Here is a 288358-nt window from a genome sequence, read left to right on the forward strand (position 1 = left end):
TAAATATTGACCCCATACTCAGCCTGTATGTAGAAGGATGTAATTTTTTCCAGTATGCACCTGACAGTGTACAATCGCAATAGCCTCTTTCTACGCCAGAATTTGGTGGTTCTCATGCTGCTGGAACTACGTAAGATTCCAACGATAGTTGTTAAGTTCCCTGTGGACAAAGCTCTGGCTCTACTAGAGGGGGCCCATTAGGCTGGAGGATCAGAGCTAGACTTGTTTTGATGTTATTGCTACAGTAGTCACTGACTTGGCAGCTCAGGGAGTAACCTTTTCAGTGGTAATCTGTAATGTCAATCCCATATCAAAGCAAAATCCTCACTTTGTTGTGTACTGATCTCCAGGATACTCTCACCTGGCTCAAATGCCTTCATCAGGTGGCTTGGTTTTTCCCTCTGCAAACCCTCATCCCTTTCATCTCCATAATAACTTTTGATAACTCTTCCAGCTCTCCAGTCTGATTTATATAAATTATAACCTCCAATTTAGAGATCAAAAACACTCAAAACTGCTTATTTCCTGACCTCAAAACTCTAGTATGTGAGGAACTGATGTTCCTGTTGAGATGGAAAGAATGAGTAAAATTAGAAAGGTAAAAAAAATGGGGAAAATGATCCTTTTGATCACTGAGACGAATAGCATTTCTGAAGGACTGGGAGTGAGTGAAAGAACTGGAGACATTCAGAATGGCAGGGTAAAAGGTGAAAAAGTAGGGGCAAGGTAAGAAGAATAGAGATAGGCAGTTTGAGGCTTTAGGAGCCTTGGCAGCCATATTGAGGAGTTTGGACTTTATCTCAAAGCTATCAAAGGGTTTCTCAGGAGGACTGTACCAACCTGAAACTATCTTACTCTATGGGAATTAGTGTGACAGCATTTTGCCTGAGTGTGAATGGGTAAGAGACACTGTCACCTCTTTCATCTCCCAATCTCCCACCCTTTCCTTTCAATGACTAAAGAATGCCTTCTCAAACAAAAAGGGAGAGACAGTATTTTCTTTATGTTTAAATTTAGTTCCATGCTATAAATTTCTACCGATATCCAGGGACATGAACTGCTTTCTTTTAAGAAGATCCTACAAAAGGGCAAGCTAATGTTTTCTCCAGACTTGTGTTTTTGGTATGCTGTTAGTACCAACAGTCCCTATGGTTACACACTGTGTTCCCCAGAGCACTTCCTTCTAGCTAGCAGAAGTAGAAGGAAAAGAATGGAGGAGATGGCAGGGAAAGGCCCAGGAAGCAGTCTTGTTGGGAAAAATAATGGGGTCAAGAATAATGGATGAAAGAATGGCGTGTGAGACAGACAGGCAAAGCCAGGAGGAATAAAAATGTGCTAAAAAGGACTCAAAAGGTTGGGGGAAGAATCTATCAAAGAACATGGAAGACAAAAAGTAATATGAAGATAGTCAATTTTCTTTCCTGAAGTGCTCTGCAGAGCAGAAAGAAAATTTAGCTGTGAACTTAAGGCATTTAGAGTTATTTTAATGCTCCAGTTTTTGGCACCAAGATTTGGCTGTCAAATCTATATGATGACATGGATTTCCCCACATCCCAACCCTCAGAAAGATGGTTCTTCAGCTTTTTGGAACATGAGATTTTTTTTTTTTAAGAATCTGTTAAGAGCTGAGGGTCCTTATTGCTAGGGGAAAATGTGCTTTTATACAAGATGGTGCACGTATAATTTTAATGGTTTATGGATATAGACACACGAAAGCCTATTTGTAGACTCGAGTATTCTCTGATGAAGACTGGAATAAAATATTTTACCCTCAGTTGACTGAAGGGCTCGCTGACAAGAAATCATTCTTTGTAGAAAAGAGTCATGACATACTGAAATGGTGAGCATTGGGAAGGATAGAGTTTGGACTTCATTCTATACTCAAAGAAAATATTAAAGCCTTCACTCTGTTTATGTTATAATACAAATTAGATAGAACAGGGCTGTCAGATCGACTTGACAACCCCTGCTTACGCATTTTCTCCAAGGGCCCAAGTGATGTAAGGGAAAGTGAAAATTGTAGCTGTCAGCTGATTTACTTTATGTAAGTTACTTGCCTGGTCAGAAGCAAGGTGTCTTAGAGACCACAGGGCACAGAGGGTGGAGGCAGCGGGAGGCAGGGCAGAGAGAGCACAAGTGAAGGACTGGGAATTGGGGAGAGATTCAGACATCTGCATGTGATGAATAAGTGATGAACACGGGACATATAGACAGAATCATGAAAGAGCACAAACACATACTTGACTTGGTATAAGGGTTCTGTATGGCATAAATCTTGAAGCTCAAAAGCAAAATTAAAAAAAAAACAGATTGCTAAACACAGTGTGGACTCCAAGTAGATTCTACAATAAAGTTCACTCATGAAAAATCTGAGGAAATCTGAATAAAGTTTATGGGTTAGTGTATCATATAAACTCAGTATTCACTTCTTTACCTTCATAAATGTTGCGTGGCTGACTGGGGGAAACTGGGTAAAGAATATATTGGAAATCTCTGTTCTATCTTTGAAATTCTTCTGTAAATCTAAAATTATTTCAAAATAAAAAGATAATTAAAAAACAATCCTGAACAGAAAAAAATAAAACAAATCTTAAAGATCAAATATGATTTTATAAAAATAAGTGCTGATCCATCCTACTTTGAGAGAAAGATTCTGATTCCTGATTCCTTAGTAGCTTACCTTGGCATTTCATCCCTGTTGTCCTAGTCCTACTTTGGTCCCTTTAATAAGGTCTAATTTTACTCCTGAGGACAGGAGAAGGCCTTATTGATCTTGTTTTTGTCTTTCATAGTCTTGATTTTAGCACTTCTATTTCCTGAAGCAAATAGTCCTCTTTAATCTTTCTCATCAATGAAATTAATCCAGCAATTAATAATTTCTTTTCAAACTTGCTTCAAAATTTCAGTCCCCTCTAAGATCCTGTCTATGTACACTCAATTTAATGGGCTAGAAACACATTTGTGTTTACTATTAAATATATGCCTTAGTGTGTGAACAGTAAGTAGACAAAGGAAATACTGCTTTTCCAATGTTTAAGGAATTACATTGGCTGGCCTAATAAAAACAGATTCATTGAACATTTTAATGCAATCAAATACAACAAATGTGTGTTGAAAGCCTTTTATGGATCACATCATTGGGACACAAAGCTAAATTAACTCCATGACTTTAAGGAGATTCTATTCTAGAGAAGACATAAGCAGGTAAAGAGGTAATTTCAGTGTGGAGGTGCTATTAGAAAAGTATATAGGGAGTCTTAAGGATTGTACCAGAACAGCACTGGGACTATGGCCAAGTACACATTTAATCATTCTTTTGTCCAGTGTGAAACACGTATAAAACAGGCTGAAATGGTGCTTTCTCGTGGCTTTTCTTTTTAACAGATGCTTTCTCCCTACAGACAAAGGACCTTTAAATTGTTCTACTCTAGACACAGTGCATCTCTGCCATGACATTTTCTGTGAAACATTGTTGCATTTTTGTCTAACGTGTTATTTTCCCAATGACTATTTATCATCTTCTCTATGTTTGTCTAATGAACAAAAAGTGTGAGACAACGAAATAAACCTCAGCAAAACAATGAAAAGCCAACCATGCACCATCGATTTAGCAGGGGAGAAAAGAAATAAATAAAAAGAGCATAGAGACTCAGTTGCTTTTGAATACCAGGAAACAGCATCTGTGTTTCTCAACAAGTTAATAGCACCAACTGTGTCAGCTAGTTGGAACCACTTCAGGGGGAAAAAAAAAAGCCAGCCAGGTTTTTAATACAAGAAAAAAAAAAAAAAGCTCTTCAGCTATGTTGTGGTGATCCAATATGACAGTCAATCAAGAAGCTAACAAAGCAGCTGTAATGAGATTCTGCATGTACTACACACAATAATTTTTCTTAACACTACCACTAATTCAACCAAAGGAAATATTTTAATATCTAGAACTACTCATGTCTTAGCCTGGGCTGCCCTCACCAAATGCCATAGATGTGTGTGTGTGTGTGTGTGTTTGTATGTGAGAGAGAGAGAGAAAGTGAAAAACTACAAAGATTTATTTCTCACAGTTCTGATAATTTGCACATAAAAACAATGTAAAAAACAAAAACAATATAAAACCCTGGGTTAACAAGTTAGTTCCTCGATACACATCTTCTAGTAGCAGTGTCAACTACAGCATTTCTAGAGATGTATATGCCTTAGGCATACCTTCCTGATTGTCAAAATGAATCGAGTATCTCAGGAAACCAGCGACTCACACATGATAGGAAATAATGTAGCAATTGGATTAGGGCTGGAAAAAAGGTAGCGAATGCAAAGAAGCTGCTAGTAAATGAATAACCTTCAGGAGAAAGTATTTTAAAATCTCAGAAATAGCAGCTTACTAAACTTATATTTGAATTAAAAAAGTAAGAATAGGTTGATGACTGTCTGAAGGTAAATTTGGAAGCACATTTAAAGGTTTATTAAGAGCAGATACAAGACTGTGGAGCATGTTTCCCCAATTCTGTCCACAATGTGTAGAGTTGCTGAAGATAGAACATTTTAACCTCTCAGGCATAAGCCTCAACATTCATTCTGTGAAATGGTACTGAGAACTATTTTTCCATAGCTTATCAAATGAAGATTTGATAATATGATACATTGATAAAGAATTATTTTTATTGGGGAAAGGAAATTAGCACAAACACAAATTCAGTTCATACATTTGGACAATACACATAGCATCATTGGTCAATATATTCCTTGGTTGTAAAACAAGAATGCTAAACTAAAATGTTTTTGCAATAAATGGATGCAACTGGAGAACATTATCTGTAGTGAAATACGCCAGACCCAAAAAGACAAATGGTTTCTCTGGTTTGTGGAAGATAATATATAGAATAAAAGTTTAATGTATATGAGTGGAATTGATGTCTTGGGATATGATTAATGTTTATAGTCCTTGTCTGTATTTCTGCTGAACAGTGGTTGGTCTACATTTTACTGGTTGAACTCTTTATTTAGTGAAACATTAAGCCTGTGACTATAAAGTGAATTAGAAATATGTTATCACAAAAATTAAAATAGGAAGGGAAGGAAGGTGACAGGAGAGATGTATCATTATATCCTTGGAATTGTATCTGTTAACTGCATCAAATCTGTTCTCTTTATATTAATAGAAATTTTAAAAATGACCTCTGAGACCCTTATGAATTTTGAGATTCCATTTTTTATGTAATCAAACTTATAGGTTTAAAGACTTGAGAGAATCTTTCTCTTAGCAAATACCTACAAGTTTAGAGTGTTTTCTATCATTCTAACTTGGACACATCTTATTTTGCATATTTTTTATTTTTTATAAGGTAATTTCTTCCATTGGAGACATTTTATTCTCTCACTGTACCCTGTGAAGATTTTAGTGTGTATTTTTCTTTTTTTTTTCTTTGACAGGTAGAGATATGAACAGTGAGAGAGAGAGACAGAAAAGTCTTCCTTCCGTTGGTTCACTCCCCAAATGGCCACTACGGCCAGCGCTGCACCAATCCAAAGCCAGGAGCCGGGTGTTTCCTCCTGGTCTGCCGTGCGGGTGCAGGGCCCAAGGACTTGGGTCATCCTCCACTGCCTTCCCTGGAAGAGGAGCAATCGGAACCAGAACCTGGTGCCCATATGGGATGCTGGCACCACAGGCGGAGGATTAACCAAGTGAGCCATGGCACCGGCCCACAGTCTGTATTTTTCAAATGAGGAAACTGAAAGGAAAAAAGACTTGTTTATGGTTACACCACTAATAAATGACAGAGCCTCAGAGCCACCCTTATGAGTAATCCAGTATCATTTCTGCTCTGCTAGTCTGATAGGTCTTTCTACCCTTCAGTCCACATGGATATCATTTTTGAATAGAAAATGAAAAACTACTCTTCAACCAGTTACATTATTCCACACGTATTTATTGAATACTTCTCACACACATGTGCTGATCTTTGGTGTTGTATTAAGTTAATCAGAGTTCCTACAAAATTCCTCTGTTATAAAGCAAGCATGAATCTATACATGGGCATGTAAAAATGAAATTTCTACTATTTCTTCTACTAAAGTTTATAATAGCTTTCACTCACTCGTGTCGTTCATTTCTATTCTTCCTAATTTCTACTCCTTCCGTATGCCACGAGACAGAAGATGCCTTCTTTGACTTTACTTAGCTTACCTACATGGTAAGAGATAAATATAAAAATGGAAGTTGAAGTATTATTCTTGTACATTTATTTTCTGTATGTGGCTTCTCGGTCCTGATAAATGGAACCTAAGCTACTTGGCGCTGTTAGGCTAATTATGGAATTATAATGATCGAAGTCAGGCAAAACAATGAAGCATGAAGTCTTGCTTGCATTATCAGTTACCCAATAAGGAGTTATACTAACGGTAGATAAGATACAAGTCAGGATGAATAGATCTATTTTACAAATACAAATATTTCACTAGAGATTCCATAATACAGCACTGTCTTACTGTGAGAGAAAGATCACCTAAGTTTTGCACGTGAAACCAATGGGAGCAGAACACGCAGTGTTTCAGTGTAATTACTGCACCATATTTCTGTTCTTTGAACCAACAGGATCTGGAAATTGTTTAGAAAAAGAGGTCCTGGCCGGTGCCGCAGCTCACTGGCTAATCCTCTGCCTTGCGGCGCCGGCACACCGGGTTCTAGTCCCAGTCAGGGCGCCGGATTCTGTCCCAGTTGCCCCTCTTCCAGGCCAGCTCTCTGCTGTGGCCAGAGAGTGCAGTGGAGGATGGCCCAAGTGCTTGGGCCCTGCACCCCATGGGAGACCAGGATAAATACCTGGCTCCTGCCATCAGATCAGCGCCGTGCGCCAGCTGCAGCACGCCGGCCGCGGCGGCCATTGGAGGGTGAACCACCGGCAAAGGAAGACCTTTCTCTCTGTCTCTCTCTCTCTCTCACTGTCCACTCTGCCTGTCAAAAAAAAAAAAAAAAAAAAAAAAAAAGTCCTAAGTGATATTTCTTGTTGGTAATAGATAATTGAAAATACAAAGAATTTGAGTGAAGTGTATAGCTTGGTGGTTAAGGGTGCTTTCTGGGGAGATACATGACATTCAAAGCAATGGGCTCGGGAGACAGTTGGATTTGAAAGTGAAAGACTGAAATCCAGACTTAAAATTAGCCACCTGGAGAGACTACTATCTAGAGCAAGACTAGACTGTGGCTGAAGGGCTGGAAGGAAGGGAGAGCCTGCACTTGAGATAGGGCTCCTCAATGAGGCTACATAGTTAAGAACTCTAATACCTCCCTCAATGAATCACTTACTGAAATTGATTAATGAGAGCCACATTCTGTTCAAGTATCTCCACAAATATAAGCCAAGCTTCCTGGCAGATTTACTTCCAAATCATTCAGGGAAGACGATTATATTCCTAGTTACATTAACCTGGAAACTCAAGTTGGAGGAGTAGGCCAAAGGGAGACTGTGGTCAGAAAATATATATATATATATATTTTTTTTTTTTTTTTTGACAGGCAGAGTGGACAGTGAGAGAGAGAGACAGAGAGAAAGGTCTTCCTTTGCCGTTGGTTCACCCTCCAATGGCCGCCGCGGCCAGTACGCTGCAGCCGGCGCACCGCGCTGATCCGAAGCCAGGAGCCAGGTGCTTCTCCTGGTCTCCCATGGGGTGCAGGGCCCAAGCACTTGAGCCGTCCTCCACTGCACTCCCTGGCCACAGCAGAGAGCTGGCCTGGAAGAGGGGCAACTGGGACAGGATCCGGTGCCCCGACCGGGACTAGAACCGGGTGTGCCGGCGCCGCAAGGCGGAGTATTAGCCTAGTGAGCCAGGGTGCTGGCCAGAAAATATTTTTTAAAATATACTTTATTTGTATATATTCCCTTTGTATTAAAATGAGCATTTAATTTCATTTGTTGGAAACAATTTACATTGCTTAAAGATAGCTGAGAGACATTAGTGTAAAATAATTTCTAGCCATGGGAAATAATGTATAAAAGAGTTTGATTAGAAGGTAAGGTTTGCTTTGTTGCTACTCACCCTTTGTGATCATTGATTGATGGAAAAAGCGTGACAAGGTAAAAGAAAATCCTAATGTTTGTCATACTGGTTTTTCACATTTTGTTTTTACAGCACTATACACATGTTACGCATCCCTAGTTGTTCTTACATAATATCAGGTTATATAAGAAAGAGCTTACATAATTATTAGTTTTTGTCTTATGTTTACCATGGAAAGATCTATATTCTCCTAAGGCTACTAAATGTTATTTTATGCCTTTAAGGAAGAAATTAGAAAGGAATTTGTAACTAATATTGATGATTTTTTGTATGTCCTCAAATTCCTGTGGCAACATAAGCAGTCTGATTATGGCAGCTCCATCCACATAAAAACATTTCTCCTGTAACCAACATTTAAATTTTATTCTAGTGGGTTTAACATAGATATAAATTATTCTGTTTAACTTCAGTATATTTATTTTAATTAACTGCCTTATTAATTGGTCCTATCAGATCAATGGGATTATATATAGAATTGAAAAAATGAAAACAATATATTTTCATTTTGCTTTTTATTATATGTACTTTGTTTTGCAATATAAATATTGAACTATTTTTTCCAAAGAAAACTTGGATTTAATGAGTACAAATTTCATAAGTACAACTTTAGGAATACAATGATTCCTCCCACCCCAACCCCAGTTCCTCCTCCCTCTCCCATTCCCAGTCCCATTCTCCATTAAGATTTGTTTTCAGTTAACTTTGTAAACAGAAGACCCACTCTATACTAAGTAAAGATTTCAATATTTAAACATACACAGAGAATATTAAAAAAAAAACTGGTTGAGAACAAGTTTTTTAAAGAAGCTTTTATTTAATAAATATAAATTTTATAAGTACAATTTTTGGATTATAGCAGTTCTTCCCACAATACCTGCTCTCCCACCCCCAGCCCATCCCACCTCCAACCTTCTCCTATCCCATTCTTCATTAAGATTCATTTTTAATTATCTTTATATACAGAAGATCAACTCTGTACTAAGTAAAGGTTTCAACAGTTTGCACCCATACAGACACAAAAGGAATAAAGTATTGTTTGAAGGCTAGTTTTACCATTAATTCTCAAGGTACAACACATTAAGGACAGAGGTCCTACATGGGAACAAGTGCACAGTGACTCCTGTTGTTGATTTAATAATTGACACTCTTATTTGTGATGTCCGTGATCATCTGAGGCTCTTGTCATGAGCTGCCAAGGCTATGGAAGCCTCTTGAGTTCACAAACTGATCTTATTTAGACAAGGACCTAGTTGAAGTGGAAGTTCTCTCCTCCCTTCAGAGAAAGGCACCTCCTTCTTTGATGGCTCCTTCTTTCTACCAGGATCTCACTCACAGAGATCTTTCATTTACGTCATTTTTTTCCACAAAAAATGTCTTGGCTTTCCATGCCTGAAATGCTCTCATGGGCTTTTTAGCCAAATCCGAATACCTCAGGAGATGATTCTGAAGCCAGAGTGCTGCTTAGGGCATTTGTCATTCTATAAATCTGCTGTGTAGGCTGCTTCCTGTGTTGGAGCATTCTCTCCTTTTTAATTCTATCAATTATTATTAGCAGATACTTGGTCCTATTTATGTTATCCCTTTGACACTTAATCCTATCTTTATGATCAATTATGAACTTAAACTGCTCTCTTTAACTAGTAAGATAGCATCAGTACCTGCCAACTTAATGAGATTTAGAGTCCCGTGGCAAGTTTTTAGTTTTACCCTTAGTGGTAAGTCTGAGGGAACATGTGCTGAACTGTACATCTCCTCCATCTCTTATTCCCACTCTTATTTTTAATAGGGATTAATTTTCAATTGTATTTAAACACCTAAGTATAATTCTGCATTAAGTAAAGAGTTCAACCAATGGTATTAAGTAGAAAAAGAAAATACTAAAAAGAATAAAATAGTAAGCTGTTGCTCGACAGTCAGGACAAGGGCTCATCAAGTCATTGCTTCTCATAGTGTCCGTTTCACTTCTAAAGGTTTCCTTTTTGGTGCTCAGTTGTCACAGATCAGGGAGAACATATGATATTTGTCCCTTTGGGACTGGCTTATTTCACTCAGCATGATGTTTTCCAGATTCCTCCATTTTGTTGCAAATGACTGGATTTCATTTTTTTTACAGCTGTGTAGTATTCCTTAGAGTGCATATTCCATAATGTCTTTTTTTTTATGACAGGCAGAGTGGACAGTGAGAGAGACAGAGAGAAATGTCTTCCTTTGCCATTGGTTCACCCTCCAATGGCCACTGCTGCCTGCGCACTGTGCTGATCTGATGGCAGGAGACAGGTGCTTCTCCTGGTCTCCCATGGGGTGCAGGGCCCAAGCACTTGGGTCATCTCCACTGCCCTCCCAGGCCACAGCAGAGAGCTGGCCTGGAAGAGGGGCAACCGGGACAGAATCCGGCGCCCCGACTGGGACTAGAACCCGGTGTGCCGGCGCCACAAAGCAGAGGATTAGCCTAGTGACCCGCGGCGTTGGCTTCCCATAATGTCTTTATCCAGTCTTCCGTTGCTAGGCACTTAGGTTGATTCCATTTCTTAGTTATTGTGAATTGAGCTGAAATAAACATTGAGGAGCAGATTTTTTTTTTTTTTTGCCAATTTAATTTTCTTTGGGTAAATTCTGAGGAGTGGGATGGCTGGGTCATATGGTAGGGCTATATTCAGATTTTTGAGATATCTACAAACTGTCTTCCATAGTAGCTTTACCAGTTTACATTCCCACCAACAGTGGATTAGTGTGCCTTTTTCCTTACATCCTCACCAGCATCTGTTTTTTTTTTCATTTCTGTATGAAAGCTATTCTAACCAGGGTGAGGTGAAACCTCATGGTGGTTTTGATTTGCATTTCCCTGATGGCTAGTGATCCTGAACATTTTTTCATGTGTCTATTGGCCATTTGGATTTCCTCTTTTGAAAAATGTCTGTTTAGGTCCTTGGCCCATCTCTTAAGAGGGTTGGTTGGTTGTTGTGGTAGAGTTTCTTGATCTCTTTGTAGATTCTAGTTATTAATCCTTTATCAGTTGCATAATTTACAAATATTTTTTTCCCATTCTGTGGGTTGCCTCTTCACTTTCCTGAGTGTTTCTTTTGCAGTACAGAAACTTCTCAATTTGATGTAATCCTAGTTGTTAATTTTGGCATTGTCTGCCTGTGCCTCTGGGGTCTTTTCCAGGAAGTCTTTACCTGTGCCAATATATTGCAGGGTTTCTCCAATGTTCTCTAATAATTTGATGGTGTCAGGTTGTAGCTTTTGATCTTTAATCCATGTTGAGTGGATTTTTGTGTAAGGTGTAAGGTAGGGGTCTGTCTTCATACTTCTGCATGCGGAAATCCAGTTTTCCAAACACCATGTGTTGAATAGACTGTCCTTGCTCCAAGAATTGGTTTTAGCTTCTTGATCAAATATAAGTTGGTTGTAGATATTTGGATTGATTTCTGGTGTTTCAATTCTGTTCCACTGGTCTATCCATCTGTTTTTGTACCACTACCACGCTTTCTTGATTATAACTGCCCTGTAGTATGTCTTGAAATCTAGTATTGTGATACCTCCAGCTCTGCTGTATATGATGGCTTTAGCTATTTGAGGTCTCCTGTGCCTCTATGAATTTCAGCATCATTTCAGCATCATTTTTTCCAGATCTGAGAAGAATGTCTTTGGTATTTTGATTGGTATCGCTTTGAATCTATAAATTGCTTTTGGGAGAATGGACATTTTGATGATGTTGATTCTTCCAATCCATGAACATAGAAGATTTTTCCATTTTTTTGTATCTTCTATTTCTTTAATGTTCTGTAATCCTCATCATAGAGATCTTTGACATCCTTGGTTGATTTTATTCCAAGGTATTTGTTTTTGTAGCTGTTGTGAATGGGATTGATCTTAGAAGTTCTTTCTCAGTCACAGTATTGTTTGTGTATACAAAGGCTGTTGATTTTTGTGTATTGATTTTATATCCTGCCACTTTACCAAACTGTTCTGTGAGTTCCAATAGTCTTTTCATGGAGTTCTTTGGATTCCTTAAATAAAGAATCCTGTCATCTGCAACGAGGGATAGTTTGACTTCTTCCTTCCCAATTTGTATCCCTTTGATTCCTTTTTCTTACCTAATGGCTCTAGCTAACACTTCCAGTACTATATTGAACAGCAATGGTGAGAGTGGGCATCCCTGTCTGGTACTGGATTTCACTGGGAATGCTTGCAACTTTTCCTTATTCAGTATGATGCTGGCAATGAGTTTGTTATAAATTGCCTTGATTGTGTTGAGGAATGTTCCTTCTATACCCAGTTTGCCTAGAGTTTTCATCATGAAAGGGGGTCGTATTTTATCAGATGTTTTCTCTGCATCTATGGAAATAATTGTATGGCTTTTCTTCTGCTGTTTGTTAATGTGGTGTAACACATTGATTGATTTTTGATGTTGAACCATCCCTGCATGCCAGAGATAAATCCCACTTGGTCTGGGTGAACAATCTTTCTGATATGTTGTTTTATTCTATTGGCCAGAATTTTATTGAGGATCTTTGTGTCTATGTTCATCAAGGAAGCTGGTCTATAATTCCTTTTCTCTGTTGCATCTTTTCAGGTTTAGGAATTAAGGTGATGCTGGCTTCATAGAAAGAGTTTGGGAGGATTCTGTCTCTTTCAATTGATTTGAATAGCTTAAGAAAAAATTGCCATTAGTTCTTCTTTAAATGTCTGGTAGAATTCAGCAAGGAATCCATCCGGTCATGGGCTTTTCTTTGTTGGGAGGGCATTTATTACTGATTCAATTTCTATCTCTGTTATGAGTCTGTTTAGGTTATCTATATCTTCATCGTTCAATTTAGGTAGGTTGTGTGTGAGAAGGAATCTATCCATTTCTGCTAAATTTCCATTTGTTGGCATCCAACTCTTTGTAGTAATTTCTGATGACTCTTTTTTATTTCTGTGGTTTCTGTTGTTACATTCTCTTTTTCATCTCTGTTGATGTTGGTCTTCTCTCCTTTTTTTGGTTTGTTGGGCGAATGGTGTGTCAATTTTGTTTATTTTTTCAAGAAACCAGCTCTTTGTTTTGCTGATCTTTTGTAATATTTTTTGGATTCATTTATGTTGATTCTTTCTCTAATTTTAATCATTTATTTTCTCCTACTAGTTTTGGATTTGGTTTGCTGTAGTTTTTCTATAACCTTGAGATGCATTGGTAGCTCATTTATTTGATGCCTTTCCAATTTCTTGATGTAGGCACCTATTGCTATAATGTTTGCTGAGAACAAGTGTTAAAGTTAATTCTCATAGTACAACTCATTGACGACAGAGATCCTACATGGGGAGTATGTGTACAGTGACTCCTGTTGTTAATTTAACAATTATCACTTTTACATATGATGTTGCTAATCACCCAAGGCTCTTGACATGAGCTGCCTAGGCTATACAAGACTTTTGAGTCCACAGTCTCTGTCAGTATTTAGACAAGGCTGTTAGCAAAATGGAAGTTGTCTCCTCCCTGCAGAAAAAATGCATCCTTTTTTGATAGCCCCTTTTTTCCAACGGGGTCTCACTCACAGAGATCCTTCATGTATTTTTTTTTTGCCACGGTGACTTGGCTTTCCATGCCTGAAATGCTTTTGTGGGATTTTTAGCTAGACCAAGATGCCTTAAGGGCTGATCTGAGGTCAGAGGGCTACTTAGAGTGATCGTCATTCTATGAGTCTTCCCATGTTGGAACATTCTCTCCTTTTTAATTTTACCTACTGTTATTACCAGACATTTAATCCTTTTTATATGATCCCCTTAACATTTAATTCTGTCTATATGATCAATTTAACACTTAATATTATTACTTTAACACTTAGGATGCATTATTACTACCCTGCTCAATGGGATTTGGAATCCAATGGTGAGTTTTTAGCTGTACCCTTAGAAATAGGTCCATAGGCATCTACACAGAACTATACAGTTACACACTTTCTCCTCCCTCTCTTATTCCCACTCTTATTTTTTACTGGGATCTATTTTCAGTTGGCTTTATATACATATGATTAATTCTATGTTAAGTAAAGAGTTCAACCAATAGTATTAAGAAGAAGAAACCTATTTCTCAACAGTCAAGACAAGGACTGTTCAAGTTATTGCTTCTCAAAGTATCCATTTCACTTTTACAGGTTTCCTTTTAAGTGCTCTATTAGTTATCACAGATCAAGGAGAACTTACGGTATTAGTCCCTTTTGCACTGGCTTATTTCACTAAGTATAATGTTCTCCAGATTCATCTATTTTGTTGCAAATGACTGGATTTAATTTTTTTTATCATTGTCTAGTATTCCTTAGAGTACATATCCCATAATTTCTTTAGCTAGTCTTCAGTTGACAGCATTTAGGTTGATTGCATGTCTTAGCTATTGTGGAGCAAGTTGCAATAAACATGGTGGTGCAGATAACTCCTAGAAGTGGGATGGCTGGGTCATATAGTAGGACTATATTCAGATTTCTGAGGTATCTCCAAACTGTCTTCCATAGTGGTTTTACCAGTTTACATTCACACAAATAGTGGATTAAGGTACCTTTTTCCCCATATCCTCACCAGCATTTGTTGTTTGCTGATTTCTGTATGAAAGCCATTCTAACTGGGGTGAGGTGAAGCCTCATTGTGGTTTTGATTTGCATTTCTCTGATGCCTAGTAAATCTGAGGATATTTTCATATGTCTTTTGGTCATTTGGATTTCCTCTATTGAAAAATGTCTGTTTAAGCCCCTTTCCCATTTCTTAACTGGGTTGTTCTGTTGTTGTGGAGTTTCTTGATCTCTTTAAATATTTTGATTATTAGTTCTTTATTAGTTGCTTTATTTGCAAAAAAATTCTCCCATTCTGTCGGTTCCCTCTTCATTTTCTTGTTTCTTTTGAGTACAGAAGCTTTTTAATTTGATTTAATCCCCTTTATTAATTTGACTTGATTGCCTGTGCCTCTGGGGCCTTTTCTAGGAACTCTTTGCCTGTGCCAATATCTTATAGGGTTTCCCCCAATGTTCCCTAATAATTTGATGGTATCGGTTCATAGATTTAGGTCTCTAATCCACTTTGAATGGATTTTTGAATAAGGTGTAAGGTAGGTGTCCTGCTTCATACTTGTGCATGTTGACATCCAGTTTTCCCTGCATCATTTGTTGAAGACTATCCTTGCTCCAGGGATTGGTTTTAGCTCCCTGGTTGAGTATAAGTTGGTTGTAGATGCTTGGATTGATTCCAGCACTTCTATTCTGTTCCATTGTTCTGTGCATCTATTTTTGTACCAGTACCAGGCTGTTTTGATTATAAATGCCTTGAAGTATGTCTTGAAATCTGGTATTGTGATGCCTCCAGCTCTGTTTTTGTTGTATAAGTTTGCTTTAGCTATTTGAGGTCTCCTGTATTTTCCTATGAATTATAGCATCATTTTTTTCTAGATCTGAGAAGAATGTCTTTGGTATTTTGATTGATATTGCATTGTATCTGTAAATTGCTTCTGAAAGAATGGACATTTTGATGATATTCTTCCAGTCCATGAACAAGGACGATTTTTCCATTTTTTGTATCTTCTTCTATTTCTTTATTTAATGTTTTGTAATTCTCATCATAGAGATCTTTGGCATCCAAGGTATTTGATTTTTTTTTGGTAGTAATTGTGAATGGGATTGATCTTAGAAGTTCTTTCTCAGCCATGGCATTGTCTTATGTATACAAAGGCTGTCGATTTTTGGTGTATTGATTTTTGTATTCTGCTACTTTACCAAACTCTTCTATAAGTTCTTATAGTCTCTTGCTGGATTTTTTTGGATCCCCTATATATAGAATAATTTCTTTTGCAAATAGGGATAGTTTGACTTCTATTTCCCAATTTGTATCTCTTTGATTTCTTTTTCTTGCCTAATGGCTCTGGCTAAAACTTCCATGACTATATTGAATAGCAGTGGTGAGAGTGGACATCCTTGTCTGGTTCTAGATCTCAGTGAGAATGCTTCCAACTTTTTCCCATTCAGTAGAATGCTGGCTGTGGGTTTGTCATAAATTGCATTGATTGTTTTGAGGAATTTTTCTTCTGAACACAATTTGCTTCGAGTTTTCATCATGAAAGGTCATTGTATTTTTTTAAATACTTATTTATTCATTTGAAAAAGTTACACAGAAGAGGCAGAGAGAGAGGTTTCATCCACTGGTTCACTTCCCAATTGGCCTCAATGGCTGGAGCTGAGAGGATCCAAAGCAAGGAGCTAGGAGCTTCTTCCAGGGCTCCCATATGGGTCAGGGACCCAAGGACTTGGGCCATCTTCTACTGCTTTCCCAGGCCATAGCAGAGACTGTATCAGAAGAGGAGCACTCAAACCAGTGCCCATGGGATGCCGGCACTGCAAGCGGCTGCTTTACCCACTGCATTACAGTGCCGGCTCCAGGGTATTGTATTTTATCGAACACTGCTTCCCTTTCTTACTTGCTCTTTCAGCGAGGATCTGCCCAGTCTCTGTTAGCCTACTGGGCTTCCTGACATGAATGTCCCACAGCTTTGTCGCCAGCGTGTATCTTCTCTCCTTTTTAACCACCTGTTTTGCCCCACGTGACTCGGATCATCGTCCTCTTGCTATACCACCATCTTGTGAACCCTGTGTTATTGAATTATTACTTTAAATCTTGATAAAATAACCAAGATTGATATCAGTATATAATTACACTAGTCTTAGGATATGATCCTAAGAACATGTTAACTAAATAAATTTCAGAACAACTATTCCTAGAGATAATCAATACATTGTTAATATTATGATTTAAGGAATCACGGCATTTCTAATAATAATTTCAAATTATAAATGGGAGATGTGATCACTGCTTGGTTAACCTGTCTCATTTTTGCAGGAAGATGAGTAGGCTCAGATTTTTTTTTTTTTTTACATTCTTTCCGGATTTTTTTTTTTCAGGAAAACAAAAACCACGGGTAACACACGTTTTGTTGTTGTTGTTGATGTTGTTGTTGTTCAACTAATGCATCTTGGGACTTTCAAAGTGAAAAATTAGTAATTCCTATGAAAAGTAAGGATAATTAGTTATCCTACCCATTGTCCTGGTCTCTTCTGCCTACCTGGAGAGTGAATGCAATGCACAGGGACTAAGTTTTTTCTTGAGACTGTTAAGACAAGTGTTTTATTTGGATATCATAACAGTTAGAGTAAAAAAAAACCCGGTTCTCTAGTAACCTCTCTTACTAGCTGTATCAGTGTTGAATTGCCTACCTGCAAATATCATATTAGGTAAAAAAATGCAATCACTTTTTCTCAAAATGCTCTTGCAGTCTTTTCTGTCAAATGCAGCCAAATGCAATCCTAAAACCTGGACACATCCAGTTGAATCTAGAGATTAAGAGCAGATTTTGGAAGGATGAGGATTAGGCTAGGTCTTGATCAGTGATTAAGGATTGACAAGGTGAAGAAAGTCTTTTAGCCTGAAGTTGAGTAGACACCTCATGGAGTTAAAAAAAAAAAAAAAAAAAAAAAAAAAAAAAAAAACCTTTGTTAGAAAACCCACAGTGTCTTTAGTGTTGAAGAACCAGAGGCCAAGGTGCAGGACAAGCACAGACACTGGAATGTTCATGTGTGAGGGGAAGGGGATGGAGAATTATTTCATAAAGAAGAGATCCAAAAAATATTGAAAGTACAAGAGGAAAATTACCTATAAATACAAGAAAACAATAATTGAAATTACTACTTAACTTCGCTTCAGAAACAAAGGCCAGAAGACAGGAACAAAATTGCTAAGGTCTGAAGGGCAAAATCTATCAACCCAAAATTCTGCAGCAAATGGAAATACCTTTGAAAGATAAAAGTAGAATAAAGATATTTTTAGACAAAGAGAATTTCTTTTTAACAGATCTACACTACAAGAAATGCTCAAGGAAATTATAAAGATGATAAGAAGTATTATCAGTTAGAAGCTTAAAACTTCAAGAAATAAAGATAATTTGAAATGGTAAATATAAAAGACAATATATCCTCTTATTAATTAAAATACATATACCTGTTTTAAGAAATTATACCAGGGCTAGCATTGCAACATAGTGGGTAAAGCTATCACCTACATTGCTGGCATTCCATATGGGTGCTGGTTCATATCACTACTTCTCCACTTCCAATCCAGCTCCCTGCTAATGGCCTGAGAAAAGCATCAGAAGATGGCCCAAGTGTTTGGGCCACTCAACTCTATGGGAGGCCTGGACAAAGCTCCTGGCTTTGGCCAGGCCCAATCCTTTCCACAGAGGCCATCTGGAGAGTGAACTAGCATTTGTAAATGTGTTTTTTCTCTCTCTCTCTATCTCTCTCTCTCTGTGCCTCTCTCTCTCTCTCTCTGTTTCTCTCTCTCTCTCTCCTTTTTCAGTATAACTCTGCCTTTCAAAATAAATACATCTCTTATTTTAAGTTTATTTTTATTTATTTGAAAGGCAAAGTTACAGAGAAAGCTAGTGACAGAGAGAGAGAGAGAGAGAGGTCTTTGTCAGCTGGTTTACTCCCCAGATGGACTGGGCTGGCCCAGGCCAAAGCCAGGAGTTTGTTCTGGGTCTATCTACATGGTTGCATGGGCCCTAGCATCTGGGTCATCCTCTGCTGCTTTCCCAAGCGCATGAGCATGGAGCTGGGTTGGAAGTGGAACAGCAGGGACACAAACCAGGACCCATATAGAATGCCAGTGCTGCAGGTTGGGACTTTAACCCACTGTGCCACAGAGCTGGCCCCAAATACATCATTATTTAGAAGAGAAATTAGAGCATTGTGCTGTGGGGGTTTTTATATGTGGATGTAATTTGTATGCCAACAGTGGTAGTGTAAAGGATGGAGGATTATAATGAGTGGGCATATATAGGTAATAGGTTTCTACATTTTATATCAAGTAATATTAACCAAAGTGTAGGAATTGTATTATGTGTATTTAAAGGTACAGCTAAGATGGAGGAGTAACTTGATCTGCAGTACAGTGAGGTCACTGATTGAAAACAGTTCATTGTATGTCTCTGAATGTTCCCAGCACAAATGGTCAATGTGTGAGGTGATGGATATGTTAATTAATGTGATCATTACATGTTGTATACATGCACTGTACCTTATAAGTATGTACAATGGTGTCAATGACGAACAAACATGCATATATTAAATGAATAATGGTAATAAAATGTCAACATATATATTGAAGTGGAATTCCAAAAAACTTCAGGTAACTCAGAAGTTAGTAAAGGAGGATCAAAGGGAAACAGAGTAGGGAAGACAAAGAAAAATCAGGTAATAAAATATGAGATATAAATCTAAGCACTCCAACAGTTATATGTTAGTGAGCTATATAACTCAATTAAAATCTGAGATTATCATAAAGGATTAACAAAAAATATTCAAAAAATATCTCCTTTAGAATGCACTTTAATATACTGACACAGAATGTAAATGAATGAGAAATAGAAATGACACTGTCTGTAAGTATAAGCAAGTGAGAGCAGGGTACTCAATATAAACATCAGATAAAGGGCCAGTGCCGTGGCACAGTAGGTTAATCCTCCGCCTGCAGTGCTAGCATCTTATGTGGGCGCTAGTTCTAGTCCCAGCTGCACCTCTTCCAAGCCAGCTCTCTGCTGTGGCCTGGAAAAGCCTTAGAAGATGGCCCAAGTGCTTGGGCCCCTCCATGTGGGAGACCCAGAAGAAGCTCCTGACTTTTGGCTTCGGATTGGTGCAGCTCTGGCCATTGTGGCCATTTGGGTAGTGAGCCAATGGAAGGAAGACCTTTCTCTCTGTCTCTCCCTCTCACTGTCTGTAACTCTAACCCTTAAATGAATAAACAAATAAATCTTTCAAAAAGTTAGATAAAATAGAACTTTCAGACAGAACAAAACCAGATATAAAATGAATATTTCATAATGATAAAAGTTTCACTGAAAGTAAACAACAACCAAAAATATGTCTACACCTAAGATAGATATTCAAAATATATGAAGCAAAAATTGAATTAAAAGGGGAATATAATTATTTCATTGTCATGGAGATATCAACATAATTCCCTCAGCATTTGATTGACGAGTATGCAAAATTTAGTAAAGAAATAAATGATGTGAACAATAGTATGTATCATTTGGATCAAAATGGTACTATGAATAACTACAGAATATGCATTTTTCCCAAGTGTAATAGTATGTTCAACACAAAAGGAAATAAATCATACAAAACATGTTTTCTGACCACAGTGGAATAGAATAAAAAATAAGTGTAAGGTATCTAAGAATTTATTATAGGCAGATCAAAAGGATATGAAGACAAACTTACAAAGAGTAGGCTGAAAAGACCGTATTGACACTTATGTCTAAATACTGTTATATGAAAAATACTTAGCAAAACAATATAAAAGGGACTTACTATATAACGTGCAAACTTCAAGTTCCAGGTAATAATCAAAGTTTGTGAAGCATAACTCTGTGTGCAGATTCTCCAATAAAACATGAAAGATGGAGAAACAACCTATTAAAGAGATTAATTAGCACTGAGGTTAAAGGAATCTGCATTTCCAGTAAAGATAAACACTGATCTTTTCATTCAGAAGCCCTTGTTTTAAGAAAAAGGAGCTTCACAATTCTAGCTCCTGTTCAGTTTGGGGAATCCAGAATACATCCATTGAATGCTTTTGTATTTGAGCTTCCTGTTCTTATCAATCTTGGTCATAGGCTTTTTACAGGATTCATGAATTAACAATCTGAAGCCCTTTGGGGTTACTTGAGAAGACAGTGTTTATGTCTTTTGTCCTTAGAGTAGAAGTACTACTGGGTGTTCAGTGGTTGTATTGTATGCTTTTCTTCTAGGACAGAAGTTTGTGAGCATAAATGTTGTCTAATCACAGTCTCTTCTACCTGGTGGTACATAAAGCTAATAATTACTCTGAGAAGTCTCAGAAAAGGGAAACCCTAGGTACTGGAGGCACAGACTTTCATCATTTCCTGCTGACTGTGCATGATACTTTCAAAATTGAACAAGAGGTGGGTAAATTCTCATGACTAGAATCAACTTCCCCCCCAAATCCCTAAGAGACCTCATTAGCCAGTTCTTGACTAAAAGCTATAGTATTTAAAATCTTGATCCAATACACTGTGGCAACCTAGAGGTAGGAAGTTCTGTGCATAGACATAAGGAAGGTTTATATTACTACCTTGGGAAACTTAGTTAATTGTTTAAAAGGTAAAAGAGACTTGAAAAATGCATGTGATTCTTTAAATGTATAATTATAAATGGGTGAAATGTATTCATAGCCTAGATTCAGGTGAGGCAACTTTGCAAGGTGTTTGTCAAAAACTAGTCAGAATAATCTGCCTCGATCAAATCCTTTTATTCTGTTTTCATAGCACCGTGTTCAGTGAATTATTGCAACTTTAGTTTCAGTGATTTTAAGTAATTTCTGTTAAGTTACAAAGACAGGTATGATGTTTTTGTTTGTTTTGTTTTTGCTAAGAATTGGATTCCTAGCACTTAGCATAGTGACTGATAAAAAGTGGGCATTTAGAAAATATTATAATAGAAAAAATTAATTATCGAGTAGTAATCTTTCAGCCCCACTCATATTTCCTCACCCATATGATGTGGATAATAAAATACCATTAGCAAATGTTACAAAGATTAAGTTAGATAAATCTCATTAAAGTTCTTTCTAAACAATAAATTGCCTCAAATCCTTAATACCCTTAGCCTCTCTCAATCTTTGCCAAGAGTTCTTTTTATTCTCATACTTTCTCCACTTCTTCTCTTCTTCCTTGGCTGTGTTCCCTTTTCCGTATCCGTATTATCTCCCTATAGATTAGATTCATTATCTTCCATTCATTTCTCTTTCCTGAAGTGGAGACACAACAGGGATGATGATCATGCAGACACTGGAGCTGAAGATATGGGATTGTGTGAAGTTTCATTAGGATGATAGGGTCAAGAGTATGAGAAATGCAAATACATATGGGCATGATTCCCTATATCTGTGGAACTCTTATCTTCTTGTCATTGGCAGTTTCCCTATATATCTCTCCTCTTTTTTAATATCACATGTCTCTTATGTTGAAAAGAATGAAAGAAAGAAAATGCTTTCAACACATCAGAGAGAGAAGACTAGTTTCTAGCTATGTCTCCTTCCTCTTTAGCTATATGCTTTTACTTAAGACTTGAGTTTAACTCAGGTTACATCTGACCCACTTATTCCCAAACCTTAAATCCTTGTAGAGAGAATCTTTGAGCTCAGATTTCTGATTCTCTTCAATTTTATATATTTGCAGTTAGTTGGATTGTGAAGCAAACCATTATTGGTTCAAATATGAGCTTAAGTATCAACAATTGTAGAGTCCAAGACTACATCAGTTTTTGTTTTTTAATCCTGTGTATATCAGGTAATCCATAGCTGCATGGGAAACTAGTCCCAAATAATGGATTCAAAACAACAACCATCATATTTGCTCAGGAATTGGTATAGGATTCAGTGGAGTAGCTCTTCTCCATGTGGGATCTGCAGTGGTCATTCCCATGGTTGGTAGCAGCTGATGGGTCAGTTGGGTCCTATGCTCAAGCATAGTACCGGTGCAGCTGAGGCTTGAACGTCTGTGTCTTCATGCGCATATCTGGCAGCTTAGCTGAGAAAACTGGAACTGTTAGTGTGGGGTGGACATCTTTCTCTGTTTATTTTTCCCTCTCTAGTAAGGTAGCTGGCTCATTTTATGTAATGGTTCCAGGATCTAAGAGAGAGGAAGTAGTGGCTTTCTTAAGGGCTAGAATCAGAAGTCATACTGTACCATTTTCACCAACTTAACATTTGTCAAAGCCAGTTATAGGGACAGCCATATTCAAATAGCAGAGACAGTCTTCACTTCTTTTTTTCCCCAACATTCATTTATGTATTTGAAAAGCAGATTGAGAGTCAGAGTGAGAGAGTGAGAGAGAAAAGAAGAGATACATAAAGATCTTTTGCCCCCTTGTTCACTTCTCAAATGGCTGCAACAGCCAGGTCTGGGCCAGGATGAAGCCAGTAGTAAGAGACTCCATCCAGTTCTCTCAGATGGGCCATCTTCCACTGCCTTCCCAGGCACATTAGCAGGGAGCTGGATCAGGGACAGCTGGGACTCAAATTGGCACTATGAAATGGATGCTGGCATTGTAAGTGGTACCTTGACACACTGCACCACAACACTGGGCCCAAGTCTTCATTTCTTGTTGAGTAGATGTCTTTGGGCCCAAGTCTTCATTTCTTGTTGAGTAGATAAAGATACAGATATCTTTATATACAGAATTTGTCATACTTGGATATATTTCCTATTTGGGTGGTTTTTTGAGTACGTTTGGATTTGGCATCTTCAAGAAGGAGTCTTAGAAGTTTTCTAGACTAACAGCTCAACCTATCAATAATCCTATACAAGTACATAACATTTCTATCAAGTTGATAACTCTCTATACCCAAACACTTTTTTTCATTATAAAAATGGTGGGTGCCAGTGCTGTGGCACAGTGTGTAAAGCCTGTGGTAGTAGCATCCCATATGGGCGCTGGTTCGAGTCCTGACTGCTCCTCTTACGATCCAGCCCTCTGCTATAGCCTGGGAAAGCAGTGGAAGATGGCCCAAGTCCTTGGACCCCTGCACCCATATGGGAGACCTGGAAGAAGCTCCTGGCTCCTGGCTTTGGATTGGCACAGCTCCGGCTGTTGCAGCCAAAAGAGGAGTGAACCAGCAGATGGAAGAGTCACTCTCTCTCTCTCTCTCTCTCTCTCTCTCTCTCTCTCTTTCTGTCTCTCCTCTCTCTGTGTAACTCTTTCAGATAAATAAATAAATCTTTAAAAAATGGTTTTAATTTGCACATGGTAATTGTACATTTGTGTGGGATACACTGTGATACTTCTGTAATGTGTATAATGTGTAATGGTCAGGTCAGGGTAATTGCTATATACATCATCACAAATATTTTTAACTTCTTTGTGTTGTAGAAATTCAAAATCTTAGGTAATAGCTATTTTAAAATATGAGCATTAGGGTACTTAAAAAAGCTTTTGGTTGTTCTGAATAGTTTGAGAAGAATTGGAGTTAGTTCTCCTTTAAATGTCTGGTAGAATTCAGCAGTGAATCCATCTGGTCCTCGGCTTTTCATTGTTGGGAGGGCCTTTATTACTGATGTAATTTCTGTCTCAGTTATGGGTCTGTTTAGATTTTCTATGTCTTCCTGGTTCAATTTAGGTAGGTTGCATGTGTCCAGGAATCTATCCATTTCTGATAGATTTCCCTGTTTGCTGGCATACAAGTCCTTGTAGTAATTTCTGATGATTCTTTTTACTTCTGTGGTGTCTGTTGTTACGTTTCCTTTTTCATCTCTGATTTTATTGATTTGGGTCTTTTCTTTTTTTAGTTAGTTGGGCCAATAGGGTGTCAATTTTGCTTATTTTTTCAAAAAACCAGCTCCTTGTTTGGCTGATTTTTTATAATTTTTTTTTGATTCAATCCTGTTGATTTCTTCTCTGATTTTAAATATTTCTCTTCTCCTGCTAGATTTGGGTCTGATTTGCTGCAGTTTTTCTAGATCCTTGAGATGCATTGAAAGCTCATCTATTTGGTGCCTTTCTAATTTCTTGATGTAGGCACCTATTGATATAAACTTTCCTCTCAACACTGCTTTTGCTGCGTCCCATAAGTTTTGGTATGTTGTGCTGTTATCCTCATTTACTTCCAGAAAGTTTTTGCTTTCTCTTTGGATTTCTTCTATGACCCATTGTTCATTCAGGAGCATGTTGTTCAATCTCCATGTGTTTGCATATGCTCTAGGGATTCCTGAGTTGCTAATTTCCACCTTCATTCCATGGTGGTCTGAGAAGCAAAAATCCTCAATAAAATTCTGGCCAATAGATGGCAACAACACATCAGAAAGATCATCCACCCAGACCAAGTGGGATTTATCCCTGGCATGCAGGGATGCCAATGTTCGCAAAACAATCAATGTGATATACCACATTAACAGACTGCAGAAGAAAAACCATATGATTATCTCAATAGACACAGAGAAAGCATTTGATAAAATACAACACCCTTTCATGATGAAAACTCTAAGCAAACTGGGTATGGAAGGAACATATCTCAATACAATCAAAGCAACAAGATGGAGGAATCTGGAAAACATTATGCTGAGTGAATTAAGCCAGTCCCAAAGGGACAAATATCGTATGTTCTCCCTGATTGATGACAACTAACTGAGCACCAAAGGGGAAACCTGCTGAAGTGAAATGGACACTATGAGAAACAGTGACTTGATCAGCTCTTGTCCTGTTGATGTACAATGTAATACTTTATCCATTTTAGTATTTTTTTTTTGTTCTAGTACTATTGGTTGAACTCTATAATTAATACACAATTATTCCTAGGTGTTTAAATTTTAACTGAAAAGTGATCCCTGTTAAATATAAGAGTGGGAATAAGAGAGGGAGGAGATGTGCAATTTGGGACATGCTCAATCGGACTTGCCCCAAATGGTGGAGTTAGAATCGTGCCAGGGGATTCCAATACAATCCCATCAAGGTGGCATGTACCAATGCCATCTCACAAGTCCAAGTGATCAACTTCAGTTCACAATTGATCACACTAATAGGTCTAAGAGTCAAAGGGATCACACAAACATGACTAGTGTCTGCTAATACTAACTGATAGAATAAAAAAGGGAGAGAACAATCCAACATGGGAAGTGAGATACACAGCAGACCCATAGAATGGCAGATGTCCTAAACAGCACTCTGGCCTCAGAATCAGCCCTTAAGGCATTTGGATCTGGCTGAAGAGCCCATGAGAGTACTTTAGGCATGGAAAGCCAAGACACTCTGGGAAAAAAAAAGAAAACCTAAATGCAAGATCTCTGCAACTGAGATCCTTTGGAAAGAACGGGCCATCAAAGAAGGAGGTACCTTTCTCTGAAGGGAGGAGAGAACTTCCACTTTGACTATGACCCTGGCGGAATAAGATCGAAGTCAGCGAACCCAAAAGGCTTCCATAGCCTTGGCAACTCATGACTAGAGCCTAGGGAGATTACTGACGCCATAAACAAGAGTGCCAAATTGTTAAGTCAACAACAGGAGTCACTGTGTGCTTACTTCTCATGTGGGATCTGTCCTTAGTGTGTTGTCCAATGCGAAGTAATGCTATAACTAGTACTGAAACAGTATTTTTACACTTTGTGTTTCTGTGTGGGTGCAAACTGATGAAATCTTTATATACTGAATTGATCTTCCGTATATAAAGAGAATTGAAAATGAATCTTGATATGAATGGAATGGGAGAGGGAGTGGGAGATGGGAGGGGTGCAAGTGGGAGGGATATTATGGGGGGGGAGCCAATGTAATCCATAAACTGTACTTTGGAAATTTATATTTACTAAATAAAAAAAAGCTTTTGGGAAATGTAATTAAAAGATAAATTTACTTTGATGCAAAAAACGTTTGAAATCCCCATCTGTGCCCCTAACACTTCAAGAAGCAGTTCATTTTTACACCAATCAAATTTCTTACAATTTTCTTAGTCAAGATTCAGACAAAATCTACAAATTGCATTTTGTTGAAAAATGTCTCACATGTGTTTTAATCACCAACAGAAACCCATTTTATCCTTGTTAGTACATGCCATTTATTTGCTAAAAACTGGCTCATTTGTCTTATAGAATTTTCCTCATTTTGAGTGTGGCTTATTGCATCCCTGGGATGTTTTTTAGCAAACATGCTCTATCTTCTGTAATTCCTATAAAATAACTTATGACTAACTGAACTCAAATTCAGTATTCCAGGAACAAATACATTAGAGTTGGTACTATCTACTTTTGGTCATGTCACATCAGGAAGCACTATATGCCTTGTTGTCTCTCTTTTTACAATTTAAATTTTATCCGTGGATTCAGATGTTGTCGACCTACCATTCCCATTATGAAGTTCCCCAAGAATCTTTCTCCTAATTGATTTGGCAGTCAAAAGGCATTGCTTCATTAGGTGTTACAACCTGAGCATTTCTGAAGTCTGTGCTTTGGCATTTATTAGCTGAACTTCTATTAAGAACTTTGGCTTGACTTTTTGATTTCACAGTTTGTTTAGCAAGGGGGAGAAATACATACGTGACTTTTTCCCTTTTATTTTCCAGTTTTCAGGAGAATGATTTGGTGCTCTAACAATCTTTAAAGGTGACCACTGAGTTGTGTTTTGTTTGGTTTTGAACTCATGCATCTTAATGAACTTGTTTCAATACACTGGTGTCAATATTCTTTTGATGCACAAATGCCCATCTTTGGCCTGTAACAGTCTTTCAGAATTGTCTCCTGAGTCCTCTTGAAACCACCACAGTGGACTCTGATCTTCTTTGCTTTCTAGCATAATGAGATATTCTGGTCTAATCTGGCATATTTCTTGCCAGGATGTGGCATCAGTGATTTCTCCAAAGAGACTTGATTCCTTGTAATACGGAACAGTAATAGGGAGAGCTTGGTCTGGACTCAGGGATAATTGCTACTTTGTTGACATTGCTTCCAGGAATTTTTCAGGGGATAGAGCCAGGACCTAATTATTTATATTTGAAAATACATCATGAATTTATATTGAGACAAACAATTCAAACCTAAGATTAAGGATTTTTCCATAACTCATTTCACTTAGATATAAGAATACCTGAAGATATTAACATAATTATTTAGGTATGAAGTAAATAAGAAATGAATCATGATAATTTAACACATAAATGTATGTATTATAAAATAACTACCAAGTTATTACTAAGTATTTTGTACATTTTCTTTTCTGTTTATATTAAAGATATATCAGCCACTATTACACTATTATATACTGAGATTATTAAGGTTTTTTTTTTTTTTTTTGACAGAGTTAGAGACAGAGAGAAAGGTCTTCCTTTCTGCTGGTTCAAATGGCTGCTACGGCTGGTGCGTTGCACCGACCCAAAGCCAGAAGCCAGGTGCTTCCTCCTGGTCTCCCATGCGGGTGCAGGGCCCAAGCACTTGGGCCATCCTCCACTGCCCTCCCGGGCCACAGCAGAGAGCTGGACTGAAAGAGGAGCAATTGGGACAGAATCCGGCGCCCCAACCGGGACTAGAACCTGGGTGCTGGCGCCACAGGCGGAGGATTAGCTAAGTGAGATTATTAAGTTTTTAAGTTTCTTGAAAGATTTCTTTTCTGTGCAACCAAGTTACCAACTTGATATACAGTTAGTCACCCGCATGGGAGACCAGGAGGAAGCACCTGGCTTCTGGCTTAATTAATTTTTTTTTTTTGTTACTTTTGTTTTTAATTTTGTAAGGAAATTTCCTTATCAGATTATTTTGACCAGGTTGACTATATGTTCCTTCTTTATATGATTATCTTATTAAAAACAGATTTATTAAGATATTTAACATATAACATGCTATTCACTCATTTAAAGCACACAATAAAATGCTTTTTAGTATAGTCACATAACTGTGATTCATCACCATAATTTAAGTTTAAATGATCTTTGTTCTACTAAAATGGAACTCCATCCTTATTCGTAGTTCCTTTCCCTTTCCCACCAACTCCAGGCCCTATGCAGTCATTAATCTCCTTTCCATCTCTATATATTTGCCATTCTGGACATTTCCTGGAAGTACAGATCAGACAATATGTGGATCTGGCCTTGTGTGGGTGGCCTTTTCACTTAGCATAATGTATTCAAGTTTCATCCATGCTGTGTTTATCCGTGCATTATTTTTTATTGATGGGTTATATTCCATTGTGTGAATATAGGTTTCATTTATCCATTTAAAAGTCTGTGGACATTTTGGTTGTTTCTACTTTCTGGTACAAAAGTGCTTTTTTGTGTGAATATATGCTTTGATTTCTCTTGGGTGTATGCCTGTGAGTTCAGTGTGTGTGTATATATATATATATACACATATATATATATATATCTTTTTAAAGTATACTTCTTTCTTATTAATAAAAATGGTAGTGATGCTATTTTTCCTGTGTTTCAGTAGATCTTGTACTAACAAATATGTATCATCTTATATAATAATTCAGAAAAAAATCTTAGGAGAATTTTCCCATCTTTCTCTTATTTAGTCAAGTTATAAAGGAAATATGTTGTCAACTGAAAAAAGAACCAAGAAAGGAAAATCTAAAATTCAGTCACATTATCCATGCCTCCTTGTGTTTTCCTGACAGTACTTCACACCTACCTCAACTCTGGCTGATGGTATGAGTTTATCTTCTACCCACAGCTCAGAAATACCTTTGACTGATACTCTTTTGTGTATATTTCTTACTGATTAACCAAACTATCATAGGGTAGTAACTAAAATAGAGGATATGGAGAATCATATACAAGAAAATTCATGTGATAGAAAGTCAGAAATAAGGGTTCATATCATGACTCTGTGACTCAGTAGCAGTGTGACCCACAGCAAATCACTTAAGTTCTCTGCTCCCATGTTCCTTCTCTGTAAAATGACGATAAGTGGACAGAACAGATTTTGCTGACCTGTGAACATTAAAATTACATAACATAAAGTGTATATCAGGATGGCTGACATGTTCTACATATGTTCCTGACAAGCAGTGGGCATAATTATTTTTATTGCATAATTTCAGTTTGAGAGTGATATTAAGATTCAGTGAAAGGAGTTTAGTAACTTCATTGAATTCACATTCTCCAAGCTATATATAGATTTGGAACTGGTATTAGCAGGCAATGCACAGTTTCCTTGACAAATCATTTTGGCAAATTGGAGTGCTCAGCTTTCAACAATTCATTTTCTGCCTTTGTTTTACATACCACAATAAAGAACTTGGAGTGTTCAAGGGGACAGATAGGAAAGTGTCCTTAAAATTGACTACAGGAAAAATGAGGCTGGCTTGGCCACTGCCCAGAGTTTCTTAATTAGTTAAATGTAAATATGCAGAGTATTCAGCATTCTCTGTGGACGCTTAGACCTCTTCTTGTAATAAAATTAATTTCTCTAGGTGGAGTTCCTAGTAATAGCGTCCTAATAGGTCCCTGTGTTCAATCATTGAATCTAAGTCAGTTGTCATGACCCAGCTTCATTTGTTTCAAATTCTAATTATGTTTTCCAAGTTAAGTTTATTCATAAATCTTCCCAAATGTGCAAAGGTCCACATTATGCTCATAAACTTGTTTTAAGCTTAGCATAATTTTAGATATTTTCATGTATTCCATTTAATACTGCATACTACAGAGCTGGCAACAAACCAAAGCATCTTTGATAACTCTGACAACAATTTTTGTGTTTTACCAAATTGCTCTCTAGTTGTTGCTTCTTTTTTAGATATCTAGCATGTGAACAAACCTGGAATGTCCTATAACTATTTTCTATTAAACTAGTTAATCAATGTGTATCTCCTACAAATAAAATTTTTAGTATAAAATAATATTTGACAAGATAAAAACTTTATAATTTTATCTTTGGAAGTAAATATATGTACAATAAATGCATGTATTTGAAGCATGTAATCCTATTCATTTTGATTTATGTATACATACCCCACTAAACACCTCAACCAAAATAATAAATATAACATCACGCATAGTACGTACCTCCTACTCCACTGTTCACCTTCTTTCCTACACTTCTTTTTACCCTCCCAGTGCTACTCTATCCTTAGACAATCATTTGTCTTTTTCCACTATGAATTCATTTGTAATATAAACTTTTTATTTAAATGAGATCAGTACATACTCTTGCTTTTCTTTAATTCAGTGAACTTATGTTGAGATTAATTGATGTTGCCATGTATATCAATATTCTTTGTAATGCTGAGGCCATTGCACAGATATTTCATAGAATATTTAAATTGGTTTGAGTTTTGATTATTCCAAGCAATGCATCTGTGAATATTTTTTAAATGTGTTTATTTGGTCATAACTTTGTTATCCTCTTGCATAAAAGAGTAGAGTAGCTGGATCATGTGTTTCATGAAGGGTGAGCTTTTGGGATCCTTGCATCCCATGTTGGAGTGCCTTCTTCCAGTCCTGCTTCTTTCATTTCTGATTCAGCTTCCTGCTAATGTGCATTCTGGAAGACAGTAGTGATGGATCAGATACTTGTCCCCTGTTTACTATGTGAGAGATGCAGGTTGCGTTCCTGATTTCTGGTTTTGACCTGGCCCATCCCTGGCTGTTTGGGGCATATGGGAAGTGAATCAGTAATTAGTTTGTCTTCTCCTTCCCTCCCTCCATCCCTCTCCCCTTCTTTTCTTCTCTCTCTTCCTCTCTCCTTCTATCTATTCTTCCCTACCTTGCTCCCTCTCTTTCAAATAAATAAATAATTTTTTAAAAGAATAAACAGAAACTGCTCAAGTATTTTTCATAATAGTTGTAGCATTTTATAATTCCACCATTGTGTATCAGAATTCCAGTACACCCACTTTGTACAATCAGTCTTTTAGTTTTTGCCCTTCTAATAGATGTGCTGAGATAATACTATTGTGCTTCTGTTGTATTTTCCTAACTGATAATGATATTGAGTATCTTTTAAGTGCTTACTTATCACCAGTATATCTTCAGTGGGTTGTTTGCTTCGTAACTATTCATCTTTAGAGTTACTTAGATATTCTGGGTACAAGTCATTCATCAGATATATGCATTTTAAATGTTTCATCCCAGTTTGTGACCTTGCCTTTCCTTTTTCTTTAATGGTGACTTTTTAAGTGCAGAAGTATTTAATTTGAAAAAGTTAAGTTTTTATGGATTGTGCCTTTAGTGTCACACTGAAGAAATCCTTCAGTAACATGGAATCACAAAAATTTTCTCCTATGTTCTCTCTAGAAGATTCATACTTCTAGATTTTATACTTAAGTTTATCGATCCTTTTTTTATATATAGTGTGAGATATGGAATGAAGTTATCTTCCCCAAAAATATAAATTTCAAATTATTTCAACTTTGTTGAAAGGACTAACCTTCTCCACTAATCATTTTTGAACTATTATTTAAATCAAATCCACAAATATGTGACTCAAGTTTGAGCTCATAAATTTTATTATTTCCCACTCACTTCCCTATGTGAACACACCAGTTATTTCAGGTACTATTCCTGGACATAACACATAGATGGATATTTCTCTTGGTTCGGAGTATGGGAATGAGATGTAGCAATTAATTCACTGTGCACTTTATTTCTGTTTTCTACTAGTGTTTTTATCTTTATAAATACAACAGTTTGGTAGTTATTGCCTCGATGTTTATGATGATAACTAGAACACCAGGCTGATCATTCAGTATCAATGAGTCACAGACTGAGGCATCAAAAACCCTATGTGCGCAAGAGGCACTCCTTCAGAAAAATCCAGGCTGATACGGGAAGAGGGCAGACATTTCAAAAACTGCCTTACATATGTCTGCTCTAACTGAATCATCCAGGTAGTTCAGTCCTCTCTTGTGAGAGTAGGGCATGCATATATAGGATTGAAAGTCTGTATACAGAAGAGGAAGGAAGGTGGAAGATAAAGATAAAAAGAGGGGTAAGCATACTTTTGTGCCTATTTGTAGATTATGTGGTCCTATAGTGTCTATTCCTAGATAACTATTGCTCTCTGATATCATATGCATTTACTCAGCCTTTTACAGAATGGTGATACTGTAAGACACATAACAGACCACTTAGGAAGCATGTTTGCTCATCCCCATTGGATTGAGATTTACAAATGAACATTTGGCTTTGAATCACAAGAAAGCTATCTGATAACATTGAACTGGTAGATAACTTTGAGTATGATTTTTCAGGAACTTTTACCATACTATTATACTTTATTTTTCATGTGTGCATATACACACATACACATTTACACAAATTTTATATATATATATATATATATATATATAATTTTTTCTCCCTATACTCAAATGACTACTTGAGGGGAGATAAAGAATAAGAAAATCCAACATGTGAAACCAATTAAATAACTTAATTATGTCTGCCAAATTACTGGCATAAGAGAAGATATTTCATATAAAAGTTGTAACTAATCCTTCCTAAGTCATCTACATATGTCATACTATCTGCACTTATAGATTCAGCCTTAAGTATGATTTTCCTTATGTACAGCTGTCATTATTCAAGGCATTTTTTCTCCTTCACACAATAAGTTGGGAATTTAATATTAGAATTTAGAAGTTCACATTATACAATAATAAATTGGCCTAGTTTTTACATCCAAACTTGATTATGTGATGGTAATGTGATTATAGTAACAATGTATGAAATTCATAAAGAGCACAACTTAGTGAAAGCCCATAATTTGATGCCACTAGAAACATACTAGCTAGCAAGGAAGATATTTACACTTAATATATATTAATAGTCACAATATCTGAAAAATAAGAGAATACAAGCAGATTATAGTTGCAGCCAATGGATTTCTTAACTACAACATTGCATTATCGTAAGTATTCCATTAAACACCAATCATTTGTCCTTGACTTTATACATTTTTTTCATGTTTTTAAACTTTGGTTACATCTAAAAACCTCATATCAAATTATTCTCACACATAATTACTTCTAAGTCACCAGATAATAGAAAACTTGAAAAATAGGGCCATCTCCATTGGGATCATATATATTTAATTCTACAATAATGATTGAATAAAGGTTTACAGATTTAATTATATTTTAAAATATAAATCACTTACCACCTTGGGATAAGTCAACTGTGCCTTTTTAGGTTCTTGATCCCAAATAGTTCATCCCATGGACTTTGTCTCCAGATGGCCAAATAGCCACCTGCTCCCACATAGGGTCATTTAGCTAACTCTCTTATGACTCAAGTCCCACACAATTGATTTATATGTGGTGCTTTCAGAAGGATTGAATAAGTTTGTCTGTCTATTGTATTTATCTGTATTGTAACTGCAGCTCCCGATGAAACTTGCAGAAAATTAGAAATTGAGAAACAGTAGTTTTGACTATTGTTGCCCCAAAGTTTAAAATTCTTTCAATAGATTAAGTAAATGAGCTACTTTAGATATTAACATAAAGTCTTGACTTAAAGTGTGTAACTAATGGTGATCCACCAAGTTGTTTGCAGGGAGAAAATCCCTATCTTTTGGTATACAGAAGAAGTAACTATAAATACTTAAAAAATACTGACAATGTACCAGGTAATTTTCTGCATGTTTTATTATATATATATAATATACATATATACATATATTATTATATTATATATATCCATTAATTCATTTATTGGACAACTCTATGAAATGGATCCAGTTATTATCTTCATGCTATCAAAGTAGGAACCACGTTACAGAGGGTTTAAGTAACTTGTTCACAGTAGTTTTTAGCAGAACTGGAGTTTGGATCCTGACAGTTGGACTTCAGTGCCTGTGCCCTCACTCAGTAGACTGTTTGCCTCTCCTTGCTTTTTTCTCTGCCTTTTATTCTCTCTCTCTTTAACTTACGTCTTACTCTGGTTTTGGAAAGACATTTCATCACTTCTGTCCCTTTCTCAAAGTGACCTCTTCCACATAGGGTGATGGGAATAAGACCAGAAAATAGTTGCATTGAGAAGTAATGAGCTCAATGATCAAAAATGGTTTTTATAAATTGAAGAACTAAGAAAAAGTGGTATTTCTGAGTAGGAATGGGAAAAGTTAAAGGAAGGAAAAAAGTTTGATTAGTTTCTCGATGGATTTGATAGGAAGTAAAATGAGAAATTTAAAGATCTAAATTCCCTGAGATAGCTCAGTAAGCATTGTGAATCTTTAATAATACCAACTATCATGTCTTAGATATATCTCCAAAGTTGTACAAATTGCAGTTCAAGTACTGGGACACAGTATTCACTGTAGGGCAGAGCTAAAGTCTGTGAGCTTTGCAGAGGTATGCTAATAAAGGTTTAAAAACCGGGTGGAGGGAGGGGTTAGCATTAGCTAAGTGGTTTGTGAAATAAATATCTTGACTATGGCCAATTTTAAGCTTCCAACTTTATGTCACTGAAGAGTTTGGAGAAAAGAAATATAGTACACTATTATATAGTCTTTTTGAAATACTGATAAATATTTATAAACTCAAGAATGTATATAGTAGTAAAATATTTAGAAAATGATATATTTTGAGTACTTAAACTTTTGTCTATGAATATTTTATGTTATACAATCTAATTTTTAACAACAGCCATGTTAAGCAACCAGATTGCAAGATTCCTGATAATTTTTTTTTTTTTTGGACAGGCAGAGTGGACAGTGAGAGAGAGAGACAGGGAGAAAGGTCTTCCTTTCCCTTTCGTTCACCCTCCAGTGGCCACTGTGGCCGGTGCGCTGCAGCTGGCGCACTTCGCTGATCCGAAACCAGGAGCCAGGTGCTTCTCCTGGTCTCCCATGTGGGTGCAGGGCCCAAGTACTTGGGCCATCCTCCACTGCGCTCCCGGGCCACAGCAGAGAGCTGACCTGGAAGAGGGGCAACCGGGACAGAATCCGGTGCCCCAACCGGGACTAGAACCCAGGGTGCTGGCGCCGCAGGCGGAGGATTAGCCTACTGAGCGGTGGTGCTGGCTAGATTCCTGATAATTTAACATTTCGCTCTTACAAGCTAAAATTAACTGACTAGGGCACTCTACTGCCACCAAAAGTGTCTAGATGACTTTGAAGACCCTAATGGCAGAAAATAAGAGTTCCATAAATTTCTCAGTTCCTCTATTAAGTAATTAATTATACATAGGACACATCTTTCTCCATCCTAATTCAATGTGGTAAATAATACCATTGTATCAGTTATCAGTAACAAAATAATCTTATTTCACATTTGTTGTGGTTATTTGCTGTATATAATTTAAGAATGCGTTTGCCTCACATATATGTGTGGCTTACCCTCTCTGGGCCAGACTGGGCTGATTTTAGCTGGGATTGCTTTGCTCACGCATCTGTGCTCAGCAGTAGGACAGGTAGACAGATTTACTGGTCCTGGCTGCACTCACTCACATGTCTTGGGATTGGCTGGCTGTCAACTGATTTAGGATGGTATTAATTGTAATGACAGAAACAATTTGGCTCTGTCTGTTCAGGTATGTGTTCACAGGTTCAAGAAGAACAGTAAAAATGAGGAGGAACATTTTAAGCCTTCCATTTGTATCATGTCTGCTAACCTCTCATTGGCCAGAGCAAGTCACTTAGCAGTGTCCAGAAAATCAATGAAGGACACTACAAGGTCACATGGCCCAGGATGTGTATGTACAAGGTGAGAAGGTACCGTTAATGCAGTTCACTGCATTCATCATCACTGGGACAAACCAAGTCACGAAATTATGCATTCCCTGGGTACATGTGAGAATTGATTCCTAAAATTTCAAGAATTTTTGGAAATGGTTGTTAAACCATTAGTATCCTGAGATAAGCCATGGTGGAAGTATTTGTACCACAAAAACTAGCAAACATTATAGATCAGGGCTTTGTAAAGTCAGTTTATCAGCTCACCACTATATACATTTCAGTCTAATGCTTCTATGTATAGAAATTCCAAGTGATTATGTAATCAAGTTACATTTCTATTTTCATCAAAGAAACTAATATAAGCATAATGATCAGGTTGCTGTTTTGTTTTATTTTCCTTAGTTACCTAAAGGAACTAATTTTCTAAAGCTCTAAGCTCATTTTTCTAAAGATAGATGGTTCATCATTTCTTGAACAGGTACAGTCAGAACAGTAATTATGTAAACATCATCAAAGAAATTACTTATGAATGTAAAGATTCCAATTTGCTATTTTAAGGGCATTTTAATTTTCACTCACTTTGTGTTTTTGGTAAATGTACTATAGATAATCCAAGGGGCAAAATCAGGTTATGGCAGCTATGAATTTTGTCTGCGGACAGTTGAAGTTATAAGTTAAGTTGACCTGGAATCATAGCACAAAGAGCCAGTTTCTTTTACCACTCACAGTATTTGGGCAGAGATGAGTTTTTGCTTCATAGAAATAACATATAAATTTCTTCCATTTCAAATAGAATACTGCTTATGAATTACAATAAAGATTTTAGAGTTTTATAATGAACTAAGTGGAGACACAAGGACTTTGTTATATTTGCAAGCATGGAGTTTAAATACAGAGAATAGACAATTGGAAATCTCATACATACAAATACGTGAATATTGGCTATGAAAAACACACTAAGTTAAAAATTGACAATTGTGAATCTATATTATGTAAACTGGATTTCATATACCATACTTATATGATAGAACAAAACAGATAAAGACTAACGAGATTACTTGCAGATCTGTTTGGGAAAGCATGTGCTGTGGTGTTAAGTAGCATCTATAAAACAGGTCCAGTTTGCTTTTTCAGGCTTTATTTGAAGGTATGGCCAAAGAAAAGAATTATTGAAGCTTTAAAAATGGAATTTGCTATAGTTTTAATGAATAGAAATATAATTATTTTTAAAAAAATTTATTTATTTTTATTTGAAAGAGTTACAAGAGAAGGAGAGACACAGAGAGATCTTTGTGCACTGGTTCACTCCCCAAATGGCTGCAACAGTTGGGGCCAGGCTAGGCCAAAACCAAGAACCAGGAGCTTCATCTAGGTCTCCTACATGAATGGCAGGGGCCCAAAAACTTGGGCTATTTTCTGCTGCTTTTCTCAGGTCATTAGCAGGGCGCTGGATTGGAAGTGGAGCAGCAGGGATATGAATAGGTGTCTATATGGGATGCTGGTGTTGCAGGCAATGCCTTTACCTCTGATACTACAACGCCAGCACCCAAAAATATAATTCTTGGTTATGAGAGACTAAGCCTCATATACTTTCGATATAATAGTCACAGAATATGTTATAAAGAAACTATGTTAGATAATTTTTATTTTAATCATTGAAAAGAATTTATAGTATGACATATAATCTTTAAAAAATCAACAAGAATCCATATTCAGAACCCCAGGTTTTCAAACAATAGTATTGACAGATCAACCTGCTTTATTTAAGACAAAATAAGAAAATAAAGTGCTTATCAGCAGTTTTAAAAATAATATGAAAGTAATTTATGATATACATAAATGCTTTCATTGTAATAAATTAAAATTTTATTACCTGGTCTCATATTAATTACTGTTAAATGCTCATTGTATACAGAGCATTCATCCCTAAACCCTGTAAAAGAGTGCAGTTTTTTCTTATATATCTACAGAGAACAGGGGGAAAAAAAGTGTTTATAGAGGTAGGATGAACGCTTTTTTGGATCCCTGTACAGGTCAAAATGATTGACTAAGCAGTACTTAGAGTACAATGTAGAGCCTGGAGAACCAACCTGATGGCACTGTAGTTGACTGTTCACACAACACTCACAACAAGTGCTTTACTCACATAGATTTCCCCTAGCTGAAAGAAATTTCTCACTTATTTGTGCTTGTACAGCACATGAATTCTTTCACTCTAACAGCATCTGCCATATTTCACCTTAATCTAAGCTCTATTTTTCATGTAAAAATGTGAAACATCAATATTTACAAATATCTTGAGGAAAATTTTGTTTTCCTGTTATTTCTTCCCTCTTTTTTTATCTCTCTTCTCTAAATGAATGGTCTGAAGTACATGGTTGCTACACTGAAGGCCAAGTCTAGGTCAACTGGTACATTTTAAAACAACATGGAAAATGAAAAGGAATGAATTAGTATACAGGTACAATGTCACAGTTTACCTATTTTTGGTCTATATATTGGTATGGCAGAAAATTGTTAATTTCATTCTTTCTTAACAAAAAATATTTGTAATACAGTATCATGAAAAACAGATTACTTGTGAGAGATTGATGTCCCTTCAATGGGAGTAGATTGTTAATCTTCTTAAGGGTAAATTCAAATGCAGAATAAAATCTTACATTTCTCTGTATCCTAGCACTTAATACCTTACACATTGGAAGCATTAAAATCTTTGTAAAATTGCAGTAAGAAAATCAATGGACTTTGTTAATCTAATCCTTGTTAAGCCAATGATGTGGCATACCTCCCACTACTACCTGCTCTCCATGAGCCACTACCATCCAGGAAAAAAAAAAAAAAAGCCAGAAAGCAAGAAAAGAAAAAAGATTAAAAAGTTTCTAAGAGGGGTCGGGCATCGTGCATAGTGTGTAAAGCCGACACCTGCAATGCCGGCCATCCCATATGGGTGCCAATTCATATCCCAGCTCCCTGCTGGGAAAGCAGTGGAAGATGACTTAAGTGTTTGGGTCCCCGTACACACATGGGAGATCTGGATGAAGCTCCTGGCTCCTGGCCTCGGCTTGACTCATCCCTGGCCATTGCAGCACTTGGGGAGTGAACCAGCAGGTGCAAGCTCTGTTTCTCCCTCTCTTTCTGTAACTTTGACTTTCAAATAAATAAATAAATCCTTAAGAAAATGGTTCTAAGTGATTTAGTTTTAGCTGTTTGGGGATAAATCTGAGCAGATAGATCTGGTCGAGGAGTCTAGGATGAAAGAAGTTTTGAATTATAACTCAGTTGTATAAGGAACTTCACAAGTTTACCCTTTGAAATTTTAGGGAAGCCATTACTGTAACAAAGATACCGAGGCCTTAGGAGTCAGCAAATACAAACAAGAGCCTTGAAACAAACTTACGTGTAGTTGTAGGGGGAAAGATCTGTCATAGTTTTTGGTCCATAATGATTTTCCTTCTCTTCCATAAAGAGGTGAGACCAGTAAGCACCATTTGTATCATCTGCTGCAGTAGGGACACAGGAAGAAGCTATGATGAGCTGTTGTGTTCACTTTCCATTATTATATTTTTTTATTATATTATTTCCATTATTATAAATACCTAGGGCAAGTTAACTTTCTAAATAAGCTATTTCAGCTCAGGATTCCAGATGTATAAGGGGTAGGGGCTTCCTCTAGTGATGGCCTTCTTGCTGGCAGAATTCTGAGGCAGTGCATAGCATCAATGGCAAGAGAAAGGGAGCACATGTGTCTGTCTAAATCTGTCTAGTCTCTCTTCCCCTCTTGATAACATCACTAGATCTATTCATGAGGATGCCACCCTGTTGACTTGACCTAATCACTTCACAAAGGCCCCATCTCCAAATACCATAGTTAGATTATGTTTCTACCCTCTACATACCATTAACATAAGACTTTGGGGATTCAACTCCTGCAAGAGTTCAGGGGACAAATATGCAAAATCATAGCAGTTGTGTATTAAGCTTTAGTGTGGTTTCAGCTAAACACTCAATAGATGCCTGACTTATTTATGTGACACCAGACAAATGGATTGGACTGAATATACACTAATATATTTACTGAAGGAACACTTGCCTGAGAGCTCACGTATATTAAAAAAGAGAGAAATAGACAAGCTGACTGAGGGCCTATTATGTTCCAAAATGAGGATCCTCTCTTTGTGATTTTGTTCTCTTTTCCTCCCCACCCATCACAGAGCATTTGGCTATTGTGAGGTGGGAAAAAAGACAAAAATCTAGAAAGAAAGATTGATCCATGAATATAAGACAGTGAAGTAATATGGAGCAGAAACCAGGACAACAGAATATAGTATGTGGTAAGAATGAACCAAATGTACTTGGTCTGTCTTCAAAGCTCAATTCTGCCAGTTGATAAATTAGAATTTAACTTTGTATTTGTATCACTGTGGTTACTGGTGTATCAGAACTTTTTCTGTAGAGTTAGTACCCATGGAGTGTCTCTGTAGATTTGTTCTTTGGCTATGTTGAATTAAGGGTTCTTTACCATCAATTTTGTGATATTATAAATAGATCATTATTTTAGATGTTCATTTTTTTTTGTGTGTGTGTGTGTGTATGTGTAGGAAAAATTAAATGCTCTGGAGAACTGTGCTGTAATAAGAGAATTATCACATTAAAGCCCAAAGAAACACTCTTATCACTACTGCAGCATCAACTAAATCCATACAAGACTATGAGATTTGCTCTATAAATACCTGAAATAAGGCTTCCTTGTTGCATTTCATGGACTGTCAACATCTTCCACACCATGGAAGAGTAGCCCATGATCTGTCCCACAAAATGCGTGAATCCACAGATACTTTGATTATATGACACATATCATAAATAGAAAATCTTATTATCAAGCTGCATGCCACATCCTGATTTGAAAGTCTTCAAGATCATACAGTAACCAAGAGACTACATAAAATGTAACTAGAGTGCAGCAGTTATTTCATTTTTGATATGTTAATCATAATTAGCTTTAATATCAGCTGTGATTTGTAAAAATAAGAGGTGTAGACATTCTTTTCAGCTTACAAAAGCAAAACTTCAAGAAAACTGTTGTGAGGAATAATAAATGAGTTATTGTGAAGGACTTTATGAATACAAATAGCCATACATTGTCAAACAGTCAAAGAATATTTCTGAATGTGAATAAACATGTAATTTATTTAAAAGTGCTTATTTGTAATCAAACAGTTCAGATGGCTATAGAATTGCTCTATTCTGGTAAGACCACCCTCATTATACTGTGTTTAGTTCTGGACATTATGTTTTAAGAAGAAAATGTATAATTTCTGAACACATTTGGAGAATAACAAGGACATAATACCCTTGAAACAGGGCTGAAGTATTTGGAGAGATCTAGAGAAAAGAAGAATGGGGGCAATACTATGTTTTGATTTCTCTCTCTCTTTACCTGTTTTCTGTGTCCCCAAGACAGTAAGGAAACAGTGACAATGAGAAGACATGTTTGATTCCTTATAATGAGATGCCTCTCTCTTTAAATTAAAAAAGACTATCTTAAAAGGAAATAGTTTTCTAGTTGCTAGACAGTACTTACATACAACTTGGTTTAGTTAATGTGGACAAGTTTCATACACAGAAAAGTCAGTGGTAAAATAAATTGCCCAATCTTGAGCATTTGACACCTTTGTGACTATTATACAATGAACAGCCTTGTAAAATAAATGGCTTCATTTATGTCTCCTAATAATGGAGCCCTGATTTGAGACTTATTTAAGATTATCAGCAAGAGATAGTCATCTGTCTCCATGGCCCTCGTGGCCTTTCTAGCTGAAGTCCCTCCTATGAATAGCTACTGAGGTTATGTTTGTGATGATATTTTCCTCGTGAACAACAATTAACCAGAAGCAACTCCATTTATTTACCTTCTAAGATAACAGTGATAACTTGGGAGTAGTTGGCAATGATGGTAAGGGCAGTGTCTCTATTTGTATCATCATAAGAAATTCAATGTTCACTGAGTAATATGTATTTAGTTCATATATACTGACACACATGCATACATATGGATATACATAGTATTAAATTATCCTTTGGTGGGTCTTAGTGGCAGACTAATCTCTGTAATAAACTTCTACCCACCCAAATATTTTTCTTATAATGGATCTTGGAGAAGACCTAGTTTGGATGGAGCCTGTAACATCAATACCAATTGAAGGCAGTGTGGTAGTTTTGTTTACCTAAATATTACACAGAAAATCTCAAGGCAAGATGTGATTGTTAAATCAACCTTTCTCATACTTATGCGTATATGGCAGATGTGAACTATATAACATCTCTGATGTTACAATACAATATGAGAGGTGGTTAGGGAATGTTCAGGAAAAATGAGAGTGCTTTTAGAGATCCTGCAGGCATTAATTTTAGCTCAGAAAGAACATTGGGGAACTAAAACGTGTTCATTATAAAAATCACAGTTCTAATTCAGCTGAGATAAAAATTCTTGAGAAAGACTCATCAGAAAACTTCTGTGGTTATATTTAAGGGGACACTAAAAAAATAAGGGTGTAAAGGGAGCAGGTTTGAGCTCTGTTAAAGGAATGGACTATAGATCCTCTTTGTCAGTAATGTAAAGAATTATTTTTGAGCCTGATGAAAAACTAAAAACTAGAAAGATAAATCTGTGCAGGCAAGAACAAACCGGCACTTGTGACAAAGTAGTTGTGACATTAGATACTTGTAACTCTTCTCGCCACATATATTTTATTTCCTAGATTCCCTCACAAGATACTTAGGGAAGGCTGTGCACTTGAACACTATCTTAGAATACTCTAGATATGGAATAGAAGGGAGATGAAGAGAAAGGGAGAAAGGAGATGAAGAGAAAAACTCCCAGAATAGTTCTGTCTGAAGAGAAGTTCTTTATTCTCCATTCTTCTAAATATTTCTTCCCCCCACTCCCCAACACCAGTACCTTCTAAATTTTAACTAGTTGCAGCAGAGGATATTCCAAGATAGGCTATTCTGAGAGCCACTTTCCATTTTGTTTTTTGTTTTTTTTTTCATAGTATTTGTTGAACTCTTTACTTAACATAGAGTTAATCACATGTGTATAAAAGTAAGTGAAAATAGATGTTAGTAAAGAAAAAATAAGAATGGGAATAGGAAAGGGAGGAGGAAGAGAGCTGGAAGAGTGGGTGGGAGGTCAGGTATGGTGGAAGAATCATCCTGTTCCTAAAATAGTAATTATGAAAAGTATGAAGTTTGTATTCCTTATGTAAAAGAACGGTTTCTGGGGGAATAAAAGGGAAAAAATATTTAAAAAGAAACGAAAAAAGAAAAAATTATGGAATAGCAACAACCAAAGAAGTTGCTTTAGTTCTTAAGGATAATCTATTCATACAGAAAATAACTGTTGAGCTCTAAACATTGGGGAACTATCTAAAATATATTTTTCTTTGTATGTTTTACTATATTATAGCATACTAAATACTATATGTATAGTATATAAACATCAGTATTATGAAAATGAATAGCTTAATCTTTTATAATATTGATGGACCGCTCAATTTCATGACTTTTTTTATGGTCTTAGAAACAAGATTATAACATCACTCTCTCAAATCCATTGCTTTCTTTTCATCCCTAATTTCATTGTCATAGCCCATAAGAGTTGATCATTTCTTGCCTTGATTATAGTAACTTCTTAAACTCTAGCCTTCCTAAATTCCATTCATCCTAGGAGTCACATGGACAGATTATTCTTTTTAAAATTCTACTTTGCAACTTCTTAAAACACTGACTAAAAAGTTGCAGTAGCTTGACTTTTGCTATTGAACAAAAATAGGTAGCCATTTAGTTTGTTGGGCAAATCTGATTAACAAAATGTTTTACTGTGTTAATCTTGGTATCAATAAAGACTAAAGAATGGGGGTAGCGAGAATATATACATAATGATTTCAATAATCCAGTCAAAATGATTAGAACTCAGTATAGTGGAAGTAGTAAACAGAAACATCCAAGGAGTACTGAAAAAGTCTGATTTTATAGTTTGATTTAAAGAGTAAAAAGAAAATGAGAAAGTTGGGTAACTACTGCTGCTAGCACCTACAATGGGAAAAATTAGAAAAGTGAAACAGTGTTAGAGAGGAATTGATTAATTATAAATGATTTTGGGAATGCAGATAAAATGTTCATCAGATAGCCCGAAATGTGGCAATGGCTTTTGTTTACAATTCAGGACTTGAGAGAAGAATTTCATGATAAAGTTGAGAATTTAAACATTGAGATTAAAATTCATGATAATGTGTGAATTCTCAAAGGAAATGGCCTTAAATAGAAAAGAACATAGTGGCAAAGGATGAACTTTAAAGAACATCTATACTCAAGAGGGTAGCATGGTAGCTAGAATTGATAAACATTAAGTATACATGTAGGAAGAGATTGGTAGGCTTCACCAGCACAGAAATTCAGCAGAAATAAACTGCTGCAATACAAAGAAGATGCAGATGATAAAAGGCATCTATATTTGGCAAAATGAAAATTGTACCAAATCCAAGTGACATTTGAATAGTAAGAATTACAGTGCTGAAAATAGGTGATAAGTTGTATGAACATTAAAAGTAATGGAGGCAATAATAAAACTTTTATAGCATTTCACAATTTGTAAAAAAAAAAAAAAACCTCAGACATAAAGAGATTTTAAAAGTTCATGCAAAATGGAATTAAAAGGTAAGTTTTATTTTGGTGAAAACCATGGAAATCCATGTGTTTTTTTTTTCAAAATACATATTTTCCATAAACTTTTTGAAGCACTCCCATAGATTAGAATATTAAGAAATAGACTAGTACCTGTTTGCTTAAGCAGATTAATTGTTAAATTCAGGGATATTGGGTGATATGTGAGGAGAGGAAGAGAAGCTGGAGCAGGGAAAGAGGATGATAACTCTTACTTTGCAGTAGCAAACAAGCACTGACCCAGGAGCAAGGATGAGGGAAAGGAAGTACTCATAGTGTTAGCTCAACCTACTGAACTAAGAAGAACGAAGGCAGAGAGACAGGTGTTGGACTTCATGGTTAAGATACACACATCCCATATCAGAGTGCCTGGGTTCAATACCCAGCTCTAGCTCCAAACTCCAGCTTCCTGGCAGTGCTGATGGCTCAAGTCACTGGGTTCCTTGCATTCATAGGCTGATCAGGATTGAGTTCATAGCTGCCAGGCCCCCAAAACTACTGTTACTATTGTGGGGAGCAACCCGGACTAGACTAAGTTACTGGAATTAAGACTTATTCTATGCATCTGCTCTCCCACAATATGGCGCTGAGAAGGGAGAAACAGCTTCTACACAGCTGCCTCCAGTTCAACCAATAAACTGTAGGACCTGCTCCTGATTGGAGGAGAGCAGCGTACTCAGCGTGTGGGTAGCAGAGTTGGGATTGGTGGAAGAGGACTATAAAGGAGGAGAGAGACAACATGCACCAGGAACATCTAAGAGGAACACCTGTGCAGCCCCCAAGAGAGCCGGCCGGCGGTGTGCCACTCCCCCGCGGAAGTGGGGAAAGTGGCTAGGGGGAACCGCCTTTCCACGGAGGTGGAAGGGTCGGTAGCCAACCCGGGAAGAACCAGCAGCAAACCCGGGGAGGGCCGAGCAGACAAAAGAACAACACAGGGTCCTGTGTTGTTCCTCCACGAAGACGGGGAGCGACAACTATTAATTTGATTTCTTTGGGCTTCTATATATAAGTAAGGTCACATGGTATTTATTTTTCTGTTTGGATTATTTCATTTAGCCTGTCCTCTGAATTCATCCAGTTGATGCAATTCAAGTGTCACCTTTTTAAAGGCTGAATAACATTCATACATATATATGTACAGAAATCACATTTTCCTTATCCATCCATCCATCCATCCATCAAAGGACACTTAGGTTGTTTCCACACCTTGGTTATTGTGAAAACGGCTGCAAAGTACATTGGACTGTAAACATCTCTATGAAATATTTATTTCAATTACTTTGGGTATATACCTGAAAGGGATTACTGGATTACATAATAGTTCCATTTTTAGTGTTTTGAGGAAGCTCCATAGTTTTTTCCATAATGGCTATACCAATTTGCATCTCCACCAACAACGTACAAGTTTCCTTTTGTCTACATTCTGGATAACACTTGTCATTCGTTGTTTTTATAACAACCAGTCTAACATGAATGAGGTGACATCTCAATGCGGTTTTGATTTGTATTTTCTTGATGATTGGGTGGTGCTGAACATTTTTACTTATACCTGTAGTCCATTTGCATGTCTTTGGAAAAATGTCTATTCAGGTCCTCTGCTTAGTTATTAACTGAGGAGAGAGTGACTCATTCCGATCTGCTAGTTCACTCTCCAAATGCCAGAAGTCAGGCCAAACCAAGGAGCCAGGAACTCAATCTGTGCCTCCCATGGGGGTGGCAGAGACTCAAGTACTTGAGCCATCACCTACCACCTCTCATCAGGAGCTAGCTGAAACCCAGGCATTCCAATATGGGATGCAGGTGTCCCACATGGTATCTTAATCAAAATCTAACCACTCCATCCTTTTTTTATTTTTGGATAGCAACCTCTTTGAGGATATGTGATTAACAAATATTTTCTCCCATTTCATAGGATACCTTATTTTTTTGTTTATTTCCTTGGCTATGCAAAATATTTCAGTTTGATATAGTCCCATTTAGCTATTTGGCTTTTCTTGACTGCTTTTGGTGACAAAAAAAAAAAAATCATTGCTGAAATCAATTTCAAAAAGCTTTTTCTGTTTTCTCCTAGGAGTTCTATGGTTTCAGGCCTTACATCTAAGTCCTTAGTCCATTTTGGGTGATGTTTGTATATGGAATGAGAGAAAGTCTAATTTTTTTTGGTAAGGGTGGGGCATGTGGTATGGGCATCCAGTTTTCCTAATACCATTTATTGAAGTGCTTATCCTTTTTCCATTGTGTATTCTTATTATTTTAATAAAAATTAATGACTGTATATATGTGACTGCTTCTCTGCTCTGTTCCGTTTCATAGACCCATGTGACTGTTCTTATGATTACTATAGCTCTGAATTACAGTTGGAAATTAAGTGTGGTATCTCAAGTTCTGTTTTTCTTGCTTGGATTGTTTTAGCTCTTTGGGGTACCTTTGTGACTTCATATGAATTTTGGAATTGGTTCTATTTCTGTGGAAAATGCCATGAAATTTTGATAAGGTTTGCATTGAATCTGTAGATCACTTTAGGTAATGTGGACCTCTAAACAATATTGATTTTTCTAGTCTGCGAACATGGGTTATCTTTCCACTTATTTGTTCTCAATTTCTTATATTATTGTTTTATAGTACAGATCTCTAACCTTACTGGTTAAATTTATTTAATATTCTTTTTAATGCTGTTTTTGAATAGTTTATTGTTAGTGTTTAGAAATGCTGCCAATTTTTATATGTTCTGTGAACCTTGCAATTTTATAGAAAGTGTTTATTATGATGGAGACATTAGGGTTTTCTATGTACCAGTATAAGATATCATCTACAAAAAAAGACAATTTAACTTCTTCCTGTCTGATGTTGAATGGCGTTTCTTTTTTCTTAACTGTTCTTATTAGGATTTATAGTACTGTGCTGAACAGAAGTTATGAGAGTTGGCATTCTTACCTACTTTCTTTTTTTTTAACTTTTATTTAATGAATATAAATTTCCAAAGTACAGCTTATGGATTACAATGGTCCTCCTACCCGCAACCCTCCCTTTTCCCTCTCCCTCCCCCCTTCCATTCACATCAAGATTCATTTTCAATTCTCTTTATATACAGAAGATCAGTTTAGCATATATTAAGTAAAGATTTCAACAGTTTGCACCCACATAGAAACACAAAGTGAAAAATACTGTTTGAGTACTAGTTATAGCATTAAATCACAATGTCCAGCACATTAAGAACAGAGATCCTACAAAGTGCACAGTGACTCCTGTTGATGACTTAGCAAATTGACACTCTTGTTTATGGCATCAGTAATCACCCTAGGCTCTTGTCATGAGTCGCCAAGGCTATGGAAGCCTTTTGAGTTCACCAACTCTGATCATATGTAGACAAGGTCGTAGTCAAAGTGGAAGTTTTCTCCTCCCTTCGGAGAAAGGTACCTCCTTGTTTGATGACCTGTTCTTTTCATGTAGGTTTTTTTTTTTTTCGCCAGAGTGTTTTGGCTTTCCATGCCTGTAATACTCTCACAGGCTTTTCAGCCAGATCCGTATGCCTTAAGGGCTGATTCTGAGGCCAGAGTGCTGTTTAGGACATCTGCCATTCTATGGGTCTGCTGTGTATCTCGCTTCCCATGTTGGATTGTTCTCTCCTTTTTTTATAATATCAGCTAGTATTTGCAGACACTAGTCTTGTTTATGTGCTCCCTTTTGTCACTCCCCCTCTTCGTGGAGGAACGACACAGGACCCTGCGCTGTTCTTTCATCTGCTCGGCCCTCCCCGGGTTTGCTGCTGGTTCTTCCCGGGTTGGCTACTATCCCTTCCACCTCCGTGGAAGGGCAGTTCCCCCTGGCCACATTCCCCACTTCCGCAGGGGAGCGGCACACCGCCGGCCGGCTCTTCTCGGGGGCTGCACAGGTGTTCCTTCAGCTAGATGTTCCCCTTAGATGTTCCTGGTGCATGCCGTCTCTCTCCTCCTTTATAGTCCTCCTCCGCCAATCCTAACTCGGCTGCCCACACGCCGAGTACGCTGCTCTCCTCCAATCAGGAGTAGGTCCTACAGTTTATTGGTTGAACTGGAGGCAGCTGCGTAGAAGCTGTTTTCTCCTCTCCCAGCGCCATATTGTGGGAGAGCAGATGCACAGAATAAGTCTTAATTCCAGTAACTCAGTCTAGTCCGGATTGCTCCCCACACCTTTGACTCTTAGTCCTATCATTATGATCAATTGTGAACAGAAATTGATCACTGGGACTAGTGAGATGGCATTGGTACATGCCACCTTGATGGGATTGAATTGGAATCCCCTGGTATGTTTCTAACTCTACCGTTTGAGGTAAGTCAGCTTGAGCATGTACCGAATTGCACATCTCTTCCCTCTCTTACTCCCACTCTTATATTTAACAGCAATCACTTTTCAGTTAAGTTTCAACACTTGAGAATAACTGTGTATTGATTACAGTATTCAACCAAAAGTATTAAGTAGAACAAATAAACAAAGAAAATACTAAGAGGGATAACGTATTAAGTTGTTCACCAACAGTCAGGGCAAGAGCTGATCAAGTCACCGTTTCTCATAGTGTTCATTTCACTTTAACAGGTTTCTTTTGGTGCTCAGTTAGTTGTCACCGATCAGGGAGAACATATGGTATTTGTCCCTTTGGGACTTTCTGATCTTAGAGAAGTTTTCAATTTTGCACTTTGAGTATGATCTGAGTTGTAGATGTAGATTTGCTATAGTTGTATATAGCCTTCATTGTGGTAAGATACATTTTTTTTTGACAGGCAGAGTGGACAGTGAGAGAGAGAGACAGAGAGAAAGGTCTTCCTTTTTGCCGTTGGTTCACCCTCCAATGGCCGCCGCAGCCACGGCGCTGCGGCTGGCGCACCGCACTGATCCGATGGCAGGAGCCAGGTACTTATCCTGGTCTCCCATGGGGTGCAGGGCCCAAGCACTTGGGCCATCCTCCACTGCACTCCCTGGCCACAGCAGAGAGCTGGCCTGGAAGAGGGGCAACCGGGACAGAATCCGGCGCCCTGACCGGGACTAGAACCCAGTGTGCTGGCGCCGCAAGGCAGAGGATTAGCCTAGTGAGCCGCGGCGCCGGCAGATGCATTGTTTTTATACCCAGTTTGTTGAGGTTACTTTTTTTAATCTTGAAAGGATATTAAATATTGTTGAATCATTTTTCTACATCTGAAATAGTATGTTTTTTGTCCTTCATTCTTTAAATGTGGTGCCTCAAATGGATTGATTTGTATATGTTAAACTGTCTTTGTGTTTTAAAAGCTCCCACTCACTAAATCCTAAAGACATTTTAAATATATAATTTCTCAATATTTTTAAAGTTAATATTTCCAGAAATTATTACTGTAAAATTGACCAGATATACTTCCCTAATAGGGTTCTTAGTGTTCTATAATAATATGCTAGCTTTGAGTAGTGTCTAATAGTTCATATATTTTCAATCCATTATCTCACTGGATCTTCATAAGTCCAGAAATTACTCAACTTTAATCAGGACAAATAATTTAGAATATTTGAGTTGCTTTCAGCTTTGTCAATCATGTGTCTTTTGCCTTAGGAAAGGTTACAGTATGTTATTAGGGGAAATAAAAAAGCACTCCTTCATTTATTAAGCATTTTGTGGAGTTTGTTTCTACCTGTAATTCTGGTCCTCTTTAGTCTCTGCCTAGATAAAAAAAACATGGGTTATACCTGAGGCTATGGATCATATAAGATAGACCTTTACACAAGCCGAGTAAAAGGACTTTGTTGAGCTTTCCTTTGGCTTTGATGAAACCCTAGGCTTCTTGCAGCGGTATCACTGAGTGCACATTCAAAGTACAGAAGTTCAAATAATTCAGTAAATTGTACCAAGTACCTTCTCTATGCAGATACTCAAATATGTGCTCAAAATTTACAATATTATAAGAAAAATAAGAAATGTTCAGGAAAGAGGTGTAGTTTTTTATGTGTTTACAACCTCTGGATGTGTGAGCAGGCTGTGATCTCTCAGAAAAGCTAATGTGCTCCTGAGTTGCTTTACAAAATGTCTAGCATATAGAACAAAGATGGTGATGGCAAACTATGTTTTCTTTTATATTGTTGTTACATTTTCACACCTGGCATATTTACTTACGGAATCTTAAAAAAAATGGAAATATCTAGAAGTGGGTGTCAAGATTGATAGACTCAAAACAAGTTGACATCAGAAACATTTCAAAAGAATTACAATTATTTAGCCAGAGATTTGAATATATATAGGCAAAAGGATTATTGTGTACAACTAACAGAGGGGAAAATTGAAGTCTTTGTAATGAGCTTATACGATGCGTGTATAGGCTTGGAATGAGGAAGACTTTAGAGTATTTCATGAAGATTTTAATTTACTATTTATTAGAAGAGAATTTCTCTTCAAGGGCTTCAATTTCAGATAGGTATTAAGATCCTTCTCAAATTTAAACTTGATTTTTCTGTATACTAATTTCTAAATCATAATGTAATTATCTATAGGAGTAAAGTCCCATGGAAATGCAATGGTTTTTGGAAAAACCATTATATTATATTATATTATATTATATTATATTATATTATATTATATTATGATTCCTTAATCATTTATAATATACCATTCGGTAGGGGCTTGAATAATTGACAGGATTTTGACTCTAATAGTGGGCAACTCAGCTAACAACTAGGTGAGTCAAGTATTTGTAGCTTCTAATTATTCACATTATAACTTCTGTATGAAAAGGTAGAATTTTCATTTTATCAAAAACTGTTTTGATCTTTATGAAGTCTCATTCACAGAGGCACAGGAATACTTTTAGTATGTTTTTGGTTTAATCCAGGAACCTGTGTTCAATCAGAACTTTAATCATTCCATTAGGTAAAGTTCAGCTTTGTTAGGTTAAAAGTCTTTGGTCTCTAAGATGTCCAGCTTTCTCCTACATCTCATTTCACATGGTATCTGAGAATATCAGGGGAGAGGGACTTGCATTCCCCTGAGGCATTGGGGAAAAGGATCATTGGATTTAAGTGGTGCCTTCTGCTTCCTTTTGCCTCTGTGGTGACATCCTTGCACACCCGGTTGCTCCTGAGCTTTCATTTGAAGTTGATGGATAGAGAAACTCATACTCTGCACTCTCAGTCTGGTTAGGGACCTGACTGATGAATCTCATCTCTTTGTTACTTTAGACATCTCTGATCTAGAAGGCCAAATCCCAAAGTCTTGCTAAAGGATCATCTTGCTCTTTTAAATTGGGATTCATGGAAAACCCCCTACCTCTTAACTCAGCTACCTTCTGAGTACAAAGTGCTTCAAAGTAAACTCCTACTCCCCCTGTGCAGAATATGATGCCCTGATCCAAGGTTCCTTGAATGTGGTTCCTGCTGAGCCTGACCATGATGTAGCCTCCCAGATTCCAGTATCTGAGCACAAACTTTACTTTCCATGAATTTTCCCACAACCCCTCATCCTACATCCTTATGGTAACAGTGAGTAAAATGTTTTTGGTATCCTTCCTCTAGCTCTTCTACCTTTTTAAAAAATTTTGTTTAAGGTATACAAATTTCATTTATTTCCTACATAGAGATTCAGGAACATAGTGATACTTCCCACCCTACCTTGCTTCCCACCCACATCCCTACCCTTCCTCCTCCTCCCTTTCCATTCCCATTCTTAATTTTTTTTTTTACCATTCTTAATTTTTACAAAGACCTGTTTTCAGTTTACTTAATACTCATAAGATTAACCTTGCACTACGTAAAGAATTCAACAAATAGTATGAAGAAAAAAAAAACTGTTTCTCAATAGTTTAGACAAGAGCAATCCAGTACTAAAAGGACAAATACCATGTTTTCCCTGATCTGTAGCTCTTCTACTTTTTCAAACTATCATGAGGTCTATTGGGCAAAGATATATTAAACAAATTTAGATTTTATCTTTTGACAATGCCTTGAATTGAAACCAAGAAACTTACTTTAAAAATGTTGTATCAAGGGTGGATGTTTGGCCTAGCCCTTAAGACAACCATGTCCCATAATGGAATACTGTGTTTTATATCTTTCTCTGGTTCCTCAACCCAGTTTCCTGCTAATGCAGACCCTGGGAGGCAGTGGTGATAGCTCAAGTCACTGGGCTCCTGCTACACACACAGGAGACCTGGACTGAGTTCTCCGTCTGTCCTCCAGCCTCTTTCCAAACCTGGATGTTGTGGGCATTGGAGAGAACCAGTGGATTGGAGCTTTCTCTATCTGCTCCTCAAATAAGTAGTTTTAAAAATTAATCCGAGGCCGGCACCGCGGCTCACTAGGCTAATCCTCTGCCTGTGGCGCCGGCACCCTGAGTTCTAGTCCCGGTTGGGGCACCGGGTACTAGTCCCGGTTGCTCCTCTTCCAGTCTAGCTCTCTGCTGTGGCCCGGTAGTGCAGTGGAGGATGGCCCAAGTGCTTGGGCCCTGCACCCGCATGGGATATCAGGAGGAAGCACCTGGCTCCTGGCTTTGGATCGGTGCGGTGCGCTGGCCGCAATGCAACGGCCGTAGCGGCCACTTCGGGGGTGAGCCAACAGAAGGAAGATCTTTCTCTCTGTCTCTCTCTCTCACTGTCTAACTCTGCCTGTAAAAAAAAAAAAAAAAAATTAATCCTATATTGGATATCAAAAACAAAATATTCCATCTTTCTTTTGTATTTCTTATATAATAATCCAAATTCCTAGCAGAAAGGTCCCTTGGATCAAATAGATCTTATACCCAGAAAACCACGTTAATATTTCTCAAAATAATACCTTTTCCAATTACACAAGTATCCTTGCCTATAAATCTGGTTATGCTAATTCTTCATTTAAAGCTTATTAATAATTTTTTATTCCATTAAGATAAAATCATTTTAGAGGTTTCCTAACAATCCAATGACTCTGTGTATGCTTCTACACTCTCCCATAATTCCTCTTTCTTAACATTCATCATTTTAAGTGTTTGATTGTTGTTCATTTCAAAGGCAGAACAAGGAGGGAAAGAGAGAGAGAGAGAGAGAGACAGAGACAGAGAGAGATCCACCATCTACTGGTTCATTCTACAAATCCTTCCAACAGTCGGGGCTGCAATAGGCCAAAGTCAGGAGTCTGAAATTCCCCATCCAAGTCTCCTTCATGGGTGGCAGGAACCCAACTACTTGAGCCATCATCTGCTGCCTCCCAGGGTACACAGCAGCAGGAAGCTGGATTAGAAGCAGAGCAGAGACTCAAACCCAGGCACTCAAACACAGGATATGAGAAAATCAAGAGATGAACCGTTCATACTGTTAATTTTCTTTTTCTTAATGGATTTGAGCTCCAAATTTCCAACATCTAGCAAACGTATCGTCTTGGACATAGTAAGTGCTTAATAAATATTTGTATCAGTTATAATTTTAATTTTATGCATATTATGCTTCTCATTTGTCAACCAATAAACTGCTATTCTAACTTACACAGTTCTATTTGAGCTTTGTAAATCTGAGACTACTCTGAAAGTGAACGCACTGAAGTTGACAATATCAATTTCCAGTTACACAGAGCTAGGCATTCAACACAAGAAATTCACCAGTAAGTACTATCTTTTCCCATCTCTTGACAGGTAATAATTTGCCTTCTCTTTGGGGACACCTCTACCTTAACACAAGAGTTCTTTCAAACTTCATAAAAAGGAAATCCATCTTCATTAACATCTAAGTTCATAATGAGGATGTTTCACTTTAAGATACTCAATTATCTTTCACAGATTTTTTTTAATCAACCTGCAGTTGTGCTATGTTTTTTTCTCCAGGTTTTTTCCCCTGTTAAGCTGACTCCTCCATTTTATGAGCTTTCAATGAGTTAATATTTAGTCATGTTACAACTAAATGGATGTGACTAGAAAGGGTAGCATATAGCAATCTATATGGAAATTGTTACTTTATTGGTTAACATTCATTTATGAAATTACAAAATCAATAAAAGGAACAAATTAATTGCTAACAAGCACACACTATAAAAAGGGGCATTGTTTTTGATCCTGACATAGCAACAAAACTAAAAACTATTTCAAAATGAATGGGATCAGCGGTCAGTAGGCTGTGACCTATACTCATCTCATTTTAACAGCATCTGCACATGTGCTAGGTGCCCTGCAGAATCTTCAGTGCATTAAAAGCAATGGGCCTGTGAGTTTACGGTAACTTGAGGAGGGCACAAGTCAGTCTTCATCCTCCCAGCATAGCAAAGGTCCCTTCCACAGCCAGACAGATGCTGCCTTTCCCCTCCTCCTTGAGGTCAGGAGCAACGGCTGGCAGAGTATTTACTACTCAGTTGCTGAATGAACGAACGCAGGAAGCTAGGCTGCGAAGGCAGGCCGACAGGTGGTGTGGGCCCACGCAGGTTAGCTGGCATCTTCCACTCCTCTCGCTTTCGCGGCAGTCGGGAGTGCCCAGGTTTGACCCTGTTTTGGGGTGGCCGAACCCCAGTGCTCCTCCTTCACCCCCAAGGCAGATCGTGCGTGGACTGGGTCTGAGCCAGCACGGTGCCGGCAGCGAGGAGCTCAGGATCGCGAGTGGGGAAGGCGGCCTGCAGGACCCAAACCCCGATACAAAGGGGCTGGGCCCTTATTTTCCCCATGCTTCATCAACAACCAACCTGCTCGCCCTCGCCTCCCTGTGCAGAAGCCTCAGTGACAACTCGGGCTCCGCCTGACCCCATGAGGAGAGGGGAACGCCAAACCGCCCCGGACAGCAGACAGCGCGGCGGCGCGTGGCGCGGCGCGCAGGTTCCCTCGCGCCGTCTCGTCCGACGCCTCACGCGCCAGGCGGTGGGGACCGCGGCGCAAGGGCAGCCGGGGGCGCGTGCGCTCCAGAGGGTGGGGGCGGGGCGCCGCGCTCCGGCAGGGGGCGCGTCCTGGCACACACACACACACACACACACACGGGCGCGTGCGCGTGTCGCGCTGTCTCCCTCACGTTCCTCGCGCGCCGCCGGGAGCGCGCACCTCCCGCCCTCGCGCCGGGTCCCGCTCGGTCTCGGAGAGCCAGCCGCACACTCCCCGGAGCTCCCGCCACGGCTGTCGCCTGGGCCGTGGCTCTCCAGCCGGGCTGCTCGGACTCGGCGCCTCAGTGCCGCGTCCCAGGCCTTCGCTCGTCCCTCCGCCACTCCCCCCTCCTTTCCCGCCCTTCCTGCTCACCCGGCCCGGCGAGAGAGCCTGGATACGAAGCAGGCGGGCTTGAGAAGGGGGTTGGAAAAATGGAGGTGCCGCGCCTGGAACATGCCCTCAACAGCCCCACCAGCCCCTGTGAGGAGGTGATCAAAAACCTCAGCCTGGAGGCCATTCAGCTGTGCGACCGGGACGGTAAGAGCGGTCGGGACCTTGAGGAGAGGGTCCGAGCCCGCCCGGGCTGGGGCATCGCGGCCGCTCCGACCCCGCTGCCCGGCCTGGCCCCGGCCCCTGCCCCTGCCCGGCCCGCAGGGTCTTTTGTTGTCCCCCCGCTGAGCGAATAAATGCAGGTGCGGGCTCCCCACCGGCCCCCACCCCCATCACCCCAGAAACAAAAGGACCCCGGGGCTTGCGCTGCGGTGCGGGAAGTGGCCGCGGTCCACGGCCCGGCGCCCTGGCCGCCCTCGCCCGTGCGGCCCCGGCGAGCGCGGGTTCCTGGCCGCCGCGCCTGCCCGGACCCGGCGCTTCCCGGCTTTGCCGCAGTCTGGATTTCCTGGGTCCCCTGGCGCCGACCGGGACATGCCCTCTGGATGCTTCCAGCACCCACCGCCGCCGCACGCGTTCGCTAGTTAGCGTTCTCCGCCTAGAAACTTAGCCCTCGCTTCCCTTCTTTAAACCGCCCATCCTTAGACGGCTCGCGTTTGAAGTCCTTTGAATCCTCTCAAACTGGGACCAGAATGACAGTTTTTTTCAGCCAGGGGCCAGAAACACTGCGTTTCAGCACCAAGGACAGACACAGGCTTTGTGGTTCTGGGCTGCGAGTCAGGGACTGTCCAAAATCTGTGAAGGAATCGGCCCGCTAGAGGGGCTGTGGTTCAGAATACGTGGCGAGTCCGCACCATTGTGTGTTGACATTCCATCTTTTATTCCATTAAGTTGGCAGTTTCTGACGGAGGGGATGGATCGAGCCCAGCTCGGAGCGCTACAGGCAGAGCTGGTGCTCTGTGCACCGAGGTAGTTACAGCGCTTCTGTGGTAGTTGGGCTAGTTGGAGACTCAAAGGTGTTTCGTTAATGTGGACCAAGTCAGCCGATTATTAATTGATTAGCCAAACAATTGGAAAATTCTGCCGCTGACAAAGGAAAAACAAGTTGTATGTTCTGGAGAGGACGTTGGGCACATTTGATTGTCAGTTAAATTAATGTTTAACTGTACATTGTGGTAATGATTGCCAAGTATTTTTCAACCAGAGGTGTGTGGAGAGATTGAATGCTCACAGAAAGGTTGTAAAATTTATCAAATTATCAGTGTGATCCAAATAGGGAGCAGAGGTCTTGCTTCCAAAGTCACTGAAATGGTAGTTAGTAACTTGGTTAGGCTTTGCGGTAGGTACATTTAGCTCAAAGGAACAAAATTTGAGATTATTGATAATATACTTTTTATTACAGTTTTAATTTACTGTTAATAATTTGCTATTAATAAATTTACATGTAATAATTTTTAAACAAAAATTCAAGCTTTCTGAAATCAAAGCCACTTTAAATAATTTCTTGAAAAGGCTCTTTATATTTTCTTTATTCTTAGACCATTTTGATCACCATAGTAGTAAGTGCACAAATTTATGTCATCTAAAACAATTTTTCATTCTGTTACAAAGCTTGACTGATTAGACTATAAAGATTATTTGTAATATACCACATAAGAGGACATTTTGATTTTAGTTTATTCTTTCACGAAATAGCTTTTTGTGATGTTACCATTGTAAAATACCTATGTTTTTATTTTGTTAGATGGGTTCAAGAGAAAACTTAAGAATCTAATAAAAGTAGATTTTATTTTTACTTCAGTGATTTATCAGATGCTCCTCTTACACTAATTAGAAATAGGCAGTTCATTGTTGTTCCTTGTTTCAAAAATACTAGCAGAAATAAAGGTTTGTTTTTAAGTTTACAGAATTAATAATATGAGTACAAAAATTAATGCTACATTTATTGTGTTCTCCTAGAGTAGGAGCTATCCTGGCAATTTTTGTAGTTGTTTATTTTATAAATCTTGCAAAATAAGCAAATTATGTGACATTTAATTTGAGGGGTACTGGCACTAAATAGTATATGAAAATTACTATTTTCAGACTTCTAATTGATTTAATATAGACTAATTGAATAGAACTCTAACTTGTAAAATAGCTTTTACCAGTGCATACAAAGAGCAAAGTCTTCCTTTAACAACTTCACTACATGGGGGGTATATCTTTTAAACACTTAACATTTTTGTGTGTGATCTTAGCTTGTGTGTCAATTACATAAATATTAAGTTGGCATCACAGGAATACATTAGGTAGGGATAGTACAGTTGTTTTTATATCACAGTTTACCCAGTGTTACATTAAGTTTGTAGACCAGAGTTTATTTGGCATCATTTTATACTGAGAAATTTTCAGTTAGATATTGTTTTCTCCTTCAGTTTCTGTTACTTTTTCCCCCTCTCAGGTCTCATTATTTTACTTGTATAAATATATAGTATAGAAAGGCAAGTATGTGGCAGAAGATCTGTCTTATATGTAAGCACATAATAAGAACTATATTTTCATAATTTTCTTATCCTAGGAATGCATTTGTTTTGCTTGCTGTTTACTTTTCATACTTTATTTCACCCTATTAACTTAGTAATGAAAACAGTAATTCCTTGATGGTGGAGTAAATTAGCATAAATATAATTACCAATATATATTTCCTTTACCTGTCCACTCACAAATGTTTTTAATTTTATGACGTTCCGCATATTGTATCAACTAAGATCCATAGCTGCTGGCGATCATAAATGTCTGTTTTCTTCTCTCTTATTTATAATTTTCTCTATTGATTGCTTGCTTTCATTTAAATTGATGTTTACTACATTATTAGCATCCATTCACAATGTTTCTCTTTTAATAGTTTCTCAAAATATTTAGTAGTCTCAGAAGAATATGAGATAGAGTTCAAGTGGTCATATAATTGGATTTTTAATTAAGCAAGAGGGCTCTTAGACACACATACACATTACCTAATGAATAGCATGTGCACTTTAGTTGTTTGTACATGGTCCCTGTTCAGATGTTAATTGCTGTAGCACAAAATGAGGATTCTGGGTGGACTTCTATCAGGAAACCTTCTGGAGTTGTATGGTAGTTCCAATGCTTTCTGCTAGTTATGATAGCAAACAGAAGAGTGTTTCTGTTAATCTCTGCTCAAGTTGAAAACATGATTTACTTGCATTTTGACTTTAAAAAAAAAACTGAAGATGGAAAACAATTTTTCACCTGGAAGCCTTAATATGTGAGAACCTACTTCCAGTTTATTTCTCCAAGTAGTTATTTTAGACCCTCATTGACCTGTGACAACAAAATAGCTGCGCAGCCTACCCACAGAAGCCTGTATTACTTCTGCTTTTCTTTGTGTTTTTATTATGCAAATATGAGCACACACACATATATGTATATGTATTATACATGTACATATATATATACAGGGTCATAAAGTTCACAGAAAATATGTTTTATGGAAAAACTGCATGAATTACAATAATGTTTAAACCAGGATAATATTTTAATTTCATTTTCTATGAACTTTTTGAAGTATGCTTGTATACACAAATATAGATACAGATGTATTTAAGTTTTACGTCCTGAATACGGTTAATGGAGTTTATAATGCTAGTCAACAAAGGAACGCTTTTTAATGAAAACTACACACACAAAAGCTGATAGATTTTCTTGTCTATGTACATATTTTAAAAGATTGTTTGTGTTTGGACTTTGGTATATTTAAATTATGAATCAGTTGAGACCTGATTATGCTCATTTACGTGTTAATAAGACAGTTTTGAACTTTGGAAAGTATAAAGTACTGCCATAATGTTTGGTAATATAACACAGTAATAAAATAATCCTTAATAACATTTTCTGAAGTGAGCAAGCATCTAGAAAGAATACTCACAACTGTTACCTTTAATGTTTTTATTATAAGAATGTCAGGTAGTCTTTCCTCAGTCTTACTGACATATGGTATAACATAGTATTAACACCATTTTAGATCTTGAGTTAAAGTAGTTTTTAATTTTCTTTTTTGTGAATATGTAGATCTTCGTTTTTTTTAAATAATTCCAGTTGTATTTTCAATTAGGAAATGATTTCTTAATGAGTGATTAATGGAAACTGTAAATTTTGAATTTTAAATGAGCACGAAACTTAAAAATCACAGTTACAGTACAGTTATCCCTTCTATTTTACCATCCCTTTCATGCTAGCCTTATCCTAAAAGCTGTTTTCAGCTTGCAGTTCAGATCTGCTGTTTGCTGTTCTTCATGTGAATTGTGACCTTGATACCTACTTCACATAGCTATTTGTATGAGAGCCCTGTTCTGTTCTTGTCTTACAATATCTTTATGACATTTTTCCCTTAGGCTAGATCTGTGCAATGACATGTGACCTCTGGATTCATTTCTTTGACCCAGATGTGACTGTAGAGATGCTGTAAATTCTTATTAGTGAGTATCAAACAAAAGAAAAACTAAAAGAAATAAGAACCTTGAAAACCATAAGATTTTGTTGAACCAATTCATATTCTTGGTAGGGGTTCTAATTCATTTCCAGGGAAGACCAGGAAGTTATGAGTAAAAGTCACCTCAAAGGATATGTGATCAGACTCCCTCCAGTGGTCGAGTTACTGATGTGTCAGAAGTAGTGACACTGGCAACTTGCGTTGTTGCCTCTGTAGGCCACTTAGAAATTCTTTCTCAATAGAACACTTTTAGACAGCTTACAATTCACTTGGCTGCCTTTTCTTAGAATTCTTTCTCATTTAGTCTCAGACTTGGTTTTTCTACTACTTTATATTTTCCTGATGACTTTTATGTTTTGTACTGGGCTTTAGTACAGATAACAGGAACTGCATCATTCTTGCAGAAAGCATAAGCCACCTTGTTTCTGGGTTTCCTCTCTGCCCTTAGTTGATGCATAATTTAAGTTTTCCCCTGCAAAATGTTCCTCTTTCTTGGGCTTAGTTTTCTTTTCTACTTTCTTCTTTATTATTAAATAATTCTATTTTTATTACTCTAAAACATATATTTTATTCTTTAACTGTTTGAAATACTGTTACTATTAGCTATTAGACTATTATTGAAGCAGGCTATATTTTATTTACATAACATTTGAAAAGTACAATCAAATGTTTGAAGAAGATTTTTGGCTGAAATATGTAGAATGGGAAAACCTAGGCAGGAAGAATAGGAAATTTCAGCATATTATCTACATGTAGGATAGTAGTAATTATATAAACTAAATGAAGAAATAATTAGTAAGAATTCATGATTGAATTTTTAGACAAAATGGGATATGAGCATGAATAACTTTAAGATTTTGCCTGGAAAACATGATGAATCATTGGCAGGAAAGGAAAATAAGAGAAAGGAAAAAATATTTAGAGATCATGATGACATCAATTTTTAATACATAAAATTTTAAGTTTCAGTGGATACCTAAGTATGTCCTAATCCCCTTTTCAGGAACACTTCTATCTCTCATAGATACTGTATCACTGGAAAAATATTATATATTACTTTATCATTATTTCTGTGTGACTACTCACAAGAGAAGACTCTTAAATTCCTTTTAGACTCTATTCCCACTTCTCAAAAGCTACTTATAATCTAATGATAATACTTGGAGAATTATTACACTTAAAACTGACCATTTGGTACTTTAGAGAATATTATGAAAAAGAGATCTTTCAATAATCTATAATAGTGTTGGAATCTTAGGGGACATTTTAAGGAGATTAGTATAATGTGAAAACATGCAAGACTTTTGGAATCTAATGAGGGATGCATTGGAAACTTAGAATCATTGAGCGTTTTTTCTTATGCTCTGGGGAAAAGAGTTCTAGAATGGGGAGAAGAGTTCCTTATGGCTACATATAGATACGTATATTTCAAAAGAGAGACTAGAACTGAAGTGAACACAAGAAGGTCAGAATTTGGCTCCAATTTTAGAGTGAACTCTAGTGAGCTGTGTATCTCACCCCTTGAAACAAAGTAGTGTTTTGGAGAAGGCCAACTTTAAACCCAAAGATCTACAATCCAGGTTTGTTAAAAATGTAAACAAAAGTGCTATATTTTTAAGTTGTTTAAATAATGTGATTTGAATAAAGAGCTTTGTACTTGGAATTTCAGTCAGTTTTGTTATGACTTTAGCCAGGTTGTGATTTATTTAAAAGGGGATGCTCTGTGGGAATATTGAGTGTATACTATTTGTTATAATGATTGTGGCAAATAGTGTAAATAAATTTATCTATTTTTTGTTTCTATAACCTGTGGGGATATTACTATCTACTGATATTATGAAACCTTAAAGCTTTCTTAGACATATATTGGAAAGATACAAAAGATTTTTCAGTAAAGTTTGATTTTCTTAAAAATGGGGTCACATCTTCCATGAGCCTGAATGTTGGTAAATTTTTCAGTCTTTAAAATATAAAAAATTGGTGAATAATGCCAACAGCAATCATAGTTTTGGCTCATGTACTATGTGATAGATGGGTTCTTAGTGACTGCTTTTTGGGTTTTGTCTATAATTTAGAACAGGGATCAGCAAATTATGGTAGTTGGGCCAAATCTGCAAACACGCTGCCTACTTTTTTGTAAGTAAAATTTTATTGGAACACAGCCATGCCCATTTGTTTATTTATTGTCTATGGTTCTCTTGCTATGGCAACAGAATTGAGTTGCTGTGACGGAGTGCATAGCTCACAAACTGTACAATACTTACCATCTGGCCCTTTCATTAGATATTAAAAGTTTGCCAAATCGGGAGTTGGGAACTCAATTCAGATCTCCCATGTGGGTGACAGCAACCCAATTGCTTGAGCCATCACTGCTGCCACCCTGGGTCTGAGTTATCAGGAAACTGTAATCAGGTCCTAGTACTGGGTATTTAAACCAGGTACTCTGATAGGTGATGTAGGCAGCCTAACCAATGGCTTAACCACTAGCTGAACAAATGTCCATGGACCACACTTTTTTTAAAAAAATTTTTTAATTATTTATTTTTTTGACAGGTAGAGTTATAGACAGAGAGAGAGAAAAAGGTCTTTCTTCCGTTGGGTCACCCCCCAAATGGCTGCTACGGCCGATCCGAAGCCAGGAGCCAGGTGCCTCCTCCTGGTCTCCCACTTGGGTGCAGGAGCCCAAGCACCTGGGCCATCCTCCACTGCCCTCCTGGGCCACAGCAGAGAGCTGGACTGGAAGAGGGGCAACTGGGACTAGAACCCAGTGCCCATATCAGGTGCCAGTGCCGCAGGTGGAGGATTAACCAAGTGAGCCGTGGCGCAGGCCCCCCATGGGCCACACTTTTAAGTAGTGCTTGAGTACATTACAAATTTATTCTTGTTCAATGATTACTTTATAGGTACTAACCTTATTAACCAGTTAAGAGTCTCACCATTTCCTTTTGTTCTTTTTACAGTTTTTTAAAATTTGTATTTATTTTTGTTTGTTTGAAATGCAGTGAGGGAGAGGGAGGGTGAGAGGGCGGCGGGAGGGAGAGAGAGGAGGAGAGAGGGGGAGGGGGAGGGGGAGGGAAGGCAGGAGAAAGGGAGAGAGAATCTTCCATTCCCTGGTTCACTTCCCAAGGTTCTGCAGTAACTGAGGCTGGGCCAAGTCAAAGCCGGGCTCCTGAAACTGATTTCAGATCTCTTAAGTGAGTGGCAGGGACCCAACTACTTGAGTTGTCATCGCTTCCTCCCATGGTGAGCATTAGTAGGAAGCTGGAATTGGAAATGGATGTGTGACTTCAACCCAAGCAATCCAATATGGTGAATGGGTGTCCCAAGCTGTTTTTAATTGCTGTGCCAAATGCCTGTCCCTGTATTTACTATTTACTTGTACATTGATTCTAACTTTAGGATCTGTATTAAGAATAGGGGGCAGAAAGGATCCAAGAATGAATGTATCTTGGATCCTACATTCAAGGGATTTAGGGAGATAGTTTATCTAATTGATAAATGTGTGATAAGTACAATATGGAATATAGAAGAGAAAGTGATTAATTCTGTTTTGAATCTGAGAAGCAATATTCTGGATGTTGAAAGTAAAATAATTTTTGAAAAGTGAGAGAAGAGCATTTCTGGCAGAGAAAGGAGTATATCTAAAGGCATCAAATTGTGTATAACCCAGGAATGCATAGCTTTTGCTATTAGTGAAGGAAAGAAGTCTGCCTGGTGGGAAATTAAACTGCAAGAGCTAACTAAGCTATGTCATAAATAGGAACAAAAGTAACATTATATTAGTGCACTTTTATCTGTAATTTCAAACATGCCACATTTTTCAAATTAAGTCATTCGTGGTGTTCTAGTGTATAGTGGAAAATTTAAATGAGCAGTTATGTTTAAAAATTGCTGTTTTATATCAGCCTCAACATCTACTTTATTTTTATTGCATTGTGGATAGAAAGTTCTGGTTCATACAGATAAGTGGTGGCAAACTAATGTTTTTAATCATTTTGCCTTCTCAAGATACTCTTCAAGCAAATCGATCTAGATTTAACAAATTAGTAAAGTTCCTCCCCCCGCCCCACAGAGTTGAGTCATAAAGGAGCCAGTATTCCCTTTGAGGGAAGTGATTGAATCAGTTAATGTTTTTTCATAGTTTAATGATAAAATCGGGTATGTGCTTTATTCCAGTTATGTTATTTTTTATTAATAGGTGATGTGACAACATTTTTCTAAGTACATTGTAACTGTCAGATTTATAATAACTTCAGCCACCCTTGAGTTAGGGAACTTGTCAAAACTGTCTCACTATTTTTGCAAAATCTTTTCTTATTAAACCCAATCACTACAACGTAAATCCTAATGATAGAAGAATGTGATGCATTTTAGCTTTGCATGACTGTGTCTGAGTGTTTCCAGCCTATTTCATTTTGAATATTGTTGCCACTGTGGTACATATTAGCTGAAAAACCAGCTGATATAATTAATCGTAAGACTTAAGACATCATGAGCCAAATCAGTCTCAATATATCTTTGGGAAATTTGTCTAATATTTAGTTTTTAAACTAAGGATTCATTTCTAGTTTTATAGGTAATTATTTATTACCTACATTTAAAAATGTAGAACTCTTAAACTAAGAATAACTTCATCATTAATACAGTTATGGAAGAAGGCCTTAATCTGTTTAATTTGTTCTTATGAGAGGAAGGGCTAAACAGATACACATGAACCTTATCCGCAACTAATTAAGTGCTTCATGCAAGCCCATAATGTGTTTGTAAAATTTTATTTGAGTATATACTTGCTGGCCTGAATTTAAACAAAGAAACATGAAATAAAACTCCACCTTTTATACATTGCTATTTTTATACATGGCACTATCAGTTTTATTTTGATGTGTACCCCAAAATACATAATACAGCACAAAATGATGTATGCTATTTGTATTACAGTTTTGAACAGTTTAAAGATAATTAAAAAGCAATAAAACAATGAAAAGAGAAATAATAATGTTTTCTATACCTCAAATCTCTGTATTAAAAATTAAATCATTGTTCAGTAGTTCTTAAAATGTATCACTTAGGGAATTTGTTAAAAAAGGTTGCTCGGCACCATCCCCTGAGTTTCTGAATCAGATATGCCTTAGAGCACAACAGTTTGCTTTTCTAATTTCTTTCCACTTGATATTGGTAATCCAGAATCAACATTTAGGAAGCAATGCTATAGGTAATGTAACCAAAGACATTCTAAGGTAGCTAAGAAATAATAATAGGTGGTTTTAAGAAATAGCATTCTTGTATCAGTTGGATAAATTAACTGAGATATTGAGCTCAGGGATTTTAGCCCCTTTTTGGCAATTACAGATAATAAGGATTGTTCAAACAAGCTACACAAAAAGGAATTAATTGAGCTATATTTCTGAGGCAAAAATCTGTTGATTTTGTGATTAATATAGACATGTGAGATACGAAAAAGTTGTGAGGATGGCTAAATTTGCTAGTTGGGGAGATTGGGGACAAATAAAATAGGGGTTGTTGGTTGGCATTAATATGGAGTAATCTTGATAACAAACTATTAAGGTTGTTTCTTGACAAATTAGATCTAAAATACTTGTGGAATATATAGATGGAAATGTCCAGAAGGCTGTCAGAAATATTCATCTATCTCATAGGGAGAGGTTGAAGATCAAGATGAGAATATGGTAGTGATTTCCAAGCTGTTTTTTAGTCTCCCTTATTTTACCTACATCAAGTGTTCTTTTATCTTCTAGTCCTTCTTTGAGACCCGTGACAGGTTGTTGAACTGCTCATTAAAGTGAATAAATTAGAATGCTGATGGATTTTTTGTTTGTTTGTGTAGTATCTTTTTTGTTGTCTCTGAAAGGATCATTTGAAACTACTTTTGATATGATTGTATTTGGTGGAATATGGTTATCATGTGCAGATAATATGGAAGAAATACAGTTGACCTAAGCTACATACTATATAGATTTCTACTTATTTTGAATTGCAAGAGAATTGAATGTATGATTTCCTGTGTTTACTGTATAAATGCACTGGATTAATTTTTCCCACTCTAGCAATATAACCTGCAGTACATAAAATGAATAAACTGTTAGAACTCAAATTAGAAAAATAATGACACTGGAGCCTAAAGAAAAACTAAAATCTTTACTGAGTCTCTTTCTAAAGTTTTCATGCTGAACACGTTTCCCAGATTTTCTCTTGACCATGAACTCGCTAATTTTAATGTTTATCAGGGTATTTCTTGAGTGCCAGCTTAATAATAGTCTTTTTTAAGCTTGTGCTTTGGTTTTTTTCAGATTCTTTGTGTACAAGATTAGATACACCTTCCATTTTAATAAGTCTTTGTATGACGTTTTCCAGCTGTGCTAGAGTTGGTTGTTTGAACATATATATTTGTTTTACTTCTGGTGCAATTCGGTATATATGGTACTAATTCCTCTGGTGCTTAATACCTGGACATAGTTTTTTTGGTTGTTATTTTTAGTGATACAAAAAATGAAGGCCTATTGACTAAAACAGTGGTTCTGAAATTTATTGTTGATACTGATTTATACTAGCTAAAATCTTTACTCACTTAAATTCTAAAATAAAATTTATAATAATTTGAACTTGAAATAATGATAAATGTTTCAAGTAAAATCTAGCCAGTTCTGCTAGAACTTTTATTTTTTTCCATGTATTGTAGAATTCTATTTTCACCTCTTATGCAAATATGACCAACTTTGTAGAAGAAGGAGGTACCTTTCTCTGAAGGGAGGAAAGAACTTCCACTTCGATTATGGCCTTGTCTAAATAAGGTTGGAGTTTGTGAACTCAAGAGGCTTCCATAGCCTTGGCAGCTCATGACAAGAGCCTAGGGTGATTACTGATGTCATAAATAAGAGTGTCAATTGTTAAATCAACAACAGGAGTCACTGCACACTTATTCCACATGTAGGATCTCTGTCCTCAATGTGTTGTACTATGCGAATTAACAGTAAAACTAATATTCAAACAGTAAGAGTACTTCAAACAGTACAGATACTTTGTGTGTCTGTGCGAGTGCAATCTGTTGAAATCTTTGCTTAGTATATACTAAGTTGATCTTCTGTATATAAAGATAATTGAAAATGAATCTAGAAGAAGAATGGGATGTGAGAGGGAGTAGGAGATGGGGTGGTTTGTGGGTGGGAGGGTGGTTATGGGGGGGAAAACTGCTATAATCCAAAAGTTGTACTTTTGAAATTTATATTTATTAAATAAAAGTCTTCTTAAAAATAACTTTGTAGATATTTCTAAGGATTTTAAATGAATCAACCATTTTCTTTGCTGTCCTCAAAATAGTTTAAAGAATTTTTTCCAATTTCTTATCTTCAGTGATATTTTTAAAATAAAATCTAATGATGAAATCCATGAATTCCTTCTCTTCAATTGGTCTAATTAGGATTTTATGTCATAACTCTGTAACTGAGTATCTCCTTTATCTGCATGTTCTCTTTCTTCCAAATCACATATTATTTGAGCTTTAAAAATAATCTGTTGTGCTGCAGTAGGTTAAGCTGCCACTTGGGATGCCTACATCCCATATGGAAGTACCTGGTTTGAGTCCCAGCTACCCTGCACTTAGAATCCAACTTCCTGCTAATGTGGCTGGGAGGCAGTCGATGATGGACCAAGTGCTTGAGTTCCTGCCACTCTGATGGGTGATCCAGATGGATTTTTCTGGCTCCTGATTTTGGCCTGACCCAACCTTGGCTTCTGTAGGCATTTGGGGAGTCAATTAGTAAATAGAAGATAGCTCTGTGTCTCTTCCTGTCCCTCTATCACTCTGCCATGCAAATAAATAAATACATTAAAAAAATCTTTTTGACCTTTTATTTTTCATTTCTATCCTCCCTGTTAAGAAACCTTAATTCAATTATAATACATTTGAGTACTTTCATAATTCTTATTGCAGCTTTCCATCTTTTAGGTTCATTTGTTCATTTGGGTATCTTTTACCGTATTGTTTCCAACCTCACTCTGATGACTATCAGCTGTACGTACTCTTTTTTTTTCCTCCTGTACTCAATATGTCTTTCTTCCAAAAATCCACCTAACTGATTTTCCATGTGCAAGTTGTACTGCTATCGAGGCCCGTATTCTCACTTTTGCTCTTCCTTGCAGTTTACAACTGTCTTATATTCTGGTTTGCTACCATATATATTGTCTTTGGCTTAATACTTTGACTTCTCTAGGTTTATACTTGTTGGTTCCTGTAACATTTGAGTGCCAACTTTTCCTTCAAGTCATTCTTTTTTTCTTTTAAGATTTTTTTTTTTATTTATTTGACAGGTAGAGTTATAGACAGTGAGAGAGAGAGAGAGAGAAAGGTCTTCCTTCCGTTGGTTCACTCCCCAAATGGCCACAACGGCCGGAGCTGCACCAATTTGAAGTCAGGAGCCAGGTGCTTCCTCCTGGTCTCCCATGCGGGTGCAGGGGCCCAAGCACTTGGGCCATCCTCCACTGCCCTCCCGGGCCACAGCAGAGAGCTGGACTGGAAGAGGAGCAACCGGGACTAGAACCAGCAACCATATGGGATGCCGGCATTACAAGCGGAGGATTAATCTAGTACACCACGGTGCTGGCCCCTCAATTCATTCTTAACATACAGTTACTTCCTCCTTTAACATTTACTCTGCTTATATTTTTTTGCGCTTCTCTTATACATTATTCATGTTCATTACTTTTTGTTTTATTCTAGGTCACATTGATTGAATTTGATTGAATTTGTTTCTTTTTGTTGCCAGCTACTCAGGGTTGTGCCTGGGGTTTGATTTGTTTTGTAAGGTAAAGTAGAGAGAAATAGTGGGCATAAGAATTTGGATTTATTGGAAATGTGAGTTCCCATTTTGGATGGGTATCAGCACTTCCTTGGACCAATCCTGCTATATAAGATGACTTTAAAGAGTTGGAGTCTCAAGAAGGCTTCTTTATTTCAGTTTTAACCACTGAATAATAAAATTTGACATGAAACTGGAAAACTTACTAGCTCTTTAACAAAATTATGAATTTAAGACGTTAAGAGAAAATCTGGGCCTTGATAATTTTTAATTTAGGCCGGCACTGCGACTCAATAGGCTAATCCTCCACCTGCGGCACCGGCACACCCGGTTCTAGTCCTGGTTGAGTCACAGGATTCTGTCCAAATTGCCCCTCTTCCAGGCCAGCTCTCTGCTGTGGCCCAGGAGTGCAGTGGAGGATGGCCCAAATGCTTGGGTTCCTGCACCCGCATGGGAGACCAGGAGAAGCACCTGGCTCCTGCCTTCGGATCAGCACGGTGCACCAGCCACAGCGGCCATCTCTCTCTCTCACTGTCCACTCTGTCAAAAAAAATTTTTTAAATTTATAAATATGTTTGAAATCTTATGAAGATTGAAGTTTTGTCATTCATTCCTTATTCATCTAACAGAAATATATAGGAAGATATGCTAACTGGCTTGTGATGAGGAACTCATGAGGGTAAAGTCAAAGAACTTGAAGAAGAATGAGTAGAAGTTGAAATGGAAAAATTGGGAGGATAGGTAAGCTCCCTGGAGATAGTGATACACAATGGGTAAAAGATGACATAGGCAGTAATAAGATATAAAAGAATCACTCCAGCAAAAGCTTAGTAGTGGGTGGTGAGAATCGAAGTCAAATAAGTTTGAGTTAGATAGGAAAATGTCAGATCTTAAAGTGTCAATTTAAAAAGTTACCCTTGTCAGCTTTATTACAAGGCTAGCCAAGGAACTGTTTAACACATGAGAGTAACATAATCTTCACATTAGCAGTCAGACAGATAATTTAATCAATTATAGGGACATTTAGCTTTTGGCAAATTACATAGGTAATTTAGATATATCTGTTTTTTCTTCTGAATGATACCACTTCTTTTATGCCATTTTGATTTGTTGATAAAGCTTTGAATGAAGTTAATAATATATTTTGTAAGCAGAGTTAAACAAACAATTTTAGGGCAAGAAAGTAGCTTAAAGTTTATCTAACTCAAATTTTCCATTTGTCAGATGTAAAAATAAAAAAAAATTACTGAGAATTAAGTAGCCATTAAGTAAATTTAAGTAGTCCTATAGCTGTTAAGAGCAGAGTCAGGATTTGAACCAATTTTGTCTATTTCTGAGGCTCATGCTCTTAACCAATATTATTCTATAAAATAAAATCAATAGTAAGTATATTCCAGACATGATTTTAAAGTGTTTTACTCTGTACTGTTACTTTGCAACTTAGACTATACATAATTTACACAGACACATTAAAGTATACATGTCTCAACTTCTGCAAAATGTAGTGTTTACCAAAAATGCTATAGATGATGATAAATAGCTCATTTTGATAATTAAGTATACTATTCCATTAAGTAGAAAGGGAGCAAGGGAGGACCCTTTGGTTACATGTTTCAGAAATCTTCACCAAAGTAAAATTCCATGGAAAATATTTATGTAATTATAGAATATATAGGGTTTGTAGAATATATTTAGGTTTATACCCATAAGCCAAGCTTCTAAAAGCTATAAAAAGAGCTACCATAATTTTAAAACCAAGTTATAAAATATGCTTTAGGATGTACAGATATTTAACTTAAAAATTCCATCTTGTTAGGAGTCTGGACCTTAAATTAACATGAAAATGACAATTGATGACTAACTGCTACTGCTGTTACTATTACTCTATTACTGTTAGGGTATATGGTCTAATTTGAGGAGATAGTTGTAACCATTTTAAATAGTTTAAGTGGGAACTGGTGCTGTGGTGTAGTGGATAAAGCCTCCGCCTGCTGTGCCAATATCCATTATGGACGCCAGTTCGAGTCCCAGCTGCTCCACTTCCTATCCAGCTCTCTGCTATGGCCTGGGAAAGCCATAGATGGCCCAAGTCCTTGGGCCTCTGCATCCACATGGAAGACGTGGAAGAAGCTCTTGTCCACATCCTTGGCAGCATTTGTTACTGTCTGTGTTTTGAATTTTAGCCGTTCTGGTGGAGTGAAATGATATCTCATTGTGGTTTTGATTTGCATTTCAATGATGACTAGTGATGTTGAGCACCTTTGCATATATTTGTTGCTTATTTGTATTTCTTCTTTTGAGAACTGGCTATTGAAGTCCTTTGCTCATTTCTCAACTGGATTGTTTTTTTTGTTGTTGTTGAGTTTTTTAAGTTGCTGATATATTCAGGATATAAATCCTTTGTCAGGTAGTTTGCAAATATTTTTCTCATTATGTTTGATGTCCTTTCATTTTGGACATTGAATATTGCCAACCTTGGCAGAGAGTGCCATCTCCAGTATGCTTTTAGCCATATTTATATTTTCATGAATTCATGTTCCCATCCAGTCATGCATTCATCATTCACTCTGTAAATAGGATTGACATTCGAACAATTCATACCAAATGTATTTTAAAAATGTATGCTTAGATTTCAGATTCTTTTTGCACCAAAATACACCTAATCTTTGAACTTCCTTTTCCCATGAACTTTCTGAAGTATCTTCACATGTATAAGGCCAGGTGCTCACCTAAAAGAACATAAAATTATGTATGTAAAGTTAGACAGGAATAAGATAAAATCATCACATTTCTCTGTGAACATTTTATTCAAATTGTCCTGCTGCAGCAGCTCTTTAGGCGTGTGACATTCTAGATAGGTATCATTAATAAATGTGAAATTATCTTGTCTAAACAAGATAAGAGTCGGAGAACTCAAGGGGCTTCCATAGACTTGGAAACTCATGACTGGAGCATAGGGAGATTACTGATGCCATAAACAGGAGTGTCAATTTGTAAAGTCAACAACAGGAGTCACTGTGCACTTACTCCTCATGTAGGATCTCTGTCCTTAATGTGCTGTACATTGAGGCTTAATGCTATAACGAGTACTCAAACAGTATATTTCACTTTGTGTTTCTATGGGGGTGCAAACTGTTGAAATCTTTACTTAATGTATACTAAACTGATCTTCTGTTAAAAAAAAAAAAGAAGAAATTATCAATTCCCAACTTGACTCTCACTGGGATTAAACATGACAATAGGTCTGATCTGATTTCATCATCATTTAAAAAATCATCTATTATTTTTCACTTTATGTTTCTGTGTGGGAGCAAACTGTTGAAATCTTTACTTAATGTATGCTAAACTGATCTTCTGTATATAAAGAGAATTGAAAATGAAAAAAAAGTGAAATTATGCTTATTTTGTCCATGGGACAAAAAGGGAAGTATTTGATCCTTTTATATACAAAATAATTTTCTCTGATTTTTTTTCTAATTAAAACATTGCTCTCCTGGCTCCTGGCTTTGGATCAGCGCGGTGCGCCAGCCACAGCACGCTGGCCACAGCAGCCATTGGAGGGTGAACCAACAGAAAAGGAAGACCTTTCTCTCTGTTTCTCTCTCTTTCTCACTGTCCACTCTGCCTGTCAAAAAATAAAAAAAATTGCTCTTTTCTCAGCAGCCATGCAATTTCTTGGTTGCACATTATTAGTACTGTTTTAATTTTATTCTTTAATGTCCTTAATGTGTTCACTTATTTCGTGAACTCATCCTGGAGGGCATATTATAATTATTCATGTGATGCATTTATCTTTATGCCCCTTGATAAAATGGTATGCCATTCTAGTTACCAATATGCTAGCAAATTGCTGAGTTTTATGGGTAACCTGTATCCATAATTCTACTTCAGCTAATATTTAGCAGAAGTATATTTTTCAGCAGAAGGAGAAATCACACCTAAGGCTTGAATTCTGGGGTGGCTGTTAAAACAGAAGCAGTTTAATTAGTATTAAGCCATAGGTCTGAACCTGATAATTGTTCTAAGAAACTTGAGTTTCTTAATGCCACATGGAATTTCAGCCCTTCTCTTGACTGTTGGAACAATTCTGGATCTGAGAACTGGTACTGGAAGAAACTCATGGTCAGGATTTCATGACTCTAGCATCAGCTAATTCTTGGCATTACTCTGTCCTGGTATGTTGGTTCTAGTAAATAAATTCTCATTTTGACTTACTTGATTAGGCCTCTTCTTATATCTGTCTGAAGCAACTAAATCTCTGTAGTTTCATCTAAAAAATGAGTCTGTGCATTATTTTCTTGCCCAGTATTCTAATTTTGTCTTTCATAGTTCTTCATGGGTAGAACTATTCAACTTGCTATTAAACTCCTTAATGCAGCAGGCTGATCACCTGAAGTCATTCCTTATTGGCTATTATAAGACTACTTCTCCTCATGTCATACTTTGCCCATCGAATGATAATTATGCCACTTGTAGACTGCCAGATTTCTGTGATAGTCTGTCTGAATTCTTTTCATATCTGTTACTTAGAATTTCCCAGTCTGGTATCACCACTTCAAAAGTCTAGTGTCGGTGCATGCATACTGACTTCAGCAGTGTAACCCATCCTTAGTTTTTAAAGACTTATTTATTTTATTTAAAAGGCAGAGTAACAGTGACAGACAAGGAGGGAGCAAGAGAAAGAACTTTTGTCTATTGGTTTACTCCACAGATAACTGCAACTGCTGGCTCTGGTCCAGGGCAAAGCCAGGAGACTGAACTCACATTCACATCTCCCACCTGGATAGCAAGGGCCCATGTACTTAGGCCACCTTCCACTGACTTCCCAAGCACATTAGTAGGAAGCTGGCTCAGAAGTGGAACAGCTGGGACTTGAACCAACACTGATACGGGATGCCAGCACCATAAGCAGTGGCTTAAGCTACTGCATCACAACCCGAGTCTCTTGTTTTATAGCAGCCACCTGAAAACTCCATGTAAAAATTTGCTAATTCTGGAAATCTAGTTGACATACCATGTTTAATGAATACAGCTGCATGTCGTATTTAGGTTTAGAAACATTCAGAACCACACTTACTTGATTTAAACCTAAAGCTTGTGATTAAGGGAGACAGAAGGTTGAGCAAGTGACTAAGTGAATAAAAGCTGTCCTGGGTCTGTTTTTGTTGTATTATTTCTTTGTAGTTTTCAGAAAATTGAAATCCAGAGACAAGGAATGGAAAAAAAGCACCTGGTAGTTCAGGGCAAGTTACTACATTTTAAGTGATCACTTGCAAGTTCAGTTTTTGTCCTGCACTAGTCATGTTTTATAATTTGTCCAAGTTATAGAAAGCATGGTGTGATTTATTAATATTTCATATAGGTAAAGATTTGATTCTTCAGAAAATAGTACAGCAATACTTATTTTGAATACAGAAAGGTAGTTCTTTTGAAAACAGCAAGAGTTCTTTTCTCAGCCTTTTACTTAAAGAATATGAAATAGCTAATTTACCTTAAGAATGTTACAAATAGATTGTTTAGTTCATGTGGTGTACATTTACTCACAGCACAGCATCTGAGTAAGCCAAATGTGAGGCCAAATGATTTTTATAATTTGTCTCCAGTAAATTTCAAAAGCCTAATTGATGTCTTTAGAACCAAGTTAAGATTTTCTCAGATAGAAAATTGGTTACCATTTTATATCTGATTGTCTGATGCAGCTACTCATGGCTGTCAAGAATTCCTAAACTGACCACTGGGGTCAAATTGTGAATGCCTTACTGTAAAATGACTTGAGTCCAGTGAAGTATCATTTGGGTTAAGAATATTTCAGAGATTCTTAATACTTTGATTTTTGTTTTCTGAAATTGGATTTTATTTCATCTTAATTTTAGTTCAACCAACTTTTGTGTTCTGTACATGTGATATTTGTACCATTAACTGTTATGGAAGTTCAGTATTATATATCCGTCTCTACACTGTAATGTACTTTTTCACAAATGAGCAAATAAGTAGTATCCTAATTTTTTCAGTTCTAGTCCAGTTGAGAACCAAACATGGTAGAAAGGAAATACACATATAAGATGAAACCATTCTGTTAAAACCCTATTATACTGAATTTGAATTAAAAGTGTGGTTGTTTGTGGAAAGGGGATTTAAGTGACGAGGTGACATGGTAGGTGGACTTTTTCATAGCATGTGCCTTGGAATTTTTGAATATTATACAATCTTTGCTTTTAGAGTGATGAAATCATTTAGAAGTATTTGGCAATGTGAATTCTGGCTTATTGTTTTTGTCTGTGCCTGAAAGAAAACATTACTTGGGGTGTGGTTTGCAGGATTTACCCATATAATGTGATACAGAATATTGTGGTATCATATCATATAGTGTTTTAATACAGTTATTAACTGCTTTATCGAATTACAGAGGTGGTTGTTGCATTCTAATAGGTCATCACCATATTATTACAAGAAAAATACTCAGTTTGGTAGCTGAGAGACAACTGAAACATTTGAGAATTTATTTAGAGGCTTTGAAAATCAAGTGATTAATAACTAAAATTTATTTTGCCAGTTCATCTGATGGTATTTTAGAAGTAATACACTATTTCCAAACTCAGGGTATAGATGTGTTCCTTTATATAATTATTCACTTATTCAGTACATATGTACTAATTTTGGATACTGTAGCAATATTGGTGACAAAGGGATCACAGCCCCTGTATTCATAAATCTTATGCACTAGTGGGAAAAACAAATTAAATACACAAATAAACAAATAGATGATAACATGTAGAAATTGTAGAAGTGCTGTAAATAAAAAAGAATTTCAGGAATCTGTCATTAGTTGTGGGATAGACTTAGATCAGATTGAATAGTCACAGAAGGCTTCTCTGAGAGATGATACTTAAGTTGAGACTTACAGATGAGAAGTAGTTTTAAAAAATGGAGGTAAAGCATTACAAGACAGGGCATGCAACCTTCAAGGAGCAAAGAACTTGAGTTTTTAAATTATTAAAAAGGTGAGTGCCAGCATTGTGACATAGCAGGTAAAGCCACCCCCTGCAATGTCGGCATCCTATGGGCATTGGTTCATGTCCCACCTGCTCCACTTCCAACCCAGCTCCCTGCTAATGTGCCTGGAAAAGCAGTGGAAGATGGCCCAAGTGCCTGGGCCCCTGCACCCACTTGGAAGACCTGGAGGAAGCTCCTGGCTCTTGGCTTCAGCCTGGCCAAGCCCTGGCTGTTGTAGCCATTTGGGGAATGAACTAGCAGTTGGAAACCTCTTTCTCTGTCTCTCCCTCTCCCTATCTGTAACTCTTTGAAAATAAATAAAATCTTAAAAGAAACTTGCTTATTAAAAAAAAGAATTAGAAGGTTAATTAGGGGTCGGCCTTGGCTTATGGTGCCACCCTCATATATTGAAGTGCCTTTCAGACTCCTGGATACTTTGTCTCAATCCAGCTCTCTGCTCATGCCCTTAAGAAGCAGCAGAAGATGGCCCAAATATTGGGCCTCTGTCACCCATGTGGAAGACTAAGATGGAGTTCCTGGTTCCTGATTTTGATGTGGTCCAGACCTTCTTGTTAGCAGCCATTTGGGCAGTGAACCAGCAGATGGAGTATCTCTCTGTGTCTCCCTCTCTCTCTCTGTCTCTATGTGTATCTCCATTATTCTCTATTGCTCTGCCTCTAAAATAATAAAATCTTTAAGATCAGTTAACCTGTATTAGTTATTGAAGTCTATAATTTATGAATGGAGCATCTAGTGCTCGGTAGCCACATTTCCCTGATGGCAATCATAATAAATAGCACAGGTAGAAAAAATTTCCTTTATTGCTGATATTTCAGCATTGTTTAGAAATTTGGTGCTGGTCAACAAAGAGAATGCTGGCCTCAACCCCAGAGAAACACTAACTTTTCATTAGACAAAGATCTGGAGAATATGAAGGAGTAGTTAGTGAGGTAGGAGAAAAACTAAGAACATTTTAATACTTAATATATTTATTTGAAAGACAAGTTAGAGGCACAGAGAGAGAGTTCTTCCATCCACTGGTTCAATTCTTCAGTGGCTGTAGGGGCCAGGTCTGATCCAGGCCAAAGCCGTGAGCCTGGAACTATATCCATTTCTCCCATATGGATATCAGGGGTCCAAGTAGTTGGGCCATGTTCTGCTGCTCCCCTGTAACATTAGCAAGTAGATAGCTCAGGGTCAAACAGCCAGGAGTAAAATCAATTTTCATATGGTGTGCCAGCATCTCAGGTGGCAGCTTAACCTGCTGTATCACAATTCTAGTTACTAAGAATATTTTAAGAAACAGCAAATGATCTTGAGACATGTATGGGAAAAAGATTTTTCTTCACTCAAAGCTAAGTTTGTGACTTGAGACCCACGTAACAACAACAAAAAGTACTAACTAGAAAAGCAAAGATTTTATTAATTTGTATTTCTTACATGACAGTCTTCAGAAATGAAAAATCAAAGAACAGGGAAAGCTATGTATATTTTATGCTAAGTCTGATGAAGTGGATAGCCAATGCAGAGATATAATTGAACTAAGAGGGATATGATTCAGTGGTAAGAAATTCTGGAGAATTTAGCAAGGCGCATTTGTTCTGATTCTTCTCTGTGACTTTGTGTCTTCAGAGAAAAAAATATATTCCTTTCTTCCAGGTATAGGGAAGACCCCTGTGGAATGAAAGTCTTATGAAAAGAAGTTCAGTTAATTTTTTTTTTTATTTGACAGGTAGAGTTACAGATGGTGAGAGAGAGAGACAGAGAGGAAGGTCTTCCTTCTGTTGGTTCACTCCCCAAATAGCTGCTATGGCCAGCGCTTCGCCAATCCAAAGCCAGGAGCCAGGAGTTTCTTCCTGGTTTCCCATGTGGATGCAGGGACCCAAGCACCTGAGCCATCCTCCACTGCCCTGCCAGGCCACAGCAGAGAGCTGGACTGGAAGAGGAGCAACCAGGACTAGAAACCAGCACCCATATGGGATGCCAGCGCTGCAGGCGGAGGATTAACCAAGTGAGCCACGGCGCCAGCCCCTCAGTTAATTTTTATGGCTTGCTCCAGGGGAGAAGGATGGGAGAAAGTCAGAGTGATCTTTTAGTTTCTGCTATGCCCTCCAATGGCAAGATACTATATTTGGGCATAAACTCTATGCCCTAAACTCTATGAGAGAAAAAATGAAAAGTATACATGGATTTACTTCCGTGCATTTTCTTGATGACCTGACAAGATATCTTTTGCTGCATCAGCATAGAAAGAAACTAGATTTGACTGAGTTTAAGAGTGAATAGGTGGTAAAGAAATGGCATGTATTTGGAGTTAAGAAGGGAGGTAAATAAGTGATCATCTGAAAGGTTATATAGCAGTAAGTGCTTTAAAAATTAACATGTTTGTGCATGTTACAGGTTGTAACATAAGCTCCTTGAAAATATAAACCCTAGGGGCTGGCACTGTGGGATAGCACGTTAAGCCTTCAAATGTAGTGCCTGTATCACATATGGGAGCTGTTTCGAGTCCTGGTTGCTCCACTTCTAATCCAGCTCCCTGCTAACGTGCCTGGGAAAGCAGTGTAAGATGGCCCAAGTGCTTGGGGACCCTGCACTCATGTGGGAGACCCAGAGGATGCTCCTGGCTTCAGCCTGGCCCAGCCCTGGCTGGTATGGCCATTTGGGGAGTGAACCAAAAGATGGAAGATCTCTCTCTCTCTCTCTCTCTCTCTCTCTCTGTGTAACTGCTTTCCAAATAAATCTATATTTTTATCTACATATATATATCCACTGTCTCATCAGTTCATCTTCGAATACTCTAACACTTAATGCCTTCAACCAATAATGCATGTCTGTTGAACCTGTAAGTCAGCCTTCTCCATGAGAAAAGTTTGTAATATTTTACTTTTCCTAATCATCAAAGTTTGTGTATTTACTTATGGAGAACTGCTTTTGCTTTTTCATAATGTTGAGGTGGCAATTGATAGTGTACTTGACTACATTTTGCAAAAACATGTTCTTGTCTATGTTTATTTTGCCACCAGGGCACTTTTTTGACTTCTAGTATAAAGAGAATTTGAAGGGATGGAGAGAAAAGATGTGCTTATTAATATTAATATTATTACTATTTAGAAAGATAGATTTCAGTATGCTGATGAATTTTGTAGTAGTACTTTCATTACAAATATAGCCTCAGTTTTAAAAGAAAAACACATTAAAATGTGATATTCTTCAGTCTTTACAGATATACTTGGTGAAAATTGGAATTAAATAAAATGACTAGTTTGTGAATAACAACTATTATATATATTAAGATAAAAAATTTTAAATTTTCAATGCAGAGGAAATGCATATCTTCATTTTCCTCTATGATATCATATTGTGGTATTTGTATTTCAAAGAAATATTTTCTCTTGAAATGCTTTAGCTGCTTTTGTACATTATGAAAACTGTTGTAAGTATTTGCTAATGTATATAGCATTTAAAATATTTTGGCATCAATTTATTGAACCTTACAATGAAAATGTATATGTTTAAAAATATTTATCTAGAAATATGCTATGCAGTTCTACCTTATTAATCATTATTTACAAATACAATTTGGAATACTGTAATATACTTATGATTCATAATGAAAATGTAAGGAAAATTGAATGTAAATCACTTCCTACTATATAGATGTAATAGGATTCCATCAGTCTTACCTTCATTGGAGAAAGTTTTTTGTTTTTTTTGTTTTGTTTTTTTTTGGTAAAGATTCTTACCATTACAAACACAATCTCTTTTATCCAGGGAATTTTGAGTACTTCTAGCATAAACCTTGGACTAACATCAGGCTTTTACACTCTTTGACTCATTGTTTCTTTCCAGCTGATCATTCAAAGAAAAATTTTTAATATATAACATAAATCTCATTGAAATCAGATAAAAAAGTGCTGGTCAGTGCCAATGCTCTGAGTCATCAGAGTCCCTGAGCTAAGGATTTTTGGTTAATAAGATGTTCCTGTTTATCTTTTTTTTTTAAACATTAGGCCTGCATATCTGTAGTTTTCATATTAGGTGGGATGGATCCATGTTTTTGTGGTGCCTGAAGTTTATGCAATTTTGGGTACCCTTTAGAGAAAAGCAATGTAAAATTATAGGTACAAAATCAAGTCAGATTTTAAAAATAAAAAATAATGTTAGCTACTAAATTTTCTTAAGAAATAATAATCTGTATTTATACTTAAAAAGAAATCAAACGCTGGCGCCGCGGCTCATTACGCTAATCCTCCGCCTTGCGGCGCCGGCACACCAGGTTCTAGTCCCGGTCAGGGCGCCGGATTCTGTCCCAGTTGCCCCTCTTCCAGGCCAGCCCTCTGCTGTGGCCAGGGAGTGCAGTGGAGGATGGCCCAAGTGCTTGGGCCCTGCACCCCATGGGAGACCAGGATAAGTACCTGGCTCCTGCCATCGGATCAGCGCGGTGCGCCGGCCGCAGCGTGCTGGCTGCGGCGGCCATTGGAGGGTGAACCAACGGCAAAGGAAGACCTTTCTCTCTGTCTCTCTCTCTCACTGTCCACTCTGCCTGTCAAAAAAAAAAAAAAAAAAAAAAAAAAGAAAGAAATCAAATACCCAGGTATGTGCACATAAAGATTCCTTAAAGCTTATGCTTCCTGAGTTTACTGAAAAATTCACCTCTGATGGTATTTTATGTATCATTCTCCTAAATTTTTTTAATATTAATTTATTTATTTGAAAGAGTTACACAGAGAGAGGAGAAGCAGAGAGGGAGGGGTGAGAGAGAGAGAGAGAGAGAGAGAGAGTGAGTGAGTTAGTTCTATCCACTGGTTCACTCCCCAATTGGCCGCAACGGCCGGAGCTGTGCCAATCCAAAGCCAGGAGCCAGGAGCTTCTTCCGGGTCTCCCATATGGGTGCAGGGGCCCAAGGGCTTGGCCTGCTTTCCCAGGCCACAGCAGAGAGCTGGATCCGAAGTGGAGCAGCCGGGTCTTGAAACGGCACCCATATGGGATGCCGGCGCTTCAGGCCAGGTGTTAACATGCTGCATCACAGCACCGGCCCCCATTCTCCTCAGTTTTAAAGTGAATCGCCTGAGTATAAATAATTTGAGTAATCTCTAGTTAGACCACAAAACTAAAAGTAGCGGATATGATTCCAAAGCCTTGTCTGATTCTAAAGCCAATAAGTATAGAATAACTAAGTAGAATAGAAGAAATATATGACCTATGTGGGTAGAGTACCATTAGAGTTCTCAGAGAGAAGCTATCAACGAACCCTATGGTGGTCAGGAAAGGCTTGCAGGAGGTGGGGCCTAACATCAACTTTGAAAACTAGAATGTAAAATATGGTTAGATTCATATATTCATAAAACATTTATTGTGTCATGTCAACCTTATATATTGTGGGGGACCTTCTATAGAAAAAAGAATGCATAATTATAAAAATATTATTTATTGCGCTAAGAAAGTAAACCTTGCAAATGAGGAACATTCAGAATGTCAAACTTCATTAATCTCATGGTTATTCAGCTTGTATTATAAAGTAGCAGTATGGATTTTACATGCAAAATTCATCCTTTTAGGAGGGGATGTGCAATCTATTCTCACCATATTATAGAAGTTGCTTTGAAATTAGCTGATGTTTTCCATGCTGAAAAATTAATTTTCTTTTCAAACCCTTTTTGATGCCCTTTTACTAGATTTGGACATGCATTTCTTATATGTATTCATTTTTAAAAAAGTGTTATTTAAAATAAGAAGTCAAATATGCAGAGTTGGGAATAAATTGTTGCAGTGTTAATAATTCAATGTCTTGCTCATGGAATAAATTCTATATATGGTTTGCTATTTCTAAATATACTGGATGAACAAAGATCATTATTAGAGAAAGTGAAAGTAGGAAGAATGTTGAGTTGACATCAGTAATGGGTAGATACTCTTTTCCTTAAAGTAGGTTTGGGCTCTTTCAGTAATTCCAATATATTAAATATATTAAACAATATATTAAATACAATATATTAAATACAAAATATATGACTTACTTAGGTCATTTAAAAATAACAATGGAAAAAGCAAACCAAAAAGCAAATAGGATTATTCTAAGAACTTGTATTTACTCTATCATAGTGGAGAAAAGGAACAACAGGAGTAGTTCAGACCCTAAGTTTAATGCAGGTTCTGCCTCCTTTCACACCAGTTTTGTGGTGAATTGCTAATAACTAAAAAATTGAATAGATATGTCTCTTGCCTACTCTGACTTTTATGTGCCTTTGGGTGTCCTTGTTGAGGACAGAATACTGTAAGGTGACAGAAAGTTAGGCATAGTCAGCTGCTAAGTAAATCAGAGTTGATCTGTTGTGCTTTTTATTTGTTTTCTCAAAGTGAGACAAAAATATCACCAAAAAGAATAGAAGGCATTGACATTATTCACCTAGTATATTTGTCAGTGTATAAGTTAAAGAGGAAGAATTTTAACTTCAAAAGAGGTTACCTAGGTAGGGCTGTAAAACATCTCAGTGTGAGAACTTGGACCATATACTATTCCCACTCAACTACACTATGGAATCTCAATTAATTGTTGTATTGCAAAGAAGTATTATCAGAAAAGAAATGAGTTCTTGAATTAATTTATTTTAATCATGAGGTGATGTAAATTAGTGTCAACTGATAAATGCCAGAAACTTAGAAGTTGTTCATTTGAGAAAATATGGTAACCTTAGGATTTCTTTTTAAGAAAAGATGTATGTTTTATTTGTTTGAAAGGCAGAGTAACAAAAAGAGAGGCAGAGACAGAGAGTTTACTCCCCAGATGGCTACAACAGTCAGCTCTGAGCCAGGCTGAAGCCAGGAGCCAATAACTCTTTCCTGGTCTACCACATGGGTGGCAGGGGTGCTAGCACTTGGGACATCTTCCACTGCCTTTCTAGGTACTTTATCAGGAAGCTGGATCAGAAGCAGAACAGCTGGGACTCTAACTGGTGCTCCAAAGTGGGATGCTGGCAGTGTAAGCAGAGGCTTAATCCACTGTGCCACAAGGCTAGATCCAACTGTAAGATTTTTTTTCTTTAATTATCACTGTAATTTACTTTTTACTTTATTTTTAAAGGAATTTATTTATACATTCGAGTCTCAGGCTCACAGCAAATGCACGATAGTTACTATAACGCAATCCTTATGACCATAATGTAAATTAAAAATGTTATCTAAAAAATTTAATAAGATTTCTTAATTTTAGAGTTGAGGGTGACTGTAGAGAATCTCATGCAAAGGAATTCTCTTCTTTTACAAATAAGGAGCAATGTAGATTGATTCACCTGAAACAATACAAGTAATTCTAGAACAACCATGGTAGGCAACTGTAGTATGGCAATTAGAAATCTGCACTTTTATGCCAAAGCTTTTGGCTTGTTTTTGCATTAGTTATTTGGCATTGAACAAGTTACATAACAACTTCTTCCCTCATTTCCACAGTCTGTTAAAATAATAATGGTGATAATAGTTAATTCATAAATTTTTATGAGAATAAAAATATATGTAAAAAATATCCTCAGAATACTGTCTGGCTGACAAAAGTGCTCAATAAATGTTTCTGGTACTAAAAGCTCTAATCAGTACTATGAGTATATTTCAATATTATCTGTTAGGGTTAACAGAAACTGCTTGTATGGTGGCCCAGTGGCTTAGATCTTATTGTCTAGAATTTCCATCTAATATTTTAATTATATAAAATCATTTTTCTTTGTTACAGATTTCTGTTTAACTTTAGAAAAACTTTCTACTTTATTAGTCACCATCTACCAAAGTCTTTTTCAACTTTTTTGTTGAATCATTTTAATATTCTTTGAAAAGTAAGGAGATAAATGAAAAACAAATTTAACTCATCTTTAAAATGAATTTAACAAAATACCCTCATTTTATCATTGCCATTTTGGCTTTCATAGGGAGAACTGACCAAAAATCAATTCATTTTATTCACTGTTGTTTAGCCCATGTACATATATTTTGAATAATTGGACAGCATGGTAGATACTGGATGAGTTTCAGTCTTTCATTTGCTGCTTGTTATTGGTACTGCAGTTCAACTACAGGGGCATTGATGACTTACTTTCTAAAAGTCTTTAGACGTTTTAACTTGGAATTAGCATTGGGTATGGCTAAGAGAGATAAGCCTATAAACGGGAGTATAAAGCATTTATTTTGTACTTTTTGTTTCACTGAAGCAAGAATTTTGTTGTTTCTTCTGTGTACTGGAGAATCCAAATGCTGTATGTTAAGGGTTAGCACCACAGGGATAAACTTGTCTTCTTGGTTTTTCATAAAAGCCAAAAAGTCTAAAATTCATAAGATTTGCAATTGAGATACCTTTGGATACTGACATTTTGGACTTTTGAATCTGAGGTTTCATACTGGTCTTACTCCTTTGCTTTTGTTCACCTAAGTTACCTTTATGGAATAAAACATTTTCATTAATAAATAAGTATACAGTTATTCCCTAATGGAACTGTTTTCCTAACTTTCTAACAGTTGAATTATCCATATCCTCCATTTGTAATTGATAACCCTTGTAGTAATGAGAAACTGTCAAAAGTGTGTTGATATCATATTTCATCAGCTCTGCAACTGGTTCAATATGTAGTTTCATCATTGATGAAGAATAAAATAGTACCTCATAAAACTTTCTTGGAAAATATATTGGAACTATGTTAATAAAGAAATGCTTTTACATGGATTTAAAACTATTCCAAGAGTGATAACTGCAGAATAATTAGACATTTTTAAGACCTCAAATTGGGGTGAAATGCCTTTCAGATACTGTGGTTATTGAAGAAATAACTCCTTCCTGGGTCAGCTCTGCAGCTCCTACATTTTAAAAATATTAACGATTTAGATGTGAAATTCCTATATATGCTGATTTTGTAAGCAAAAATGTAAGAAATGATTCAGAAAGAGTGACTTAAATATTTGGTGCACTGGAAAAAGGTAATAAAATTGTTATGTTGTATAAAAATAAAAAACGAGAAGCTGATGGAAAGAAAGTATGCACTAAGAAGGTGGCAAGTAACAAAGATGAAGACAGGAAATTAGATGTGACCTGATTTTTTAAAAAAGCATATTTGAGAAAAGCATGATGTAAATTAGAAATTGCTGAACTTAAATATCACATAAAAATTAGGAATTCGGGGCCGGTTCTGTGGCACAGTAGGTTAATCCTCTTCCTGCTGCGCCGGCATCCCATATGGGCGCCGGCTCTAGTCCCAGCTGCTCCCTTCCAATCCAGCTCTCTGCTGTGGCCTGGGAAAGCAGTAAAAGATGGCCCAAGTGCTTGGGCCCCTGCACCCACATGGGAGACCGGGAAGAAACACCTGGCTCCTGGTTTCGGATCGGCGCAGCTCTGGCTGTTGCGGCCATCTGGGGAATGAACCAATGAAAGGAAGACCTTTCTCTCTCTCTGTCCCTGCCTCTCACTGTCTGTAACTCTACCTGTCAAATAAATAAAATATTTAAAAAAAAATAGGAAATTATATCCTTTTTTAGCATGTGTAGATTTACTCAGAAATACTAGACTCTATCTGAACATCAATGAACATCAGCAGATTGGGATTTTAGAAGCAAAAAAAGTCTTTAAATATGACCAGAGGCCTGACATTCTGGAGTGAATTAGAACAGTTATGCATTAATTAGATGAAAAGATAGAGTGAACTAATAATTTCCTTTTATATCAATGTGATGTTAAATCAGCTGAAATTATCTGCTACATACCAGATACTGTATTAAATATTTTATATCTGCATTGCCTCATTTTATACTCACTGACCTTATGAGGAAACAGAGGCTGAGACGATTTTAAGATTTCCTCAGCATCAGACGTCTCTGTGTGGCATCATTAGAATTCAATTTTTATTTTTTATTTAGTAAATATAAATTTCCAAAGTACGGATTACAATGGCTCCCCCCACCCATACTTTCCCTCCCACTCGCACCCCTCCCATCTCCCGCTCCCTCTCCCATTCCATTCACATCAAGATTCATTTTCAATTATCTTTATATACAGAGAGAAAGGTCTTCCTTTTCCGTTGGTTCACCCCACAACTGGCCGCTGCGGCGGGCACACGGCGCTAATCCGACGAAGCCAGGAGCCAGGTGCTTCCTCCTGGTCTCCTATAGGGGTGCAGGGCCCAAGGACTTGGGCCATCCTCCACTGCACTCCTGGTCCACAGCAGAGAGCTGGCCTGGAAGAGGGGCAACCGGGACAGAATCCGACTCCCTGACCAGGACTAGAACCTGGTGTGCCGGCATCGCAGGCGGAGGATTAGCCTATTGAGCTAGGGCGCCGGCCTGGCATCATTAGAATTCAAATGTTTGTATGACTAGTAGGGACACTGTCAGCCATTCTGTAATTAATTGTGTTGTTAATTTAAATTATTTACTTTCTTTAACCAAGTAAGAAAGCTGTAAAGTTTAGTGGTTTTGTTAATAACTTGGACTTTAATGGGTAGTCTGAAAATGAAGAGTCTTAATATAATAAATCCTTTACAGGTTTGAGCTTTATAGTGTTCTTAATGGAAAAAAATATGATTTCAGCAAAGGTTCCCATATCACATTTTAATGTAAGGAACATTTTTCAGCAAATTTTAACAATTAGAAGAAAATTTATAAAATGTGCTGTACTGTATGAAGAAATCAGTTATCACTTTAAGTTTGAATAAAATAAGAGTAGTGGCAGTTTAAATGGTAAAATATGTTAGGTAATGTCAATATATTGAAATTGTATATGCAGTAAATTGGATCAAGTACAAAATAGTTTTATTTTTCTCTATGGATTGTAAAAAACAATTTTATTCTTAATGTGAAGTTGTATGGACAGAGTTATAGTATAGATGAATTACAGAATTTTCTATCATTAGTGTCTAGAGAGATTTTCATTAATACTACTACTGTTTTGAAGATAACTGCAATCCAAACAGTAGTTTGAAATGTGACCTTTTGAAAATAGGACAAAAATTACTGTTAGAATATTTATTTCCTTTCCTTTTCCCAAGGCTATTAAAGGGAGTCCACTTGGTTTTTTCCTTCTCTTGAATTCTGAAAAGTGTTAAGCCAAAAGCAATTTGGGGATTGTATGAAAACAGCTATGGAGTAAAGTAAAAAGTGGGAGAAATTTTTCTGGGAATTTCATGTATAAAGTATGTGGAGAAACTAGGATGTGATGGTGCTATAAAGAAGAATGAAAGGTTTTTTTTTTTTTTTTTTTTTTTAAAGATTTATTTGAGAGAGTTACAGAGAAGTAGAGACAGAGAGAGGTCTTCCATTTGCTGGTTGACTCCCCAGATAGCCGCAACGGCTGGAGCTGCGGAGATCCAAAGCCAGGAGCCAGGAGCTTCTTCCGGGTCTCTCCCATGGGTGCAGGGGCCCAAGGACTTGGGCCATCTGCTGCTGCTTTCCCAGGCCATCACAGAGAGCTAGATCAGAAGTGGAGTAGCCAGAACTTGAACCAGCGCCCATATGGGATGCCGGCACTTTAGGCCAGGGCGTTAACCAGCTGCACCACAGCACCGGCCCCAGGAGGAAAGTTTTAAAAAATATTGTTCAACAAATAAAAGTGAAGAACTTAAAGGTATTTTGAAGTCAATTGTTGATTGCCGTTGGGTTCCTCTGGCCACAATACAGTTTGAGATAACATCAAAGATTTAATAAAGTTGGGATTTGTCAAAAGTTTTATTTGAGTGATTGGTGCTGAGTATAGCAGAGGAGAGAACAATTAATCTACACATAGAAGGTATTATAACAGGCTGGCATTCAATGTTATTGCTTTTTAATTTTTGTTAACCAAAATTTATTGTTTTCTGGTAAGGATTAAGATACGTAACTGGTATATGACCTACCATTTTTTTGTCATGTGAATAATTATTTCACTTTTTTCTCTTTGTGGAATTGAACATTATGTTGGCATGGGGAAAGGGAAGGTAGAAAGAAGTAGAATAAAATTTGAATCCAGTATGTCTTTATTGTATATGGAACAAACCTGGCAAGTCTGGGTATATTTCCTTTCTTTGTACTGTCATTCCTCATGTCCTTATCACTTTAAGTGATAGCATTTTCTCTTAGTAGAAGTGTGGAGACAGTCTTCAGAGTAACCAGGTATGAGATCAGTTTTTCAGTATTTCAGTTATATCGATTAACATGGGAATCATATTTTCTTTTAGCCTTATCTATCATTTTGTTATTCAAAATTAAATTTATCAAGATATCATAGGTAAAAGATTCCTAAAGTAATCCTTGACATAATAACTTGTAATTGAATTATCTTCAATGTTATTTAGATGTGTAATGTAATCATTAGCTGCTATTTCCATATATTTCCAAAATAAAAGAGGAACAGCAATTTTTATAGGTTGTCATTGCTACCTTATACATTTTAAAGGATTTTTTTTTTCACTTGAGAGAAAAAGATGGAAGAAGGGAGAGTGGCAGAGGAAGAGTGAGATCTTCCATCTGCTGATTCACTCCTCAAATGCCTGTAAACCCCACCCACCACGCGCATACACACTGGGCTGGGCCAGGTCAAAGCCAGGAGCCAAGAACTCAATCCAGGTATCTCCTATAAGTGGCAGGGAACCAATTACTTGAGCTGTCACCTGATGCCTTCTAGGTGTGTGTTAGCAGAAAGCTGAAATCTGGAGCAAATCCCAGGACTTGAACTCAAGAACCATAATCTGGGTTCAGGTGTCTCAATAAATGCCTTAACTGTTAGGCCAAATGCCTGCTCCTACCTCATATACTTTTAAAGAAACATTACTTTTATTTGACTGGACTCTTTGATTGTCAGCATTTTTATGACATCATCTAGCTTAAAACACCTGATACTACTCTAGGGCAGAACTGATTGGTCATGTAGGAAAAACGGATTCTTGGGGGCTTTTAAGGGTAAGTGTAACCATCAGTGTTTCTGTTTCAACTCTATGAAAGCAGATATTAGTGAAAATGTAGATATGGGAAGGCTTAAGTCATCTCTTATTGTAAATAGGACCTTAGAAACATCCTTTATTATCATTAGCACTGACATTACTTCATGATCTAAATTAAATCCTAGATTTAGTAACTATATAGTTGAATTCAAAATAGGTACACCTTGAAAATTGGAAAACAACACATTAATTGGAAACTACCTTTATGTGTATTGTTTTCTTTCAGGGAACAAATCACAAGACAGTGGCATAGCAGAGATGGAAGAACTTCCTGTACCACATAACATCAAAATAAGCAATATTACATGTGATTCATTCAAGATTTCATGGGAAATGGATTCAAAATCAAAGGATCGTATTACACATTATTTCATAGACCTTAACAAGAAAGAGAACAAGAACTCTAATAAATTCAAGCACAAGGTAAATGCAACAAACACTTAAATTGACTTGCATCTTAAAAACATTTGTAGTAAGAACATCTTTTAAAAAATGGTTCATTAATAATATATTTTATATTGGCAAGAATAAAGATTATGTGATTTTAAAACCTAATCCTGTAATATATTTTATAAAAAATGCTATACTAATTGTTAAAAGATAATTTTCAAAAATGGTAAAATCATGGCTGTCATGAAGACATGAAATCAGTATATGCTGAAGATTTCAACTGATTAATAAGGAAACTGATAAGGTACTACATTGAATTCGTAGGATAATACAAAAAGATACTCATTTTTAGATCAGGTATATTGAAATTAATGTGGATGTAGACTCAAAAAAATGGGTGCAGTGTCCCTCCACTGGCAGAATTTATTTACAGGTATTTAGACAAGAATAACTGAATTGTTACTAATTCCTAGAGATTACAAAATTGTAGAATAGCTTCCATAGAATCAGAAGCAGATAGCCAGAAAGTTGTGCTACAGGCAGTGCATACGTCTTTATTGAGACACACATTTTTCCTCTGCTAACTGCCAAAAGAGGAATCTGATACAGCTTATAAGCATCATGTTATTTGTTAAAACACTTTAGGGCTGAAAATTGCTTTAGGCAGTTAATTTTCTGTTGTTTTGTTCATTTTGGGAGTGAAAATTTCTTGTATTGCCTTTTTGTTTTTAGAATGAAAATTACCAACTTTTAGATTTTTTTAGATATGTAATATTTCTAATGTTTATTTGCATACCTGTCTACATATCATACATCTTTTCTGATGTATATCTCTCTAAAAGTACCTGTAGAGAGGATAAGTTAACTGGTTTAAGTGTTCTTTCTTATGTTGTGTGAAAGAGAAAGCAAACTTAATCAGTCGTTATTGTTCCCAAGTTCTAATTTTGATTATGTTTCTTGGTGATACTCTGTTTACATTTGCCTTCTTGAAGCAACTTGGAAATATTTAATATTAAATGAGCTCAAGATTTAACCCCCTTTATTTACTCCATACTTAGGATACCATGTCATTGAAAATGTAGTGTCCACTCATCTGGCATATTAATGATTAGTCCTTATTTACAAATACTTAAACTATTCTGTGACTCAGACTCAGTACCTGAATAAAAGTAAAGCAGATGTTAGCCTCATTTGTATTAAAACAGATCCATTTAATTAAAGTAATTTTTAAAAAAATTCTATCCTTTCACATATAAATTGTTTAGTAGTGGGCTAGTCCTGAAAAAAAAATAAGGTAAATTAAGCAAATGTAGTACTTTTAATATCTAATATATTGTTTTGTTCTTAAAAAAACTTTGTCATTTAGTATTAATGTAGTACTTTTAATATCTAATATATTTTGTTCTTAAAAAAAACTTTGTTATTTAGTATTACAGGTTATAGCATTTTGAGGAACATATAGTTCAGAAAAGAACATACTGGAAATCAAATCCATGAACATTTATGCTATTGATTAGCTGTGTGGTCTTGAGCAGGCCTCTTGATCAAGTCGGGGCTTTAGTTTTTGGATATGAAGAATAAGAGATTTAAATCTAAGTATCTTTAAACAAGAAAATTCTGTTGTCAGCTAGGAATTTAATAAACTTCCTAATTGGTTACAACTCATTAAAGTTATATGCTGAATTAGTATCTGTTCTCCCTTTCCTTCCATCCTTCCCTTCCTTTTCTCCCTCTTAGGATGTTCCAACAAAGCTCGTGGCAAAAGCTGTTCCCTTGCCTATGACTGTACGTGGACACTGGTTTTTGAGTCCAAGAACTGAGTATACAGTAGCAGTGCAGACGGCCTCAAAGCAAGTTGATGGTGACTATGTTGTATCCGAATGGAGTGAAATTATAGAATTCTGCACAGCAGGTAAGAGAACGAGGTATAAATATAGGGAAAAAATAACCATTACTTAGTTGTTACTGGAAAGTAAATTACAGAAAATCTATTTTTGTAATTATAAAGGTGATATGTACTGAACTGGTCATTGTTGCATTGTCAATAGCACCGTGGAACAACAATATTAAATTGGTTTTGGTTGGACAGAGCTAAGGTTCTCAGTAGGAGCACCAAGGTGATTGCTTCAAATCATTTCTTTATGTTTTCCCCAAATGAAAGTTTTGCAAATAAAGACAGGTGAAGTTTGAAAACATACTCATCATACATTGGGTTTCATTTTCACAGAGATGTCTTTTTACTTTTTTTTCATTACTTTCATTTTCACATATATTAAAATAAAGTTCAAAAATACTCTTATCTAATTTAGGGGTATTATAGATTGAAGTGTCTGTCCATAGCAGAAATGTTACTAGATGTTTCATTTAAATGCTGTAAGAGTCCAAAAAACAACAACAACAAAAAAAACCCTGTCTAAACTAGTGTCCTATGTGTGTATATATGTCTTTGTTTCATTAAAATATACCTAATAGCCATTTGGCATTGGGAGATCTGATGTGGAGAGCTTGTGGCATTTGATGCTAAAGTGTACCCTAATATTCCATTAGATTATTCCAATGGAAATGTTATCATTCTTCTCATTCACCTATTGTTTACTCATTAACCAAGAAGTACTCAGGGACCAGCGTTGTGTTGCAGCACATTAAGCTGCTGCTTGTGGTGTTGGTGTCCAAAATCAGAATGCTATTGGAGTCTCAGCTGTTCTATTTCCTATCCCGCGTCCTGCTAATGCACCTGGAAAAGCAGATTACCCAAGTACTTGGGTCCCTACCACCCATGTGGGAGACAGAATGGAGTTCTTGGTTCTTGGCTTCAGTCTGGCTCAGACTTGCCCATTTGGGAAGTGAACCAGCAGATAGAAGATATCCACCCACCCCCTTTCTCTCTCTCTCTCTCTCTCTCTCTCTCTCTCTCTCTCTCTCTCCATTTTAAAAACAAATCTTCAAAAAGAAAAAACACAAAAACAAGCATTTATTGAACAGTGAGGTATTGAAAGGATGAAAAGCTCTCTCTCTACCTAAGCACTTCTGTCATTCTTTTGTTTTTCAGAATGGAATTTTGTTCTCCTCTTTGTCTAGATGACTATTTCCTATAAAAATGTTGTGGGGTAGAGGCTGCAACAGTAAAAAAAGATGCTTCTAGAAAAAGTCTTGTAAACAATTTGCCTCACCTATTGCAGGTTGCTTAGCAACTTTCCTCAGCTGAGACATCCTTCAGATCAATCAGCTTTCCCCACTCCCCTCCCCAACCCATGGCCTCAGAATTGTATTATTTTAGAATCATTGCATGCTTAGTTCTTTATTTCAATACCTTCTGTTGTTTCTCAGTCTGCACTAAATATGAAATTTGTATGAACATGTTAAATGGATGAAATTTTACTTCTGTGTGATTTTGATTTTATCTGCAACCTTTTGTTGTTGTTGTTGTTCATTGAGGAAGTTGTTAAGGATTGTAGCATCTTTGTTAAAGATTTCAGTGTTCAGTGTTCCAGATTTCAAGAAAATAGTATCTTTCCAGTACCATATTTGTTTATCTTATGCCATAAATTCTAAGATGCACCATTTTATGTATCACTTAGAAAAAAATTCCACCAACTAACTTACGACAGTGCTTTCTTTTACATTTATTGTTAGGCACATGTCAGAGATGTTTAAATGTGTAAAAATGCATTTTAGAATAGGTGAGAAATGGTAGTAATCATAGTTCACTAATCAGTAATGAAATAGCTAAAGATTCTCTATTAACAATAGATATAAAAATTCTTCATAATACAACTTTTAACTGTATTTCAAGTGTCATGTTGGAATTAGCATTCACCTGATTTTTTTTTTCCTGAATTAAAATTTCTCTTTGGAATCTCATATTCACTCTTTCCTGCTTCTCCATTTTCATTCTACCCTACCAGGGAGGCTTAATCTAAGTAAGCACATAGGCACAATCTCTTTGACATTTTTTACAGGTTAGGCATCCCTACTTTGAATGTCAAAAATCTGATATGCTCTAAAATCTGAAATTTTTTGAGCATTGACATATGTTTTGAAAGTTTAGGATTTTGAAGCTTTTCAGGGTAGGAATGCTCAGCTGGTAAAGCCTATACCGATTTTTCCAAAAACTAAAAAACTCTGAATACAATTCTGATCCAAAGCATTTCAGATAAGGGACATTCAATCTGTAATACATGCAGTTTTCTAAAGGATGATAGCAAACAGTAACATAGTATTTTACACTAAAAGGTGCTATAGTATACCCGCCAAAACCCCCATTTGATGTTAGGAAAAGGCATCAAATTTTTTCTGCAGCTTAAGGAAGACCTTTTAGGATTTTAGTTCAGAAATATTATAGATTCACACAGACTCTACACATGTATATATTCAGTCTATTCTGTGATCTAGTTAACGATGTGACGGCATGTTTACTATGTATATGAAGGTAAATCTTGTATCTTAATATGATTTAGTTCTTGTTAACTATAACAAAATCCCTGAGACATTTATGAAGAAAAGAGGATTATTTTGGCTCAGTTTTGGAGGTTGAATGTCTAAGACTGGGTGTCTCCATCAATTTAGCTTCGGAAGAGGGTGTAATGGTCGATGGTATCTTAGCAGGAGAATGTGTAGGAGCAGGAGGTCACATTATTAGACAGGAAGCCAAAGAGTGGGGTCGTACACTGCCTTCTCAGGGCATGTCTCCAATTGAACTAAGGACTCCCACTTGACCCCCCATCTTAAAAGAGGTCCCACACTACCTCTAAGTACCACATCCCTGGCAACAAAGCTTCTAACACATTAACTTTTAGAAGACAAACTCAAACCATATACAGACCATAGTACTCCTTTAATTATATACCATAATTTGCTTAAGGAAGTTATAGGATAAATAAGGAAAATGCCAGTTTGGAGATGTGTGACAATATTTTTCTATAAATCGTGCATTTTTATTTACATGATTAAAATCTAAGAGGAACTTAAAATGTCCAAAACTGTTGAGTTTATCATAATTAGAGATTATTTCACCCATGCTTTCTCAGTAACCTTGACTCTGTAAATTTTGAGACAGCTATTTTATATAAGTTGTCTTTTAAGCCAGACATCTAATTCAATATTTATTGAGCTTATACTATGTATGAGGCACTGTGCAAGGTATTGGAAATAAAATAGAATGCCACAGGCCAAACTCTTCATTCTGTGAAAAAGATGATACCACGTATTTATCCCAGACTTAAAAATGATGCCATAAGAAGTCATTTTTGTCTCTCTATATATTTATCTTTCCTTAGAATCCTCCCTTAGATTGCTAGTTCCTTGAAGCAATTTTTTATCTTGATTATCTGACTTTGTATTCTGACCTGTGCATTATATGATCTAATATAAATGTTTATTGACCCAGGGAAACAGTGGGTAAACCAAACAATGTTGCTGTGAGCAGTTTAACTAAGTTGGTCTGTTTGGAAAGTCTTAACTGTGATTAACCACGAAGTTAATTCTCGTGCAAGAGTTTGACAATGAAAAATTGGTAAAAAGTGTCATTACTTTCACAGTATCATTAGATTTCAAAGGGTGTTGGTACTCAGACAATCAACTGGGAGCTAGCAACCAAGTCTCGTAAGTTACTGGTTATATGAACATTGGGCAAAATCATTAAAAAGTTTGATAAGCTTCAATTTCTGCATCAATAAAATAGTCATTTAAAGGGAAAAGTTTTATTTATTTGAAAGACAGAGAAGACAGACCAAGAGATGAAGAAAGAGATCTTCTATCTGCTTATTCACTCCTCAAATAACCACAATGGCCAGGGTTAAGCCAGATCAAAGCCAGGCACCTGGAACTTCATCTGGGTCTCCATGTGGGTGGCAGGGCCCAAGTACTTGTGCCCTCTGGTGCTGCTTACCCAGCAATATTAGCAGAGAGCTGGATTGGAACCTGAGCAGCCAGGGGCTGAACTGGTGCTCCCAGTGGCTTACCTTGCTGCACCACAAACACTGGCACCTAAAATGCTAATATTTAATCTGTCTTATCAGCTTTACAAAATAAATGAGCATTATTATTTCTGCTTTCCAATTTTGTTATTGATTGCAGATTATAAACTATCAGCTTATTTTATTGACTTTATCACTTGCTCAAAGAAAAGCTAGTCAGGTGCTGATGGACATTACTTGAGTTATGAAAATTTATTTAGCTTATTTTTGTTTCAGTATCTTCCATTTTGTAGAGTGGAAAAAATATAAACATAATTCTAAGCAGCAATGATAACTTAAATACATTTATAAAATGAAAAATGTGCCATACAATGAATGATTTCTGTTTACAATTTTATTTCCTATTCACTAAATTGAATTCCCTAAAGGTTAATTTAAAAAATCTTCAATTTATTAAATATGTAATTTATTTTTTGGTGTTCTGTTTTTAATGGACTTTCTTGGTTATTTTCAGACTACTCAAAAGTTCATCTAACACAGCTGTTGGAGAAGGCTGAAGTGATTTCAGGACGTATGCTTAAATTTTCAGTTTTTTATCGTAACCAGCACAAAGAATATTTTGACTATATTCGGTAAGAGTAAAAATATATTGACTTGTTTTACTAAATACTCTAAATTCTAGGCTCAGATTTACTTTGACTCTGTTTCTGTCAATTAGCAATTATTTGCATTTAAAAGTACTTCATTATAGCTGGCTTTTATTTCCCACAGAAATTTAGAAAAAGATTATAGGATTTTTCTCACTTCACTTAAATTTCTTTCCATAATCATTTGTAATAGCAATTCTTGTCTGTTTGACCACATGATTTTTTAAAATATTTATTTGAAAGAGTTACAGAGAGAGAGAGAGAGAAAATCTTCCACTCCCCAGGTGGCTGCAATGGCCAGGGCTGACCCAGACTGAAGCAAGGAGCCAGTAGCTCCAACTGGGTCTCCCAAGTTGGTGGCAGGGGCACTTTGGCCATCTGCTACTGCTTCTCTCAAGCCATTAGCAGGAAGCTGGATTGGATGTGGAACGGCAGGGACTTGAACTGGCACCCATATGGGATCCTGGCATCCCAAAGGGTGGCTTTATCTCCCCCACTCTACCGCCTCCCCACCCCACCCTGCTAAGCCACGATGCTAGCTTCTGACTAGAAGATTTTAAACCTGTGCTGTTATTCAGATTGATAAGCATTTAATTCATACATTCCTCTAATTCCTAATCACAGAATGCCCACTTGCCTTATACTTTGAAATTTTCTCTTTGACAGTGAGAATTAGAGAATAAAAGGGCGTTCCTTTCATAATATATTGTAAATCAGATGGGATTTGCAAAGCTTCTGCCTAAGTACAAAGTGGAAATGGTTCCTGCGAAGTTGAAACAATTCTATCTTATCAGCAGTTTTAGTAGTTGTAGCAAATTTTCTTCTACAAATGAAAAAATGTTTAAGATGATAAATAGGTGCATGTTTCACAGTAAAACTAAGACTTATAAATGACAAATGCTAGTTTCTGTAACTTCTACACAGCAATACCTGTAGTGTGTCATTTTAAAAGCCTTGGTCTTACCTTAGACTCTTAAGGATTTGGAAGTTGACAGGACTGTGTGTGTGTGTGTGTATATATATATATATATTAAAAAACAGGAAATTTTTTTATTTTTATTTTTCACACTTTTCGTCTCTTAAATCAAGATCATGGTTCCAGATTTAAGTCAGTTGCAATATATGAAAAAATTTTTAAAAAGTGTAGTTAGGCATCAGTGTTCTTTAAATAAAGTATTTTACCATAGCATATTTTTAATACATTTTGGTGTGAAAAGCATTCCTGCCTTTTCTTTGATTATCTCATGTAAATACAGAATTTGGTCCATCATTCTCTAGACTGGTAAAGTATTCACTCTCGAGTTTATGTAATTCCTGGTGTATGTCATTAAGAGTATAATCTGATAATAAATTACTGTGCTTGTTAGTTGCCAATTGGAATGATTATATATACTCAGCAAGAAGGTGTTTCTTTATTAAGCATGAAATTTGAAAACAAAATTTTCCACTGTTGCTGTTGTCTTAAGAAATAGATGAAGCAGATAAATAATTTTATATTTGGTGCTAGGTTTAAATTTCTTGAGAATTACTAGTGTCTGTGTTTTGTGGCCACTGGAGGTCAGTATCACCCTAGCATTTTTTCACTGTCCTTCACGTGGGCCCTGGCCTGTTTTCAGTCCTTCCATACTTTAAAATTTCCTGCATCTGTTTCCAAAAATTCTTCCAAGAAGTAAATAAAAACATAAAGACAAAGCACCAGAAAATGGATAAAGTCATTAGAGATACTGTATGATTTATTAACGAATTTGCTTTTTTTGAATTTTCAATGATAATTATAAAACAGGTGAAATCCATTTAGATATTTGGCAAGGCATGAGTATAATTTCTTTTTTAGTTATTCTAAAAATTTTAATGACATTTAATATTGCTCCTTTATGGGATATAATGCAATGTTTCAACACATATACAGCATAAAGTGATCAAACCAGGCAACTAGCTTTTCCATTTTCTTATCTTTTGTGTTTAGAAACCACAAGCTCCTCTCTCCTATATGTTATATCACATGTTGGGTGGATTATAGTTCCTCATATAACTCATAATAGAAATTACGAATTCAATCTATGTTGATCCAGTCTTCCTTTATTTCCTCTACCCTCCAGTATCTCCAGTCTCTACTAATCAGTGCATTTTTTTAGCTTCCACATATAAGAGAAAACAAGTACATTTGAGCTTCTCTGTATCTTACTTCAACCTGCATGTAGTTCTAGCAATTTTTATGCAAATGTCAGGATTTTTTTTCTTGATGAATAATAATCCACTTTGTGTGCAGTTACCATATGTTCTTTATTCATTCATCCATTGATGGACATATCTTGGCTACTGTGAATGGTGTTTCAATGAACAATAATCTTGGGAGTGCAGATATCACCTTCATATTCTAGTTTCATTTCTTACATACCCAGAAGTGAGATAGCTGAGTCCTATGACAGATCTTAGTTTTTATGAAGACCCTCCATACTGCAGAATGGCTGCACAAATATGCATTCCCACTAGCAGTGCATGAGGTTCTCTTTTCTTCACCATTCTCACTAGTGTCTGTAAACTTATTTGTCCTTTTCATAATAGCCAATTTAACTAGAGTCAATACTTATCTCACTGTGGTTTTGATTTGCATTTCCCTGATGACTAGTGACGTTGAACTTTTTTTTAAGGTATTTGTTAGCTATTTGTATTTCTTCTTTTGAGAAGTTATTTGTTTAGATTCATGTCTATTTCCTGGATTTTTTGTTCCTTATATATTCTGGATATTAATCTTTTAATAGATGCATAACTTGCAGATATTTTCTTCCATTCTACTGGTTGTCTTTTTATTCAGTTGATTTATTGCTTTTGATGTACTGAACTTCTTAGCCTGAATTAATCCCATTTGCCTAAATTTTATATGTATTGTGAATGGGATTGCTTTTATAACTTTTCAGTTAGTTTATTACTGGTTTGTAACAATGATGATTTTGCAGTTTTTACTGAATTTTGCAGATTTTACTGAATTTGCCAATTTTAAGTCTCGTAGTAGATTGAGTTTATTGTGTGTTGAATCATTCCATTTACTATTAAGATTGTTCTTCAGAAATACCATCATGTGAATAGTCACGGCTGCAAAGTAAGGAAGGACCATCAAAGTAGGTGGTGGCTAGTGCTTCATCCATCCAGAGAGGTCCTAGTGGCTCTGGAAACTGGTGGTGATCACAGAGGTAGTTTTGGTGGCAATGACAGCTTTGGTTGTGGGGGAAATCTCAGTGGTCACGGTGGCTGTGGTAACAGTGGGGATGCTTACAATGGGTGGAATGTAATGAGGGAAGCAATTTCAGAGGTGGTGGAAGCTACGGTGATTTTGGCAATTACAACAATCAGTCTTCAAATTTTAGACTCCATGAATAGAGGAAACTTTGAAGGCAGAAGCTCTGATTCCTGTGGTGGTAGAAACCAATATTCTCCCAAACCATGAAATCAAGATGGCGTGGTCAGTTACAGCAGCAGCAGTTTCTATGGCAAGGGCAGGTTTTAATAATTTCCAGTCAACAAAGCATAGGAGGAGTGGCAAGCCAGAGAAGTGACAGGGAAGCTATAGGTTACAACAGATTTGTGACCTTACTAAAGCACAAGGCCTATCTGCTACAAAGAAGACATGTTTTAGACAATACTTATGTATATATATATAAAAAAAAAAACTTGACTCTACTGGAGACTAATTGTGTAAGAGGTTTAATAGTTTTTAGTTTCCATTCTGTGCAAAGTATAAAGCGTTCCAACCAAGTGTTTTAATGTTTGTTTTCACACTCACGCTGGTGATTGTTCAATGTAATAGTCTGGTCATGATGTAGATAAATGTCTAAGAACATTGTGGCAGGCGCCGCGGCTCAATAGGCTAATCTTCCGCCTGCGGCACCGGCACACCGGGTTCTAGTCCCAGTAGGGTCACCAGATTCTGTCCCGGTCACTCCTCTTCCTGTCCAGCTCTCTGCTGTGGCCCGGTAGTGCAGTGGAGGATGGCCCAAGTACTTGGGCCCTGCACCCACGTGGGAGACCAGGAGAAGCACCTGGCTCCTGCCTTCGGATCAGCGCGGTGTGCCGGCTGCAGCGGCCATTGGAGGGTGAACCAAAGGAAAAGGAAGACCTTTCTCTGTCTCACTGTCCACTCTGCCTGTAAGAAAAAAAAAAAAAAAATCTTGTCACTTTCACATAGGGAAATTTTTTCACCTTTTCCATTTGTGTGCATTTTATGTTTTCTTCTTTCCTAATTTCTTTGGTTGAATCTTTTACAACTACATTGAATCTAAGAGTGAGAATGAACATTCTTGTCTGATTCTAGATGTAAGAGGAAATAGTTTCAGTTATTCCTATTTAATACAATGTCGACCTGTGCTTATACTATATAGCCGTTATTATGTTAAGCTATGGTTTTTTGTTTTGTTTTGTTTTGTTTTGTTTGTTTGTTTGTTTTGACAGGCAGAGTGGACAGTGAGAGAGACAGAGAGAAAGGTCTTCCTTTGCCGTTGGTTCACCCTCCAATACCACCACGGCCGGCGTGCTGCGGCCGGCGCACCGTGCTGATCCGATGGCAGGAGCCGGGTGCTTCTCCTGGTCTCCCATGGTGTGCAGGGCCCAAGTACTTGGGCCATCCTCCACTGCACTCCCTGGCCACAGCAGAGAGCTGGCCTGGAAAAGGGGCAACCGGGACAGAATCTGGCACCCCGACCGGGACTAGAACACGGTGTGCCGGCGCCGCAAGACAGAGGATTAGCCTAGTGAGCCATGGCGCTGGCCAAGCTATGGTCTTTATATACCTAATTTGTTCAGGGTTTTTATCATAAATGGACATGGAATTTTATCAATTGCGTTTTTTTATGTTTTTTTTTAATTTTTTTTTTAATTTTTTTGACAGGCAGAGTGGACAGTGAGAGAGAGACACAGAAAGAAAGGTCTTCCTTTGCCGTTGGTTCACCCTCCAATGGCCGCGGGCAGCGCGCTGTGGCCGGCACCCCGCGCTGATCCGAAGGCATGAGCCAGGTGCTTCTCCTGGTCTCCCATGTGGGTGCAGGGCCCAAGTACTTGGGCCATCCTCCACTGCACTCCCAGGCCACAGCAGAGAGCTGGCCTGGAAGAGGGGCAACCGGGAAAGAATCTGGAGCCCTGACCAGGACTAGAACCTGGTGTGCCGGCGCCGCAAGGCGGAGGATTAGCCTATTGAGCCACGGCACTGGCCCTCAATTGCGTTTTCTGTACCTATTAAGGTTAGATGATTTTTATCCTTCATAATATTGACATTATAAATTACATTTATTGATTTGTATTAGGTTGAACCATCCCTGCATTCTTGGGATGAATGATCATTTTGATGTATTGTTGGATTCAATTTGCAAGTATTTGTTGATGTATATATAATATATATACATATATATATATATATATTCATCAGGGATATGGGACTATGGTTTATTGTTGTGGCATTGTTTGGTTTTGTAATCAAGGTAATGTTACCCTTGTGTATTAAGTTTGGAAAAGTTCTCTTAAAAGTTTGGTAGAACTCTAGGCAGTGATGCTATCTAGTCATGGAATTTTCTTTGTGTTAAAGACCCATAAAATCATTTGGTCTGGCCCTGCCAAGGCACCTGCAGGCAGGACTTGAAATTCAGCCAATCTGTAGCAGGCTAAGTTGATAATTTGGTATGCCCTTGGGCAGAAAAAAAAGCTACCCCTGGTAGCTAAAGGCTTATCAATTTTATCTTTTCAAAAATTAACTCATCATTATCCTTTTGTATTTCTTTTCTATGTCTTTATTTCTTTATCTGGTCTTTGGTATTTATTTCCTTCTCCTAATTTTGGGTTTATCCCTGTTTTCTAAAATCTTATATCAAGTTATTTGATACCTGTTTTTAATGTAGTTGCTTATTACTATGAGGATACAGCATAAGTTTCAATATGTTTTCACTTTGATTAGTTTCAAGGCATTTTAAAATTTTCCTTTTGAATTCTTCAATAGGATGTTGCTCAGTCATGTATTTTTTTAATTTCCTGAGTGCTTTGTTGAATTTTATTCCATTGTCATCAGAAAAGATATATATGATTTTTATTGTTAAAAATTGAGACTTATTTTGTGTCTTAATAGGCTATCCTAGGGAATGTTAGATGTGCTGGGGTGAAAAGAATGTGTATTCTATAGTTGTTGGGTGGAATGTTCTGTCAATATGTCAGGTCCATTTGATCAAAAATATATCTTAACTCAGATGTTTGTTGATTTTTTTTCTCAATGATCTTTCCATTGATGAAAGGAAGTGAAGTGCCCTACTAAAATTATATTGGAGGTTGTTCACCCTTTAGATCTAATGTTTGTTTTATAACATTGGGTGTTCCAGCATTTACAGTTACATTTCAATGTTCCATCATTTACATTACATTTACAGTTACCATATAATCTTTGCTAATTTATCTCTTAACTATTATATAACAGTCTTCTTTGTCTCCTTTTATGGTTTTGTCTTAAAGCCCATTTTGTCCAATATATGTACAACTTTTCCTGCCAGCTTTTAGCTTCCATTTTCAAAGGAGTCCTTGTTATCTATACTTTGACCTTCTGTCTGTCTGTCTGTACTGGTGAAATGAGTTTTTTGAAGGCAGCCTTCTGCTTGTGTTTTTTCAATTTATTTAGTCTATGCCTTTTATATTCAAAGTAATATTGATAAGTAATGACATAGTTCTATTTTTTAAAATTACTTCTTTTGATTTTAAATATCCCTTGTTCTTTTCCTACTGGGGTTTATCCTTTCAGGCGTTTGTGATGTTGGTTGTTTATTTATTTATTGGCTTCTGTATATAGGACTTATTTAGTATCTTTTGTAAAACCAATATGGGAGTGATAGAATTCAGCAATTTTTTCTTATTTTGGAAAGTCTGTTTTTCCTTCATTTATGAATGCTTGCTTTGTTGGGTATAGCATTATTCGTTGGCAGTTTGTTTTAGAACTAGAAATATATCTATACATTTGCTCCTGGTCTGTAACAAATCTACTGTTCACATAACAGGGACTTCCTTAAAGGTGACTTGGCGCTTTGCTCTTGTAGCTTTTAGAATTATCTTTGTCTTAAGCTTTTGACAGTTTGACTTTATATATATTGTGGTGAGGTTCTTTCCAGTTTGTATCTTTATGACATTCTATGGTACTCCTTACTTGGATGTCCATATCTTTGCCAAGACTGGAGAAGTTTTCAGGTACAGTTCGATTGAATAGATTGTATATGCCTTTTGTCAGCTCTTCAGTAATTCCACTGATTAGTCAACATTGTCTTTTAAAAAAGATTTATTTAAAAAAATACTAAATAACTTAAGTGGATCTTGATGTTCTTTTTATCTAATGAAATCTAGTCAGGACTCTCAATTAGAATCCATTTAAAATATCTTGTTACTCAGAATACTTGACTATACGAGGCAATTGGAATCTTCCTTTAAATTCTCAAAGTCCTAGACAAATCTACTCAATCTGTATGAACTCACTTTGATGTCTTCTAGAAAATAATGCCAAAATGAACATTCCTTTTCCTTACTTTGAATGAAAATACTACTTTTTTCTAGGTAGCTTAATTGTCCTTGAAACACCTTTGTGCACCTGTAAAGTTTCTAGTTAGGACTCTATTGAGATTTGTAGGCAGGTGGAAGAATGCCTTTACTTTTGGTACCAAATTATATACCCTCAAAGTGCACAGTCCTACCGATAGGACACATTTTCTAGTCTAAATTCCTGCTTTTGTATTTCTGCTGTTATTTCACATAATGGTATACATATAAATATGTGGGACACATACAGTTATTTGCATTTTATTAATGAGACTACGATAAGAAATATAATCAGAAAACATGGAATAGAAACATTTCTCCATATTCTTCCCAGTAAGTACAATGTAAAACCCTGGATATTACATATGAATATGTAGGATATAAGAGGACTTTGAAAAGTAAAAAGGACCTTGAAACTAAAGGAATGACATGATGAGTAGTCACCTGAATTTTCTTTGTTTTTATGTACTAGACTAGGTGCTGGAGAATCTGGAGTGTCAGTGGGCATTAATAAAAACAAATAGAACATCTTCCTATTAACGCAAAGAACCAGGAAAGGGACTGCTTTCAATGTCGAAACTTTTTACAGGGTAGCCACTCCCTTCCAGCCAAACACTGTTGCAAAAAAAGAACTGCAGTCCCATTGTGGGGAGCAACTCGGACTAGACTAAGTTACTGGAATTGAGACTTATTCTATGCATCTGCTCTCCCACAATATGGCACTGGGAGAGGAGGAAACAGCTTCTACGTAGCTGCCTCTTGCCAACTTGAGTGATGACCTCCAGGAGCTGATCCTGCTCCTGACTGGAGGAGAGCAGCGCACTCGGCGTGTGGGCAGCCGAGTTGGGATTGGCGGAGGAGGACTATAAAGGAGGAGAGAGACAACATGCACCGGGAACATCTATCTGAAGGAACACCTGTGCAGCCCCCGGGAGAGCCGGCCGGTGGTGTGCTGCTCCCCCGCGGAAGTGGGGAAAGTGGCTAGGGGGAACCGCCCTTCCACGGAGGTGGAAGGGTCGGTAGCCAACCCGGGAAGAACCAGCAGCAAACCCGGGAATGGCTGAGCAGACGAAAGAACAACGCAGGGTCCTGTGTCGTTCCTCCACGAAGACGGGGAGCGACATAATGGTGCCGTGACTCGGATATGAAGCATAGGCAGGGTTTAGTGTCGTTCCTCCATGAAGAGGGGGAGCGACACCCATGGTTACCAGCCAAGGTCAAGGGGACAACCTATGCCTCCACTCTCTTTCTTTCTTAAAGATTTTATTTGAGAGGCAGAGTTACAGAGAGAGGGAGAGGCAGAAAGAAAGCTCTTGCATCTGTAGATTTACTCCCCAAATGGCCACAATGGCTGGGCCAATCTGAAGCCCAGGAGCTTTTTTACGGGTTTCCCACACAGGTGCTGAGGCCCAAGTACTTGGGCCATTTTCTACTGTTCTCCTAGGCCATAACAGAGAGCTGGATTGGAAGAAGAGCAGCTGGGGACATGAACTGGCACCCATATGGGGTTCCCAGCTCCAAAGGCAGAGGCTTAGCCAACTATATACCATAGCACTGGACCCCTCCACCCTCTTGTAAACATACGGCAGCACTGCTTCTCCAATCCTTCACTCTCTGCTGGGGTGGTGCCAGGAAAGGCTGGCTAAGGAGTTTAGGGTTTCTACCACTTCTCAGAGGCAGTGAGTCTTGCCACCGGTGTCAGTGAAGGCCACATGGGGAACAGTAATAAGATATATCCACCCTGTCTCAGCTAGATTTTGTTAATGGAGATTTACTGGGAACTTAAACTCCCACCTCCTCCTGTAATAGCCTCTAATTGCATGAGGCTGGGAGGTGGTTAAGTGGGGACCTGTACCCTTATCCTCTTCTGACAGGAATGATATGACACACTGTACACTTCCCCTCCTTGTACATTTCAGGAAAAGCCTACTAAAATAAGATCAGATCTATAATCTTCCAACATAATACCCCAAATGTCCAAGATACAGCTGAAATTCACTGATCATACCAAGAAACAAGAAGATCGTAAGCTGAATGAGAAAAGATGACCAAAGACACCAACAATAAGATAACACAAATCTTGGAATTTGCTGCAAGGATGTTTAAGCAGCTACCATAAAAATGGTGCAAGGGGGGCCGGTGTTGTGGCCTAGCAGGTTAAGTTTCAGCCTGCAATGCCAGCATCCCATATCAGAACACGGATTTGAGTCCTGGCTGTTCCACTTCCTACCCAGCTCCTTGGTAATGGCCTGGGAAAAGCAGCAGGAGATGGCCCAAGTGTGAGCCCCTGCATCCTGGTTTTGGCCTGGCCCAGCCCTGACCATAGCAGCCATCAGTGTAGTGAACCAGCAGATGGAAAATCTGTCTGTAAATCTGCCTTTCAAATAAATAAGTCTTTAAGAAAACATGGAATTCATGTGCAGAGGTATGAAATTAGACTCCTACCTTACACGAAAATTCACTCAAAATGGATAAAATACCTAAATCTACAACCCCATGCCATCAAATCATTAGAGAACTTGGGGAAACTCCAAGACACTGGCATAGGCAAAGACTTCTAGGAAAAGACCCCAGAAGTACAGGTAATCAAAGCCACAATTGATAAATGGGATTATACCAAGGTGAGAATCTCTGAACTGCAAAAGAAACACTCAGCAAAATGAAGAGGCAACCAACAGAAGGGGAGAAAATATTTGTAAGCTATGCAGTTGATATAAAGAGCTCAAGAAATTCAACAACAGCAAAATAAACAATCCAGCTAAGAAATGGACAATGGACTTGAACAGAAACTTTTCAAGAGAGCAAACTCAAATGGCCAACAGACACTTGAAAAAATGCTAAGGATCACTAGCCGCCAGGGAAATGCAAATCAAAACCCCAATGAAGTTTCCCCTCACTCCAGTTAGAATGGCTCTCATACAGAAATCAACAAACAACAAATGCTGGCAAGGAAGTGGGGAAAGAGGTCCCCTAATTCACTGTTTGTGGGGAATGTAAACTGGTGCAGCCACTATGGAAGACAGTATGGAGAAACCTCAGAAATCTCAATATAGAGATCAATATATGATCCAGTCATCCTACTCCTGGGGATTTACCCAAACCAAAGGAAATCAGCATCTGAAAGAATTATCTGTATCCCCATATTCATTACAGCACAAATTCATAATAGCTGAGATATGGAATCAACCCAGATGTCCATCAACTGTTGACTGGATAAAGAAATTATGGAATAGTACTCAGCTGTAAAAAAAAAAAAAAAAAAAAAAAAGAAAAGAAATCCTATCTTTTCCACAAAATGGATACAAATGGAAACCATCATACTTAGTAAAATAAGCCATTCCCAAAAGACAGATCTCATGTTTTCTCTGATCCAAGGTAACTAATAGATTACCTAAAATGTAATGTATTAGAGTGAAGTGGACATTTTGAGATTTGATGATTGTTTACAGACCTCATGTCTTCCTCTAAGGAACAGTGTTTTTTTTTTTTCTTTATACTATTTGTTGAACTCTTTGACTTAGTGTAGCATTAACTTTATTATCAGTAAGTAAGTTGAAAATTTATCTTTGTAAAAATTAAGAGTAGGAATGGGAGAGGGATGAGGAAGAAGGGTTAGAGCATGGGCTGGAGGGAGGGTAGGGTAGGAAGTATCACTATGTTCCCAAACCTGTATATGTGAAATATATGAAACTTTTATAACTAAACAAAATTAAAAAAAAAGGAAGTGACAAAAAAAGATATAAAAATTAAATGCAAATTTTAAAACTGAAAAACTTAATAGGCAAAGAAATAACTTGGCGCCGCGGCTCACTTGGCTAATCCTCCACCTGCGGCACCGGCAACCCCGGTTCTAGTCTTGGTTGGGGCACTGGATTCTGTCCCGGTTGCCCCTCTTCCAGGCCAGCTCTCCGCTGTGGCCCCGGAGTGCAGTGGAGGATGGCCCAGGTCCCTGGGCCCTGGCCATAGCAGCCATTTGGAGGGTGATCCAATGGAAGGAAGACCCATATCTCTGTCTGTCTCTCTCTAACTCTGCCTGTCCAAAAAAAAAAAAACCTCTGTGGGTAGACTCAATAGTAGAATCAAGAGTACAAAAACAAAACAGAAAACTCTGTCAACTTGAAGATAGAATAAAAGTTACCTAAACTCAGAACAAAGATACAACTTATCAGAGAGGGGAAATAAAAGCAGTGTCATGGACATATGGTGCCAGAGCAGATCAATGAGGGGAAAAAAGAAAGCATTGTGGTGTAACAAGTTAAACTGATGCTCCTATATCAGAGTACAGGTTCCAGTTCTAAAGCTACTCTGCTTTATTAGAGCTTCTGGCTAATATACCTGGGACAGCTATAGAAAATAGCCCAAGTTCTTGGGCTCTGCCACCCAGGTGAGAGCTCAAGACAGAGTTTCTGGCTCCTGGCTTCAGTCTAGCCCAGCTGTGGAGAGTGAACCAGTAGATGGAAGATCTCTGTCTGTTTTTCCTTCTCTATTGCTCTGCCTTTCACATATGTATATAATTTTTCTAAGCTATCCATAAAAACCATAGCTTAAATGTTCCCAAATTTGGCAAACAATGTAACCTACACATTCAAGCTGAGAAAACGTCAAATGGGATAAACTCAGAGAAATCCAGGCCAAGATACATTATAAACTTCTGAAAACTGAAGACTAAGAAAATAATCTTGGGAGTGGTGAAAAAAAAGGGTATTTATGGGGAAAACTTTGAATAATGAAATATCAGAGGTCAGAAAAATGGCAAAATATTTTCAAGTTCTGATAGAATAATCCAGAATCCTGTATACAGTGAAACTATCCTTCAGGAAAACAAAAAAAAAAATTGGAGTTAAGATATGCTTAGGTAAAGGAAAACTTTGGGAATTTGTCACTAGCAAAACGACCCTAAAAGAAACCAGCTAAACAAAATTTCTGAAGCATGAAGAAAATAAAGAAATCTTGGAATATCAGTAGGAAGAAAAAACAACAGTAACAATGCAGAGTATGATCCAGGATATAACACTGCATTTATTTCTTGTCTCCTTACTCTATGTGTGGAATTTTTTGGTCTTTACTTGAACATGCATTTCAGCAAGCTCCCAGGTAGCTTTAGATGAAGGAATTTGAGATCCATTGCAGTTCTAAAGTCAGTAGCAGATACAGAGCATACCTCATTGACTCTTTAAGCAGCATGCCGACTCGGGGAATCTTTTCTTGGCTGGGGGATAGCTTGAAATTTTCATCCAAAGTCAGAAATCCTGCAAGGAAAAGAAGGCACACTCAGGGAATTCTGGAGAATTTGTAAAGGTGTATGCAGGATTAAGGAGATACTAAAACCACCAGGAACCACCAGGAGTCGAAAATTTTCATTATTCTTGGAAATGAATGTAGAGGATGTAGAGGCCATTCGGCTGGAACAGTGTGCTATAGACAATCATACAAACACCCAGTCCTGCTAGAACCACAAGGCTCAGATGCTTGGAGGCAGTGGAGGAAAATACACCAGGAGGTTTTCATCTCTTATCTCTGCTGGTCCTGCCACTGGTAGAAGTGAAATGGAAGGGAGTTAGAGGGCAAAGAAGAACTGGATAGAGTGCCGGACGGTGATGGAAGACAAGAAGGGTGGAGAGTGGATGTAGGGGTGAGCTTAAAGAGAGACTAACAAGCACAGTGAAGGAGAGAGAACTTGATCCAGCTGTGCCTGGGTAACAAAGCCAAAACAAAACATTTTTCTCTCAAATAGACTCCGTTCATTTTATGAAATTTCTACCATATTTTAAAGAAACATTCTAAATATTTAAGTAACCAGTGCTTGAGTTCAGTTTCCTCTTCACAAGGCCACTTTGGACCCGAGTAGGCACATATTAGTTGTGATTTCATGTGTAAGATTTCTAGTGTGATATTTCTGGTCAGGAAGTTTATGATGTTAAAGATTTTCAAGGTTTGCAGAAGGTCATTTTTAAAGACCCTAAGGATCAAGATTAGAATTCAGCCATCTGTAGAGAATGTCAAAAGATGCCTCCCCCTCGATCTGTTAGTAGGCTGGGCATTCAGGCCTTTAACACAAGATGGCTGACTCTTGGTCCATTCAAATGTATAAATCACTAAATAGTGACTGTTTATTTCCTGTTGCAGAGAACATCATGGGAGCGCCATGCAGCCCTCTGTCAAGGATAACAGTGGCAGCCATGGCTCTCCTATTAGTGGAAAACTAGAAGGCATCTTCTTCAGCTGCAGCACTGAATTCAATACTGGGAAGCCACCCCAGGATTCACCTTATGGAAGATACAGGTTTGAAATTGCAGCAGAAAAACTTTTTAACCCCAATACTAACTTATACTTTGGGGACTTCTACTGTATGTACACTGCTTATCATTATGTGATTCTTGTTATTGCCCCTGTGGGATCACCAGGAGATGAATTTTGTAAGCAGCGTCTTCCTCAGCTCAATTCCAAGGATAATAAATTTTTGACCTGTACAGAAGAAGATGGGATGCTGGTCTACCACCATGCCCAGGATGTCATTTTAGAAGTCATTTACACTGACCCTGTGGATCTTGCTCTGGGCACCGTAGCAGAAATCACTGGTCATCAGCTCATGAGTTTGTCTACTGCAAATGCAAAGAAAGATCCCAGCTGCAAAACCTGTAACATCAGTGTTGGACGTTAATGCCCACTTTTCTTATTCTTACTCAGCCCTTTTTCTTCCCTAAGGAGAGTCAATCTACTCTTGTCCATTTTCATTACCAGATGTTTCCACTGAAGCATGCACATGCCGCTATCACCAAATGCCAACTGTCACTTTTCAAATTTCATTCAGAACCATTTTAGTGTTTCCTATTTCCCACCACTTTCAATGATGAAGTAGCCTAAGTTCTCCTTCTGACACTTTATTTGCCTAGATGCTGCAATTTTTTGTTTATGCCAAACATAACAAAACAATTATATAGACTGCTTTAGCAAAATACAAATTAATGGCTTATAAATGGTGTTTAAATATGCATTCATTTTAATCTACTGAACAAATATTGGGATAAGTCCAAATCGCATGAAAGGGTGTAATTGCAGCATGAGTGAAACCTAGAATTGTCAGCACTTCCAACTTGTTGTTTGACAGTGTTATTTATGTTATTTATATTAGCTAACAGGAAACAACTACTGTATTTCAAACATAATAAATATAATAGAAAAATATTTTATTTGCATTGTTGTATAAAATATTTACAGTCATACAGAATATAGTTACATTTTAATAGCAATTGTATACTTGTCACAAAACCATTTCTCTTATCAAAGATGTAATTTGTAAACCTCAAATAGCTGTGTATCTGTCCTGTTACAAGTAGATGACTTCAATTAAACAAATTTATGGGCATTATTCCGATTCATAAAAGTTAAAAAAAATCAGGTGAATACAGAGAAAATAACAAGCCTCTGAATTAGTCTGCTTCTGAAACAATAATTTTCCTATCCAAATGATGTGAAAATGTGAGTTTCTTCATGCTTGAACACTACAGAAAACAGAAACTTAACGTGGTTGGTACATGAGAGAATGTCAACTTTACAAAAACAAAACATGCTTCAGTACAAAATAATAAAACAAGATACACTAAAGTTTATGAAACAAATAATATATTCTGCCTTCTTTTCTAAGGTGTCATGGCAAACAATTTCCAAACCTTTCATTTAGTACAGAATAAAGAATAACTATAAGTAATGAGAAAGTGTTCAACTTTTACAAAGTAGACCTTGGAACATTAAGAAAAATGCATCTTCCCAATGGAAAAATAGTTGTTTAATCTTAGTTATAGTAAAGAAAAACATCAGCAGTAATACTATGGTCACATTAGATTCTATACTGCAGATACATCTATCCAAAATACCAATTTTAAAATTTTAATACAGTATTTTAATATAAATAACAATTTTAGACAAAGATAATTCACAAAGTACATGCTATCAGAATGAACTTTGGTAACAAGAAATGTAAAATTTCAAATTACAGATAAAATAATTGCTATTTTTATATAGAAATAAAAAATTAGCATGACACATTCTAGTATATTTTAGGGTACTGAGAGCCTAGCAGACTTAAGGGACAAGGTAGTAGGTATTTTATCACTTAAAAATCTACTAAAGTTTTAAGTAAATTTCTTCCTTGCTAGCTGAATTCCTCTCTGCATGACAAGCAGAATTTCTTTTCCTCTTCTCCTTGGTTTTAAAAAATTATGTGCTCCACTTATCAACCTATATAATCTTTGGACAGTATATAAACTTTCTGTAACAGGTAGCTTGGCTATGTATTACACTGATTTTATTAGATTATTTTGCAATCATTATATTCACAATTCCCCCTTGGCATGGAGAAGACTGCATTTTTACCAATTAGAGTTACTTGTTCTATTTTCCCTCATCCAAATCCCTCCTCAAATATAATTTAATTGCATTTGTTATTCCTTCTTAAAAACAGTTAATACTATCACTAAAGTGCTTCCATTTTCAGTATGTCAAAGCTGCTTGCAACAATGGCAGAGGAAGATAAGCTTGACTTTATTGTAAGTGAAAAGATCATAAACATTTCCTGAACCTCAAATAGTTTTGGCTACATCTTGCTTGCTGATGAGGACCTCTAATAATCTCAGTTTGGCTTTTATGTGCTTGTATTCATAGTACTCATCTGCCATTGGAATCCTGTCTTCCTTTTGTGGACTTCTGTAAAACAGAAAATACAGTCTGTTAGTTCATAATGAATACATTGATTCAGTATTTTTTATAATTTGCAGTGAGGAAGTACAGAGTAATAGCTTGTACTTGGGTTTTACATCATACTGTCCTCCCCCTCCCTTTCACCTTCGTTCATTCCCTCTTCCAAATAACAGTATCCTTGGAGAACATGAATGTCATGCGTGTTTTTGCAAATACAGGGTCCTGTGCTTAGACATATAACAACGAGACACAGGGAAAAAAACCTAAAGAGGAAAAAAGACAAAGGCACTGAACTTTCAAGACATTGCTTGTCCAGTCATCATCATTACTGTACACAGTCCCATGCCTATGTAGAATATTCAGCCCTTAAAGTGAGAGCTGCTAAAAAGATCAACCTGAAAATGCTCAAAGAAAAAAAAAGTGATCATAGAAATAGTTTATGAATGTTTAGTGACAGAAAAACAATGGCTACCTTAGGAACTTGGAACATTTTCAAGTTTTCTTGTAATCAAGTCTGCCTCTATTAAATGTGATAGAATCATCTAAGCTATTCTTTTTGACTACTGTATTTTTAAGAGTCTAAATTCCAACAGTTTTCTTCACTAATTCTAAGACTAGACATAACAATGTAGATTTTTAGACATATGCAGTTAAACACTTGCTCTTGCTTTTCACTTTGAAGAATAATTGGGTGACATCTGGAGTTAAAGCCATTTGGCTTCCCACAATACGTTGTCAGGATGTTTTCTAAAAGAAAATAATTGCTCCAGGGTCTCAGAAGGCTCTAGTCTTCTTAATAATCTAGTCAGTTGTTTTAAAAACATTTTTACTCATGACCAGTACGAGGGGTGGGAAATACAGTTCCGTGACTACAATTACAACTGAATATAAACACATACTTTCCAATATTAATATAGCTGAAACTTGATGAAGAGTGAATATTTGATGTTTATATGTAGCCCCAATCTATTTTCCCAATGGAGAGATTTCTATTTTACAACTGTTTTTTAAAGCTGATGTATAGATACTCTAACAATGTCGTTATCTTCTTGTGTTGCACCACTATTTACTGCTCTATGATTTCTTGTATAAGTTATAGTAGTACACAATTGCATGGATCGACACGTGAGAGGAACCCTAAGTTATATAACAAATACTTTAGCTCATTCTGTGTTACCAGACAAACTTAATACAACTGATTATCTGAATACCATCTTAATTATTACAGGGAAACACTAACAGTCCCTCATTTAACGTTTTCCTAGTCCTACATACTCCATTTTGGTTAATAAACCAGAGTTTTGTGACCAGAGTGACAATTTTCGCTATGTTTTTCTTTAAGCAGTTTCCTCATATAAATTTCCTATCTCTATTATAAGTGATAATATTAAATTGGTAAATATTACAAAGAACCTTTACAGTGCCTCAAAACTTTAGGTAATGCATTGCATGGTTATATTACCATATGGATGTTTAGACTTTCTCTGAAGAAAACAAGATTTAGGTCCATAATTCCTAACCGTTCAATTATTTGATTTTAATTGTAATAAATCACCACTTTTGCATGCAGTTTAAGAATATAGCCACAAGAGGGCATACAACTTCATAGCCAATTATAGGCATATCTGAAGGAGATTTAGAACTCAAAGTGCAGAATGTGAATACAAAGAGTTTCTCACTGAATTGGTCCAGCTCCAAATCAAAGGTCTATGGAGTCAAACAGCAAAGTTGCCAAGTACTCAGACTAAGCCTGAACATTTCCAGATTCCTTTAGAAATTAGTTTGTTTTTATCAGGGCAACCCTGAGGTACTACTAAGCTGAAAGCAATTCAGCAAAGTCATATGTCTAGATGGAGAGGAATACCCAGGAGCCAGTGTACCACAGACTCCAGTGCTTATGCTGTAAAACCTGAAGGAAGATTTAATTCTGTCTCACACTTCATAAGTTTGTGACTTTGGGAAAGTTACATCCTTTATCTTTTTAAGACTGATGTCCAAATGATAGCTGTAGCTGTCTAATATCCCAGGAATCCTGTCATTTCATCCTTTAACAATGGAAACTAAGGCTGAGGGTAGCTAAGTGATTTGTCTCTGTCTTCCAGAAGTAGATCCACAGTCTTTATCTTCTGAGCATGTAATTTGATAGGTGATACACCAAAAGTTAGAGGAAACTAATAGAGTGTAAAATGAGACTTGAGTTAAGATAGAAAAACAAAGGACAAATAGAGAATTTAAAGTTTTTATGAGATAGTAAAAATGGCAATGAACCCTTGGCCAATCCTGAAATAAAATAATTACAGTTCCAAAGAATAAAGGAAATATTTAAAGCAAAGGAATAATTATTGTTTAAAAAGTAGGAAATAACTTTGGAACTAAGATACCAAAAACAAAGAAGTTACCTTGATTGAAAAAATGGTTTTCAAAACACTAAATTCAACAGTTACGAGATTTATTATGCAAAGTTCTAGAGTTTGTCCTTTATATTTTAAAAACTGATGTCATACCTGAAAGCTACAGCTTCCCATAATATCAGAATATTCCCTTGGTTAAAACCTGAGTGGAAGCCAGTGTGGAAGTTATTTACATCTTGTATAATGCAACTGTCCCTGCAAAAACATTCGAGCTCACTCTGAACAATAGTTCTGTAGGAAAATTGGCTTTAAAAAGTCTCTCAACCCACTTACCTTCCTGTTTGTTTAAAAAACTGCTCTTCAAATTCTCTTAAGGCTTTCCGGAGTCTCTTCTTGTCAGCTCTAGTTTCTCGAAGATGGTCAAGCAGCACAGGCCTGTATCAGGGAAAATATATATTTGCCATTTAAGCACTGGCAAAACAGATCATAACCAGTTTTGTTTGTTCAGAAAAAAATAAGCTGATTATGTTCAAAATGTGTTCTGATCATGTAAGTTTGGAGTAAGCATGGTACACATAAGGCTGAAACAGGAAAAGCACATAAATATGGGGAATAAACTGATAGAAACAGTGACACTTGGAAGAGAAAAGGATGGGACAGCGCTGCGGCTCACTAGGCTAATCCTCCGCCTGCGGCGTTGGCACCCTGGGTTCTAGTCCCGGTTGGGGCGCCAGATTCTGTCCCGGTTGCTCCTCTTCCAGTCCAGCTCCCTGCTGTGGAGGATGGCCCAGGAACTTGGGCCCTGCACCCGCATGGGAGACCAGGAGGAAGCACCTGGCTCCTGGCTTCGGATCAGCGCAGCGCGCCAGCCGGCTGTGTAGTGGCCACTTCGGGGGTGAACCAATGGAAAAAGGAAGACCTTTCTCTCTGTCTCTCTCTCTCTCTCTCACTGTCTAACTCTGCCTGTCAAAAAAAAAAAAAAAAAAAAAAGAGAGAGAGAGAGAGAAAGGACAAGAGGTAAGCAAACTAACGCATTTAGGGTAACCACATTTGGTGACGGATTAATAGACACAAGAAGAGAAGATGTTAAAGTTCTGTCCTTAATCTAGGCAAATTCATTCCAGGGAAATGATAAAAATTTGAGAATGAACTCAAACCCAGAAAAACAGCTATAGTTACATGACAAATTCTACTCACTTCATTCAAGAACTTGGATACAGTTTTAGAGACTTTGTTAACTCTCTGAAATTATATATGGACATTTTCTTAAAAACAGATACCATTGATTTGAAAAAAAATTCCATATCCTCCAGAAAGTTAGAGACAGTTATGTTAGAACAATCACACACTCAAAAATAATGCCTGCTTTCAAGCAGGTTACATTTCTATAAGCTGGAATTAAGGTAACAATAAATCCTACAGCACATTAAAAGCTCGATTTATAACCTAGTCTTTGGACTTAGCCCATCTCTGCTTTGGGATATAAACTCACCACACTATGTATGTTAAAGAAAATCTCATAAGCTGGGCCATAGTAGTCAGGAGTGACAGCTAATGAATGATGGTAATGATAACATTAATGAAAATCCAGACAGCTCCAGACTAGGGGGCTGTTGGAGACAAAAGAAAAGTTCATTTATTTAAGGCCAAGCAGACTCCAAATCTGGAGAAACTACATCACCTAAATAGACTAGGACAAAGTTTCTCACAACTGGTGACCCACAAAGGATCCTAACTCCTTTGGATCCAGTATTTTTAAATGTGGCTGTACTAATACACTCTTGAGAGTTGGACTGGTGCCAGCACCCTGATGAGAAGAAGCATGATTATAGCAAACTGAATATTAGTATTCATGTCACCTTGAGAATTTTATTGATACCTCTAGGTTCTCTCCAGTTAGAAGAAAACCAAATTATACTTTGGGGCTACTCTGATGGATAGCACTTTTTAGAAGATCTAATAGCTCTTCTGAACTTTGCATGTACATACAAGGTGTCTCAGACCAAAATAAATCTTCACATCTAAGATGCATACTCACATTGTAGCCTCATGTAGATTAGACATGGAGAGAGCTGGCTGTTTTACTTCTTTCTTTTCATCTGGAAGCAGGGTCCTAACAGGCTCAGCCTCATTTGAGTAGGTGACATGTTCACCAATAGGAAGGTGAGATGCTGGGTCTGGCAAAGACGGCTGCTGGCCTCCCTGTTGACAGTCTTCATCAGAGTCCTCTTCCTCCTGCTTATCACAGGGCAGTTACAGAAAGTGACAAAATGATGAGTACGTCTTGAAGATGCAGAAGTGGGAATGGAACCATTAACAGACATGAAAACCAATGAGTAGCCCATGTGCCTGCTGAGAAGCAGAACAGAAAAGCTGAGAGGAGTTCATTCTCAGTTGCAATAGAGATCCTGCAGAAGTCAGTGAGCAAAGATGTACTCATACTGGGCTAAGGTGCTCACCAAGTTCTCTTATGTTCACTGGCCAGAGAGCAGAGACATTTAGAATACATTGTAGTATGGACTACGCTGCCAGATAATTCCTCTCCTTCATCCAGGTCTGGGCCCCAGCTTCACATACTTCATGGTGATATGAGTTAGGATGAGAAGGACTAGAGATTCCTTTTGTCATCCAGAAATACCCCAAGTCAGGTCCATTTGTGGCTCACATTCAGATACAGGGGATACTTGGAAAATAAATTAATTCAAGAAAGGTCTCTGAAGACCAAATTAACATAAGGATACTTGTTAACCAGTTCTGATAATTCTTATCACAATAAAAAAATTTCTTGGCAAAGTTTGAAAATCATACTGCACTTTAAATTATACCTTAATGGGAAAATTTTAAAATTATGAACCATTATTCTCTTATTATATTTAAAAATAGAATTATAAATGTACTCAAGTGTACTAAAGTTTATATTTATTCCTTTTTATATTGGTATATTGAGCAAATGACCATTTTGATACTGACGGGGCAGGATTTGTGGTGGTTTTCTAGTTCTATCTAACCATAAATCATTTCTTATTAAAAGTAACGTAAACTCATTCCAGCACTATTTCATACTAAAGTAAATCTACTCATACTGTGCTTAAATGGTACCAAAAATAATTGTTCCATTTTATCAAAGAATATATTCTGAAATTTCTTATTAGGAAGAAAAATTATCCAGTATAAATACAGGAAGGCTGTTCTGTCTAGCTCTGTTATAAATTAAACATTGCCAGTTAAAATCCATTGTTTCTTCTCATTACCCAAGGTAATGCAAGCAAATGTTAAAACTGGCTTCAGTCACCGGCACCATGGCTCACTTGGTTAATCCTCCGCATGCAGTGCCGGCATCTCCTATGGGCACCAGGTTCTAGCCCCGGATGCTCCTCTTCCATTCTAGCTCTCTGCTGCAGCCCAGGAGGGCAGTGAAAGATGGCCCCACTGCTTGGGCCCCTGCACCCACATGGGAAACCGGGAGGAAGCACCTGGCTCCTGGCATCAGATCTGCATAGCTCCGGCCATGGCATCCATTTGGGGAGTGAACCAATGGAAGGAAGACCTTTCTGTCTGTCTCTCTCTCTCACTGTCTATAATTCTACCTGTCAAATTAAAAAAAAAAAAAACTAGCTTCAAACACACATGTGCTATCATGTATCCCTGTTTCAAAACTATTCCAATTATTAGCCACTGCTAAGTGTAGTGTTGAGGGTTAGGGAAGACCTTATTTCCACTTTCTGAAAATAAAAACTGGCCTTGCTAGCAGTATATATTGCCAAAAAGGACCGTTTAGAATTTTCATAGTACTAACTATGATAGAGTTGACTACACACCAATATAAAGCACCAGTAGAGGTTTCTAGTTAATGCAAGCTTCCTGACTTACAATTGTTGGAATAAGAGAAGGCGTTGACAAGATTTGCTTGATAATTCTGTACCGATCATAAAGAGGCTTTATGAGGTTCTTGTCTTGCTTGGTTACCTGAAAAACATGAAACTATTTTTTCTTAAGAATAAAAACATTTTTAGCAGGCAAAAAAAAAATCATGACACTTCAAAGGATTATAATGCCATATTAATAAGAAAAAAGGTGCCATTTATAAGATTTTATATGTAACATATGCCAGCATTTCCTAGGAAAACTTCCTAGCAGGGATGGGGAACATCTAGCCTGCAGGCCATAGAAGGCCCACCAAAGCATCTGGTCTGGCCCTACTAAGGACTTAAAATTCAATACATCTATAGCAGGCTAATTTTTAAGTTGATACTTTTATATGACCTGTGAATGATATTATAAGTATCTAAATGCCCTTGGCACAAAAAAAGGTTCCCTACTCCTACCTTAAAGGACAGGTTGAAGTTTTAGAAAGATGGTTTGTAGAGCTTTCTAGAGGAGCAGGCAATGTGTTAGCTGGATGAAGCTTTAATTACTACTTCATTCTTGATGGAAAAACACCAGACTTACTGATTTTTTCTTCTTAAACATTTATTTGATTTTTCTTCTTAAACATCTATTTTATCTATCTGGAGTTTAATGATTATATTGATAGACATCAACCTTGTGCAAAGTCTTCATTACATACTTGAGTTATATGGTAGCTTACTGGGTAGCTCTGATATGAACTAAGTTACTTGGACAAAACATGTAACTTATCTGAATGCTCAATTTCCTACCCATAAAACAAAGTTCGAGTTACAAAGTTCCTTTCAACTAAAGAATTTCATAAACTCTTGATGCAGTAATGCAGTATATATTCATTTGTTGCATGGTCTAGCCTCAAATTCTAATTTCAAGGATCACATTGTATGTCTATCTACTTACTTACCTACATCCAAAGTGACCCAACTCCTCTGCTTGTTTTTTCTCCCTGCTGTGTGTCCTACATTAATTTGCTGCATACTAGTATATACAGTTTCTCTCTCACTCTGGGCCTATGGTTTAATACTTAGCAAGTAGTGGGAGGGAAATGGCAGAAATAGCTCATAATATCATCACCCTGGTATCTTTTATCAAAGTACACAGGTTCAAGCATACCATATCCCTTTGCCTTCCAGATACCCCAGAGAGAACCTTGAAGGAAAAGATAATGACCTAAATGTGTGTTAAGCTTTCCATTTAATCCCATGCTACCTTACCCCCATCCCAGTAGCAAACCATCCTGGCCCGTACTGATTGATTGATCTTTTCTCTAAACTTTTTGTCTTACCGTCTGGGCCTTAACTGCTTTCTGTGTTTAAGTCCTATCTGCTCAAATACATTAGAAGTTTCGTGAGAACTGAGTTCAGATCTGGACTTCTTAAGTTTTCACACCCACATCCCCACTATCAGTCTATCAGCACAGGTTTATATGCAAAAATGACTAATTTTTAGCAATATTTATATAAATTCCACAAAATATAACCTAAGGCTTTTTCATCTTTATTTTCACTAGAAAAATAACTGATCTCTGCAGAGGCCTTTTAAGTGTTTGTTAACCCCAAGAGCCTTTAGGTTATTTACTTAGGTTATTCCTTAGACATTATCTTAGTCATGACACATCTTCCCCTAGAGGAGGGAGGAATCGGTCTCCTGATTCCATGATTCCATGATTTTACTGTTAGAATCATTACTACAACAATTCCTGGAGACACGAGGCTTCAATGGCTAGCCTAGTTGAGTTTCTTAGAAACAAGAAAACTGGGTAAAGAGTTGAGTCTCTACAAGCCCCAAGGCAGACGCCAGTGCTTGTCACTCTGCTGCCCTGGTGCCTCCAGCCGTGCTCCTGGCGCTCTGCGTTGATCCATTTTGGCTCTGAGATGTTGCCAGACACCTTTGCCTCTTTTCTTCCAGACAGTGCCGTCCTTGTTTGCAAACGCTGTCCACTCAGTCCATGGTGCAGGACGATTTTGTGATGACCAAGAGCTGCGAAGTCCCGGATTCTAGCAGCAGCTCTTCACCGAGAGCATCGGTCCGCCCCAGCATGGGATCTCCTTAGCTGGTCACTGAATGTGTTGCTGCACGGCTGCCAAGTCTCGTAAGATCTGGGGCTGCCGCTGGCGAAGCCGGCATCTCCCAGGAGTGCCCGTTTGAGTCCTGGATGCTCCGCTTCCTACCCGGCCTGGGAAAGCAGCGGAGGATGGCCCGGGTGCTTGGGCCCCTGCACCCATGTGGGAGAGGAGGGTGGAGTTCCTGGCTCCTGGTTTTGGCCTGACCTAGCCCTGGTTTTGAACCAGCGGATGGAAGCTGTGGCTCTCTCTGTGTGTGTGTGTGTGTGTGTGTGTGTCTTCCTCTCCCTTTGCCACTCTGCCTTACACACACACACACACACACACACACACACAAGATGTGCAAAGTGCTTTGAACTCGTTGGAGGAATGAAGACAGTCTCTCCGTCTCGAGTGAACCGAGTGGTGATGGGGTATCTGCAGCACAGTAGCAGGCAATGGTGAGCCCTTGGGGGCTAATCAGAGCTGATGGAAACCTTGACCTCAGGTCTACTGTCTCCCTGCTCACATTTATACCAACAGCACTGGCGTCTGTTCAGTTGGATGTTGTCGAGCCAACCTTTCCAATAATGCTCCCACTGGAAAGTAAACTGAGGACATAGAGAACAAATATTGCAAATATTCTAAAGCAAATGGCAGTGTTGATGGGATCTCTAAGAAAGTTTTTCCTGTCATCTTGGAAGAAGAAGAAGGAAGCAAGAAAGATGAAACAATTTAAGATTTACTTATTTGAAAAGTAAAGTTACAGAGTGGGAGAGAGAGAGGAAAAGACGGGGGCGGGGGGGAGAATCTTCCATCCACTGGTTCACTCCCCAAATGCCCACAATGGCCAGAGCTGGGTCGGGCTGAAGGCAGGAGCCTGGAACTCCATCCGGGTTTCCCAACTGGATGCAGGGACCCAGGCATTTGGGCCGTCTTCCACTGCTTTCCCAGCCACGTTAGCAGGGAGTTGGATGGGAAGTGGAGCGGCCAGGACTTGAACCAGTGCTTGTATAGGATGCCAGTGTTGCATCAGTGGCTTGACCTGCTGCACCACAAGGCCAGCCCCTGCACTTTTTTTAATGATGGAATTGCAATAACCTACAAAGTATGTTAAGAGAGGCAAACTTGGGGCTGCTCTTGTGGTATAATGGGTGGAGCTGCAGCCTGTAATGCTGGCATCCATAGGAGACCCAGTTCATGTCCCACCCGCTCTGCTTCTGATCCGGCTTTCTGCTGGTGTGCCTGAGAGGGCAATAGGTCATGGCTCAAGTGCCTGGGTTCTAGCCGTCCATGTGGAAGACCCGGATGGAGTTCCTGGCTCTTAGCTGAACCAGCGGATGGAAGATCTCTCTCCCCCACCCTTTCAAATAAATGACTAAAGTTTTTAAAAAGAGAGGCAGTTTGTGGGAAGTTAGTTCCTAATACTCTGTGTCCCCATCCTGCTTGTCTCTTTGTCCTTGCAGAATAAACTAAAGAATTGGCTGAAATCCAAAAAAAAAAAAAAAAAAAAAAGAGTTGAGTCTCTAAAGCTAAGAAGTCCAGAGAGAATTGCTCACTGTCCAGAGAAGAGAATGTCAATTTTACTTCTCTGCTTAAGAGAGAGCTTGTTTATGAGGATGATTAGAGAGAATGCTTTTATATATAAATGTCTGTGGTTTACTATGAGAGATTATATGGCACCAGGCCCATGTAGAGAAAGAAAAACAAACATGTTGGTAAACGTGCTAGAGCTATGGTAGTTTTTTCCCAAACAACTTTGCCATCAGGTCAACAAGAAAACACATCTGGGCTGGCCACTCAGTAGCAGTTCTGTGTCTTGCAAAAGCTGGCTTGTTTTTGGTCTGCTATTCCAGAACATAGTGATTGGGATCATCTACAGGGTTGGTTAGTTGTTTCTATATGGCAAAGCTATCAAGGTATCAGCAAATCATATATAACTGTATTCTAGGCATGGCCTTCTTTTTGCTCACTCTCTTGCTAATTTAATTCCTCTAGTGCTAAAAAGAAAAATTAAAAAAAAAAAGAGGAGCATGGGGTTGGCACTGTGGTATAGTGAGTTAAGCCACTGCCTGCATTGCCAGCACCCCATATGGGTGCCAGTTCGAATCCCAGCTGCTCTACTTCTGCTAATGTGCCTAGGGAAGCAGCCAAAGATGGCCCAAGTCCTTGTGCCCCTGCACCCACGTGGGAGACCTGGAAGAAGCTCCTGACTTCAGCTGTTATAGCCATTTGGGGAATGAGTCAGCAGATAGATCTCTCTGTCCTTGTCTCTCCCCTTCCCTCTTTGTAACTGTCTTTCAAATAAATATAACTCAGTCAAATAAATAATTAGAAAAAGAATTTAAAAAACAAAATAAATCTTTAAAAATAAAATGGAGGAGTAGGAAGGTAAGAATAATTATGTTTTGGGGTTTATCTCCTTATATCTCCTTAAAATTATTTTGAAAATTAAGTGTCATAAAAATATACCTAGACATCTGGAGAGCTCTCTCTGGATGTTTAAGCTACTCAACATGATCTTTGTTTCCACATTCACATAATAAAAATCAAGTTAGTTTATATCTTTTATGCTGTAGACAGGAAGGGTTGTGTAGAATGAGAGAAGAGAGAAAATTCACTCATTTCCAGGGCACAACAATGTCCTGTGACCCAAAGTTATTACCTCTAAAAATTATCCATAGATAAAAGAGAGAAACGTATTCATTAGCAGTATCTGCACCAGCAAGGCAGTGCTGTTGTGGGATTTATCAATGTCAGCACAAGCTCTGACTGAACACCAAACATTTCAGAAAGAGATGTAATAAAAGTCTCTTTAGGAAAGAAGTCATTCTTCATCTTCCAAGTTTTAATATTTAATGCAGTTGCAGTAAGAAGACTGGGACTGCAGATAAAAGTCATCTGTCAATTTAAGTTTAAAGAAACCAGACCTAATGAGATTACCTGAAATGTTAGTCAGCTCACTGAGGCAGGATTAATTCTAGCTGCTATGGAAATATTTAATCCTCACTGAGGTTGTGCTGCAGCTTGTCTCAGTAAGCCTCATGGTGGCTGGTCAGTGGTCGCCTATCTTACGCCCTCCCAGGCACAATACTGAAGCTATATATACTAAAGCATACATGTTCTACTTTAGATTTTTTTTATCTGAAAGACCTAATGTTAATTTACTGCAGAGCTGTTTGGCTTACTTAAAGGGGTTCTGATACTTATTAACAGATATTTCAATTGAAATAGGATAATTGACATTTACATAAGGATGACTTCCAAAGTACTCAGATTTTTCTCTGATCTGTAGGCTCTCATTTGCATGGGTCTATTTGACTTAGATGTTTTGGTGTGATGACCACCTATTCCAGTTGGCCCAGGACTGAGGTATTCCCCAAGACATAGAATTTTCAGTGCTAAAAGTAGGAAAGTCCTGGGCCAGCTGGGATGGCTGTCATTCTGTTCCTCAAAGATCTTAAATTTAGCATGTTCCAAGTAAGGCTCTAAAGTTTCCATTCCACTCCCAAATATGCTCCTCCTGAGGCTTCTCCATGTCAGTAAATGGACCTGTCATCCGGCTGGGTTCTTCCATTCCTTCTTTTCCGCCTATCACGTATTTCAGCATGCCTTTTTGATCCCAACCAAAGTAAACTTTGATGCATTTCTTTCTTTCCATCTCCAAGGCTATCATGCTAATCCAAGCCACCTATTTCATCTCCCATTTCCCCTTATGATTTATTTACACAATCAAATATATTTAAAATATTAATCATATTATGTCATTTTTCTACATATAACCATTCCAACAACTTGCCAGTACTCTCCATAGCCTAGAAGGTCCTGTGTGATGAGACCCAATCCATCTTTCTGACTTCATCTCATGCCATCCTGTGCTGCAGCCCTCAGATCTGAGAAGTCCAAGTACACAATAAGCTCTTAGTTCCTTCAAGGCCTTCACACCTGCCATTCCATCTGTTTAGAATGCTCTTTGCTTCTGCCTTAATCCAATTTTTTTTTCATTAAATGTCATCCCCTTGGTCTTCTTATCCTATCGAAGTAGAAACCATACCTGTACTTTTCTATCATTTGACCCTAGTTCTGCTCTAAGTCTTTATACCAATCCCAATTCTCCTCCCACTATCCTGTTTAATTGAGTAGAATGTAGAATTAGGACTTGGGTACTAACCAATTTGCTTTTATGGAAATGCTCAAGGCAACTCTAATGTACAGGAAAGATTCTCACAACTATTCAAAGATGGAAAACCATGGGTGAGCATACAGAAATTATTCCATCTCTATCACCAAAGTTTACAATCTTCAGTGGGGGGTGGACATGTTGGTCACGATGGAAACCTTCTATTAACTCTTTACAACATGTATTAGTTTTTCAAGTCTAAAAGTATCTCATAAAGACAGGGGTGGCAACATTTCTACTTTTAGATTACAAGTCTCAATGTAAAGGATTAATCTAGGGCCCCAGTGTAAGCTTTTGGGGGTTTGGCATATGTCACCACCTTATATTTAATGTCAGATAATGTATAAAGAACAAGTAAAGGTGAACTTCTCAAGACGTCATTTAAAGTTAAATGTTGTGGTTTGTTCATTTATCTGTCCAATTGTCCATTCACTCAGTGGACATTTATTCAACACTTACTGTGCACAGCAACAGTCCTTCTATACCAGGAATTTAAGTATAGTATGAGAAACAGAACATGACATACAGGATAGAGCTATGATAAGAACTGAAAGGCAGCCATACCAATGTAGCTGAGTCAGGAAGGATAAAAGGAAAGCTTCTCTGGTCTAAGCAAAATGGAAACTGAGGCATGCAGAATGAAGAGGGATTGACCAGATACATGCTAGCTGCTCTTTTGAGATCCAGGCTTCCATATCTGGTGCCTAATTGACAACTCTGTCCAGTTGTCATGGATATTTCAAAATAAGATTTCTGATGCTGCAAACTTGAGTTGCAATAACAGCCCAAGAAACCCTACTTCTCTATTCCTATTAGGCAGATTTCCTTACTATTTATGCCTCATCCTTGCTTCACTACTTTTTAGTAAACCATATGGGGTTCTCGTTTCTTTCAGACAATATGCTTACTCCCTAATCTTTGGTTCATTTGCTCATTTAAGAGGGGGAACGTAGGGGCTGAGAGCAGTATGACATACCCTAGTCTCTCTGCCATTTACTTTCTCTCAACACACAGGATTATAACCCCTACAACAGAGGCACATCCTGGAATCATATGGCAACACCCACAAGTCATGAAAAATACCCCACCAGGAGCACAACTGACTACAGTTTCAGAACCAGTCTCCTAAAGTTGTTTATGTGGTGACAGAATACTCAGCCGAGTGAGTCACAGGCATGATCTCACTGATACTATGCAGGATGTGGGGACCCTATAATGATATGGTAAGATACCTTGGAGTCCTCCTGTGGCGGAAGCTGCTGTCTCTTCTCCTTCAGACATGTCCACACAGCATCTGTAGTCTCCTCCCCAGAAAAGCTTGGCTCAGGGCCTGCAGCTTCTGGCTTCCCATGCTCTCTGGGGACTGTGGGTTGCTCACATGAGAGGTTTCCAGGTGGGCCTTTGGGAGCACTCCCTTGTTCTTCTGACAGCTTCAGCTTCAGTTCTAAGAGAAATGCTGCGAGTTACTAGGAGAGTAGGATTCATTGACCCTAATAATAACAATAAGCTTTTCAGGAATTTACCCACTGATGACCAGCTGTACAGATGACCAATGTTAATGGTTTTCCAAAGGGCAAGGGCAATGTTAATAACCAGGGCTAATAGCATGTAAAAATAGGCCTACAAGAGGCTTGGATATCATGGAAGTAGAAGGTGAGTGAAGATGACTCAGTGGTTTAGGTTTATGTGCAGAAGCATTCTGCAAGAAAATTGGTAGGAGCTACTTTCTAAGTTTCTACCTGTTGCCTACCATAGCACCTGAAGTATTATACTCAGAGATTCATTTGCCCAAGTTCTGAACCTTTTGTATTCATCAGGAGCCCCAAGGGAAGCGCAAGTACCTCTGGAAGGCCTTACACATGCAGACACCTAGGGAAATATAGGAGGGGTGGGAAAAAGGGGGATGGGAAGGCCAGTGCCAACCTAACAGAGGTCACCATTTTATCTAGAACCACCTTCTAAAACCCAGGAATCACCACTACTGCAGTATGGCTTTATAGAAACTTAGAAAATTAAAAATAGAAAAGCCCGGGGATTACATTACACAATATGTTAAGAGTAGTCATTTGAATGAAGCCATTTACATTGACTTTTTTCAGTTGCTGAGCTCATTGTCTTTGTTGCTTTCTGGTTAGATTCTGGCTTGGTGTTTAAACACTGCATATTTTATAAACCTGCTACATCTTTTTATTTATTTATTTATTTGAAAGACAGTGAGAGAGAGAGACAGAGAGAAAGGTTCCGTTGTTTCACTTCCCAAAAGGCCACTATGGCTGGCGCTATGCCGATCCGAAGCCAGAAGCCAGGTGCTTCCTCCTGGTCTCCCATGCGGGTGCAGGGGCCCAAGCACTTGGGCCATCCTCCACTGCACTCCTGGCCACAGCAGAGAGCTGGACTGGAAGAGGAGCAACTGGGACTAGAACCCGGTGCCCATATGGGATGTCGGTGCCACAGGCAGAGGATTAACCAAGTGAGCCATGGAACTGGCCCCAACCTGCTACATTATTACAGTTCCAATGAATTAATACTCCCTTCTAATTCTTTCTCATCTTCATCCTTCCAGAAATCTGAAAAAACTTCCATCTCTAAGGATTTATATTAGTGTGGAAAGAAGGAGAAAATCATTTTTATTGGTAAATAGTAGTCCTTTTTTTTTTTTTTAAATTTTTTGACAGGCAGAGTGGACAGTGAGAGAGAGAGACAGAGAGAAAGGTCTTCCTTTTGCCGTTGGTTCACCCTCCAATGGCCGCCGCGGCCGGCGCGCTGCGGCCGGCGCACCGCGCTGATCCGATGGCAGGAGCCAGGAGCCAGGTGCTTTTCCTGGTCTCCCATGGGGTGCAGGGCCCAAGCACCTGGGTCATCCTCCACTGCACTCCCTGGCCACAGCAGAGACCTGGCCTGGAAGAGGGGCAACCGGGACAGAATCCGGTGCCCCGACCGGGACTAGAACCCGGTGTGCCGGCGCCGCTAGGCGGAGGATTAGCCTAGTGAGCCGCGGCGCTGGCAATAGTAGTCCTTTTTAAATGGATTTTTAAAAGTCATACTCTACCATATCCACAGAAGGACAAAGAATAGCATTTGACTAGGAAGCAGGAGAACCCCAGTGTTACCCTGGCTTGCCATCTCCCAGCCACAGCTCCTTTTTAGGCACAAAGACCCTCATCTGTGCAGTGGTGCACGTGGCCAATTCTCAGTCTGCTGCTGTTTCCAACAGTCCTTTGTCCAGTAACCTAGGGAGACTGACGCTCTCCATGTTCAAATGTTCCTGGCACTGAAGTCAATCAGTCTACTTGGAATCTAGAGATCCACAGTCTCTTGGTAAAGGGTTTATTAAATGGGTCTAAACCATGAAGGAGATCCAGGACTCTTGATTTCAAATAGGGCTTCCAATCTAAGTGGGAAACAGGATTCAAGAGAACACAGGTGGAAATGATTCAGAGTCGCCCTGGAGCACATCCCCACTATTTTAACTGCTTCCTTCCCGAGGAGACAGACCTTTGGCTGGCATTACCTTTGAGCTGTTTGCGACCTTTAGCCAAATCATTCATCCATTTCAGGACTTCAGGATTAGAAGTCTTGTCACCGTGTGAAGGCTGCCGAAGGAGGGGAAGAAGAGGGAGGGAGAGAAGGAGGTAAGAAAGAAAAAACATGTTTTCAACCGCTGAGCCACACCAAGATTCTTTGGGGACATATAAAGCTGGTGAAGAAACTCAAGAGTGGAAACTCCAACGATGGAATTGGCTTCTAGAAAACAGCAACCATTCCTGACTTCCACTCTTCCATCCATGGCATGGACAAGCTTTCCTTTTCACATAGTGCCCCACACTGCCCCCAGCAGGCACTCGGACAAAGCAGTGCCTACTACCCAGCCAGTGGTTCACACACATGGCTTTATATGACTGTAACCTGTGACAAGATTTAGTGCCTGTCAGTCATATCCTCAAGCTGAAGAAAGGAGACCACAGGACCTCTACAACCTTAAAACAGGCCTGAGAGGGAGAGGGCAGTATGTCAGGGGGATACCCTGATTTCTAATCCTCTCACCACTTCTAGCACTCCATTTTTACCCCAGTTAGCAGTCAAGTGAACAAAATCACTAGTGTGCGACCTCAGGCAGGTACTTGGTCTCTCTGTGCCTCCGTCTTATCTATCAGAGATGAGGAGAGGAGAGGAGAGCAGACGAGAGGAGCCAAGAGAGCCACGTGTTCAGGAACAGGTCCTTTTAAAACTTTGCCAGAGGGCGGGCAGGGAAGTAGGAATAGTGAATTCCATTAGGATGGGGGGGGAGCTTGACACCGGTGGTTGGGCCATATGGCCACCTGGCTTTCAGCAATGGCAGCGGGGGGGGGGGGGTGGCTAGGGCCTAGGATGTAAATCACGCCATAGATAAAACGGTGCAAAAGATTTTTGAAGTCCATGAATACAAAGGGTCTTCAAAAAGTTTATGGGAAACGCATATTATGAAAAATTAAGTATGGATTTCAAATTTTGCACTAAAATAAGCCTGTTTCTTAATTCTATTTTCCCATAAGCTTTTTTCCTTTTTTATTTAAGTAAACAATTTCATGTATTTCATTTACACAGATTTAGAAACAGTGATACTTCCCACCCCATCTTCCCTCCCACCCATGCTCTCACCCTTCCTCCTTCTTCCTCTTATTCCTTCTGTTAATTTTTACAGTGATCTACTTTCAGCTTACTTTATAAGATTAACCCTACACTAAAAATTCACCGGCTTATTTCACTAAGTATAATGGTTTCCAGTTGCATCTATTTTGTTGCAAAAGACAGGATTTCATTCTTTTTTATGGCTGAGTAGCACTCCACTCTCTTTCTCTCTCTCTCTCTCTCTATATATATATATAACTTATATATACATTATATATAATGTATATATATTTAAGAAACTTTTCAAAGTAATGCATACATAAGGACACATATAATCTTAAGATGACATAATCATAAAAGTATGAAATATGTGCATTGTTAGTGACCACATCTAGAGGCTCTGTCATCTTTCTTTAAGGATTCACGGAATGCATGTGACATTGACAGGCCATTGCTGAAACAGAGGTACAGGAATAAGGAAAACATTCATTTCAGGTCACAGGAAAAAACTATACCTATGTGACAGAATCATAAATACACATAACATTAGGTAGGTTCATTATGAAACACAGCCATGCTTCTGCCATTCTAGAGTGGTAGAAAAACCACACGTGTTAAAATGGAAAAGCTGACTGAATGAAAAAGACAATGACAGGAGTGCTATGTTTTCCATGAGGGAGCCCTGATTTTTCAAGACCACAGAGAGTGACCTGTGGGCACCTCTTCCTCCCAAAATGTCTGAGCCTGATGCTATCTCTGGTTTGCTATAGTGATGCACTGTATTCCTCCCAGTCTAGGCCTTTGGCTTTGGTAGAAGTCTGGTTATATGGACAGTCAATGTTTTACATTTGGTTTCCCCAAACCATCTGAGAAGCCATCTAGTTTGACAGTCCTCACTGCATCTGCCCCACAGTTTACAGTTAATTCTCTTTCTCTCTCCCTCTCTCCTTCTCTTCCACATACACCCACACACACACCCCCTTAAGACCTTAAGTCAAAGACCATCAAACAAATAAATGAGCTTTCACTGCTGCACATAGGACTTAGAAGACATTTAAGACTGAATTTTCTGACAAAATAATTTGAAGGCTAAAATCATTTTCTTAAATGAATTTTTTATTCCCTTACCCTTAGGGTTACTTTTAAAAGAGGTTAAATCAAGCTGTCCTGGATGGTACCCTCCATCACATAAAAGTTTTCACACACAAGATATGGATCTTCAAGCCTTCTAACTTCTGAGCAAATATTCTGGCTGAACAGACTCCAGTGCTCATACCCACAGGTGCTAGAGTTGAAGTTTTGTTCAGTGCCATGAAAATGGAGCTCCCAAGCTCCATTTCACATAACAGAAGGTACCACTAGCCCAGTTCTGAGGTCTTCCACAGAAGATCCCTACCACATAGTAGGTCTCTGGACTGATACTGAGAAGACCCAAGTTGTTATCTTGGCTAGATCAGTTCTTTGTAGTGTGATCCCAGGGAATTCACTCAATATCTGTAATTGTCAGAAAAGAAAAAAAAAAAAAGACTAGCAGATCCTTACAATGCTAACATTCTGTTTCCACCAAGTAGACATGTGGCTACAGCAGCATTTTTCTAACCTCTAGAATCTAAAAGTCAGACAAAAAAATCAGTTGTAGCAAATAACCACAGTTTGGGACAGGAGAATAAAATGGTCAAATTCAACAGAGATGCAAAGATGTGTGATAAACACAGGCATCAGAACAGTGCAGAGGCTTGGCAGGAGCTTGGGTTCAAAAATGAGCAATGGGAACTATTAATTCCACATTCAGGCTGCCGGGAAGGGAAGTTTACACACAGCAACCAGTTAAAGCCCACTGATAGGTCAAACCTCTGACCAGAGCTTGGCACCTTGACAAGAAGGGCAAGGGGAAGCCCTGTTTCCTGAGACATATAAGGTTCTGATTATTTCACGGGCTTTTATGCCCACTAAAGCAATGCCAACCATGAAGTCCCCTGTCCCTGCTCCTCCTGATGCATCTGTCTGCAAGTGTGAGTATTTATATGTGTGTATCTGCTTTGGCTTTACAGCTTCTCTAAACAAAGGCAGGAGGTGCCAGGAAAATTCTCTTCCAAAGTAGGCAGCTGCTGGGTGGCTGCTATGGTTGAGAATAATCATCCACAGTCTCTGGCTACAGGTGGAAAAACCGACAGAGAATTACCACGTACAAATTTCCTTTGCTTTATGACAAGACAGAGATAGCCATTGGCTAGCCTGGTCAAATATATCTCACATAGATTAAAAAGCTACTTTAGAATCTAGTAGCCCAATTTGTGTCAAACACTGTAATAAGCATATATATCCCTTATTTACTACTCAGAGACTCAAGAAGTTACCACTAATATTAACTGCACTTAGCGGATAGACAAATGGAGACTCAGAGAGGTCAAGTTCAAAGTCACAAAGTTCTTAAGTTGCTCCACTGGATTTAAATCCAGGAGAGTCCGATTCTGAACTTCCTGGGCAAGAAGCCAGAGCTGGTAGTCCACAGTTCCCAGGGTGGGGACATCACAGGCCCAGGAAGTCTGCAGCAAGCAGCAGGTAACAATCAGCGCTTTCAGAGTATCTGTAGTTTTCAAACGTGGCACACGTAAGAGTTATCTGACTTCTCCACTGCAAAACCTATTCCCCTTCAACCCACTGATCCAAGCCCAAGCTGACAGACAGTCACGAGAGGCAAGCTCTAAGTCTCTGTCCGGCCTCTGTTTCCTTATTTGTAAAATAAAGGCCTGGACTAAGGCAGGGCTCCCAATAACCGCTGTGACAGTCTGACCCTAGGGAAGAGAAGAACCTTCAACATCCTGACTAAGGTTGCCTTAAAAGTCAACCTGGTTTTACCTCCCACTTTGGAAAGCTGAAAACCATTCCTTAAAATTCCCCCATTAGTGAACCTGAGCCCGCTATGGGAAACACAGGACAGGAAGACTGGAATACTACCCTCTTCCACTGCACTCCCCAGAACTTAACACCATGCTCACAGGAACCTCCCAACTGTTTTTGTCCCAAATGCTCAGGGAGCCTTTACGTATTCTAAGATGTATGACGGATTGTTTGTTTTCTTTTATTCTCATAGCAAGCTGTTCTGGGCCCTTTGCCAAAGACTCACTATCTTTGTGCAGTTCCGTGTGAATAGGACTTTTCCTTATGCAGTGGTCGCCATCCGAGAAAATAAAGAAAAGCAGCACTGATTATGTGAGAAGCAGCAAGGCTCATGTTTGTAGCACTGCGGCACTAGCACGAAGACTCCTGCCTCTCTGATGGCAAAGGAGGTGCAGACTTGTTCTTGTGGGTGGCCCTGAACTGATGTCACATGACAGGTCCCTTTTTCTCCCACCAGGACGTGCTTCAGTGTCACAGAAACCATCTTGCCCTGATGCTGCTCCACAATTGGACATTCTGCCCTTTAGGTCCTTAATAGTGCCCTATCAAAATGGGAAAAAAGTTAAAAAAAAAAAAAAGACAAAAATTCAAATGCTTTCCAAATTTTCATTCTGGAGTAACTAGTGATAATAGGGTCCTCCAGGAAAAAAGGGTGTGATCACAGTCCAGTTCAGAAGTGAGAGTCATAATCCATTACAAGAAGTATCACAGCAGAGACCCTCCCACCAACAGCAGGGGAGACTGCAACAGACACAAGATGCAGACTGAGTTTATCATGGGTGCTGGTTGGCCAGTGGGAATGGAGTCGATGCCTGCCGAGCAGGCAACCCAGAAAGAAGGAACGTGGCCCAGGAATATCCACACAGCTCTGACACAATCTGCTCTTACATCCAACCCCAGGTGCTTACCCGGTACTTCTTTTCCTGTTCAAATTTTTCTTCAAATTTCCGAATTTTCCGCTTGAGGCTCTGGATGTGCTTGGTGAGCTGGGTAATGGTCTGTGGCTCCTTGCCATCACCACAGCTGCCCCGGGAAGAACTTCGGGGCCTGCAGGAGGGAAGGGAAGAGCGTCAAAAACAGTGGGCATTGGGAACAGCAGTTAAGACATGGCTTGGGATGCCTGCATCCCATATCACAATACCTAGTTCAAGTGCCAGCTTCTGCACTTTCCATCCAGTTTCTTGCTAACAGGAACCCTGGGAAGGCAGCAGATAATGGCTCAAGTAGTTGGGTCCTTGCCACTGAGGCAGAAAATCTAGATGGAATTCTGGGCTCCTGGCTTTGGCTTTCTTGTAGGTATTTGGAGGGTGAACCAGCATATGCAAGATCTCTATCTCCTCTCTGTGACTTTCCCTTTCAAATACATAAATCTTTTTCAGAAGGCTTCTCTGTCTCTCTGCCTTCCAAATAAAATGAAAACAAACAAACAGTCTTTGAGGACACATGGCTGCTTGGTCTACAAACCAAAGATTATCACAAAGTGCAGAGATAACTTGTTCATCACGTGATGAGGTTATCATGGTTGCATCTGCTCAATAAAGGAGACCTCTGATCACAACGTGTTTGTGAGCAGATGTTGGCATAGACTCTAGTGCACAAATATATATATATATATATATATATACACATATATATATGTGTGTGTGTGTGAAATTTGAAGAGGGCTATTAAAGCTCTCACTTTTTCATAATCGTAAAACACACAGAGGTTAACAAGTATCTAGCGTTCCCACAACCCATGCTTGGCTGCTACCACTGGACATGGCGAGAGCCTGGGTTCATCAGGAATGACAGTCCTGCCATTTACATGTACCTACAAGGGTACTTTACCGAGTTTGTAGAAAATGCACATTGGTGCAAAAACAATTTTCAAATCTCTGCTTAGTTTTCCCCTAACTCTCATTCCCATGAATTTTTTGACAATCCCTAGCATACATGCTTATACACCAACTCAGGGTACTAGTCATTTCATCCCAAATATTCAAGCATGCGAGCCCCTGGGGGTAACCTGTTTCTCATGACCAACTCCTGATGAAATATTAAAGCCTGAAACAGAACTCTCAACTGGGAAGTACACCGATTTTCACCATTTATTTTCCACTTTTGCAGCTGCACTTGGCAGAGACATATTTGCACTACTGCAGAAGCACACTTCATTGTCAGTTGTCAATGTGGTATTTGAAAAACTGTATGAAATGGGGATAATGACAAAAAAATGTTCCCTTACATCATGAACTGCTGAGTGCTGGGTGGAGAGGGGGCTGATTCGGGGTCCAGGTTGAATCTCTGGCTTTGGCTGAAGATGGAGCAGCGAGGTGACAGCAGGGGGTTGTCGCCGTCAGTGATGTGATAGAGCAACCTGCTGGTCCCCAGAGCCTGCTGGTCCTCTGGGGCACTGTCTGCTCCATTCTGCTCATCTCTGTGGACTGGCACGGGGTCTGGGAAACAAGAAGCAGCCATCAAGACTCAGCAGTGACAGAGGGCTTGAGACTGTCATGTTCCTAAAGAAAGGTCATCAACATTCATTATAATGGCCTGCCTCTTTGTCATTTATTCCTTCTGGGGATATGAAAAGCTTTCAAAACACTGTCATGTTTATTCTCCCAGAACCAGCAGAGAAAATAAAAGCTGTCACCACCACCACCACCACCAATAAAAAAATGGAAACAAATTATTTTGGTTTGAGTTTCAGAGCCATCATAGCCCAAAACTACAAAAATTAAAAAAAAAAACACCTTGTTTTTATTTTCATATTATTGGCATAAGTAGGAAGATTATTGCAAAATGATAGAATGACTCAGAACAAGACAGTAAAATGGAGCTAGAGGAGATTATAGAGTATAAGGAAGAAAGCAGCAAATAGAATTGTCCAGAAAGGAAAGGAGAGAAGGAGGTGGAGAGGAAGAGAGAAAACAAGGGAGGAATAAAGGGAGAAAACTCCCTGACAGAAAATTACTCCGCAGACCTCAAAGAAATAATGGAGAACTCTGCTTATCAGCATGGAATGATGTTTAGAAGATGTAAAATGGAAACCATAAATTTTAAAAGCAAACAGTATTGATTCTTATATGAACAGCATTTATTTACAAGTATGTGTACAATTAAATGACTTAAAAGATCAAAGAAGTCAATGGCAATCACAAAGCATGGTAGAATTAGGCAAGATTCTCGTTTTTTTCCTCCAAAATTTTATGTAGCACTTAATTTCAACAAAACAGAATAAAACCTGCTCCAAATATTCTCCCCAGCTAGCCAACTGTGTCTCAATTCTCACTGTAACCACCACCCCTCACTTTAAAAATAGTTTTTATTTATTTGATGAGCAGAGAGAATCTTCCACCTGCCGGTTCACTCCCAAAATGCCTACAACAGCCCAGGGCTGGGGCAGGCCAAGCCAGGAACCAGGAACTCAACCTGAGCCGTTCACATTGGAGGCAGGCACCTGACTATTTGAGCCATCATCTGCTGCCCCCCAGAATATACATTAGCAGGAAACTGGAAATAGGAAAAGAGCCAGGAAGCGGAGCCAGGACTTCAATCCGAGCACTCTGATACAGGATGCAGGCATCACAAGCAGCATGCAGCTCAACCACTAAGCCAAATGTGCACTCTCGTTCCCCTTTTAAATGAGCACATTAGCACCCCATCCTGGAGTCAGCTAGAAGATCAGTGTGCTGGGGGGCCCACATGCGGCACAGCAGGTGACACCACTGCTTAGGAAACCAGCATCTTATCCTGGAGCACGTGTTCCATTCCAGCTGCTCAGCTTCAGAGCCAGCTCCCTGCTAATGTGCCCAAGAAAGCAGCAGAAGATGGCCCAGGTTCTTGAGTCCCTGCCACCCATGTAGGAGCCCAGGATGGAGTTTCTGGATCTTAGATTCAGCCTGGCCCAGACCTGGCTGTCATAGCCATTTGAGGAGTGAACCATGGATAGAAGATGTCTGTCTCTCTCATTCTGCCTTTCAAATCAATAAATCTTAAAAAATATTAGGTGGGCACCTCATTCTAGGGAGGTAAGGGCAAGGGAGTAGGGCATATCAGCAGAGGATCACTGAGTTAGGGTGGCCAGGATGAGGGGTGAATAACCAGAATCAAAACCTGGGACAACCCCCTTTTCCAAAATAAACATGTATCACAATTTGAGACCAGTCTCTGTGTTCTCTAGGGCTTGAAATGCCTTTGCTTTGTGTAGCATCAAAGGTCTGACTAGGTCTTTGTGTGCCATCCCCCATTGCTATTTTATATTGCCAAAATGGAAGTATTTGGCTTCAGAGTCACAGCACTGAAGCAGAGCTGGGCCAAGAACTTGGCTTCTCAAACCCTAGAGCCCTGAGATACAACTGCACAGGAACACCAGTTACTGTGCACGCACGGCTTTTTCTGAACTGCATTGCAATAGCAATTGTAAACCTCCATTGACATGGCATCTATTTTCCATGGGAACTTGCAGAAGTTGCCAGTGAGGCCTCATTAACATCTTAACCTGCTAACCTCCCATCCTCCGATTCAATCCTGAGGGAAACTGTGAGCCACAAAAGACCCCAAAGCAACTAACTGAAAAGGAATAGAATAAAAAACTGGTGATTTGGTAGAGCTTCAGTTCTTTGTACAAACTCTCCATTTGGGGTGGAGGGGGGGGGTGGCTTAATGAAATGAGCTGGTGTGTGTGTGTGTGTGTGTGTGTGTGTGTGTATGTACAGAATCACTGAGCTCTTTATACTCAGAAGAGGCCAGTTTACATTCAGACTCAGTGCCTTGCAATCCTCGGAACAGAGGCCAGCACACCACTTCCAGACCCTGCTCCCAAAGCAGCCTAGGGCAGTATTAAACTTGGGTGGCTTCTGCTGGTTCCCTGGGGACAGGTTAGTTCTCTTCCCCCAGGAAGGTGCAGCTTACCAGGGCCCATGGTGTGATGTGGTATGGTTTAGAAGGTGGCAGGCAGGAGTCTGTCACGGGGCTCCAGCCATTTTCCCCACCTCTCTTGGCTTCTTTCTTTGGCCCATCTCACAGCACTATGCCAAGAAAAATATACCTGTATCTGTTGTGCAATGTTGTGCCTACAGTTAGCAATACTGTATTGCACACTTAACAATGTGTTTAAGAAGGTAGAACTCGTCAAGTGTTACTAAAAAAATTCATTATTGCTTTTACTGTATTCTCTAAAATGGTTCTAACATATTTTAAATTTATACAAAAAGGGGGGAATAAAATTTTGAAAAAATAATTGTTCCTGGAAAAGTGAGAAAGCTGAAGCCTAGCGGGGAGCAATAATCAGTAGCATGAACCTCACGTTTACTGCTGGTTAACAGAGACTCTGACAATGGCAGACCACGTTAACAACAGCTGCCTCACCAGCTAAATGGGCAGAATCAGGTGAATCAAATATTTCTAACAAAATTTTTACCATATCCTTAAACTATTTTAAACAAACACACATTTTTAAAAATTTCAACCAATGGATTTTTAAATTTTTTAAATTTCATCCTAAGCAATGACAGTCAAGGGATTGTGGATTTGATGGGCTGGTTACATTTTTTAAACTCATACACATTAAAATAAATTCCTTTTAAAACTAACATTGGGGGCCAGCGCCTTGGCTCACTTGGGTGATCCTCTCCCGGCGGCACCAGTATCAAATGGGTGCCAGGTTCTAGTCCCAGTTGCTCCTCTTTCAGTCCAGCTCTCTACTGTGGCCCAGGAGTGCAGTGGAGGATGGCCTAGGTGCTTGGGTCCCTGCACCCGCATGGAAGACCAGGAAGAAGCACCTGGCTCCTGGCTTCAGATCGGCACAGCACTGGCTGTGGCGGCCATTTGGGGAGTGAACCAATGGAAGGAAGGCCTTACTCTCTGTCTCTCTCTCTAACTCTACCTGTCAAAAAAAAAAAAAAAAAAAATAACATGTTCCCCCATTCATCTTTGTATTTCATACTTTGTGAAACATGAAGGTAAGGCATAAAAACTGGTAAGCACAGTATCCATTCAAACTCCTCATTTTAACAATCCTTAGCAAAATAAGGGAGTCTCTTACTGATCACCTCATCAGGGCCCCCGTGGGGTTAATATGGAAATTGGAATCAATATGCCCCAACATCTTGTCTCTCCAACCAGTCTTTATTTGTCAACAGGAATAATAGTTACATCTGGCATTTATGGAGTGACTCATTTTGTCCTCAAACTTGTTCTGAGAGCTTTTGCTGTGTTCAATCTTCATAATCACATGAGGCCAATGGTCATTTATCTCTGCAGTAACTGCACTAGGGAAGGTTGTGCATGTGTGCTGCCTCCATTCAGGGAAGAAGGATTTGACCAGTGAGCGGCCCTATGGGAAGACTCCACATCTGGAGCTAGAAGCCAGGGTATTTCTAACAGCCACTCACTGAACAGTACCGGACACTGAGAACAGAAATAATTATCATCAGTGTGTAAAGGCCCACAGACCACTTTTGATTTGGCTCCAACTCTAGGCAGACACAGATGCTATATTACAGCTGTTAAATGAGTCAGATTTAAAAATATATCTTTCTTATGTGAATCCTCAAAGCAATTCAAATAAGTATCTACAAGAACGTGAGAGAAACTGCTGAGGCTTAGTTGAGAAATATTTTAGCTACGTCCTTGTGGATTTGTTCATTTGCATTCTTGAGTTTGCCCATCATAGTGGTCTCATAGTTAGCACTCAGATGTATTTCAAAATGCCAACTCATCAGCCATTTTTCAGCTTAAAAGACTGATGAATCAAAAGCATGTCCATGATTCTAATAAAGGTCAAGGACCAGAGGTCTTATCCCAGCCTCTCAGGACCAATTTAACAGGGTAAACAGTTAAACAAAGAGCGCCACAAAAACAAAACAAAACAAACAAAAAAATCAGGACCATCTGATGGATACATCCTGATTCAATCTTAGGTATGTTGAATTTCAGGGCCAGAAGGCACTTAAGGGTTTAGCTATGAGACTAGGAGAGACACACATGGGTAATCCTGAAGTCATCCCATAATTAAGGCTGAGGAAACAGATGTGTGTGCTTGGTTGGAGACCACTGAGCGAGATGTAGTATGGCCATGTTAGGGAAGCTGTGGGAATAAGGGCGGATGAAGAGATTCTGGGGCGGGGAGGTGGCCAAGTGGGGGCGGTCAGCAGTCCCAGCAGGCTTCTGTGCAGAGTGCTGGGGAGCTGAGAGTATGAGCAATCTGTCACCATGAAAGCAAGGCTGGGCTTCATGACAGGCCCCTGTTGGTGGTTTGCAATCATAGCTAAAGCATGAAGTACAGGCCCCGGAAGATCCAGATTCAAGTTCCAGTCTTTTCTCTCCAGTGTCATCCAAGATACGTTATGTAATTTCTTTCAAGCTCATTGAATCTGAGAAATAACCAGGGGAAATGACCTTTATGTTTCTCCCTCCTGTGTCACCAAAGTGAAGCCAACTGTTCAGATGACACTCAGGCTGAGCCATGCCCTGCCCCGGGCATCATCCCTGACAGCCGAGGATCCAGACGTGCCCACCCAGTTACACAGAGGGCTGGGTGCCGTGATGCTGCTCATGTTTCAACCTAATCGTCTCGCCAGGTCTTCTAGCTGATTCCTGCACAGCTGATCATCTCAATGGTGTGCCTCAATAGTTACCTCCTAGTAAGGTAACAGCAGTCTTTTTCAAAAGGAACTTCTCCTTTAAGAGAAGTACCTTGCAAAGGAGGAACATTGAATATACAAAGCAGTCATGAAGACTACTGAAGGAAATTCCAATCTTCAGTGCAGGCCGTGTCCTTAACTAAAGGCATATCCAAAGTTGCTTGGGAAACACAGTTAATATTAATTACTGATCGCAAGTATCCACTAGTTTGGCTGTATCAGCCAATAAGTCACCGAAGTTGGACCATATGGAGCTACAGAAACACGAGTCTCAGGGAACCAGAAGACATGGGAGAGCTGGGAGGTGTGCAGAGCAATGTCACACACCTAGCTTCCAGGCACACTGCTTGCCAACTTTCAGATGATAGTCTTTACAGGAAGAATGGTGTTGAAGTGACTCTGACATGGAAAACCCCTGGGCAGAGGCAAAATGACGAATGAGAACTCTGCAATCTGCTCAATTTGCTCTAAACCTAAAACATCTAAAAATACAGTCTATTAATTTTTTTTATAACTGTAAAGCTGCTGGTTAAAAGCCTGGGTTGTGGGGCACTAAACATTTGTCCTTGGCCAGGTAAGCCTCTTCAAATTCAGAATCCCCATTTTATAAAGGGTTGTAGTGAGGACAAATAGGATGAAGCACGTTACGGTAATACTTGGCCTGACTTTTCAAACTGAATTAAATACATTTAATGAACTGGAAGCTTTTGCTATAGGATTCACATTTTTCCTTTCTCAATAGGGCATTTGCAGAAACAGTCTCAGAAAATTGCATTGTCATAGGTAAGTTTTTCCTATCACCTTTACAATACCTTCTTTGGAAAACAAAGGATTCATGTGGTCTCCTTCAGAGACCATGAGCATGGAAAAAACAAAAACAAAACAAAAAAATCCCACACCTTTAAAGATGAATTAATTGAACTTTTTGCTATTCCAAGTTAAAGGTTTAAAGCAGGACAGATTTGATTGTAACAATGCAGTTTCACATTTAATAGGTTTAAATTAGTCAGCCATCAGCTCTATAGATAACTGCTGTTATAACAACCTTTTGCTTAAGGGAGCTAGCATAATGTCAATCATTTGCAGGATTCTAGAAAGGACACAGAATGAACGGTACAAAATATCACTTCTACACTCTGCAAGTAGTTGGAAATTACAATAGATATTTAAAGACAAATAAGCATTATCAAGGGTGAAAGGCAAACTAAGCTCTGAATAAGGTAAGAATGCCCAGCTTTTTACATAATGAAAGCCAACTTTTATTGAGCATTTCCCTCAAGTGACTGCTAACACCATCCATGTGTATTATGCCATGTCACTCTTGCCACAACTCTAATTAATACATAGCATGCTTTTTCCCATTTTAAAGTAAAGTAATATAAGGCATACAGGGATAAATAGCCTTTCTGAGATCACCCAGTTATCACATGAAATTCTGCAAGGAGCTACGTTTCTGAATAAGACACAGCCAAGACATACAACTGGGCTGTCAAGAAAACTGGCATGGTGTTCACAGTCAAGGTTATTTTAAAACAAAGCCGAATAATGACTAGGCCATGTCTTACAATGCATACAAAATTCACTTAACAACATGCAGCAAAAGCTAGACTTGAATATCTCTGTGATAGACATGCCAATACCAATCCTTGCAAATCACTCCTGGATTAATCTTATTTTACATTTCAGAAATGACACAGAAGAGGAAGTACAGAGCAGTAAGTCCGAGTTTGCAGATGTGGTGGATATTTTTCAGAGTAAAATGCTAAGCAACACAGAATAATCTCGCAGACCATGAGGAGGCCCAGCAGTGGCAGACAACTGGCACTGCAGGTCTGTAGGTAATGGAGTTAGAGAAGCCTAATCCAAATACTCTTATCAAATAATAAGCACTAGACTACTAGTTTGAAAGGAAATGGGATTATGGAACTCTTACAGAATATGCTGATGTGACAAAAAGAAGCCAAGAAAATAGTACGTAGTTAGCTCTGGGAAGGGTTTGGAAAACAATACTGGAGTCATAATTATTTTGTAATTACATACTCTATAAAACACCTGTGTAGCCTTATTGAGATTTTAGATTTACTGCTGTTTTAGGAAATAACAGACATTCCCATATACACTTTGTCCAGTTTCTCTCAATGGTAACATTTTGAAAAACTGTAGAACCTCCACCCATATTTACAAATAAAATTCTGCTATTTGCCTTCATCCAGAATACACTATGTAGATTGGGTTAATACACAGGAATAGAGATGGTTTAGACCAGAGGAACTGAAACCATCTTAAAGCCACAACAGGCTAACTGACTACAAATTGAGGTCCCTTCAATCTGACAAAGCAAAGTCAGGGATGGATCACAAAATGACTTTGCAAGCACTGAAATTATGTACAGTGCACTTCATGTCAAATCCTAGAACGTCACATGGAGACAACACTGAAGCTGGATAGCAAATAGAGTGACAAGGCTCCAGCCAACAGAGTTTAAGTTAGGAAGACCCCTCTCACAGTCCTCCTCTTGCCTACCACCACCACTTCCCACTGCACTCCATACCTATGGGGCCTTCAGCAATTTACATTCACTTTCCAAGTTGATTTCTTCATCCTTTATGTGGGGATAATAATGAAACCTACGCTATAAAAGGGAATCCATGCAATCATGTCTGGTGCAAATGAAGAGGTTGTGGTCAGGTAATGATGTTATTCATTTAAAAGCATCTGAAGCAGGGTTTCTGAGCCTCAGCACTATCCACATTTGGGACCGATTCTTTGTTGGAGGAGATTAATTCTTTGTTGGGTATCCTGCACATTGTAGGGTGTTTAGCAGAATCCCTGGCCAGTACTCATTCGATGCCAGTAACAGCTCAGGCTGCCCCTGTAGGATGAACAAATTATATGGATAATAGCCACCTAGTAAGATAGTGGAGATCCTTTACAGTTCTAGAAATCCAATGACAAGTTGCATTTGCAGCACAAACACGTCATTGCACCTCCGGAGTAGCACCATGTTCTAGCAACTGTTCCTGAGCCTCCCTAAATAGGAGAATCACCAGGGCAGCTTTTCCAACACAGAGATTCTCAGGACTCAGTTCTCCATGTTAATGTGGCATTTTAAGGTGGGCATCCCAGATCTGTAAGTTTAGTAAGTGCTCACAAATAATTGGAAATTTCTGGCCAAAGTAGGAGAGAAAGGGTCAGGTTCTCTTTGACTCTGCCTCACCTCCAATGCAACATTATGAAGAGGCACACAGATTACTTAGAATTCTTTAAGAATAATTGCAGTCTAGGGCCTGCATTGCGGCACAGCAGGTTAAGTTGCAGGCATCCTTTATGAGTGCTGGCTTGAATCCCTGCTGCTCCATTTCCAACCCAGCTCCTTGCTAATGTTCCTGGAAAAGCACCAGAAGATGGTCCCAGTACATGGGCTCCTGCCACCCACTTCGGAGCTTGGATGGAGTTCTAGGCTCCCGGCTTTGGCCTGGCACAGGCCCTGCCATTGTGGCCAGTTGGGGAGTGACTCGATGGGTAGGAGAACTTTCAATCTTGATCTCTCTTTCTGTAGCTCTCTGCCTTTCAAATAAATAAATCTGGTTTTTTTTTTTTAAAGAATAATTGCAGTCTGTCAATAGATACAGTATATTAGTGTCTTATCCAAATGGAAACTTCAATTTGAAAATGAAGATTTTAGAAAAAAAATTTCAGTAAGCACTCCTGAACTGTTATCTCTAGTGGTAGGTCTCCAGTTATCTCTGATGACAATTCTTGCTAAAGCCTCCATACCATCAATCATCCCCACTCAGATAGAACAAGGGTTATTCTGCTTAGTCATGGGGAATGTCTAACAGTCCTGCACACTTCAAAAATGACAGGCAGTTGAAAGTACACATTCCATTTTCCATCGACCAAACCAGAATACATGTTTACAATGCTATGGAGGAAACATGTGCTCCAGCCCTAAGAGGCTGTAATATAGTTAGAGGGATTTGGGCCGCCCTGTCATGTGCATTTAGTCAGTTTGGGCTGCTTTAACATAGTATCATACACTGGGGGACATAGAAACAACAGAAATTTATATCACGGTGTTGGAAAGTGGGAATCTGAGATCAGACTGCCAGCATGGTCAGGTTCAGGTGAGGGCTCTCTCCTGGTTGCAGACAACAGACTTCTTGCCATATCCTCACTAGTCGTTAAATGAGTGAGCGAGATCTCTCAACTCTTCTTACAAGGGCACCCTGCCATTCATGAGGACACTACCCTTGAGACCTAATGACCTCCCCAATGTCCCACCACCTCCAAATGTCATCACATTTGGGGTTAAATGTCAACATCATGATTTTGTGGAGTATACCAGGGTTCAACCGTGTAACAGCGTCCATCTCACATTATGTGGTTTGAAACCTACAGTGATCAGTTGTCTTAGTTCACCTGGGACCAAGGATTTCTCAGCACATGTGACTATTAGTACTAACAACAGGAAAGTGCTAGGCAAACCAGGACAGTTGGTTATCCTCTGTGTATCCCCAAATTGCTTTGTAGCTGGTTTAACTTTTCTCTAAAGCCTCCTACACATCCCTCAAATCTGTGTCCCTATCCCTTCTGCAAGTCCCCACGACTTGAGCACCTTTCCCTCCTGGAGTAAAGGAGTAGAGTCAGCTTGCCACAGACCCTGAGTTGTCAGTCCCATATGATCTGTGAGCATCTTCCTACTGAACACATTGAGATAGAACACAGTCAAAGACAACCTTATTTTCTCTCCTAATTCAAGACACTGTCCATTAGTCCACTTGTTCCCACAACTATGCAGACCATCTAGTCCACCCCAAGCTTTCTAGAGGTGGCCCAAAAATCAGAAAAGCTATCTGATAATTGTGATGTGTAAGAAGCTTCTGAAACGCTATCTATAACACAATATCCTACAGGAGTACCATGATTACAATTGCATTTCTAGCAGAGGGCAACATTTCAAGTATCTTACTAGATGGGACTGATCTTTGCAACCCACAAAGGCCAATATGCTTATCTCAAGATAGACTACTATATACCTTGCTTAGCCTATAATTTCACATAACCACTCCTACCAGTCACTGACATCAACAATCACTATTGGAATATGTCTATACATATGAAGCTCAGGGCTAAGGGGTAGGCTTTGAGAAACAGAAAATTATTTCCAAGCTACTCTAAACTTTTATGGACTTATTGTCATTGGTGCTAGTCCTATGTAATCACTCTCTCACCAGGGATTTATACATCAAAAAACTATACTATCAAAGTGTTCAAAGGTAATTCAGAAAATCCACTGAGGCCCTAAGTTAAGGACAGCAGCTCTGAACATAAATTTCTTTGACTTGGGTTAGAAAATGCATGGTTTTCCCCTAAGAGTGTTTTAGAAGTCAGTGAGACTGAACTATCTAGTAATTTAAATAATGAAAACATCTTATAAGCATCTGCCACTTTGTAGTATCTCTATGTAGATCCCTAGAGACTATTTAGATCCCTGCAAACATCTATGTTTCTAGATGTTTCTAGATTCTGTTGCCAAGGCTCTAGGATAGCTCAGATTTATCTACCTTTTCTAAAGTCCAGCATCTCACCCATGTGAAAGGAGCTTTTCTGTCCATGTTTACTATCTGACACAATATGGAGTGTGTTGCTATCTCCTTTGTGTTAGAAATCCCTGTACGTACCCAACATTCATTTCCATTTTACAAGGAGTGTTAATAAACTTGTTCAAAACCCTTCCATCCAGAGAGAGAAAATCTAAAAGCTATTCTTAATCTTTGAAGAAAACTGGAGGCATATAAATAAAAGTCATGGTACCAGAAGTAAATATTTTTCTATATACAACATGCAACAAATATTTTATTGAACACTGTTTTCTAGATACTTGTATAGCTCATTCTAAACATCAGATAACAGAAAAGTGAATTTGTATTTGGCTTGAGACTTATGTGCTGTGTATTCTGCTTGCAGGGGGTGGAATATGGAATTGGGGGAGGAAAAAGCAGTTTGTCTAATCATGTGACTTAAATCCCTATTTGGATGCACATTGGCTCCTGACTCATTTTCCTTGCATTTCTTCTAAACACAATGACCAACAGAGCAGGAACTCACACGAGGTGACAAGGACAGCCAACTGGTCAACTACATCCAAAAGGAACTGATTAACCCCGAACCAGCAAAGTTATACTAGGCCTCAGTGTCCTTACTACAAATACTATTCACAGCTAAGTTTAAAGAATGACTACAGTACATAAAATGCTCAACTGGATCATGAGAAGTTTTAAATAATTATAGGAGCCACTCTTAGTAGTTATTATTAACCACTATCATTTGTACATTCCAAGATAGGAGAGGACCATTTTGCCTACTTGGATCACAAGGGTCTGTTTGAAACAGCAGTGTCTTGAATGTACTATTGATCATGTGCTGACATAGACAGCCTTCGTAAATCTTTTCCTTTTCAATTCCTGGAGATTAGCAGCCTCTCGTGAGGCCAGCTAACCGCAGTCCATTTCTGCCATCCATCCAGAAACCAGACTGCAAACCTCTGACCCATTTGTGTTAGAAATCACAAGTAGCGCTTTCTTTGCTACTCACATAAAGTAGTGTTTCTTTCCTGTCTTCTTGGGAGCATTAATTTGCCCTGTCTTTGCTAGTCAATCTGTCATTCCCAGTATTAAGACCAGAAAAAATAACAGAAAAAAAAAAAAAAAACCCTGAGACCCAGGCTTTATGACATGGAAAGTAAGCGACAAAACCAAAATGAAAGAACAGGACAATGTAAGATCAAAATGAACTCTCGGTGGAGCATTCAGCTCCACGCTCCCTGTACTGATGGATCATTTTACAGACAGTAACTTAAGTAGCAGTGTCAAAACTCCTCCAATCCCTCAATACCCCAGAATGTTGCATCAAAGACAACACAGGTTATCTATGTCCAGTGATTAAAAAAAAAAAAAAAAAAAAAAAAAGAACAAAAACAAGCACAGGATTCAAATGTCCCAGCAGACCAAACAGGAAAACGAAGATTAGAAGTTGTGATGGGTGTTTTCACCTGACTCCCAATTAGAGAAGTCTGACTCTTGGCCCCAGCTGAAGAGCAAGTCTGTGCTACAGCAAGTCCCAATTTCTCCTGATCCCTCCCTCTCCACTGTCCCGTGGGAAACCCAGAAGCACCTCGGTGGCTTTCGTGTTACCCCAGACACCCTTTCCCTCAGTGGCCAAGCTGAGCGTGAAGCAGCAGGAAGCTGGTGCCTGGAGGGTACCATATGGGACATCCCCCCAGCCCTGCCTCTTACCTGCAGAATCCACCCCATCAGCAGGCACACTCTGGGTCGGTGCTGGGGCTGGGTCCTTGACTCCATGCACCTGGGCAGCTTCTTCCTGGTTTGCCAAAAATGCAGAGCACAGATCAGATTCGAGGGCTTGGAGCTTCAACAATGAATTCTGCCAGCAAATGCAGAACATCAGGCTGGCTAGGTAGACGCCTAACACACAGCCGTGGGTCTGCAGCCTCCCCCCAGGCGCCGTGCTCCAGCACCGGGCAGCAAGAGGGTCACAGCCACAGCTGCTTCGGGAAAAGAGCTGGCTGTGCCCGAATCACATTCGCATTATGCCACAGGCAGCCTTGGCTTCTGCCTCATTTAAATCCTAACATACACAGATTATCTATGACACATGGGGCTGGTGATTTCGTCAGCAAGAGACGCCGCATCTGGAGAACCAATCTGAGACGGTATCTGCTTCCTGAGCGTTGAGGCTTCGCACGCATTGCCAGTGTTTCATTCATTTTGCTAACATCAGGAGCAGATGACACTCTGTGCCTCCCAGCCTCCCATTCATAAAAACCATCGTCCCTCCAGTGCGAAGACTGCAGCAAACCGCAGTGCACAGAGTTGCTGCTGCAGAGTCTGGCTGGCATCACCTGGGAGGGGCTTCTGGCCTCCCCTGCCACGTGCGCTGCTGTGTGTGTATGCGTGCATGTGCGTGTGTTCCAAAGTTACTCCTCTCACAGGGGAAGGCTCAGGTCGCCTTCTATAAGGAACAGGGTCCCGGGAGACAACCTCGCTCACTCGGCATAACCCAGCCACTCAGAAGCCATTTCTCTTTCATAACGCCCAGCAGAACCCTCTGCCCACTCCACTTTTCACTTTAAATTTCTCCTGTGGTTCTTAATCAGAGCAAACTCATACAGTCTGACGCACATACCCTGCCATGATGCAGAGGCCCAGCAAATCAATTCCCACCACCAGATGAAAGTGAGTCACGCACCAGTCCCTGGCAGGGGGAGGACACGGCGGGATGGGGGGGGGAGGCTCTAAAGGTCTTAGCAGTTCTTCTGCCTGCCTGGTCCTGGCAAGAGCAGCCACTAGTCTTTTTTCTATTATAATCCTATGACAGCAACAACCACACACACATCACACACACACACACACACACACACCCCTCCACATATCCTATTCTTCACATACCCTCAATGCCCCCACTCCATCCTCCTTCCTCATAGCCACACTCACCTCCTACCCCTCACCCGGTACCCTGATGTACATGTACTGACATACACACACTACCATACCCAACCCCCCACACCCTTATCCTCTACTCCGCACACATACCCTGATCCCCAAAATGCCCCCGCCTCTACTCCATACACACCCATGTGCTCATATTTACCCTTCATTTCCTTTGTAAATAATATTCACTCAACCCCCCTCCCCTACATATTCCACAGATAAACACCCACCTCACACACAGCCCCACCCCCTGCCTGCTACTCTCTGCATATTTTACATATACGTCTCCATCCCTGACTGCCCCTACAATCACGCCACCTCCTCACTTCATACGCACTCTCCCAAACCTCACAGCCTACTCTATATACACAACCCTACCCACACACACCCCACCTCATCATGCACATACCCACGTATCAAGCCCCATACCTGTACACCCCGTTACACACACACAAACACACACCCCTCTACTGTATACTCTCACATCTTACATCACACACTTACCCCAGCATCTCACATCCCAGCCACACAATGTGAACTCCCACATACTCTTTTACACTCAACTGATGTTTGAACCCATGGCAGCATTTTAAAAGCTGCTCCCAGGGCGAAGCTTTACATGGGTTTTCTCTTAGTCATTCTCAGAGCAGCAGGCACCTGGGAAGGCTCAGGGTCCCTCCTCCACCATTCTCAGTGACAGGGCCAGATATGACACCAACTCAGTGCCCAGGAGCTGCTACCTGAGAGTTCACAGCTTACATTTAGCACCTGTCAGAACCCGGACCACTTTTCATGACTTCTTCCTCCTTCCTGAGATGTTTTCCCAACAGCTCAGTAAGATTCCCAAAGTTGTTGACAGGGGATACATCAGGAGCAAGTGCACCGATTTCTGGAGGGATTTAGTATTTAGTAACCAAGTAGCTGGCATGTAAAAACAACAACAAAAACAATTTCAGGCAAGCTTCCTACTGGAGGACCTTGGAAGTCACAGTGATCTCTCAAAAAAGAGGGATCTATTCTGACAATAAAGAAATAATGCTATGGCAATTTAAATGGTGCAGCCACTATGGAAAACAATATGGCAGATTCTCACAAAGTTCCAAGTAGAATCATATAATCCAAAAATCCTACTGTTTCACGTATACCCAAAATAGGTATTTGTATACTTGTGTGCAAAATATTACTCCAATAGCCAAGATATGTATTCTGGACTTAAGTCTCTCTGAGATTCATAGATGAAGGCCTCACCCTCAATGTGACTGTAGTTGAAGGCAAGGCCTTTAAATGAGCTATCAAAGAGGTCATGAAGGTGTGGCCCTAATCTGATAGGACTGGTGTCTTCTATAAGAAAAGGAAGAGACATCGGAAAGTGTGCACAGAGGTAAGGCCATGGGCAAACCCCGTAAGCCAAGGAGAGAGGCCTCAGGAGAAACCAATCCTGCTGAGACTTTGATCTTGGACTTCCAGGCTCCAGAACTGTGAAACAATACATTTCTGTTGTATAAGTCACCCAGTCTATGGTATTTGTTAGGACAGCCCTAGACATTAACATAAGATGGAAGCAACTCAAGCATCCATTGATAGGATGCATGAATAAAATGTAGTATATACATACACCAAAAACTCTACCACAGGAGATACTTTGGGGATATTACACCTCATTGAAATAAGCCTGCCACAAAAAAAGACAAACACCATGAAATTCCACTTACATAAGGTGTTTGGAGTGTAAAAAAATTCCTAAGAACACGAAGCAGACTTGCAGCTGCCAAGAACTGGCAGGGGAACAGAGTGAAGCTGGGAGTTACTGTTTAATGGGTACTATCAGTTTCAGGTTGGGGAGACGAAAATGTTCAGGAAATGGACAGTGGTGGTGTTTGCACAATGTGAGGAGGTACTTAGTGCCACTAAATGCACACTTAAAAATGGTCAAGAATGGCTCCGGCGCTGTAGCAAAACAGATAAAGCCACCGCCTGCAGCGCTGGCATCCCACATAGGCACCGGTTCTAGTCCCGGCTACTCCACTTCCAGTCCAGCTCTCTGCTATGGCCTGGGAAAGCAGTAGAAGATGGCTCAAGTCCTTGGACCCCTGTGCCCACGTGGAAGACCCAGAAGATGCTCCTGGCTTGTGGCTCCTATTCGGCGCAGCTCCGGCTGTTGTGGCCATCTGGGGAGTGAACCAGTGGATGGAAGACCTCTCTCTCTCTCTAACTCTGACTTTCAAATAAATAAAATCTTTTTAAAAAATGGTCAAAAGTATAACTTTAAAATATAATTTACTACAACTATTTCAAAAAGAATGAAAGCTAATTTTTTTTTAAAAAAAGGATGCTGTTCTTTTCTTAATTTTACCTTTCATCCTCTTTTTTAAAATTGTGAAACTAGCAGTGTCTCAAACTCATATGTGCTACACTCTCCGCAAAGTTCAAGGTGGCATGTAAGTTCCCACAGAACCAGTAGCATTAGCCCTTCAACACACTGTGTACGCAGCGCTATAAATGGAAAAGAAGGCTGAATGGAAGAAACTACTGTCTTCCACCAGATCCCTCTCCACCCACGTTCACCCACCACTTAACTACAACCTGGCATTCGGCAGCACAGAACGCTTCTAAATCCTCCTGAACAGGGGCTGGGGCCTTGGACACCCCATACAGGGACACATCTGATGCCCAAAGAAGCCAGGATCGGGTGGGGAACACTTAGCCATGAGCAATCCTCCCAGTGGATGGCAGGAGACGTGCAGCCACTGCCTTCAGGACCAAGTCCCACGGAGCCACGTCGAGAAGGCTATGAGTGGCTCCCACCACACACACAAGGTTCACGTTCCCCATGGGGATGTGATGCACCCACATCGCTCCCATGCACAGGTAGATTCCAGTGCACAAAGAGCTGTGCTAGACTCTGTGGTGCAAGATTGACATCAGTCTTACCCCTGTGTGGCTTCCAATCTAGAACCAGCAAATAAGCAAACACTAATGAAAGGCAATGTGGGAAATACATTGGAATCCTGGCAGAGGGACAAAGCCAACACTACACGACTAGATCATGCCTGACCTCTGACCTTTCAATGCAGGAGCATGCTTGTCCCTCCGCATGGAGGAGGATACTAAACCTTAGGGGTCCTAATTCCTACCTCAGCCTCGCCATTATTTCCCAGGACGCCCACTCCCTGTGAAGCTGCCAGTCAGTCACTCAGGTCTGGCTGCTGGCACTTCTCCACGTCTGCATCCAAAGCATCCAGTGATGGATGTCTAGAATCTTCCAGAAAGTCCACTGAGGGCTGGAGGATTCCCCACAGCACTATGACTACCTCTGCTGCTCCCACTCGCTTGACTGGCTCAGAACGAAGCCAGATCTATGACACACAGGTGTCATTTTCTTTATGGAAAACAATTTTGTCCCTTTCCATAATGGAGAATATTCGACTTGTTTTAGAAAATACTCATTTTCTCTCCTCTACAATTACCCAAGTCCCACTTTAGTTGGGTTGAAATAGAGAACACCCACACAGGCTGGAGAGCTAAGTACTATTTTAGGGTGCCTTTGTCTGCAATTCACCAGTTGCAGAGCAGGGACAGCTTACGTTTAATTTCCATGAAAGGGTTAAATGTCCCTTTCCCATCCCTTTATCTACCCAAGAATTGGCTAAAGATGCTCTATGGTGACATAAAGAAAATTAAATAAGAAACCTGCTCAGAACTGGAAAAAACAACAGGGCCAAACAACATTTCCATTTCTGCTCAGCACTCTTCTTCCTTGAATCTTCACTTTCCCTGAGCACACACACCCCACCCACACACACCACACCCATATTTTCTATCTGCTGATTCACCTGCTCCCTGTCACTACCTCCCCAGGCCCTAGTCAGCTGTGGCTGCTCCATGGTGAAACCTCCAAATTATTAAGCCAATTCTGATGAGTTTATCTAAACAGCACCCTCCTCCCACTTCATTTTTTTTTTTTAATTATTTATTTGAGAGGCAGAGTTACAGAGAGGATAGACAGAAAGTGAGGTCTTCCAACCTTTGGTTCACTGCCCAAATGGCTGCAACGGCCAGAGCTGGCCAGATCTGAAGCTAGGAGCCAGGAGCTTCTTCCAGGTGTTCTGCATGGGTGCAGGGGCCCAAGCACTTGGGCCAGCCTTAGCTGCTTTTCCAGACCATTAGCAGGGAGCTAGATCAGAAGTGGAGCAGCTGGGACTTGAACTGGCACCCACTCAGGATATCAGCGCTATAGGCAGAGGCTTAACCTACTATACCCCAGTGCCAGCTCCCCTACTTTTCCTAACGATCACAATATATATTTTATTGGCTCTTTGTAGCTCCTTTAGGGCTGGCCCAGGCCTGCATTGTTCACTGCCATATCCGAACACAATGTATGAAACGAGAGCCAAGCAATAAGAAAACTGCCATTGTAGATCGGTTTGATTTTCTTGCCTCTTCAAGCTAGTGCTTTAGGGATGGGGTGGAGGGTGGGACTAGGCCACTGAGAAACAATTTAAAGCCCCCCTGCTGCCATGGTTCAGCATTTTCATCAAGTGCTCCAAATTCCCTGGGGCGTTTATGAGTGTGCTGACTGGGAGAACCCCAGAAATGACTCCACTTGGTCTGTGGCAGGCTCATTTGAAATGCAGAGGCCCAAGGTCCCCACTTTGAGAAATAACTGCCCTAGTCTCTGGGACCTTGATCCACTGTAGATGTGGCTTTTGTTTCCTGCTTAGCTTCACTTGCCCCGGGGACCGTATTTTTCCCTGAGCGAGCTCCAGCTCTCTCCCCACTTCAGTGTCCTTGCACTCCAGCCTCACCTTGAGAGTGAGCTCCCCCACACTAGGAAGTACCAAGTACAAAATGCTCAGAGCCAAGACAGCCTCCCAAGCTGCTGCGGCTGCACTCGGGTGTTCTCGCCCAGAGACGTTGGGCTTCTTCCCATGTTGATGGCTCTAACAAAACACTACTGTCACCCTGTCCCCAGAGACACTGGGCTTTCGGCTCCTCTCTGGGGACTGTGCCACTCATGTCCCAACGTGTTCTGCAGCACGATGCACCTCAGCTCAGTACATAGCAGCTTCCTGTGTACAGGGTGCTCAGCCCTCACTTTCCTGCACTTAGCAACAGAGAAGTTCAATGTAAAGGGCAACCATTCACTTCAAGGAGCTCTCTGTTAACAAAAGGGCCCAGGTCCTACTGGAACCCACCAGCAGTTCTTTGTAAACAAGCACAGCCTGGCTATAACACAATAACACAGACCAGAACTCCTTTCAGCCAAATGGTTTCATCCTGGGGAGGAGAGTTCTATACTTAGTTCTACTTCATTGTGATATCCTCATTATGTTCACTTTATTCAATAAATAAAAACTAGATGCTTGCGAAAGAATAATACAGTTTTATATTCTCACATTTGCGATCAAGACTTGGAGATTTTCTAGATAATAAATCTTAAAAAAATTAATGTCTTAATTTCAAACACAGAGTTACAGAGGTGGGGGTGGGAGGAGACCAAGAGGCAGAGAGAAGGATCTATCTTTTTTTATTTTATTTTTATTTTATTTTTTATTTTTATTTTTTGACAGGCAGAGTGGACAGTGAGAGAGAGACAGGGAGAAAGGTCTTCCTTTGCCATTGGTTCACCCTCCAATGGCCGCTGCGGCCGGCGCACTGTGCTGATCCAAAGCCAGGAGCCAGGTGCTTCTCCTGGTCTTCCATGTGGGTGCAGGGGCCCAAGCACTTGAGCCATCTTCTGCTGCTTTTCCAGGTGTATTAGCAGAGGACTGGATTGGAAGTGAAGCAGCCAGGACTCAAACTGGCGCCCATCTGCTACCCGCTATGCTACAGTGCTGGCCTCCTGACACTGATTTTCTAAAAACAGAATGTGTCTGGGGCCAGTGTTGTAGCATAATGGGGGAAGCCGCAGCCTGTGCTGTCAGCATCCCATATGGGCGCTGGTTCTTGTCCTGGCTGTTCCTCTTCTGATCCAGTTCTGCTGCCAATGACCTGGGAAAAAAAACAATAGAAGATGGTCCAAGTGTTTGGGCCCCTGCATCCTTGTGGGAGATCCAGATGGGCTTCTGATCTGCCCAGTGCTGGCCACTGTGGCCATCTGGGGAGTGAACCAGCAAATGGAAGATTTCTCTTTTTCTCTGCCTGTCTCTAACTCTTTCAAATCAATAAATAAATCAACCTTAAAGTAAATAAAAATAGAATGTATCTCATCTATAGCTTATAAAACAAACTTCAATACTGTGTCATTAGAGTTTACTAATACTTAAACCACTCGAATGCACAGGCATTAAGATGGATAAACCTTTACAATAATGTTTCCCGGAACAAATTACATCCCAGGAGCTGAAGTCCACAGGGCTGTGTTGCATTGCTGTCCATATGGTTACTTATTTGTGGCATTTTTGTCCCATTTTCTTTTAGCCCTGAAAAAATGCTAAAATTAAACTCAGTAAGATGTGAGGGCTCAGTGAGCCCTTAACTCTGGCTCATTCTGTGTTACTGGGGAAACCATCCAATTGCTGGCCCATAGGTCTTTTCTTTGTTCTGATGACATTATCTTAATCCCCTCAATTTCCAAAACTCAGTGGATACTAGAAATCGCTAACAGTGCCCCTGAGAATCATAAAATCACATGCCATATGAAATACATAGCATGCTTACAGCTTTAAAGGCATCAAGTCACTTTGGAAAGCCTTAGCCATCTCTTCAAATATTAACCTTTTGTTAGGAATCAAGAAAATTCGGCTTTTGCCTGACTTAAAGCTTGTTTTGCAGCTCTAAGAAAGCCGACAATGTCCTCCAAAGGATAAAAGGTACCAACACTAGAAGGTCACACTGTGGGACAGTAAGTCCAGAGTCAGTGTGTGCCCCTATGTTCCAGAACTTTCTCTGGAAAATGGGGGTAAGAAAGTTCATTTCTTTCCTGAAGTTCCCACACTCCAGCCCTACAACAAACCCAGAACTAGGTACACATTTGCTTCTTAAGAAATATTACTGAAAGAATGAGTTGTTTCTTAGAAAAAAAAAATCATAATCCTAAAGGTCACAGCTCCAAGGCAAAATTGGTCATGGGACCAGCACTAATATCTTTTAAAAACTTACAGTGGTGGTGGGGAGGGGCGGGAGAGGAGGGGAGGTACAGTAACATCAACACTGTCAAGTTTATATTTTGCCAAATGAGAGCATGTGGGCAAGCAAACCAAATTTTTCCCCATCATTTCACCACAAAATGAAAATTTTAAGATCTGTAAATTAAGGAGCTGTTCATAGATGTTGGCTTTATGAACATGCATGGCGTTCACTGTTCTTCTGCTCATCCTTTAATGATAAAGTGTTTGTGAAAGCAACAGAACAGGCTCCCTCTGGGATCCACAGAGCTGGACACAGCACCTGAACGCTTTCCCGGAGAGAGCAGGCTGTTAGTGGCACGGCAGGGAACAAAGGAGTGAGCGAGCAGGAAGACAAAAGATCGGGACTTTGTGCCAGAGCAAAGAGCAGAGGCTGAGGACACGGAGGTCAGCGGAGGGAGGCAGGCAGGGGCAGGCGGACAGACAGGAGGCAAACACAAGTGGGTCAGTTGTGTCTTGCCACCGTGCCTCTGCTCAGCCCAACACTCCTGATGGTTCTCCACATGAATTTCTGGACAAAGAAGAACATGGGCACCTGCTGGCACAGCTGCCACTTTTTCTGTCAAAACCACTCTCAGGATTGCAGACCTGGTTTCCCTGGAAACAAGAAGCCAGGCTCAGTGGAAGCCTTTGTCAGACATGGCAGAAGAGACCAGGCCTGGAAGCATGCAGAGTTTCTTTGCTGTGTAAGTTCTTCCACTGGGAATGAGAACTAGGATTCTCACCATGATCAAGTTGGCTACAGGATGCTATTGACAACAAAATTTGGTTTAAATTAAATGATTCATAGTATACTATTCCACCTGAGAAAGAAACCTTGGGAGCAGACAAAGGCACATTATTTCAACTCAGAAAACTATGCCAGAAAAGTGCTACATGGTATCGTGCAGTGGTCCAGCATAGAGGAAAATTACCCTGGAGATCATGTTTCCAGAGACCAGAATTATGCAACTCTGGGCCCAGTGACCATCCTCTCCTCTAAGAAAAGAAGCTTCGGGTCAAAAGTGGGAAATACAGCTCATGTCTAGCCAAGTAGCTTATTGTGAATTCCAAGATCACATGATTGGTTAGGAATGGGCACGACCTGATGAGATGAGATAAATGTGGCACAATTATGGGGCTTTTCAGAGCTGGAAAGAAGTAGAGACAGACGCTTAATCCATTATGCAGGCAAAATCTTAATGACAACCCACAAGAATCCCATACCATGGTTATTACATCAAACAGCTACCTGTACAATGTTAATGAAGAGGTTTTACAGATGTAATTAAAGTGCTAAGTCAGCTGACCAAAGGTAAGCTATCTGAATGGGCCTGATCCAATCAGATGAGCCTTTTAAAGCAGAGAGTTTCTTCCAATGGGAAAGATAAGACAACACTGGAGAGATGTAAAGCACAAGGAGGAATCTGTGTGTGACAGCTGGCCCAGCTACAACAAGAAGGGGACCACATGAAGAGGACCACCGCAGTCTTTAGAAGCTGACAGTTAACCCTAGCTGACAACAGCAAGGCAGCAGGGACCACAATCCTACAACCACAAGGAGCCAACTTGAGACAACAATCTGAACTCAATGTGGAATCTTGCCCTGAACCTCCAAACACAGTGCATCCCATCCAATGCCTTGATTTCAGTTTTGTGAGACCCTGAGCACAGAACACAGTTCACAACACCTGAATTTCTGGCCTACATAACTAGCTAATAAGTAGTTGTTTGAAGCCAGCCTGTTTTTGATTATTTGTTATAGAAGTAATTGAAAACTCACAGATACTGTAATCCCTAGATGTAAAAATGGGTTTCTAGGGGCAGATCCATAGACAAAGCCAATATATGAAAACCAGATACAAAGGATGGAAAGAGATGGGTCACCACGATGAGTTTTTAATCCAGGTGTCTAGTCATGCATACAGTTTATCCTGATACTAAACCTTCAGGTGTATGTCAATAATATCCTGTTACTAAAGCCAAGTTGAATTGATTTTCAGTCACATGTTCAGAATTCCAGACACTTTATATAACAAAATCCCTCAATCAATCCCGACCCAGAGCCTAAACCTTAAGGATTGAGTTTTCATTGTAATAGAAAATTTCAGTTGCCCAATTTTTACAGAAATAATACCATTCAATCAACTTAGGAGTGCCAAAGACCTGAAAAAAAAAAGCTCTTAATATCACTTTTTCAAAATTAAATTAAATTAAATTAATTAAAAATTAATTGTATCTCAAACAAAAAAGTCTGTACCACCTGTGGCCTGATATAACTTGAGGTAAAAATACCTATATGATAAACTACAGATTGTGATAAAGAGACAATTGAGTTTTTCATATGAAGACACAGACATATACGTGTAGGTTCAAAAAGGACACTGCAAACTGTCTACTTTTATTAAAATTAAAATATTAAAGAATTATTTCTAGGCTTAAAGGCAAATGATATCTGTTATGTTGAGCAATTATGACTACCATAATACAAGAAATAAGGGTAACAGCATGTCAAGAAAATATTAACTTTTTATATTTATGTTAGGCAAATATATGAACTCCTTCACACTCCAATACAAACAGATTTTCCCTTTGTAGAGTAACAACTAAAATAACTTATCCATGGTTAAATTTCTTGATATTGTTAGGTCATCACTGAACATTTGTTGGAGTCTAATAATTTATTATGTTTGTTTCTTATGGCACAGATCCATTCTCGAAGTTTCAAACTCTATTTGTCCTGATTTCTACTCTCCTTCAATCAGAATATATAGTACAGCACAAGACTGAATTATATATTTAAAAAATTTTATTGGAGAGGCAGAGAGAGTGGGAGAGAGATTGCTCATCCATTCGTTCACTCCTCAAACACCCACAACAGCAGGGCCTGGGCTGGGCCAAGCCAGGAGCTAGGAATGTAACCCTAGGTCTCCAATGTGGGTGTTAAGAACCCAATTACTTGAGCAATCACCACCGCCTCCCAGAATCTGCACTGAGTATCAAGTCCAGGCACTCTGGCATGGCATACACTCATCTTTACTAGGCTAAATGCCTATCCTGCCAATATCATTCTGGACATCTTCTCTTACTCTGGCTCTTCATCAAACAATAAAACTAAAGATGCCACACACAAATCTGGAAATCTCCTAACTACTCTTTTTGATGAAGTCAAAACTATACTTCAAAGTAGCCATAAAAAGCTAACACATTTCTGGAATGTCTGACGAACCAACTAACACCTAAGTTGTTTAGGTGTTATTCCATAAACTCAACGACGACTCATACAGTCACGAGAATAGAGTTGCACTTGGGCAAGCATTGTGGTGCAGTGAGTTAAGCCACCACTTGTGATGCTCACATCCCACAGCAGAGTGCTGGTTGGAGTCTCAGCTGCTCCACTTCCAATCCAGCTCCCTGCTAACGTGCCTGGGAAGCAGCAGATGATGGCTCAAGTGCTTGAGTCCTTGCCACCAATGTGGGAGACTTAGATGGAGTTCTGGGCTCCCAGCTTTGACCAGGTCCTGCATTGGGTGTTCTGTCCAGCGGGGTAGTGAACCAACAGATGCAAGATCTCTGTTTCACTTTTTTTAAAGAATAAAGTTGCACTGATCATCTTCCCTTTAAAAAGACACTATCATCTTCTTTCTTGAAGCACTCAAAAAGAAAAACAGTAAGGTTTCAGGGAATTTGTACCCAAGTCTTTCAGATACATTGGATAGTACTGGCTACCAGGTAAAATTGTACAGCCATTATGACTACGTTAACTTTTCTTAGGAAGGACCCATAACATTAGAATTTTCTTCACCTCCAACAAACCATTATTTTTCCTACTCACACATAGAAAATGCAATCAAGGTGGGAGGGAAGCATTATTACCATGAACCTTTTGATCCTCGGTTGCGTCCATTACTGTCTTTCCCCCTATGAAAGATAACGCCATCCTTTCCCATTCCATGACCTGAATGTCTATAACTTAGTGACTTCCATATAGGTTGGCTTCTTCCGTTTCTTCAGTCTTTGCTTCCATATTCAGTTACCTTGTCCAGGCTGATGACCATGCTAGTATCTGGTCCCACAATTCCTTGACCTCTTCAGCTTCAATACCACTATGGTGGGTCATTTCTGTATTTTGCTATAAACTTCCAGGATCTCAACCTTGCTAAATATAAACCTCATCCCTTCCATCTTTTCCACTGTATCCTGAAAGTGAAATTACTCACTTAAGTGTATTAAAGTTTTCAATTCATATGTGTTCTTAAGAGCAATCAGATTCTTACTTAGGCTTCTTGAAGTAGTGGAAACCATAGACAGCAAGACAGACAACTGTCTCTACAGTTTGATTCTGGAAGACACAAAAGTCAGTATATATGCCTGGAAGTATTTCTGCCAGTGACCTCTTAAGTCACTGAAATCCTTGATAAACCAAAATAGTAGGGTGTATTACTTGGACAAAAGACTGATTCAAAGAAGTGTGTGCTTCCCTCTGCAGACATCTCTCTTGGGTAAACCTAATAAACGATGGCAAGCATTTTTCCCTTCATATTTTTAAACTGGTTTCAGTTCTAGTCTGTCTATGCCAGCAGTTTCATAGCCAGTAAGCTTCAAAGTGGAGGGAAATAAGGGCACCAAACACCAGTTTCTCTTTCAGGGCCATTTGGTCGAAGCCTGAACTCACTGTTAGGATCTTTATTTCAGAGGCAAATTCTACGTAAAAGGTGACATAGAAGCAATCTCTTATTCAGCTGATATTTGCTTTATCCAAAAGCTAAGCCAAAAATACCTTCATAGTATCTATCCCATAAGAAAATGTTAGTTTTTACTGAGCACAGGGCACAGAGGTTAGAAATTTTGGAAGAGACCATTTCCTTTTTTTTTTAAGATTTTATTTATTTATTTGAGAGAGGGAGAGAGAGAAAAGTCTTCCACCTGCTGGTTCACCCCCCAAATGTATGCAATGGCTGTATGTGAGCCATCTGAAGCCAGGGCAGCTGCCAGTGTTGCAGGTGGAGGCTTAGTTTGGGCAAGTAAAATGGCACAAAGGAATGCCCACATTGACCTAGAGCTCATTTCAGATCAACCACATCCAATCCTTTACTTATCATAGTTTAGCCTCCTCTCTCTTGTCATTCTTAAGTAAATACATAGTGCACACATCACTTTTATAGCACTATTTTCTATCCAAGCCAGGCTTTCAGACAGTTGACTGTGAGAAGCATTTACACCTGAAAACTCTAGGACTATTGCCTTCTCCTTTCCTGGATGGAGACATATCATTAAATCCTGCAACCACTAGGAAAAATGAGAAAGAGTATCAATGAGTACTAAAACTAAAATGACTCTAGAACTAACCCATATCAAAACTTCCTTCTCCAATCTTACAAAGATGTAAAAGAAGTTAGTGTCATCCATGTTACACATGGGAGTCCAAAAAAAAAAAAAGTGGTTTGAGGAGAAGGGCATTTGGCCTAGCAGGTAACATGCAGGTTGGGACATTCACTCCAGCTCGTCCAGACTCCAGCTGCTTGCTAATGTGGACTCTGGGAAGTAGTGGTGACGGCTCAAGTAACTGGGGTCCTGTAATCCAGGAGGGACACCGGACTGGATTACCAGCTTCTGGATACAGACTGCAAACTATCCTGGGCCACTGCAGGTATTTGACAGCTAGGACAGTAGAGAGGAGTGCTCTTTTCCTGTTTGTGTCACTCAAATAAATCATTTGAAAATAAAGTGGTTCAAGGGCCCAATATGGCATGCTTGATTAGAGAAGGGCAGAGCTACTGTCTATTTTTAAATATATACATCAATTATTAGCTTAATTTCCAGTTACAGGAAACAATGGGATCTACAAGGGTGCAGAGAGTGAAATAATAATTTTTCCTCATTTTATCTTTCAAAGACTTTTCTGCTCTGTTTAAGGCTTAACAATTATATGGAAATATGGGAGTAACTAAGATCACAGATTAAGATAGGTGAGACATTGATGAGATCTCAAGTATAGATTTACCACTCAGAATTCAGAGACACCCAACAAATAAAATCTAATCTCTTCAGAGCTGTCAGGTGAATAATAGAAGGGAGATATAATCAGTTTTTCAAAAACAAACTCCTACTTCTATAGCACAGTCCCAGAGACAACAGAAACTTATGGAATAGAGACCAAAGTCCTATCAAGAGACCCAAGTCCCGCTATGGTGCAGTGGGTTAATGCCTTGGCCTGAAGCGCTGGTATCTCATATGGGCACTGGTTTGAGACCCAGCTGCTCCACTTCCTATACAGCTCTCTGCTATGGCCTGGAAAGGCAGTGGAAGATGGCCCAAGTTCTTGGGCCTCTGCAGCCACATGGGAGACCCAGAAGTTGTTCCTGGCTCCTGGCTTCGGATTGGTGCAGCTCCAGCCACTGCGGCAAATTGGGGAGTGAACCATTGGATGGAAGATCTCTCTCTCTGTCTCTGTCTCTGCCTCTCCTCTCTCTGTGTAACTCTGACATTCAAATAAATAAATAAATCTTTGGGAAATAAAAAGAGAGAGACCCAAGCCCAAAAAACTAGAAGCTTAAGAATAGCAAAAGAAGATGACACTGGCAGGAAGCAAATCTATGTTCATGCGAAGTGGAAGCAAGAAGTCAGGGAGTTTTTCAGCTCACTGGGGATGTATGTGAAATAAACACAGATATGACATACACTGATGTGTTACACCATGGATCACCATGCTAGGTATGGGGGTGGGCACCAGGTGTGAGCTCTGGAACCAAAACTAGCGCTGAGCACCACACAGCTGTGACAGAACAAATGGAGTAAGATGTTGAAAAAAAACAAAGTAAAACGTAAAATGTTAAATATGTGCAAGTATAAGGCACATAGGCAACATCTCATAATTATTTACATATAAAATCAGGTTGGTGGAAGCATCTGGAAAATGATGGTCAAGGAAATTTTTTATATGGACTTTGAGTTGATGTAGAAGAAAAAGTACAGCTATAGAACTGATAGGTTCTTTTTAGGGAACTGTAAGTCTTTTTAAAGAACATAACTTCTAAAGATTTCTTTATTTTCTTGAAAAGCAGAGCTAAAGCAAGGGAGATACCATTCTCACATCCACTGGTTCTCTCCCCAGATGCCTACAACAGCCATGTCTGGGCCCAGCCAAAGCCAGAAGCAAAGAATTCCACCTGGGTCTCCCATGTGGTAGGGTGGGAGGGTATAAATAAATAAAGAAACAAAAAGCAACAAACAGAACTAACATAACAAAAAGTTCTACCTTAAATGTCCAGTTGGAAATGAATATTCTTTTAAAAATCGTACAAAGAAGCCAGAGAAGAGTTAATAATAAAAAGTATAAGCAGTAACAACTGATCATAGGACAAACAACCATACAGCAGCTCACTGAAAAGCAAATAAAAACTACAAATGCATGCCAAACACAGACAAATCTTATAAACATAATATTGAGCAAAGGAAACCAGCCACAGAAGAACACATATAAATGCTGGGCATGTAGCCTAGCATCCCACATTGGAGTACCTGGGTTCAATAGCTGCCTCTGGGTCCTGAGTACAGCTTCCTGCAAATTCAGAACCTGGTAGGCACTAGGAATGGCTCAAGTAATTGGGTTCCTACCACCTACATGGAAGAAGTGGATTGAGTTCCTGGCTCCTGCCCTCCGCCCGGCCCTGGCCATCAGAGATATCTGAGGAGTGAAGCAGCACATGGGAGTTCTCTCTGTCTCAAATTAACACTAACAACCTACTACATATTGTCTACGTATAGAAAGCTCCAAAAATGGGAGGGGGCAATTAGCACAGCAATTAAGCCCCTGCTTGGGATACCCACATCCCACACAGTTAAGTACCTGGCCCTGCATTTGAGTCCCAGCACCACCTGCCCCGCCCTCTATTCCAGCTTCCTACTAATGCACACCATGGGAGGCAGAAGGTGATGGTTTAAGTAGCTGGGTTCCTGCCATCCATGTGAAAGACCCAACAAATCTGTCTGAACAGTAGGAATCCTTATAAGGGCAATACTGATTCAATGAAGTGCAAAGAGGCATCTGGATGCTTTGTGTGTTTTTTTTCTTTTTCTAGATGTGTTTTCGTTACACACCCCGCGGCTCACAAGGTTAATCCTCCACCTGCAGCGCCAGTACTACGGATTCTAGTCCCGGTCGGGGCGCTGGATTCTGTCCTGGTTGCTCCTCTTCCAGTACAGCTCTCTGCTGTGGCCCGGGAGGGCAGTGGAGGATGGCCCAGGTGCTTGGGCCCTGCACCTGCATGGGAGACCGGGAGGAAGCACCTGGCTCCTGGCTTTTGGATCGGCAGCGCCGGCCATAGTGGCCGTTTAGGGGGTGAACCAACGGAAGGAAGACCTCTCTGTCTGTCTGTCTCTCTCTCACTGTCTAACTCTACCTGTTAAAAAAAAAAAAAGAAAATTTTTTTCCAGGGGCTGGCATTGTAGCATAGCGGGTAAAGCAGCCGTGTGCAATGCTAGCATCCCATATGGGTGCCAGTTCGTGTCCAGACTGCTTCCTATCTGATCCTGTTCCCTACTAATGGCCTTGGAAAAGCAGTGGCAGATGGCCTAAGTGTCTGAGCTCCTGCACCCATGTGGGAGGCCTTGCTGAAGTTCATGGCTTCGGCCTGGCCCAGCCCTGGCCACTGCAACCATCTGGGGAATGAACCAGCAAAAGGAAGATACCGCTCTGTGTCTGTCTACCTCTCTTTCTCCTTCTCCTTCTCCCTTTCTGTAACTCTTTCAAATAAATAAATCTTTAAATAGATCCCCACCCTACAGGACATCTTCCTCTAAGTGTGAACACATCAGCCCTCCCCTACATGGCCTCTGCCCCACTGATGTTACTCCCTTCAACTTTTTCTAAGGTCTTTTCTAGTCTCCCAAATTTGGGTCACAGAAGAAAAAATTTCAAAGAATTTGAGTCTGCATATACAGTTGATCCCGGTGACTAGAGCAAAACCACTGTATGCACAGTCACTCTGTTCAGCCAGCCCGGATCTCAGTGCCACCTATGCTGGGAGGCTCATTGAAAACATGGCGCTGCCTGCTCTTTTCCATGCATGTCTCCATTTAGCACTCTGTGCCCACGTAATCCCGGAGCACTGAGCTGGCACATTTCCTGCCGTTTGCAGATACAACATAGTACAGGAACACACAAAAGCAGATTTGCAAATAGAGCTCCTCACCACTGTGATTTGGAAATGCTCACGTGATCTAAGCATCCTCCTAGGCTCCCAGTTTGAAAATCACAATGTCTCCCAAATACTTGAAAGCTATCACGAGTTGACTCTTATAATCACTGCATTTTTCCAGTCACCCATGTCAAAACAAACCATTGCTTCTTTACAACTGGCGTTCTGCTTGTTCCTGTCGGGGTAGACAGCTGCATTCATTGATTCTGGCTCTTGCCTATTTTAATTTTTTTTTTTTCATTTAAAAAATTACCCAAGTGACGTAGAGAGGGAGGATGAGGTTGGGGGAAAGAGTGTTTTCCCATCTACTGATTCACTCCCCCAAAGCCCTCAGTGACCCCTGGCTAGGCCTCAAGCCAAGAGCCAAGAATCTCAAGTTTCCTACACAGGAGCAGGGACCTAGGCACTTGAAACATTACTACTACCTCCCAAGGTGTGCATAAGCAGGAAGCTGGAGTCAGGAGCAGAGCCAGGACTGATGCCCAGGCACTTTGACATAGGATGTGGGCCTCCCAAGAGGAGACATAGCTACTAGCCAGACCAGTGTTCACTCCTCTTTCTCCCTGGTTTGCAGAAACTGAAGGCTGCCTCTAGGCACATGCTCAAAAGTAACAGTGTCCTTTGCTCTTATTTTTAGGATCTTTTTCTCAACTTCAGCTATTTACTTTGGCTTAACTTTTGACTATTCATATCTGCCAACTTCAAGGAAGAGAGAGTGAGAAAGACACCTGAATTTCGTTAAGTATCTTTCAGGGTAGGGGAAGAAGCCACACCCATCCTCACAATGTCAGTAACACTTCAAAATAAACAGTTTGCCTGAAATCTATCACTGTCTCTTCCAGGCATCTGAGTATCAAATCTTTTCATTTTCTTTGCTATGATCCTAATCAGACATAGCACATACCACCCACTGCTCCTTAATTTAATAAAGACAAGACAAACCAGACAGTGCATTCCAAACCCATGTCTTGAGCCAAGGCATTCATAATAACAGGTACCCTAATTGTATTATATTGATTTCCAACAGCAAAATTAAATTACATATTTCAAAGAATATCTACAACAAGCTAACATGGTGATGTCTAGTTTAGTGGGAAATCATTTGGGTTGGAAAATATGGCTTCATGTCTCAAAGCATATCAAGAAGATCCCATTGCAAACATTAAACTGTATTACGCTCAGTGGATATACAGTAAGCAGGATTATGTATGAGACTGCAATAGCCATTAGGAACAATACATACAGAGAGACAGGCAAATGTTAACTGTCTGAGCCATGGTTATAAAATCGTAAACCAAAGTAAAAAAAAAAAAAGAGTATAATGAGATGACTCCTTGACTTGGGTTAGGTCCAAAACATTGTAAGTACTCTCAAAAATACTATTTTAAATGTGTTTACAACAGAATGAAGGAAAAATATTACCAAGCCCAAGAACCACATCTTCAACTCAAAAGAAATAATGATTGAAGTTTTAATTAAACACAACCCCTAGGAACAGAATAATACATTTCATGATTAGCTAATTCATGTTCATACAATCAGTAATGACTGCACCTACCTCATTTAAGTCCTGCTGAGTTTCAAAAGCATCCTTTGGCCAGACAGAAGTCCTCTGGTCTATTCTATAAAATACAAAGGAAAATGATTTCCATTTAAAAGAAACTTCTCAACACTGGACCTTTGAAGCTGGCAGCTCTAGATGCAGCCATACCTCTGTTAAAAACCCTTAGTAGTATTTCACTGCCCATGAAATCAAATCCAGGCTTCTGACAGTGGCTTGAGACAATGACAGTGTTTGGTGTGACAGTGACAGTGTCTGGTCTCACCCTCACCCTTGCCTATCACACGCCAGCCACCTTCCCTTCTGCTTCTTGAGCACACAGTGCTTGTTTCTGGTGCAAACACACTTGCTGTCCCCGGACCCAAGGGGACTATTCTCTCCCGGAAGATCTGCAAACCACCGTCTTGTCTCAGCACGGGTAGCATCAGCTCGGCTCACCCATCCCCTCCCCAAGCAGGACCTCCAGACCTCCCTACCAGAAGCAGCTTCCCTCAGTCACCAGCACACTGTCTTGCCTACTTCCTTCCTAATGCTTTTTACAATCTGAAATGATGCCTGCTCATTTGCATTTCCACACTATAATGTAAGCTCCAAAAAAGCACAGGTTATGCCCATTTTTTGCATTGCTCAATCCTCGGTACCTAGTAAAAATATATATATGTATATACATATATACACACCCTTTTTTAATACACAGGATCTAATATAGTAGTTATAGAAAGATACCATTTGTTTACAGAATTTGGCTGGTAGAAATTTCACCCTACTGCGGCCTACGCTGTGGTGCAGTGGGTTAACGCCCTGGCCTGAAGCACCAGCATCCCATATAGGCGCTGGTTCAAGACCCCACTTCTCACTTCTGATCCAGCTCTCTGGTAAGGCTTGGAAAAGCAGTAGAAGATGGCCCAAGTCCTTGGGCCTCTGCACCCACGTGGGAGACCCAGAAGAAGCTCCTGGCTCCTGGCTTCGGATGGGCGCAGCTCCAGCCATTGCGGCCAATTGGGGAGTGAACTCTTTGCTTCTCCTCTGTGTAACTCTGACTTTCAAATAAATAAATAAATCTTAAAAAAAAAACTAGATTTTTTCTATCTGCTAAAAAAAAAGAAAAGAAAAAGGAAATTTCACCCTGTCTCTTAAACAACAAATGTTATAATCATCGCTGGGCTATCTGTAAAGCTGGTGCTATGGTTTGAACAAGATTTGGCTCCCAAACTCAGACATTTAAACCCTATCACAGTTGAACCAAGACAATGTAACCAGAAAACTAACGCCTGGCAGCTCATATTGAAGCTGAAGTTAACCTTACATGGATGCATAGGTTAACGACAGGAAGAGGTTAGACACTTAATCCCTATGTGGTGTTGAGAGGGCAGGGCCTAGTGAGGACCCTTAGGGCACTGTGGATATGCCACTGGAAGGGAGTTCCTGAGAGCTTGTCATGAAGTCTGTGTGGGGCCCAGTACCTGTTTCTGCTTCCTGCTCACCACGGGATCCCTACTCTACTGAACTCCACTCTCCTTCAATCCCACCCAGAGTCCCTTGACTGTGGACTTCAATAAATCTTTCCCTTTATAAAATTAGCTTTCTCAGGTATTTTGCTGTATGGATGAAAAGCTAATAGATACAGCTGGGTTTTGTCATGACAAAGTTCCCAAGAAATATGGTTGTAAAACCAGGCGTATCTATTCTGAATCAATCTTCTTTAGTTTGAAACAACATACACACTCACACATCAGTGCTGGAAGATGATTAGGTCCAAATTATGATTTTTCAAATTCTGTACTCCAGTGGCATCTGTTACATAGCATTCAAGTTTTTTCTGCAGCAGTCATATGCTATTATATAACAAACATATTATAGTTATTATCCTTATGAAAATGAAAGCTATCTCAATGAATAAGAGATTTAGTGAGTGTTACGCCATTCGTAACAAAATTTATTTGGGGACATTGTTAATTATAGCTATTATTGTCTCAGTTGAAATGAAGAAAGTATATTCCTATGTCCTCTGAATGTTCAACAAGATTAATGATTTTAAACTGTCATAATGCATTAAGCAGTGTGAATTTAGAAATGCCACAAGCCTAACTTCTTCAAAACGCTCTTAAGAATGAAAAGTTCGGCTGGCGCCGCGGCTCACTTGGCTAATCCTCCGCCTACGGTGCCAGCACCCCAGGTTCTAGTCCCAGCTGGGGCACCGGATTCTGTCCCAGTTGCCCCTCTTCCAGGCCAGCTCTCTACTGTGGCCCGGGAAGGCAGTGGAGGATGGCCCAAGTGCTTGGGCCCTGTACCACATGGGAGACCAGGAGGAAGCACCTAGTTCCTTGCTTTGGATTGACGCAGCGCGCCAGCCGTAACGGCTATTTGGCGGGTGAACCAACAGAAGGAAGACCTTTCTCTCTCCAACTCTGCCTGTCAAAAAAGAAAAATGAAAAGTTCTTTTAGACCACAGGTGTTGCTACCTGTTCCAATAAATTACTTCAATGAGAAAAATTAGGAGATGGTAACACAAGAAAATTGTCAAGTTCAGACTGCCTTTTGTACCTGCACAAACCAGTTTTTCCCTCTTATGAGTAACAGACCAAGGCTCCCAACCATAAGCTCAGGCAAAGACAGCTCTAGTTTTGAGGAAACAGAGAGGAAGACAATTGCCAATACACCCATCCTGAGTTCATTAACCCCCTTAGCCCTCCACAGTGATTTCACGACTTCAGAAATGATGAAGCAGCTCTTTCCTATGTGGTGGGTTAGATAAAGATCCAGAAGAAACAAGACCCCAAATAACTTCATGATCTGTTCCTTACCAGATAAGTACTCTTAGTCAATACACTAACCCCACTTCTCGTCATTAGAGTGAAGATGGGGGTGGGTGTTTAGCATACCTATTAACTTGCCCCTCGGAGAGCCCCCATCCCGTATCAGGGTGACTAGGGTCGAGTCGTGACTCCAGTCCTAAATCCAAATTGTTGCTAATGTGCACCCTGGAAAGCAACAGGTGAGAAGTCAAGTACTTGAGTCCCTGCTCCCATGTGGGAGGCCTACTTTGAGATCTGGGCTCCCAGCTCTGGCATGGCTGAGTACTGGCTGTTGCAGGAATCTGGAGAGTAAACTAGTAGATGGGAGATTTCTCTTTCTGCCTCTCCAATAAATATTAAAAAATAATAAAGTAAAAATGATAATCACAGCTACCTCATAGACTAATATATAATGTGAAAGCCAACTAATGAATAATGCTTATCACTGCTGTTAGCTCTAACACATAAGTCCTATACTCATGTGCAGATGCTCCGTGATTTACCATAGGGTTACATCCCAATAGCCCATCCTAAGTTGGAAGTATCCTAAGCTGAACATGCATTTAATACACTTGACCTACTAAACAATTTAGCAACACAGTACACACTGCAGGGTATCTGGTGTTTATGCACGTGATCTCATGGCTGACTGGGTGCTGTAGCTCACTGCTGCTACACAGCATTGTAAGATAGCACCATACTGCATATCCCTAGTGCAGGAAGAGTTCAAAATTCAAAGTTTGATGTAGTGTCTCCTGAGTACGTATCACTTTAGTGCCATCCTATTATTGAAAAATTCTATGTGAAACCGTTATTAAGCTGGGGACTGCCTGTATGAAAATCCTATAGTAGAATTTTTATGTAATGGTGATAACTAGTGGAATATTTTTATTATTATTATTATTAATAATAAATTAGGCCTTTTAATAAATAAGCTGACATAATGAAGCAATGAGAATCACGAAGCATGTTTCTGGATATATGAGTCGTTAAGGAAATGTAGAAGTATCACTAAGGGGATAAGAGGCCAAATCAAATGAACACTTGAAATACCAAACAGGAAGAAGTTATTAGAATAGTGTAGAGAAGGCCGGCGCCGCGGCTCACTAGGCTAATCCTCCGCCTTGCGGCGCCAGCACACCGGGTTCTAGTCCCAGTTGGGGCGCCAGATTCTGTCCCGGTTGCTCCTCTTCCAGTCTGGCTCTCTGTTGTGGCCCGGGAGTGCAGTGGAGGATGGCCCAAGTCCCTGGGCCCCTGCACCTGCATGGGAGACCAGGAGAACCACCTGGTTCCTGGCTTCGGATCGGCGCAGTGCGCCAGCCACAGCAGCCATTGGGGGTGTGAACCAACGGAAGGAAGATCTTTCTCTCTCTCTCAGTGTCTATAACTCTCTCTTTCTCATTGTCTAACTCTGCCTGGCAAAAAATTTCAAAAAAAAAAAAAAATCAGAATAGTGTAGAGAAGATTCTACTCCTATCAGTTCACCAGCTCTTACTATGCCAGGCAGGATTACCAGGCAGTTTACTCACATTATTTCATTTAATTTTTAAGAAAAGCATGAGATTAGCATTATTACATCCAATAAGAAAACAAGTCAGTTAAGTAATTTAATCCAATCATTCAACAAATATGTTTTAAGAGTCAACTGTGCTCCAGGTATTAGTGCAGGCATTTGGAATAAAGCAGTAGATAAAACAAAGTCTACTCCTGCACACTTGAATTCTCCAGGAAGGGGAGAAAATATAAAGAAATGGACCAGTGATGAGCTATGGTGCATCAGGTGTTAAGTATTACAGATAAGAAGAAAGCAAGGGGAGCAGAATGGGCATGCAGGAGAACTGCTCAATCCCACACTGCTGGGAAGTACCAAAGTCACCCAGAAACAATGAGAATGAAAGTGGAGAAGGAAAAGGCCACCAGATTGAACAAGTTAAAGGTCATGGCCAAAGAGGAAGAGAAACGGAAGCTTCTCACTGGAGAAGTTCAGCAATGAAAAGAGAATTGGAACAGTAGCTAGCTGTCCCCAATTCCCTTTTTGAAAAGACCTTTAAAGGTAACTTCATGAAGTAGTTGCACAGAGAAACTGGGTCACGCCAGAACACTCCCTCCCACCTCCACCCTCCCAGCACCCAAGAACTGGACAGTGACCAGCACATCCTTATCAAATGCTTGCTTGGGGGAGGGGGGAGGGCAAAGATTGAAAAGCCAGAGACTAATCCTCCACCTGTGGCGCCGGCACACTGGGTTCTAGTCCCGGTCGGGGCGCCGGGTTCTGTCCCGGTTGCCCCTCTTCCAGGACAGCTCACTGCTGTGGCCCAGGAAGGCAGTGGAGGATGGCCCAAGTGCTTGGGCCCTGCACCCGCATGGGAGACCAGGAGAAGCACCTGGCTCCTGGCTTTGGATCAGCGCGGTGCACCGGCCGCAGTGCGCCAGCCACAGTGGCCATTGGAGGGTGAACCAACAATAAAGGAAGACCTTTCTCTGTCTCTCACTGTCCACTCTGCCTGTCCAAAAAAAAAAAAAAGCCAGAGTCCTCTGCCAAGTGAAATGGCAACTGGCAACTTGCCCTCTATTCTAGGCCAATGCCACCATCACAACCTATGCCTGTTGCTACCACTGCTATTATGACCAGCACACAGCTAGTATACAACCATTGCTCTTGCCACCACTTGCTGCCATTACCATCACCACCACTGTAATTAAAATAATAATAATAATAAAACAACTTCTCTATAGAGAAATGCAAAACTTATCAGTGTACTGATATTAAAAGTGCTTCCCCCTGGATCCTGTGACAGCAAAGCTTTCAATAGCCCACCACAGTGCAACTTGCCTAAAACTTGATGATGCCCCACTTTGATAGAACCTAAAAAGCATGTGCTGGGTCAGCCTTTACTGTCAACTTGCAATGGACTTCTCCCACAAATCTAGGGGAACTCAAAACAGCAAAGCCAAGTTAGCATGAAGATGCTTTTCTTGGCTCAAGTATCGAACCACAACAGGATGTGATAATTGGTGAAAAGCCCTATTATAGCTTAGCATTTTAGTTTACATCAACAATTACTCTCAATTAATTAATCTCAAATTAGCAGAGGAAAGTATTCTCTTTCTCAGTGAAAAGCGTCCCCATCTACCCAACAGCTCCAGCAAGATACCCAAGGGTTATCTGAGCGTGAGCTTACACTTTCCTCTCCCACAAGCCCAATAGCCAACTTATCACAAGTTCTTCAATTTCTCATGCCAAGTAACTTTTGTACCTCTGCCTTCCTGTTCATCTCCACCACTACCGTCTAAGGCCAAGCCACTGTCATCTCTCATCTGGACTGGCTAGATAAAAACAGCATGCCCCCGGTCTCCCTCTGCAACTTGCCCACACAAGGTCTTGTCACCATCTTCTGTACGCTGGATTTAAAGACCAACAGTCTGGAAGCCTCTCTGACATCCTGTAGGATTTAGCATGCATGCACCTTCCCTTGTGTCATTCTGAGTTCTGGCTGTGTCGGCATTTCTAGTTCTGTGGTGTCCTATGCTACTTTTCAGCATAGGCTTTGAAATAGGTGGTCCCATTTGCTCATAATGCTCTTCCCTCTCCACTGTCTCTCCTAATTAACTCACTCATCCTTTAGATACCGGTAGCCTCCAGTCATGTCTCCCTTCTATATGTTCTTGCTGTATCTTATCTTCACTTCTGCTATGTAGACTACTGTCATCTCTGCACTTGTACAATTGATCATCTCTTGTAATAGTAAGCTCTATGGGACACAGTCTGCCTGAGACTTGTTTAACATTTTATCTCTAGGGCCAATCCTGACATATGACACACACAGGTTTCTTAATTAATGTTCATGCCAGGGTTAAGGGCAGCTGCCAATCCACATATATATCCGAGTGTATACAAGGACTGCAATATCATTCATGCTTCCTCTTCATGCATCAAGATGAAATGATTCTCATTGCCATAAGGAAATATGCTTCTCCCCAGAGAGATCTACTGAAGTGATGAGCAAGTGCCCTTCTGATCCACCACTGAGAAAACACAGGCAGAAAGAGTAAAGGAGAGCATTGAACACATTCTTCTGAGTGCTTCACACAGAATCAGAGCCTCAGAGCCGAACAGTGCCTATCCCAGATAGGACAAGAAGAATTCGGGATATTTGCCTGCATTAAAGTGAGCCTCTGGATCAGAAAGAACCACTTGGGCTACAGCTAATGTATACCCGGATGGCTGCTGGCTGGCTGTATGACTGCTGTTTCCTGAAATTCATTTGAAAACAAAAGGTATATCCCAAGAGGACAAGTCTCTGAGCAAAACATTCTTTATATACAAACAATAGCTCTATATGCAGACACAGACAAGACTCAAATAAATTCCAGGAATATTATTAGCAACAATAACACTCCTCAATATCCATAAACATAAAATTCCTTGCACTAGGCAGCTGAAGTCTCATTGAACACATTCTCTAATTGGTTCTTATCAAAATTATGTGCTAAAGGACTGAAGTCCAATACTGGGCAGCTAAACTTCAAAGATAAAGAAACCAAGGCACGGAAAAGTGACCACAAACAAAATAACTAGAAGCCAACAGATGTTCCATGAACTGAGTTTTCAGTTCACACAGCCATTTGTCCAGGTCAATGAACTCCTACAGAGGGAACAAGGCCGTCATGGCTAAAAGCATAATGTGGATCTCCAATGGCCTACCCTTCAAGTAGCTGGGACCCATGCCCCACCTCACCCCCACCTCCCACTGCTTTCAAGATCAGAATCAACCAGTATTATGAAAACAGATTCCCAGGCCTCAGTCAAGACCTACAAATCAGAATGTCCAGAGGAATCAAATGGTGATGTGCGGTCCACAAGCACGCCGAGAGATTCCTAATTGGGAAACATCATCTTAAAGGTCCAGGTGAGGTAGCCTTAAGGAGACTGGTGATGAAAGGGCACAGGTTGGGGACTTCCTGAGTGGTGGCGTCACCCAGTGTTTCTGGTCTGGCCTCCTAGGGGACACATTCCCAGGAGAAAGACTACACCCGGGAGACACGATGAGAGAGTAACTAAGAGGCAGCCCAGCTGGCGTGAAGAGGCACTACTCCTCACTCTGCAGGAACAGATGCCAGAAGCAGCCAGGGCCACACAAGTGCCTGGACAATGGCTGAGCTGTGTGAGTCAGGCCCACAAGGCCAGCCTCAGGACTGGAGGAGGGATGAAGGCAGAGTCGTCATGGGTGTGGTTTAAAACACACAGTGGCCCAGTGAAGTTCAGGGTTAGGGATGGGATATTGAGGACATGGGATTCAACAGGTTTATTTGTAGGGGCTGAATGATATAGCACAGCCCCTAATAACAGGTTAGTGGCAGTGCTAATGAGAGCAACAACTGGCTTGCTGAGTAGGATACAAAACACTTTACCTGAAAAACCTCATCCATTGCATATGTTAGTAAGGAATCATCAGACACCTGCTCCTGGTGCCACCGGTCAGCCCAGGAGACCCAGCAGTTGGCACTGATGCTTCAGGTCTTTGTGCAGTTGTACCCACTTGCATTGTCTCACCTCAAGCACCTGTCACCTCTCTTTTCTTTATTTTTTTTTTTTTGACAGAATTAGAGAGAGAGAGAGAGAGAGAGAGAGAAAAGTCTTCCTTTTTCCGTTTGTTCATCCCCCAAGTGGCCACTACAGCCAGTGCATTGTGGCCGGCTCGCTGCGCCAATCCGAAGCCAGGAGCCAGGTGCTTCCTCCTGGTCTCCCATGTGGGTGCAGGGCCCAAGCACCTGGGCCATCCTCCACTGCCTTCCTGGGCCACAGCAGAGAGCTGGACTGGAAGAGGGGCAACTGGGACAGAATCTGGCACCCCAATTGGGACTAGAACCCAGGGTGCCGGCGCCATAGGTGGAGGATCAACCTAGTGAGCCATGGCGTCGGCCCTCTTTACTTTTCTGCCTCAATATTTTTGCCAAGCACAGCTCATTCTCTCAACCTGGAAGTGTGGCAGAATTAACTCCCCTGGGGTCGATCTGCAACCAACAGAGAGGAGAGTGTATGTAACATCACTGTTGCCCAACATTCAAAGGGAAGAGTGAGGTCCTTTCTAAAACAATTTCTCAGAAGATCAACCTTGTAAGACAGATATCTACTGTTGACTCTTCCTCCTTCCTTGTTTCCCGTGTCCTGGGACCAGCTCCTATACCCAAGTCCTTCCCTTAGGCTCTGCTTCTAGGAGGAAATCTATATTAAGACAGTGAACAATGGGGCAAAGCAGAAACAATTCCTGTGTTTCTGGAGCTTAAAGTCAAAGAAAATACCAATCACACAGGTGAAGACTTTTTTCAGGGCAGACAGGGTGAAGGGCCCAGGACATCACAAATGACTGGGCAGTGGGAGAGTACAATTTGAATGACGGTAAAAACCAGATGAATAGTTATGAATACACGCTGCACAGGGAACAGTGATATTGCAACTGATACTCAGGCTTCTGACTCTCTTTTCAAGTACGATTCAGGATAGTTCTAGGAACAAAAGAATTTTAAGAAAACACACAAATTTGAGCAGACATTAGTACACGTTAAACAAGCCTAAATGCTACCTGTCCTTCTTAATGGTTTTCTTTCTTGAAAGGAGAGAGTCCTGGGGCCAGCACCGTGGCTCACTTGGTTAATCCTCTTCCTGCAGCGCCGGCATCCCATATGGGTGCTGGTTCTAGTCCTGGTTGCTCCTCTTCCAGTCCAGCTCTCTGCTGTGGCCCGGGAAGGCAGTGGAGGATGGCCCAGGTGCTTGGGCCCTGCACCCACATGGGAGACCAGGAGAAGCACCTGGCTCCTGTCTTTGGCCGTAGCAGCCATTTGGGGAGTGAACCAAAGGAAGGAAGACCTTTCTCTCTCTCTGTCTCTTTCACTGTCTATAACTCTACCTGTTAGATAGATAGATAGATAGATAGGACTTTCTGTCTGTCTATCTGTCTGTCTAAGTCTCTGTCCTTCACATGCCCACTTCCTTCTACCCTGACCTCCAACCACCACCTCCCACATGGATGATTTATTAGTTTCCCAGAAGTCTTCCTGAGCGCAACACACAGTACCCAGAGTGGTCTTCGAAGACGTACTTCTGAGCATGTTATCCTCCTGTTTATAGGCTCCACTGGCTTCCCTCTGGACTTAGACAAAATCCAAAATCTACAACCTGGCACCCAGGCCCTAAGCAGTCTGGCTGTGAACAATTTTCTTGACTTTTTTTACCCATTCTCTTTGAAGTTCACCACACTCCAGCCCCTTCTTGTCCCTGATGATGCACCCTTGGCATGAGATGAAGGGTACCTAGGTTACTGCTGGCCTGAGGGGTGAGGGTGATATGGGATCGGCAGGCAGCTAGTTAGGGCTGAGGAGCCAGAAATCACAGGCCACAGCACCCCACCCCCCGGACACCTGATGTATCCTCAGACTTGTCAATCGAAACACCCACCTTCCCATCATGCATCTGTCACACTTGGGAGCAAGGCACATATGAGGTGGAAGGTAGGAGACCATTCTCTCCCCACCTTGGATCTGACTTAGGGGTACTACACCCATATTTTGGGTGCTTAGATGGAGCTTTTCCACTCTCCCATCCTCTTATTCTCAGACCTTCCTAATCCCAAGTACCATTTTCAGATTTTTTTTCCTCCCTAGTTTATGGGCAACTCCTTGGCAACTCATGTTGCATATCTTTCCCACACTCCAGCATGAATGTACGTTTATTCCCCCAATGCCCAATAAGCTTTGTTTCTATTTGCTGTCTTCACTTACTATTGCTATCTCTGTAAGAGACAAGAACATGGACTAAAAATTAATAAATTCATTTCCCATATTAAGGCTAAGTTAGTTTCAGAGACACAAGTGGTTAAGTCTGTGCCACCCACACTTGGATGGAGTTTCAGGCCCCCGACTGCAGCCTGGCCCAGCCCTGACTGTTGCAGATATTTGAGGGGTGAACTGTGAGACTGAAAATCTCTGGGCCCCTCTCCCTCTGTCAGCCATTGAAATAAGATTTTTAAAAAGTGTCAATAAAGGATCCAGCATTCTAGTGTAAGGGGTTAAACCACAGCATGCAATAGCAGCATCCCACATGAGTGCCGGTTCAAGTCCTGGCTGCACCACTTCCAATCTAGCTCCCTGCCAAAGTGTCTGGGAAAGCAGAAGATGGCCCAAGTCCTTGGGCCCCTGCCCCCTAGCTGGGAGACCCAGAAGAGGCTCCTGGCTCCCGACTTCAACCTTGCCCAGTCCTGGACATTACAGACATTTGGAGAATGAACCAGTGGATGGAAGAGCTCTTTCTGTCTCTCCCTCTAACTCTGCCTTTCAAATAAGTAAATCTTTAAAAAGGAATATTACTACACTACTAAACTAGTGAGTTCAGCATGGCACTAATTTCATACATTCAAAAGAACTGTAAGAAAAGTGGCATATTTCCTATTTGAAGATATAAATCAAGAACTTTGAGCTTAACAATGTGCCTAATCCAGTTGAACATATTCCAACTGCAGAAATCAAACTGGCTGTCAGAAAGAGAGCAAAGTGCAGGAGAATCTGGGAACGAGCTTGACTCATGGTTGGAACTTGATGAACGGAGGGGAGAAGAGAACGAGGGCTGTGTGGGCAGTGGCTCGTGTGCAGCTGGATGGAGACCTGCACTTAGTGAGACCTGCACTTAGTGAGCACCTGCAGTGGGACCTGCCCTGAAACAAAGCTGGACACGGGCTGTCTCGTGTAATCCTCATAACAGGAGCTCTGTAAAGTAGGCATTTTCATTTCCACTGCAATTCTGAACAAACTAAAGCCCAGAGAGGTTAGGGAATTTGTCCATGGAAGTAGCAAGGCTAGAATTAGCATTCAAGTCTGACTACCACCAAGGCCCTTCCTCTCTATGGGGCAGTATCTTGGATACATTTTCTAGGCCCTTCCCAGGGGCTCTATTATATGTGTTTGGATTTATTCAATAGGCTGGGTGTGGTCAAATTATTTTGTGTTGGTGCTACATTCAAGGCATTGTCCGGGAAGCCTCTAACATCTGGCTTACTTCTGCTTCCACTCCCTCTGAATCTTCCTCCTCTTGGACCCCACCTCATTTGAGTGAGCCTTGGTATTTCCTTTGTTTTTGGTATGTGCGAGGTCACAGGGTGCTCTAAGAATTCAGTGCTACTGCACGCCTGAGAAGCTTGGCACAACTCAACGGTCTAAGGAGAAACCGCTTCCATCCAGAGTCAATTACTCAAGGAAAGACACAGCTAGGACACAAATTCTGATTTTGATTATCATCATACCCTTTACAAAATGATCTTTAGTATTTCCTTTCTGATACCAACTAACCCAAAGCATAAAAGCCACAGGTATCATTGAAAATTACTTTTAGGCTTCTCTTAGTTAACAAGAACAAAATATAAATTCATTATCTCCTAATATTCCTATATGCTCCAAAGTAAGACAGTTAATAAGTAATGCCAGAGAAACCATAGGTACTATTATTTTCTTGTACTTATAAATTAATTCACTTCCCCCATTACAAATTTAATAGGGGTTCAATTTTGGAAAGCAAAAGCACACATATTTTTTATGTTGCCCACAATCATCTGTCCAAAAGTCGTCACCAATAAAATATTGATTTTTATCTTTTCAGTATGTTTCTGTACATAAATACATAGTAAGCAAAAATAGGATCATGATGCAATAGTTATATAGTCGTTAGTTTTCCCACATGTGAACACATCATGAATGTGTGCCCATGTTAATAAAATTTCACATAAAACATGGTTGATAATGATATACCAATCACACAGACTGGCATTTCTTACAAGGCCGTGATATACAAAAGATCAAAAATTTGGGGGTTCTTTGTGACTATCTCAGAAGCTGGGAATGTCTACTGGCATTCTGTGGGCTGGAGCCAGATGCCAGAGTCCCTGCTATGCGTGGGCCAATCCCACACAACAAAGAATTGTTCTATCATCAGCATGACTTAGCAATATTCTCTTGGAATGTTAGAGCCAGAAGCACTCTGCCCCTTAGCACAAACTGAATTAGAGATCCATAAGGACTAGTGGATGAAACAGAAACAACTAGTGCATAAACCAATGAAGAAGGAAGGGATTGATTAGACTGAGTTGCTCAAACGTTCCAGCCAAAGTCACAATGCTAATACTCCAACACTTAACAGAAATCCAGCTGCATGACTAATTCTCTCAAGACTCAATTCTTCATTACATTTCAATCTTCTTCCATGAAACAATGATATCATAAATCTCATTTAAGCTAATTATTTCAAATTGTGTGTCCAGACAGCTTTGACCCTTAAGAAAAACCAATGAAACTATGATAGATGTACAAAAATATTTATAAACGTTTGCCACGGAGCCGGCGCTGTGGCATAGTGGGTAAAGCCATTGCCTGCAGTGCTGGCATCCCATATGGGCACCGGTTTGAGTCTCGGTTGTTCCACTTCTGATCCAGCTCTCTGCTATGGCCTGGGAAAGTAGTAGAAGATGGCCCAAGTCCTTGGGCCCCTGCACCTGTGTGAGAGACTCAGAAGAGGCTCCTGGCTTCGGATTAGTGTGCAGCTCTGGCTGTTGCTGCAAATTGGGGAGTGAACCAGCAGATGAAAGACCTCTCTCTCTCTCTCTCTATCTCCTTCTCTCTGTGTAACTTTGACTTTCAAATAAATAAATAAACAAATAAATATTTTCCACTTAAAGCAATATCTACAAATATAAATTCTCAAAATAACAAAATACCAAATACTTTGCAATTAGTCAGATAAATGATGGTGTATCCACACAATGGAGCATATCCCAGCTATTAAGTGTGATACATAATATTTTCTATTATATGGAAAGGAATAAAACATTAATTGGGACAAAAATTTACAGAGATATTTAAATAAATGAGAGGAGGGGGTGGTGCATGTGGGGAGCAACTCGGACTAGACTAAGTTACTGGAATTAAGACTTATTCTATGCATCTGCTCTCCCACAATATGGCGCTGGGAGAGGAGTAAACAACTTCTACACAGCTGCCTCCAGTTCGACCAATAACCTGCAGGAGCTGATCCTGCTCCTGATTGGAGGAGAGCAGCGTACTCGGCATGTGGGTAGCAGAGTTGGGATTGGTGGAAGAGGACTATAAAGGAGGAGAGAGACAACATGCACCAGGAACATCTAAAGGGAACATCCGGATAACATCTGAGCAGCCCCCGAGAGAGCCGGCCGGCGGTGTGCCACTCCCCCGCGGAAGTGGGGAAAGTGGCAGGGGGAGCCACCCTTCCACGGAGGTGGAAGGGTCGGCAGCCAACCCGGGAAGGACCAGCAGCAAACCCGGGGAGGGCCGAGCAGACAAAAGAACAGCGCAGGGTCTAGTGTCGTTCTTCCGTGAAGAGGGGGAGCGACAGTGCAGGTTGTGTGTGTCACTATGTATAATCTGTGTATATATAGTATTTAATGTAAATCGTGAAGAGGAATAATCTTATTGACAAACACTGCAACAGAAGTATGGGAGTAGCCATTGCCTCTGTGAGAAGAAGAGTTAAGAAAGAAATAGCTTCATTCCATGAACCCTGGAAACATGAACACGTAATGAGCTGGTCAAAGTTCTAAATTAGATTTTCTCCTATAATCATTACTGAAATTCCTCTCAAATCTACTTGAAGTTAAGCTAGAAAATTTTCATAACATTCAGATGTTAAGGACAAACTTTTCTCTTTTCTCTCTTATGATTTTTTATTTATTTGAAAGGCAGAGTTACAGAAAGAAGAAGGGGGAGAGACAGACAAAGAAAGATCTTTCATCTGCTGGTTCACTCCCCAGATGGCCACACATGCTGGAGTTAGGGCAGTCCAAAGCCAGGAACTTCTTTTGGGTCTCTTACTTGGGTGCACGGATCCAAGTACTGGGGCCATAGGGCTATAATGACACCAAAGCTTGTAAAAACGTGTTCCTTTTAGAGATTATATATTAGAATGCTTGTTACAGAAAATTACTTTGGTTCATTTTAGTCGCCGATGAACTCACCAAAATTGTGATGATTCGTCTACTACTCTATTATTCAACTAACTGGTCCCATGTCTAAAAAGTATACTATTAAATATAAATATTGTGTAGTCAGAATGCATTCTTGTCTATTTTCCTTCTTTGGGGCCTACTTCAAATAATTAGTGCCTGAACTAAACTTGGAATCTTCTGTACAACAAAGAAATCAATATGGTGAAGAGGCATCTGACAGAACGGGAGAAAATATTTGCAAGCTGCTTGTGACAAAGAATTCAAGTCATGAATATTTCAGAAACTCAGAAACCTCAACAACCAAAAAACCACTAATCCAGTTAAGAAATGGGAAAAGGACATGAATAGACGATTCTCAGAAGAACAAATACAAATGGCCAACAGGCATATGAAGAAATGCTCAATGTCACTAACCAACAGGGACATACAAAGCAAAACCACAATAAGTTATCACCTCATCCCTGTTAGAATGCCTGTGATCAAAAAGACAGAAAGTAAATATACTGGTGACGCCAAACCCCTATGATGTAAATGTAAGATCCCAGCCTCTTGTCTGTCTCCATTAGACCAAGGTGTTCCTGCCTGTCCCATATCAAAAGGAATTCACTGAATTGCTAGAGTGATACAGCTGGCCCCACAAGGTTCTGATCAGTGTGCTCAGTCATCTGTGTACCCAACAGATAAAACCTTGTTGGCCAGCACTGTCCAGAGAGGTTTGTTAGGGGAAGTCCAGGTCTAGGGCAGAAGTTAACTACCAGTTACATGTAACTCCCCCAGACCAAGTGAAGCCCACCTGGTCATCATAAAGATTCCCTAAAGAACACGGCATCACAACCAACCAAAGGAAGGTCATGAACACTACTGATTAACCAGGAACTTGGACATGAACTTAATTTGCACCTCTCAGCCCCAATATCAATCTTTAAGAATCTGCACACGTAACTCAGAGGGAATTAACCAATAGCTGCCCAGCTCCTTGCTCAGTGTGTTACATATATATCTACTTTCTTCCACCATCCCAATGTAAGTGATTGGCTTTCTGAGCATTGGGTGAGCAATTCCAGATTTGGGGGTTCTATAGCAACACCTTCAACTAGGTTGGGGGGGTGTATTGCAATGCTGGTAAAGAGGTGGGTAAAGGAGAACTCTTATATACTGTTGATGGGAATGTAAATTAGACCACCATTATGGAAAATAGTATGAAGATTTCTTTCTAAACTAGGACTGCCATGTGACCCAGAAATTCTACTACTGAATATATATCAAACTGACATGTAATCAATGTATAAAGAAATGCCTGCTCCACCATGTTTCTTGCAGCACTGTTCATAGTAACAAAGATATAGAATCAATGTGTCCACCACCAAAAGAATGGATAAAGAAAATGTGGCCTATATACTCAATGAAATACTATTCAGCCATTACAATGAAATCATATCATTTGCAGCAAAATGGATAGAACTGCAGGACATGATGTTAAGTGAAATAAGCCAGACACAGAGAGACAAACACCATGTGTTCTCCCTCATCAATAGAAGCTGAGAAAAAAAGAGAAGGAAGGAAGATGGATGGATGGATGTAAGGAAGGAAGGAAGAATACGAACACAGAGTGTTCATTACCAGAGGCTGGGAGAAGTGGGAGGGATGGAGGGATGTTAGATTTTAAAAACCAGGGAAAGTTGGTTGTGATTTAAATAGTGACAAATATACTAACTGTGACAACTACACCAATATAAGACATGGGGCATATGGGAACTCTTAATACAACTCTACAACTTTAGTTTTGTAAACTTAAAAATACTTTGAAATAAAAAGTTAAAACTAGTGCTTATAGCAGATTTAAATCCTAATGCATTGAGAAGTCCCTTTCATACAAAATTCATTTTTATACCAACATTAACAGCAACATAAGAACATACACTGTAATCATAACAGTATATATTGGTGGTAAGAGTATAAGACATTTGGGTTCTCAGGATTTTCTGTATTTACCAGTATTTCACTTAATTTTTTTATTATTTTTAATGAGAACTCTGAAGTTTCCTTTTTATCCTTATGTCTGATTATTAACTGGTGAGAGCACTAGGAATTTATTAAATGATCAAGAGCAGACTCCTTAAAAAAAAAAAAAAAAAGATGATTTCATGCCCCAAATAATCAAATGTGGGCACTTTTTCAATCAGCAGTTTAAAGATCTGGTGTGGGGTTTTTGTGCTCTACAGCAGAGAAGGGGAATTATTTATCTGTGTCTGCAAGGCTTGTATTCTTAAGCTCAAGTCTTTCCGTGGATCAAAGCCTTTCAACCTCGAGTGCTCATCTTCCATGGGAAGAGCCAGGAGCCTCAGTCATCTTTGGACCTAAACTCCTTAGGTTAGAGGAGGGATTTGCCTGAAGCGACCAATGACCTGACAGACATGACGCAAGTCCCTGCACTTCTGAATTCAAATATTCCGTTCCTTCCATCAGACTGTTTCTGTGGCTGCAGGGCGAAGCAGAGCCCTAGCCTCATGGTTCCATCCCAGCACTGGATACCATGTCAGAACCCACTCATTACCCAGCTGTGCATCAGGGAACCCCAAAGCACTGTCAAGATAAACTTTGTTTTTAAAATTATCTCCATACTTTGTCCCTGCCTCCCTCCATTTAAGAAGCAAACCCGATCTAAGGAGGAAGGAGCACAAGCTGGAAACTGGCAGGAGTCCTGCTCTGCTGCAGTCCAAGGAGGGGAAGGGGTCTTTTGTTTGAGTAAAACCTCTGGGTCGGCATTGTCTTTACCGCTCTTCCCCCTTTCAGCAGAACTCAGACTCTCCTTACTCCTAGGAAAAGCACTGAAGTAAGAAACAATTAGCTATTAACACACACACACACACACACACAGAGAGAGAAACAAAAGATGAAAGGACTTTATCCCCTGTGGAAAAGTTGCTGCCAGTAACACTTCCTCTCTCCATAAAGCAACAAAGCCTCCAGCTTTTTGGGGTTTTGTTGTCTTTTTTTGTTGTTGTTAATCTGAAATGTCACAAAAACCCAAGTCATCCAAGGCCATTATCCCTGCTAAAGATCTTTAGGGCCCTCTCACAGGAGACTTCCAGATGAAGAAAGAGGTCCATGAACTCAAACTTGCAAATGTGGCCATCAAGCTCATTAGTAGTAAGATAATGCTACCAAATAGCTCCTGTTGATACAGACAAGGTCGTTAATGATGTTAAAACTTTAATGCTGTCATAAATTTTAAAACAATATTTTAAATGTAAGTGAGTTAATCACTCTCAAAAGTAAATTTACTTAGCTTGGTAAGAAACCCTGGACTGCATTAGTATTCTCTTACATTCACAAATTCCCCTTTGACATTTCTGAGGGTTTATAGGATTGGTGCTAGCTTGAGCTATAAAAATCAGTCAGACTGATGCATATTCATCAAGTGGCTGCTCTAAATGGATTGATGGTGCTCCTCTCGGTTCTATTACCAAGGGAAGTGAGAAGCTAAGCAAACCACAGCCTCATTGGGTGCCAAACTAGAAAATGGGAGTGTTGTACTCATATTCAAGGATACTACGACTTCTTCCAACTCTTACAAAGTATAGTTCTATAATTTTAAATGCTTTCCAAAACACCAGGTATTGAAGAGCATGCCCGAACATTGTAACACCCTCCACTGTATATGTGCTATCTGTTATCGTGTCCACAGGTCATCAGAGAAAGCAGTACATCAAGACCTATCAGCCACCACTATATTAGGACTCGGACTCCTGGCAGCCAGCGTTCCCAGAATGAGCAGCTGCCAGGAAGAAAGGGTTGGAGCCGGCACTGTAAGTCAAATGCCTGTGAGTGCCTGGCAATGAGCATAAATGAATAGACAGCAGCAAGCAGAAACTGTGGGGAAAAACAGCGAGAGCTACTCCTCAGCCCCAGTTCATCACTTCTCTATAAAAAGGGGGCTTTTTACCGAAGAAGGCAGAAATCAGTAAAAATTTTAAAATCTTGATTTTTAAAGACTGACTCAAAATATTTTAAAACACCAACTAAGCCAAATACGTCTCCTGGTGCGCTCCCTGTAGGACTCCTAGTCCGAAACCTCTGACGTGCAGCCCTGTGCTGCCAAGGTGGAGGCTGGGGGCAGCCAATGGCAGCGAGGCTGCAATGAATGGCTTGCCGGGGATGGAAATCCTACCTATGATGGACTCTGTTGAGGAAATTCAGAAGAGCAAGCAAACCCGGAGTTCGAAGAGGTTAGTGCAGGCGTTTGAAACGCTTTGGAGGGTGATGAGCACACAGGATAAATGCTTTACAGATGTTTCCCTGGAGAAAAATAAACAAGTACAAGCATTCTGCAAACTGAAGAGTAGGCATTTAGCCTAATGGTTAAGAAGCCCACATCACTTATCTGAGTAGCTTGGACCAAGTCTTGGCTCCAGCTAAGGACTCCTATTTCATGCAAATGGAGATCCTGGGAAGCAGGAAAGGAGGCTCAAGTAATAGGGCTCCTGGCACACGTGCGGGGGAGCCAGGTTGTATTCTAAGCTCCCAGCTTTGACCCACTCCAGCCCTGGCAGTCTAGGGCATGTCAGGAGCTCATCACTGAATCTCAGTGCTCTGGTGCTCACACCTGCTCTCCGGCTCTCAAAAAAGGTTAAAAACCTTTCCTAAAACTTGCATGTTATGAAGAAACTACCCATACATTTCAAATTTTTTGAACTCAAGTTTTTAATTTTGTTTTCCATGAATTATAAGAAAAGGATTTATTTGTTTATTTTTAAGGTAGACAAAGTGGGAGAGAGGGAGATTTTTCATCTGCTGGTTCACTCCCCAAAGGCCCACAACAGCCAGAGCTGGGTCAGGCCAAAGCCAGGAACCAGGTATTCCATCAGGGTCCTCCCACAGGAGTGGCAGGCCTACAAGCAGGAGGCTGGACTGGAAAGATAGTAGCCGGGACTAGAACCAGCTCTCCAACACAAATTGTAGCATAACAAGCACAGGCTTAACCCACTGTGTCACAATGCCTCCCCTTGATGAGTGTTCTGAAGTCTCCTCATGGAAAGTGGGCAGAAAGGTCCTCCTGCCCCCAAAATTGTCCACTTCCTCTTTCCTGGTCTGTACCCCCTCCATGTTACTTTACATTTTAAAAAATAGTTTACAGATGTGGTTAATGACCTTTCACAGGGAGATGAACCCAGATCATCCTGGGAGCCCAATCTAATCAAATGAATCCTCAAGACCAGGACATCTTTCCTTGCTGTGGGCAGAGGGGTATGTGACTATGGTCAGAGGAAGTGTTGTTGCCTTTAAAGATGGAAGAGGGAGCCATGAGTTATGGAATGTGGGCAGCCTCTGGAAACTGAAGAAAAAGCAAGGAATGGTCCGATTCTCCCCTAGAGCCTCTAAATCCAAACACGGTGCTGCCAGCACCTTTATTTTGGCCAACTGAGAATCATGTTGGACAGCTACAAAAGTATAGTACAATAAATTCAATTTGTTTTAAGCCACAGGCTTATAGTCACTTGAGAAAGTGCCATTAGAAAACCAGCATAATATTGATGCACTCAAACTTAAGCAAAACACACTCATATCCACAGAAACAAATAAAGCTCTTGTGCTAGAAAGAGCCCAAAGTACAGTACACTCTGAGAGCTGTAAGTATGAAACTTCTTGGTGTGCATGGAAACATAATATCCACCATGACTTCAACTGGCTCCAAAAATCCCACTTCTGCAAGGGATTTTCTTCGCTGAAGACTAACAACTCCTTCTAGTCGAACACAAGAGAACTATGACCCTCTGATGGTTCCTGGCTACAGGAAGATCTTTCCTCTATCACTTGTGTTATTCATCAAGTTAATAATTCTCCCCACCCCCAAGAAGGTGGCATTTCACACTTGCTGAGATTTAGCCTGGCTTCTTCCCTGTACTTGGAGCAAGACCTAGGAACGGCGTGTTCTATTACAGTATCATGTCTCTATCAAGATCTTATTGGGCATGATATGCCTGAACTTGGCCACTTGCTGGCTTAAAAGAGAAGAGGAAGGCTATCAGGAATGTGAACTACCTGACTCAAAGCTGTTTTTAGCCCCAGATCCTATTTCACCAGTTCATCCAATTTCACAATCCTTGTAACAGTTTGAGATAGTTTTGTGTTCCACTAGGATGTCCCTGGGTGGCGCCACCAAGGCTGTGATAAATAACAGTATATTTTAATGGTTCCCAGCCCAATCTGAATACTAAATTTAATATTACCAGAGATAGCTGGCCTAACAGTGCTCCTGATCTGTGACTTAGCACCAAATCCTGTGATTACTTATGCCGGTGCATGGAACCTTCTAGAATGCTGCTATCTTAGAAGGCTCAATGTTACCAAAGTAGGGTCTGGAGTTCTGCAGCAGGGAAGGATAAATATCTGGGGTCCTGTGGAGGCTTGCTAAGGGGGTAAAGAGAGACCAGATCTGCTTTTACCAGGAAAAGCTGTCCTACCACTGGAGGCTAGAACACAACTCTGACTTAAAGAGGCAGGCTGCTCACTCACTCTATCTGTTTTTTTTTTTTTCCGGGCATGCACGGAGGTCTAAGAGCTGCCTAAATTTTCACAAAAACAGCTCTCTCTCTCTCTCTGGTGTGAGTGTGCGTTCATCTTTTTTATTTCTGAAGCAAAGTACCATGGATCTCTGAGAATCTACACTAAGGGTAATTTCTCCCACCCCAACTCTAAGAACTGCTGCTCATACACCCAGAGAGCTATTTCATTCAATACTCTTCTCTCTTAACTAGTCATACATGAATGATTTCCACCACAGAGCCCTATTCAGTTTCTAACTTTCCTTCTGACAACAGTAAAATCACCAGTTAGCATCCTCACAATAGATGGAATATAAAATGGTTGCAAGTTTGCCAAACTTGAGAAGGTTAATTGCAAATACCATTTGTCCTTATTGGTCTCTGCTGAGTATCTACCCCTGAAAGACTGTCATAGATTCCACACACAAACACAAATGCTTTAACTTTGGTTTTTGTTTGTTTTGTTTTTATACTTTTTTAAAATGTGCATGGGAATTAGTTGACCTTAATCTTGCTGACGGAGGCAGTCATGAGGCTGATGGGGGAGGGGGAGAGGGAGACATGGTCACTGTATAAATCCATTCTAACCATTACAATCAGGCTTCAAATAGAAGGGACACTATCCCGATGACTGGAGAAATGACAAGGTTGAGTCCAACAGGTACTACACCTGAGGTCAGATTAAACAAAGATAAAAGGTAGTAACTTGTGAGAAGTGTTTTTTAAAAAGGTATCCATGAATCTTCTTGGCTAGGGGATCATCTGACCACTGGAGTCCTCTCTAATCCTTCGGGGTTCTACGATTTTAAGTTCAGTATGTTGGATATCTTAAAGCACAATCACACAGCACAGCCAATCTTCTCTGTACTTGATTCATTTGGACTCAGAAAAAAAGATCTAAAGGTCACGCCAGGAAGTGCAGCATACCCTTTCTGAGTAAGGGCTATGATTACACCACACACAGGATCCTACAAAGACAGCTGACACAACCTGACACAGCCAGCATTGGAATTCTTTCTTCGGTTTATTTCCGCAAGAGACTTTCCATAGACAGCTGCAATGGGAGGCTCCCGTCGGAACACCATGCCAGCTTTCTGCAGGCAGCTTTCCATACATATCCTTACCTTGGATCCACAACAGCCTCCACGTGGTGTAATCAGCTAGGAAGGCCAGTCCTCAGACGGCCTCAGAGCTAAGGTCACTGGGTGACACTTGAGTAAGGACACAAGATGCACTTGCCATGCCATATTCACACATTTGTAGGTTCAAATTCTGGCTAGTCTTTTTTATTTACCCATCATCAGGAAAGCACCTTAATGTCTCTGAGCCTCGGGCTCCTCTATACAATGGGGCTATGAGTACCTAGGCTTCTGAGCCAACTAGGAAAGGCTAAGTGAGATCATAGGTGAAGAACAATTGGCATGATGCCTACATGGTCATCATTGACTTATCATTACCACAGAGGAAAATCCTAATCCACTGTGGCATGGAATAAAGGAGGAATAAATGAAAATAGAATTTCTTTCCAAGGGCAGAATCTGTCCATATTCCTCCCTGAGTCTAAAGTATGATTATCTTCCTATAGAAAATAGGCAAAGTAGTTTGTTTGCATTTCTCTCTGACCCCACGACTGTCCTACTAAACCCTTTGATCACAGCTTCTCTGGCTCTAAGGACTAACAACAAAACCCAGGAGGCCTTGGCTTGTGTGGGGGTGGCAAGCACACAAGTTGGCATCCCTGGGAGAGGATGCTCAGGCAAGGCACAGTTTCTGACAGCGAAGGCCCACCTTGGCTGCGGTCGCACTGTTTCTTGGCACCTGAAGGCATTGTTTTGTGGACTCTCGTGAGCTGGCGTCCCGGCTCTGCCCTGACACTCTGACTGGCTGGGCACCACGTGCTCTGTCTCCTGCAAGAAGAAAACAGCAAATGAAGATGAGCCATCAGCAGTCACCCGTTTCACAGCACTCTTCAGCTAGGGAGTGGTCTCAGGGCAGGGGAGCAGCAACATGTAACCCGTCGACTGGCTGGACAGTGGGAAGGGGGCCGCCTCACTGGGCTAAAATTGAGAAAGCCTCTATCAGTCAGTGATTGCAAGATTAGAATATAAAAGAAAAAATAAAAGCAAAGGTCCAAAATATGTGATATAGCCATCAATGACAAGTTTACATACATTAGTGATAGTGTTCTAGCAAAATTGTGAACAAACAGATACAGCTAAAAATACAACTTACAGAACATTTATAGTATAGGTTCCCTTTTCCAAAAACAAACATGTATGAATGTTCGCACACATGCATGCACACATGGATCAGGATAATTTAAAGCAAAATCTTAACAGTGATTACTTCTGAAATGTCATTTCTTAGTCCTAAATTTTCTATGATAAATAGACAGTATTTCTATAATAACAATACATTTAAGTGGGGCCAGTGTTATGGCACATCAGGTTAAGCCACTGCCTGCTATGCCAGCATCCCATATGAGCACTGGTTTGAGTTCTGGCTACTCTACTTCCAATCCAATCTCCCTGCTAACGCACCTGAGAAAGATGGCCAAAGTGCTTGTGTCCCTGCATCCATGTGCCTGCATCCATGTGTGAGACCTGAAGAAGCCCCTGGCTCCTAGCTTCAGCCTGGCCCAGCCCTGCTGTTGCAGTCATCTGGGGAGTAAACCAGCAGGCAGAAAATCTCTCTCTCTCTCTCTCCCTCCCTCCCTTTCCCTCCCTCTCCCCACACCACCTGTCAAATAAATCTTTTTTAAAAAGAAATTTGTTTAAAATAAATAAGGCATATGTACAAATTCTACATTCCCAATATGCTTGTTACCTACCTCTGCCATACACACACACACATTATTGTCACTGGCTATGCTGCCTCCTAACAAACCACAACCCTGGTCATCCATGATGCAACCTCCTCATCAATTTAGAAAAACTCCAGAGTGCTCACTTCTCTAGGGAATATTATAAACACTCCCAAGCTAAAACTAACCTGGATTCAACACAAAGACATATATACACCAAAAATGAAAGATATTTTTGTCTAGCAGTTTAAGCTACAATCTTTGAGCCATGTCAAAATTCTGACAAATTCTCCTTAGAATAAAGTAGCCCCTTTTTACCTGATAAATGAAATACTGAAACAGAAATCCACAAGAAATTCAGCCAATCCAGCTGTCTACCATCAAACAAAGTATTCAAGGAGTACAATGATTTTGGGTCTGACTGTGCAGTATTAGCTGGAGGCAACAGACACCTTGCTCCTGTATTTGGGGTACAGGTTGACGTCAGTACAAGTCTTAACTAAAAAATCATTTTTCGAAAAATTCTTGAATAATCTTATGGAACTGTTTACTGAGTAGACATTACAAGTTTCTAAGACCAAAAAAAAAAAAAAAAGTCATATGAATGCCTTCCTAAGCTGGGTAAAATGAGAAGGGTTGCCGAGAAAAGGAAAATCAACGAGTTAGGCCTATCAAGAACCTTGCCTTAATTCTTCCAACCCTCCAGCTTCAGCCAAGATGCTCCACATGATAAGGGTCTATTGGTATGCACTAGGTCCTTGGATTTGGTAGTTGCCTGTGAAATCTATAGCTACCCCCATCCTGGACAAGTTCTGCTACACAAAGGTTTCCAAGTGAGACAGCTCTGCTTGCTACATGTTCTGTTTGTGACCTTGATAAAGTAACATAAGCAGTCTGGGTCTCAGTTTCCTTATCTGTAATACAGAGATAATAGCACCACCTTCAAAAGACTGTTAAGCATAAAGTCATTAGAACCTCTTGTAGTGCCTGCCAGTGAGAGGCAATGTCCAAGATGAGGGTAACATTCTTTGTATGAAAAGTCCCTTCAACTCAACGTTCTGAAACCAGTGCTAGGGCAATAGCTGGAGACTTAACCCAAAAGACTTTTAAACTTATTTCTGTGGCAGAATGCTTATTTGAAGTTTTTATAATAAAAGTTAACTAAAATTAAAATAAAAATGAAAATATTAACAGATTCAGTATAATTTGTAGATACAAGTCTAAGAACATGATATTCCCTTCTCCCTCCCTCCCTCTTTCCTTCTACCTATGCCTTCTATTTTCTTTTTTAGTTTTTGAGATAACATTATAAATTTACATTACAATAAGAAGGCGTAATACTTCACTGAATAAGAAGTTTAAGTAGGGCCTGATGCCTTTGCCTGTGGTGCTGGCATCCCATATAGGTCCCGGTTCAAGTACTGGCTGCTCCACTTCTAATCCAGCTCCCTGCCTGGGAAAGCAGCTAGGGATGGCCCAAGTGCTTGGGCCCCTGCACCCACAAGGGAGACATGGAAAAAGCTCCTGGCTCCTGTTCCATCCAGCTTCGCCCTTTGTAGCTATCTGGGGAGTGAGCTGGCAGATTGAGAACCTTTCTCTCTGTCTCTCCCTCTGTCTGTAACTCTGCCTCCCAAATAAACAAACAAATCCTTTTTTTAAAAAAATAAAAAAAGTTGAACAAGTAAAAAGCAAAAAGATCCTGGTTTAGTGGGAATATAGACAATTGCTATAAACAATAATTGAATGTGTAAATGACCATATACAGATAAATATTATTTTAAACATCCTATTTAGAAACCTCACCTGTAGATCTTATGATAGCCCTTTTTTATTGCTAAAAAATTTAAGTAAAATAGTTTTCTTAGAAAATTTACCATTCTACGAAAGAATTACGTTCTGCTTAATCACTAAGACAGTAGCTCATCTAATTTTTTGAATCCTCAAGGGGTTGAGAAAACCACATCAGGCTGGATTCCCTCAGATCTAATGATTTATCTTACCGATGAGGAAGAGGGACCTTCCTCCTTGGAGGAAGTGGTTTATGAGTCAGCCTGGGGAGCGATCTCACAGCATTGCAAAAGGAGAGCTTTTCTCTGGAATGGGTGGATAAGGAGTATTGGGAACAGCTGACACTGAAGTCCCGGATTCACATGGAGACAACAGCTACACTTTCAGCTGTGTTTCTTTTGTTTGCTAAGGACGCCAAACCTCAAGATGGCACGGAGAGTTAAGAATCAGTAAGGAGTCTGGAATGAATTCTGCACACTGACTAACAGAGCAGGCTGGGATGTGGACTACATGCCTAATTGTCATAACAGGCTGCTGCTTCCAATGCCCAATCAGATGAGCCTCCCAAGTTCTGGTCTCCAAAACTCCCTCAGATCAAAAACCTAAATGCAGCCTCTCTCAGAAAATGCTTAGTGTGTTCTCTCTTCCAAAATTCCTCATCAGCTTGCAAAGTATTTTGTTCATAAGAAAAATAATCAAGATTTTTCCCTACAGTGTCTTCCACTCCATTATCTCTTCATGGAATGACCCAGTAGGGACCAAAGACCCAGCAAACCCGACATGACAACCAATGAACTTTCATACAATTCTTTCTCTAAGGCTCAAAGTCTTATGGCTGAAGCCTCAGACATCAGAGAGCAGGGAGACCTCCCTGTTGTGCCCTCGGTGAATTCCTGACCCGCAGAAACTATCAGAGGGAATAATTAGTATTGTACATTTTGAGGTTGTTACACAGAAATAGATTAACTCAAGCACATTACCTTTCCTCTAAGATGTCATCAATTCTAAAAGCCACTACCAGTTTGATCAAACAGCTTTTTCAGAGAGAAAACAGTGCCAGATTGAATGCCCTCATCAATTTTAAGATGCATTCAGACATGAGAAAGGCGAAGTCGGATGTGTGTGTTGGTATCAAGAAACTACAGAGCATGCCCAGTACATTATGGTATGCATGTGAGAGATACAAGAACCATCATCAGGAGAACACATCCAGAAAAAGCGACGCTAGAAGTTACTCTGCAAGACTCAAGAGCTTCACATACAATAGGAGAGGAAAATTCACCCCTGAATTATGTCAGTTTAAACAATTAACTTTATGCTTTCCCTTAAGAGAGAAAGGCACAAGTGGATATCATTTTATTGAATTAACAGAACAATAGCTTTCAAAGGTACTGTATTTCTAGTTACCATTTATTCATAAAGATATGAAGGGGAAATACAAAATGATACCAACAGTATTCAATGATACTCATCTAGCCCCATGGCAAAGCATTAACCGGACACACAGGGGTCGAGGGTTCACCCCCTCAGTGAGCCCACATCTCCATTCTGACTGGACTCTACTGCTCAGCCAGTGCCAAGTTTAACCAAGGATGCTAGACAAAGTTCTTAGAGTAGAAAATGTACTGTGGACGACTCAGAATGAACATTTGCCCCCAAACACAGTAATATCTAGCCAAGAAATAACACAGTTGATTACCTTCACCCATTTAAGCCCATCATATATTTTGCAAGATTTGAGTTAGTTACACACACACACAGAGAGAGAGAGAGAGAATCAATGAATGAATGGATATCTCTATCTACTGGTTCACTTCCCAGAAATGGCCAGGGCTGGGCCAGGCTAAGCCAAGAGCTCCTACTGGGTCTCCCATGTGGGTGGCAGGTGTCCAACACTTGAGCCATCTTCTGCTGCTTTTCTCAGGCCATTAGCAGGGAGCTGGATTAGAAGTAGAGCAGCCAGGACTAGAACCAGCACCCAAACACCCATACAGGATGCCGATGTTACAGATGATAGCTTAACCTGCTACACCACAATGCCAGCTCCTTATTACATCTTTGTTCAGAATTGGCTAGAATATCCAAGCTCAAAAATTCTATAATAATAAATCAGGGTGTTTACCCTGAAATATAGTTTCATTTTAAAAATCAACATTACATACATGCATACATTCTGATGGTTGAAGTGGCTATATAAAGGTCAATAAGACAGCTCTACCCCCAACAAACTAAAATCTAAAGTGGAAGAGAAGAGAATAGGCTCTAACTTGCTTGCTTATGTGTATGGATGTGTCAATGGTTAGGTCCAAATGCCTCAAAGGGAAAGAAGTAAGGAGAAGACAAGACCCTCTCCTTCATGCTTATCTTCCTGACACATTGCCAGGCACAGCTTAGATGAGCATCTGGAAAAAAAAATCCTACGTCCTTTCCCACTCCCAGCCATCTGCCTCTACTTTCTATTCACCCTCAATATGTCCCAAGTCAGTCTAGTGGAGTGGTTTGTTGGTTCTTCACTAAATGCAGGAGTCAGCAGATTGAATAGTCCTAAATATTTTTTTTAAAACTTTTATTTAATGAATATAAATTTCCAAAGTACAGCTTATGGATTACAATGGCTCCCCCCCCCCATAACGTCCCTCCCACCCACAACCCTCCCCTTAATATTTTTAAGTTGTCCTTAAAACAAATATCATTTAGGTTATTTTCTCATTCATAGGCAGAGCTAGCAAAGTGTATGCAATAAAAACAATTATCTATAAACTTGAAGGACTCAAAACCCTGTCTTGTTGAGGTAAATCAGCTGATTTTAATGACAATGGTGAAATGTATTATTTTGTGCTTATGGGGATTTTATGGAGTTCAGTTGGCTCTTACAGAACTTGGGAGAACCTAGTTTTGCTCCAATGGTATGATCATAGCTTCCAGCCCTTCCAGCTTTCCTAGTTCTTACAAATCCACAACCCACAAGAAAGAAAACAGCTTTCCAACCTAATGCCAGGTCTTGCCCATTTGCTCTCACCTGACAAATGGTAACTTACAGCCTCAAAGATATATGCATCTTTTAAGTATTTCTCACAAGGTGCAAGCAGTCAAAGCATTACATCTTTTCATCTTATACTTGAGTTTTTCCTGTATCCATTTCACTCTAAAATTAATAAAATTCTTCAACTGCTAGCTTCAAGTTTAAAGTTTGATAACTAATCTACTAACAACAGTGACTTGCATTTATGATAACATATGCTTCCCAAGAGGTCTAATTACTACATGATTAACACATTTTTATCTCCATTCTTGGAGAAAGCATATAAATTCAACTTTTCAGATGAACAAGGTAAAGTGCTGAAAAAGTTACTCCATCCTGTGTCACTTTAGAGTTTTTACTTTAAACCTGTACACATGTATGAAGTGACTTAAAGTCATTTTGCATAACTGAGGAATTATGGGGGAGCAAACACTTGGTCTCGTGGTCAACGCACTGGTTAAGATAACTGCATCCCATGCTGGAGTATCTGGGTTCAACTTCCAACTCCTGATCCCAGCTCCCCATCAATATTGACACTGGGAGGCAGCAGGTGATGGCTTCAGTAATAAAGTCCCACATAGGCGGCCCAGAGTCCATTCCTAGCTCCTGACTCCCGCTGTTGTGGACTCTTGGGGACCAGACCAGCAGATGGGAGCTCTTTGTTCATCTGTCTCTCTAATAAGAATAAAAATAATAGAACTACTGTATGTCATAAGGATAAAGGAGGCACTGGAAGAACTAATGTAAATTCCTTTAAAAAAATGTATGTATATTATTTTAAATGTACTGGTCCTTGAAAAAATAGGTAATTTGGGGGCCAGTGTTTTGGTACAGTGGGTTGGGCCACTGGCTGCAATGCCAGCATCCCCCATGGGCACGTGTTCAAGTCTTCGCTGTTCCACTTCCAATCCAGCTTCCTGATAATTTATCTGGGAAAACAGAGGATGGTCCAAGTCGTTGGGCCCCTGTACTCATGTGGGAGATCTGGATAGAGTTTCAGGCTCCTAGCTTCAACCATTGTGGCCATGTGGAGAGTGAATTGGCCAGTGGAAGATCTGTCTAACCCTCTCTCTCTGTAATCCTTTCAAGTAAATAAAATGCTTTTAAGAAAAAGATTATCTGGCTATCTTTCTGATTATCTCAACAAAGGAAAAAATCAGGGCAAGAGAGATCTAAAATCTACACATGATCATGATACAGGGTCTCCTTTGGTCTGATTTTTTAAATCTTTAATATGGAATTTCCCAAAGTGCTGTAAGAATTTCTAGGCAAAGATTATGTTGATATTCTAATTATGCTGTTGATATCATCCACTTTTCTAATAACAGTTACCTAATCACTTTCCTAATAATTTGTACCAGGCACTACAGGAGGCACTATGTCCTTTGTGTCCTCATTTAAAACCAGAAGTGGGTTTTAGTCTCTCAGTTTTCTCCGGTAGAAAATGAAGGCAAGAAAGGATAGATGATGCATGTTGGTCAGATTTCATTTTGTGCAAGAAATACCTCTTGAAGACTTTGTAAAATCTGACACTGATTTTAAGGCTATTCCCAAGGCAGACAATATTGGGAATTTCTATTCACCAGCTGAAGTGGAAAGCTTTCAATAAAATAATCAGTTTATAATTAATTTTAATTCAATAAGTCAAATTAGTATTGAGATTACCCAATTCTTTTCATCAATTTGAAGACAAGGACTGTGTTACTTCAAGTTGTTTGCATTACATGAGATTTTATACTTTTTAATACTTGATTCAAAATCACATAAGACAGGACCACACTGTATCACATGCATGAGGCAGAGGACTCAGCAACCAGCCCTCATCTCCTGAGTTGAGTTTCTCACCCTCTACGCTTCAATAACCCAAAGTTTGCTCCAGAATGGAGATGTACTCCATGAAACCAGTGTGAGCACAGTCATGGTTAACAAAATGCAACAGCTGGGGTGGGTGGTATTCCAGTGTGAAATACAGCTGACAAGTACAATGAAGTAGAAAAGTCAGTCAGTTACAAGGCATTTGGGTTAAGAGTGTTATTTTTTTTTCCTCCTCTACAGTATATGAGTAAAAGACACTTGGACTCTGAATCAAGAGAGATCCATAAATCATTTCTCTAGTGAGCTTGCACAGATGGGAGGAAGCAGGCAGGAGGACCAGCTGGGTGAGAGGTGAAATCGGCCACCTTTGTGTTCTGACAATGGACTACCCTTAATCTAATGACCTCTCTCCAGGAATCCTACCATTTCTGCTTCTGCCCCATTGAGAAAGGAGGCCTTATACAAGCCTTCAAACCTCCAAACACAACATATCACCATGTCTACAGAAGACCCAAACAGGTTGAAGCACGAAAGAAGGCAAAAGGCAAACAGCTTCTGGTCATGATCACATTGCTTTCTTCTCTAGTAGTAGTGGTACCTCTCACTGCCAAGCCTGTGCCCCGAAATGTGCTTACACTGACCTTTGAACTGTCCTGAACCACCAAAGCAAATTAGGCTTCCTAAACGTGACCACTGTAACTCTTAAGATTCCAGAACTGGACATCCCCACAGCTTTATAGGCTGCCTGGGTTTCGCACTATGTTTACTCATCATTCTTTGTTGGCGTAAGACGTCATGTTCTCCCTAGTTCCTTCCCTCAGTCAGCTCACAGTTCAGTGGCCATTGTGCTGTTGGTTGGTGGGTGAATGGGGTGAGGGTATGACCCAAACTCTAAACAGGCAATCGCTGTACAGTATAATCAATACACAGTAACCAAGTGTGAGATGCTTTTAGAATACGTCAGAGTGACATATTTAGAATATGGCAAAGTGACATAAAGAATGAAGGACAGAGAGCCAGGGAAGACAGCATGCATGTGGAAACTAGTAGAGCAAACAGAGATGTGGGGAGGGAGAATGAACCCAGGCCTAAATGAGAGCATGGCATGTTCGGGAACTCGGAGTGGGCGACTGTTTAGGTGAGAGTCAAAGGAAGAATGGTGACCGATGCAAGTGAGGCTTGGGCACAGGACAGACTGTGCGAGTATAAAGACCCATAAGAAGAGCATGGCTTTCATCCTGAAGCCAAGAGAAAGCTACTGATTATTATATGGAAGGCATGTTTACACTTGCAATAGAAAAAACGTCACCTCGGGCTTCTGTGGCCAATAGATGTAAAGATGAAGGGAGGAGAAAGATGAGAGGAGTCAGACAATGAGAGTGTCCCAAGTGAGAGCTGACCACCTCTGCAATCCAGGTGACTGTTGTCAGTATGGATAAAAACTACCTGGGTTGCAAGATGTTAACAAGGTCGAAGCAGCAAGTCTGGTGATTGACAGGATAAAGGGTGAATGAAGAAGAGAAAGAACCGAATATGATGTCAAATCTCTGGCTGGAAAGATGGGATGGATGCTGTTGCTTCTCCCTGTGAGGGGCACAGGAAGAGCAACAGTGCCCATGGACAGTTGGTTATGAGGTACCCACGGGGCATCCAAAGTGGGAATGATGACTAGGTGGGCTGGAATCATAGTGACAGATCAGACATGGGAACGTGTACTTGGAGTGAGCATGAGCATGACTAAAATAACAAGCTGAGTAACACCACAGAGTGTGAGAGAGGGAAGAGAAAACCTGGGTGAGAACTCTGAGGTAGGGCCAGTGCTGCAGCGTAGTAGGATGAACCTTTGCCTGCAGTGCCCGCATCCCATATGGGTGCTGGTTCGTGTCCTGGCTGCTCCTCTTCCGATCCAGCTCTCTGCCTATGGCCTGGTAAGGCAGTAGAAGATGGCCCAAGTGCTTGGGCCCCTGCACCCATGTGGGAGACCCAGAAGAAGCTCCTGGATCCTGGCTTTTAATCAGCTCAGCTCCAGCTGTTGCAGCAATTTCGGGAGTGAACCAGCAGATGGAAGACCTCCTCTCTGTCTGAACTCTACCTCTTAAATAAATAAATAAATCTTTAAAGAAAAAGAACTCTGCAGAATGGAAGTATTTATGGAACTGATCATATATTGCTAAATTAAAAATCAAGCTACAAAACAATGTATATGATACCAAAAGAGATTAAAAAGCAGATCAAATGTGTATATATTACTTTGTGTAGATATGACTTAGAGATTTTGTTATTCTTTTTATTTGAAAGTCAGAGTGACAGAGAGAGGGAAAGATAAATAATAAATGATAGAGTTAGAGAGAGAGAGAGAGAGAGAGAGAGAAATCTTTCATCCATTGTTTCATGCCTCAAATTGCCACAATGGCTGGGGCTGGGCCTGGCTGAAGCCAAGAGCTTGAAACTCCACACAGGTCTCCCACGTGAGTGGCACAATCTCAACTACTTGGGCTATCACCCACTGCTTTCCCAGGCACACTGGGAGCTGGATCAGATCAGAGCAACCAGAACTCTAACTAGTGCTCCAATATGGGATGGCATCACAGATTGTGGCTTAACCAACTGAACCAAAATGCTCCCTTTGCCTCCTCTCCCAAAGCCTTGGAGGGGAGTGTCCCAGTCTCTGAGCTGTGTTGAATATTATGAGGGTTGTTTAATAAAAAGGAAGCTACATTCTAACAAAGGGGAGTAATATTCATGGTTTTTCTGGGAATAGGTAGAGATTTCTCAGAACCTAACTACAGCCCCCTTTCACTCCTTATATGGTCAATGTCTCCTGTCATGGCGACTGGCAGTTGTGTCATTTAGTAAACTATGGTATTGCAATGATCATACAGTGAGCTGGAGGTCAACCTAGTTTGGCTTTGATCCCCTAAACTGGCTAGGCAGGAAGTCTGTTTATTTTCAGAGCAATGGAAACCAAACCCTTACCCTATATTTCTTGAGATACAAGGAGGAACTACCCCCAGATGCTACCACTGCCTCCTCCACCTCTCTGTCTCCCTTTAGCAAGCCTATGGATAGAAAAGACACAGGTATTTCAGTCCTTCTGAATGGCTTCCTAGAAATCCTATATTTAGAATGTGCACAATTTAGGGGTTTGAATAAAGAATGTCTACAATCCCTAGTCTCTATTTCCAACTACTCAGAGAACTTTAAATCAATTTTCCAACAACATATGGTAAATCTCTGTCTCTCTTCCCTTCCTTACTTTTCCTTTCAAAAAGATACACGAGGTGGCTCATTTTCTTTTCCTCCCTCATTCCAGAAATATTATATAAATCTTACTATTGTGGTTGCTTAGGTTTTTCAGAAAGATCAAGGGCAGAGAAGCCTAAAAAATGAATTTAGTTTTCAGTGAATCTTTACAGTATTACATCTGTGACCCAGCACATTTGGGGTAAGCATGAGGAGGATAGGCCTCCTTTTTCCTTATTTTACAGCCCTACTTAATTTTTAAAGATTGGCTCACTTTAATGAATTGTTACTAAAATTTTAAGCAATAAATAAAAACTTAGCCTATGCAAAAAAAATTTCAAAAGAATAAAATGTTGGCCCCTTATGGTTTTTTTTTTTGCTTTTAATGTGAGACATGTTAATTTATAAATTACTTAATTTCTTGAATTGTTTAATGAGTATATTTTGCTTTAATATGTAAGAATACTTGTTTTAAAAGAATTTAAGATGCAACTAGAAAGAAGACTGCAAAGACCAAGCAAGACAGATGGAAAGAATGGGTTGTTGGAGGCTTCAAGTAGGAAGCTTTCTGCCTGATCTTACTTGTTTTCTGTTTCAACAGAAGGCTAAAGAATATGTAACTCCACAAGAGAAAGCAATCAAAGAAACATTAAGTGTTAGTAAAAGTGCATTCAACAGTAGGACTTCTGTCTTCACATGTGATAAATGTTGTTGTTTAAGATAGGTGCCACTGTTTCTCAGAGTCTATGTTAAATTTTAATAACATACATTTTTCAAAAGCGAGAATCAAAAGCCATGGCTAAATGAGACAACTGCAACAGTGAGTCAGCATCTACGAATATGGCAGCAGAAGCCTGAGCTTCCTACCGGAACCTGGTCAGCCCCACGGTGCACAGACCTCAGAGGACGGCACGCAGGCACCTCTGCCAAGCCTGCCTTCCCTTCTTAGGCACACAGATTCCCAGAAACTAGTCCATCACTTTTACTTTAGAAGATTACCGTACTTTAAAAAAAAAAAAAAAAAACAGAAAATGCTAACTTTGGTGTATTTACATATACTTAAAACATGTATATTTTGGATCATCTCCCTTTGAGCTGAACTTTAAGATCCCTCACTCTCTCTTCCTATATTCCCTTCCGAGGAAAAACCACCTGTTGTCCCCTTTTGGCTGAGGAGGCATTCAGCCTGTCGGTATGCAATCTGTACCATGTTATTTTCTGAAATTATTAAACTGTATCTGTTAATCTTTGCTTTCAAATATTTCTCAATGTTTCATTTCACAAGCTCCATTGTTTATTTTATATAGCTTAGCAAGAATCAAAATATTCTATTCCCAAAGCAGTTGTGAGAAAAATCCAAAATTACCATCACAAAAATTACCCCAGCAACTGTTTACACGAAGCAACAAGGACAATGAGAGCCCCTCCAACTCAGAGTGTGTGGCAATGAGGGGCTTCCAATTTTGAGGAATACCTATGGTTCTTTGGCAAATACTTATTCAAATATTTACTCAATACCCCCTACCCTGCAATACCACAGTACCAAGCACTCGCACAGGGGATCATCACTCGGGGAACAATCACTAAAAACAAGAAAAAGCTCTAAACCTTTGCCAAGTCACTGCAGGTTCATCCCCATTTCCTACCTTTGGTAACAATGGATGATCAAATCAAGAAAAGGCCAAGGAGCCGGCGCTGTGGTGTAGCGGGTTAAAGTCCCAGCCTGCAGTGCCAGCATCCCATAACGCGCTGGTTCAAGACCCGGCTTCTCCGCTTCCGATCCAGCTCTCTGCTATGGCCTGGGAAAGCAGTGGAAGATGGCCCAAGTCCTTGGGTCCCTGCACCCACATGGGAGACCTGGAAAAGGCTCGTGGCTCCATCTGTTGCAGCCATTTAGGGAGTGAACCAGCGGATGGAAGACCTCTCTGTCTCTACCTCTCTCTGAAACACTTTCAAATAAATAAAGATAAATCTTAAAAAAAAAAAAAAGAAAAAGAAAAGGCCAAGGCCAAGACTACCATAGGATGCAAAACATCTTCTAAGGAGATCCCTCTGTACTCTGGCCCCCACCCATCTACCCAGTCCACACTCTTTGCTCTCTCAGGGCAGTCTTCTCATTCCCAGAATGTCTCTACTCTCACCCTACCCACATCTCAAAGCTCCCGGATGGTCTGCCTCAAAGCCCATCTCCCCAGTTAAGCCGGGCCACTTCAGCATTCCTGTGCCTCTCCTCCTGGACTCTGTGGTCATTCTCTGTGTTCTGTGGCCCTATACAACCTTGTTTGAAGTATATGCAAAATTTCTGTGCTTGGTGCTTGTCCCCAAGTTAATGACTAAGCACAAGAGAAGGAGATCTGTCCCACATTTCTTTCCCTCTCTCCAAGTTCGCCCACACCTTACAAAGTACTTGTTAATTCAGTCAGGCAGTCATAGCGGGCCCACTGAGCACCAGTGCCCAGCACAGGACTTGTGCACTTGGAACAATAACACATTTCCATAGCATAAAAACTCCAGAAATTGGAACTTAACGGAAATGCCAGTTGAACTATTTCTGGAAAGTAGGAATGGCACAATATTGTTAGTGAACTGGCAATTTCTCATTGCTTGCTTGCTCATTTCTGTAACTGGAATGAAGCTAGCAAAGTTTGGCCTGAAGAAGGTTCTTGAACAGCTGTTTGAATAAATAAGAAACTGCCACACTCTAACAGCAGCTTGCATTGGCAGTATGTGAACTTTTCAAACTGACTTCCCATCCATTAGCATAAGTATCATGAATGTGTCTTAAATGAGGGCATTTAAATACTTAGTGTTAGATTTGCATTTCTGCTGTCCATGTTACTATGATACTTAACAATTTTTCATAACTTATGATCATGTTAAATTCAACCTGAACATTTTCTAAAAAATTCTGAGCATATTTAAGTCTAACAGCCTTAGATCTAACATATAACACTAATCTCCATTTAAGTGCTGAACCAAATGTGACATTAGACAAGGGCATTTTGCTGCTTTAAACACTGGGTTCTAACACATTCTTGTGTCAGTAAAGGCTGTGTGTGCTTTCCATTCCATTGAAGATTTAAGCCAGTCTCACCATTCTCACAAAATGTAGAGCAGCTAACAGCAAGGACAATCACCCCTCCCAACACGGCCCCTTTCAAAGCCCGTGTGGAGTCATCAAATCCATCCCACCTTCACAATATGTGGGTCTGGTTTTTTTTTTCTTTTAAAGGAGATTACAAAAGACAGAGGAAGGAAGAGGAGAAAATAGTGAATCAGAAACTCAAAAACTACCTAGATGGATTTCCATCCCACTTAAATTTATTTAAGAAACATTTTATAACTGAGATGAAAATAAACTAAGGTACAAATGGAATATGATGTACCGTACTATCTCAAGCTAAAAATAAACTAACAGCAGTAAGAAAAAGAATCCTGACAAGGAAATTATTCCAAGATATGTAAAGAGAATGGGCATTTTTAAAAATGGGTATCTGTGAATCTCTAACATTCCCTTGTATTAAGGTTTCACATCCATTTTAGCGGTATTCAAAGATGCTAAGTTTTTTTTTTAAACTTTTATTTAATGAATATAAATTTCCAAAGTACGATTTATGGATTACAATGGCTTCCCCCCCATACCATCCCTCCCACCCACAACCCTCCCCTTTCCCACTCCCTCTCCCCTTCCATTCACATCAAGATTCATTTTTGATTATCTTAATATACAGAAGATCAGCTTAGTATACATTAAGTAAGGATTTCAACAGTTTGCTCCCACACAGAAACATAAAGTGAAAAATAATAGATGATTTTTTTAAATGATGACGAAATCAGATCAGACCTATTGTCATGTTTAATCCCAGTGAGAGTCAAGTTGGGAGTTGATAATTTCTTTCTTTTTTTTTTTTTTTTTTTTTACAGAGGATCAGTTTAGTATGCATTAAGTAAAGATTTCAACAGTTTGCACCCCCATAGAAACACAAAGTGAAATATATTGTTTGAGTACTCGTTATAGCATTAAATCTCAATGCACAGCACATTAAGGACAGAGATCCTACATGAGGAGTAAGTGCACAGTGACTCCTGTTGTTGACTTTACCAATTGACACTCCTGTCTATGGCATCAGTAATCTCCCTATGCTCCAGTCATGAGTTTCCAAGGATATGGAAGCCCTCTGAGTTCTCCGATTCTTATCTTGTTTAGACAAGGTCATAGTCAAAGTGGAGGTTCTCTCCTCCCTTCAGAGAAAGGTACCTCCTTCTTTGAAGACCTGTTCTTTCCACTGGGATCTCACTCACAGAGATCTTTTGCCAGAGTGTCTTGGCTTTCCATGCCTGAAATACTCTCATGGGCTTTTCAGCCAGATCCGAATGCCTTTAGGGCTGATTCTGAGGCCAGAGTGCTATTTAGGACATCTGCCATTCTATGAGTCTGCTGAGTATCTCACTTCCCATGTTGGATCACTCTCCCTTTTATTTATTCTATCGGTTAGTGTTAGCAGGTACTAGACTTGTTTATGTGCTCCCTTTGACTCTTAGTCCTTTCATTATGATCAACTGTGAACTGAAATTGATCACTTGGAATAGTGAGATGGCTAAGTTTTTAATGTTAATAAACAGTAATGCCCCCACATTAATACCCATAGCAATATCCAACAAGGCAGACTTGCTTGGGGTGGGAAATGAAGAATCCATTCTAAAAAAAGCAAAATATTAGTTCACTTCAAAATACAGCTCACTTCTATCTACAATGTCAGCACAAAGCAGGACTAATTCTATAGAGGCCAACTCTTATCTTACCAAACACTGCACAAACACTTTCTAGGTCTAATTTCCCAATTCACAGTCATTAGCACTGTTCATCTCAAGTCTTTTACCAGACTCTTTAGCCATAGTTAGAATATGTAAAGTTTTTTGCGGTACAGGGAGTCTCCATAAAGAAAGCATGTTTCCCTGTACACAGTCACAGAACACAACGCATTTGGACTGAATTGAATATTGCAAGTCAAGGTATAACCCATCAAAAAGTTCTTGCCCTGCCTGAGAAAAACCTAAGAAGGATCTATTAGACCCAAACTCATTCTGAGGTTTTTAAATTTGAAAACCTAGTAATTATCTGGAATGAAAGGTAGAGGTCAACACTCAGAACATTTGAACTGAGCAATATCTGGAATTCAGCCGATAGCCCATGTTCCTAATGCAAAGGCCACACCCCTCTTCTTCAAGCTATTTCCAAAGAGCTTCAAGATAGAAGAAACCCTGATGGGAGACAGGAGTCTACGAAGTAAATGATGTTGAGAATAAATGAAGACTGTCCATAAGAAGAGATTCTCAAATCACATCACATGACTTCCCTAAATATTTACCAATTGTTCATTGCTTGTACTGTGCTTAATCTGGGGCCAAAGCCCCAGGGGTTAGAAATGGCAGGCATTAGGGTCATAAAATACACACTGCAACCAAAGCTCCATGAGAGCCACTCTGTCACAGGATTCATTCGCCATATTATCAAAGAGAGGTACTCAATAAATGTTTGCTCAATGATGAGTTACTAACATGGTCTAGCTTCCTAGGGCATCAAATTTAAGTGAAGATTTACAAACTTTTATTCTCATTGAAACTCAGTAATAAATGGTAACATCCTCAAAATATTTCAAGATGACATGCATAAACCAGTCAAGATGCATAGCTTCAAAAAACAGAAACAAAGTACATATTTTAATCAAAGAATCAGTTCATTGAAAACCTTACAGGATAACCCAAAGAACTGGGGAGCAAGACATAGGGCTACCGGGCCAGAAGCATATAAAAATTGTCCTCAGAATTAATATTTGGACGTTTCTATCAACCCTGAGCACTGCACCTCTGAAGTCACTGATCCCAAGATCATTTTGTATATATCTGGTTTTAGAACCAGAAAGGGAGAGAACTCCAATCTGCTGGTTGACTCTGCAAATACCCAAATATCCAGCTCAAAGCCAGGAACTCAACGCAAGTATCCCACATGAGTGGCAGGGACCCAGCTACTTCAGCTATTACTGTTACCTCCCAGGGTCAGCATCAGTAGGAAAATGGAGTCAGAAGCCACAACCAGGCATCGGACCCCAGCACCCTAGACAGGACACAGGAAGATTAACTGGCTTCTAAACTGCTAGATCAAATGCTTACTCTTTATTTTTTAAACTAAATACTGCTTATCAAAGTCCATCACAATATTCATTTTTAGGGGCATCCTGAGTCCAGCAGTTCCAGAAGGTTGAGCATATGTGAATTTTAGGGCAAAAAGCAGTGAATTCCACAGAGTGCAATGTTCATACCACAAACTGAACCCTTGGTACCACTTCTACAACTGGGCCTTGTCTCTTGCTGCCTGCTCTCCCACCCTCTGAACTCCCTTCTTTGGGCCATAAGCCCTCTAGCCAAAATGGCTGTGGGCACTTCTGACCAACAAAACTCAGGCTGGGCCCATGTCCTAGCTGAAAGGGAGGCTGGAAAAGTAAACACTGGTCTTTTTCTATAATGGGGAAAAAAAATGATTCTGCTTCTCTGCTTCCTGTGGAAAATTCTCCAAGTAGAAGTTCAGATGCTAGGCACCCAAAATAGACTGACAAATATCCCTATAGGGAGATCACAAAGAAACATCCCTCTTATGATAACAGTTTAGTCTCAAACACGAAAAGGCTTGAGAAGTACTAAAACAAGAAAAATCTTTAGGATGTAATCTAAGACCCTCAACATCCAGGCACTCCTAACTGTTCCCATCTAGCTTTCATCATCCCATACTTTCCACATCCTACAGTCCAAGGATGATCCATTAGACAGCAGCTCTTGAACTGATGTCTTCACTTAGGGTGTATTCCCTCAGCCAAGAAAATCCCCAGCTCCTGACATTTTCTCTACTTAAGTAACTCCCACTTTGCAACTGGAACCAAAAATTCCATACTGTCCCATCTTGGTGTCCCTTTAGAATATATATATATATATGTGTGTGTGTGTGTGTGTGTGTGTGTGTATAGAAGAGATGTTGCTCAATATTGAAAAATCTGAATTTACTGCTTGCTGAAAAAGCTCTCAAAGCAGGGAGAGGTGATCTAACTTAGGTGGGAGACCCTCGGAGCTCAGGGATAGACTGACTACCAGAGGCCGGGCTGTCTGCGCATCAGCGGACCTTCAGCAGCAGAAGCAAAGCTGCAGTGAGAATCTTGTTGACTCACTGTCTTGCAGAAGTGTGTGCACCAGAGTCAGACTGTAGCTGATTGTCGGGCGGTACCACTGCGTCTGCTGGCAGGTCCACTGACTGGCCAGTTACAGAGGGCACGAGTGACCACGGAAGCTGTTACTGATGAATTTAAACGGGTAAGAAACAGGTTCTGGCAGTTATTGGTGACGATGGCTGCAGAACAACCAGTCTTCTCCTAAGAGGAAAGGGACTTTGCACTTTTGGTCTCAGTATTGTGATATTAGGCTATAGTAACCACGCTAGTGGCTAATAGTCCAAGATTTTTTTGAGGTCTTACTATGTACCAGGCATTACAGTAAGTACTTTAGAAGCACTACCTGATTTAATCCTTCAAACAACCTCCTAGGAGGGACCCATCAGCCTTCCCTTCACAGATAGGTAGCCTTAGGTACCTCGTGGGGATTCAAGTATGAAGAACAGAGACGGTTTTTACCAGCACACAATAAAGGTACTGCTGGCGCTTAGTGCTGCCTTCCCCGTGACAGATAACGTGCTTATACCCCCGGTACAAGCACCAGATTTCATCTCTGTGCCCAGAACCACAGTGGCTCAGGGCCTCTCAGGCAGAGGCAACCTCAAAGGCCCACTCTTGCTTTCAGAGACAGGAAACTGAATCACCCTCTTGGTTCAAAGCCTGATCTGAAGGGCCACCAGCTCTGCATGGTTGTGCATGGTCAACCAAGGCACAAGTTGATAACAATACATTCTGCACCAATTGTCAAGTGCATCTGGGATTTTAAGAAAGCCAGGCCTTAAGATCTTATACTCCACCTGGTTGGCACCTACTTTGTAGCCAGTCTCCATCTTCCAAGCAACTGTAAGATCTAAATGTCTGGTTAGCAACGTCTCAGCTTCTGCTTCACCAAGACCGCAGGGCTCCAGCAGCCTAAATCCAGGCAGAGGCACTGGCTGCATAAAACCGGCAACAAATTGCTCTGCCACGTTCTTTTCATGTGCATATCCCCAGCAAAACTGCTCCATGCTCCACTTGGGAGGCAAACTCTCCCCTATTACCCTAAAAATTGTCTTATGAAACGTACCAGACCACAGCACTCACCCACACAGGCCCTTTGATGTCACTAAAATACCCACATTCTCTTTTCATCCTTCAGTAAGTACAACAAAATCCATCTGCAATGCAGTCCTCTGATACAAAGTATATATTCTGGGCTGGCACTGTGGCACCGTGGGTTGGGCTGCCAATTGTGACACCAGCATCTCAGAAGCTCTGGTTTGAGTTTCACCTGTTCCTCTTCAAATACAGCTCCCTGTTAAAGTGCACAGGGGATAGCAAGCAGCAGGTGATGGCCCAAGTGCTTGGGTCTCTGCCACCCACGTGGAAGACAGGGATAGAGCTCCTGCTTCCTGGCTCACCCTAGCCCTGCCCTGCTGCAGACATTTGGTGAGCTAACCAGCAGATGAAGATCCCTGTCTCTCTACCTTTCAAATAAATCTTTTTTAAAAAGTTATAAGGGCTGGGGCTGTGGTATTAGGCCCCCACCTGCAGTTCAGGCATCCCATATGGGCGCTCGTTCGTGTCCTGGCTGCTCTTCTAATTCAGCTCTCTGCTCAGGGCCTGGGAAGGCAGTGGAGGATGGCCTAGTGCTTGGACCTCTGCATCTACGTGGGAGACCTGGAGGAAGCTCCCTGGCTCCTAGTTTTGGATCAGCTCAGTTCTGGCCGCTGCAGCCATCTGGGGAGTGAACCAGCAGATAGAACACCATCTCCCCCGCCCCCCCACTCTGTCTGTAACTCTGCCTCTCAAACAAATAAAATCTTTAAAGTTACTCATTTGGGGCCAGAGCTGTGGCATAGTGGGTTAAGCTGCCACCTGCGGTACTGGCATCCCATATGGACACCGGTTCAAGTCCTAGTTGCTCCACTTCTTGATTCAGCTCTCTAATAATGGCCTGCAAAAACAGTGGAAAAGGGCTCAAATGCTTGGGCCACTGCAACCATGTGGGAGATCCACAAGAAGTTCTTGGCTTTGGCCTAAGCCAGCCCCAATCATTGCAGCCATTTTGGGAGTGAATCAGCAGATGGAAGACCTCTCTCTCTCTCTCTCTCTCCTTCTCTAACTCTGCCTTTCAAATAAATGTCTTTTAAAAAAGTTTATATTCTAATCCCCTACAAATCAGAGGGACTAGATAAACAGTTCAGTCTGCCCTTATCCCAAGCTATAGCAGGCCTCATGCTCTAAAGTGCCAGACACATTCAAAATCTATGATAAATTATTTGCTGTATATATTGAGGGCCCCCATACATTTAATTGACCCTCCAAGTCAGTAAGAAGCGTTTGTCAATTTTTGATACAATCATAAAATTAAGATAATACCTCATCATAATATAAGTGATTCAATCAATTTATGCCTTCTTCAGAAAATGACTTAACTCACTGTGACTCAATTTCTCCATCTGTAATAAAGGGATTATGAATCTTAGAACCTTATAACGTGGTTTGAAGAATTAAAAAGTGGAGTTTGGTGCTGTAGTGTAGCGGGTAAGGCCGTTACCTGCAGTACCGGCATCCTACATGCACTCTGGTTTGATTCTTGGCCACTGCACTTCAAATCCAGCTCTTTGCTATGGCCTGGGAAAGCAGTAGAGGGTGGCCCAAGTCCTTGGGCCCCTGCTCCCATGTGGGATACTTGGAGGAAGCTCCTGACTCCTGGCCTCAGATCAGCGCAGCTCTGGCCCTAGCAGCCATCTGGGGCGTCAACCAGCAGATGGAAGACCTCTCTCTTTCTCTGCCTCTGCCTCTCTGTAACTCTGCCTTTCAAATACATAAATAAACCTTTAAAAAAAAGAATTAAAAAGCATATTTAAAAATTGCAAATGAGGGGCTTGTGTTGTGGTACAGCCAGTTAAGCCACCGCCTGCAATGCCAGCATCCCCTGAGTACTGGTTCTAGTTCCAGCTCTACTTCCAATCCAGCTGCCTGGTAACATGCCTGGGAAAAGAGCAGAAGATGGCCAAGGGCTTGGGTCCCTGCCACCCACAAAGGAGACCTGGACAGAGTTCCAGGTTCCTGGCTTTGGCCTGGCCCAACCCTGGCTATAGCGACCATCCAAGAATGAATCAGCAGATGGAAGATCGATCTGCCTTTCAAATAAGTAAATAAATAAAACTTTTTAAAAATTTCACATGAGAAATCTCATCATTGACAATTACTTGCTATCGTAATATGACCAATCAACCATTAGTGGTAATGTTAGATTATATCAGCTTAGTTCTTTAAGGGTTGATGATTCAGATGTGCGTTTTTTTTTGTTTTTTTTTTTTTTTTAAAGAAATCATCATCCTTTTCTAAATTTCTGAAACTTTTTTGGGGGTCAAGTACTTCAATAGTTTGGTTCAAATACTTTGTTTATAATGAAAATGGTTAACACAGCATTCAATAAAAATATTTAAAGTTTATCTGAAAAAACATTTAAGGTTTATCAGCATGGTTTGGTACAAACTTAAAAGTAAAACCTGTTTTGAGTATTTTATAATGTGGCATGATCACTGGAATATCAAAGATTCTAGTAACTAAATCTCCTGAATAAATGCATGTTTATGAATTTTCTAACTTAAAAAATAATTAAATGCATTACATATAAAGTACACTGGACAAAGCTACTGAAGTATTATTTTTCTAATTATTAAAGTTACGGAGGTATGACCTAGAGATTTGGAAACAGTACTACAACAAAGAAAAAAAACACTACAGAGAGAGATTGAGGTTCAAGGATGAAAGCCTTCAACTCATCCACTGCGCCTACCAGCAAACACATGGACAGGATCTACTGATCTACCTGGTGCTAAGCAACTGCTGGAATACCGGATGCTTTTGTCTGTATCCATCAACGTCCAATTATCCAGAGGATTTTTGTAAAGAACTACCTGGGCTCCTGCCTTGCTCTGTCACCTTGGCCCAAGCCAAAGTTCTTCCAGTCTAGGACAGATTCTGTCCTCTCTCAAGGAAAGGACAGGATGACTTGGTAACAGACTGGTCTTGCTGCTGTTGCCACTCTGAAGCTTCACACTGTGTGTCTGTCTTGTTTCTACGCCCAGTTCCTGTTTCATACCACCTTGTGGTAACTGGATCTCGGCTGCAGCTCCGTACACCTGCCTGTTCCTTCTCCCCGTGCGTAGTTCTCACATCCTTCAGGATCAGAATCCCTCAGGCCTTATCCATTCCCCTGGAGCAGCACGGAGCCAGCCCATAGCTTCATAACTTCAGGAAGCACCTTGTGCTAGTTTTCTGAGGCTACTATACCAATGACCACAGCTTGTCAGCTTAAAAACAGAGATTTATTCTTTCACCATCATGGAGGCTGGCAATTCAAAATCAAGGTGCCAGCAGGCCTATGCTGCTTCCACAGACTCTAGGTCAGATTCGTATACTTCTATCCAGCTCCAGTTGACCTCCTGGCATCACTCCAACTTCTTCCTCCATCATCACATGGCTTTTTTCTCTTTTTATCTCTGTGTCTGCTGCTCTTCTTATTAAGGACACAAGTCATGAGCTTTAGGACCCACTCTCAATCTAGGAAGGTCTGAGCCGAATTCTTGCATTCATTGTGTCTGCAAAGACTCTTTCCAGATAATGTCATGTCCTCGGGTTCCAAGTGGATAGGAATGTTTAAGGGACACCATTCAAGCCACTACCCTCTCAGCTTAGAAGAGGGGGAACTGTGGCACAATCAGGCACACTCCATCCGGACACAATGATGAGCAGACATATTTGGAATTTGATCTGGCAAATTAAGCAAAACAGATGGTTTTGCTCAGGAAAGGATTATTAATGAAACTAACAGTTTGAAAAGGCAAAGAAAAAGCCAGGTCAGTGGGCCTGGGATGGATCATCTTCAGAACAGAACTCCCAATAGTGCTAAAACTAAAAAGAGATTTCCTATTAAAATTATCCAATTCAAAATAAGGCAACAGAGAACCATTTGTATGAGTGAAAGACATGCTATATTCTTCAGTCTTGTTTGCAATTGAAAAAGCTTCTAAATACCAAAACATAAAAATACTCTAGGACAAATCACAGCAATTTGCTCAAAAATAAGAGGAAGCCAAAATAAACCAACTTCAAATGTACCCTAAGTCAACAACAGAATGTATTCAGAGATACTGCACTGCAATAAATTCTAGGTGTGTCAAGTATGATTTTAACCAAAGAAAATTTCAATGACAGGAAAGTTAAATAATGCTTTAGACTGTGGGGAGCAACTCAGACTAGACTAAGTTACTGGAATTAAGACTTATTCTATGCATCTGCTCTCCCACAATATGGCGCTGAGAAGGGAGTAACAACTTCTATGCAGCTGCCTCTCGCCAATTTGATTGATTGAGCTGCAGGAGCTGATCTTGATTGGAGGAGAGCAGCGCGCTCAGCGTGTGGGTAGCAGAGTTGGGATTGGTGGAAGAGGACTATAAAGGAGGAGAGAGACAACATGCACCAGGAACATCTATCTGAAGGAACACCTGTGCAGCCCCCGAGAGAGCCGGCCGGCGGTGTGCCGCTCCCCCGCGGAAGTGGGGAAAGTGGCTAGGGGGAACCGCCCTTCCACGGAGGTGGAAGGGTCAGTAGCCAACCCGGGAAGAACCAGCAGCAAACCCGGGGAGGGCCGAGCAGACAAAAGAACAGCGCAGGGTCCTGTATCGCTCCTCCACGAAGATGGGGAGCGACATTAGACTTGTGGTATCTGCTGCGTTTTCTTCCTAAAAACATTTTTTAATAGTATCTGAAAAGCCTTTGAATTAGAATTTATCTCCACTGCCCAGAGATTAGAATCCTGTCGCCTCCATTGTGAGCTTCCTGCTGTCTACCTTGAGCCAACACCAGTCTCCACAGAGAGTGAGTCCCTCCTGGTAGACTGCGTGAGCCCCTCAAACACCATGGAACCCTGGAATCAGCAAGGCTCCAATGGTTAGAGAACACAGCGCTCAGCATGTGGCTCAGGGCTGTCTCTAAACTCAGACCTGTTCCTCCAGATACCTCATTTCACCAAGAACCAATTGCTGAGTTCCCAAGCAGCTCGTTTTAATGGGGGGCTTAGACCTTAATAGAGGGCCCCCTTCCCCATTCTCCTTCCATCTTGATGTTTCACATCAGGCCCAGGTCACAGCTACCCAAGGCTTCATAAGTAACCATTAAAGAAGAACACAAATTTAAAAGGAGCCTTATTTCATTACTATTTACCTGTCATGTTTTGATTTCAACTAATTCTGCCTTTTGTTCAATCCTCTTGCCTTTTAGAGGGAGCAACATCTGGGTCTTCTGAGTACAAGGCTCTGTGTTTCTAAATCAAGCATCAGTTGCAATCAGCTGAGGAAGGGAGAAGCTGACAGGAGGAAGGGGTAGGAGGAATTCATGCTCTCCTGTGGCTCCCCAAGCACGGCGCGGCATTCAGTGACTTTCCCCCTGATGATTTTTAAATTGGGTAGGTCATAGCTTTAGTATAGTCAGTGGTTTCTGAATTAAACACTCTAACAGCCAGCCATGACCCCTACTGTGCTGACAAATTGATTGAGCAACCTGAACAATCTCTTTTTGGTTATTTAATGTTAGCTATGGCTAAAAAGCCTGAAAATCCAACATGGGAATGACCTTTCCAATTGGAAATTGCCCTGGCCCACAGCAACATCACCAATGTAGGCAATCATAATACTGTAGCCCAGCACATTAAAGAATGAAAGACGCAGTGCTGAACATCTGTTTTGGCATAAAAATCCCTTAATTAAGGCTACAACTTAACTAAGCAGGCAAGTTGCAGAAGGATCAGCTAGGGGTAAAAAGTAAATAAATAAAAAAAATAAGGAAACCAAACCAGGCTCTGTTGCATGGAAAGCAAATTTGCATCATGAGTCAGAGGACATCAGTTACCTGTGCCTGGAGGCATCTACAGAATGAAATAATGCTTAAAATAGTTCATCCCTTCTCAATGTGCACGGAGGGGACATGGACCTCAGTCTAAACCAGCAGCTTTTAAAGCCACAATGCTCTAGCTGGCTGATTATCTCTAGCAAAATTACAGCTCAAAACGTGGCGCTATCGTGGGTAGCAGAAGCCATGTCACTTTTGATCATATTAACACAGGAGCTGGTTCAAAGTCAGCCTTCCTACTGATTTGACAGTGGCTGCTCAGAGCAAGCAGAATCCTATGGGAGAGATGGTCCACAGGCTTGGAGGGCAAATTTTTTAATTTTCTCAGTGCTTCTATCCAGTCTTCAAAGCTTTAGCATCCCAAGAGAGTGGGTAGCTTTTACCAAGAGTTTCATGCTGCTAGAACACTAAAGGTAAAATGAATACTGCAACATGCTTCCCAGACTGAGGCTGTGGACTTCCCTCCCTAAGCCATCTTTAACCAGCCTTGAAGGACTGACCTAAAAAAAAATAATCATGGCAGCTTTCAGGCTATGTGGTTGCAACTGGTTACTTCTACCTTGGGAACAGGTGCATCTGGTGACACATTTATGCCATTACTTCGATAGGGTTGTCAGAGTTAGCAAGCGCAAATAAAATATTGTAAATTTGAACTTCAGATCAATGCTGAATTTATGTTTAATAAGTAATTTATGTAAGTATATCCCCTGCAATGTTTGGGACATGCCCATTCTAAAAATGTTACTCATCATTGATTTGAAATTCAGATTTATCTGGGCATCGCATGTTTTATCTGGCAGCCACAAAGCTCACAAAACATGAAGCCCAAAACTGCAGGCTTCAGAGTTATGTGTTAGGTCTCAGTGCCAGGGTGAGATTTAACCATATTTGATCAAGTTTAGATTGGCGATTCCTAGTTATGCAAAATGTCAGCTCATTATGTTTGTGTTCTGCAGATTTCCCAAACAGCTTACATTCCAAGCTCCAAAACAGGCTGTGGAAGTCCTTGCGAAGCTGCTTTCTTTGCTGAAGAACACTCTGCTCTTGAATAAATATCACCAAGTACAGGAGGATGTGAATTTGCATTTGGATGTGTATGCAGGAAACCCGGCTCCCACATTTGACAATATACAAACTGTCATATCCACTTTCTATAGAAAGTATTTTGAATTAAAGTTTAAAATGCCTCCAAATCGTAGCACCACAGTCACTAGCATACCCCAAAGTCATTACAATCTTCTGACAAGAGTAAGATAATTATTGTGAAACTAATGAGCTCTGAAGTTTCATTTGGTAAAGGCTAAGGAATCAATTCTAGACCTACTTCTTTGTTCCCCATAGTAATGAAGCAGGTATTAACTGAAGGGATGCTTGTACCAAATTCCAGATCCTGTTCAAAACAGTAATATAACATATATATCCTTTGGCAATACCCAAATAACCAAACTACTGTTCTTTCTCTTCTTCTAGTCCTTGCCATCAATAACCTTTATACTTCGGTATTGTGAAGGACCAAATGAGAAAAAAAGACTGACTTCACCTTACTTTAGGTTACACACTATTTTGAGTAGGGGATATGGAAGTCATTAATATCACTGGCTAGCATTTCCTCTCCCCTTTGTGACACTGAAAAATTGTACTTCCTGGTCCCTTGTGTTACAAGGAGGTTGTGGTTATAGCAGGAGCCCATGACCAGCCCTGGCCAATCAGGTTCTATGAGCTGGTACAAAACCATCCAGATATCTTTTCTCCCAAAAACCAGCAGCATTCAAAGCTGAAAAGGCTCCACTAGTGGTCGTCCTTAATTGACTACTGTGAACAAACAACTTCTATTGACTAATGTTAGCAAACATGTGAGAAATACATTTGATGAGAGTTTTATTTGAATGGAAATGATAGACAGGCACAGGACTCCCATGCTTTGGTTTACTCCCCAAATGTCCTCAAAGCCAGGGTTGGACCAGGATGAAGCCCATGCTCAAGTCCAGAACTCAACCCAGATCTCCCACATGGAGAGCACCATCCACCACTTCCTGGGGTGTGCATTAGCAGGAAGCTGCAATGGAGCCAGGACCCAAATCCAGGCATTCTGACATGTGATGGGGGCACTCCAAGCAGCATCATAACAGCTGCAGCAAATGCTTGCCTGAAAATGCACCTCTGTTGGCTCAAACCAGTAAGGCTATGGTTTGCTTGTTATTATGGCAGAGCCCACCCTACCCCAACCCAGAAGACATGAAATTAAGGACACTGTAGTGCAAAACCAGTCTAAAACATTCTAGAAGCTACGTTTAGTTCCCTTAATTTTCTGAATGTTTTGCTATCATCATTTTTAATCCTCAACAACATCTTAAGATGAAAATTATTATTTCCACTTTATACATATCAAAACTGGCACTTAAACTGGTAAGCAGATAAAGTCACACAAAAAAGTGGCTGAGAAGGAACGTGAACCCTTCTGCACCTAAGGCTCATGAATTTCACCATGTTACTATACTCCATTCATCCTTGGGCTTTGTCAAAGGATACCTGTCTATGCAAGAGGTCGCAGGACTTGAAACCCAATGGAGGGGGAGTAGGTGCCAACAGGGACAAAGACATCCAGGCTTTCTTTCCTTTCCATGTGTTGGCAGGTCTTCACTATGGGCTGAACTCATAGTGCTACACAATGTTAGAAAACATCTTTGGAGCTAGATAGAGAATCAGAAATCTTTTTTTTTTTTTTTTTTTTTTGACAGGCTGAGTGGACAGTGGAAGAGAGAGAGAAAGATCTTCCTTTTCCGTTGGCTTACTCTCCAACGGCCGCTGCGGCCGGCGCACCGCGCTGATCAGATGGCAGGAGCCAGGTGCTTTCTCCTGGTCTCCCATGCAGGTGCAGGGCCCAAGGACTTGGGCCATCCTCCACTGCACTCCCGGGCCACAGCAGAGAGCTGGCCTGGAAGAGGGGCAACCGGGACAGAATCCAGCACTCCGACCGGGACTAGAACCCCGTGTGCCAGCGCCGCAAGGCAGAGGATTAGCCTAGTGAGCTGAGGCACCGGCTCAGAAACAGAAATCATTTAAATCAGAATTTATAGATGCGAAATATACATTGGAAGCATCAAAATAGACCATTCTAATAGTTATCCTATATAGGGGTAATCTGTATCCCTGGTTTAATATTTCAGGAAAAAGGATGGTAGAGAGCAGTCCTTGCCATCTTCCATGGCTATACTCCGCCAACAGCGTCACTACATTCTTGTTCATACCTTTAAGGATAATCCATCTCTAACTTCCATCATAGGTATAATATCAATTAGATAATGTGGCTCTGAGGACTTAAATGCCCACTTTTCAAATTTCCCGTTGCTTGAAAACTGAACTTTCAAACCAGTTAATGCTGTTTTGAACTCAAATTCCACCTGATTACCAACTTTTTATATTCATGAGATATCATTTCCAGGTGAAAAAGCACACTAGAGTCTTTCCCACTGGGGCAGGCTTTTGGTACAGCAAGCTAAAGCACCACCTGGGACACCCACATCCCCTGTGGAGTGCCAGTTCAAGTCCCGGCTGCTCCACTTCCCAATCCAGCCTCCTGCTGGTGCATCCGGAGAGGCAGCAGATGATAGTTCAAGTGCCTGGGCTCCTACCAACCAGGTAGGAGACCCAAATTTTCAGGCTCCTGGTTTAAGTCTGGCTCAGCTCTGGCTGTTTTGGGCATTTGGGGAGTGAACCAGCAGAAGAAAGAGATCTCTCCCTCCCTGTCACTTTGCCTTTCAATTAGATGACAATAAACATTTAAAAAATCCCAACTTAAATACTGATACAAAGAATATATTTCTATTTTTTAAAAATGACAATGTTGGGGCCAGTGCTGTGGCGCAGTGGGTTAACGCCCTGGCCTGAAGTGCCAGCATCCCATATGAGCGCCAGTTCTAGTCCTGGCTGCTCCTCTTCTGATCCAGTTCTCTGCTGTGGCCTGGGAAAGCAGTAAAAGATGGCCCAAGTGCTTGGGCTCCTGCACCCACATGGGAGACCTGGAAGAAGCTCCTGGCTCCTGGCTTCAGATCGGCGCTGCTCCAGCCGTTGCAGACAACTGGGAAGTGAACCAGTGGATGGAAGACTTATCTCTCTCTCTCTCTCTCTCTCTCTGTGTGTGTGTGTGTGTAACTCTGACTTTCAGATAAATCAATAAATCTTTAAAAAAGTGACAATGTTATATAACAGACCTCCCAAGTTCCTTGCTTAATATTTATTTGAAAGTTACAGAAAGAGAGGAAGGGCTGGGCCAGGCTGAAGTCAGGAACCTGGAACTCTATCCAGGTCTCCTATGTGGGTGGCAGGGGCCCAAGCCCTTGGGCCATCTTCTGCTGCTTTCCCAGACATGTTAACAGGGAGCTGGATTGGAAGTGGAGGAGCCAGGAAATGAACCAGCACCCATATGGGACACCAGTGTCACAAGCAGTGGCTTAACTGCTGTACCACAAAGCCAACCCCTCAGATTCCTGTCTAAAACTTTCTTTCTTCATCATCTTAATCAGAGGCTGCCTGTTAATTCAAAGAGGAGAGTCAGGATCTGCTACACCACAAGAAACCAGTGCATGCAGACATTGACAAACTGGCCTCACTTTCAGAGACCCTCCATTTCTCCAAACCCCACCCCCTGGAATCTCCAGAAAGATTGACAGGGAACTTGGAAAACAGACTCAGAGCACCACCCTTCTTGACCACTAACAGTTCTTCCAGAAAACCCATGCTTAAACAGAAATCCAAGTAAATGTCTACCCCTGGAGCTTCAAAACCATGCATCAGAAATAATGCAGCCCAAACAAATGTGTCAAAGCAATTAACTAACGAAAGCCAATTGTTAAAGAATTTTGGCTCTTGACACAGTGCAATAAGAAAGCTCTCAAAGGCATATTCGACCCCAAATGTCTTCCTCTTGCCGGAAGGCAGGTGAAATTCTACTTGAAGTTCATTTTACCATTCCAGTACTCTCAATTTCAAATTCAATCACCTGTACTGGTTTTCATTCTCTCATCACTTGGAGTTGCTCAGTAGCTCAGCGATTTCTTAAGAAAAAAAAAAAAGGTGCATGAAGTAGAATTGGAAACAGAATTTTAGTTCCTTTTATTAAGGGAAAAAATGGCTTTAGAATGACTATTCTCCTCTTTTGAATTTAGGGTTTAATACATAAGAATAAGGTCTAGACCCTCCAACCAGAAATATATTAAATGCTTTCATAGTTAAGTTACTTTGTCTCAAAGTGTTGAAAGACTTGCATTTCTGTGGAAAGATAAAAACGAAGTTTCACAATCAGACCTGGGTGCTTTCCAGCCACTTAACACATCTACTGGGGCCAAGAAACCTGATGCTGATGTACAGCAGACCCAGCAGCTGGTCTCCCTCAGCCGCCTGACCACGACGCACAGCTCACAGCACAAAAGCTCCCTCCAGAGCCTCCTCCTTTTTGTCTTCTGTTCAAATAGCCACCAGAGGCGGAACAGAAGGACAGTGCACAGCATGACGACAGATGGCATGGAGTGAAGAAGGCAAGACTCCATCTACCCATGCTAAAAATGAACGCCCTCCAGACGGTTACGAGGTCCAATACAGGGAGGCGGTTCCCTTAGTCAAATCTCATCTTCTCCAAATCAGGTTGTCGGATGAATACCGTGATTTGCATGGTAACACACACAGGATTATTTTTAATTTTCTACAAAATATTACACCATGTAATTTGCAACTTGAATCAGCCCTCTTTAGAAAGGTTTGTTGCTACCTAATCAGACATTCCACACAATGGCAAACTTCCTACAGCGTTCCACTTTGATGCAGAGTTCATACTTAGCACTTGACTCCTCCCCACGTATCTTGATTTAATTTCGAGTTCATCATGTCAATGAACTCTAGTAATAGCCTCTCTAAGCTCTGACCAATAGACAGCCCATTAAATGGTCCTCATCCAAGTCCCTCTTTTGCAAAGCCCATTGTCAAAGAAAGGGATAAACAAGCTCAAGGAAAAATTGATTCTGGCTCAAGTGAACATTCTCTTGATCCCAAATATCTTACCTTCTTCTAGGACATTCTTGAATTGCTTTCCTGGTTCCTTGTCTTCTGTTGGATCAGTAAATACACCTAAAACACCCCTTTTCTAAATCATTCAAAGTGGGTGAAAAACTAGAATCAGTTATTCAAGTATGCACACAAAACCTCAGATACCACCACTCTACTCATGGTTCTAGGCCAAAAAGAAAGTTGCCCTAAGAAAGATATGAATCTGACCCTCAAAAATCAAACTTCAGATTCTGACTCAGGGGCTAATCAGCGGAAATGGCGAAAGTAGGTAGGGCACTAGGTCAACTTGCAACAATGAACCATTTGATTCCTTCTCTCTTCCAACACATGCAGTTCCTAACTGCTTAGAATCCGAGTGAAGAGCCACTTCGGAGTCCTGCATACAAAGTCTGTGAAAGAGAATCTAGAAACAGTAACAGTCCAACACCTCCAATGGTGTTCTTCAGTTTCAGGGAGGCTTATTTTAAAGATTTATTTATTTATTTGAAAGTCAGAGATACACAGAAAGAGAAGGAGAGGCAGAGAGAGAAAGGTCTTCCATCCACTGGTTCACTTCTCAGTTGGCTGCAACAGCCGGAGCTGTGCCGATCCAGGGCCAGGAACCAGGAGCTTCCTCCAAGTCTCCCATGTGGGTACAGGAGCCCAAGGATTTGGACCCTCTTCCACTGCTTTCCCAGGCCATAGCAGAGAGCTGGATCAGAAGAAGAGCAGCAGGGACTTGAACCGGCGCCCATCTGGGATGCTGGCACCACAGGCAGAGAATCAACCTACTGTGCCCCAGCGCCAGCCCCTCAGGGAGGCTTATTTTTACATTTATAAAGTTGTGCCCACTGTGGGGAGCAATCCGGACTGGACTGAGTTACTGAAATTAAGACTTATTCTATGCATCTGCTCTCCCACAATATGGCGCTGGGAGAGAAGTAAACAGCTTCCGCACAGCTGCCTCCAGTTCAACTAATAAACTGTAGGACTTGCTCCTGATTGGAGGAGAGCAGCGTACTCGGCGTGTGGGCAGCCGAGTTGGGATTGGCGGAGGAGGACTATAAAGGAGGAGAGAGACGGCATGCACCAGGAACATCTAAGGGGAACATCTGAGGGAACACCTGTGCAGCCCCCGAGAGAACCGGCCGGCGGTGTGCCGCTCCCCTGCGGAAGTGGGGAATGTGGCCAGGGGGAACTGCCCTTCCACGGAGGTGGAAGGGATAGTAGCCAACCCGGGAAGAACCAGCAGCAAACCCGGGGAGGGCCAAGCAGACGAAAGAACAGCGCAGGGTCCTGTGTCGTTCCTCCACGAAGAGGGGGAGCGACATAATGGTGCCGTGACTCGGATTAGGAAACCTAGGTCGGATAGGAAACTTAGGAGGGAAGAAGTGACTCGGATAGGAAACTTAGGACGGATATGAAACTTAGGAGGGAAGAAACGGGAAGAACTGGGAAAATACCGGAGAGAGAGACTAGCAAACAGCCTAGGGAAAAGCCGGACGAAAAGGGTGCCGGAAGAAGCTATTGAAAGCCTAGGCATAGATTCAGATACGGACTACAGGGGGAAGCTGGGAGAAATCTCTAAGGGCAAAAGCGAAAGTGAAAGCTAGAACAAACAGACTCGGACGCGGACTGTGGGGAGAGGCCAGGAGAAATGAGGGAGGAATATCGTTGGAGGAAAGTTTGGGGAAACATACCGGGTAGAGAAAAATGTTAGGGAAATTGAAGCCGCGGGGGGCAGGCCGAGGCGGACACGAAAGCCACTTTGGGGTTCTCAAGTTAGCCCGGGAATAGGGGGCGAAAAGTTGAAACCAGAAGCTGAGACGCAAGCCAGGTTGGGATCCGTCTGATTAGCCCGGGGAGCAAAGGACGGGAAGCCAAACCGTGGGGCGGAGACGTACGCTGGGTTGAATTCGCCAGGCTAGCCCGGGGAACTTAGATTGAATGCTAGTGGCGGACACGTGAGCTACGCTGTGTTACTCGCGGAAGCCGCCGCATGCAGAGAGAGCACGGGGCGTGAATAGATAGGGAACGCTGGCGCGAGGCTGTGGTTCAGACGCGAAAGGGTTAAGCGTGGAGACCGCGGAGCGCGCGAAGCCGAGCCGCGCAAAGCCGGGAAGCTGCGCAGATGAGAGAGGCGCGCGGGCTGAAGCGGCGCAGAGCCGGGAACCCGCCGGCGGGGCGAGGTGCCGGAAAGCTGCGGGGATAAGAGAAACAGAAGTTTAGAAGTAAAAGAGAAATAGGAATGTTGGCAGACAGAAGTAAAATGGGAGAAATAGAAATGCCCGGAGATAGAGAAATAGAGAAAAATAAGGCCTCCCCTCAACATGCCAATTAGAAGGCTTGGATTCGGTCTGCCTAATCAAGTGAGGCGATGAGCACCTGCGGGCAGCTAGCAGCTTATGCGCTGCAGGTCACCGAAGATAGGCACAAACCAACACTAATAAGTCTCCCCCACAATACGGCAATGAGAAGGCTTGGATTCGGTTTGCCTGATAGGTTTTGTAAGCCCCTGCAGGCTCGACCAGAGCATGTGCTGCAGGGCACCGAACACAGGCACGCATCAGCGCCTAAAAACCTCCTCACAACATGGCAAAGAGAGGACCCGGATTCGGTTTGCCTGATGGATAGGACTTGTAAGAGCCTGTGGCAACTCTAGCAAGTAGAGCGAGTGTGTGCCGCGGGACACCGAAGACAGGCGCGTATCAACGCCAAAAAATAAAAAGAAAGGGGGATCTGTGGGGAGCAATCCGGACTGGACTGAGTTACTAAAATTAAGACTTATTCTATGCATCTGCTCTCCCACAATATGGCGCTGGGAGAGAAGTAAACAGCTTCCGCACAGCTGCCTCCAGTTCAACTAATAAACTGTAGGACTTGCTCCTGATTGGAGGAGAGCAGCGTACTCGGCGTGTGGGCAGCCGAGTTGGGATTGGCGGAGGAGGACTATAAAGGAGGAGAGAGACGGCATGCACCAGGAACATCTAAGGGGAACATCTGAGGGAACACCTGTGCAGCCCCCGAGAGAACCGGCCGGCGGTGTGCCGCTCCCCTGCGGAAGTGGGGAATGTGGCCAGGGGGAACTGCCCTTCCACGGAGGTGGAAGGGATAGTAGCCAACCCGGGAAGAACCAGCAGCAAACCCGGGGAGGGCCGAGCAGACGAAAGAACAGCGCAGGGTCCTGTGTCGTTCCTCCACGAAGAGGGGGAGCGACAGCCCACTGGCTCTTCATAGGTGCTTTTGGGGAATCACATTCTCAAAACAAACAATTAGAACTCAGTGTCTTGATGAGTGCAACAAGCACTAGGCATGATTTGTAGCAGCACAATAAGCTCAAATTTGCCAAATAAAGCTGGCATTACAAACACAACCGCTCTGCCACACTGCACTGTAAACCCAATGAATGCAACACTTACCCTGTGACCAAAATTCTTATGAAACAGTTCTCCAACATTCTCCCTATATTCGTTCAAGTCCTAGTGAAGTTTTGTCTGACAGCAGACAACCCTGAAGTGTTACCAATGATAACTGTGTTTATTATTTTAAATATTTACTTGTCCCTACCCTTACCTTTTTTAAGCCATGGGTTTTCAATCAGGAGTGTATATTAGACTTGTCTACAAAATTTAATAAAAACACGGATTTATTACAGACTTGAATGATCTTTTTACTTGGTATTCTTGATATATTCTTTTAGGATTGTATCATATACTGAGGATTTCTCCCTCTCCCCATAAAAACAATATTCCCATCTTTATCAAGTCACAATATTCCTGGACTTCCTTGAAAATAGGTTTCGTCATTATCCTGCCTCATTTTTGGAGAATGATTTTAAATCTTCTTCCTTTTTTGCATGTCACATTATGCCTTATCCTGAACACTCATGAGACCTTTCACATTTTAAAATTGAGTAGCAGATTAATCACAGACATTTCAGTCTCTGTCATCTATAGATACTGTTTTCCTTAAATGGTTGCCTGAGATTTTATTCAGGTTTAGGCCAGGTTCTACATCTTCAACAAAGAGGACTCCCCAGGGCATCATGGTAAAGGACTAGATACCTTAAGCAAGTGACACTCAAAGAGCAAACCCTGGGGTTCAGGCATTTGATGACACCAGTGGGTTGAGCCGGGATTTGCAAAACTTCAGTGGAGACGGAGATGGTTTTATGACACCACTAACCCAAGATCAAAGGAACAAGAATTAATTACAAAGACTAAATGGACAAATAAAGGATATTTTATTGTATTTGTATAATATACTGTTGTGTTAATATTCTATTTTCTGATTATGTAAGAAGTCCCTTCTCTTTCTAACTCAACTGTCTGTAACCCATAAGAATTTAGTAGACACTGCTTATGTAACCTTAAATGAAACATTTTAAAATGATATCTTTCTCTGATTGTCATAGTTCTGAAACTCAAGTGTCCTTACACTTGTAGGGGACAATAGGTATTTACATACATTCAATGATCATCTTCCTCCCTTCTAACTGGGATCTAACTGGGGAAAATGCATTCTACATCTAAAATCTTGCCTGGAATGTTGTATTTTGAGAAGCAAGCTCACTGAATCAGATAGGGCAGCCCACCTAAATTCCACTGGGCGTTTCAGCTGAAGTCTGAGATTCCAAAACTGTTTTATGAGTAAAGATTTTACACACATCTCTCTCTCTCCTGAAAATCTTTCTGTGTATAAGCAATATGCTGGGATTTACCTGTCCCATTAGCACCCTATGACTGCATCAGAAGGAAGAGGGTAGGCTAAGGAGAGATGGATGGTCACCCTTGAGGCCACAATGTCACAGGTGACCGCTGGTAGGGACATTCGAGATCAGAGCCTCCCGAGGATCAGTAGGAGTCTGCCAGGAGCCCTTTAGGGACCTCTGCCACCCCAGGAAGCTCTTCCTATCGCACCCGCGCTGGAGAACAACTAGCAAATAGTCAGGGGCTCAAGCTTAACATGATGCAAGTTGTACCTCATGTTCTTTCTCGCTAATGAGTTACACTCAGCTGAAGATCATCATAACAGTTTCAGGAATGCAAAGGGTATTTTCACCTCACTGCAAAATTAACTGACTCTATAAGAGGTCACGATGCCAAGGAAGAAGGGAAATAAAGTCACAAGGCAAAATACACAATCCCGAGTTCAAATCAACTTCCCAAAGTTGTTCTCATAAGAAGACCAAGTGTTGCCCATTTGCCAAATAGAACGGGACTTAGAGGTTTCACATAATTAACCTATTACACTCAGAGTCTCCCACTTGATTTTTAAAGTTGGTATCTAAATGCTAACAAAAAAACAAAGTTAACAGTATGAAACATCCATGTCCCAAAAGCTATGTTAGGTGAATTAAAATAAAAACTCAATGTTGGGAATACTGACCTCATACAAAGATCAGTATAAATTATATTCATCTAATATTTTCTAAAAGCACCATAAGTTATACAAGGGGTTTTAAGATTTAAGGAAATACATTTTTACTATACTCCTATACAAGCAAACTTTTTTAAATTTAAAAAATGTTAATTTAGAGCAGAAACTTCAAACACTCAAATAATTGATAAATTTCTTTTTTTCATTGTTTATGAAAGTGGGGGGGGGGGGTCTTCAATCCACTGTTCATTCTCCAAATGCCCACAATAGCTAAGGGCTAAACAACGCTGAGCTCAATCTGGGTTTCCCATGTGGGTGGCAGGGACCCACGTACTTGAGTCATCACGTGGGGCCCACCAGGTTGCATTAGCAGGAAGCTAGATCAGAAGCAGAGTAACCTTGACTCAAACAGGCACTCTGATATGGGATGCAGGAATCCCAAAGGGTGCCTCTAACCTCTGTGCAAAATGTTCACCCCTCATTCAAATGCTGCCCGCCCCCCGAACCAGATATTGCACACGCATAAAAATACAGATACACAGTTAGTGTTTATTCAAGCCGGTTAAACTGTAGCCCACGAAGAATGGTTCCGTGTAAACGGAGACTTTGGATCTTGCTGAGCAGATTCCCCAAATTTGGGGCAAGATTTACACTGTCCTGGATGAAGACAGTTTCTTTCCCACCTCCCACCCAAAGCAGCAGAGCTGTTCCTTTAAATCAAAGTCTACCACTTAAAAAATACCTGTTTGAATGCGCACTACATTACTGTCCTGCCATAGCACACAACTTTTAACCTGTAAGAGTCCCAGGCCGGCGGTGTAGGCATCACACTAAACGTCCTCCAGCAAAACATGCGACTGAAATATCTGAACACCGCTCAGGATCGGAGACCTCACCTGACTTTCTCCGTGGCTCCTCCCACTCTCTCCCTTCAGGATGGATTTAGGCTTCCGGGACTTGAAGTTGCCCATGCCGGGTCGCAAAACGCCGTCGAGAAGCAGGGCCTGCTCTATACGCTGCTGGGCCTCACGCAGGGGCGGCACGTGCTCCTCTACGCGTGCCTCGGCGTCGGGGTAATTCTCCTTATTGTTTTCATCTCTGCAGCAGGAAAGACTAAGTAAGAAGACACGCCCCCCACGGCCCACCGCCCCGCCCCTCCCCCCCCCCCCCCCCCCAAAAAAAGCAACAGCCGCTGTATGTTCAGGGCATCTAGCAACATTTTTGGCACACATTATTTTCCAGAAACAAGAACCTAAGAAATGGGCCCTTCACTCTTTATATCAAAGGCCTGCCCTTTGTGGGACCAATGTCGTAGCAGACGTCGGCAGCAGATCCTGTAGTGCATTAGGAGTGGCTGCTTCCCAGTGTTGCTTCTCCCTCCTGCTCCCTTACCAGAAGCACACAGAAACACAAACGAGACCAGCACAGTCAGCTGGGATGTCGTTCCTTGCTGCTCAAGGACATAGCAAGCCAAGAGGCATCACCCGCAAAGGAGGGGCTACCCTGTTCACTGGTCAAGACAACATTTAACAATTAGAAGCAAAATTACGTTCACTAATGAATCTCACTGGGGAATGCGATTCAGTTACTCTCTGGGAAAATACCAAAGCAAGCATCAGTTTAGGAGGTCTGGAGTGTGACTTGGGCATAGCTGGGCAAGAGGTGACAAAACTATGTCAAACAGCTCAATGTAAGTCTCAGGGCAAACTTAGGGCTGACTCCTAAGAAGAATCTGATAAAACTACAAGTAAAATAATTCTTCAGTGTTAGAAACTGAAAAAGTAAATCAATGCTACTGATAATGGTAATAGTCTTCCCTTGAACTCAGTGACAAATTTAAACTTTTTTCTAAGTCACAAACAGATTTATTAATATCAAACCATGATTTGGAAGCCAAACTATTTATTGGAAGTGTACTTCTTTGAGCATACACAAGTTATACTCATCTGCTTTATGTTCCTGCATGAAAAACCAAAGGCAAAACAGCTGCCTCTAGTTACCTTCAGGGTCTTCGTTCAAGTAGGACCTCAGAACATTCACGAATGGAGGAGAGGCAGGAGTTTTCCAAATATAAAATTCTTAACAGACTTGTTCCCAAATCAATACCTGAATTTTGTTTTTATATCATGTTTTCACTGTGGCCCAGATTTTATAAACATTTTATAAATGGTTCTGTCCTTCACTTGGAAGGCAGGGCAAAGGAGGAGGCAGCCAAACAGCACCCTCCCCCATTATACAAATGTAAAACCTGCCTAGGGAAGTCATCCTCAAAAATGTCTTTCTAAAACAGTGCTGCTTCCACAGGCTCCCCCAAACCGAGAAGCACAGGCTTAGGCCACCATTTACTGGAAGAAAATCGTGAGAATACGCATGCTATCCTGAAAAGTGTCTCAAAGATCTCCCAACTTATTAGTTGTGTAGCCTGGGCTACACCACTTCCTCCACAGTCCTCATCTACAAAACGGATATAATCTCTACTTTGCAGATATTTTACAGACTATGTGAATTATCCATCATGGAAAACTAGCCAAGTGAAAGTTATTGTTACTCTCTGGCACAAGTGGTTACTTCCAAATTAAAACCAGGGTCCTTTTTAGTTTCTGCAATATCTCCAGGACAAATTCCAAACCCCTTAGCGTGGCACACAAACCTTCTGAAATCCAGACTTTGTTTATCACTAGCACTTCCCTGCTCATCACCCCTTGAGTTTACCCCTACTTGGCTCTCGGTTCCCACCATCCTGAACTGTGACTGTTTCCTTCAATTCAAACTATTTTGTCTACCTTCTGTTGACTTTCCAGTAAGTTGCTTTATGGCATCACCATTTTGTTGGCCATAGATCTCATCAGAAAAAAAAAATTTGTGTCATGACTATGTGTAGTTGTCTTCAAAAATCCATCTCAGAAACCTCTCTGGGTTATTTGGTGCTTTAAGAGCATCCTCTGTTTACCATAATAGCACTAATGCCCCATAGCATCAACATTTACATTCTTGCCTGTCTCCTCCAGCAGACTGAATTCCCAATTCAAATTTTAACTGGTTTCTGGCACAGGAAATAATCTTTCAAGAAATGTGTGTTACCAAACATGGACTTGATGATCAGACAAACCTCACTCCAAATTCCGCCTCCTAGGGGGTGCTATGCTATTCTGGAGGAACTTCCCTCTCTCTGAGCCTCAGTTGTGTCACCTCCAGTGTGAGAAGCTAAACATCAGCATCCTTACTGCTTAAATAATAAAATATGCATGAGACTTTGGGACAAAGTAAATGTACAGGAATGGTTAACTGTGAAGGTCTTGCCTCCCTACCACAAACCTTTTAATATCCTACACCATACTCCAGCCACTCAATAACATGTTTGGTGAATAATCTAGAACCTCATCAACAAGTCACATGACAGAAACACTGAAATAGGCTAATCAATGTTTGATGTAATAGGCATTTGTTGACATTCTCCATATATAAGAAGTTGTCCTAGGTACTGACAGGGATATCCATAAGTGGACAAAACTTCCCTCAAGAGCTTAAAATCTGGTAGAAGAGATGATACACAAGAACAAATCATTAGAAGAGAAAAGAACAGAATTCAAGGATGAGCCCCCCGACCCAGATGGCTTCTGTCTTTCACAAATAAGAACCAAGCAAATGTGGGCCATACCTGAGGCTGGAGCAATCAGTGTGCTCTTCATGTAGAGAGACTGTGTCTTCTTCACACCTGTAGAGAGGAAACAGAAAACATATCATATGCAGCTGCCTGCCATAGCATTGCAACAATAACCTAGAATTATCTCGAGATGAGTGTGGGAAACTAAAAAGACAAAACAATCCACACTGCTCTCTCCAAAACCAGCTCTGATTCCCATCATGCCTGCCAGGTCATGGTATTGGTGCCATCATATTATGTGAGCTTAAAAGCTCAGAACCAGCTATGACTCTCCTTCTTTGCTTCTACTCCTCTGCATCACCTCAGCTAACAATGTCGTAGCAGGGCCCAAGAACTCACAGCGTTGGAGGGGAATCAGGCATTAAGGTTGGTAGATTGTTGTTGGCTCAACCGTGATTCCACTACCTGTCACCTTGCATTCTCTCTGCTTCAGGCAGTCCCACACTACATCAGCTTACTGACAGTCAAAAATATCCCAACCTACATCCAATGGCTTATTCCTTTGGCCTTGGCCTTCCTTGACCTTGTTAAAAGGAAAGGATTACTTTTTACTAAATTTCTCGGTTAACCTTATGAAGAAGTCTTGGTTCGTCCATATTGAAACCTCTCCAGGAATCTACACCATTCTCTCACTCTCGTGCAGAAGGGAGCCTTTGTTCCTGTTCTCAGCCGTCCACACCCTGCCTCACCCTAGCCTGCAATGCTTTTTACATCTTGAATTCCTACTCATCCTTCACTGCCTAAGTCAGGTCCCACCAGCTCCATGAAACTTCCCTGCCAAATTCATTCACATGCCATATTCCTACTTTACCCTTAATGCATAAAAATTTACTCTTCATTCTGGGGTTTTGGTAATCAACTATATCTTGTCTCAAACTGCTCTGTAATCCTTCATACATCTGAGACCTTTTTATTTAGTAACTAATTCCATGAATAAAAACTACTGTAATTTCCATGTCAAGATGCACTACTGCAATGCTGTACTGTACACTGCTATCCTAGAGCAGACACTCAATTTGAAACATTAACTCTGTTTTTTTCACCAGGCTGAATAATTTAGCAAGCACTTACTAAGTATTTATTGAACTGAAATAATTTAACAAGCATTTATTGAGCATTTATTGCCTCCCAAGTACTACATTAAGCTTTGGAGCTGTGCTTCTCAAACTGACCAGTAAGGACAAATACTCTGATTAAAATGTCACATAAATATCAGATTCCTGTTAAGGTTTTTTTTTTAAAGATTTATTTATTTGAAGGCAGGGATGGGAAAAGAAAGAGATCTTCATCCTCTGGTTCACTCCCCAAATGACTGCAACAGCCAGGGCTGGGCCAGGCTGAAGCCAGGAACTCCATCCTTATCTTCCACATGGGCCATCATCCACTGCTTTCCCAGGTGCGTTAGCAGAGAGCTAGGTAAGAAACAGAGCAACCAGGACTTGAACCAGCACTCCAATATGGGATGCTGGTGTTGCAAGTGGTGGCATAACATTGCCACAATGCTGGCCAACTGTTAAAGTTATTAAATGCTTACTCCCTAGTTCTCTTCTTGTCTCAGGCAAGTTACAAACAATTTAGAGACCCACACTTTGAGTAGCACTAATTCTAAAGGACACTAATTTTACAAAGATCTGTACTTTGAGAAATTCACAATGTAATGAGTAAACAAAAATAAATAAGCAAATAAATACCTATATGCAGAAATAAAATCATAATATGACATTTATACTCTAGGAAATAACTTAGGATTTTAAAACATTCCTCCCTGATAATGTTGTATAATAAATTCACAGAAGGAATGGCTGAACAGCTAGGGCTGGGCTAGGGGGAAGCCAGGAGCCAGAAGATTCATCCAGGTCTCCCATGTGGATTCAGAGATCCAAGGACTTGGGTCACCATCCAATGCTTTTCCCAGGCTATTAGCAGGGAGCCATATCAGAAGTGGAGCAGCTGGGAGTTGAACCCATATGATATGCTAGCATCCCAGGCAGCAGCTTTACCTGCTATGCCACAATGTCAGCCCCAGAATTTCTTTTTAAATTATTGTTTTGTAGTGAATTAAACAAAAGCTACATACAGACCCTAACACTCTCCACATGATGAAATATTTTGTTCCCTGTGGCAATTAAAAAACAAATTGGTGGACTTAATGTTTCTTTTAACAGCATGAACAAAATTTCCTTGCGTCTCATGTTTTCAGCTGCCAGTAGTCCACTCTGTCCATCTCATGGAGAGCAATGATTAAATTCATAAGTATCACCTTGTTCTCTTCCATTAGCCATATTTACCTGATAGATCCACCTGGGCTTATTAATATGACTAAAGATGTTTTCCAATAGCAAAGTAGAAAAATCAATGAAGAACAGAAATGTAGAATCATTGCTTCCAAAGAACAAGGTCTTAACTAGATCTTCGACCCTGGAGTTCAACAATACCTATTGTTTGGGGATTTGGCAGGAACTTTATTTTTTCTCCCCTCATTAGATTCATTAATCTTTCTCCTATAAGACTAATCAGTTAAAAATAGAGACTTGGCACCAGAGCATACAGAACTGCAGATACATTCCAATGTGTGAGGCTGGACCTAATTAATTGATCCAATTTTCATGTCTACTGAACAACCGTATTTGCAACTCAAGGAAACACAATTCTAAGCTTACAGACACAGCAATTGAAATAGGTCTCCTAACTGGCTTAGATGGTACAAACATATACAAGTCCTAGTTCAGCTAAGTGTCATCTGCTTTGATAGGACCATCTATTCTACTAACACTGGACTCCACAGTCGGAACCCATATCCAGATATCCCCGCTGTTAGAAGAAAATCACTTCAGAGCAAGTAGCCAACTGACCTGGGGTGTAGCATGCTGTTCCTACAGAGAGTCCTATACCAGACTTTTAAGACCAATCATTTTAATGGTCTCTCTCTTAGATGTTCAAAATTGGTCATCTTCTATTGCAGTATTTTTCAAACTGTACACTGTGACCTATTATTAAGTCTTGAAATTAGATACTAGTTACAAGTATGATTTTGATAGTGTTAGAGAAAGTAGAAAACAGCAGCAGAATAAGAGTTAATTATTTCATGGAACTGATTTAAATTGCATATGTGTGTGCACTAGACTGCGATATAGAATGTTTTTCTTATGGCTGTTTATAGTTTTTTAAAAGTGAAAGAAACCTCTATTAAACATGTTCCTCTGTAGTTTTTATCAACTAGAATCTTTTCAACTAAAATCTTTTTTTTTTTAATTTATTTGCGAGTCAGAGTTATATGGGGGGTGGAGAGAGAGAGAGAGAGAGAGAGAGAGGGGCCTTCCATCCACTGTTTCATTCCCCAAATGGTGGAAACAGCCAGGGCTGGGCCAGGCTGAGTTCAGGAGCCAGAAGCTTCTTCTGAGTCTCCTGCGTAAGGTGCAGGGGCCCAACTCTTGGGCCACTTTCCACTGCTTTCCCAGGTAGGTTCCTGTGGGGAGCAACTGGGAGCAACTCGGACTAGACTGAGTTACTGGAATTGAGACTTATTCTATGCATCTGCTTTCCCACAATATGGCGCTGAGAAGGGAAACAGCTTCTACACAGCTGCCTCCAGTTCAACCAATAAACTGCAGGACCTGCTCCTGATTGGAGGAGAGCGGCGTACTCGGCGTGTGGGCAGCCGAGTTAGGATTGGCGGAGGAGGACTATAAAGGAGGAGAGAGACAACGTGCACCAGGAACATCTAAGGGGAACACCTGTGCAGCCCCCGAGAGAGCCGGCCGGCGGTGTGCCGCTCCCCTGCGGAAGTGGGGAAAGTGGCCAGGGGGAACCGCCCTTCCACGGAGGTGGAAGGGATGGCAGCCAACCCGGGAAGAACCAGCAGCAAACCCGGGGAGGGCCGAGCAGACGAAAGAACAGCGCAGGGTCCTGTGTCGTTCCTCCATGAAGAGGGGGAGCGACAGGCTCCCAGGGAACTAGATCAGATGTGGAGTAGCTGGGACTCCAACTCGCATCCATATGGGATGCTGACATCAAGGTAGCTTTACCCGCTATACCACAACACAGAACCCAAGTCTTACAGTTCTTAATATATGCTTGCCCCAAACAAGAAATGGATAATTTGTCTTTTAATCATCTCTTTGTGAACTGTTTAGAGGTTTTTTTTTTTTTTCCTATTTGGTCTTTTATACCCTCCAGCAACCACAAATAAAAAGTTTTACAACATCTCACAGCTCACCTGTTTGTTTGTTTATTTATTTATTTTAGACTTATTTATCCATTTGAATGGCAGAATTTGAGAGAGAGAAGGAAACACAGAGAAAGATCTTCCATCTTCTGGCTCACTTTCCAAATGGTCAAAATGGCTAGGGGTGGGCCGGGCTGAAGCCAGAAGCCAGAAGCCAGGAGCTTATTCTAAGTCTCCCATGTGGGTGCAGGGACCCAAGCACTTGGGCCATCTTCCACTGCTTTCCCAGGCAGGTTAGCAGGGAGCTGCATTGGAAGTGCAGCAGCCGGGTCTTGAACCAATGCCCATGTGGGATGCAGGCACTACAGACTGTGGATTAACTACACCACAGTGCCTGCCCCGGCTCACCTGCTCTTGCACATGATCTCAATTCAGCCTGACAATGTTGTGTGGTAGAAATTACCTTCATACAGAGGCTAAGATATTACATAAATTCTCAGTCCTAAAGCTGTGAGGCCTGGGTTGTTTCTGTTCCACTACACAAGGCCCTGAGACTATTCCTAAGAGGGTGAGAATGCCATTTTTTGAAGAGTGGTGGTGGGAGAAATGCCCATTAGAAAATCTTTTTCTGACTAAGAAGGCTGTGGAATGGCTGTGGAATGAAATGTAGTCATTCTACAAAGGGATTTTCCATTCACCCTGTCAGATCATGCTCGCTGTGGGAAAAGTTGTAGAAGTACAGCTTCCCATGGTATCTCTCCAAAAGCAGCCCCATTGGCTGGCACCACGCCTCAATAGGCTAATCCTCCGCCTGCGGTGCCGGCACCCTGGGTTCTAGTCCCGGTCAGGGCGCTGGATTCTGTCCCGGTTGCTCCTCTTCCAGGCCAGCTCTCTGCTGTGGCCTGGGAAGGCAATGGAGGATGGCCCAAGTGCTTGGTCCCTGTACCCCATGGGAGACCAGGAAGAAGCACCTGGCTCCTGCCTTCCGATCAGCAGAGTGCGCCAGCCGCAGCGGCCATTAAAGGGTGAACCAATGGTAAAGGAAGACCTTTCTCTCTGTCTCTCTCTCTCACACTGTCCACTCTGCCTGTCAAAAAATAAAATAAATAAATAAATAAAAAGTGGCCCCAGTACCACTGGCATGACCTCCACTTAGAATACCTGACTGAGATAGCAGACTCCAGTCCTACAAACTCTCAGAGGGCAGGGCCCAGCCATGTGAATGCTTAAACCAGATTGCCCACTTACCTTCAATTCTAGTATTATTTTAACTAAATGTTCAATACTGACCTAAAGATTTCTAAAACTCAACTTGGCTGACCACAACACAATCACCTCTTCTGGGTTCCCACTTTGAGATGAAGTACGGGAGAATGTGCTTTTCACAAGTCCAAGTCTTTTCTCCAGCTGGTACTGATGATCAGTTGGTTTTGAGAACTTCTGCTTTGCTGATAACCAATCAGAATTATTACAAGGCAGGCTTCATTTCCAACAGCAAGTTAGCCAGGGCCACAAGGGAAATAGTCATGGCAAGATAAATGAAAAAGTGCATCAGATAGAGAGAAGAAAAGGTCAAGGCCTTTCTGATGTTGAAATTGGGTATGGGGGGAAGAACTGCTATATTCCTAAAGCCATACCTGTGCAATTTGTATTCATTAAGTAAAAGCTTTATATGAAGGAGAAGGAGGAGGAGAAGAGGAGGAGGAAGAAGAGGAAGAAAAGGAGGAGGAGGAGGAGAAATCGAGTTGGTGCAGAGCAGCACAGACAGGGCCTTTCCTGGGCAAAGCCAAGAAGAGACTAAAATGTGTCCCTGAATCCTTCACAATTCCACTTCCTGTTGACTCTTAAGACCCTCAGTTGGCCCAGTGCAACCCTGTCAGAATGGAATACGTGATGAAGCAGTCCCTATAAAAGTGCTACTGACAACTTGAATCTACCTCCCAGGAGTGCAGACTTTTACACCTCCATTTTAAGAAGGTTCACTACTAGCACACTTAATCCAAAAGATGTTATCTCTAGGTGGAATGTCGGACACGAAAGAAAATAAGTGGGTGTGAGTAGGAGGAAGTGGGAGTGTGGTGGGCCCAGGAGGAAGAGGAACTTTTCTGATATCCAGAACATGTAAGACAGAAAAACATCTCCTCCGTGTAGTCTAAGCCCATACCCAGACGTTGACTAAGTCCCTGATACGTCTCTGTCTCTGGATAAGGGACCCTGGTCCTACTGCTGTGGGGTCATGCCCTAGAGAACCAAGGAGCATGGTTCAGATTACTGAGGGAGAATTTCAAGTTAGCCAATGATTGGTTTTAAGTGACCCCAATCTGTGCAGTGTTCCACCTTGCATGCTTTCAATATGCTCCTTAGATTTTTATATTAGCCAGATGGCATCCCAATTATCACTTACAGCCTTTTAAAATAAATCACTATCACTTCTCTGAAAGTAACAACATGATCTTATGCAATCCAAACTTCTTGGGGAGTGTCCAAAAACAAGATACCACATTCTCTCCAGCATTTAACCGTAAAACCTTTACCAAAAAAACAAAAAGCTATGTGTCATCTGGAACTAAGTGTCTCCATTTTAAGCTGCTATGCCTGTAACTGTCTCTGGGTACTTAGCAAAACAGGGCTCCTGACAATCAGGCCAAGTGAGCTCTTGGTGTTTGTAAGCAGAGCAAAAGGAGAAGAGCAGTACCTATGCACCTGAGTCAGGACGTCAAGGCCCCACGTTTGGCCTGGAGATTTGGGCATACATCTCTCCACTTCTCTCAGGCTTTTAAAAAAGCAAAGTTGCAGCACAGGTTACCAAGCAATTAATGGCTGCAGGTCCAAATGAGTATTTCATACCACCTCAGCTGGAATCAACCCTAGTGTTTGCTTTTAAGCAGCTCCTCTTAGGTGAGCTCAGTGCTAGACACCAAGACAGCAGCAACCCAAACAGAGAAACAAAAGAAATGGGAAACAAGAGGGTGTGAGAGCACTGGAGAGACCTGCTCTTCCGTCACCAAGGCATTGAGACAGTAGTAGGACTGGGAGATCCAGTGATACCCATTTCTTTATTTATTCGCTGTTTTAGAGAACTTCAGCAAACAGCTCCCAAGTTAGTTGTGCTTCCTCTATCAACCTTGCAACATTTGCTTTTAAATGTAGTTGATTATACAACTGTACACATGCCTTTTCCCTGAACAGTTGTTTAGAGGGACTTCTGCCAAAGGTCCCGGAAGTAAACATAAACATCATGAATTCGCTTAGAGGAAGATGACATGTATGTACTTCATACATATATATATATAATACAAACTACACATTAAATATAGTATTAGCAAAATATACTACCTTTTACTTCTTAAGTTATATAGTATAATATTAGGAAAACATTGACGAAGGGACAAGAATGAAAACTATGAACCTTAACTATCTAACAGAACAAATACGGTGCCTGCTGGCCTTGAGAACAGCACACTCCTTCATTTGATCTTTTAATGGTGTCAGTTGCCCTAATCTACAGCTTTAACCATAGGACCAGATGACTCATTCCTCCTATAGCCAGATCTCTGTGCCTAGAAGCCAAGAATGACAAAGGGCATGCGAGAAAAGTTTACTCTACTGTGTCTTAATCTGTAGAAGAGAGAGAGAGCAAGGATAAGTTTAGCCTGTTTCATCCGCATGCTGGAATTAAACTCAAGTCATTTCACATCCATCTCCTATTTGCAGTTAATGTATACAGCGTGCACTCCACGAGCATTGACACCAATGTTGGCAAAAAAGCAACAAAGCTTCCTTTCTGACATGCCAAATAGATCTTTCTCAATATCTGAGCTCCAAGAACACCTATCTCGGAGCACTGAGCTCCCACAAGCAATCAGCTGGTTTTCATCTCTCTCCTGCAGCTGCTAAAACGCTGATTTCAACCTGCAAAGATTTCTGGGCCCCATCAGTCAGCACGTCTCGCGCCGTGTTCACAGCCCGATTACGGGAGACAATGCATCTAATAGGAAGAGCTGCTGGAGACGGTGGAGGATACCTTCACGCTAGTTGCTTCCGCAGAAAAGGCATGCAAGTCTAATTTTAATGGCAAGAATCACTTACTCTGTTACAGCGGTGCTGCTGAAGGAATTATCCTGAAGGCTGAAACAGAAACAAGAAAACATCAGCCAAGTCTGGCCGGGGAGCCGTCTCCCTGATTGCTCTCCGGGAGTTAGAGCGCATACACAAACATGGCATTGCAAGGCAAGTCTCAGGGCTCGCCCGGCACGCTCTACCTTGGGCTGCTGTCTGCACATGCTCGTAACGACACCCCCAGCAGGGGCCCAGCTGCACAGGCGAACCACAAAGCCCGGCAGCCCGCGAGGGTGCGGGGACCGAGCTGGGCGGGGCGCGGCGGCGGCGCGACCGAGACCCCGGCTGGCAGCGAGGGGCACCTGGAGAGTTCCCGCGCGCCCCCAGCCTAGCCAGCCTTCGCTGCACGGCTCTCTGGGCCAGCCACCCCCACCCCGGGGCCGGCCGGCGACGTCCTCCTGTTTCTGCCTAGGTGCTGAAATACCCCCGGAGACCTGCTTTCCTCCAGACGTCTCCTACCAGTCTGACTGAGCTACCCCCCCCCCACTCCCAATCCCCAGGGCTGGAGGCTCGCCGAGAAGCATCCATCCTTCAGAAAAAGCCGAGGGGGAGGGGGACTTCGCTGCCGGGGTTTTGCTTGGTTTTTATTGTGTGTGTTCTTTTCATTGCTTAGGAGAAGAGCCGTTAAGAAGGACTGGGGCATCACTCCCGATCTGTCTGCCCCGTTATCTCAGACCCACAGAGGAAGCGCCCAGCCCGGGAGGACAGAGCTGTGAATGAGCCCACACAGGGCAAGTGGAGCATTTATTTATTACAGGCATTAGCTGGTGACTAGGGCACTTGAAAGGGGGTGGGGCTTGCTCCGCCCCAGCCGCCCGCCTGAGCTGCACCCTCACAAAGGGTGGAGAGACAGAATGGACAAACACCACCCCCTGGAAGGAAGGTAGCCCTGCTGGAGGAGGGGAAAGCTGCCAGCCCCTAGTGGCTTCATGCCCCTGGGGATGTGTGTCCTGCCCTCTTTCCGTGGCTCCTTTCTCTGGTCACGTTGACCTTGATATGGAATGAACAGTCATCTGTGAAAGATGCTTATTTGAATTTTGAAGTAAGGTTCACTCCCCCCCCCCCTTTTTAATGTGTCCACTCCCAGAAGCAACTGAGATGGTGGCTTTTAGTGCAAAGTACACAAGGTGATGAGTTAATTTAAGACCGAAACCGCCAAAAATGTATTTTTAAATTTTTAAATGTTTTTTTAAATTTCTAAATTTCAAACTTAGAAATGCGGGGTTGGGGAGGTAGGGAAGCATGATCTATCAGTGCCATACTAAGTGTCATACTGTTTAATAGGTCCACCCAAAGGCTAGGAGATTATCCTTGTGCTTGACTTAGCTAAGCACAGTGGATTAGATCTTACCCATGTCGAGTTACATGGTAACTTGCACGTTTACGCACTCTGTCCAGAGGACAAAGATACCTCAGCATTCCCGGTTATACTGTATTGTGGAATGCTAACCAGTTTTGCATCTAACCAAACTAACATACCACCTAAGTGCCTGTAAATACCTGGATCCTCAAAATGCTCTTGGAACCAGACTCACCAGCTTACAGTTTCCCTCTTATAAATGAGAGGGAATGGACGCGCCTGTATTGATTATCATACCTTTAATTTTTATATTCATATTTGAGAAATCCAAATTGAGTTTCAAAGTAAAACATTTCAGTTTCTTTGCAATTTTATTTTCTCCAAATATTATTTAAATCAACTGAATAAAAGCTTAATGAGTTCTTTATTAGCTCTTTGTTACTACAATGAAATACCTGAGAATACTAACTAAATAAGGAGAAACATGTTTTTAGCTCATACTTTGGGAGGTTCAAATCCAAGACCAGGTGATTCTGATTAGGGTGGCTATGGTAGAGTAGGGAGTGGAAGGTGGAAGGGCCACACAGTGAGCCGGGAAGCAGAGACAAGCTGGGTCCCAATCAGGTTTTATAACCAACCCTCCCTGTAGAAGTACCTGCTGAGGGCACATCCACTAAACACAGGAACTGTGGTAAGTTTCTACCCTCTTCTTACCATCAACTTAAGATCTCAGGGTTTAAACATCTGCCTGCCTTCAGGATCCAAATCTTGTTCAAATCATAATGTGATCTTAGACTTAATTCTATGGGCTAACAGAAGTTTAGAAATACTAAGCCCTTGAACATATGGATATGCAGTACTTATATGTTTCTAAACATACACTGGGTAGGTTTGAGGGTTTGAGACATGGACCTCTATACTGTGTTCATTGTTTAGCCACCACAGATTGAGGTCTGTTTTTCTGTTTATTGAGACTGCTCAAACTCAGTCCATATTCAATCCTTAGTTCCACAGATCTGAAGGTTGTCGGTTTGCACTGACCCATTTTACTCGCTGGGTCTGGTAATGAATCCTGGTATTCCAGTCAAGGAGCACACTTGTCTCAAGTGAATGTTCCCACTGGTCCATTTGCAAAAGGGAAGTGCAATGCTTTCAATATTCAAACAGGATTTAGACAAATACATGAAATCATATGGGCCCTTTGAAAATAAAATGAAATAACACATGTGTTCAATAAATGCAACTACTCAAGAATGTCCACAGAAAAGAAATAAGAATTCTCAGCAACTCAATAGCAAGGGCCAAAACTGTTCTAGGTGGTGTACATCTGATGAAAGCAATCAGTTGATACAGTTGATTATAGTTAACAACCAAGAATATCCCAGAAAAATTCCCTTATTTGGTAAGGTGTAAGAAAGTCAACGATTTTAACTTTTACATCCTAAGATATTTGTTTTTATCTTAAATTAGGTTTATAAATTGTATTTATTAATGGTTTTTCAAGTATCTTTTTTTATTTTTGTACTCTTCAACTTAGAATAGGACAATACTGATAAACATCACACAGCAACTCAAGTACAGTTCAAAAAGAGAAGCAGAAAAATTAATATTGGTGTCCACGAAGAAGTAAATCTAGACCAGTATTTCCCAAAAGGGCAGTGAAAATCTAGTCTCTCAAATCATCTAGAAAAAAAGTTATAAAAATACATCATGGAAAATACATTTTTGAAAAGTTACAAATTTTAAATTCACAATGCACATTAGATAGTAAAGTATTCCTGTCTTTAATCAAAGTTTCTCAGTCTGAAGAACAATTTTTTTGCCCTTAAATATATCATCAATTAGCACCCTATGTAACCGAATTTTGAGAGAAGAGTTCCTGAGTACCTTAGGAAAAGAAATTCAACAGAGATCAACTGACATAGTTCTTTATTGAACAAATGAATGAGTGAACAAATGATGCCTAATCATTACCATTGTCTATAGTTACTAATAAGACAGTCTCCACCAGCAGTACCTACACGAAATATATCATATATATATATTATATGCAAAACTATTTTAAACTCTAAGTAGAACAAGGGAGAAATGAAGATGCTAGATTTGAATATGGTTAATTTACATGCATGTTAAAAGCTTCAATGTTCAGCTTTTTCTCTGAGTGCTCTTAAAACCAATATCTGACTTTCAAGTTGAATACTAATAGTTTCTTTACAATAATAACAAAATTTTTGTATTCTAATGTGTTGGTTTGCCTGTATGCAAAGTTTAAAACAAGAGAATAGTCAAAAAGAAATATCCAGAATTGCCAGAATTTAAACCCATCGCTTGCTGGTAGTATAAACTTGGATAGACTCTACATTTCCATATTCTGATCTGCAAAATGGACATCATGATGATATACCTCATGTTCATCTTACAAAGATTAATGCATGCCTTCCAAATAAACAAACACTAGTTTTATCATTATATTCATTATTAGTAACACTATATAATAAATAAGAGTATGTAAACGTGAAGTCAGAAGATGAAAAAATAAAACAAACTGCTCCGCTTTGTAGTAGGCTTACAGGTGATATTTCCTTCCTCCTCTTCTATCGGCACAGTGCTTACATCGCTTTCTCTTTGCTTACAGAAGAGTAAAATTCAGAAGTTTACTGAATGCGAATGGGCTGCTCTGGCTGAAATGAGCTCCTTCCAGGATGGCTCTGTGCTCACTTCACAACTCCTCATCTTAAAACACATGAACATCCCTGGAGAAACAGACAATTCTGAGAAATCACTTTCTGCCAGAAGCTGGGGCAAGGAGCCAGAATCCTTACAATGCCAGGAAGTCAACACCGACTTGCTCTATTGGCCTGGACACAGTGACTTGTCGCTTCCTGCCAGGACCCTTGGGAATGACCAGTCTTGCCTCTGGAAGAGAGGACTCTTGTCTGAAAAGATAATTTTCCATAAAACAGAAAATTCTCCCTGAATCCCTGCCCTCTAATCCCTTCCTTTGCTAGCCACAGTATCTCACTCCACAGCAAGGGCCTCATGAGCTGAGTGGCCTATACCTGAGCTCTTGAAGAATCAAAAGTGCCCTAGATGGGTGGCGGTGGGAGTTCACCCAGTCGGTGAGATGCCTGCACCCCGTATCTCAGTGTCCCCCACGTCTGAGTGCCCGGGTTCAAGTCCCAATTCTAGATTCCTGCTATTGCAGATCCTGGGAGGCAGGAGCGATGATTGAAGTAACTGGATTCCTGCCAGCCATGTGGGAGATGTGGGAGACGTGCTCTGAGTTCCTGGCTGCCGCCTGCAGCCTGGCCCAGCTCCAACCACTGCAGGCATTTGGGGAGGTGAACCAGCAGATGGGAGCTTGCTTCTGCCCGTCTGTCTCTCAAAGAAAGAATTATTTTAATGAGGATTCTAAGTTTATATTTAAAAAGGTGGTAGTAAGACAGACTTGATACCAAAAATAATACTGGGGACAGATTGTTTAGAGTATTGGCATCCAGTGGTGTACATCGAGTCTACCTTTGTCTGACATTCTCTGATTAATGATAAAAAGAAGATACAATGTACATTGAATATTAAGTGACATTTTGATTGTCAAAGATTCAGGATCTCAAGAGGTCAACAAAAGTGATGGTGGAGTGTCACTCCCCGTCTTCGTGGAGGAACGACACAGGACCCTGCGCTGTTCTTTCGTCTGCTCGGCCCTCCCCGGGTTTGCTGCTGGTTCTTCCCGGGTTGGCTGCCGTCCCTTCCACCTCCGTGGAAGGGCGGTTCCCCCTGCCACTTTTCCCCACTTCCGCGGGGGAGCGGCACACCGCCGGCCGGCTCTCTCGGGGGCTGCACAGGTGTTCCTTCAGATAGATGTTCCCCTTAGATGTTCCTGGTGCATGTTGTCTCTCTCCTCCTTTATAGTCCTCTTCCGCCAATCCCAACTCTGCTACCCACACGCAGAGCACACTGCTCTCCTCCAATCAGGAGCAGGATCAGCTCCTGGAGGTCATCACTCAGTTGGCAAGAGGCAGCTGCGTAGAAGCTGTTTCCTCCTCTCCCAGTGCCATATTGTGGGAGAGCAGATGCATAGAATAAGTCTTAATTCCAGTAACTTAGTCTAGTCCGAGTTGCTCCCCACAGTGGAGAACAGCTTGAACCGCATTCAAAACCAGTGACCAGCGAGGTCTTGGTAGTATCAACAAAGAACAAAAACCAGAAAGGATAGTGACGTGTCAGTTTCAAAGGGAATGAGTCAAGTATCAAAGGATTTAAAGTGGTCCTTAAAAAAAATATATGAAGCCCTTAATTTGGTAAATGCTACCATTTTATAATTATGCTGTGTCAAATATGAGGTGAAGTTGGTAATTTTGAGCTATTAATTTTTTTCAGAAATGTTATATATCAGTAAAACTCCTCTAATGGGCAAGCCTTAATCTTTGCTGTTTCTGAGAATAATTTCACTATATTATATACAGAATATAAAACAAAAATGTTTAATGCTTTCTTTACCACTTACTATCGCCTATCAGGTCCTATATGCTCTGGCTCTGGAGGCAACTGAACACTTCCAATCACACCAGCTTCCTCACAGTTATTACAATAGCTAAACCTGACCCTGCCCTAGGGCCATTTTATTCTCTCTCTGTCTCTGCCTCTGTCTCTGTCTCTGTCTCTCTCTATATATATATAAATACATAAACATATACATATACATGTATATCTATATACATATGCATATAGATATATATACATATATATGTGTGTATATGTGTGTGTGTGTGTGTGTATATATACATATATATTAGCAAGGAGCTGGATTAGAAGTGGAGCATCCAGGACTCGAACCAATGCCCATGTAGGATGCCAGCACTGCAGGCAGCAGCTTTACCTGCTACACCTCAGCACTGGCCCCCCATATATTTTTATTATCATCTATTTGAAAGACAGTGAAAGGGAGAGAAGAAAGAAGAGAGAAAAGGGCAGGAAGAACATGCTTTCTTCCACCTCCAAATCCCCTCAATAGCTACAGCCAGAAGCCTGACTCCCCCGAGGTATCGCATGTAGGTGGCAGGGCCCCAAGCACGTGAGCCATCAACGCTGTCTCCCAGGGTGCATTAGCAGGAAGCCGAATTGGAAGCAGAGTAGCCAAGACTTGAACCGACACTCAGATACAAGACATGGGCATCCCAAGTGGCAGCTTAACCCACGGTGCCACAATCCCACCCTGCCTGTGACCTGTGCTATTGCCACTGCCCACGCTAATACCACCACTTCCAACGTGCTCAAATGCGCTTCCTCAGGGGACCTTATCTGAGCACTCTCCTGAAATAAGCATCTCCCATGACTCCCTTGTGTTCTATTTCCTTCATAGGATCTACCGCTCTTACATTTAATGTATGTTTGTCTAGTTGTTTTATAATCTTCCCCAGCCGGCATGCACACACACACACACACACACTATAATGTAAACTTTTTGAGGACAAAGACTTTGGGTCTTATTCTATTCCTAGGACCAGAAATAGCATCTACCATAACAGCTACTTGATAAATGTTTGTGGAATGAAATTCACAAGTGAATATTTGGTTTAACTTTTTCAAGATAAAACTCCATTTACATCCTGTGTTTTTCAGTTTACTGTGAAACGCTAGCTCCTGTTGTAATTGATTCATTTGAAGTGAGGCTTTTCCAAGACAAGTCATCTTCAGGCAATGAGACCTTCCTGTACTAGACATTCCTTTTTTTGGTTCGGGGGTGACAAACAGATTTTATGCTACTATGTCACCTCAACCAGTGAGACTGCTGCTCAGAACTTTGTTTCTGGAGTGTGTTCCCAGTCCAGCAGGAGGGACCCTGGGATTGATTGTCCAGCAATTTTTGCCACAGGAGCAGTATGTTGGCATAGTAACAGAATTATCAACCAAGAGCACCCTATTATGATATAAATTTTCTTGGGGAGATCACATTTTATCATTAACATCCTAGTTTGAATTAATTTTCCAATGACCAAATACATCCTTGCTACTGATGTGGTTCTCAGAAGTTACCTGGTCTTTTTCTAATACCTAAACTCCCAGAACGATTTCCAACGGCTGCTTGAAACCTTTAAGCGCCAGAAATTGACACCTCACAAAAGCAACCTCCAACCCTTGGGGGAAAAATATTCCAGCGGTGGCCTCCCCTGCTTCCTGTTACATCCACCGATGACTGAACGCCACTCAGGATGAATCCACTCCATCCTCTCATCTCCTGGCCACAGCCTGGCAGTTCCTGCAGTAGGTTCTCATATGACATGAATTAGAATCCCACAGCATCTTGTGTAGCGCTGATACGGTGTGATAACATCTTAGAGCGGAGCCCCCGCAGTGCATTTATCACTCCACACGTGGTCTGCTCGGGGAAGAGTGAAACGTGATTCACATCTCCTTCTCAACACTCCACTCCTGCACGCGGCTCACTGTGAGTGGCTTTGGTAGTTCCCTCCTCCTTCAGACTCCGATTAGCTGTGTAAACCGATACTCCAAAGTCACATCCATGCCATTCAGAGGAGATAACTGATTGGATGAACCCAAGTTCCAGCTTTATATCTCTTCCTATAAAATTTTATATTGTTTAAGAGACCATTTCATACCATTCAATTCATTTGTTCAGAACTTTTAGAATATAAACTCTTGTAAAAATTAGATTGACTATCCCTTACAATTGCACATGATCTGGACTCTGGATACAGTCCTTTCAGAAAGTTGTAGTATGTAATAAATACACTTATATTCAACACATAGTGTTTTCCTGCTTCTATATGTCAGGAAATCTATTAAATAAGTATTCACTTTTCACATTAAATTTTAAAATATTTGAAACTCCTTTACTGCAAGGGTGGGAAGTGGAAAGAGAAGACATGAGACCCAGTGCTTGGGATGCTACTAAAGAGAGAGATAGCAAAGGGAGGGCCCCAGGGTTACCAAGTGGCAGCATGAAGGCACAAAGGGATACCATGGGAGAGTGGCCCTTCCATCCTCTTCAGCACCCTATTTCTCTCAGCAAAGTGACAGAGCTGAAGCTCAACACGGATGTAATTTGGTGAGTCATCTAACGGAAAGACAGCCTCACACCTCCTTGGGTACACATAAACTAGGACACATCCAAGATTATCTGGGCCCTGCTCAGCAATGCTGCCCCTGGTCTATGAAGGAGAAAGAGTATTGTCTCCCTCAAATTCCTCTTAGACCCTCAAAGAGAAGATTTCATGTTTTTATTTCCTATGGTTCACCTTTACTACTCCTCTTTCTTTACAGATGGTATTTGAGCTTTGAACCAAATAAATCTGCCCACATTTCCAATGGTCATCTCCTTAGATAAAGACCTTATATGTTTACAGCAAAATAGTCCATATCTCTTTAATATTCCCATCCCATGGACATGATTCCTGCTATTTTTTAAAAAGACATATTCATTTATTTATCTGAAAGGCAGAGTATCAGAGAGAGGTTGTGGTGGGCGTGGTGGTGGTGGGAATAGCCTCCATCCTCTGATGTACTCCCCAAGTGGCTCTGAAATTGGAAAAGACCCCCTAAAATTTACCCTGAAATGTGGCCCCTTAAAGTTCCCTAGAAATGCTACCCGGGGTGCCACATGCGCTACCGGAATTTGGGGTGCCTTACAATTTCACCACAGGCTTATTACCAAATCCCCAATATTAATAAGCCCAAGAGGGTTCTTGCCTAATATTTACAGAAGAATTCTAAATACCGGCACAGATAAATGAGGCAGCATGGTACGTTTTAAGCTTTTATTTAGTAAAAAAGGTGCATAAGTGAGTGAGAGCTTTATTTAGGGGAGAGAAGTGAATAGGGGTTCATACCAAGCACCAGAAACCAGCATCTAGGCCAGGAAGCCTAGAGCACATGGCCTGAAGGCCATGTGCCCTGGAGGGGCAGGGCTACAGCAAGCCCTGTCCTGGGGAGAGGCCAGGGAAGAAGAGCAGGGCAGAGCCTCGAATACACTGTGCCCCAGGCTTTTAACCCACTCCAAAGGGGAGTGGTTAATTAACCTGATTGGCTGGTGGGCACCCTGGTGTGGCCAGGTAGGGGAGTGAGGCCACACAGGGGCATGGCAAAAGCATCAGGTAGGAGCATGAGGTCACACAGGGGCGTGGTCTTCCAGTTCACAAATCTGACCAATTTTAACCTGTATGCCTGCCTACTTCAGCTCCAGCAGCCTGGAACTCCAACCTGGTCCCCGACATGGGTGGCAGGAGCCTAAGCACCTAGTCCATCTTCCGCTGCCTTCCCAGACACATTATCAAGGAGATGGATTGGAAGAAGAGCAGCCAGGATTCAAACAGGCTCTCTGATATGAGATGCTGGTATCCCAAGTGGCAGTTTAACCCACTGCACCACAACGCTGGCCTCTGATTGTTGTAATCACTTAAAACAGCCACTTTATTTGGCTCAGGACTTTGAGAGTTAGAAATTCCTGGAAAGTTCAGGGGGTAGTTCATCTCTGATCCATGTGGTATCAGCTGGGGCAGGTGGAAGCAAGGACCACCCTCCGTGTTTGCATCTTCACTCACACAGCTAATAACACAGTGCTCCTTGGCCCCTCTCTCCCTACACAGCTCCTCCTGCAGAGCCCCTCTCCATGGTGACTCCCAGCACAGTGGTTTTAGAGCACTCTGTCTTCTTCCACAGCAGCTGACTTCCCAGCACCAAAGCAGAGGCTCCCACTCTACGTAAAGGCTGCACCTAGAACTACAAGTGCCCGGGTTCACTTTCTGATGCCAGCTTCCTGCTAATGTGCACCGTGATAGGCAGCGGGCTCAAAATTTGGCCTCTATCACCCATGTGGGAGACCTTAATTGAGTTTACTTGATTTCCCAGCTCCTGGCTTCTGCCTGACTCAGTCAGGGCTGTTACAGATTTTTGGGGAGTGAAACAAAAGGTAGAAGCTTTCTCTTTCAGTTTTTCCAATAAATGAAAAATATTTTTCAAAGTACAGAACTTCATAGCATCACTCTGGCCACTCTCTTTATGATACTCTAATTTACTATGGAGTAGATACAAGTCAGCCTAGACTCAAATACAGAGTAACAGAACCTTCCTTTTAATAGAAGTGTCAAGGAATTTATGACCATCTTTCATTTACAACAGACAGTTACAATGGTGCATCGAGGAATAATTATTACGGGTTTCCTTATCCTTTGGGTCATGACAGTAGAGAGTGATACTTCTCATTTCAGTAGACTACTGGCCTGCTTTCGGTGCACCAACATATACATGTATATATGTATTCCTATACATATGAATGGATGGATGGAAGTCTCTACTGTTGAGGAACAGTGGTTTTTCCTTCTATTTGTTGAATTATTTATTTAGAGAAGGGTTAAGCTTATGATTATAAAATAAACAGAAAGTAAGTCATTGTAAACATTAAAAGAAAAAAGGAAAGGAAGGAGGAGGGAGTGTATGGTGGGGAGTATTACTATGACCTTAAATCTCTATATATGAAGAACATGAAATTTGTACACCTTATAGTCCCGGTCGGGGCGCCGGATTCTGTCCCAGTTGCCCCTCTTCTAGGCCAGCTCTCTGCTGTGGCCCGGGAAGGCAGTGGAGGATGGCCCAAGTCCTTGGGCCCTGCACCCTATGGGAGACCAGGAGAAGCACCTGGCTCCTGCCATCGGATCAGCGCGGTGCGCTGGCCGCAGCGCGCCAGCCGCGGCGGCCATTGGAGGGTAAACCAATGGCAAAGGAAGACCTTTCTCTCTCTCTCTATCTCACTGTCCACTCTGCCTGTAAAAAAAAAAATTAAAAAAATTTAAAAAAAGTTAAAAAAGAATAAAGGCAAAAATTCTGCTGTTCTCAGGGAACAAAATACATCAGACTAATTAATTTAGATAATTCAAGCAATAGTTCTTTTTTTTTTTTTCTTTTTTTTTTTTTTTTTTTTTGACAGGCAGAGTTAGACAGTGAGAGAGAGACAGAGAGAAAGGTCTTCCTTCCATTGGTTCACCCCTCAAATGGCCTCTACGGCCAGCATACTGCACAGATCCGAAGCCAGGAGCCAGGTGCTTCCTCCTGGTTTCCCACATGGGTGCAGGCTCCCAAGCACCTGGGCCATCCTCCACTGCCTTCCTGGGCCACAGCAGAGAGCTGGACTGGAAGAGGAGCAACCGGGACAGAATCCGGCACCCCCACAGGGACTAGAACCTGGCGTGCCAGCGCCGCAAGGCAGAGGATTAGCCTAGTGAGCTGTGGAGCCGGCCTAAAGCAATAGCTCTTAAGGGGGCTGTTTCAACATCCTGGCATGCCATGATAAGCTGCAAAATGTACTGCAACTTGCAAGCCTTTTGTCAAATATTGACACTTGTGAATAATTCAATTTCTAAATAAATTAGAGCAGATCCAAAGTTTTCTCTACAACAGCATTACTCTCTCACACATGCATTCCTAACTATATTCATCAGTGGGTGGAGATTAAGAGGTGGAGTCGTTGTAGCTCTTCACCCCGCTCCCTGGGAACTGTTCATAACCCTGACACACTGGTGGGAAAGTTCCACACCCCAGCCATCATCCATTCTGTATGGCTTGGAGAAGGAAAAAAAGAAAGAAAATTAGTAATTCCTAGCTGTAAGCATGTTGCTAGTCAAGTCAGTATTAGCAGGATGGATTAAAGACAGATAAAATCCAAATACGAAGCAACTTTGAAGTTTGTTTTGCTGTGTAACAAGAGAACCATGTTATAGTCTCATACTCCCTTCTATCTTCAGTGTTTCTCCTTCACCCAACCTCTTCCCTTATAGGCTCACAAATTGGGTAACAAGACTCAGTAAAATATATCAGCTGCCAATCACACTACAAAAATAACTCAAAGGTCATATTTTCCTAAGGTTGGGTCAGAAATACAGTTTATTAATACTGAAAACAGCAGATATATTTAGAGTTCAAAAAGCATAACATCTCATTCCACAACTATTTCTAATAGCTAACTGCATATTAGTAGAAAACCAAAATTCGCCATTATCACCTCCCTGAGACAACGACCTGGTTTCTCCCAAGGACCTTGTGAGCAGTTCACAATTTGTGGGTGGCTGACACACATCAGAGAGAGTGGCATTCCCTTGAGCCCAGGAGCAGTCCGGGCTGCTGCTTTGCTATATTTGGTAACAATCCCTCGTGCAAGACTCAACTCAGATCACTGTTGGGACTATTGTCACTTAAGCTTGATCCTGCACAGGCACCAACTAACATCTTAATGGTCCTCAAGAAATCATTAAAAATTCATGTATGACATTGTGACTTTCAACAAAAAGGTAAAAATCAAGTCCTAAAATCATTAGGACATGAATTAATGACATAGGACTGATTATAAATGGTCAAGCTAGTGAGAAAAAAAATAGAAGAACTACAACCAACTTCTAAGGAAACACGAATTTAAAAATGTATACCATCAGTTAAAGATATTTTTTATTTAATCAGTAAAATACTGAATTCTTAAAAGTCTAGAATGCAGCATAATCTTAGCAGAAAGTATACAACACAGAGGGTTCTAGGGCCTGGATGCTGTCTCCATTAATGTCAATGTTCCACCATTAACACAATCAACCTTGAGTGTGAGTGGCTAAACGTTTCTGGAACTCAGTGCACTAAAATATGAAACCACTGTACCTGATTTTTTAAATTAATTATTTTTTATCTATTTGAGGGGCAGAGAGAGACAGAGAGAGAGAGAGAACTCACACCCATCTGCTAGTTCACTTCCTAAATGCCTGCAACAGCCAAAACTGATCTGGGTCAAAGTCAAGAACCAAGAACTCAGCTCAGGTCTCCCATGTGGGTAGCAGGACCCCAATCATTTGAGCCATCACCTGCTACTTCCCAAGGTTCACATTAGCAGGAAGCAGGAATTAGGAGAGGGCTCAGAAGGAAGAAACTAAGGATGAAATGAGGCAGCAAAGTATGGGTGGACATTAAGAGGCAATGAAGGTATCTGAATTTACAATCAGACCATGGGATTCTCCAAACGGCCCAACTTGAAGCTGTTTCACATCCCAAGTACCCCTTTGTCTGTTACCCACCTTCTTCCTACCATCACGAGAAATAACATAGTAGGAAAAGAATCACTTTACTTTTCAGGCTCCGGAATGACCACCCCACTGCTGCTAACATGTGCTCATACGGGTAGAGTTGCAGACCCAGGTCTGCCTTGTACCATTCGTGAGTGGGCAGGGAGGCTTTGCTGTGATAAATATTGTCAAGAATTGGCTGGGAGGTTATGTTCACACTCCTTAAATTGAGGGAGACTGGGTCATAGACCATGAAGTAGATACCAGGGCTACATTTTCCAAACTACTTACCACATTGTCTTGAGCTCTCATCACTCACTCAATAGCTTCTCTCCTTGGCCTCTAGCTCAGGTAGGATTTAACTCAAGAATTTTTAGTTTTCCCCCCAATTTCTCCAATCTACACAAAAAAACCCACTAGTCTAATAAACCCACATATACCTATTACTCGGCTTCAACAATGTTCATCGCCTAGCCATTCTTCTACTGACAAATGCTAGCCCCCCTACAATATCATCAAAATAATCTATTCATAAGAAAAGCTGAGTTCATTTTAGCTGATAAGACAGGATACTACTGTCAGAGTTGTAAGACCCTCTTGAAGTGAGGACGGCAAACTTGGGATATTTACAAGGTGTTGGAGACTAGTTTAAGGCGAATCTCTCAACAGAATGAGACATATTTAGGACTAAGGAAAGATCGTGATATAATAACTTCTGGCATGTAGACACAACCAGATGAGGATTTTGAGAAGAAGCTTTCAGAGCCTTGACGTGAACAGTGGCTTCGTGCTATTAAAGAGTTGAATACTTTGATGTTCATTCAAATGAGTTTTATAGGAAGCTCCTGAAACTATAAGTTTATATGAAACATCTGTCTCGGGAAAGAATACTTTGGAATAGTGAAAGCAGATAGGTGAAGGCAGTGTAATAAACTCAAGTTACTGAAGTAACCAAAGAGTGAAGTTATATGAATGTACGTTAAGGTTTGTAGATGGATATGGTTTGGTTCTCATTTTCATCTAGTGTCCACTCCCTTTTATTGTTGCTACTATTTTCTAAAGTATTTGAAATTACTGCTTATTTTGTAAAGCTACCAACACTATCCAGCTCATGTACATACTCTGTAATAGGAAAAATATCTGATAACCTGGATCCTCGTATGCATTCTTTTTAAAATTTTTGTTCAGTTGTTCTATTCTTAGTTTTATCAGGAAAGCCAAGCAAATAACTCTCATACTAGAAATTCACTGTCACCTCTGAAATAAAAAGAAAATGCTGAAGACAATTCAGAATCTCATAGAGCTCTAAACGGAAAAATCATCACCTTATTAGGGAAACAGCCCCTCTAAGCCATACCAGGAGCACAGAGAACCAGCAAGTACAAATTCAATGTGGGCTTTGTAGGGTGCATGCCAGGTAAAGTCAGCTCCTCTTCAGTAAATCAAACTATTCTTCCAAGGAAAAAGCTGCCTTAGAGACAACGCATCACAGCTTTTGATAACCACTCCTTTGGGAAAAGGAGTGACATCTACTTCTGGGAAAACACATAATATAAATGTACTCAGGACACAAATAGTAATGAAGAGAAAAAGTCATCTCTGGGTTTTTGGGAAAAGCTTGCCTTGGTGGAAAAAAGTTTCAGAGTCATACCTGAGTGAGAATCTTGAAAAAAATAACTTAGCATCCAATCTCTCAAGGTCACGTAAGTTTCAAAAATCTACCTTACACAATCTTGCAAACTTCTAACGACAGGAAGAGGTAACACACAGACAGATCCTGGCATCCAAAATGCATTGTTATTTCCACTGCCGTCCATGTCTTTGAGAAAAGTGTGATCCAAAGTAAGGAGGGATTGGGGTCTGATGGTCCAGGGCCCACAGTGCCTTGTTTGTGTTGTGTGCCTTGGTGAATAGTTTTGTATGGAGGCCTGGCATCAGTGGAGCCACACTTCAAGAATATGAATTTGACAGCCAGTGTCACTTTTAGATTTGCAATAATGATTCTTCACTGGACGTTGGCTTTAAAGACTGACCAGTGAACATACGCTGAGGCTGTCTTTTGGGACCCTGTCTCAGCACTGACAGGCTGAGTGTGACCCGTGTTCCTATGTCTAACAATGCCTCAGTCTCTGCTCACCACTTGTCTTATACGCTTGAAAACAGAGGCGACTCTCTCCAGCTGTCCTTGTGAGGTGAGTGGTTTTCCACAGGTGTTGCTCTGGCGTGCTGGGGGGATTTGAATGGCAGCCAGCCACAGAAGAGCAAAGTACTTAATTTGTCACTCCTTCCTCTCAGGGCTCCTGCATGCAGTACACTCGTGCATGATGTAGGGTTTCCCGGGAGCGCTGAGTGCCTCCACCACCTTTTCTTTCTTACTCGCACTTCTAGAGGCACTCACAGGTGAGTGGGGTATTGACAGCTGAGGAATATTTTACAGTACGAAACAAAGCATGCAACTGTACAATATGTATTGGGTTAAACCATATAAAACTGTCCTTTTTTGTGTGTAAATCTATATGGTGCAAAGACACACATACCAGAACTCCTCTGTGTCTGAAGCCGTAACACGAGGGAAGCAGAGCAGCAATTCTGTGGGGATCTAAATTGGTTTAAGAGATGCTGTACACTGAGGAATATGTGCCATAGAGTCTTTTAAGGAAATCAAAGTATTTTTATAATAGTTTCTGTGATCATATTTTACCATATACTATCCTAGTACAATACATAAACATGATACAGAAATTCATAACTGATTCAAAATATAAAATGCATAATCATTTCTAATTCGAAGTATTACTTTTAAATTTTTTTAGTAATTCTAGTTGATACTCTTTTAAGAGAATCAAATTTCTGTGAAGTGAAATTAATAAAAAATTCTAAAATGCTATTTTAACTCACAAAAAATGATACTGCTGAGGACAGGCCGCACATTCTATGAAAATCTTAATTTTATCAGCATAATTATTCAGTTTGCTAAATAAAAGTGAGAAATACATTTTGTGGAACAAATATAAATTCGTAAATTACATAGATCCTTTTAAGATACTTAAACAGACACCATTATTCCAAAGAACAATGATAGACTTGGATGCGTAAAAATAAATTCAGTCATTTTTGACACTTTGCCAAATTTAATTCTAATAAAACTATAGCTTAAAAGATTGTATTTGTTATTATTAAGATACGTTTGCCACAAGAGGAGGATGGAACAAATTTTATTTAACAGTTTAACTTGATGATAACTTTTAAATACCTATGCTTTTGCCCCAGGCCTGAGAGATGTTTTGTGGCAGGCCTGTTTCCAGAAATATCTTTGCTCATTAATCACAATTAGTCATTTGCACCTATGATGTGAAAAGTAAATTGGAGAGAATAAATATCTAAAGGTGCTTGGGCCATATAAAAGGTTTCTGTTTAGAGTGTTAAAATCACGAAACCACAGAGGCCAGGCAGATGTCATAAACTGATGTAGCCACTGAGGAGGAAGTAATAAGGGAGGTGACTATGAAGCACTGGGCAGAGTTTACCCAAAGGGACATCTACTGCTCAACATCTACTGCTCAGGTCCAGCCTGCTGCTGCCACACGGAATGTGGGTCAAAGACGGCTTGATCTCATGCTTTTTTTTTTTTTTTCCGACAGGCAGAGTTAGGCAGTGAGAGAGACAGAGAGAAAAGTCTTCCTTCCGTTGGTTCACCCCCAAAATGGCCCCTACGGCCGTCGCACCGCGCTGATCCAAAGCCAGGAGCCAGGTGCTTCCTCCTGGTCTCCCATGGGGTGCAGGGCCCAAGGACTTGGCCATCCTCCACTGCACTCCCGGGCCACAGCAGAGAGCTGGACTGGAAGAGGGGCAACTGGGACAGAACCGGCGCCCCAACCGGGACTAGAACCCGGTGTGCCGGCACTGCAGGCAGAGGATTAGCCCAGTGAGCCAGGGCACACTAAAATATGGATAGTTTCATATAAAATCACTCAGCTAAAAAATTGTTTTAACTAACTGAAAGAACAGAGTATGTCAATGGACTAGATTTAACCAACCAACTACCACTTTGCCATCTTTACTCTAGATTAAGGTTAACAAGGACATGAACTAATGCTTTGCTGGCTACAGGATACTTCAAGTAGTCTGTGGCGCAAGAAATTTTGAAATGCATGTATACTTTTTTTTTTAAAAAAAAGATTCATTTATTTGAAAGTCAGAGTTACACATAGAGAGAAGGAAGAGTTAGAGAGAGCGGGAGAGAGAGGGAGGGAGAGAGGGAGAGAGGGAGAGAGAGAGAGGGAGAGAGGGAGAGAGGGAGAGAGGGAGAGGGGAAGAGAGGGAGAGAGGGAGAGGGAGAGGGGAAGAGAGGGAGAGGGAGAGAGGGAGAGAGGCAGAGGGAGAGAGGTCTTTCATCCACAGATTCACTCCCCAATTGGCTGCAATGGCTAGAGCTGTGCCAATCAGCCAGGAGCTTCTTCCGGGTCTTCCCCATGGATGCAAGGGCCAAGGAATTGGGCCATCTTCTACTGCTTTCCCAGGCCATGGCAGAGAGCTGGATCAGAAGTGAAGCAGCTGGGTCTCAAACCAGCTCCCATATGGGATGCCGGCACTGCAGGCGGCGGCTTTACCCGCTATGCCACGGTGCCAGCCCCACATACTTTTTTCACAATATGCATGTCCATGAACTTTTTGAAGACCTCTTGTATGCATCTCAAAAAAATTTTTGTAAATTTTTTTCATAAATTTTTCTTTTTAACAGTCTTATTTTTATTTGAGAGGTACAGAAAGAGCTCTGTTCTCCTGGTTCACGTCCCAGATGCCTGTAAAAGCCAGGGCTGGCCAGGACAAAGCTGGGAGCCAGGAACTCAGTCCAGGGCTTCCACATGTATGGCAGGGACCCTCACCTCCTACTTCCAAGGGTGTGCATCACCAGGAAAGTGACAGCAGGCCTGGAGCTAGGAATCAAACCCAGGCACTTGGTAGACGATGTAGATATCACAAGTTTGCACCTCAACCACTAGAAAAATGCAAATGTTTTGCACCAAAGCAAGCTTACCCTTTAAGTCTATTTTCCATGAACTTTTTGAAGTCCCTTCATACTCTTGTCTTTTCTGATTGCCTTGCCTGAGCTATCTTTCATGCCATCACTGTCTTCCTCCTCTTCTTCCTCCCTCTCTTCCTTTCTTTCTTCCCTTTTCCTCTCCAACCTGGCTTTTTGCTTTTCTTTTCTGGATATAAAATATGTCTATCACAAACATCGACATTTCAGTCTCAACTAACACTAATTAGCCAAGGAGAGAAAAATTTCTTCACACCACCTGTGTACGAACAGGGAGAGGGGATCCTGGAGAATTCGGTTTGGGCACCAAATGTCTCCCACACAGAATGAGGGAAAATTGATAACTCTTAAGATTAAGCTGCCTTGATAAAGCATATTTAAACCAAAAAAAAGGGATTTTTTTTGGTACTCAATGATGAAATATTTCCTGCTTTTCAAGTTTACTATTTTACGCAGAAAGTTACCAGACTTCTCAACTTCACACACCCTCATGCTAAAAAATAAAATCCAACTTGGAATATTAATAACTATTATTATTCTTCATATATAGACTGTTATAACTTAATCAGAATTTTGCCATAAACTCAGAGCAGATGATAACGATGTGAGAAGGTTAATCTCTACGTCTGTACCTGGTACAGTTGAGTACAGTTAGGGCTGGATTCTCTGTGCTAGCACATCTACTCCCACACAGAAGCAATGGAATAGAAAGGAACAGCAGTGAAACAAGGGTGCTGAGAAAATCATCACAAGAGAACTGATAGACCAAATACTTACAACACAGTCTCAAAAAAATAACAGGATGGGCAATTACACCTTGCTTGATGTTCCACCAATTGACCTTACCAAAACTATCTCCCCAATTTCTTCTCTGAAATCTTGATTTTCATCATTTATAGTAGCTTAATTTCTCTGCTCTCAGGAGCCATTTATAGATTAGATGTTTAAAAGGTCAAACAGGGGAGGCTTTCAGACTAGCAAATTCGATGGCAGTTAGAATGCTTGTATTCCACACCTGAGTACCTAGACTGGATTCCCAATGCCAGCTTCCTGTTAAGGCAGACTCTGGGAGGCAGCAGTGAAAGTTCAAGTCATTGGGTTCCTGCCACCCTCTTGGGAGATGTGGATTGTACTCCAGGCTCCTGTCTCCAGCCCTACACTAGTCCCTGGCTGTTGCCGCCATCTGAGGAATGAACTGGAAGGTTGGAGCTCTCTCTGTGTCTGTGCCCCCAACCCCTTCTCTTTGTTTGCCTCTCAAATAAAAGTAAATAAAATATCAAACATTTAAAACAGCATTCAAACATAAAATGTCATTTTATGGAATTATTCCTCAGTAATTATAGTGATGTCTTTTATTATTATTATTGTTTGAAAGACAGAGTTACAGAAAGAGGTAGAGACAGAGAGAAAGGTCTTCCATCTGCTGGTTCACTCCCCAAATGGCCACAATGGCTGGAGCTGCACCGATCTGAAGCCAGGAGCCGGGAGCTTCTTCTGGTTCTCCCACGTGGGTGCAGGGGCCCAAGCACGTGGGCCATCTTCTACTGCTATCCCAGGCCATAGCAGAGAGCTGGATTGGAAGAGGAGGAGCTGGGACTAGAAATGGCGCCCATATGGGATGCCAGCGCTTCAGACCAGGGCATTAACCCACTGAGCCACAGCGCTGGCCCCTATAGTGATGTCTTAAATTAAAACCCCCAAATACTCCTGCTTTAAGAAAAAAGTGTATGAAATCCAAAAGCAGGAGTATCATTGTCTCCCTGATCATATATCATTAACCATTTTTCAATCTCCCTCATCCTCTTCAGTAAATCAGGAGGCTTTTTCCAGATTGCTGTAAATTAAAGTCAATTTCTTGTATTCAGCTTTAACAACAGGTGGAATATGTCTTTCGTTCACATTATAGCACCTAACTACCTCATGTGGTAAGTGAGTTCTAGGAATTATCTCATCAATTTTAGAGCTGCAAAGTCCATAGACAACTAACCACCAACATTTTACAGGTCAGGAGCCTAAGGCCCAAAGGTGCAAACAGGAAGTAAGTGGATGAAGCTACGCTTGGCGTCAGACCTCCATATAGTTAATACTTTCCTACCATTTCACACTGAATCTTTCAGTAAGTTAATTTTATGTGTCAACTTGACTGGGCCATAAGAAACCCAAATTGAACACTATTCTAAGTAATTTTACAAGGGTATTTGGGGATGAGGTTAATATTTAAATAAGCAGACTTTTACATTAGGGTAGGGGTCGGCTCCATGGTGCAGTAGGTTAATCCTCCACCTGAGGTGCCAGCATCCCATATGGGTGCTGGTTCTAGTCCCAGCTGCCCCTCTTCCAATCCAGCTCTCTGCTATGGCCTGGGAAGGCAGTGGAGGATGGCCCAGGTGCTCGGGCCTCTGCACCCACAAGGGAGACCGGGAAGCAGCATCTGGCTCCTGGCTTCCGGTTGGCGCAGCTCTGGCCGTTGTGGCCATTTGGGGAGTGAACCAGCGGAAGGAAGACCTTTCTCTCTGTCTCTCTCTCTCAGTCTGTAACTCTACTTCTCAAATAAGTAAGTAAAATCTTAAAAAATATAACATTAGGGTAGATTAGCATTTTAAACAGTAAAGTAAGCATAATGTGGTGAGCCTCATCCAATCAGGCGAAGGTCTGAGGTCAACAGAAGCCCAATCCCCCAGCCCCAAGCTAGCGAGAACTTCCCAGGAGGCAGACTGCCTTTAGACTTCATCTGCAGCAACAGCTCTTCCTGTCTGATCACCTCTGATCTGCAGCATTAGCTTTCCATGGCTGTTCTACGCCACTGGCTCATCTTTCAGGTTCTGGACTTGACAATCTCCATGATTATGTGAACCAATACCTAAAAACAAATCACTTTTCTTGTGTGTCCGAAGTCCAAGAGGGTTTGCACATGATGTTTGTTCATGGATATTAGGAGACATAGATTTATTCTACTTCCAGGAGTGACTGACAGTGGCCAGTATTCTGCCCCATCTTGTCAGTGTGGACAGACTAAACAGCGAGTTGTAAACAAGCATAATTCAGTCACGGTCAAGGCAGCCAGGCATGCTCCCCAGTGTGCAACAAAGCCATGAAGGCAAGGACACAATCTGCAGCTGCAGCCAGCTTCCATTCGCCTTTCCCACCAGACTCTACTTAAGCTGTTTACCCTGGGGTGGAGGGAGGGGAGTGGGCGTAGAATGTTCTTTCTTTTAGGGGGTGGGCAGCATTAGAAAACTTCCCCACAGAGCCTTATTGGTTCTGTTTCTCTAGAAAACCCTAATAATGCAACCCTGACCAGTGGAAAATGAACAGGAGGGAGCCAGACAGATGCACCTGCCCTGCTTCTCTTCAACAGGCCACATGGGGTCCACCTCACAGCCCTGCTGGGGAGTCCCCCATGCTAAGCGAGCATACCTGCTGAGGGTTTCATTGCAACATGGCAGCCAGCCTGGAAACACCACATCACAGAGCTTCACATCTTTGACTCACTTCCCTCTCCTTACCCTAGCCACCCTAGGCTTACACTTCCCAAATCAAGTTTTAGCACTTTATCCCTGCCTCAGGCACTGATTTCTAATAGATCAAGGAAAAGACATGCTTTCTGAGTCAGGATTGATAATTGCTTAATAACAAATTGGCTTGTGTACGCCAAGGGCTTAGGGTCCAGGACAAGCAGATCCACATTCTGACAGATCAGAGAACTTGGAGTCATTTACGGATTTGTATCTCCTTTACACACAGTGGCAGTGAAAAACACACAAAGAGTAGCCACTGACCTCTGAGAGCAGGGAGATATCCACCTTTGTGTTCATGACCGTGTCAGACACACAGAGACATCTACAGACATCCACACAGAACCACACATCCAGCACATGCAACCGCATATATGTCGATACCCATCCACAAGTAACCAGATCTACTTATACCCCCCCCCCAACCAGTGGCTTATACGGGCCTACAGACTAAAGTGGCCCAAAGTAAAATCGTTACCTAACAGGGCTATGGGCAGCTAGCAAAGCAGGTGCACCTGTCGGTTACCATAGAGAGAGATATGGGAGCAGAGAAATAAGGGAGCAAGGGTAGAAGGTGTGGGAACTTAATAAACCATCTTTCCAAGTTGATCACCTCAACAGTTTGGAAGGTAAAAGAGTAGCTAAGTTCATCAAATAAAGGGCTATTTAAAAATTAAAATAGAAGTCATATTGTATATTTTTATAATAGCTACATAATTTCTTGATAAAATATTTAGGAAGGTAGGATACCAATTATATGGAATTCATGGCTTTTTTCTAATTAAACTCCTTTCATTTGAAAAACTTTATAAGTCCAGGTTTATAAATTTATACAAAGAATATACACTGTTTACTGACTCAATGGTATATAAAGATTTTTCAGTATTTTGAGCAACATTCCCAACATTAATCATGAGAGTGTAAACTAAACGTAGAAACAAGATTGGGAAGTTGGGTAGATCATCATCTTGGGACTGCTTGAGATCCCTTTAAGCAAACAAGTCTGGGATGCTTCCTTCTTTTAAAGTCACAGGTTGAGGGGTGTAATCTGGTAAGTCCCAGCTAACCAAGATTTTCCTGAGTGTTTTGGACTGAATGCTTGTGTTCCCCCAACATCCACATGTTGAAGCCCTAAGCCCCAGTATGATGGCGTTTGGAGGTGGACTTCTGTAGGTAATTACATTTAGATGAAGTCTTACAGGTAAGTCTTCCTGATAGGAGCAATGCTCCTATTACAGAAAACCAGGATGCTAGTAGCTCGCTCTCCCACGTAATGACACAGCAAGTGTCAGGAAGAGGGCCTTCACCAGGAACAAACAGCACTTTGATCCTGGACTTTGCTGTGAGAAGTCAATGCCTATGTTGAAAACATCCAGTCTGTAGTATCTGATTATAACACACCACAGAGACTAACACATTGACACTCATAACTTCCTGAGATTCAACCTTGACACATTCTTCTCTCCAAATCATCAGTCTGCAAACACAGAATCAGTGGAAAGAGTGAGAGTAACAATGGCTGATGATCAATGAGGAGTTCAGAATAACATTGAAATGTAGTAATTCTGTTTGAAATCTGTTCTAAACACAAACCTCTAAAGAAATAAACTTCTCTGAAACTCAGAATTGCTAATGTTGACCTTGGCCTCTCTAAATACCTTAGGACGTCAGAGCTGCACACTCTGGACTGAGTCCCATAGAAACAGGATTTAATAGCTTCTTCCAAAGTCGCAGTTAGGGCATATTCTGGTCAGCAAAAGGAACAAAAATACCATCTGCAGCTCTTTAATTATATTTGCCCCAAGAGTTAATTTAAATTTGTTTAGTTTATTATGCAGAGGGAAAAAACATTATCTAAATTCCCAGCTTTTCCCAAAGCCAGGGATCACAGAAGTCAAACCACAGATTCAGCCACTTACATCACCAATAATAGAGATTCCATAATTAGACATTAGCCAGCTGCAATCATTTCTGATGCTCGAGACAGCTGGATCAAGCTGATTTCATCTCACTGTATCAAGCTAGAAGGTCTCTTTTTTTTCCTTTTTAAAAGAAATCAGCAAAATAGTGACTGAGACACACAGAGAATCTCCCCTGCCCCTGTCAAACCTCTAACAAAGTGGTTTTTGTACCTATACATTTTTTTTAATAACTTCACCTCTTTTCCAGCTAAAACACTTTCTTTGCCATGTAGCTGCTGGGTGTGATGCCTAGAATATCTTTAATCTTGACTTCAGATTGATGGCTTTAGAAATAGTTCCTCTGAACTAAATCATACACTCAAGCCCACAAAAAAAGAATTGCTCCATTTATTTTCTCACTCCCAGTAGATGATTGGGAAACCATAAGATTAATAACCATGGCATGAGCAGTAACAACGATGACATCAATACTTCCATTATTAATGGAGAAGTAAGCATTTGGACCAGATGTTCTTTCCTCCTAATTGAAACTCATTAAGAATCACAATTGCATTTACATTGGGAGTTCTGCACCTAACTTGAATTCTGTCTCAAAATCCTTTCTTCCCTTGACAGTTGGAGGCACTGAGGCTATTTTGGCCATTGTTCTCCACATTGTTATGCCCTTGTTGTGAGATAGGAAACTGGCTTTACATTTTAATGTGAATGGCAAAGTTAAGTAGCAACAAAGTATTACTCAATCTTAATTGCTTGAAGATGGCATCAAAACACAAAAAAGCTTCCAAAATTTGGCAATTTCTCCATATAACAATTGTTAGAACCAAAGTTTACAGGAATGGCCAACGATATTTTAAGGCAGGGGTAGGGAACCATTAAAAATTAGCCTATAGATTCACTGGATTTTGGGTCCTACCTGTGGTTGCCCTGAAAGGACCAGACCAAATGATTTTATGGGCCTTATGTGTCCTACAGGCTTCATGTTCCCCATCCCTGTTCTAATGGAATCAATGAATACTTGCTAGAAATAATATTCTCCCATTCCTTATTATATTGTCAACTAATTACTAACCAGCTGTTCTCTACCAAAAATTAAACAAAGATCAAAGATAAAAAAGCATCAAAAAATTAGAATACATATGAATAAATTTAACTAAGAAGGGGAGAGATGTATGCTGAGAACTAAAAGATACTAATAAATTTATGAAACCATAGATAAATGGAAAGATAGCCTATGTTCTTCATGGAAGAATTAATATTGATAACATATCCATACTACCCAAAGCAATCAACATTGTCAATGCAATTCCCATAAAAATTCCAATGCCATTCTATACTGAAATAGAAAAAAAATTCTAAAATTTGTAAAGGGAACCAAAAGAGACCCCCTAACAATCAAAGCAATCTTGAGCAAAAAGAACAAAGCTAGAGGCACTATGCTTCTTGATTTCAAAACATATTACATTGTAGCACAGTAAGTTAATCACCCTTGCAAAGCCAGCATCCCACACCAAGTGCCAGTTCCCATCCAGCTGTTCTGCGTCTACTCCAGCCTTCTGCTATTGTGCCTAGGAAGGCCCCTTCCACCCTCCTCCCTGTCCTGAGAGACCATGATGGAATTCCTGGCTACCACTTTTAGCCTGGCCCAGCCTGGACTGTTGTGGCCACTTGAGGACTGAATCAGCAGATGGAAGACATTTCTATGCTCTCCCTGTTTCTCTCTGTCACTCTGCCTTTCAAGTAAATAAGTATTGAAGAAAAACATATTACAAAACTTCAGTGATCAAAACACCATGATACCGGCATAAAACCAGACATGTACACCAATAGAATAAGATAGAGTTCCCAGAAACATTCCCACACATCTACAGTCAATTGATTTTTGACAAACGCGCTAAGAAAACACAATGAGGAAAAGACAGTCTCTTAAGTAAATAATGTTGGAAAAAAATGGATACCCACAAGTGAAAGAATGAAATCAGACCCTCATCTCACACCATCTAGAAAAATCAACTCAAAATGGATACAAGATCTAATTATCCAACCTGAAACTGTAAAGCTACTAGAATAGAAGGGAAATCTGCACAATGCTGGTCTGAGCAATGATTTCCTGGAAAGGATGCTAAGAGCACAGGCAACAATAGCGAAACCAGATGCGAATGAAATTGCATCAAACTAGAAAGCCCTACACAGCAAAGAAAATCATTACTGGAGTGAAGAGACAATCCATACACTGGAGGAAAATATTTGCAAGCCATACATCTGATAAGGGGCTAATATTCAATGTGTGCAAAGAATTCAGACAACTAAGTAGCAAGAAAAATGGGCAAAGGATCTGAACAGTCATTTCGTGAAAGAATACAATTGGTCAACACACATATGAAAAAATGCTCAGCATCTGCAGTCACCAGGGAAATACAAATGAAAACCACAATGAGATACCACCTAATTTCTGTTAAGCAAGGCTATTACTGGGGCAGGCACTGTGGCACAGCAGGTAAAGCCACCACTTGGGATGCCCAGTTCCCATAACAGAATGTCTGGGATCAAGCCCTTTCTTGCTAATGCATAACCCAAGGAAGTAGCAGGTGATGGCGCAAGTACCTGGGTACCGACCACCTGCCTCGGAGATCCAGACTGAGTTCCGGGCTTGTGGTTTTGGCCTGGCCCAGCCCTGGTTATTGAAGGTAGTGGAGAGGTGAACCATTGTCATCCTGTGTTTCAAATAAGTCAGTCAGTCAGTAAATAGATAAACAGGAAGAAAATTGTTGTAAGCCCTGGAATTTACAAAAAAAAAAAAAAAAAAGAATGGCTATCATTAAAAAAAAACAAAGCATAACACATGGTGGCAAAGATCTGGAGAAAAGAGAACATTTGTTATTTTTGTTATTGTCCAGAATGTAAAGCAGTACAGCCATTTGAGAAAATAGTATGGAGAATCCTCAAATGGCAATTGTGTGATGACTTTAGTTAATAACAGTGAACTATATATTTGAAAACTGCTGAGGGAGTAAGTTTTAAGTGTTCTCACCTTTAAACAATCATAAATTGGTAAGCTGATGGATATGTTAATCAGGCTTATCAAATCTTTCTATAATATATGTATATAATTTATATACATGTACCCTATAAATTTATCAATTTATAATAATTAATCTAAGATATTTAATGATGTATTTACTTATTTGACAGGCAAAGTGACAGAGACAGAAAGAGGGGAAGGAATAGAGAGACAGAGATATTCCATCTACTGGTTTACTCCCCAAATGACTGCAAAGGCTGGGGCTGGGTAAGGCCAAAGCCAGGAGCCAGGAACTCCATCCAGGGGCCCAAACACTTGGGGCATCTTCCGTTTCTTTCCCAAGCACACCTGCAGGGAACTGAATCAAAACTGGGACAGTCCGGGCTCCAACTGGCAATCCAATGCGGCATATTGACATTGCAAGGGGCAGCTTAACCCACTACACCACAAGCTTGGCCCCAAAAGTATTTTTTGAAAAAGAAAACTCAAACACAGAAAAGGCAAGGATATAGAATTTCATATATTATGCATAAGCTCAACTATATAAATTTATTATGCATAGGAAAGAAACAGTTAAGATTCTAGCATAGGAGAGTTATGAGGTCAATTTTAGTTTGTAGGAATATTTTTCTATATTCTACAATTCCTTCAATGAGCATTTATAAGAAGAAAAATAAAAATCTTTCTCTCCTCACTCAATACACTTACCACACACACACACACAATCCTGAAGGGAGAAATCCAAGCTTTGCATCAAAATAAATTGAAAATAGAAGCAGATAACACGCTGATAAGCAAATAAACGCTCGGTGAGTCAAATTAGACGGTTCTGCTGTAAACACGTAAACCCTTGGCTAACCCTGATTTTCATGTGCACAAAGGCCTCCAAGTCAGGGCGTGGTGCTAGAGGGCAGATAAAAGATCTCCACCAGCCCAGGCCACCAGGACTGCTGAGCATTTCCCTGATAGCCTTGTCTTTTTTACCAAAGCCACCTGCCCTTGTCAAGGCACACATTCCTCCAGGCAGCAACATCAGAGACCTAGTAGAACAACAAAAATGTTCAACAAGTTACCTCGAAATTCTTAGCAAAAAGCCAAATTAAAATCACTTTCATGATGTGTGACTTGGTATCCCTAATTTACAAAGAATTCTGCACATACATTGTCTTACAACCACAATGATAGATACGTAGGACCCACACGATTTACTCTTGCTTTACCAATGTACTTGCTTTATCCAAGGACTTACAGCTTTTCCAAGTGGCAGGACCTCACTTGAACTCCAGCATTTTTCATCCAATCTTCTGTTCCTTTTACTAAAACATGCTGTTATCCCTCAAAAAATCTTAATGCCTCTAACTAGAAATAGACTGAGCTCACTCATCTTTAAAAGGAAGACACAGTATCATGTACCATTTCCCTGCTATTCTTAAGATGGTTATGACAGCATCACAAGGCTGCCTCGAAAGCCAACCATCTACTCAGTATGCTGATAGCTCACTAATGCACAGTTTTGTAAAAGCAGTTTTATGGGAGAATGAATGAACTTTATATCGACCAGACAATCAGCTTGTTTCATCAGAGATTGCTGAGTTTTGAGTTACATTAAGCTTTGGAGTCATGATCCCTGCTTTATGTAAGGGCTTAAAGCTGTGAGTGACAGGATCCAGTTGAAGCTACTTAGGCTAAAAGAAACTTAGAGGGTCACTATGAAAGTTATCAGAAAGAGAGAGGTACAGCTGGGCCTGAGAAACAGCTGGAACCAAGGCCGGGGCCACAGCCAGGACTCTCCCACTCTCTTCTTGTCTCGTCTCTGGTTCTCTTGGAATATTAGCTTCGTTCTCTCACCCTGGCCTCTTCCACACAGCTCAAGTCCAAACCACCGGCAACTCTTAGAATGATTTCTTCAACTTCTCTATCCCCTCTTTCTCTGTCACAGTTTGAAAAATCTTCAACCATGAGTTTGCCTGACTCAGTTCAAATAATGGCCACACTTCTGGTCAGGAGGGTAGAGCATTCTACAAGGCAGTACCCATTAAGAAAGTTTGACTAGGGTAAGATACATGTGTAGGGATACTTCAACAAGTTTGTAGAAATTAAAAGATAAGTTTGTTTTCACACAAAATTTTTAAATTCATGCATAGTTTTTTCCATAATACACATTTTCCACAAACTTCTTGAGGCACTGTGTCAGCTCAGGCTGACATAACAACACATCAAAGACCAATGGCTTAAACAACCGAAATCTATTTTCTCCGAGTCCTAATTTCCAGTCAGTTCCTGGTGAGGATTTCTAGCTGGCTTTCACATGGCCACCTTCTATTTCCTCACACGCTGTCTTCCCAGTGAACTTGTATGGCAAACGAGCAAGCAAGTGCTCCGGGATCCCTTCTGAGCAAGACACCAGTCCTATCAGATTGGGGCACCACCGTTATGACCTCATGTAACCTAAGTACTTCCTGAGAGGCCCCACCTCTAAATACAGCCACACCAGGGGCTAGGGCTTCAACAGAAGAACTTGGGGAGACACATTCAGGCTGTAACGAGGAGAGTCAGGGGTGTTCTACTGAAGAAGGTTGCTACCATCAGCTTAGGGAGCAATGCATGGCAGACAAAGTGATATATGGCCTGGGTACCTGCTGTCAGATCCTGGACTGTGGTTTCTCAGAATTTCTAGTGAAATGCGGGAGACGTATATCGTAATCAGCAATGGAGATGAAGTGGGGCTAAAATTCTGTTAGGAAAACTGTGCAGACTGACAAGAATCCATCATTCAACCTCTGAACCGGGAGAGGAATTTTACACCAGTGATGAGGTAGTATTCTTACTTAGTGGCCGCCACAGATTATAGACAAAATAGTTTCAGACTAGAGATGATGTAAGACATCAGATAAGATATAACTATCAAGAAAGCCAAAATAAGCCAGTTGCAAATATAATGCAACAGAATTGAGGAGTCAAACCGTGCCATCTAGAAATGTTAGCTAGAACACTCTTAGATGCCAGGGCAAATCTCACTCTTCCAAAATAACATCTATGATAGTCAAACCTTTGATCAGGATCTCTTCGTTTTTGGCATTAATTACAGCTGGTCTGGCTATCCACCAAGGGCATTTATGGTTCATGATAATAAAATCATGATATTTGCATATCAAAAAATGTTTCTCTCTCTGCATTCTATGAAAGCAAATCAGTATGTCTCTATGTCTTTTAAAGTAGCTTCAGGTCAGGAAGCTTGAGTGAAAAGGAAAGTGGACAGAACACATCCTAAGATGAAAACTGCTATGTGATTAATCAAAAGAACATAAAAATCAACCCTGACATTTGCAGTCATCTTGCATCTGTACATGCATCAAAAACAAACGGTTTATTTTAAGCTCATTAGCTAAGCCTGTGACTGATATTTATACCTAGAATCAAAGGCCAGGAAAAGTGAATAAAAGCATGGAATTTGCTTCAGTCCATCCTTAACGATCTCTCCTCCAGGTGATGAGGATTAAAATAGCGTTTATTGGCTCCTTGATTACAATCCTGGCTCCAAACTCTCAGACTTGCAATTAAGAAGGAAACATATTTTGTGTAAATAAGACAAAATAAATGTATAATAAAATACCAAATAAAAGATGCTCTTTCAATACATGAAAAATTGCGACTTTACAGCTTGAGTAATAAACAAAATAATATAAAGAAAAAAGGTATAGTTAGTACTCTCGGGTATGTGTATTCATGTACCAACCCACTGTGTATCCATCTTTCAATATTAATCTATATAAGCTATTACAACCTTTCCCTCCCCCACACATTCAATCCCTCAATATGCTGCTAATGACGGAAGAGGCACCCCTATCTTCCAGTGTGCAAGTGTATGTTTCACAGCACAGCTTACTCCAAATAACTTCTCAAAATATTTTCAGTAGGGGCTGGCACTGTGGTGTAGCAGGTAAAGCTGCCACCTGCAGTGCCGGCATCCCATATGGGTGCCGGTTCTAGTCCCGGCTGTTCTTCTTATGATCCAGCTCTCTGCTATGGCCTGGGAAAGCAATAGAAGATGGCCCAAGTCCTTGGGCCCCTGGACTCGTGTGGGAGACTCGGAAGAAGCTTCTGGTTCCTGGCTTCAGATCAGTGCACCGGCCATTGCAGCCATCTGGGAAGAGAACCAGCGGATGGAAGACTTTTCTCTCTCTCTCTCTCTCTCACACACACATTGCCTCTACCTCTTTGTAACTCTGCCTTTCAAATAAATAAATCTTTAAAAAAATTATTAAAATATTCTCAGTGAATCTTCATTCTATCTTCCAAACAGATAAAGTATTCAAAAGTCATAACCAATTCTGAAGTATTTTTTTTTTTTGGAAAATTTGCAACTTAGTGATTAGTTTTCCTCTATCTCTTGAGAGATAAAGATATAGCTATATCTAGATCTAGATCTAGATCTAGATTTAGGAAGAGCTATCCTACCTACTCATTCATTTCCCAAATGCTCCCCCACCCAATGATTGGGACTGGCCCTGGAACAAAGTGGGAACTGGAAATGCAATCCAGGTGTCCTTTATCAGTGGCAGGAACTCATTACTTGACCCATCACCAGTGCCTCCTAAGGTTTCCATCATCCCAAAGCTAGTATGAGGAGCCAAAGGCACCCATCAAACCTAGGCACTCTTATATGGGATACAGGTTTTTAAACCATTAAACCAAATGTCAACCCCCCTCTCTCCCCATTTTTAAAGATTTATTTATTTATTTAAAGCGAGGGATGGAGGGAAGGGGAGAGAGAGAGAGAGAGCTCTTCTATCTGGGGTTTACTTCCCATATGCCTGTAACAGCTGTGGCTGAGCCAGGCCAAAGCCAGGAGCCAGGAACTCCATCCAAGTCTCTCAAGTACTTGAGCCATCACTTCTTCCAGACACATTTGCAGGGAGCTGGGTTGGAAGATGAGCAGCCAGGACTCAGCCTGGCACTCCAATATGGGACACCAACATTGCAAGAGGTATTTTAACTCACTGTACCACGGTACCTGTTCCTCCCTATCCCATTCAAAAAATCTGAATCTACCATTTGATAGCTCAGTAAAAATGTCCTCACTAAGACCATTACCAGTATGGGCCACTGGCCTCTCCTAGATAGCCTTGGTTCTCAGGATGTCATCCAGCAAATCCAGTGTTTGTGGGTTTATTTAAACTTATTTTCTTAAAAATGTTTGCATAAATGCATACAAAGTAGTTTTAAAATCCTCACAGAAAATGCACAGTCTTCTAGATTGTCTCTGAACATGGTTTAGGAAACTCTGAGATAAGGTGCATGTGGGGTGTGGGTAAGCGGGACTCTACCACTGTGTGGATACAGGTGATTCCATCCGTAAGGCATCTTCCCAGGTGTTTTATTTGGACCAGAAGAGTTTCTATTTTCTGGTTCAGTTGGTTAAATACACAATGACAGAGCTTATTAGCAAGTAGCTTCAGATATTCAAGTTTGGAGCTCTGAGAAACCGATTCCCTTTTCTAGTAACCGTTAAGATCTTAGCTTCACACATCTGGTACCAGCTCTCCATAAGCTGCCTGTATGGAAACAATATGTGCTGAAAACTCAGCTCTTCCTGAGGGCATTGTAAGATGAAGAAGTATTAAAATATTTACACGTGATTTAGGAAAGGCGTGAGTGGACTTTTCAGAGTCTCATTTTCCCCCTTTTAAACTGGAGATTTATTTTGAGACAGGTATTTGGATGAGTCCTATGTTTGCTATGAAACAATGATAATGGACCAATTTTAAGCTCAAATAAAACACTGATAGAAGAGGAAAGGATAAACTTCCCATTAAATTCTCAGCATTTAAACAGGCTTTGGATAACAAGAGTCACAACAGAGTTTTTTAATCTTTTGTCCAACTCATTTCTTGCACTCCTTAAGCTCCTGGCCTAGGGTTGAGTAATGGACTGTGGTACAGTGAGACTGTATATTAAAATGTTGTGGTGTTTATTATTCCTGGAGAGAAAAAATAATGATACTGAAGATGGTGATGAGTGGAGAGGTACCATGCTACAAAGGTAGAGCTGACGTCAGCGTCAGCCACGCGTGTTGCTTGCGATACACAAGCCCAGGAGACCTTACTGACATTGGTGAGTAGCTCATGTGGATGACTTATCCTGAAAGACTCTGCAATGTAGCGACACTGGGAGTGGAATTCTCTGGAGTGTGTGTCTAAGCTGTCATATACACCACTTCATCTCAGTTCATAGGTACATCTTGTGAGAAATTTTTCATTATATATCATATATCATAGCTACTCAGTATATCATAGCTACTCAATATTCTCATTCTCCTTGATTGGGGGGTGGGAGGACAGGCCCTCAGACCACTGATAAGCTCAAATTTCAGATCCAGAGACACAACTCTATTTAGTATGTGTATAGGAAATGTTAGGCACTCTTCTGAAATTGTAGGAAAGAAAGATGAGGAATGTACTAGAAAAATGGGCAAATGACATTACAGAGAAGGGGCTTATGAAGACAGGATGCGCAGAGCAGAAAGCTTCCACTGCCCCGGCTTCTAGCGCAAGTCCCCTCTGTGCCACTGCCTCTATGATCACACTTCTTGCCAGCCGCGATAAATAAATGAAGGCCGGCACCATGGCTCACTAGGCTAATCCTCTTCCTGTGGCACTGGCACCCCGGGTTCTAGTCCCAGTTGGGGGGCCGGATTCTGTCCCGGTTGCTCCTCTTCCAGTCCAGCTCTCTGCTGTGGCCCAGGAAGGCAGTGGAGGATGGCCCAAGTGCTTGGGCCCTGCACCCGCATGGGAGACCAGGAGGAAGCGCCTGGCTCCTGGCTTTGGATCTGCGCAGTGCACCAGCCATAGCAGCCATTTGGGGGTGAACCAATGGAAGGAAGACCTTTCTCTCTGTCTCTCTCTCTCACTGTCTAACTCTGCCTGTCAAAAAATAAATAAATAAATAAAAAATAAACAAACGAAAAATATGTGATTAACTTTTAACAATGAAGAAAGAATTGAAGAAAGAAAATAACAAAATATTGAGAATAAGAGGGAAAGAAAGAAAATGGAATCAAAGATTAAAATGGAGACCAAAAATGCCAATGATCAAGATATTAACTGTTAACATAACAAATGGCACTTTAAATAAAAGACAAAAGGCCAGAGGACAATGAGATTAAAGGCTGAAAACCTAAGAGCAAAAGAGACAAAGGATAAAAATCCATGAGACAGTTTTAGACAGAAATCCACATAAATATAGCAGAATAAGGATTAAGAGCAGGAATTAGGATCAAAAAGGTAAAAGTATAAAATATATGAAAAAAATCAATATAAGGAGGATTAAGGAAAATTATGTTTAAAGGCCTGAAAATTAAAAGCCCAACTTTAGAGAAATCAGCAAAAAGAAATGGTGTCATGTTATAGTCGACAGCTCTTGGGTTGAAACTCTGCCGTCTCCTAAGGGGCATTTTTTTAAGTGGAGTGGTCCTTGCAGGTGGGGCACCAACCAGATGGAGAAAAGTCCTGTGAATATATATCCTTTGAGTCTCCCTAAAGCATAAAACAAAAAACCGCATTGCCAGCTGGCCTTGCAACATGTCAAGGCAAGCCCCACAGAGAATGAGCGTTCCCAAAGACAAGGCTGAGGGAGAAATGACGAAAGCCTATAAACTAGGAAACCCTAGAAAAAGGGCTGAACATGGATTTATTATCTTCGGGCGAACCTCCTTATACCATTTGAGGGAAAGAGGCAAATATAAGACCACTTACAAGAAAGAATTGCTGCACAGAGCTCAACAAAGATGGAGCTTACAGCTCAAAAGAAATGCTATGACAATTCTTAAATAGTTGTCAGAGGGTCTGGAAGCCATTGGAAGTGAGCAGAGTATAATCAAAAAGAACTGGCAGACATGCCTGGGTCGACCCCAGCTCAGTCACCAGCTAGCTGTGTGACCTTAGGTAAAGGATTTTATATTCACGTATTATTTTTCTTGTGACTCTGTACAAAGAATAAAAAGGTCTGAATCTGATATTCCCTAAAATTAACATCTGAAGTTGCTATTAAGGAAAGATAATGTTCATCATACACTGAATACTATATTCACTGCGTTGTGAATCTAAACAGGGCTTGAAAAAGACAACTAAAAGGGCCGGAAGGTGGAGTAGATGAGAGAAAAGACCAGGCAAAAGACAACAGGGGCTTGACAGGACTGTAAACAACTGGAAATATATAGCTCACTCCTCCAAAGTGAGTGGTGTTTTTCAACTCGAATGGATATTGTCATGTTGACAGCTAGGTCTTCAGATTTTTCTAAAGAAGCCAGCTATTTTTCAAAAGGTAAAATCTCCTGAATATTAAGAATCATTAACATGTTTAATTTTTTTTAAAAAATCACTTTGTGAGCCAATTGAAAAATATCCGCCAGCTTCATCTGGCCTGTGGAGCTCTGTTTCCAAATTCAGTCTGTTCCCGAGGTAGAACAGAAAAGTGCAGAAATAAATGGAGAAGAATGAGGAGGCAATTTTGGGCAAACTCCTTATCTTGAAAAATCATGTTTGACACTTAGTTCTAGAAGTGATAGGGAAACAGATGGAAATGATGTTGGTGCTAGAAATTACTTTATCACTCTGTTTTCATCCTGCCCTGCTAAGAAAGGACATTACTTGTTTATCATCCACCTAAGCACCTCCTTTACTTCGTGCCATCCTCGTTTGGAGGCACTACAGCCTAATGCTGGTATTACTGATGCACTGCCTCCTGTGAAGTTCCTTTGCTCCCCCATGAATTAAGGCTCAAAATCCTGAGCATCGGAAAACTTTGCTTCCAAAGTTAAAACTCAAAACAAATCAAAATAAAAACGTTTTGAAGAATCAGCCTTTCTCTGCAACAAAAGAAAACAGAAGAACACATTCTCTCATTCTGCCCTATTTACAAGAAATAAGTTGGATTTGATGTATGGAAGAGCTCGTCTCAATAAAATGCAAGTACTGCATGGAGGAAAAAAGGCACTCACTTGTAAGTGGAATTACTTTTCACTTTGGCATCAGGTTATCTGGACATTCAAGTATTACTGCACCTCTCGCTTTGGACAGAAGATCATTCTGAAAGATGTATTTCAGCTAAGGAACACATCGGTATGAAAGGAAGATCACAGGGTCAGATCTAGAAGATTATTGCTAAATAATGTCAAGAATTCACAATGTCTCTCAGTTATGTTCCTTAAGATTGACTTGGTAATTCATTGTACTAAGTCCCTAAACAACCTTCACATAGCATTGTTTAATTTTCTAAATCATAACAGGGTCGACCTAATTTCCCGTTTGCACTCTCTGTATTGATTTCCATATAAATAGAGATAGAAATATAGAGAATATGTAAACAGTATATAACACTTAGTTGTGACATACATCCATCAGTATCTCTCTATCGATATTTATTCTGTATCTTCTATTTGTATCTAAAGATATCTATGGAAAGTTTTAAATAGATAATGGTAGATATGTGAGTAGATGGTTACATGGAGAAAAAGATACAAAGAGGGATAGACAGATAGATGCACACAATCGGAGAGTGTTCGTGATAATGATAATGAATACTTTGCAAGAGAAATCTGATACTTAAGTGGTATTTGGAAGTTCTCCTACCACATTTTGCCTTCTTTTAGCTATTACCTTTACTATCTAAACCGTAGTCATGGTCATAAACCATCTGCAATCCTTCCTCCCTATGGATAAGTTCTCTTTAATGTATTTTCTAATAGGTAAATCATTTTTATTTACCATAATGATCAATTCTCTTTCAGATCTCTTCAACTCACTGAGTTAATTATATAATTTAAAAGGCTCCTTGGGGAAAATACAACTCAAGTATATATATAGAAACCTAATGGTTTAGCCACTTAACATTTAAATAAGTCATTATGTGGCCAATCCTATTAACTAAGCAGGCAGTAACTGTGAGGATAACACCCCCTCCTCAAAATCAAAACAAAACAGAGTCACTGAAAAATGATCAATTCAATGGTTATACTCAGGGCTCCAAATGCTCTTTATTAATCGAGGCTTTTGTCTCCAGAGATGCAATTGTTAGGATTCTACTAGTAAGAGTCAGAATGTGTAAACGACCACAAAGTTCTTATTTTTGAAATGAGTGGTTACTTTTTAATGACTGAAAAATTCATAATAGAAATATTTTAAAATATAAGAAAATTATATGGCTTTCAAATTTCAATTTAAATAAAGTTTTATGGGAACATGGCAATACATACTCATCTGTTGTCTACTAAAGCAGTAGAGTTGTAACTGACCCTGTATCCCATAAATCCTGAAATATTGTCTACTCTTTTACAGAAAAAGTTTGCCAAATCTTGCTTGTGGAATAAAGTATCAGATTTCTCTTGTAAAGTATTCATTATCATTATCATGAACAGCCATTGTTCCTAGGATTCTTTATAGTACTCCTTTTAACAGTGTTAGTTAGAACTCTCTTGTCTGTAAGAGACAGAAACCCAAAACAAAACACAAAGTTTAAGGAAACAGGTGGATTTATTGGATCATGTAGCTTGGGAGTGGGTGACAAGCATGATCAAACTCAAGGACAGGCTCTTGACCCAATCAGGGCCAATAAATGATCTTCTCTGTAACTGACAGATTCAGAATGAAAGATACTAACTACAGCCTTCTGCTGGTGCTGCTAACCTGGTGTGTCTTAAGCTTGCAGCACTCCCCAAGTGCTTAACAAGGTTGGCCTCAGGTCACTTTCAGGTACCAGTGGAAAGATATTGCATCTTTTCTAGTAGTTGCAGCAAAGGTCCCCCAGCTAACACTTCAGTGTTTTGGATTGAGATGGGATTGGATGGGATCCAACTTCCCATAGAAGAAAAACATGGACTCAGTGTGGGGAGGGGTCCTTATGCAAAAAAAAACCTTAGGAAGTGGAATAAATGGCTGCCACCTAGGTAAAACCAGCAGATGATCACTATGGTAAGAAAGGAAAGCACAGTTCTTTTTTTATAGTAAGAATATGTAATCTCAAAAATGTTAAATGATTTATTTAAAGGGTTCAATTAATAAAGACTAGGGGAACATGAACACCTAGTCCATACTCTCTACTCACTGTGATTGATATTCTCTTCACAAGGTAGCTTTTGAGATCCCAAGTGTACCTAGGCTAGCCTGATGGAAAATTTTGAGCTTTCCATAAAATAGGTCTTGCTCATGTCATATATCTCTAGTCATTTCCTGCCCTATATCAAATTACTTCAACCATTTAGTAAGGCCTAAGGAAGAGGACTGAGAGAATGGATAAGTTTGGTACAGAGGGAGCGGAGAAGTTTCACACTAAATCTGTTACTTGATGAGAGAGTCACAGTGTTCCACTATCAGCACCCAGGAAGTGACTGGGAGTATATGAACATGGGAATGGGGAGGAGGCATGGGAAACAAAGGAGAGGAAAATGCTTGGTTTATGAGTTGCAGAGGGAAAGAAACATAAACTAGAATGCAATTTGAGAAGCATGTCTGGGAGACAAGTTCTGCCTATTTCACAATTCTGTCTCAGCAGGATCCTGGCGCACTCTCCAGGTGTAGATTGGTCTCTATCCAGAGTATAAACTGAGAATAGAATCAGTATGCTAGACATTTCCATTTGCATTGGGCAAGCAATGACAGGATTTCTTTATGGATTTCTGAAGATAATGAAAGCACGCAGTTCAGCAAAGATGACTCACTCAGTGAGTTGGTTGTTTAATGCTGTCTTTTTATAAGTCATCACTCAAAAATCAAGTTCTAGCGTTATGCCAGCGATTGGGGCCTCATTCTCATTCCTAATTTCAGGAAAAATCTTTAGCTCAATCAATTGGTCACCTGCCAATTTCATCCTTTATTTGCTAGAAAGTATTTGGCATCTGTATGCAAAGAATGTGATATCCCAGGAGCTATAGCAGTCTTGTATTTAGATGAACAAAATGCCTTAGCGCCTTCATTGTAAATTCAATGCAATTCTCAAACATTTAAAACAGCAGGGATGAAGCCAGCATTGTGGTATAGTGAGTTAACCTGCTGCCTACAATGCCGGTATCCCATATGGGCACCGGTTCATGTCCCAGCTGCTCCACTTCTGACCAAGCACCCTACTAGTGGTCTGGGAAAGCAGTGGAAAATGGCTTAAATATCTGGTGGGAGACCAGGAAGAAGCTCTTGGCTCCTGAAACTGGCCTGGTCCAGCACTCACTGTTGGAGCCACTGGGGAGTAAACCAGTAGATAGAAGATAACCTCCACCCGCCTCTCTCTGTTAACTCTGCCTTTCAAATAAAAATAAGTAAATCTTTTTTTTTAACATTTGGAATGCTTTTTTTTTTCATGTTAGCTTTTTTTTTTAACTTTTATTTAATGAATATAAATTTCCAAAGTACGGCTTATGGATTACAATGGCTCCCCCCCCCCATAACGTCCCTCCCACCCACAACCCTCCCCTTTCCCACTCCCTCTCCCCTTCCATTCACATGAGGATTCATTTTCGATTCTCTTTATATACAGAAGATCAGTTTAGCATACATTAAGTAAAGATTTCAACAGTTTACTCCCACACAGAAACATAATGTGAAAAATAATAGATGATTTTTTAAATGATGATGAAATCAGATCAGACCTATTGTCATGTTTAATCCCAGTGAGAGTCAAGTTGGGAATTGATAATTTCTTCTTTTTTTTTTTTTTTTACAGAAGATCAGTTTAGTATACATTAAGTAAAGATTTCAACAGTTTGCACCCCCATAGAAACACAAAGTGAAATATACTGTTTGAGTACTCGTTATAGCTTTAAGTCTCAATGTACAGCACATTAAGGACAGAGATCCTACATGGGGAGTAAGTGCACAGTGACTTCTGTTGTTGACTTTACAAATTGACACTCCTGTTTATGGCATCAGTAATCTCCCTATGCACCAGTCATGAGTTTCCAAGGCTATGGAAGCCCCTTGAGTTCTCCGACTCTTATCTTGTTTAGACAAGGTCATAGTCAAAGTGGAGGTTCTCTCCTCCCTTCAGAGAAAGGTACCTCCTTCTTTGAAGACCTGTTCTTTCCACTGGGTTCTCACTCACAGAGATCTTTCATTTAGGTGTGTGGTTTTTTTTTTTTTTTTTTTTTTTTTTTGCCAGAGTGTCTTGGCTTTCCATGCCTGAAATACTCTCATGGGCTTTTCAGCCAGATCGGAATGCCTTTAGGGCTGATTCTGAGGCCAGAGTGCTGTTTAGGACATCCACCATTCTATGAGTCTGCTGAGTATCTCGCTTCCCATGTTGGATCACTCTCCCCTTTATTTATTCTATCAGTTAGTATTAGCAGGTACTAGACTTGTTTATGTGCTCCCTTTGACTCTTAGTCCTTTCATTATGATCAATTGTGAACTGAAATTGATCACTTGGACTGGTGAGATGGCATTGGTACATGCCACCTTGATGGGATTGAATTGGAGTCCCCTGGTATGTTTCTAACTCTACCATTTGGGGCAAGTCAGCTTGAGCATGTCCCAAATAAGTAAATCTTTAAAAATAAAGCAGAAGAGATTTAATAAAGCAGATTTTTACCTGAACAGTGAGCTAAACATGAACTAGGTGTTTGTACAGAAAACATGAACTAGGGGTTAAATAAATGCCAATATTCATCAATGTGTTTTCCATTTCCAGACTCCAAAATTTCAATTCCCCATAAATTCCTTGGGAGTAAAAGTATAACCGTAAGTAGAGCTTTTATTACTTCTGCTCTTCTACTTCTCTCATTTGTATTTGAGCTCTGACATTTCTTAAAAGCAAGTAATTCTTTTAAATCTAATGAAAAATGTTTCAACATCTATCAGACAAAGGTAAGTCTCGTACATCAGGACTAAAATCAAAGTCAAGTCATGCTCCAGCCCTGTATCTAATCCTTTAGCCACTTAATCATCTCTTACACTCGTGTTAGTGGCTCCAGACCAGTAGGGGAACCAGATGCTCTGAGAAAAGGAAATATAATCACATGGATTTCTAATTATTAGGAAGAAAAAAATCATTTTTCCTCTTCACCCTCTGCTTACTTTTTCCTTTCAAATTTAATAGTGCTATATCCCAAGCATGTGGGAGAAAAGCATTCCTTTGCAGATTTAAGGAGCTGTGATGAAATCAGCAGTGGGCAGTTGAATAATAGGGAATTTGGGCCATGATTTAAGATGGAAGAAGGGCAGAACTTAAAGGAGGAGAAAGAGGTCCTCCAGGATCCATTTTTCCCCTCAGAAGCAATGTCATAGGAAAGAAGAGTTTTTTCTGGGCACCAAGGTAGCATTTTGTGATTTTAAAAAATGGTAATCAACAGACTATATAACGGACATCAATTGTCTGCCTGCCCATCTCTTCTTCTAGTAACGGAAAACAGGGCTCTCTTTCCCAGCTTTCAGTCCATGTGGACCTAGGGTGATGCCTTACCTCATTGCCCTACTTGCCACCAATGATGAGAGTCACATGAGCCTCCAGATGTGACCATTAGCATAATCTATTCCCTTAGCTTCAGTGGACCATTAGGGTTGGCCACGCAATTTAAAACATTCCAATGGGAATTCCAGTCCTTCTTTGGATCTTTTGGCAAAGACTCAATGGAATTTGCTCCTTTTCTCCCTCATATTGCTAAACCAATTGACTGGAAGAGGAGTGCAGTAAACTTTCTTGCTGTCGTGGAATAGCCCGCCTCAGAATGGGATCAATATGGGAGAGAGCAGACCTGAGTGACAGTCACCCCAGACACACAAAGATACTAGCAACTCTGTGTCCTTGAACCAATTCATGTCCTGCTTTCCTTCAGTGTCTCAGTTATATAAGCCAATAAACAAATATAAAAATTCTAGTCCAAGATGAGCTTTTCCTGATCTTTATATTACCTGCAACTGACCTGACTTATTATACAAGTTACCTATTTTCATTTTTATTCTGGATTATAGTAGGAAGGAGACAAACAGAAAAAGAAATAGGAAAAGGATAAGGAGATATTCTGCATTAGTGTAAAACACCAGATAGTCTTCAAATAATCTACTTTGGAAACCAAGAGAATACGTATTTTTTTATAGCAAGCTGTTTTTGTTTCCCTTGAAACTATAAGAAGAGGATTATTATCACAATAGAATTTTCTCTGCACATTTTATTACTCATCCCATCAGCTAGTATACTCTCAATTTGAATGAATTCCATACTTCAAGATGCCCATTCCAATTTGCATTATGGCAATCTAATCTTCAAAGCACACTGTAGGTTCTGAACAACAGCCAGGTTAATAGTGAGTCACAGCAACAGCAAAGTTTATCATGAGTAATCGTGATCTATTACAATATGCCCCTCATTCCTACTTTTTCAAAGCTTCTCATCCATAGTTACTCTCTGCAGAAATAGCCATTATCAATTTTGTCATATGGATGAACATAAAGTACTGATATCATGCAGTGTAAGTAACGAAGAGATACACGCTAATCCTTTCTTAAGCACTCTACCTGGCTATAGTATTTTTGTTGATGCTGTTGATGTTCCCAAAAAAAGGAGATAAAAGTGGATAAAATTGACAAGTCTTGAATCAAAACCAATATTCCCTTGGGAGCTTGTTCTTTTCCAAGAGCTATGAGTCACGAATCAAGTGAGCTTATGAATCACAATCCCTACAGAACACATTTATAATAAGATTGGCTTCAGCTGCATTTATTATTTATTAAAAAGATTTTCTCAGAAAAATCTAAAACTCTAACCATAACTTATCTACCATTGTGAAGGATTTATTTAATTGTTCTGGAGGAATCAAAGGCTAGTCAACAAGAATCTGGAGACAGGTTCAAGTCCTGGTTCTGAATAAATTGCTGAGCTTCGCTAGGTCTATTTCCTGTTTGTGTGAAGCAGAACCAAATTGTTCATTTGATTTTATGCATGGCAAAATGATATAGCTAGTGAATATGTTCTCCTGACTCCTCTGGTTAAGATAATGGTATTTAAATGCTACTTCTTAGGGAGCTGGGTAGACAAGACAGTAAGTTATATCAATAAGCCTATAGATTCTTTCTACCCAACACCAAGCATGTAACTTAAAAGTGAAAACAAAATGAGTTAATCCAGTTGTGTTTCACACAATCCCTACTCAATCAAGTGACTGCCATTTACCTACAATGCAGTGAATTTAAGTTGGTGACATTAGGAGACAATTTTTTTGGTGAAAGTGAGGAACCTCCCCAATATCAATCTTAATATGTGAGTGACACAAAGTCACAACAAAGCGTTTTTCAGCCTCTTCCTTTCTCTTTTGGATGATAGGAAATGTTGGTTTACACCTTATCTCTTATTTATCTTTATGTCTTAAACACTCTGGCCAAAAATCTGTAAGTCTTCTCTGCCTCGTGCAAATCCCTACTCTTTGGCATTCTTTACTTCCTTAGAAAGCTTTTTGCTTTCATTCTCATCTGTAGCTCCTCAACTTTCTTTTTAGAAATGCCCAAGTCCCTTTCTTGAGAAAATGCTTTTATAATGGGAAAAGCACAGGAGTCTATACATGGGAAACTAAATTCTCATCCAGGTTGGGATTCTGGTCCCTACTGGCTCTGTGACATTAAACAAGAAATTCCACCTCATTGAGCCTCAGTGTCCTCTCCTAGAAAATGAGGATAGCAATTCTCTTTGCCTTTCAGCAAAGTCAAAGCATTTAGTTAAATAACAATGTTATACTGCACTGACAGTGACTGGTTGAGAAATGTTGGAGTCTAGTCCACTGCATCCCACAGTGCCTGGTTCTGCCACGCCACACTGATGCAACATCCGAAATCTTATATATCCCTTTATGTTCAGGGTAGGAGCAGTTGGGGAGACTGCCTCTCTTGCTAAGCATCCTTATCTTCCAGAAACTTCTAGGGCCTTCAGGAGTACTGACTAGTTTGAGAGAACATATCTTCTCCATGGAGCTCCAGTTATGTTTACCAGTCAGGCCCTCGTCACTAAATGTTTTGGATGGATCCTGACATGCTAATATCAAATAATAATAATAATAATACCCTCTGATTTCCTGATCTCACAGACAAATTTCTACCCCATTTTTAGTAGCCAAATTATGACAATGTTTTGAAGGATCTTTCCTGGTAGCCACATGCTCCCTAACTCGGTGATTTGAAAAGGGAGTGAACAATGGAATCAACATGGGGCTTGGATATCCTGGATCTCCTCCCCTCACCTACTGAATGAGAATCTCTCAAAGTGGGGCAAGCACATATAATCAAGATCTTTGGTTCATGATTGCTTCAGAACCTCTCTTCTCTTCAGGCCAAATACCCATCTACTCTCTGATTATCACTCAATCTGACAGGCATTCTGAGTTGATGAACCAGAATCTAGGGCATTGCTCTGGATTTATTATTATCTCCATTCTGCACATGCACAAATGGAGATTCAGAGATGTTAAGTGAACTTCTGAAGATCAAATAAAGAGCAGAGACAAAGTCGGAAGTCAAAGCTCTTTCACAATATCACAGAGGCCTCCTCCCCTAAACAAGACATCTGATCTCTCTAATGTGGGTGACAAGTCCACACTCACTGTGCCCAGGTCACCATTGGATTTTATTCCCTGTCCTTAACACCCCCTCCTCACCCAGCACAGATTACCACAGGAGTCTCAATTCCTTCAAGGGGAATGTCAGACCATTCTGAAGCAGGCAAAGGCAATGAGATCTATTTCCAACAGAGTTATCTCAAGATACCCAACATGTGTGACCAGGATTGCTTTTCTACTCAACACTTTCATGTCCATTGGTCTAATGAGGTGGCAGAATAGTATACTGCCCTTCTTGCATTCTCTATTCTATTAACTTCTATTAACTTCCATAATTTTTTTTCTTTCAAACTTTTATTTAATGAATATAAATTTCCAAAGTACAGTTTATGGATTACAATGGCTTCCCCCCCATAACGTCCCTCCCACCCGCAACCCTCCCCTTTCCCACTCCCTCTCCCATTCCATTCACATCAAGATTCATTTTCAATTCTCTTTATATACAGAAGATCAGTTTAGCATACATTAAGTAAAGATTTCAACAGTTTGCTCCCACACAGAAACATAAAGTGAAAAATACTGTTTGAGTACTAGTTATAGCATTAAATCTCAATGTACAGCACACTAAGGACAAAGATCCTACATGAGGAGTAAGTGCACAGTGACTCCTGTTGTTGACTTACCAAATTGACACTCTTGTTTATGGCATCAGTAATCACCCTAGGCTCTTGTCATGAGCTGCCAAGGCTATGGAAGCCTTTTGAGTTCACCTACTCTGATCATATTTAGACAAGGCCATGGTCAAAGTGGAAGTTCTCTCCTCCCTTCAGAGAAAGGTACCTCCTTCTTTGATGACCCGTTCTTTCCACTGGGATCTCACTTGCAGAGATCTTTCATTTAGGTTTTTTTTTTTCCCCAGAGTGTCTTGGCTTTCCATGCCTGAAATACTCTCATGGGCTTTTCAGCCGGATCGGCATGCCTTAAGGGCTGATTCTGAGGCCAGAGTGCTGTTTAGGACATCTGCCATTCTATGGGTCTGCTGTGTATCTCACTTCCCATGTTGGATCATTCTCTCCCTTTTTGATTCTATCAGCTAGTATTTGCAGACACTATTTTTGTTTATGTGATTCCTTTGGTTCTTAGTCCTATCATTATGATCAGTTGTGAACAGAAATTGATCACTGGGACTAGTGAGATGGCATTGGTATATGCCACCTTGATGGGATTGAATTGGAATCCCCTGGTATGTTTCTAACTCTACCGTTTGGAGCAAGTCAGCTTGAGCCTGTCCCGAATTGCACATCTTTTTGGTGATATTAATTTTAGGGAAAAATAATTGAAAAACATTTACTTGTGCTGACCTCATGTTACTTCCAGGCAAATATATTTAAGTGGCTTTCAGGATCCTCAGTTGATAATCATATACAAAGAGTCATCAAAAAGTTCATGGAATGCATATTTTTAAAAACTATACATGGATTTCAATTTTTTGCATCAAAATACACCACTCTTCTAATTCCATTTTTGATAAATAATCTCATAAATGATGCATAAACTCAAGTTAGTTAAATAATATATCCACTACTTGTCATAACCTAACACACAGATTTTAAATTTTATTTAGGTCTACCAATACCTGAGAAGTTTCAAGAGATGAAACAATAGCTAATAAGTGCAATAACAAATGTTCGAGTAAATTAGCAGGGAGTAAAGGCCCTATTTGAAGATGATCAATAATTATAAAAATAAAACATACAAATATTGGATGGAAAAATAAGTCCTGAGGCCATATAATTGCTCAGTCACTGATGAAAAATTCTGCCACCAATGTAGATTTCTAGCTAACTGCAATAAGTATCAGTAAGGGACTATACAATATTCCTCATAGTTCTAAGTGCAGAGATAGTCACAAAGTTTTTTTTTAAATAAATAAACTTTCATTAGTAAGAATCAGGCCATGAGGCCAGCATCATGACATAGCAGGTAATGTCTATTGCCACCTGCTATGCTCATATCCCATTGAGTGCCGGTTCAAGACCTGGCTGCTCTACTTGCAATCCAGCTCCCTGCTAATGCACCTGGGAAAGCAACAGAAGATGGCCCAAGTACTTGGGCCCCTATACCCATGTAGGAGACCTCAAAGAAGTTCTTGGCTCTGGTCTGGCCCAGCCCAAGCTGTTGTGGCCATTTGGGTACTGAACCAGTGGATGAAAGACACCTCTCTCTCTCTCTCTAACCCTGCCTTTCAATTAATTAAAATAAATCTTTAAAAAAAGAATCAGGACTTAGGACTTTGTATCTGGTCAACAGGATTTTAAATTCTTCAGCTGAGTAGCACCGAAGTGAGATTCATGCAATGAGGAACCAGAATGCTGTCTGCTCTCTACTACATATTCAGTCTTGGAAGAGTTCTTCCCATCTATTCAATGAAATCTTGGGTAGGTCCCATAACTTTCAGAGTAAATATCAGACAAATTATCTTCTGGTCACTTTTAATACCAAGAGTATTCGCTTGTGTCACTGAAAAGCCCAGTTCTAGCAAAAGTAAAATATCAAAACTCTTCCATTGTAGAGCTTGCCCCCTCCCTCAGGCTGGGACTCTTGCAGAAGGAAAGTCTTCAAGCAAAAGAACAGTGTGGGCTTCTTCTCTGTTTTCTAGGCTGGTACTTCTATTCTTTGATCTCCATCCACAAGGCTGCTTTTGACACTTCTAGGACTCAGTTAGGAAGAAGTGGGACAAATCCAGCAACTGTTATCATTGTCCTGTCCCAAACTTCTCATGCTCAATCCAGGGTATCCATGGTTTCCACTTGCAAGTCCATACTTCATCTGAGAGCTTTCTTGGGCCTCTGGAAGAGCCCACTTCTTCTGAGGAGTGAACACTCATAGGAGTATCCTGCAACAGATGGTTGGTAAAAATTGATGAAAGCCCAGCTCCCTTGGTTGAAGTAAATCCAGGGTAGATTCTTTACTGTATCCCAGAGAAAACAATTGAGTTCTGTTCCTATATCCAGTTTCTTACTGGAGTGCTTCCCCTCCCTGTTGCACTAATCATTCCCCTGCCATTGCTTTTTTGGGGTCATTTCTCAAATAAGTTATTGACACATCTGTGTTTCAAAATTTTCTGCTACTTGTACCCAGACTAAAAGATCAATTTACTATGGTTTTCTCTGGCTACAGCAGATAGCTTATGTTCACTTTCTCCCAGATTTCTGGATTCTTGAGAGAATTCTCTTTCTTGGGGCAGATATACAGAATCCTCCATTTCTGGAGGTATCTGACCCTTTCATTGAGCTTCTTGTATTTGAGTATCACTCTCCAGTAGCTGGTTGCTTAGGACTCTGTCAGGCCTTGCTTTTGTTGGTGTTCCACAGCGCGAAGTAGTTAAAGCCTCATCATCTGTCGAGTGCTTTTCTTGTCCAAAGTCATTTTTAAATGACTGTAGGTCTATTCTCTGAGCCAAGATATCCATTTCTCATGAATTGCTCACACTCACAAATTCTGGGAGTGCAGCACATTCCCAAGGCAACAATCTCTCTTTGCTAGCCAGCTTCACTTGCTAGTCTTTAAGATTTTCCTGACAGAGGTTTTTCATCAGCCTGTTGTCCTACAGTCACTAGGGATCCCATGTCAAGGTTTCTTTGTTATCTCCTTGAAATCCTCTAAGTTTATGTAGCAAGAGAGGTTTGTTCTCTTTTCCTTCCACACAGCAGCACACTGTGTCTTCCTCTGAAGATGTTTTGCCTTGAATTTCCCATCTCTGGCTACTTTCTTTTAAACCTGTATATACATTCAAAAAGAGAAGAATCCTTGGGCTACAAAACTGACCTTCAGCTATTTCTTTTCAAGCATTAAGTGGTCCAGGAAGAAGCACATGGGATCCTCAGCCAAAACTGAAAACAAGACCTATTTGAACATTCCATTAGGTATATATTATCATTAAATTTTCATAAATTTCAATGAATTTTGGGCCCAGAATATATATGCTAGGTGAAGAGAAAGAGCTTAATCCTGCCTGAAAGTTTTCAAGTTTAGTAGAGGATGGACATGTAGATAAACAAATACCGTATCACAGGGAATACACAGTAGTAGAGATTTGCTAGGTCTAAAATTACATAAAGTAATTAATGATTAGTTCCAGCAGAGTTGGGGAAAGCAGGATATCCAATGAGTTGCCAGAACTTTGCTGGGTACATGGGGAGGGAAGTTTATATAAATACATACAGAAGCATGAAATATTCATAGAGAAACAAGTTCAGGAGCATGGCTGGGTATCCAATTCGTAGGAGATCTTTGAGAAGCAGACAATGAAGGAATCAGGATCTTTCTAAGGAGTCTATACTTAATACTGCTAAGTTATTGGGAAGTTTTGAAGGGTTTTAAGTAGGATATTGGCCAGTAAATATTTACAGATGACAGAATGGAAATTCTATAAGAGAAGTTATCTTTTATTCAGTAGGACATTAATTTCAAAGAATGCGGAAAACTGGAGTTTAGAGATGGCATAGCCAGTGGTCCTCAGCTCTGGCTGAACACAGAATTATCTCTGGATCTTTTAAAGAACACCAATACCAATCCTGACCAACACAATCAGAATCTCAGAATAAAACAAACTTTTAAAAGATCCCTAATTGATTCCAATGGGCATCCAGTTGTTGACAATAACACAGGGGCAGGTGAATTCAAGATATTTAGGTAAGATAAGATATTTAGATAGTTCATAGAAGGTTGTTTCCATTTTCTTGGAGAAACTAGTTGCCAAAGAAACTAGTTGCCAAAGAGTAGAGACTAAAGGGACAGGCTGTGTATACAATGCTTGAGAAGAATGGCTAAGATTTAGAGCAACAGTAGAGGAAAATTGGAAAGGAACTGACCACCAACAAGAGAGCTGTAAAATAGGCTAATGGGGTCAGTAGGAAGTGAAGACCCTTCAGTTTTGGTAGCCATAATTGCACTGTGTGATGTTCACAGGGTAAACCTGCACATCATAATGGCAAAGGAATGCATTTTGCATTTATCCAGGGATGGACATAAGGTTAGAGGGTCATAAGGACCAAGGGGATCAAAACAGTCATTGAAATGAGGCATTGGATAGTCCAGATAATAGCCAATGTAGTCTAGACTAAAAGTCTAGGAAATATGGAATGAATTAACTGCTCATTTACAACTACATAGATTGTTTGGAATCATTGATATTTCTTTTTTAAATTTTTACTTATTTTAATTTTATTTTAAAAGCAGAGAGAGAGAGAGACAGAGTGGAGAGAGAAAGAGAGAGACCGACCATCTACTGGTTCACTCCCCAAATGACCACAACAGTCACAGTGGGCCACAACAGTCACTTTCCAAATGACCACAACAGTCACAGTTGGGAAACCAAAGTCAGAAACCAGCAACTTAATCGCTTCCTCCCACATGATGGCACAAATCCAAGCACTTAAGTCATCAGGTGATGTTGTCTGCATATTACATTAGCAGGAAATAACTATGGAAGCAGAGCTGGAAGTCAAACAAGGCACTCTGATGTGGAATGTGGGCATCCCACCAGTGCTAACTGCTGCACCAAACATCCACCCCCATGGGTATTTCTTCACTCAGACACCAGAAACATTTGATAGGGGTAATTGCAAATAACTGCCTGCAGACCTGTGTGTTTCCTGGCTACAAGTTCAGAACCCTCAGGTTTCTGAGGGCAACGTAACAGGACGACCACAGGGAGCTTGTCTTTCTGTACTCACCGGTTTGTGTTGTCGCAGATCTACCCGTTGCCCTGCTACACGCCCTCAGTTTGGGCTAGCCCTCTTCCCTGAGTTGCCTTTGATCACTAACAGCTCTTTATGCGGATTCTTCTGGTGATTACAGTATCCACTCTGGAATTAGTTCCTTTAGTGACTGTCTCGG

At 40.4% G+C, this 288358-nt stretch overlaps 2 protein-coding genes and 2 long non-coding RNA genes across 13 annotated transcripts; 2 read left to right on the forward strand and 2 right to left on the reverse strand.

Moving 5' to 3' along the window:
* Positions 1-20422: 20422 nt before the first annotated feature.
* Positions 20423-55715, reverse strand: LOC149121993 (uncharacterized). Its single transcript, XR_016222203.1, has 3 exons — positions 55580-55715; positions 39630-39732; positions 20423-20528 (listed from the first exon to the last, which is right to left on the reverse strand). It is a non-coding gene; the product is annotated as an uncharacterized LOC149121993 (long non-coding RNA).
* PHYHIPL (phytanoyl-CoA 2-hydroxylase interacting protein like) lies at positions 54854-111062 on the forward strand. Its single transcript, XM_008270105.5, has 5 exons — positions 54854-56285; positions 89604-89800; positions 91505-91679; positions 96197-96314; positions 110004-111062. The coding sequence occupies exons 1-5, from the start codon at positions 56180-56182 to the stop codon at positions 110536-110538; spliced, it is 1131 nt and encodes a 376-aa protein (XP_008268327.2). The 5' UTR covers positions 54854-56179; the 3' UTR covers positions 110539-111062.
* Positions 111048-238704, reverse strand: FAM13C (family with sequence similarity 13 member C). Of its 10 annotated transcripts, none has more exons than XM_070057689.2 (15): positions 238230-238704; positions 238057-238095; positions 229797-229853; positions 227035-227236; positions 189718-189836; positions 166567-166630; positions 147488-147572; positions 134789-134999; positions 133471-133609; positions 128565-128646; positions 126286-126497; positions 118796-118891; positions 116964-117160; positions 115259-115360; positions 111048-112580 (listed from the first exon to the last, which is right to left on the reverse strand). In XM_070057689.2, the coding sequence occupies exons 4-15, from the start codon at positions 227107-227109 to the stop codon at positions 112457-112459; spliced, it is 1506 nt and encodes a 501-aa protein (XP_069913790.2). In that variant the 5' UTR covers positions 227110-227236; positions 229797-229853; positions 238057-238095; positions 238230-238704; the 3' UTR covers positions 111048-112456. The 10 variants fall into 10 exon arrangements, with proteins under 10 accessions (XP_069913790.2, XP_069913789.2, XP_069913788.2 ...); XM_070057688.2 differs by having other exon boundaries at positions 116964-117163; XM_070057687.2 differs by having other exon boundaries at positions 118796-118906.
* On the forward strand, positions 238061-242777 carry LOC149121994 (uncharacterized). Its single transcript, XR_016222202.1, has 3 exons — positions 238061-238197; positions 238700-238817; positions 242022-242777. It is a non-coding gene; the product is annotated as an uncharacterized LOC149121994 (long non-coding RNA).
* The last annotated feature ends 45581 nt before the right edge of the window (positions 242778-288358 follow it).

This window comes from Oryctolagus cuniculus, chromosome 15, assembly GCF_051225735.1.
Source record: "Oryctolagus cuniculus isolate XC-2025 breed Fujian yellow rabbit chromosome 15, ASM5122573v1, whole genome shotgun sequence".
Lineage (NCBI taxonomy): Eukaryota > Metazoa > Chordata > Mammalia > Lagomorpha > Leporidae > Oryctolagus > Oryctolagus cuniculus.

What these genes read in the sequence shown, in the direction of transcription:
- PHYHIPL (XM_008270105.5), top strand. Translation starts at nt 56,180, where the DNA reads ATGGAGGTGCCGCGCCTGGAACATGCCCTCAACAGCCCCACCAGCCCC. An exon ending in TATAGAATTCTGCACAGCAG is followed by an intron (nt 91,680 to 96,196) that starts GTAAGAGAACGA and finishes GGTTATTTTCAG; the next exon opens with ACTACTCAAAAGTTCATCTA. An exon ending in GAATATTTTGACTATATTCG is followed by an intron (nt 96,315 to 110,003) that starts GTAAGAGTAAAA and finishes TTCCTGTTGCAG; the next exon opens with AGAACATCATGGGAGCGCCA.
- FAM13C (XM_008270110.5), bottom strand. Translation starts at nt 238,118, where the DNA reads ATGTTTTCTTGTTTCTGTTTCAGCCTTCAGGATAATTCCTTCAGCAGC. An exon ending in CTTCTCTTATTCCAACAATT is followed by an intron (nt 117,164 to 118,795) that starts GTAAGTCAGGAA and finishes CCCTGTGATAAG; the next exon opens with CAGGAGGAAGAGGACTCTGA. An exon ending in AATCTACATGAGGCTACAAT is followed by an intron (nt 115,361 to 116,963) that starts GTGAGTATGCAT and finishes TCCCTGATACAG; the next exon opens with GCCTGTGCTGCTTGACCATC.